The sequence below is a fragment of the Chlorocebus sabaeus genome, chromosome 3 (assembly GCF_047675955.1).
Source record: "Chlorocebus sabaeus isolate Y175 chromosome 3, mChlSab1.0.hap1, whole genome shotgun sequence".
NCBI lineage: Eukaryota > Metazoa > Chordata > Mammalia > Primates > Cercopithecidae > Chlorocebus > Chlorocebus sabaeus.
In genome coordinates, this window is record NC_132906.1 from 6,343,504 (window position 1) to 6,631,861 (window position 288,358).

The following is a 288,358-nucleotide window of genomic DNA, read 5'->3' on the forward strand; positions in this document are numbered from 1 at the left end:
AGGCCAATGCAAATACTTAGTCTGTGGGACAGCTATATTTTTCATGATAAATTACCAAGATGACATTGACTCTCAGCATGAATCACCCCGAGGGCTCTGACGAGATGCTTTCTGGACTAGGCAGTGTGAGAGCCGGACCCCAGACCTTTGTAACCCCCACCCCCAGGGTAAATACCTCTTCATGAAGACTTCATGAAGGCTGGCCAGCCAGTCCCAGCTGAGGATCCGCGGCAGGGCTGCTCAGCCCTGGCTGTGCACAACATCCGTGAGTAAGAGGATGTGGACACCCAGCCTCACCCCAGGCCAGTTAAAATTGGAATCTTTAAGAAGTGAGGCCGGAACAATGGCTTTTCTTAAAAGCTTCCCAGGAGATTCTAGTGAGTAGCAAAAGTCGAGAACCATGGGCTTAGTGTACCTAACTCACCGAGCCCTCAGATGCTGAAACCTGTGTGAATGGTCTTCGGTTTTGTATTCGGCTAAGCACTTGTAACATTATTAGTTACCATATACTGAGGGCCTAATATGTGCTAAGCACTGTTATATACTTCCACATTCAGTATGCGGAGACATAAAAACAACCCTGGACAGTGGCTATTGTTACCCCATTTCAAAATGTTTTATTATAAGAAAACAGGCTCAGAAAGATTAACTTGAAACAAAATTTGCACGGCTGATTAAGCAGAGAAATTAGTATGTAAATCCAGCCTCTGATTCCAAAAGTCTAAGCTTTTCCATTATGCGTGTTGTCTTTTAGCCTTTAATAACTGCAGAAACTATGAGTGAGGTATTGGGATCAGTACTACGTCTTCCTAAACTTCCATCTGTAGGAAATCTGGTCGGGAAGCTGCTCCTCCAGAGGCTATCAGCGCCCAGACACCTGCCTGCGCTCAAGAGGTCCAATTATTTATTATCGTAATCTAATTTTGTAGAACACCAAACTAGAGAATAATTTTGGGCTAAATTGCATGTGTGTTTTAATCAAGAGGCCAACATTATTGATTATGTAATAACCCATTCTCTCTGTTTATTTTCATCCTTAAGAAAACAATAACTTCGTCATTAAACTCACTCTGACCCTGATTTTGGAGACTTATTGCTGTGCCCGAATCCAACAAGACTCATGCATAGAAAAGCGGAATTAGATGCATAAAATACCGAGAGAGAAAGAGAGAGCCTCTAATTGCAAAAGTAACTCCTGAGGTACAAAGAATCCATGGCATCATCCGGAAACCACTTGTGGGGAGAGGCCTCCCTTCTCTCCTCACACCCCCAAGTGGATGACCCTGTGATTGAATAATTAGAGGGCTGGCCAAGTGAGCTACTGGTTCCATCACTGCTGGAGACTGAAGAGCTTGGCTGAATTATCCAGACACACCTCGCATGGAACCCTGCGAAAGTCCTACACTGCTTATGAAGTTAGCATCCTGCTATAAACTGCAGAAGGCACCCTCAGCAGTCAATGATGAACAGTGTTGAGGGAAGGTGTCATCTGTTGGATCAGTGCAATGAGAGTCCTCATAAAAACACAGATGGACATTTTCCTCAGCTTTACAAATCATCTGTCAACTGTGGTGCTCTTGGGGTTCTCCTAGACTAAAATGCTATTCCCTAGGAGCAATTGAGAAATCCAACGTTCAGCACTGTTTTTCAAGCGTCATAGGAGGTTCATAAAGATATGTTGAACTAAGGAGATGGGGGAAGGAAGTGCTACAACCCCAGCACCTTGGTAGGGACTTTTTATACCATCGGTGCACTTATCTTATGTAAATCTCACAATTCCCAAACGAGGAAATTGAGCTCCAGAGAGTACACAGCTAATAAGTGATGTGGCCGATTTTCAGTTCAGCTCTAACCTCAGCCTCATATGGTTTCTCTGTACCACTTAAGAGTATCCCAAGAGAGGACCTCTTGTCTCTCCATAATGACAGGCCCAACCTTCGACCACTCCTCTCCCTGTGTAAGGTCTTGGGTTTGGCCCCTCTAGAGTCAATTTGACATTCAGCAAAGATCTGTTCTGTCATAGGGCACTGTGCCACATTATCTCTGGGGCTGCCAGAGATATGCCCCAGTGTGGCCCCACCCTCAAGGAGGCTGAGCTCCACAGAGCAGCCCGGCTAGCCAAGCACCAAGCCCAGCAGGTCATGGGAGAGGGAAGAAAGCAACAGCTGCACCTCTGGCATGCCAGAGACGCCTCGAAGTATGCATAGAACCCTAATACATGGAAACGAGGGCAGGGAAATGGCACGCTCTAAGGCCCGGCAAGCAGAAGAGCTTGGGCAGTCTGTGCAGGCTCTGCACTCTGAGCCTGGGTTCTCCTGGGTCCAGGCCCTAGCTTCAACACTTTATTAGCAGAGGGACTCAGCCAACAAGTAAGTTAACCCCTCCACACCTCTATGGCCTCACCCATGAAATGAGAACCGATTCTGTCTAACTGCAAGGTGCAGGCCCTTTCCTCTATACCGCTTACGAAAGCCTGGAGTTAAGGTGTTCCCGTGAGAGCGCGCACTGTTGTTGTGAGGGTAAGACAAGATCATTCATGTTCAGTGACGAGCCTGATTCCTGGCACACAGAAAGCTCTCCATCAATATGCTATTATTTTGATTATTTGGGGGTACATCAAGCAGTCCAATTTGACTGGAAGATAAAACACACGTAGAAGTAACTTCCCATCCCCGCACGTAGCATGTCACTTGGTACATGTTGGGCGCTCGCTGTAACACAGTCCCTTAACCTCTGGAGGAAGGGTTAAGTGAGACGATGCACTCGGAAGCATCTGGCATGATGCGTGGCACGTGGTGGGTGGTCAGTAAATGCTCTGTGAATCTGAGTTCCTCCAGGGTCAACCCCAGGCCTTCTAGTCTTTTGGAAGCAAAACGGTACAAGTTTAGTGTTTCCCAAACTGGAATCTAACAAACATGTATGTTCCCTGGGATGCTACTAGTGTTCCACAACAACAACAACAACAACAACAAATCAGTGCCTAAATATACGCCCTTCTGAAACATAGTATCAGTAATCCAAGAAAACACTCAACATGCCTACATAGTCATCCTTATTACTTTTCAATAAGATGTAGTTAAGACATGAAAGATCACAGTGGATCAAATAGTATCGTCCCAAGAACAGGACCAGACAGACCGATAAAACGGAAGAGAGGGCCGGGCGCGGTGGCTCACGCTTGTAATCCCAGCACCTTGGGAGGCCTAGGCGGGCAGATCAGCTGAGGTTGGGAGTTCGAGACCAGCCTGACCAACACGGAGAAACCCCGTCTCTACTAAAAAAATAAAAATTAGCTGGGCATGGTGGTGTATGCCTGCAATCTCAGCTACTCAGGAGGCTGAGGCAGGAGAATCACTTGAACCCGGGAGGTGAAGGTTGCGGTGAGCTGAGATCGCACCATTGCACTCCAGCCTGAGCAACAAGAGCGAAACACCATCTAAAACAAACAAACAAACAAACAAATAAACTGAAGAGAGAGCCTGGTCGTTACAAGTGCATATGGGATTTCAGTACATGACAGAGATGGCATTTCACACCCATCTTTTATTTGATGAAATATAATATTTGATCATCTTTTATTTGATGAAAAATAATATTTGATGGCATTTCACACCCATCTTTTATTTGAGGTTTTATTTGATGAACGACATTGGAACAACTGGCTAGCTGTTTGATTTCCTCTTTCACTCCTTTCATCAAATTTTCTATGGTGTGCACACAAAACAGATGTAATAATTTTTAAGTCAGTTAAAAAACCAACTCACCCAATGACTATTCAATTTTGCATTCGAGAAAAAACTCGCGATGTTGAAGTTGCAGAAGCAAAGCGCTCGTGTTTGGGATTCCCAGTGAAGCAGTCCCCGCCGCATTCTCCGCCTGCAACTCATTCCCACCTCAGGGCTTGTGCATTTGCCCCTGTGCCCAGGACAACCCCTGCCTAGCTCCTGCACACTCACGCCTTCTCATCCTGCAAGTCCCAGCCAAGGGTTGCCTCTTCAGAGAGGCCTTCCCTGGCCACCCAGTCTATAGCAGGCCTCCCCAGCATGGCCATCCTAGCACGTGGCCTTGTTCATTCCCTTCATACCTACCACACCACCTAGTAAATTTGTCATTTGCCCCAGTAGGTCAGTTCCACGAGGGCAGGTATCTCATTCGCTTCCTTACTGCCTGCAATAATGCTGAGCACAAATTAGGTGCCCAACAAATATTTATTCAATGAATCAATGAATGAAAGGCCTTCTTATTTTAAATACCTGCCCTGAATATGACACTCTTTTTCAAGGAAGCTGACTTTTTTTTCTTTTAAACACAATAGAAGGCTCATGGATAATTCTATTTTCAAATATCTACCCACCTGTGCTTGGTTTCTCTCTTTTATATCTTTTTTTTTTTTTTTTGAGACAAAGTCTCCTCTGTCACCCAGGCTGGAGTGCAATGGTGCGATCTCAGCTCACTGCAAGCTCGGCCTCCCGGGTTCAAGCAATTCTCCTGCTTCAGCCTCCAGAGTAGCTGGGATTACAGGCACCCACCACCATGCCTGGCTAATTTTTGTATTTTTCATAGAGACGGCGTTTCACTGTGTTGTCCAGGCTGGTCTCAAACTCCTGACCTCGTGAGCCGCCCACCTCAGCCTCCCAAAGTGCTGGGATTACAAGCGTGAGCCACCGCACCCAGCCTTTTAAATCTTAAGTTAAAAAAATTTTACTGGAGCACTACATCCATGTCTCTTTGGTAATGCACTGATTTGTAACTTCAGCAACTAATATGTTGGCTGATTCTATTTAATACTTTGACACGAAAAGATGACAGATACTGCTTCCAAACCATACTTTCTTTACTGACTCTCATGCATCCCTAACCTGCTGGTCCCACATTCAGGAGCTTATGGTGAAAGTCACAGGCAAGGGCTTTCTGTCTAGAACCCAGAGTTCTGTCTAGAAAAGTTGCAGTGCTCACTTGTGCATGCGTGCACGTATCTGTGTGTGTGTGTGTTGCTTACTACACCCTTTCCCTGCTTCTATTTTCTGTGCCCATTGCAGCATCAGACCCAGAGACACTTACCTGCAGGTAGAATAATGGCATGTGACTGTGAAACATCCTTACGCAATACGACCAAGGCCAGCATCTAAACCTGCTCCCAACATCTTTGACTGGTGGCACCTCCAGAGCCTGGAATCCCTTCCCCGGTGTTTACTTCTTTCCTCAGTGCATTCTGTCCTGGCCTTTTCTGTAACAGATATGCCCGAAAAACTTTTACTAAATAAATATCCTCACGTGCTCTTTAGATGACAGGTCTCCTCCACGAAGTCAACTAGAGAAGAATGTGGCAGTGAGTGTGGCAGCAGCAATCTTTCTTCCAGGCCACCTGTTCTTGCAGGGACCCTGACATCCCTTCCACCATGTCATGGCATTACTTGTCCACTTCCCTTGGGTCTGGGCAGAACTTTGGGGCTGCCTTGACCAACCTACTGTGACAGATGTAATGCTCTGTGACTTCGGAGGGGAGATCGTAAAAGTGCTTTGTGTTTCTGCCTTGCTCGTGCAGGATTCCAGCCGCCATACTGTGAGGAAGCCCAAGTTATCCCATGTGGACAGATCACATGGAGAGGTATGTGTGAGACTACAGGTATAGGTAGTCTAGCCAACAACTCAGACGAGATCCCAGCTGACAGTCCACATCAACCTTCAGATGACCTGGACCCTAGCTATCAGCTGTTCCCAGCCTTCGAGTCTTCTTACTCAGGGCCATGGATACTGGGGAGCAGAGACAAGCTGTTCCTGCTGTGTCTTGAACCAGAAAATTTATGAACATAGTAAAATGGTTATACACCATTAAATTTCAGTTTTTTAGGCAGCAAAATTATGTGGAAAAATGATTTCTGTTCACAATCCCAGTTCCCAATTTCAAGATGCAGTCTAGATGTCCTATGAATCATCATGCTTTAGTTTTTTTCTTTTAAATATTTATTTTTATTTTTCCATAAGTTATTGGGGTACAGGTGGTATTTGATTACATGAGTAAGTTCTTTAGTGGTGATTTGTGAGATTTTGGTGCACCCATCACCTGAGCAGTGTACACTGCACCGTATTTGTAGTCCTTTATCCCTCGCCTCCCTCTCACCCTTTCCCCAAAGTCCCCATAGTCCACTGTGTCATTCTTATGCCTTTGCGTCCTCCATAGTTTAGCTCCCACATATCAGTGAGAACATAGGACGTTTGGTTTTCCATTCCTGAGTTACTTCACTTAGTGTAATAGTCTCCAATCTCATCCAGGTCACTGCAGATGCTGTTAATTCATTCCTTTTTATGGCTAAGTAGTATTCCATCATATGTATCTATATATCTATATATATAGATACATCTATATATATAGATATATAGCTATATATGGATATATATATGGATATATATGGATGAGATTGGAGGCTATTATTCTAAGTGAAGTAACTCAGGAATGGAAAACCAAACGTCCTAAGTTCTTACTGATATGTGGGAGCTAAGCTATGAGGACACAAAGGCATAAGAATGATACAACGGACTTTGGGGACTTGTGGGGAAGAGTGGGAGGCGGGTGAGGGATAAAAGACTACAAATATGGTGCAGTGTATACTGCACGGGTGATGGGTACACACACACACACACACATATATATATCCATCATATATATATATGGATGTATATGGAATAAGCCACAGCCCATGGCTATGGTTTATACATTTTTCCCTCCAAAATTCAGGTTGCAAGTTAATCCCCAATGTGGTAGTATTGAGAGGTGGGGCCTTTTAAGAGGTGATCAGACCATGAGAGCTCTGCCCTCATGAAAGGGTTAATCCATTCATGGGTTAATGAGTTACCACAGCAGTGGGACTGGTGGCGTGATAAGAAGAGGAAGAGCGACCTGAGCTAGGATGTGAGCACGCACAGCCCCCCACCAAGTAAATGCCCCTCACCAGGTGGTGCCCTCTACCGCCTCAGGACCTTAGAGTCCCTGCCAGTAAGAAGTTTCTCACCAGAGGTACCCCCTTGACCTTGGAGTTCCCAGCCTCCAGACCCGCAAGAAACAAATTTCATTTCTTACAAATTACCCCTTTCAGGCATGATCAGGAATAGAAAATGGACTCATACGTCCACCAAATAAACATCCAATGTATGGATTCTAATGACACAGGGATATCGTCATGCATTTACTTAATGTATTCTCCTCGAGCAGCCCTCCATGTATGAGGGAAAAAAGCACAGTGGCTTTGGGAGTCAGAGGGCTTCCTGGGGCTGATTAGGAGGCAGTGGCTCACTGCTACGTGGCTGGAACACACAGGATGGATGGGAGGAATGCAAGTAAGAAGTCTTGCATTTCCTCCACTCAAAAGTGATTTTTAAAAGGCAGCAAATTTAGAAAATCTGAAAAAGAAAAAAAAGTGATTAGGAGGAAACCTCATCACCTCATCATCAACCAGCAAGGATCCGCAGAGATAACGTGTGCAGAAGAAGGAGGTGCTAACGGTGGGGCCAGACTTCCCCAGAGTGGGAGGGGTTTGAGCCCTTTCCATGCACACGTCACAGGGTCTGGTGCTTTCATCAGGATGGAGGGCTGTGGACACCCAGACACACACACACTCAAGGGAAATTTACCAACGTGTCAGCGCTGGCTGTCTGAGTTGTGTTAATTACAGTTGCATTTTTTTTTCTTTGTATCTTGTGTGTTCTAAATTATCTCTAATGAGATGTTTCTACCACACCAGGGAGAAAAAGCAGTAACAGGGATTGTAAAATAAAATTTAAATACCAGACCCTACAAACATGGCATGTGCAAAGGGCTGCATCTCCCTGCCTTCCCTCCCTTCACTTGCTCCCTCCTCACCTCCCCAGGCAGCTCCCGGAAGGAGTGGTCAGCTCAGCCCTCCATTTCCTCTTGCCCATGCTCACATCTCTGCCATCTAGCTTGCACTTCGCACCCCCACCCCCAGATCAACTGTGACCTCATCGTCAAATCCAAGGGACATATTTTTATCGTTATCGTGCGTGGCTGTCCAGCATCTAACCCTGTGGGCTGCTCTCTCTTCCAGGTCTCTCCCTGCTGCCTTTCCTGTCTGCCTTGTGGGTTTCCTACTTGCACCTCCTACATGTTCCCCAGAACACCATCAGGGCCCCCTTAATCTACACATACTTCTAAATTAATGGTTTCAAATAGCCATGCCACACTGATGACTCCCAAGCCCATGGGTAGCGCTGCCCTCCCTGAGTTCTTGCTCCACATGTCTAACCACCTGCCGGGCATCTCCAGCAGGAGATAAGCTGAAGCTTGAGACATAAGCTGAACCCTGAAGGATGGCTGCGTTTTGAAACGAAGACGTTGGGGTAGGGTGGGAGTGCTCCAGGCAGGAGAAATGACACGCGCACATGTTTAGTGGGGAGAGGGCTCACGCACATTGCCTTCCAGGGACTCAACCCAGCAGGAGCTCAGCGAGTTCAAGATCGAACATTACCATTCCCCAACAGGAATTCATCCTCCCCTGTTCTCTAAGCGCAGGTGCTATTGATCAGTCACCCAAGCCAGAAATGAGGAAGTCCAGTTACCCACTCGTGCATGTCTTCATTTGCTGTTCCTTAGACACATGCAGACAGGACGCACACAGCGCTTACAGCCCTGCCCTCACAATATGGAATCCACTGAGGTAGGGAGGCTGTCTGCTGGTGGTGGTGTGGGGCCGTGAGCTGGCAGCCGGGTCAGCAGGCAGTCACATCTCAGTGTGGAGGTGCTGTGACGGAGGAAGAGATGGGGCCAAGGAAACACTCAGGAGGGAATCAGGAAAGACTTCCTGAGGTGGCGACATAAGCTGAAACCTGAAGGATGGCTGGGTTTTCTTTTCTTTTTCTTTTTTTTTTGAGACGGAGTCTCGCTCTGTCTCCCAGGCTGGAGTGCAGTGGCGCGATCTCAGCTCACTGCAAGCTCCGCCTCCCGGGTTCTCGCCATTCTCCTGCCTCAGCCTCCCGAGTAGCTGGGCCTACAGGCGCCCGCCACCTCGCCCGGCTAGTTTTTTATATTTTTAGTAGAGACGGGGTTTCACCGTGTTCGCCAGGATGGTCTCGATCTCCTGACCTCGTCGTGATCCGCCCGTCTTGGCCTCCCAAAGTGCTGGGATTACAGGCGTGAGCCACCGCGCCCGGCCCTGGGTTTTCAAAGAAAGAAGCTGGGGTGGGGTGGGAGTGTTCCAGGCGGGAGAAACGGCACGTGCACACGGTTTAGCGCCGAGAGGGCTCAGGCACAGTGCATTCCAGGGACTGAGTCTGGGACGCCCAGATTGTGGAGAAGGTGAGGGTGTGTGTGTGAGATGAGAGAGAGAGACGGAGAAACAGAGTGACAGAGGTGTTTAGGAACTGAGCTCTCAGGGACCTGGTTAAAGAAAATGGATTTTGAACATGGAGTCACTGTAGTGTCTTAAGCCAGAGAGTTCTTTCAGCATCTACTCCCTAAATGTGAACACTTTAAAAAGAGCCCTCAAATTTCACTGTGAGAATGTGTTTGCATAGGCCAAGCCTGCAGGCAGAAAGGCTGAGCAGGAGGCCCAGGTGACTAGCCTCGCCCAAGCAATGGATGAGAGGTAAGACAGGTTCAGGAGAGTTTGCAGAGCCAGTCCTACTAACAGAACTTGCTGAATGTCTGAATGTCTGTGCAGGAGGAAGATGAAGGACTGGAGGAAGCTTTCCAGCCAATGGCAAGTGCACATGGGTGGACGATGTACCGTGCAGGGTGAGGGAAGCTGCAGGAAGGTCAGTGTTGGGGCAGGAAGTGGGTAGAGCAAGTTGAGTCTGGGTGTCTGTGTCATAACTGGGTAAAACTGCACAGGGGACACAGCTGAAGATACAGGCCTGGGACCTGGGAGATCTGGGCTAGAAATAAAGGTTTGGTAGGCACTGTCATTCGATGATAACTGAAGCCATGGGAGTGGACAAGGTTGTTTCAGAAGAGTCTAAAGACAGCAAACTGCCTAGAACAGAGCCCTGCAGAACATCAACTTTTGTGCTAAGAGCAGACTCCCTTCTGCTTACTTCCATGGCAAACTCTCTACCACGCCCTAGACTGCCCTCAGTAACTGGAGTCCCAAACCTCCATCCCCAGTGCCTTCACCTTGCCCAGGCTCCTGTCCCTTCACCTTGTCCAGGCTCCTGTCCCTTCTCAATGGGATTCCTACTACCTTCTCGGGGGTCTTTCTCTTCCAGTCGGGCTCTTCTCTCCAATCTACCTCCTCTGCCGCCACTGAAATGACCTTACCAAAATGTCATTCTGAGAAATCAGTCATTAACATTCCTCAAAAGTTCCCTATGTCCATTTTAGGAAAATCCAGACTCCTTACCTGGATAAAAAGGGCCCTTGGGGATTAGAATCCTCCTTTTCTCGCCTCATGTTGCCTAGTGTACTGTAGCCACACGAAACCTGTACTTCCCGGATGTGTGATGCTTCTGTGTGCCACCATGCCTTCTCGTGGAGTTTTCTCGAAACTCTGAATGCTGCCCGCCTCCACCCTCTCTTTGAACTAAATAACCTTGACTTCTTGGAAGCTCTGTTCACGTGCTATTCCCCTTGAGGCCTTTTCCGCCCAGCAATCTGATTTAGATGCATTTTCCCCGTGTTCCTGCATCATCTTTTTTTTTTTTTTGAGACGGAGTCTTGCTCTGTCGCCCAGGCTGGATGCATCATCTTATTTATGCTCCCATTATGGCTCTCAACAATCTGTATTCCTGCAACTCATTACTGATTTGTTTCCTTCACCAAATTGCACATACAAAATCTCACTCAACTTTCTTGGTAACTGAATGCAGTAGGCACTCAATAAATATGTGCTGAATAAACAGATAGTTACTAACATTTACAGAGCACTTTCAATTAAATGCTCACTCACGGAATCCTAACACTGAGCTAAGCAAGCATCCATAATGCCGTTTCATAGATAAGGACACTGAGGCGCGGGTGCCCAGGATAACCCCGGAGTGGGGCTGGGGCGTGAGGGTGGCCCGCCTCTAGAACCTGCACTCTTAACCACAGCAGGCTGCCTCTGGTAACTCCTTTCTCTGAACCCAAAGGACATTTTACAGATTTTGTCAGCCTTTAACAACAAAAACTCCTCTTCTGCATTGGAAAGCTCCATGAGAATGGAAATTGCCTTAGGCATCTTTACATTCCTTGCAACAACAGATACGATGCTCTTCACGTAACACATGTTCAAGAAATATCTGGGAAATTAGAGTTGGGTTTTAGCATGTTTCTAGATGACACTATTTGGGGAACTATTGCCATGAACTGCGTGATGTTAAGTTTCTCAGTTGAGTTTCACATCTTACACGATGGTGTTATTACTTTAGCCATTTTACAAATGGGAAACGTGGGCTTGGGAGGGCTATGCAGCTTGTTCAAGGTCATGAGGCTGTGAAGAGCTGGCTCACTGCTACTTAAAATGTGTATGCTTAGCTCAACACACAAAGGAGAAGGCATGGCCTGGCACAGTGGCTCACATCTGTAATCCCAGCGCTTTGGGAGGCTGAGGCCGAAAGATCACTTGAGGCCAGGAGTTTGAGACCCGTCGGGGCAACACAGCAAGACCTCATCTCTACAAAATAATTTAAAAATTAGTCGGGCATCATGGCATGTCTGTAGTTCCAGCTACTCAGGAGGCTGAGAGGCAGGATGATCACTTGAGCTTAGGAATTTGAGGTTGCAGTGAACCATGATCACACCACTGCACTGCAGCCTGGGCGACAGAGCAAGTCCCTGTCTCTAAGGAAAAAAAAAAAAAAAAGAAATCCAATATAACAAAGGGGATGGCAATAAACATGATGAGCCAGGCGCAGCAGCTCACGCCTGTAATCCCAGCACTTTGGGAGGCCAAGGCGGGCGGATTGCTGAGCCCGGGAGTTCAAGACCAGCCTGGGCAACAAAGTGAGACCCTGTCTCTACAAAAAAATAAAATAATTAACTGGGTATGGTGGCGGGTGCCTGTAGCCCTAGCTACTCAGGAGGCTAAGGTGGGAGAATTGCTGAGCCCTGAAGGTCAAGGCTACAATGAGCCATGATTGTGCCACTGCAGTCCAGCCTGGGCGACAGAGTGACACTCTGCCTCAAAAACACAACAGCAATATAATAACAATAATAATACAAACACCTTACGGTCAACAAGTGATTACCAGTCCAGGTCTAGATTGGTGCTGGGAAGAATGCCAACACGCCTGTGTCAGAGAAAGTGACACTGCCACAGGTAACTCTGATGACAGAATTCCCTTAGAGAGCCTGGGAGCAAACCTAACCCCAAGGCGCTGTCACACCAGACGAGGCTGAAAGGCTGCACTCGAGTCATCCTACCTCCTGTTTGCCTGAAACATCTGCATCTATCACAGAGAGCAACATCCAGGTCCTGGGTCAGTTCCGTTTGCGGTTAGGCTGGCTTTTACCTATCTAGCAGTCAGTTCACTTCACAAAACTCTCCAGACGTGCCAATTGCCCAGCAAATGCATTTTTTTTCTTCTTGTCCTTACCCTTTCAAGTCTTTAAGATGCGTCTTTCCATAGGTGAAAAGGAAATGGTTTATGCTAGATCAAATGACACAGACGCAACTGGTTTCTGGCAGCAGCTTTCAGTAGCCACCCACCGGCACTCTTCAACGTGAGGCTGTGAGTTTGTTTTTTACCAGTGTCCCCAGGTATCCAATGCCTCAGCATCACTGTAGACTTTATAACACAGTTTGTGAGCACGCCAAAAACAGTCTAATTAAGAATCCTAATAGCCATTTCAACTCGACCTAATCTCAAATCCTCATAACGAAGTTTTGCACATGTGGGATGTGGGATGTGGGACAGGTTAGTAGCTATACCCTCGGCATGGGAATTCCAATGATTCTCATTCCATGACAGCTCCCAAAACTGCTAGGCAAGGTCAGTTTATTAAAAGCGAATGCTGGTAAGCTGTGGTACATCCATACCATGAAACACTCATGCCCCCAAAGCTGGTTCTCTTCCTGGATTCTCAGCAAAAGCCTTTTCCATCTACCTAGCTGTGCAAGTTAGGGAAGCCTAGGGATCCTCCCCTAGGATTCCCTCCCATGGCTAAGGCTTGTCACCTTCCAAACCCTGCTCTACACCCAGGCGTATCTTCTACAAGTACACATCTCCCCACCCCTGCACACTGTGGCACAGGATCCTAAACCTCATCTCAATTTGTAACTTCACATGCAGTAAGGTAAATTAATGTAATTTCAAATCCGTTCTAATCAATAGTTTAACATGTAGTAAAATACAGAGTATAAATAATGTGCAGAAATCCAGACACTGCGATGCCCCTACTTTGTGTTCATGATCAGGAATTTTTTTGCAGAAAATTAAAAAACACATCTGTTCAACAAACCAATTTAATCAAAATGCAACAACTGATGATGTAGGGAATGATAAACATATGTAATATTGGGAAAATAAGTCAGATGCTTACCTGTAGCTGTTTTCTGAGGTTTCTATTACATCTAATGGAATAATAATCTATTATATCTAATGGAATAAAAATCGATTCCATTGACATGAAATTTTATGTCTACTTTCCTCACCGTTCTATCATTTTTTCTTCTTAAATGTAAAACTTCAATAGGTTATAACTAGCATCCAGTAAAAGTCCACTCACAAAAATATTTTTGTAGCCTAAGAATATTGTTTGGAAAATGGTTTCTAACTGAAGAAAAAAGCTACCAGGAAAAAAAAAAAAAAGGTTCCAGCAACTAGTTTAAAAACAACACAATCATTGCATTTGTCATCTCAAACTGTGCAGACAGTGTATTACTGTCTCGTTTCTGGGCCTGACAATGGACTTTGTAATGACATGGTGAATACAGTGGTATGAAAATTAGATTTTATTCTCTGTAATCTTGCTTACGAATCACCCAATGTGCACTTCAAGGATGGATGGGGAGAGGATTAAAGACAGCACAGTCATGCAAGGTGAATAGACCATCTCAGTCACTTTTTAATGTAAGTCTTCTATCAAGCTGGTCACGATTCAGAGGTTCCTCAATCTAAAGAACCTGAATCTTCGAAGGAAGGTGTTTTGAGAGATGGTGGGAAGTGTTTTATTAATGCAGCATAGACTTACCCAACACCAATAATGTCATTTTGATACCATCCCACCTGCTCAAACTGAAGTTGATATAAACTTGACTGCCACTCTAAATCTTGAGGCTGGTGTTCTGTTCAACCCACCTCTGTTCTAGTCGGGAACTGGTTGGTGATGGGATGCTTCCCGTCCTAATGACCAAGAGCAATGTAAATTCTCCCTAAGGTGTGTTACAGCACTCTAGGTCCAGCTATTTTAAAGGACAAAGGACAGCGTGATGCAGAACTAAATATGAGCCCTGGAATAGAAAATATGGGCCCAGGCCAGGCACGGTGGCTCATGTCCGTAATCCCAGCATTTTGGGAGGCCTAGGCGGGTGGATCATGTGGTCAGGAGTTCAAGACCAGCCTGGCCAACATGGCAAAACCCCTTCTCTACTAAAAATACAAAAATGAGCCAGGGGCCTGTAATCCCAGCTACTGGGGAGGCTGAGGCAGGAGAATTGCTTGAACCCGGCAGGTGGAGGTTGCAGTGAGCTGAGATCGTGCCACTGTATTCCAACCTGGGTGACAACAGAGCAAGACTCCGTCTCGAAAAAAAAAAAAAAAAAAAAAAAAAAAAAAAATATATATATATATATATATATATATATATATGGGCCCAGACACTAGTTTGGCCATTTACCAGTGACCTTGGGTAAGTCCCCCCGTCTTAGTTGCCTCGACTGGGAAGAAGCTTAAGGTTATCCTGCACAACGCTCTAGCCCAGGGGTGTCCAATATTTTGGTGTCCCTGGGCCACACTAGAAGGATTGTCTTAGGTCACACATAAAATACACTAACAATAGCTGATGAGCTAAAAATTTTTTAAAAGGTTCATGTATAAATCTCATGTTTTCAGAAAGTTGACGAATTTGTGTTGGGCCACACGCTGCCTGCAGTCCATGGGCTGTGGGTTAGACAAGTTTGTTCCAGCCAGTGTTAAGAACCCCACCTACGAACTGCCTAATGAGGTATGTTTGATAGTTTACGTCTTAGTATGTCAGTTCCTCTCCCTGCTGAACAACCAGAAAGCTCTTCCTTGTACTCAGGATGTGGCTCTCTGTCCTTTTCAATGCAGGGCCAATTCAACCCTAGAAGCAACACATCCCCCAGACAGCAGCCCTTCAAACACTGTATGAGAAAGCAAATGCTACCAACCGTGTTAAGTTTTCCCTGAGCAATCCTGAAATGATTTGGTTTTCTGACAACTCTCCCCATGTCAGATCAACTCTGGCTTGGCAGAGACCTTACAGAAACATGCTAGAGAACTCCAGACGAACTGCAACCCAGGGAGTTCTAATCACCCAAACCCAGCTGGTCAGAATCACCGGGGAACTTCTGAAAACTAGTTTTCTCATCTGCAGTGGATTAAAATCTTCAGGGATTGATCTCAGGAATCAAAACATTCTACTAATCATCCAGATTTGATCAAATCAGTATAGCGGAACTACTTAAGACAGTTTGGCGAATGGAAAACAAGCAGGAGGTATGAGCTTTTCTCAGTTATGTTTTACATCACAGTTTAATTATATGGCAAATTGTTGAGAACAGGTTTTTGTTTTTGGAAATAGGGTCTCACTCTGTAACCCAAGCTGGGTTGCAGTGGTGTGATCACAGCTCACTACAGTCTCAACCTCCTGGGCTCAAGTCTCCAAGTAGCTGAGACTACAGGCGCACAGCACCATGCCTGGCTAATTTTTTGTATTTTTGTAGAGAATACAAAATGCAATTTTATGTCGCCCAGGCTGGTTTCGAACTCCTGGGCTTAAGCAATCCTCTTGCCTTGGCCTCCCAAAATGCTGGGAATACAGGCATGGGCCACCACGCCTGGCCAGAACAGGTGATTTTTAAAGGATCCCGTTATTTAGATGCGTTATAACAGATGTACATGATATAAAATAGAGTAGAATCTTTCTCTCAGGAGTTGGTGCTCTACAGTGGCTGCCTGAGTGAGAATTCCTCAAGAGTAATTTAGGGCCTTTCCTTAGGGAAAGGAAAGGGGAAAAATTAATTTGACGCAGTCTTAGAAATTCTATTACCCAACAGTATCGTAAGTTAATCTTCTTAAATTCCTATTATACCTAGTATTTCCAGTCCCTTTGACTGTTTTTGACTTCCAGGTTCCCATTTCGGGCCTGGCCGTCTGACTGCACCCCTGCGATTTCACCGATACTTTCCCGCCCTGCATTCCTCCACCCACCCTGCAGAGTTGTATAAATGTCCATTTACGCAGCTGATTTTCCTCCGTTTCCTTCGATTCATTCTCAGATGACAAATTCCTCAGGGGCAAAAACTAGGCCTTCAAGTTTCTTACGAATGACTTACAGTAAGGATGTAAGTACTGGTTATTGGTAAAAATCTTTTGCTAGTCTCAAACTCTTTCAAAACATTGAAGACGGTGGAACATTTCCCAACTCATTCTGTGACACCAGCATTACCCAGACACCAAAGCCGGGCAAAGACACTACAAGAAATAAAAATTACAGACCAAAGTCTCTGATCAATATTGACGGAAACACTGTCAACAAAATACTAGCAAGCTGAATTCAGGAGCATACCAAAAGTATTATGCACAATAACCAAATGGATTTATCCCTGGAATACAAGGATAGTTTCACATATGAGAAACAGCATAATATATCACACTGACACAGTAAGAAAACAGGTGATCATCTCAATTGATACAGAAAATTTGACAAAATTCAATACCCGTGATTTAAAAAAAGCCACACCCAAATTGAAATAGAAACATGATACAGGCCATGTGTTAAATACCCATAGATAGTATCGTACTATGGTACAAGACTAAAAGCTTCTCCTCTAAGATAACAAGACAAGAATGCCTACTTCTACCACTTCTATTCAATGTAATATTGAAAGTTCTAGCTAGAGCAATTAGGCAAAACAAGTAAATAAAAGTCATCCAAATTTGAAAACAGGCCAGGCACGATGGCTCACGTCTGCAATCCCAGCACTTTGGGAGGCTAAGGCAGGTGGATCACCTGAGGTCAGGAGTTCGAGACCAGCCTGGCCAACATGGTGAAACCCCGTCTCTACTAAAAATACACAAATTAGACGGGTGTGGTGGCAAGCGTCTGTAGTCCCAGTTACTCGGGAGGCTGAGGCAGGAGAATCGCCTGAACCTGGGAGGTGAAGGTTGCAGTGAGCTGAGATCATGCCACAGCAATCCAGCCTGGGCGACAGAGTGAGACTCCAGCTCAAAAAAAATAAAAAAATAAAAAAAAATGTTTGAAAACAAAGAATGATTATCTGTTAGCAAATGGCATAATCTTACAGGTAGAAAACCTTAAAGATTCCACACCAAAAAAAAACTAATAAAGCTAATTATTCAGCAAAGTTGCAGGACATAAAACCAACAAGCAAGTATTAGTTGCATTTCTATATACAATGAACAATCCTAAGAGGAAATTAAGAAAATAATCCCATTTATAATAGATCAATAATAAAATACTCAACAGACCTGTACAATAAAAACAATAAAACGGTGTTCAAAGAACTTAAAGACCTAAATAAATGGAAAGACATCAGTGTTCACAGATTAGACTTAAAATTGTTAAGTCAATTTAATCTTCCTCTCAAGTACCTGGGATTATAGGCATAGAATTTAATCTATTGTCAAACACTACCCAAAGCAATTTAAAGATTAAATGTAATCTTTGAAAATCCCATTGACAATTTTTGCATAAACAGAAAAACCTAAGATTCACATGAAACTTCGAAGGGCCTTAAGTAGCCAAAATGATCTTGAAAAAGAACAAAGTTGCAAGACTCATACTTCCTTACTTCAAAACTTACTACAAAGCTACATTAATCAAAACAGTGTGGTACTGGCTAAGACAAATGGGACAAAAGAGAGTCCTGAAATAAACCCTAGCATACATGGCCAACTGATTTTGGCACCTCATTCATTGGGAAAAGGAGTCTTTTCAGTAAGTGGTGCTGGGAACAGTGGGTACCAACATGCAAAAGAATGAAACTGACCATTACATCACATACTAAAATTAACTCAAAATGGATCAAAGACCTAAATGTAAGAGCTAAAATAATACTCTTAGAAGAAAACACAGGGCAAAAGTTTCATGACATTGGATTTGGTGATGCTTTCTTAGATATACCAAAAGCAAAGACAACAAAAGAAAAATTAGGCCAGGTGAGGAGGCTTACACCTGTAATCCCAGCACTTTGGGAGGCTGAAGTGGGAGGACTGCTTGAGCCCAGGAGGTGAGAGCAGCCTGTGTAACATAGTGAGACCCCCACTGCTACAAAATATTTAAAAATTAGCTAGGTGTGGTGGCACATGCCTATAATCCCAGGTACTTGAGAGGCTGAGGCAGGAGGAGCACCTGAGCCCAGAAATTTGAGACTGTAGTGAGCCACTGTGATTGTGCTACTGCACTCCAGCCTGGTGGGAATGGGACCCTGGGGAGGAAGGGAGGGAGGAAGGCAGGAAGGGAGGAAGGAAGGAGGGGAGGAGAGGAGGAAGGGGGGAGTGGAGGAAGGAAGGAAGGGGGAGGGGAGAGAGGAAGGGAGGAAAAGAGGCAGAGGAAGGGAGGGAGGGAGGGAGGGGAGGGGAGGGGAGGGGAGGGGAGGGGAGGGACGAGGGGAGTAAAGGAGAAAAGGAGGGAGAAAGAGGGAGGGAGGGAAGGAGGGAAGGAAGGGAAGGAGAAAGAAAAAGAAAAGAGACTGACTGCATCAAAATTTAAAACTTAAAACTTCTGTGTATCAAAGGATACTATCTATATCCAATGCTTATTATTTTCTGAATTTTTTTATAATAGCAAGAATGAAAAAAAAACTGGAACACTGGTACATTGCTGGTGGAAATGCAAAACGGTACAGCTGCTGCGGAAAACAGTATGGCTATTCCTCAAAAAGTTCAATATAGAATTCCACATGCTTCAGCAATTCCTAGATCTATACCCAGAAAACCCAAAATCTGGGGCTCAGACACTCGCACACCAATGTTCACAGCAGTGTTAGTCACAACTGCCAAAAGATGTAAATAACCCAAATGTTCATTAATGGATGAAGGTATAAACAAAATGTGGCATATACATAAAGAGGGCAAACAGTGATTCTTCCACCTCTATGAGGCACCTAGAGCAAGTTCATCAAGAAAAAAGCAGAATGCAGGTTCACAGAGGCCGCGGGAAGGGAAGAAGTACGGGCAATGACTATTTAACGGGTACAGAGTTCCTATTTGGGACAATGAAAAGAATTCTGGAAATGGATGGCAGTGGTATTTGCACATCGCGAATGTACTGTCACTTAACTGGACGCTTAAAAATGACTAAAATAGTAATTTTTAGGTTATTTTACCACAACAACAACAAAAAATCTTTTGGTAAGGATAGCCATGGTTAAGGGCTTGGACACTGGAGTTACACCAACTTGAAACCTGGACCTGCTACTTTCCAGCTGAGTGGCTCTAAAAAGGTACTTAACCTCTAAAGAACCGCAGATTCTTCTTTTGTAAAATGAGGATGTCACTGTCTCATAGATGTGGTTAAGATTAACATTAAAAGAAGTAAAATACCGAGCACAGGGGCCATCACATAGCAGGCTATCACCTAAAAGCAATGGGTTGTTATTTCAGTAGCTCTGCAGACAGAACAGAGGCACGGTTATTATAGAAAACACATGAATGAAGAGAGATGGGAAAAACCTTGACATGCTAACAGGCACAGGTACTGGTAACGGGGAATCATGAAAAAAAGTTTGTGGCAAGGGACTCTCAGCTTTTCAACAGTTCATGAAAAACTTTCAGGTATAGAGGATTTCATTTACTAAAAGTTCCATAAGAAGTGTGTGATACAGATGCTTAGAAAAGAGAATGCGATCGCAGGTCCAACTGACAGTATAGTTCACCTGTCACTGTGCTTGTTCTAGGCACACTCCTTCAGAGACATGAATGACAAACAGTGCTTCCAGAACAGGGCTCCCGGGAAGAATGAAGTCTCCGAAAGCCACCTGATACAAAGATCAGCCTTGAGATCAGAGGCACACTGGGAGAATGAAGGATGGACTGAAAATAATGGCAACGTAAGTAACAATTCAAGTTACTCAGTAACGGAACCGGCTTCCAGCACTCAAGTGCAGGCTGACTGACCACTTGTGAAACAGATTTTACAGGAGCAATTACTACACAGGAAAAGAGGAGGAGCAGGAGAAACAGTGACCTTTAAGGTATTTTACCTGCTTTACCCTCTAAGATTCTATGACTCTCAATTTTCAAATTTAAACTTTGAACTTTTCAAAGACATGCTATCACAGAAACATGACACCAGCTACTACGTGCTAAATGAATGCAGGCACATGTAGAATGTTATTTTACACACATGCAATTCTGTCCTAGGGAAAATCTCTTTGGATACAGAAGTAGGAGCTTGGGCAAAAGTAGTAGCACAATTTCTGAAGTGTCCAATTCTAATCTGTAAATACATTTTAGGCAAAAAGGAAAAAACACACTTAAAACCCACAGGCACAAATAAACCAACTTTAATAGATATTATTTTATATTTATATAGCGCCTTCTTCAAGAACCTTAAATGCTTTACAGACATTATCTCTAATTAATCCCCACAACAACCCTGTGAGGTAGGTATTACTCCCATTTTACAAGACAGGGAGACTGAAGCACAGAGAGGTTAAGTGACTTGCCCAAGGTCACACAGTTAAATTCACTGAAGAGCCAGGACATGAGCGCTTTAGCCTCCCAGCTCCCAGTCAAATACCTCATGATAGAATCTTTAATAAAAAGTGTTTTTAAAGAAAGTATCAAGAGTAGTTATGAAAATGAGGTCTTTCTACTGCCATCAAGGAAAGAAAAAACCCTATACTGATGGTTAGAGGCCCCAAGACCCACATAATACAACATTTCCTTCTTTCCCTGTTCCCAAGCCTCCTGGTTCCTGTCTTAAGTAATCTTTTAAAGGTAAAATTTCCAAGACAGAAGCCATGTGACTTAAGAAGTGGGATTTAATTTAGAATATTTACTTTTAGTTACAATAATTTATAGAAATTTTTATTCCAATATACAAAATATGGGACAGCCATCCCAACAATCATGTACATAGTTACATAACAATCGGCCACCATTTACAACTTAAACCAGCCCTGCATTTTAATCACAGTCAACCAACATACAACCTCACAATGCTTTCTTCATGGGTCACTTTTCTTACTTACTATACCTGTATTTTTCCCCCAACCCTGACCCTATATGTTTTAAAAGTATATTGAGTTTCTTCAAAACATTTTACTTAGATCCAGCTGCATTAAGAAGAAAAAGTAAATGTAGAACTGTCACCCCACAGTCCCTCCCCTGACAAATCATACTATGAAGTATGATGTAGATGTGAATAAGTATGTGATTACCAGGAACTCAACACATATACTAGAACTTGCTTTAATATGAAATGTAACTTGGCTTTTACTGCATGTTTTTTCTTTAATGCAAAAATGTAAAAACAAACACAACATAGTATTTCAATGCTGTACCTTTATGCAAATGACTTCATCTATCTTTTCTTAAACATGTTGTGATATAGCTAATGTTAAAACTGACACAGCTTCACTTACCTCTTTTTCTCTGTACTGAAAGCTGCAGAAATACAGCTTTAATTCCAAGACAATTTGGTTTAAGCCCTCAAAATAAAAAGAGCACATCCACTTTCACCGCCCTGACTTTCCCCACATGGTTGATTGTGATTCTCTGTGGCATGTTGGTAGATCAGGCTGGCTATATATAATTTGTACAAAACATCTCTAGCCAGGGTAAGGCTTTAGGAACTATCTTAAAAAGAAACTTGTCAAAATAATTTTGATATTTAGTACAAATACTATTATTATAATTTTCTCCCAGCACATGTGTTTAAGTAGCCCAATTACCTAAGTGACCCTGTTAAAGGTCTGCTTATGGAACAAATAGGTGAAGTCATTTCCTGAGCCAAAAGATACAGATAATAAATGTTAATAATAGCAGCAGACTAAAAAATTCCTTTTTGTTGTTTGTTTTCCATAGTCAACAGTTTTAGCAAAAGAACTTTAGAAAATGACAATTTTTTTTTTAATTTACTGCCTGAAAAGAATTTAATAAAGAACATCCAAGGCCTGATTGCTATTATTCTGAATATAATTTTCAATAATTTTCTGCAAGTTACATTCGGCTACTGTCAGACAACTTTCTGATGCATGGAAAAACGTCCAAAAAAACTGCGACGGTTTGCATACATTTTATGTTACATATATTATTTCTTAAAACCCCCAACAGAATGAAGTCTTAGCAAACACAAATTTTAATTTCTGAACACCCTTCCAGTAAGATTGTAAAGGTGCGGGGAAGGGGAGGAAGGACTTTTTTTTGTATTCCTAGTCTACTTGATTAAAATTTAATCTTCAAAGGGTTTGTTTAGCTCGCTATCCAGGCTGCTAGGGTTATGATGAACATTATTACTTATTTCCAGGGTAAAAAAATGACATCTGAAAATAACATAAATGCTATGACAAGATTTCCCAAGCATGACCTCAACTTGAAACATCAGAATACTTAAGAATTCTAAAGATTGGTATACCACCACTGCACCAGAATTTTTAATTATTCCAACAACTACAGGAATTTTTTTATAGTTTTTTAATTTTATGAAATTAAAGCTGAAGAAAATAACTGATTTAGAAACCATAACAAAAGGACAAATACTTAGCCAGAGATATCAGTTCCTCCTGAAAAAGGATATTTACCTCCTCTCACTGCAGTTTTTCTCAAGGTATCTTACTGATTTCAGATAAAATTTAAAATTCACCTTAAAAATAGAAACAAACAAAAGGACTACTTAAACTGACATTAACTGATAAAAATATGTTCAAATTTACTGACAGAATCATGGGCACTTCATACAATACTTAGACTCTACCAGTTTTAAGTAAAATAAATAAGGAAAAAATTATAATTACAAAGCCAGTCTTTCCCCTTGGGGAAACAAAAAGCCACTTTTGACCAATTGCTCCCTACATATACATACACTGTATATTATTATAAGCTTCTTCAGAGAAGCAAAACATCTTTGTCTTCCCGACACTGGATTATCTAGCATGTTAGGTTTTACATCAGGAAGGCAACTGCAAGTGTTGGGCCCAAAAGTATTTCTGGTTTACTCTTGAAAAGACCACCGAATATGCTTCTATACACACTGAACCAGGCAAATTTATGCAGTGTGTTCAACATCATCTCCTTATCAATACAGCACAGACCCCGATTCTTTCTACTGCACTCCCAAGGAATTCAAAGCATTATTGGTGCAATTAATGAAGAGAAAATGCGTGTCAATGACTGGAAGGCTGTTTTACAAGAGGAGCTGGTATCTCTGATTTCACCTCCTTGTTGAATGGAACTGTACAGACAGCATGATACCTGAGCAAATAAATCAACTACCATGATCGGAAGGGCTTGTCAATCCATCGTCTTTGCTTTATCATGTGCAAAGTGTGCTACTGCCCCCTGAGCTTCCTGCATTTCTCTTTTCTTGAAAAATCAGTGCTTGATCCTTTCCAAAATAACCAGAGAAGAAATGAGGCAGAAAGTATCTCTTCATCACGGTTCCCCCTCAGTCCCGAGACTGATAGAAAAGGATGTAACCAGACTCAGAGTTCTTTGAGATATCTGATGTCAACCCGTAGAATTCTTCAATAGCCTGTGCATCTATTTTCTGTGAGGCAAAATGTAAACATTAGTACATAAATGAGCTCTGTACAGTCAGATGGCTTAAATTTAATAGACTGATAATACCAAGTATTTGGGGAAAATGGAACTCTCATACATAGCTGGCAGGGCACTCTGAAAACATGTTTAGAAATACCTATCTTCTTTTTTTTTTTTTTTTTTGAGACGGAGTCTCGCTCTGTCGCCCAGGCTGGAGTGCAGTGGCCGGATCTCAGCTCACTGCAAGCTCCGCCTCCCGGGTTTTCGCCATTCTCCTCCCTCAGCCTCCCGAGTAGCTGGGACTACAGGCGCCCGCCACCTCGCCCGGCTAGATTTTTTGTATTTTTTAGTAGAGACGGGGTTTCACTGTGTTAGCCAGGATGGTCTCGATCTCCTGACCTCGTGATCCACCCGTCTCGGCCTCCCAAAGTGCTGGGATTACAGGCTTGAGCCACCGCGCCTGGCAAGAAATACCTATCTTCTAAAGCTGAACATACAACTACCCTTTGACCCAGCAATTCTACTTCTAGATATAGGATGAATTAGATGAAACCACTAATAACTATTTTGGACCTACAAAATGGCAACTTCCAGGTCGGGCACAGTGATTCACGCCTGTAATGCCAGCACTGTTGGAGGCCAAGGCTGGCGGATCACCTGGGGTTAGAATTTCAAGACCAGCCTGACCAACGTGGAGAAAGCCCGTCTCTACCAAAAATACAAAATTAGCCAGGCATAGTGGTGCATGCCTGTAATCCCAGCTACTCGGGAGGCTGAGGCAGGAGATTCACTTGAACCCAGAAGGTGGAGGTGGCGGTGAGCCGAGATCGCACCCTTGCACTCCAGGAGCCTAGATAACAAGACTCTGTCTCCCAAAAAAACAAAAAGGCAACTTCTAGTGGTCCAACCTAACATATACCCAAGGAAAATGAGTGTATACGTCTAGCAAAAGGCTTGTAAAAGATGACCAATGCATTTTAATTCACAATAGTCATTAACTGACAAAAAGTCAAATTTCTAACTTGGTATATTCGTACAGTAGACAATGACAAAGCAGTAAAAAAGAACTGCCATCACTGCAGGCAACAAGAATGCACCTCACAAATATATTCAGTGAATAAAGTCTGATACAAACAAAATCATACTGTATGAGTCCATTTATATTGAAGCCTAGGCAAAATTAATGATAAAAGTCCAAATAGCAGGCTCCAGGAGGTTAGAGGTGAGGAAAGCTTAAGTTCTGACCAGAAGGAGGAACAAGGGGGCCTGCTGCGGTGTTGAAAATGAATTGTATCTTGACCTGGATGGTAGTTACAAATGTGAGTGTGTCTCTGTGGCTGTGTGTGTGTGATGGGGGGGACACACATATACAAATTCATCAAATTGAGACCTGTACACTTTACTGTTATGTATGTTACACGGCTTAATTTTTTTTTTTTTAAAGTCAGGTCTGTTGTTGAAAGCATTCCTTTGTTTTATTCCACGTGTGTAAAGGTTACGTGACCATTCAACTGTTGGGCTTGGACGTTGCAATAGTAAGAAGTAGGAATCAGACTACAATCTATAGACCCAGACATTTGTCTCATATTCATCACCAGTCATATCTAAATGAGAAACTATCAGAAAAAAGTGAAAAGCAACATATGCATACAACTTTCAAAAATAAGAGATTAAGAAACTACTTACTTCTACAATGTCGTCATCAAACAACAACCAAAAATCATGACTCTTAACTATTGCAATATAATGGCCTCGATTGGGACCACTAAAACAAACAGAAAAGAAGTTAATTTAACATGATATTTATTAATACTACTCTTTCATGCTCTAAATTTTATGTTTTATACAGCAATTGAAACAAATAGCAGTAAAAAAGAACTGCTTCTTTTTTATACCCCTTAACTATTCTTTCCAAAAAAGATAAAGCTACACTGAGTTGAACTGGTAATCAATTTTAAAAATCAAATAATTAGTACTCTAAGAGATTCTATTCACATAAAGCTGCATTATGGAAATTCTTTACTGTCTTTGTAATAGTTTTCAATTTTGCTTCTATAATAAAAGACAAGGTTTTCTATCATTTTATAAGGGGAGGGGATCACAGCAGAACATGCTGAATTCAACTATAAAACAATGCATACAAGAATTATTTCTAAACCTCACTCCCTTGGTAATAGTTTTTTTTCTTGAGGAAAGATCCAACATGATGCTTGAAACAGGCAAGGATATCAAATCCTTGGTTCCAAAATCAAGCCTGAACTTCACAAAATGTCTTTAAAAGCAAATGACCTTTGCTCAATGGTGAGTCAATATGAAGTACCTAATGCTTAATACCATTGTAACTATTACTATGATTGCCCCTGTATCTCATTTTAAACAAATCTGGAATATATAAATGTAGACATGCATAAAAATAAACGAGGCGTAATTTCTTTTAAAAGCAATTCTTTGTTTTATAAAAGGATATGACAAAGGCTTTAACCTCTTCCAGTTTAAGCACGGTTCATTATAAAGGCTTATATGGTTATGTTTATTCTATTGTGATTCTATAATTAATACAGAATTTGAAATCCTTTTCAATACAAATTATTCCTTATGGTAAACACTATTTTAAAAGTAGTGACCAGATATTAGAATAAGCCACCTCCTAACATGTCTTATGTTTCTCAGATCATTTGATCCTGTAGGTAAGAGAAGTACCTTAGGTGACAGAATGACACCAACAAAAATTTTTTTTTAAACTATGGACGATGACACCTCAAAACTTTCTTTTTAAAAAGCATTTAATGCTTTATTAAGTCTATTTCTACGTTTATTTAGGACTCATCTAAAGGGTCTTGTGTGTTATGGGGAGAGGGTCAGAAACGAAAACAAAATTATAAAAGATGAAATCAAGAAACATCAAAGAAAGGCTGCAGAACACAGGATGGAAGGAAAGGAGGTAGGTGGGGTGAGGACTAGTAAACTGAGAAAAGTTAGGTGGCTTTTTCCTTTGGCAAAGAACTAGTTTGAAGAACAGTAGACAAAAGTTAATTTCATAAACTAAAAATGAAATGAGAGATGAAGGGCTGAACTTCCACCTAAGGAAGCTGTTTCTTAGGCATCTGATTTCTGGACATTAAACACACTCAGTTGAGTAGATATAAATGCCTAATGTATGCAAATAACTATTGACTGCTGTGGAGATTAAAGATATTTCAACAACTGCTTGCCCAAATACCCCTTCAGTACGGAGACAGCTACTCCAAAAACATAATCCAAGGCAGAATATGATACAAAAGTAGAGCCACAGGAGAGACCTTATCCAGCAAGAGAGGAGGCAGAAGGGAGAGAGGGATGGGAAATCAAGAAACGGAGCCCAGTTCTGACATGGGCTTGAAGGGTAATATTTAGTCAACAAACATTTGCTAGAAGTCTCTTCTAGGCTGGGAACCAGGGATAGAGAAGGAACAAGCTGAACTGGAACTGACATGCTGATAATGAGGCTGTGCACACCCTCCACACTTTCATATGAAGCAAATCTACAAATAAGTCTGATAAATAAAATACACAATGGAAAAATATTCTAAAATATGATTATCTTTTATTAGCGAGCAAATTATCTCCTGTTTTAAAAAGCACCTGTTCTCATAAGGGAAGCAGACATACATCCTAAGACAGTACACAAAGCACTAAGACAGGGCTAGCACTGCACATCTAGTATTTATGTGGAGACTGAGGCTGGGCAGAAGAGCGTCAAGGAAGATTCCAGAGAGGAGAGGCAGGAAGGCATGAGGCAATGAGAGTGAGACAGGAGAGAGTAAGACCCTGGGGTAGGGGCGGGATCCCAAAGACCTACTGTGCACAACTCCACCAGAAGTGAGTTCCCAGTGAAGGCAGACCACCAGGGCTGTGAGGAAAGTCAATAAGCATCTCTCTGCAATTTTCTGCAACAATTCTGACAGTAGGGATTCAGACAGCTGGCAAGAGGATTTTACAGTGCTTGTGAGAACATGCTTTAACTGACTGTGGAGTTCAAGTTGGGAGAAGCAAGTGAGGCCAAAGAAAAGGTTAAAAAGGCAAAGGGTCAAGAGACTCAAGGATTTCAGGGTGGGGAAAGGGTTGGGTTAATTTTAAAAGGAGAGAGTGGGGACGGGACCCTGGTTGCCGTCTAAGTCAGGCATCTCAACTCAATGTCTTGTGTGTAGAGCATAATTCTAAAAATCTAACATAATTTAAGTAGAGTAGGACTGTTACTAAATTTGAAGAGGCTAAAGAACAGTCTAACTAGGTTGTGAGAAAGTAAATATTATAGAGCTGGGATGTGAGAAGGTAGTATTATATTTTTGTTACTAAGACAGTAGCAGTAGCTGATTTACATCTCCTTTTGAATCCCAACAAAGCAATGAAGTAATTAGTATTATTTACATTTTCTAGAAGAGAAAACTGAAGCCTTTTCAGGAAGCTCTGCATAACATCACATTGCCCACAACTGGCAGAAATGGTACTGAGATCCAGGCTTCTCTCACTCTGAATACCTGGTCTGAATCACTACACCAAGGTTCTTCAAGTAATCTTGACACTGCTTCACTCCTTTAAGGTGTGATCACTCTTAATTTAGAAGTAGAAGAAAGATTCTTGCTGAGGATAAAAGACGGGACCCAAGGCTGACCCAGGCAATGGAGGTACAAGACGATTATTACAGAGTATTTGCTCCCTCTGGGTTGTCCTTAAAAATTCTGATCAGAGGCTGGGCATGGTGGCTCACGTCTGTAATCCCAGCACTTTGGGAGGCTGAGGCAGGCGGATCACCAGGTCAGGAGATTCAGACCATCCTGGCTAACACGGTGAAACTCTCTACTAAAAATACAAAAAATTACCCGGGTATGGTGGTGGGCGCCTGTAGTCCCAGCTACTTGGGAGGCTGAAGCAGGAGAATGGCTTGAATGCGGAAGGCGGAGCTTGCAGTGAGCCGAGATGGCACCACTGCACTCCAGCCTGGGAGACAGAGCGAGACTCTATCTCAAAAAAAAAAAAAAAAAAAAAAAAAAATTCTAATCAGAGAGTTGGGAGGAGGGCTGAAGTGGAGAAAGCTGGAACTTTTTTTATTTAGATAAAACATGCTGTTAGTACAAGTTTCCCAAAACCAAGGGGAAAATGAGGAGTGCCTGCTTTAAAATTATTAAAGGAAATTCTAAGCAGTCAATGAAGATGGTTATGTTCCAAATACAAGTTCTGATTATGTGATGCTCTTGCAGTTTGAGAATTTTTTGATGTATTTAATAAGGTCAGTTACAGGTATGTATGTTCATACAGAGAAGATGTGTATACCACGTTGGAAAAGAAGATGAGAAGGAGAGAGAAAGCAAAATTAGCTAATAGGAAATGATAAATACACACCCAGGTAAAATCAAAAAATGAATCTTTGAAGATTACTTCCAATGCCATTATAAATGCTTTTTACAACCACTGATATGCTGAACATACGCAATTAAACTCAGAAGTGATTTATTTTAACCAACAACCCTCTATACACACACCCCAAAAAAGGAAAAGAAAAACTAACAGACCTCAAAGTTCTAGGAAATCAGATATAGTACTTGCAGAGTCATAAATAATAAAAATAAAAACAATATATTTTAACATATAAAATTTTTAAGGAATGATAAAATGTAAAGCTAAAACTCCATTTTGAAATAAAATTATCTTGAGAAGAATACAGAATTTCTAAAAGTTCTGTATTTGAATAATTCATGAACATCTTGAATATACACTGCTCTTCTAACCTAGAAATTCCACTACCCCGGAGTCGCAATTACCTTCCACAGTGAACCACAACAGCAACCAGGTCGTACATTCTGTCTGGATTGGTGGCATCACCTGAAGTGTTAAATAGACGAAGTTCTAAAGGGAAAACTACCCGGTAAGAGAGTTTTGTGTATCGATGAAGTTGATCCATATATTTAAATCTCTTCAGGTGTAGAGCTAGAATCATGGGCAGTTTTTTAACTTTCATCCTATTAAAAATAAAAATGAAAACAAAATTTCACAAAAGATAACCACCATGTCCTTGAATTATCAAACTATGATATCCAACGAACAGATAGTCAATGGTCAGTTTTAATAGCCCAGCGCCGCCCAGTTTCGCACATTTCTACCAATTATTTTTATAATGACAAAACAATGTTCTGAACATCTTAAGACGACCCCACCCTACCGATCATCGGCACACCACATAATTTGACACAGCACTCAACATGGCTCCAAAACAGATGGAATGGCATTAGTCCTTGGTTAAGGAATCTGTATTTTTCAAACACACATCTCTTATAATAAGGCTAAATGCACAGGGTGCTCAAGAGTGGTAGAGGGAAAACAAGTTTCTTGAAACTGACAGTTCCTTTGGACTTGGGTAGACTGAAATCTATTTTTTCTATCAATCTATATGATGCAGGTACAGACTGACAATAGGAGACTAAACAAAAGCGCTAAAGACCATTCAAGGTGCTTGTCAGAGACAAGAAATAACTCCATATTAAGAAAAATGACTATGTATTTCCTAGAAAGGGAATAAAATAACCTGGAAACTTAGGAGTTAAGTTTTTAATTGTGAAACACAGGCTGTTCTTCATGTTCTAAATAATCTTTATTATGCCTTTAAATGCCATTTCTCCCTGAGAGTGCCTTTGTACTCCTACTTCACCTAAAAATCTATTCTTTTAATGGCTCAGCTCAAATGTCACACCCTCTGGCACAAATACCTGCTCTCTTCAATCCTCCATCAGCGCTTTACAGGTTCACTTTATATATGTCAAGCTTATTACATGGTAACAATTTTAGGTGATTACGGTTCTTTTCTTCTAGGCCCTGAACTCGTGGCAGCTAGAAAGCATTCCCTTCATTTTTATTTCCCCACTATCTAGCAACATGCCTGACATAGGATAGATGCCAAATGTTGCAGAACTGAATTTTAAATGGGTCTGGTGAAGCAAAATACTCCTCACAATTTAAACAAGTGAGATATATGGTAAGCCACATGTCTCTAATAAGTGAAAAATCATTTTATAACATTATACTAAATCTGCATTCTACATGTCTTAAATATGGTGGATAGCTTATTATTCCTAAATTACTTACTATTCGAGTAACTTAGCCTTTTGGAAACATTAGCCAAAGTAAAGGTAAACAACTAGTCACTCCTAGAAAGCAATCCAGCAATATGAATTGGGAGCCTTTACAGCCTTTGTCTCACTAATCCTATTTCTAGAAACATAAATTAAATATATAATCTCAAAAACATCCCTTATGAGAATAATCTACTTGTAGAGTTCTTTTACATTGTAACAAATCCCAACTATTCAACAACAGGAAATGTAGAAATAAATTAGAATTCAAACATGACAGAGTGTTGTACAACTTAAATAAAACAATGCTGATGAAAGTTTCCAGGTGACATGGGAAAATACTTAAGAAGTCAGGATATAAAATTATACATAAAATTTAATTCAACTATGAATTACCCATGTAGAGTTCCTGAAACGAAATCTTTACAAAACATCAAGGTATCCTTTGAGAATTTCCAATGGATGGTAGATGCAAAAGACGAATTTTCTCAGCATAAAATGAGTGTCAGTGTACTATTAATAAATAGCAGTCAGGTAAGACTAGGAAGAGGAAAGAGAATGAACTTGGCCTCATGGTTAGGGAACATGTGTTTTTAGCAATTACACAAGGCGGGGGGAGTCCAAATGCAGAAAAGAGAAAATGTCTCAGTAATAGCAGATACAATGTTTGATAAGACAACACATGAAGAATATGAATCCTATTTGCCAAAGATCCTCCCAGGGGAGAAGTGCTGGCTACCACAAAGAAACCAACTATCCATGGAATTGTCAAGCAAAAATATGTGTGGAGCCATATTTTAAAGATGATGAGAGACTAGCTTACAACATTTCCCTCATATTGAAATGGTTCCAGAAGAAAAAGCAGAAAGCTGCTTGAACATACGTGTAACGAGCGTGAAACTCATGTCGATTTTGCAGCAGAAGGAAGAAAAAAGAAGTTGACTTCCTGTTCAAAACACTAAGACCAGCAAAACACCAAAGAATGTATAAGGTTCTGGCTTTCCTTCCATTCCAACTTGTGGGGAGGGAGGTTACATTAGGGAGGTCTTGATCACTGTCATTGTTTTAAAAAAAAGTTGTCTTAGAACATAGTGTTTTCTACAAAAGACAAACATTTTGAAGAAAAAAGAGGAAGACAGAGATCATTATTCTCCTTTTTAAGTTTGAATAAACACTGATTTTTAAAAATCTTCTGTAAGCAGATATCAATTTTCTATTTAAATTTATTTTTTTAATGACATTTACCGACCACACAAACAACTACTTAAAATTTGGATGAATTTCTATTATTCAGTTGGCCCTCCATATTGGGAGTTCCACATCCACAGATTCAACCAGCCATGAATTGAAAATACCCAAAAAATAAATAACTAAAAATAAAAAAGACAAATGCCATTTTAAAAAACACAGTACAACAATTATTTATATACCATTTACATTGTATTACGTATCGAAATACATAGGAGTATATGCATAGGTTATATGCAAATACTTGTCATTTTACATCAGGGACTTGAGTAACCATGCATTCTGCTGTAGGTGAGGGCCCTGGAACCAACTGACACTGAGGCACAACTCTATGTGTTTTCTTGCTGTTACATCTTTAAAATGACAAAGTGCATTCATGTTGTATTATAACATAACAGGAGGTTGCCTATCCCGATAATGTCTAGTTATAATTTAAAACTATTCCAAAAAAGCACAAGGATGGGAAAAGACATACCATGTAAACACCAATCCTAAGTAAGCTGGCTATACTAATGTCAGACAAAGCATATAAGATAAGGAATCTTACCAGAAATAAAGACTACTTCATAATAATGGTCAATTAACTAAGAGAACGTAACAATCTTAAAAGCATATGCTCCAAAATTTTTTCAAATTTCAGAAATAAACAGACAAGTGCATAATCAGAATTGGAATCTTTAACAGACTTCTCTCACTAACAAAAAAAATCAGTAAGGACAGGAAAATATGAACATCCTAACTATGGACTTAATTGACATTTATGGAATACTCAACCCCAAACTGCACTATATACATTATTTTCAAGTTCAACCAAAACACTCACTAATGTACTGGACAATAAAAGAAGTCTCAGTAAATTTCAAAGATGAAATCAGAGTATGTCCTCTGATGAAAAAATCTAGAAAACCCCCTAGCTACGGAAACTAAGCAACCCATTTCTAAATAAGCCATAGGACAAACAGAACATCACAAAGGAAATCAGAATATATTTTTAAATGGATGATTATTATGACACTACAACATCCTCTCATTTTAGGTCCTGTTCCCTAGGGCAGACCCTGAGACAGAAAGTCCCAGGCCTGTGATTTATTAATGTCATGCTCCCTGTGTATGGTGGGGGGGCGGGGGGAAGGAAAGCAGGTAAGGATTCAATCTCAAGCAAAATCCCAGGAAGAGTGGCTTCAGCTCAGTGTCAAGAGAAGCCCTGGAGTCTAAATTTCACCTCCGATTTCTCTTGACCACAAGGTAGCTGGGGTTTCATACGCTCTTTAGCACCTGTCAGTGACTGGTCAAAAACTGGGAATTTGAACCAAATTCCCAGAAACTCCCTTCTCCAGTAGCCCAAGGGGGAGTCCTTCCCAGAGCCATCAGGTGCTAAGTAGTCCAAAAGGCTAGGGGAGGAGCTGGAAGGACTGACATTGCCTGCAACCACCCTCAACCGGAATACCAACTGTCCTGCCACAGGCAAGCAACACCAGTACAGGATGGAACGCAGACCCCAGAATCCAGTGGAATCAGCTGTTTTTCTCAACAGTCAGAAACTCTTTTTAAATTTCCTATTTTTATAAACTGTGTGAGCCAAACAGAGTTCTACAGATGGAATGTGATCCAGAGGACACTATGTGCAAGCTCTGCCACAGATGAATGTAATACCCCAGCCACAGGCACTTAAGAGCTTACCAACATCCTGTCAGCACAGAAGTCCTGACCACACAGAAAAGCTTAATAATTTTACAGACATTCAGTTCCAAGGACTGAATTCCATGCCCTTTTAAAAGATGCCATCAACAAGGATTAATTGTGACACATTACAATGAGGCGGTCAGGGCGAATAGAATACTTTATGTGAGAAAGTCACTAAGGTGACTCCGTGAGATATAAGCAATGAGAGGACATTTAGGTAGCAGAACCTAAACTCCAGCATGTGTCAAAATGGGGGATAGGTCACAGGCATAAATGAGGCTCATGGCAACATGTGTAAAAAACGTAGTATTGAGGGACGGACATCCAGGAAGGCATGTAGGCAGGGAGCCAGGAGGCACCAACTTCTCAACAGATGGAAGGACCCGCCCAACTCAGATTCCAGAAGACTTGCATTGGGCTGTGTGTGCAAGAGGTGGTCGGAGATGTTGACTATAGCAAGGCAAATCCCTATTGCCGATATGATTTCACATGATACTACACAAGTTACCATGACTGGGACTGACTACAGGGGAAAAAGATATGAATCTAGTTAAGAAAATGAAGCAAAAGGAAGGGCCTTCATCTCACAAACAGGAAGCAATTCAATCATTAAATCTAGGGCAGATACTCAGAGATGGACTGTGGCCATGACAATGTGATGCTGAGTCACCTGGCCATGCATGGGTCTTCTTCAATACCTGGTAAGAACAGGACTGGTCCCAAAAGTGGGGTCAGGCACATACGGAATAAAAGGACAGTAAAGAGACTTGAGAGAGGAAAGATGAGAAGGCAAAGAGCTCAGCTCCCAGTCCATTGTCACTAATCATTGGATCCCACAGAGTAGTGACAGAAATACAGGCATACCTTGGAGATACAGAAAGTTCAGTTCCAGGCCACTCCAATAAAGTGAAGACTGCAATAAAGTAAAGACCACAATAAAGCAAGTCATACACATTTTTGGTTTCCCAGTGCATATAAAAGTTATGCTTATATTATACTGTAGTCTATTAAGTATATAATAGCATTATGTCTGAAGAAAAGTCTGTTATCTTGGTTTAAAAATAGTTTATTGCTGAAAACTTAATGATCATCTGAGCCTTCAGAGAATCATCTTTCTGCCGGTGGAGGGTCTTGTCTCAAGGTTGATGGTTGCTGACTTATCAGGATGGTGGCTCCTGAAGGTCAGGGTGGCTGAGGCAATTTTTTTTTTTTTGAGACAGAGTATTGCTCTGTTGCTCAGGCTGAAGGGGAATGCAGTGGTGCGATCTCGGCTTACTGCAAGCTCCAGGCTGAGGCAATTTCTTAAAATAAGGTAAGAACCGTTCGTCTGCCACATCAACTGGCTTTTCCTTTCACAGATTTCTCTGTAGCATGTGATGCTGTTTGATAGCATTTTATCTACAGAACTTTTCAAAATTGAGTCAATCCTCTCAACCCCTGATGCTGCTATCAACTAAGGTTATGTAATATTCTAAATCCTTTGTTGTCATTTCAACAATGTTCACAGCATGTTCACCAGGAGTAGATTCCATCTCAACAAACCACATTCTTTGATCATCCATAAGAAGCAACTTTTCTTTCATTCAAGTTTGATCATGAGATTGCAGCAATTCAGTCACATCTTCAGGCTCTTAATTCTTGCTCTCTTGGTGTTTCTACCATATCTTCAGTGACTTCCTCCACTGAAGTCTGAACCCCTCGAAGCCATCAATGAGGGCTGGAATGAACTTCTTCCAAACTTCTGCTAATGCTAATATTTTTACCTCCTCCCATGAATCACAAATATTCTAATGGTATCCAGAATTGTGAATCCTTTCCAAAAGGGTTTCAATTTACTTTGCTCAGATCCATCAGAGGAATCTCAATCTATGGCAGCTATAGCCTTAAAAAATATTAAATAATAAGACTTGAAAATCAAAATAACTCCTTGATTCATGGGCTGCAGAATGGAGCTTATGTTAGCAGGCATGAAAACAACATCAATCTCTTTGTGTGTCTCCATCAGAGTGCTTGGGTGATCACATGTATTATCAATAAGTAATAATATTTTGAAAGAAATCTTTTTTTCTGAGTGACAGGTCTCAATAGTGAGCTTAAAATATTCAGTAAATCATACTGTAAACAGATGTGCTGTCATCCAGGCTTTGTTTCTTTTCTACGGCACAGGCAGGGTAGATTCAGCATAATTCTTAAGAACTCAAGAATTTTAGGGATGGTAAATGAATACTGGCTTCAACTTAAAAGTCACCAGCTGCATTAACTGCCAGCCAGAGAATCAGCCTGTCCTTCGAAGCTAGGCACTGACTTCTCTCTAGCTATGACAGTCCTACACGCCCTCTTTTTCCAATAGAAAACTGTTACCTCTATATTGAAAATCTGTTGTTGAGTGTAGCCACCATCAACAATTATTTTAGCTAGGCAATCTAGATAACTTACTGCAGCCTCTAGATCAGCATTTGCTGCTTCATCTTGTACTTTTATCTTATGGAGATGGCTTCTTTCCTTAAAACCTCATGAACACACCCTTGCTGGCTTCAAAATTTTCTTCTGCAGCTTCCTCACCTCTCTCAGCCTTCACAGAATTGAAGACAGGCCCTTGTTTTGGATTAGGCTTTGGCTTAAGGGAATGTTGTGGCTAGTCTGTTCTTCTAACCAGGCCACTCAAACTTCTCCATGTCGGCAATAAGGCTGTTTTGCTTTCTTATCGTTTGTGGATTCACTAGAGTAGCTCTTTTAATTATCTTTCACAACTTTTTCTTTGCACTCACATCTTGGCTGTTTGGTGCAAGAGGCCTTTCAGCCTATCTTGGCTTTCAACATGCCCTATTCATTAAACTTAATTATTTCTAGCTTTTCATTTAAAGTGAGAGACATGCAAATATTTCTTTTCACTTGAACCCTTAGAAGCCACGTAAGGTTATTAAGTGGCCAAATTTCAATATTGTGTCTCAGGGAATAAAGAGGCCTGAGAGAGAGGTGGTGGTGGGGGAGACGTCAGGTTGGTGGAGCAGTCATAACACACAACATTTAAGTTCATCTTTTTTTTTTCGAAATGGAGTTTCGCTCCTGTTGCCCAGGCTGGAGTGCGATGGCGCGATCTCGGCTCATGACAACCTCCACCTCCCGGGTTCAAGTGATTCTCCTGCCTCAGCTGGGATTACAGGCATGTGCCACCACACCTGGCTAATTTTGTTATTTTTAGTAGAGATGGGGTTTCACCACATTGGTCAGGCTGGTCTCGAACTCCTGACCTCAGATGATCTCTGCCCACCCCAGCCTCCCAAAGTGCCGGGATTACAGGTGTGAGCCACCGTGCCTAGCCAAGTTCATCTTAAACGGGTGCAGTTTATGGTGCTCCCAAGACAATTACCATAGTAACATCAACGATAACTGATCACATATCACCGTAACAATAATGAAAAAGTTTGAAATAGTGCAAGAATTACCAAAAATGTGACAAAGACAGGAAATGTGCGCACATGCTGTTGGAAAAATGGCACCAATAGACTTGCTCAACACACGGTTGCCACAAACCTTCAATCTGTAAAAACCGCAGGATCTGCAAGGTGCTGTAAAGTGAAATGCAATGTGCTGTTCTCCAAGACCTCAGCCTCAGCCTCCCCCTCACCCCCATGCCAGCAGCCAGGGACAGGAAATCAACACCTGAAACAGCCATCAATTCTTTCTCATTACAGTTCCCCAGGGTGATCACTCTCCTCTCACCTCTATGCTTTACACTCCCATGGGATAAACGTATAGATGACCATTAGAGTGACATTTCCCAAACCACTATCTTTCTGGAACTGTGCTATTTACAAAGTTCAATAGGCATGCTATATAAACGGAGTCTATGTGCAAGTAAATTCTGGAAAAGGCTGGATAAAGTTTCCTTTATTTTGTGAGTCTTCAGGAGCATGAATATCTAAAATAAAATATTTTACAGCGAATCATTTGATCATAAAATACGAATTTTGTGGCACATCATTAACATTCCCAAAAATCATTCTTCAGTGTTCTCAGGATGAACCTTTTTGGGAGAATTTTTTTTTTTTTTTTCCTGTTTTTTGAGATGAAGTCTCACTCTTGTCACCCAGTGCAATGGTGCAATGGAGTGCAATGGTGCCATCTCGGCTCACTGCAACCTTTGCCTCCCAGGTTCAAGTGATTCTCCTGCCTCAGGCTCCCAAGTAGCTGGGATTACAGGCTCCTGCCACCATGCCTGGCTAAATTTTGTATTTTTAGTAGAGACGGGGTTTCACCATGTTGGCCACCAGGCTGGTCTCAAACTAGGTTATATATTTTGTTATCTTTTTAACTACAATAAAAATATACACTTGAAATTTGTCACTCATAAATCCATGTTTGCATTTATACACACACACACACACACACACACACACACACACACACACAAATTATTGTCCGGGCGTGGTGGCTCATGCCTGTAATCCCAACACTTTGGGAGGCCGAGGTGGGCAGAACACAAGGTCAAGAGATTGAGACCATCCTGGCCAAGATGATGTAACCCCGTCTCTACTAAAAATACAAAAATTAGCTGGGCGTGGTGGCGCACGCTTGTAGTCCTAGCTACTCAGGAGGCTGAGGCAGGAGAATCGCTTGAACCTGGGAGGCGGAGGTTGCAGAGGTTGCAGTGAGCTGAGATCATGCCACTGCACTACAGCCTGGGCAACAGAGCTAGACTCCATTTCTAAAAGAAAAAAAAGAAAAAAAGAAAAAAGAAAAAAAGAAAAGAAAAGCAAAGAAAGAAATTAACATTTGGCAGTGGTTCATGCCTGTAATCCCAGCACTTTGGGAGGCTGAGGTGTGTGGATCACCTAAGGTCAGGAGCTCAAGACATGGTGGAATCCCATCTCTACTAAAAATACAAAAATTGGCCAGGTGTAGTGGTGTGCGCCTGCAGTCCCAGCTATTCGGGAGGGGGAGGCACTCCAGCCTGGCGACAGAGTGAGATGGAAAAAATAAAAATAAAAAAGTTCTATAGTTTTAGGTCTTAAATCCATCTTGAGCTAATTTTTGTAGATGATGTAAGGTAAGGGTTCAACTTTATTCTTTTTCGTGTGGATATTCAGTTTTCCCAACACCATTTGCTGAAGACATTATCCTTTTCCCACTGTGTATTCTTGGCACCCTTGTTGAAGATCAGTTGCCTGCATACGTATGGTTTTACTTCTGGGCCATTTTGTTCCACCTGGTCCATATGTCTTTAGGCCAGTAGCATACTGTTTTAATTACTGTATTTTTGAAATATATTTTGAAATCAGAAGTTTAATGCCTCCAGTTTTGTTCTTCTCTCTCAAGATTGTTCAACTATTTAGGGTCTTTTGTGATTCCATGTGGATTTTTGGATTTTTTTTCTATTTCTGCAGAAAATGCCATAGGAATTTTTATAGGGACTGCACTGAATCCCTAGATTGCTTTGGGTAGTATGGACATTTTAACAATATTAAGTCTTCCATCCACTAACATAGGATGTGTTTCCATTTATTTGTATCTTAATTTCTTTCAGTAACATCTTACAATTTTCAATATACAAGTCTTCTGCCATGTAAATTTATTCTTAAGTATGTTATTGTTTCTAATACTATTATAATGGAATGTTTTCTTTTCTTTCTTTTTTGAGACAGAGTCTCGCTCTGCTGCCCAGGTTGCAGTGCAGTGATGTGCCATCTCCGCTCACTGCCACCTCTGTCTCCCAGGTTCAAGCAATTCTCTTGCCTCAGCCTCCAGAGTAGCTGGGATTACAGACGTGTGCCACCATGCCTGGCTAATTTTTTTATTTTCAGTAGAGACGGCGTTTTACCTTATTGGCCAGGCTGGTCTTCAACTCCTGACCTCAGGTGATCTGCCCACCCTGGCCTCCCAAAGTGCTGGGATTACAGGTGTGAGCCACTGCGTCTGGCCGTCAAATTGATTTTTGGTTTTTTAGTAAGAACTATGATCTGTATACTCAACACAAGCTTATCCTATTATTCCAAAACTGAAAACTATAAACTTTCAGAAGTGAATTCATCCAAGTAAAGGTCAAAAATACTAAATGAACTGCTCAATATCACACCACAAATTATCAGAAAGGCTGATGCTAGATCCTAATGAGAAATACGTAACTTCTGTAAAGTTGTCTTTCCAGGAACTTATGCATAATTCATCCTACAAAGTGTCCAAAAATATGTGGGGAATATGTGTATATACACACAAAACTGTTTACTGTTCATAACAGTGTAAAAAATCTAAATTGTTAGATTTAGACAACTGGTAGATACATGGTACTATGGTATGTTCATACAAAAAAAAAAATAAATACTACACAGCAGGCGTGGTATCTGGCTCCTGTAATTCCAGCCACACCAGAGGCTGAGGAAGGAGGACTGTTTGAGGCCAGGAGATCAAGACCAGTCTAGGCAACATAGAAAGATCCTGTGTAAAAAATAAAATTCAATAAATTATTCAGGCGCGGTGGCACACATCTCTAGTCCCAGTTATACAGAAGGCTGAGGTAGGAGGATCATTTAAGCCCAGGAGTCTGAAGCTACAGTGAGCTAAGATTGCACCACTGGACTCCAGTCTAGGTGACAGAGAGAGATCTTTTGTCTCTTTAAAAAATATATACATATATACATGCACATATATATGTTTTATATACATGCACATACATATATACATATATATAAAATTACACACACACACACACAATGCACCACCTCCTAAGAAGGATATAAAAATATTTTTTCATTAACATGGTCGCAATTTTTTAAGTGAAAGAAGTTTCAAACTTGCACACAAAGTTTGATAGCATTTTGGGGACTATGTGTGTATATACATACACACTTTAAAAATCTAAGATATATACAAAAATGTTAACATTTTATAGCTTTTATAGTGATTCTTGATTTACATTTATCTGTATTTTCTAATTTATTTACAAAGAATACACATTCTTCATGTATTTTCTAATACATTAAAATTTCGTATCTTTAAAACAAAGAGCTCGATTTTACAGACAATTCTCAATTCCTCACGTGATTACTTGTATAATCATCATTCGAGGGAAAGGGTGGCTTTGGCTCACAGATGGGCCTTCCTCCCAACAGTCAGTAAAGTCTGAAAGTTGTATTTCTCTCAGCTACATTTAGTCCCTGACTCTTACTTATCCAATGGTCTTAGGTACTTTCGAAGGCGTTTTCAGGATGAATGTAATGCCTTAGCCCCTATCCCTCTGATTAAATTTCTTTGAGGTGCTCCCCATCATATACATTAATGGACAGAAACAGTGAGTAATCTATTTTGATTCTGTGGTCCATTACCAAAAACACTTTCCTTCCTAGGAAATGTCTGTGACCAAAACAAAAACATAATCACTTAAAAATCTGAGCTCTTCCCCTCCCTTAAAGAACAACTCAGTTCAACTATTTGATGGGGCCAAATAACAGACATCTGTACAGGCAGAAGAAGGCGAAGCCCAAGCAGAAAACGGTGTGTGAGTGTGTGTGTGTGTGTGTGTGTGTGTGTGTATGCATGTGTGTGCATGCAGGGAGCGGGGGCAGGAAGGCAGACAGAATAAGCTGGGTTACCAAAAAGTGCACCGACCAAATAAGTCAATATAGTGGGGAAGAATGTGTGTGTGTTTGTGTGTGCACGCGCATGTGCACGCAGGGAGTGGGGGCAGGAAGGCAGAGAGAACAAGCTGGGTTACCTAAAGGTGCGCTGACCAAGTAAGTAAATACAGTAAGGATAAGGGTAGCCAACTGTACTGTCCGAGAAAGGAATGACAAATATTACGGTGGTGGCTACAAGAAGATTACCACTGTGTATTCATGGTTTTCAATACAGATAAAAAGATCAATAGATGTAGAAGAGAAATAAATGCAGATATGAAATTGTGTGTGTATTTATAAATACTCATCTACCCTCTAGCTCTGCTCACTAAGCGGGCTCAGGAACAATGACATCCCAATAGCAATGAGCACAACTACACAAGGTCCTAGTTTATCGTTTTCCCCTAAGAGAAACCAGGGCTCCTTGGAGAAATGGCTTATTCCAGAGTAGGGGCAAAGAAAGAGCAAAACAAGCCTGAAGAGCTTGAGTCAGAAAGGAAAGAAATCCTGGAGGATGACTGGGCACATCAAGAGAAGAGCCAGCTTGGAGGAGCTCCCCCTGGCCAGACTGTAGATAATGTGAGCATGGAAGTAAGAATGCTAATGGATAACAATCCATTGAATAAAACAGGAACCTTTGGATCCACTGTAAGATTTTAAAAGTGAATAAAATGAAAGTTCAATGAAGAATGAAATATTTACAATCTCAAAATACTTCTACACAAAATACTTCTAAATTACAATGAGAAAAAGTAAAGATTAACATGAAGAACTCTGTAAAACATCTGGGCAACATTCACTCAAACATTCAACAACAGCCAAGAACAGTAATGGGAGGTTCGGAAAAGGATTCACATCGCCTCAAACTATCCTTAGAAAGGCCTGCTTGCGTGGATGGTCCTTTTAGCATCTGGAAACTTGGATTTCGGACATGTTCCCACCGTTCGCCAAATAATAAGAGTGTCTCGCTGTGCCTAAATTGTTTGAACAAACAAGACAGTTTATGCTGAACTCCTGCTTTCTTTCTGGGAGTCTGGAATTCGGGGGCATGGTAGGCAGAGGGTACCTGCGTGACTAGCCCCAAATAAAAACTCAGGGCACTCAGTCTGTAATGAGCTTCCTGTGTTGTCACAATTCAATGTGGGAAGAATTAACTGTCTTTTGTGACTCCACTGGGACAGTTACTTCTGGGCGCTTGCCTGGTTTTCTCTTTGCTGACTGTGTTTTGTATCCAGTTCCTGTAATAAATCTTAGCTGTGAGCACGCCTGGGTGTTGAGCACTGTGAGTCCTTCTAGGAAATCACCTGTCCTAGGAGTGATCTTGGGGACACTCCCAACACACGGCACAAATCAAGTCACATATGCTACTTAACAGGACACGATGAGAAAAACACTGTAAGATTCCTGTCCAAGATATATAACCTGAATCTAACCACAGCAAAACATGAGACAAACTCCAATGAGGGACATTTTACAAAATAATTAACTTAAGATTTTCAAAAGTCAGTATCATTAATGTCAAGAAAGGACTGAGAAACTGTTCCAAATTGAAAAAGACTAAAGAGACCGAATGCTAAATGTAATGTGGGATTCTGGACAGAATGCTTCTTCTATAAAGGTCATTACCAGGACATCCTGTGATACCAAAATAAGGTTTGCGGTAACAGTAGCATGTCAGTGTTACTTTCCTGATTTGGATGGATGTGGGAACATAGGAGAACGTCCCTGTTACTGGGAAATATCTATTAAAGTGCCAGGGGCCATGAGGTACATATTAGTAACTCACTTTCAAATGATTTAGGGTAAAAAAGCTTTCTTGGTCTATTCATGCAACTTTTCTGAGTTTGAGATTGTTTCAAAATAAGAAGTAATGATGATGATGATGATGTTTACTATTCCATTTATTGATACCAAACCAGTCTTACAATAACACGCTAAGAGAATGTACAACATCCTATGTAGGAAAAGCAGAAACTGGGGGTGTGGGGGATGGAGAATGGGGAGTCCTATCTCCCTCAACTCTCTTCACCAAGAAAAAAGTTTATATCATCAGGAAAGCCTCAAAGCCAAATATTTTAACTGTACTGGTTTATGATGATTAAATAATCGCTAGACATAGGAAATCACTTGAGGGTATAGAGTTTTTGTAAAAGAAACATCAAGTAGAATATCATTTACCTAGTAATACTTAATGAACATTAACTGTTAGTAATAGAATTAAGAATTTTTACTCAATTTAAATTTTCCTAGATTGTTTTTCCAAGCCCACCTCCAACACCAATTGCAAAAAAAAAAAAATCACTTAAAAATCCATAAAGCACTAAATTACCGTTTGTGTGCTTCCTGTTTGCTGCGACACTCCTCACAGTAATACTTGTACTCGCTGCATAGAGTTTCTGTGTTGCTGAAACCCCTGTGTGAAATTCAAAACAAATTTATTTTGTAGATACCAGGAAATCATTATCCATTAAAAATAAAATAAAAAATATTCCAGACTAAAAATAATTATTAAATTTCAAACTAAATAATTCTACATATACCTTAAGCAGTGAGTAATTGATGTATTTTGTTCCACGTCAACAGAAAGGTCTAAAAAATCTTCATCTTTGCTGCTTATCTGTAAAAACAGTGAATTATCTTTGATTTTTTCAAGTACTAGTAAACCACAGTTTCCAATTAACAGAATTAAATGCATTCTATTACTATTAGTAAGTAAACAATTCTTTTCCCTCAAGTTCAAAAGAAAACTACTTAATTTGGATTATCCAAAAGGACATTGAATAAACAACCCATAACAGATGTATAAATAAAACACCAAAGTACACTTTTGACTGACTCTCTCTGGCAAAGGCTAGTATGATGTGAGAGTTCATGATTTTCCAAAGTCTTTGTGTTATTTTGAAGCATGAAATAAACTGTACCATATACACTGATCCTTAAAAAAACATAGGCCAACACTGAATAAAAATGCTTCACACAGGACATCTGTATCGTTTTGTCATAAAAAAAAATTTAGCCCAAAATGTTAAATTACATTCTTCATTTGTGACTGACTTTATTTCTCCTAAAAATATAATACAAAGTTTTGTTTAATTTATGGGTAAAAAATCTTAGAAAGTTATCACTTGCTCATGTGAATTGGAATAGGACAGAACTTTAGACATAAATCTTCCTAGCTATATCTATCAGCAAGTCCATCCTGAAGGTACATGTGCAACAGAAGATACGTCTGACTCAGCTCCCTGTGCCTCTCATCCACTCAGTTAAGCAAACACCATCCCATTTTAATACTGCATCGAGATTATAAGCTCAGTAAGTTGTCACAGAACATGTGGCTGTACATAGTATGTATTTATGCAAATGTAAGTAAACCAGGGTACTGTGCAGAGCGTATTTTATAGACAGTTGAAGGGAGTTCCAATGGTGATTTTGACTTTCCTCGACTTCAACATTAAGCTAACCGTAGGACCTAAACCCCTTCTCTAAGATGCCATTCCACTGTGCGATGGAAGATACACTAACACTACAAGATAACTGACCTGAGTCTCAAAAAGTCTGGTGAAAAAGAAGGGGGAACACAGACAACTCAGAGAGAAAAAAAGAGAACATCATATGTTTGAGGAAAATACATCAATTTTGTAGAAAAGTGGGTAGGGTGACAAGAGATAATATGGCAGAGGTAGGCTAAAGCCAGATCAGGCAGGAATTTACATGTAAGCTATAGAGAAGTAAAAGTTATACAGTCTGGTGTTTCTCAAAATCAATTTTGTATTCCTCAAAAAGAAGTCCTCAGACACTGCCTCAGGGGTCATTTGAAACGTTCACTTTTATGATCATGTAAAAACCTAGACACAAGGATGCTCTAGATCACCTGGGTGCATGAATTACTACGTTTATATTTGCAACTGGGTTGGTGCCAAGTGGTCACCAAGTAGGGCAGTATTTCACTTTCCAAAGTGGTTGTGAAGACATCTGGCTGCTATTGGACTAATATGTCCTAATGTCATGTCATACACAATATGGGGAGATCCTAGTCTAAAACTCAGGGAAGAAGTCTAGGGTGGAGATCTGGAGTTGAGAGTCATCAGCACATGTGATAACAAAATGGAACAGGATCATGATCCTCCCAATGCAGAGTGAGAAGCAACCGACAATGAAACCCTGGGGAACACCCACATTTAAAGAATGGAAAAAGAGAAGCTAATGAATGAGACTGAGAAGGAACCCTCATAGAGAACACCGGAAAAGGGTGTTACAGACACCAGCTTCCTACCACCTGAGACGTTACCAGTTGCATTTCTAAAATACAAGCATAAGCTCCTCCAGGAAGCCTGTCCCTCACCTGTCCAAATCCTTCCCACTCCCACCTGGATTAGGTCTACCATTCTCTGGCTAGCATGGCATCCTGTGCATACACATACAATAACACACTGTACTGGAACTGCCTGAACACTGGTTTGCCAGTCTTCATTACCATAGGACTATCCTGAGATCAGAGGCTTATGTCTTACCCATCTACCATCTTCTACCTGGCGTAGTTGGTGCTTAGCACTCCCAAAAATGAATACTTAAATAGAAATCTAACACAACACGCACGGCATTGATATGAGGAAGAACTACCAAACTCCAATGAAAGATAGCAAAAAAAGTGGTAAATAAGGGGAGACAGTGCATATACTTAGATAAGACTCAATTTTGTCAAGATATTTTTTTCTCAACTTGATCTATAGGTTCAGCAAAATCCTTATCAAAATCCCAGCAAGTTATTTTGTGGATATCGACAAACTTGATTCTAAAGTTTACATGGAGAGGCAAAAGACCCGGAAGAGCCAACAAAATATTGAAGAAGAACAAAGTCAGAAGACTGAGACTACCTGACTTTAAGACTTACTCTAAAGCTACGGTAATCAAGACAGCATGGTAATGGGGAAAGAACAGATATATAGACCAACAGGACAGAAGAGAGTGCCCAGAAACACACTCACACAAATAGAGTCAACTCATCTTTGACAAAGGAGCAAAGGCAATTTAATGGAGAATCATCTTTTCAACAAATGATGCTGGAGCAGATGGACATCCACATGCAAAAAAATTAACCCAGAATAAACCTTGTAATACCTTATACAGAAATTAACTCAAAAAGGATCATAGACTTAAATTTAAAAATGAAAAACTATACAATTCCTAGAAGATAACACAGGAGAAATTCTAAGGGAGATTTAGTTTACTGATGACTTTTTAGATACAACACCAAAAGTATAATGCATGAAAGAAAAAGTTGGACTTTCACGCCTGTAATTCCAGCACTTTGGAAGGGTAAGGTGGGCGGATCACTTGAGTTCGGGAGTTCAAGACCAGCCTGACCAACATGGAGAAACCCCGTCTCTACTAAAAATACAAAATTAGCCAGGCGTGGTGGTGCACGCATGTGATCCCAACTGCTTGGGAGGCTGAGGCAGGTGAATCACTTGAACCCAGAGGCGGAGGCTGCGGTGAGCTGAGATCACGCCACTGCACACCAGCCTGGGCAACAAGAGCGAAACTCCATCTCAAACAAACAAACAAACAAACAAACAAAACTTCTGCTCTGCCAAAAACAGTGCTAAAAGAATGAAAAACACGGACTGGGAGAAAATATTTGCAAAAAACCCACCTGATTTATGAACTAGTATCCAAAATTATACCCCCCAAAAAAACCCACTTAAAATTCAACAACACTCAAAGAAAACAAACAGCCTGATTTAAAAAAACAGACAAAAGATCTGGACACATCACTAAAGATATATAGATGATAAATAAGCAGATGAAAAGACGATCAACAACATATGTCATTAGGGCCTTGCAAATTAACATGAGATAACACTACACACTTATTAGAATGGCCAAAATCCAACTGACAACACCAAATGTCAGCAAGGATGTGGAGAAACAAGAACTCTCATTCACTGCTGGTAAGAAGGAAAAATGGTACAGCCACCGTGGAAGACAGAATGTTGGTTTCTTATCAAACTAAACATACTCTCACCGTACAATCCAGTGATCATGCGCCTTGATATTTACAAAAAGGAAGTAAAAACTCACATCCACACAAAAGCCTGCACACAAATGTTTATAGAGCTTTATTTATAATTGGCAAAACTTGGAAGCAACCAAGACGTCCTTCAGTAAGTGAATGAACTTTAAAACCTGCAGCACATCCATACGGGGGAATGTTGCTCAGCCGAAAATTAAGGAAATGAGTTACCAAGCCATAAAAAGACATGGAAGAACCTTAAATGCATATTGCTAAGTGGAAGAAGCCAATCCAAACAGGCTGCATCCTATATGATTTCAACTACACGATATTCTGGAAAAGGTAAAACTATGGAGACTTCACAGGACTCTTAGCTTTCTTGCCTGTGGATCCTCTTTTCCAATGTTCTCAAAACCTAGCAGTGCAACTGTCATAGTAAAGACAAGATCAGGCAAAATCATAAAGGCATGCTAAATCTTGGGCGAGATTTCGATAAGGAGGGAAGTATTTGTGTCTCCCCCCAGACTGCCTATTAATTGCAAAGGGATTTAAAAAAAAAAAAAAAAAGTCATCATAAAATGGAACAACTGGCCCAGCACGGTGGATCATGCCTGTAATCCCAACACTCTGGGAGGCTGAGGCAGGTGGGTTGCTTGAGGGCAGGAGTTCGAGACCAGCCTGAGTAACACAGCAAGACCCTGTCTCTACAAAAAATTTACAAACTAGCTGGGGGTGATGGCAGGCACTGTAGTCCTACTTACTCAGAAGGCTGAGGCAGGAGGATCACTTGAGCCCAGGAGTCTGAGGCTATAATGATCTATAACACAGTATCATGCACTAAAGCCTGGGAAACAGAGCAAAAACCTGTCTCCAAATAAATAAATCAAATGGAGAAACACCACCACCTTGACTGGGTGATCAAAAATTAATTTCACCAACGAGAGGAAGATGGATAGTGTGTGCCTACAGATGTGATGCCCCGAGAAGAACACAACATGAATGATGTATTATTACAGCCATGAATGCATAACCTCATCTAATTAGGAAGAAACATCAGAGAAACTAAATATGAGAACATCTCATTTTAAAAAGTCTGGGGAGGCATATTACTAAAAAATCTCCATGTTATAACAAAAAAAAGACCATGTAAATGTTTCAGGTTAAAAAAGGCTAAAGAAACAACTAAATGCAATGCCCCCCTCCAAACTGGATTCTGCACTGAACGGGGAAAATGCTTTAAAGAACATGACTGGCCGGGCATGATGGCTCACACCTGTCATCCCAGCACTTTGAGAGGCCAAGGTGGAAAGACTGCTTGAACCCAGGAGTTCAAGACCAGCCTGAGCAACACAGTAAGACCCCTGTCTCTACAAAAAATAAAAATTCAAAAATTAGCTGGGCATGGTGGCACGTGCTGGTGGCCCTTGCTACTTATGAGGCTTAGATGGAAGGACTGTTTGCGCCCAGAAAGTCAAGGCTACTGCACTCCAGCCTGGGTGTAACGATTTTCAAGCTTCATCTTTACAAAGTGTACAGCAAGTGGGATATCTTCCCCTCCTTGAGGGTACACTGTATGCTTTAGTTTTTAATTCCAACAATGGATACTAAAGGTAATTATAGAAAAAGGAAAAACAAATTAGTATGCCTCCCTGATCGGTATGATCCTATGAGATTATGTCCTAAGACATAATTTTCACAACATGGTCTATGGCCTCCTAAACTGAAAGAAAATTGAACAGTTCAAGCTACGACATCTTTCTATCACCTCAGGTATTCATTGTCAATAAGCAACATGACATTAAGAATACAGACAGAGTCCTTTTAACTGAAAAACCCATCTTTAACTCCAATATTTAAGAATTACAACTTTCAAGTTCATCTTCCATTCTTCTCTTTCTCAAAGAACAACCTTTAACGTAATGATTCAATTTTTCTCTATACAAAATTGTATGATATACTTACAGTTTCACAAGTAAGACATCTGGTTTCATTAGTTAATGTTCCCTGAAAAATCTCATGAACCCACGTTGGGTCTGGTGTGCTGTTATTATTTTCATTATCAATATTACCATTAGGTAAGCGACCATTTTGTTTTTCCTGCTTTCTCTCTTCTTGTAAAATATCAGCAATTGTATTTAGCAGGTAATTTAAGAATTCATGGGCATCTTGTTGCATGTAGTTGTCAAAAAGCTCTGAAAATAAAAACATAACATTAGATAATTATTTCAGAATTAAAACTTCATAAAAAAACCATTTATAAAAGAATATCTAGTATTGGGTCAAAACTAAAATATAAATGCACAAGGTTTTTGTAATGTATAACAAATAAATAACTTTCACATCTAAAACTTTTATCTGTATTTGGGGAAAATAAATGTAAAATTAATGAAAATCTTGTTTAAACATACTACTAATTGATCCATGAGGAAAGGGCAAAACCTATCCTCATACATTAGCATAACAGATACTGAGAATTTAAGAAGAAATTGCTTATTAGCTTACCTAACCTATTATTCCACAAATATTTCAACGTGGCAAGCTTTAAAGCAGAAGTTGGACAACCATTTGCCAATGCCAAGCCAACTGCTTAAGACCCACCACAAAGTTTATTAAAAATAAATTACTGAACCGTACATCCCAGGGATTCTGATTCAGTTGGTAAGGGGTGAGGCCAGAATGTGGGGCTTTTCAAAGCTCCTCCAACTAACTCTAATGCAGAGTCAGGTTTAAGAACCATGTTATCAAGAATTATCTATGTAATCTAGGTAATCTCAAGTCCCTTCCAAATGTGAGATTTTGTAATTCCAAGAAACATTTCCTGCAGTTACACAAGTGAGTAAATATAATTGAAATACTGGTGGTGCTACCATCAAGTGCACTTTACCCTGTGCTTGGCAATACACCACTCTACCAAGAACAGTGAGTCCAACACCCACTTGCTGGGCACTTTGTAAAGATGAAGCTTGAAAATGGCTACACCCAGGCTGGAGCGCGGTGGCCCAGAAGTAAGGACTTCAGAGGCAGTATCTCATTGGATCCCCAACAACCATGTAATACTGTTACTAACTTTATTTTTAAACATGAAAATGGGACCAGAGAGGGTACAGTCACACTGCCAAGAAATGGCAGAGCCAGGATTCAAACTGGGCAGCCTGACTCCACCATGCCACACACAAAGTAATGCCCAGTGTGAGCCCACACACGAACTGCCCAGTGTGAGCCCACATACATGAATTGGTCAATAAAATGCATTGAGAAAACTTACCTATTTAGGACATTTTATTTTTAGATTCTCAATGTACATTTAATATATTTCATAGGAGTAATTTTACATTTTAAAATAGGTAATTTTACATTTTAAAAATGAATGCATACAAATTTAGAAAAAAATTTAGGGAAAGTCTAAGATAAAAGGAATTAACTACATTTTAGAAGAGATACAGATATGACTATATAAAATTAAGTTCTATGTATTAGAAATCTTTTAAAAAGCTAAAAAAGTGAAATCTGAAAATTATTAACATTTTCAACATATAAAAGCAAATCTCATATAAAAGAAAACCAAAGTGGGCAACAGACTTGCAATTGATTGATAAGAAAAAAACAATCAAAAGACTAAGAAACATGAGAAAATGTTCAATCCCATGGTAAGTTAAAAAAAAAAAAAAAAAAAAAAGCAGGCTGAGCTCAGTGGCTCATGCCTGTAATCCCAGCACTTTGGGAGGCCAAGGCAGGTGATCACCTGAGGTACAGTTTGAGACCAGCCTGACCAACATGGTCTCTACTAAACACAAAAAATTCACTAGGCGTGGTGGTGGATGGCTGTAATCCCATCTACTTGGGAGGCTGAGGCAGAAGAATCGCTTGAACCTGGGAGGTGGAGGTTGCAGTGAGCTGAGACTGCACTGCACTCCAGCCTGGGCAACAAGAGCAAAACTCCATCTCAAAACAAAACAAAACAACACAACAACAACAAAAAATCCAGAATACCATCTTTCTTTGCAAAGTTATTGTAAAAACAGAAAGGGAACGAGTGAAGCTATTTATGGGGGTGGGGGACACAGCTGCTAGAGCAAGGCTGTCTGGGTTGGTGCTATGGTTCTACCTCTAACTGCACGCGTGGCATAGGCAACTTATTCAACCTCCCTGTGCCATAATTCCTCATCTGAAAAATGGGGCTCACAGCAGCACCTACACCTCACAAGGCTGGTAGAAAGATTAGAAGGGCTTAGAATACAACAATAGGTTTTGTATTCTGTTCAACAACCACCACAGTAACAATATTGGCAGTATCACTACAGGTTGAGTATCCTTTATCCAAAATGCTTGGGACCAGCAGTGGTTGGGACTTTACACTGCTTCAAATTTGAAAACATTTGCATACACATAATGAGATATTTTGGGGATGGGACTCAAGTCTAAACATGAAATTCATTTGTTTCATATACACCTTATAGTCTGGAGGTAACTTTATATAGTACTTTTTTTTTTTTTTTTTTTGAAACGGAGTTTTACTCTTGTTGCCCACGATGGAGTGCAACTTTATATAGTATTTTTAAAAACTTTGTGCAGGGAACTAAATTTGTGTACACTGAACCATCAGAAAGTAAAGTTGTTACTACCTCAGCCACCCATGTGGCATCCTGCAGCTCAAAAAGTTTCAGATTTCTGGATTACGGATGCTCAACCTATATTGTTGTTGCTACTGAATAAAATACAAAACACATCAAAGACTGACTACGTAAAAATTATGAACTTCTGTATGGCAAAGTCAACATAAATAAAGACAAGTGACAAACAAGGACAATTATTTGCATATTAATATCCAGACTATGTAAAGGCTTCATATACAGAATATTAAAAAAAAAAACCCCTTTACAAAACAAGAAAAGAAAAAACCAATTTAAAAAATAGGCAAAGGAAAATAATAGCCAATTCAGAGTAGAAATATAAATGCCTATATAATATATGACAAGGGACTGGGAAATAACAATTAGAACAATGACAAAATATCATTTTGCCCATCACTTTGGCACAATAAAAACTGACTTAGTGTCCATCCAGTGTTAGCTTGAGTATGGAGAAATGGACATTCTCAACTGTTGCTGCTGGGAGCATAAACTGGCATGGCGTGTTGTAAAGGCAATTTTGGTAACACATTTAAAATAATGCAACCTCGTTCTCCCAGGTGTCGATGCCAGGTAAGTATCTGTGCACGTACCGAAACAAGCATAAATACGGCTGCTTATTTATAACAGAAGTCTGAAAATATCCTAAATGTTTATCAACAGGAGAATGATTTATTTAAATTATGCTATAATTTTGTTAGGGAATGCTGGGCAACGGTTAAAATGGAAGCAGTTCCATATGAATTAACATGGCAAAACTTCCAAGACAGAAAGCGAAACAAGGATGCTAAACACACGTGGATCCCACTCACGAAAAACAAACAACCAGCTGGGCGCAGTGGCTCACGTCTGCAATCCCAGCACTTTGAAAGTCTGAGGCGGGTAGATCACTTGAGGTCAGGAGTTCGAGACCAGCCTGGCCAACATGGTGAAACCTCATCTCTACTAAAAATACAAAAAGTAGCCAGGCATGGTGGTAAGCACCTATAATCCCAGCTACTCAGGAAGCTTAGGCACAAAAATCACTTGAACCTGGGAGGTGGAGGTTGCAGTGAGCTGAGATCACGCCACTGCACTCCAGCCTAGGTGACAGAGCGACACTCTGTCTCGCAAAAAAAAAAAAGAAAAAAGAGAAAGAAACAACCACTGTAAGTCCCCATAAAAATGTAACTGTGGCTTCCTATTTGGACATATGTATTTAAATACACAGAAAACGGTTTGGTAGGATCAGGGTATTTCAAAGGAACATGAGACTAAGAAGCTGGGGAGGAAGCAGAGTACTCAGGGCAACTTCTAGGTTTGTTTGGTACTGAAATTTTATTATAAGAATGTATGCATGTATTATTTGTATGCTTAAAAATAAAATAGAGCTTTCCATGCAAAAAGTCACTTCCTCGCTCCCTGTCCCTGCCTGTTACACAATTTTTTTAAGAGGTGGGGGTCTCGCTATGTTGTCCAGGCTGATCTCGAACTCCTAGGCTCAAGCAATCTCCCTGTCTGTTGCATACTCTTCATATACAATTACTTTCCAAACTCTTTCAATTTTAAAAGTTCACTTCCTGCATGTCTAGTCTGTTCCAGTTCCATTTAAATCTACCTAGTTCAAGTCAGCTCCCTTCACTTAACCCACTGAGTCTCCTTTCCTTCAGTTTCACACTGCAAATAGACAAGTTTAATTTATAGACCCTGAATCTTTCTCCCTAGGAATTTTCCCTGACATCTCTTGCATTACATGGTAAAATTCACAATAATTTTTTCATGTTCATTATTTAGTTATTTTCATATATCCAAATCCATTCCACAAATTTGGGTCTCAAATAAAGTACAATAATATTAAGAATGCAACTGAAGCCCAACTAAGCCACAGTTCACTTCTCTGCTGTAAGTTTAGCCTGAGGGACCCATCAGCTTTTAGCAAAATTCCCATGTTATGCTTAAGAGCAATAAAAGTCATGAGTTCTAAGTGCTCCGTAGTGGCCTCCGTGGACTTAACAACTAATCTTGAATTTGGTACATTGTGTGGGTTTTTGTCCGTAAGAGACAGTAGATCTAAAGCACCGGGACGCCATTCCCTTCATCCTGCTCAGAGCAGAAGCCTATGCAACCTCTCCCAACACTGAGCCTGAAATTCAAAAAATCTTCTCAGCAGTCCACTCCATCCCTCCAAGGCTGGGCCAAGTTGTGCATAGAACCTCACACGGTTTCACCAATTGGAAAAGTCTAGACCACCGCTGAGCTAACTGAAGTAAATTATCTAACCTTGCCCCTCAATGCAGTAATCCTCCATCCCTGAAAGTAATAAACACTTCCCCTCTCAACCTCAATCTCCTATCCTCTGCTACTCTCATTTGCTTATTGTACCTTATTTCCATTCTCATCCTCGGGATTTTATTTGTTCCCAACCCTTTCTAAGTTGCTCTCTCTAGGTCCTGCATTCTGCTCTAAACAAACTCCCTTGCCTTACCAACCTTTGGCATTTTCTAGTTTCCGACTGCTACTTGCTCTCAATCACAAAAGTGCCCAAGATCCAGCCATACTATGACCCTCAACCCTCCTTTCTCTGAGGCTATCTCCCAACCTCCTCCTCATCCACTGACAGCCTGATTCACGGTTTCTCTTTCCGCTCCGCCTCCTGCACCAACCTTGACATGTCAGTGTCTAGGCAGCTTCCTGACGTGCATGTACCTCAATCCCTTACAATTCAAGAACCTTTCTCTCTCACTCACCCACCCATTTCCAGGTCACTAATCTGGAACCACCCACCTCAAACAGGTCTACTGAGACAAGGAGTGGAAGGTAATTATGCTAAAGTTGAGTTGAGGGGCTTAAGAAAAGTTGGAAACCAACTGGAAAAGTCCTAGAGGAATCTAAAAAGAAGAATAATCAGGGAGAACTAGTAAAAAGATTTTATTGGCTTGATGCCACAATCTGAAGTAGCCTAATTTTCCTGTTAATTTCCCTGTTGAAAAAAATTATTTAGCATATACATGTTTTTCAAAATAATTACTTTTTAAGCAAAAATGTGCAAATGTTTTTGCTTTTTAAAAATTTACATCTTTTTTTGGATGCTCTTTTAACACAGAGCAACGATTTCATATTCACAAAAATACCTCAAACGACATGAATGCTCTGGAAATGAGATGCAAAGGAAACCAAAAAATAATCTTTAAACTTTTGTTGAAATATTTTGAAAATTATTTATAGTCAATTTTCCTTAGAGTATACTGAATATGCAACAATTCTGCTGTACCTGAAAGCAGCCACTATAGTTTTAAAAACATCAACCAGGACTGCATAAACATCAAATTAACACTGATAAAGGACCTCAGGACAATCCCTGTGAACTATATTGTATTTAGTTTGTAAAACCCTGGTTTTCTTATGGTTTGCTTTCTTCTTTGCTAAGTAGCATAATGGGAAAGGTGGACTTCAAACTTGCTTTGGAAGTTAAACAATTTCATTCATTCATTCACTCATTCAATAAATATTTAGTAAGCACCTACTATGTGCCAGGAACTGGAATATGTGCTGGGAATACAATGGTGAGCAAAAACAAATGGGTTCCCTCCGTCATGGAACTGACAGTCTAGTGGGAGAGACAGACAATTTCATTATTAAATAAATGTATGATTATAAACTACTATAGTCCTGATATAGCTGCAACAATAATGAAAAAAAAAAAAAAAAGAAAAACACTGCTTAAAAATCGGTTATGTTCTCCTCATAATTCAGAAATAGCTATGAGCTCTCATTACACAAAATACCATTTATGCTCTTTTGGAGAAAAAGAATTGCTTGAAATAAACATAAGAAATTATTTACTCCAATATATTTAATAGGTATTATTTGTGAGCAACTGAAATTTCGTCACTTGAGGGAGACCAGGACTTAAATTTATCTGTTTTTGTATCTCTCCACGGCACATGAAAAGCTGCTATATCCATGCAGGTTCCTTAAGAACAAGGACCCTTTCTAGCTCATTCCCTGCTGTATCCCTAGGACTGACAACAGTGCCTGCCACATAATGAGATGTCTTTCCCAATTTTTAATGAATGAATGAATGGACGGATGGACAATAGGGATTGAAACAGCTAAGATGATGACAGAAAAGTAGATCTGCCCCCAAACAATAACTTAAATGACTGACACTGCTCAGATTCAGGAAGCAGAGCACACAGCTACAGATGCCAGCTGATGTGGTCCTCAGGCCCACCTGAAACGATCCCAAACAGGCCAGCTGAGGGTACACTCTAGCTAACACAATCAGATCACCAACCTATGATGTATTTCTTCCAAAATAATAGATCACCCACAGGCAGGACCTATAAAGAGATGACTCCATTTCCTACCTGGGTACTGCAACAGCCTCCAGGCTGGTCTCCCGTCTCTATTCTCATGCTGCCCATGCCCACCCAGCAGCCAGAGGGTCTTCTCAAGCAAATCAGAACGTACCATCCACCTGCTCAGAACCCTCTCATGGCTTCCCACGGCTTTCCAAAGAAAACCCAATCTTTAGGCCCCTGCTCTTCTGACTTTATCTTCATCTTACTCCACTCTTGCCATGCTAATTTTCTTGCCATCCTTCAAGCACTCAGGCAACCTGCACTTTCTTCTTACTGACGGTAACATTTTTGCCTCAGATCTTCAAATGATGTCTTCAAATTTCTGATCTAACATTACCTAATCAGGGACATTCCCCAACGACTGACATATGAACTAGGAACTCCCTCATCCTCTGTCCCCTCTCCCAGTCTTCTTTCTTTTGTGACAGTGACACATTACATCACACAACTGATGGCTGTCTGGTTCCCCACGAGGCTGTCAGGTACCTGAAGGCATATTTCTGTATCATCAGTTCCTAGACAGTGTCTGGCACACAATAGGAAATACATCTATCATAATTAGTCTACTCAAACACTCAGCTAGCATCCATCCCACCAGCAGGCAACATGCATGGAGCCAGTGTTCCTGTACTCTATGCAGGAGCACTGTGCAACTGTCCTCTTACGCTATGATTAGGTAACATGAGTTAAAACTGTGAAAACAAAAATTCATTAATAAATAGAAATTAAAATCAGTTCTTTCCAGAGACACCAAAAAGATTAGTAACATAAAGCAATGGTGGTTAAAACAATATGGGGCTAATAGCTATTGAGAATAAAAGTTTTTAACATAGTATGGCAGGAAATTAATTTAGTAAGAACCATCCACCAGTGAAAATTAGTGGAAATACTGAAATGAGTAACATACTTTCTAAAGATTTAAAACAAAATCTCAGAAGGAAAGATATGCAATGAATAATATATTAAATCCTCTTTGATTTGTATATTCTTCTCTACACAATTCTCAAGGGAAAATTCAAAAGCAAAAAATATATTTCAAAACATATTTGCAAATGTCAGTAACACCAAATAATAAAAACGCTTTTCTATCAAAAAAAATGGCTTTTCTATTAAGCATTATTTCTGAAGTTTAGAAAAATTAAGCAAACCTTAAGAGAAGATGGGCTTAGAATAAATATTCTAGAATCAGTCTCTTTCAAAGACGTATTTAAGAACTCTATTGTGTTACCAATTTAATCTGCCTAAATATGAAAAAAAATTGGTAACTATAACTATTAAAAACAATAATAAATAATAATAATAAGGCCAGACACAGTGGCTCACGCCTGTAATCCAACACTTTGGGAGGCTGAGGTGGGTCATTTGAGGCCAGGAGTTCAAGACCAGTCTGGGCAACATAATGAGACCCCGTCTCTACCAAAAAAATAAGAGTAAGAGAGAGAGAGAGAGAGAGAGAGAGAGAGAGAGAGAAGGAAAAGAAAAAAAGCCCATTTGGAAAAAATAACAAACACCATAAAAATACCCCAGGTTTGACAAACAAACATATAAAGCCATAAGTATGTAACTGTATTTTACCTCTGTTCAGCATGAGGGTCAACCTAACTAAAATAAAATCATCGTATAAAGAGCACATGTGATAGGTTAACAAGGCCAAGAGAAATGTACTATTAAATGAAAAGGGAAATAATGTATATTCTGTATGGGCTGCATACTTCTGATTTTTTTTTTTTAGAGACAGGATCTTGCTCTGTTATCCAAGCTGGAGAGTGGAGCAATCAGGGCTCACTGCAGCTTCACCCTCCTGGGCTCAAGCGATCCTCCCACCTCAGCCTTCCAAGTAGCTGGGACTACAGATGTGCACCACCACATTCGATTAATTTTTAAAATTTTTTGTGAGACAAGGTCTTGCTTTGCTGCCAAGGCTAGTCTCCAACTCTTGGGCTCAAGCAATCCTCCTACCTTGGCCTCCCAAAGTGCTGGGATTACAGGTGTGAGCCACCATGTCCAGGCACTAAACATTTTTAAAATACTAATAAAGTCACTGAGAAAGGGTGCCATGTTCAATTACCAAGTACATAAATTTTCCACAAGGACAAAACTTTTAAAGTTTCATACAGACGCACACAAAAAGACTGAGAAGACTTAATTGCTCAATCCACATTTGAGCATTAAGGTTATATTTGATTTTCTAAAAAAAACAAGATAAACAGATCTGTAATCTAATAAAGTATATATGTTTAGCTTTCATTAGGGGAAACAAAATGTATTTTTGTGAGCAATTAATCAATTATTCTACACGTGTATGTGGGGAAAATGAACAAATCTTCAACAAATGTATCAAATTCAAGAATAATAGCCTATAGCCTATTTCTGGGTCATCTCATATTTCAGGGAACTATATATGATCCAGGCTTACCTCAATTCACTGTGTACAGTGTCAACTGACTAATTTAAGGGCAGGATTACACATTAGGGTATTTAATAATCAATCTTAAAGACTTCTCAAATCCTGCTTGTGAGCATCTATTTAACAGGTAACAAATCAACTAAAAATGCCATTCAATTTTGTTTCTACAATGATTAAAATGCCTACATTAAATAAAAACCAGAATTCTACATGTTATCTAAATTCCATTTGCATTTTTGAGGCAGTGTCCCACATGAGATAGAACCCTGGGCTTACGTATGAGGGAGAAGTAAGTTTGTATGCCAGCTCCACCACTTACTAACTCTGTGGGACCTTGGACAAATTAACCTCTCTGAGCCTCAGTTATCTCATAGGGTGATAATGTCTAACTTATTGGCATGTGAAAATTAAATGAACAATATTTCAAAAGAGCAAAGGGAGGTGGGGCTTACTCAGTAACTAGTTTTAAAAGGGGATGGGGGATTAAAACTTATCTACCCTAAGCCAAAAGGTCTTTTCTAGATCTTTCCCCGGAGTGTGGCTCCTGGCAAGCCTTTTTTAGCTTTTGATTTTTCACAGCTAAAATGGGGGAAATGACATGCTCTCTATCTAAGGCTACTGCAAGGATCCAATGAGTTAACACACACGAAAGCATTATGAAAACAACAAATGCATAAGCATGAAAAAAAAAAAATACCCTTTATTCTTGACAGAAAAGCCAAGCAAGCAAAAAGAGAAACTGTGATTTCTCATTTGCTGCCACACATAATTTTATCTCTGTATAACGCAATGCAAACATTAATTGTATCTTGTATTAATTTATTGTGAGACTATCTTCTTCACTAAACGAGTGCCTCCTTGAAGAAAGGAGTGTCAGTTTTGTTTCTTCAACAGCTAACATGTTATCAGGCATACAGATGATGCTCAGTAAGTGCTGGAATTACGGCACACTATATTTAACCTTCCTAGTATGTCATTAATACAGTGGGAAGTAGAGTTACCATTTTCTTTCCGTAATCTTGTGATGAACTTCTTAGGGGGTATTACTCCAACCTTTTTCTTCTGAGTGGCTATGCTATGGAAGAGATCTGCTAAGCATGTAAGAAGGCTCTCCTTTTTCCTAGGTTGACTCTTATATGCAAGAACTTTTTCCCGAAATGGACGACAAAAATAAAGTGCTTGAAGAACTGAATTGCAGTAGCAGGTATTCCCAAACTGCAACAGAAAAAAAAAGTTTTGTTAAATTTAGGGCAACACATTTTCAAGAGAGAAATTCCCGGTGTATGGCTGAGAGAACAGAAAGAGATGACAAGTGGTTACTGCTGTTACTATAATACTGACTGCATTATATTATACATTTTAAAATACAACTCTCAAAAATTCTTTAGAAATCACAAAAGTAAAGTTTTCTATCAGGTTCTTAGGTACAACCAAATTAAAATACTTAAAAACAAAAAATAAAAAAACCAGATCCCCTGAAATGTTACATGAAAAAATCACCAGTATGACAGTCTAACAATCACTGAAATGCCAAGTCACAGTATTCATGAAGCATTGGAAAGACATCAAATTCTTAACTATGAATTTCTCTCTTACCGGCCATGTCATTGGGAGTATGTCACTACATCTTACTGAACTCTATTTCTCTCCACTCTAGTAACTGGGGGGCAGGGAAATAACCCTACTTTATAAAGTAAATGACACACAGTTTGATAAATATGTATTGCCTTCTTTTTCCCTTCCATTCGTTCAACACTGGCTCTAAAATCTAGCTAATAAAATACCTAAAAGTCAGTCATGAAGATTTGGGGAGCACTATGAAACTATAAAAAAGGAATGAGGACAATTCTCATATTTTACTATGGGCTGAGATCAAGTATATACAGTATTAAGTTAAAAAGGCTAGGTAGAGAAAAAATGTTTAAGATTGGGTGATATCAAATGTATGTCCACAGACCATTTGTTTGTATTTTTTTTAAAAAAAATGAGGAAAGATAAACAAAAAGCTAATAAAAATGGTTATTTATAGGAGAGGAAAAATAATGGAGAGATGGATGAAAATGAGAATTCTCTGAAAGTAAGTGGTTATAAAACATTTACTTTTTATCTCCAGCTTTCTAAAATAAAGAAATTTCTCACACCTGTAATCCCAGCACTTTGGGAGGCCGAGGCAGGCGGATTACAAGGTCAGGAGATCAAGACCATCCTGGCTAACACGGTGAAACCCCATCTCTACTAAAAAAAAATACAAAAAATCAGCTGGGTGTGGTGGTGGGTGCCTGTAGTCCCAGCTACTCAGCAGGCTGAGGCAGGAGAATAGGGTGAACCCAGGAGGCGGAGCTTGCAGTGAGCAGAGACCATGTGCTACTGCACTCCAGCCTGGGTGACAGAGTAAGACTCCGTCTCAAAAAAAAAAGCAATTTCTAAAATTAAAAACAAAAATAAAACCTAAATGTATATGGATTCAATGGTAGAAATACAGAGAAAAGAATTACTTCAGGTGACTTAAAGAATGTTTACCATACATGCCTAATGAGATAGAGTCTAACTGTTTAAAAAAAAAAAACAGCAAAAAAAATCTATTAGCCAGATGCAGTGGCTCACACCTGTAATCCCAGCACTTAGGGAAGCCGAGGCGGGAGGATCACTTGAGGTTAGAAGCTCAAGACCAACTTGGTCAACATGGTGAAACCCCATCTCTACTAAAAATACAAAAATTAGCCAGGCATGATGACATACACCTGTGATTCCAGCTACTCAGGAGGCTGAGGTATGAGAATCGCTTGAACCCAGGAGGCAGAGGTTGCAGTGAGCCAAGATTGCACCACTGCACTTCAGCTTGGCAGACAAAGCAAGACTCTGTCTCAAAAACAAACTAACAAAAAAACAAATTTATTGATATTGTTATTTTGAAACTATTGTAGCTATATCACAGGACAAAGCAAACAAGGAATTATGTTAATACCCTTAGGAAACAAAATTTTTCATGTAAAGGAAAAAAAGATGCTATAATAAAAATCAGAAAAGTAAAAGCCTTGTAAACTTAAGTTGGAAACATCAATATAAACTTATGTTTTTTTATAACTCTGAAAGTGTATGTCTGTATGTATGCATGTATGTTTGTGTGTGTGTGTTTTCAAACTCTGTCCACTGAAAAGGTGTGGCAGCAACAAGTTTCTCCTTTACCCAGATTGTGTTCTCTAAACACCCTTTTCCCATCCAAAGGAACTCGGACACCTTGAAGATATGGCTGATACAAGATCTGGGATAAGAAATGTACAATGTGCAAGATTAGCCTGGGGTATCTTAAATATAAGTGTCAGCTTTAATACAAAAGGATTACTGCAATGCATCAAAACACACTATATAAAAATTCATAAATTTAAAATGACATTTTAGGCCGGGCACAATGGCTCATGCCTGTAATCCTAGCACTTTGGGAGGCCAAGGTAGGTGGCTCAGTTGAGGTCAGGAGTTTGAGACTAGCCTGGCCAACATGGTGAAACCCCATCTCTAACTAAAATTACAAAAATTGGCCGGTTGTGGTGGCGCACACCTGTAATCCCAGCTACTCAGGAAGCTGAGGCAGTAGATTCACTTGAACCTGGAGGCGGAGGCTGCAGTGAGCCAAGACGGTGCCACTGCACTCGGGCTTCAGCGACAGAATGAGACTTTCTCTACAAAAAAAGATACATATGTGTGTGTGTGTGTGTGTGTGTGTGTGTATACACATAATGATATTTTAAAAAAAGAAACCCTCATGAGTCTCCATTGACAGTTGCAAACTAACATATAAAAGGAAAACATCAAAGATTCATCTTGCCTTTCTCATAAGAACCATATTTCAGGGGCACTAAACAGTTGATGAAGGAAGTTTTTGTTTATAAAATAAGTCCAGTGAATAAAATCAGAAGAAATGGTTGTAAATAATGGATTAAGCAACAATTATCAATGGATGCTCAAAGCATTAGGTTAAAAGCTGATGAGGATCTTTAAAACAGAGGGATCAGACCTAACCCCCCATGCATTTCAGCGTCGCTGAAAGTGAACAACTGAATAATGTGTGTCTTTTAATATATCTTACCTCCTATGAAGTACTCTTGCCTTAAGCAAAACCACTAAACTTTAATCATGTCTCTACGTGTAACTACTAATTTACAAGACAGTCAACAGTCAGGCAATGAAAGAGACAATACCACAAAGAAGTAAAGGGCCAAGTTCGAAATGTGAACAGTCTCTAGGAAAGATGACCTCGTTTCTCCACAAATGGATAACTTGAAAAAAGTTTGAAAAGGGCTCAAGAGACACCACAATCAAACTGCAAATGTAAATGCTGGAGTTTACTTAGATCGTGATTTACAAACCAACTATAAAAAGTCATCTTTGGCCAGGCACAGTGGCTCACGCCTGTAATCCCAGAACTTTGGGAAGCCGAGGTGGGTGGATTACTTGAGGTCAGGAGTTCGAGACCAGCCTGGCCAACGTGGTGAAACCCTGTATCTACTAAAAATACAAAAACTAGCTGGGCATTTTACTCTTATAATCCCAGCTACTCGGGAGGTTGAGACAGGAGAATCGCTGGAACACGGGAGGCGGAGGTTATAGTGAGCCGAGATGGCACCACTACTGCACTCCAGCCTGGGCGACAGAGTGAGAATCCGTTTCCAAAAAAAAAAAAAAGTCATCTTTGAGACAAAAGAAGATACTTGAATATATACAGCATTGGATGATACTAAGAAATTGTTGACTTTGTTAGGCGTGATCATTAGATGATCATATTTTTTAAAACGTTCATGCCACTTAGAGACATGTAATTAAACTTGTACCATTTATGGCCAAAATGACATGATACCTAGGATTTCCTTTTCCAGGAAAAAAAAAAAAAAGGTCAGTGGAAGAGAATGAAAATATTGGTAATTGTTCAAGCTAGGTTAATGGGTTCATGGTGATTCATTATATTTACCTATCCTACTCTAGCTTTTCAAAGGAGGCATTTAATCTTTGAGGTAAATTGTGTCATCATGTCATTATGTGTCAAAATCATAGCAAATAAAGGACCTAACCAGATAAATTCATAGGGAAGACAGAGACTAGGCAGAGCCAATAATTTCAGGGAAAAACTTTAAAAGCTCTGCTATGTTCAATCTCCTAATTGTCTGAATATGTTTCTTTTTTTCCACAGAGATTAAACAAATAAGATCCCTCTGCCCACTGAAACAAGAGTTACCAACTTTTTGAAGAGGCTTGGGAGATCCAAGCCCTCTCCAGCTGAGGACCTGAGACCTAGGGAGGACAATGACTTCTCACATCCACACCGCTAGTAGGAGACAAGCACTGGTTTCAGAAAAAGAGATGCTTAAGAGGTATGTGATTAAAGCGTACTGGTATCATGATCATAAATGTAACTATAGATACACTTCAATGCACCCTACCCAGGGGTTAAGTACACCTGAAACAGCATCCACAATGTTACTAAGATTAATTTACCCAGTATCCTGAATAATTTGTCTTAAAAACACCTGTATTTGTATCACAATCTAATCAAGCTAATGACCAACAAATGTAGTTATATCAACTAAAGAGAACAGACAATGTTCGTATTTTGGAATAGCCAACAGGGGAACTGAACAACTTCCACTGAGTAGGGAGATGAAAGCAAAAGAGATCATCTCGGAGTATATCAGAAATATTATGATAATGAGGATTGACCTATCTCTAAAAAATACAAGAAGCAAATAGGATAGGCTAAAAAACTAGAGGGAGTCTCTATTTTGTAGACTACTGGAAGTCAGGCTCACACTTCTGTCCAACATGACTTGCTCATCTTCGGAATATAAAGCAACAGTAACATTATGATCAATTATCTGAGGCCTGCTATTAGTCTTCTTTTATTTACTTTCCTCAATCCCATTAAAGAAAAATTAAAGGTTGAAAGTACTACTCTTTCTCCAGAATAAGCTAACTTTCAATCTTATTAATAATTTTGAAACTTTTCCTTCAATTTTCTTGATTTTTAATATTAACTTTCATTCAAGGTCCTAAGACTTAAAAATTATCTTTCAAGAGTACAGCCTTCGTGCAAAAGGTTTTCTGGGATGATTTTCTCTATACTCTTGTTTGTGAATGCTCAATTTCCTAAAAAACAAAAAAACATTGCTTTAGTGCTGAAATCTATGCTGTTTTATCTCAGCTGGTTTTGAAGATCAAAGGTAAGTTTAAATCAGGGAGAGGAAATTTTAAAAATTGCCACCCTACTCGAGGTCTGGTCATTGATTTTTTGATTGCTTAGTGAGTACAATCTCATTCTTGCTTTCAACGTGCTTTCTCTAATGCCTTTTTCTCCAAACCTTAACAAACATCCCACCGCAAATACTTTTTATATACCTACTACTAAGACCATCTTGAGCGCACAGCCCTTACACATATTTATAAATTATATGTACTATATTATGTATATTAAAAATGTAAAGGAATGCAATTAAGGATATGCACATTTTAGATTTTTGTCTTATTTATTACACAAGCTGTTATTTTCATGAAAAAAACATTAGTTTTAAGTGAGAGCAAGGAGATTGGGTATATATTTTTGTAAAGGTTTTAGATTTTAAAACAGTAATTTGATAGTCTGGGTTTATGTTCAGTTATTTGGATATGTGGTTTTTAACGGCTATCAAAACTGAAAAAGATACCTTTGTAAAGATACATAGGTACAAGGGAAGGAGAGTCTCACTACCTACCCTTACTTTTTAAATCATAGTATCCAATTTGTAGTCCTATCTACCAAATTAGTTTGAATCCATTTAGGAAATGCTTGCCTTGAGAGCCCCCCAGCACAGTAATGAAGCACATAGTATACGAAACCAAACTGTCTAGGTTCAAGTCTGGTTCCACTATCTGACCTTGGGAAATTACTAAACTGTTCTGTTTATCAGTTTCTTCATCTGCAAAAAGGGGGCAATAAAGCACCTATCTCTTAGAATTTCTCAAAGAATTAAATGAATCATCACGTAAAACACTCAGAACAGTTCCTGGCCCTTCATCATTTCATAGCTACTTTTTTTTTTTTTTTTTTTTTTTTGAGACAGGGTCTTACTGTCACTCAGGCTGGAGGGCAGTGGTATGATCACAGCTCACTGCAGCCTCAACCTCCTAGGCTCAATATCCTCCCACCTCAGCCTCTGGAGTAAATGGGACCTCAGGCATGCACCACTATGCCCCCAGCATTTTTTTTTTTTTTTTAGAGACAGGGTCTCACTATGTTGCCCAAGCTGGTCTCAGATTTCTGGGTGCAAAGCAATCCTCTCGTCTTGGCTTCCCAAAGTGCTGGGATTAAAGGCATGAGCCACTGTGGTCAGCCAATAGTTGCTTTTAAAACAACCTTTTAACTAAAATTATATAATTCTCTAAAACTACATTTAAATTATAATAGATCTGCCACAGCAGAAATAAATGAGTGAGGGTGATGCCATCAACCGTTTGACATCATGGAACTTGTAGTAACATACAACCATATCATATACAGATAGAGTATAGGCACCAGTCTCATCCTTATGTTAAGAATAATGCTTAGTCTATCATTTCTAGATAAAAAATAAACATCATAAATTCTAATATTTTCTTCCCATTCCCAATGGATCATCTTACACACTTTATTTGGAGACTACTGGTTTTAACCATCATAATGTCAATAGCATTACTTTGTCTAAATACTGAGGCTGGGCACAGTGGTTCATGCCTGTAATCCCAGCACTTTGGGAGGCTGAGGCAGGAGGATCACTTGAGACCAGGGATTCAACCACAGCACAGGCAATATAGTGAGACCCTGTCTCTACAAAAACCTTAAAACATTAGCTGAGCATGATGGTGTGCACCTGTAGTCCCAGATACTCAAGAGGTAAAGGCAGGAGGACGGCTTGAGACAGGGAGGTGAAGCTGCAGTGAGCCATGATCACTCACTGCACTCCAGCCTGGGTGACAGAGCAAGACCCTTTCTCAAAACAAAACCAAAAACAAACAAACAAACAAACAAATCCAGATAAATAAAAAGCAAAAAATAAAACTGTGAAAAGGAACTGTTTTTGTAGAAGCACAACTTCCTCCCTGTCCCCCACGCTGGGCCTGGGTGATGGTGCCTGTTCTGTGAACATGCTGAGATGTTCTAAGGGAATGCCCTCTTCCACCAACCAGTTCTTACTTAGGTGACCCTATTTTAGAACCTTGTATTTCCACACTCCCCTACCCACCACTCTTCTTACTCCAGCAGAGTAGACCAGACACTGAGTACCTAACCCAGAAGTCTTCTTTTCATACTCCAATGGATGTCACTCCCTCACCCTACGTTCTTACTCCACTGCCCCATGCTTCCTTGTAGGAACTGCTTTCTCTTCTCTATGCAAATTACTGTTGTGTTATCAATCAGAGCGCTTTTACAGCCCCTAAAACAGGCTGGACACTTGGTACAGTCTAGCCAGAGGACCTGGGCCGGAGCTCTTTTGCCAGGTTTGATATGGATACTCTCTGGACTCTCCAACAATGTAAACCTCAAGTAACCTATAGCCATCAGACGGGGAGAAACTGAATGAGAATGAAATCAATGCAAAAGAAAAGAGAACCAAGAGACACCTGCCCTAATGAACTTTATAACCTAAAAATGGGAAGTTTCATTTATTTATTTCTATAATGGACCTTGCTCCAACTAACGACTAGAAGCAATTCAGGTTAAATAGCCTTTTATATGATAGACTAGAAAAGGAATCATAATTGTATAATAAAGATTCTGAAGGGAAGCACATTTCCTTTTTTTTTTTTTAAACAAACAGCTTAAAACCTCAGAAGACAGGAAAAGCACGTTTCACAGCACCCTCGCAAATGGAGTTACTGCGGCCAGTCCGCTTGTGTGTTGAGGCCCACCTGTATTAGAAAATTAATAAACAACCATACAATAAAACAATGAAAAAAAGCTATTCAAAAACAATGCACAGACTATATTACAAGTAGGAAAGATACACTAAACTGTGGTTTAAATCACTCTCTATCAGCTCTACTAAAATAAGTACTAACCAGCTACAATATAAAAGGAAAAAAGGCAATTTGATTTAGCCAGTTAAAACTTGTCTTCAAAGAATTTAGCTGACGATGTAAACAGCTGGCTTGTAAGTGGGATACTTTACAGCAAATTTCCCCATCCAAAACTCCTCAAGTCACACCAGTATTTCTCCTCTTTACTTCCAATAATATCAGGAATAGCATTGTATCTATAAGCTAAGAGGAAATCCTCATTCTATGTATTATACAAATTATTGTGACAGGTAATTATCCCTCATTAAGAGTAAGCTGCCATAAGAGCCATCATCTGTGAAAATATTCTTACAAGACAAAAATATCTACAATTGAAAGTAACAGAAAACAGGCTGTCATTAAAGCACTAAGAGCAACCACTCTGTTTAATTTTCTGCTAATTTAATTTGTGGTTATTTTCCTTCTCTCCATTCAAAAAAAAAAAAAAAAAAAAAAAAAGCTTGGGCAATATAGCAAGATCCCATCTCTACAAATAATTTTTTTAAAAATTTGACAGACATGGTGGTGTGTGTCTGTGGTCCCAGCTACTCAGGAGGCTAAGGCAGGATTGCCTGAGCCCAGGAGGTGAAGGCTGCAGTGAGCTGTGATCATACCACCACACTTCAGCCTGCTGCATGGAATTAACCACTCTACTAGCTCTGCTGCATCTACTCTGACCACAGTTTTATTTCTGAGTATAATTCACAATGTTCACCAACCTTTAGTAGTTGGAGCTGTGACCCCGTAGATATGTTAATTTTATATATAATAACGAGGCACAGAGACCAGAAGTTCTATTTCTATTCATCAAATGAATCTCTCTAGGGGATAAAGACAAAGGGTCCTCTGATGGTCTCTTAGTAAGTTTATTCTCTCCTGCTTGTCTTAATTTTATTGTTAAGAATTCTAATTGAAATGCTGTTTTTTAAATTAGAATATAAGGCTAAATTCCAGAAAAAAGTAAATGAGAGGAGTAATGAACAGCCTGTTCTGGAGAGAGAGAAAGGTAGGGGAGTGATGACTCTTTGTTAGAGGTTATATGCATAGTGCACAGAGACAATTCCCAAAGCACAGGGAATCACACACATCACTTCAACTGCTTTCCTCAAATCCACCAGAAACCCATCTCATGCCCTATGTATGGACTAATATTTAGAGTCCACCAATCTGTTCAATATAACTTAACTGTGTTACTTATTTTATCAATATATGCATTTTAAAACACCTGCCATGGATTCACCTAATAGTACAGTTCAACAGTATAAAATAAACTACCACAACAATTATATAGCACAGGTTTGTGATACCCCCCAGTGACTCAGAACAGATAACATTCAGGTAAACTTCTCAAATTTTCCCAAAGTCTTAAAAATGTGTAATTACTAGAATTACCACCATAAGAACTGGGATGTACTGTTTTCCCACATTTCACACTTTTATATCTCTAGCACTGGTACAATGACAGAAGCAAATTGTCAAATACCCCATAGATACATGGAGGGATTTGCACAGCTAAATTTATACTTGTACATTTCTACCACTTAGTCAAGTAAATCATTCTCAAAGAATCAAGAGTTCACTTGGACTAGGCTATATATTAACACTAAATTTTGGCTATGATAAATTTCTGACAAAATAGGGACAATCAGACTGACAAGTTAGAAACTATTCTATCTCTAAGATTTTAAGATGTGAGACAACTGGCCGGGCGCAGTGGCTGATACCTGTAATCCCAGCACTTTGGGAGGCCAAGGCTGGTGGATCACGAGGTCAGGAGATGGAGACCATCCTGGCTAACACGGTGAAACCCCGTCTCTACTAAAAATAGAAAAAATTAGCCAGGCGTGGTGGCAGGTGCCTGTAGGCCCAGCTACTCAGGAGGCTGAGACAGAAGAATGGCCTGAACCCGGGAGGTGGAGCTTGCAGTGAGCCGAGATGGTGCCACTGCACTCCTGCCTGGGTGACAGAGCGAGACTCTGTCTCAAAAAAAACAGGCAACTTTGTTTCCCTTCCCTTGAAGATCATTTCAAAATTCCCAATCAAGTCTCTTGGCATTTAATTCTATTAATACAAAATAACAATTTTTCTTTAATAACTTATGAAATGCATTCATCGTTTTTAAAACTCCTTCCAAACATGACTCTAAAAGTGTACCAATGGATACTTACATTGACTAATCCAAAATAGTGCTCATTGACTGGAAACTGTTCTGGACCAATCTCTTTCTCTAATGCCGAAGCATTGGCGCCCTGTAAAATGAAAAACGAAAACCTTAGTATTTATAGTAGCCATGCACCACACAATGACGCTTCAGTCAATGACGGGCTGCAGCATGCTGGTCCTATCAGATTACAACGGAGCTGCCCTACACAGGTGTGTCTGTATCCTTCACACTGTATTTTTAACTGTACCTTTCTTACGTTTACATACGTTCAGATGCACGCTTACTCCCGTGTTACAACTGCCTAGAAAACACAGGAACATGCTGCATAGATTTGCAGCCTTCAAGCAATAGGCTCTACCATCTAGCTAGGCGTGCAGTAGGCTCTACCACCTCAGTTTGTGTAAAACACTCTATGATGTTCACATGCACAATGATGAAATGGCCTAATGAAGCATTTCTCACAGCATATCCTCATCGTTACACGATTGCATGTTCGTAATATTGTCGTAACTACACAGGTGTTAGAGACACCCTGTAAAAAAAACTATCTGTGATCCCTATTGCTACCTAACACAAAGAAATGAAAAAGGAGAAGAGAAAGAATGATATTGAAGAGTAAAGGTTTTTGACAATGTCTAAAAATTGGTTTATAGGAACTTTCTCACAGAACCAAAGCCTGGATCAAGGCATTACATTCACAACATGTTCTTTTTTTCTAAGTAATGAATGAAATTTCCTGCTGTATCATGTACTCTAACAGGAGTGTAATCTGATAGCACACATCTCTGAGAGCCAAACTTCTGTGAAACTAAATATAAATATGCACATGCTCAGTGGCCTAGCAATTCTGAAGTATAAACCTGAAATTCTTACACAGAACTGAAGTTGACAAGAATGTTCACTGCAGTATCATTTATGATTGCAGCTGACAGCAGTCTAGATGGTCCATCACTGGGGAAACAGATACGTAAAATGTGACAGCATACTACATAGTAGAGCCAAAATAAATGAACTAGGTTTACACAAAGAAACACGAGCATCTCAAAAACAGAATGTTAAATGAAAAAAAGAAAAATTAGATTAACATAAAACACCAACGTGTGTGTGTTTAATAGCACACGGAAAGTAGACTGCAGAATGTATATTAAATATACTATATACCTGAGTGGTGCTGGAAGAGGGATGGGCCATGGAATTGGGAATGGGGTAAAGGAGAAAAAAACAAAATCCAAGAAACAATGACCTCGCACAGACAATCATAGTGTGTCACGGTTTCAAGAGTGTGATCAACTCAATTCTGTGCACCTGTGGTCCGTGAGGACCATGTGAAAGGGAGGGGGAGAAATGTGGCCCTGAGCACCATGGTGGGTGATGACACATAAGCAGATACAACTAAATAGACTCTAAAATGTAGTTTGAAAGGGAAATAAAAGCAATTCTGTTAATATGACTCTGAATATGTTTACCTTGAAAATTCCCAGGAAAACATACTAGACAAGTATAACTGATAGGCCATTGCTCAAAAAATACCCAAATGTCACACTGAAGAGCTGCAAAGACAACACGCCTCTTCAGCTACACCGGGCATACAGTCAACAACGCACCAGTGCTCAGAATCCCACATCTGCTGCTTCCTTCCCGCATGAGACTCCTAAACCTGGGAAGCCCAGAACCCTTGCTAGACACTGAGTCTTCAATTTCCTGACAGCTCTAGGCTGAAAAGGAGGACTGACAAAGGCACATGGTGAGTTGGCAGTCAAGTTCCACCAAAACAAGACGTTTCTTCTAATATCTTCCAGCCAACCAGCACTTCACACTTCATATATACAGGATACTGTCTTTATTTTTTTGACTTGGGAAATCAATTTTCGGTTTTATATAAAACCTTGATACCATCACTAGTTAATAGATATCATTTATTTCTAAATTTGGATAGCAATATGTCGTAACAATACTAAATTCAATTATTACAGCAATTTCACGATCCACTAAAAACTGATGGGAATATGGCAAGCCCTACTACCCCTCACCCTGCCAGCTCAAAAGTCCCTCATATATGTTGAAAATAACCAACAAACCTGGGTTTTTAACACTTGTCCTAAAAATTCAAACTGATACTGGCTTATTCAAATGAGTATAATCCTTTCCCCCCACCAAAACAGAAGAAAGGTGCCATCAAGCAAAATACAACCTCAAATACTTACCTATCTAGAACAATAAAATACCAGTGCATACATCTTAGGAAGGCATTTCTGGCCTTTAAGATGTACTAAGAACAAGCTAACGGGTGAAGATGATCCCTCCACTGTTAGCCGAATCACACGCCACTCGCCTTGTATTCTAACCACCCCACATGTCCACCTGTCACCATATGTACCACGTACTTTCATGCCTGCTTAGTAAGCTCTTCTCCCACCCCCTTGTCCTCACAGTAGTTTCAACTTTGGGTCAGGTATTGTCTCTCTGTGCCTCAGTTTCCCAACTGTTAAAGAAAAATGTTAGCAACTACTTTATAGGGTGACTATAAATTAACAGAATTTTAACTTTTCTAAGGCAGCTGGTGGCGCCTGGCACACAAGCAGGTGTCCAATAAATGTTGGTCCTCTTCTTACCCTTCCCTTCAAACAAAAAGAAAACAGTCACAGTAATACATCTTTTCTGCTCCGTGCAAAAGCTAAGAAATGACAAGAGGAAAATCAGAAGACAAAACAAGACAGCTATAAAACAAAAAAATAGATACCCTCCTTAGTTTAGCAGACAGGAGCCAATTCCCTCAAGCGGCCCCCAGAGGTATCATCACTGTACTCCCCCACACAGCCTAACAACAAAGCAGAACCATAATCCAATTCAGAAATCTGAGAACAGTAGGCCAAGAGTGGTAAGGTAGAAAGAGCTGTAGATCATCATTTAACCTTTCTGGATTTAAGAATCTTCATTTGCAAAATAAAAGGGTCAGAATCCTCAGTGATTTTCAAAACTCCCAGTTACAAATTTTCTGTTGAGTTTTCAAGTAAGCCTTTACATGAACTAAGATTTTCATGGCTAAAACTATTCAGAAAATTAAAAGATTCTGTGATTTCTAAAATTCCTTCTCAGTCAACATTCCATCGTTTCCGATGACTTTCATCAATGCTTCTGAAGACATTACTGTTTTAACACAAAACTCTAGGGAACGACAATCAATATACGCCAAGCCAAGCCCACAATTCAACAGCTTGAAGAATGATGGTTAGGACAGACTGACGGTAGCAGATTGAAATGAAAAGTACAAAGAAGGAACAGTACTCACCTTATTACAGTTCTAAACTAAGGCACAGCACCATAAACTATGCCTTCCTGTGGTAATGACTGTGCAGCAGATTCTGCAGATGCAGGAGGAGCATGCTTATTGCATGCATTCAAGGTCTTCCTCAACAGAAATGATGAGGGTACACTCCTCTCTCTAGCCTAATGCTAACTAAAAAGGCAAAAGATTATACTAAGCAATTGGTTTCTGCTGAGTTGTTTTTAAATTTAACAGCGTTTTCAACACCAAAGTTAGACATAACTGGTGAAAACCAACTGCAAAGTCAAAATTTTGCTGTTCGATTGCAACCATCTTTAAGACATTCCTGAAGGATTTTGTTGAAGGCTGACAAATTCTATCATATCACATAATAGTCACACAATCACCCAAAAATTTAAAGTGAGCCTAGAAAAAGTAAACATTCAATAATAATAGCTCCATTACCACATTTAAGAAGTATGACCCTATCAAAGCTAACAATAGCTTTTATGAAACCAGTGGCTCTTTACTGGGATAAAGGGAAGGCATGATGGTGAGTTAAGAAGTTCTGCTCCAGGCCAGGCGTGGTGGACCTCCTGAGATCAGGAGTTTGAGACCAGCCTGGGCAACATGGCGAAACTCCGTCTCTACTAAAAATACAAAACATTAGTCAGGTGTGGTGGTGGGCACCTGTAATTCCAGCTACTCGGGAGGCTGAGGCTGCAGTGAGTCAAGATTGCGCCACTGCACTCCAGCCTAGGCAACAAAAGCAAAACTCCATCAAAAAAAAAAAAAAAAAAGTAGTACTTCTGCTCTGGAGTCTTCATAGGTATCAGAATTAATTTATTTTTGTCTGAGCACATGATACACACAAATGGAAGAAGACATTTTTTTCTGACTTCTGTGCCCATTTTTGTAACTTAGGCAAAAGATGAGACTTAGTACCCTTACTACAGAATTCATCATGAATAAGTAATTAGATACTCAGGCCCTTCTGATGAAAACAATCAAAAGATAGGTGAAATTGAAAAATAACTATTAACTGAGCTAGTGATAAAAATAATCTGCAGGAATCAAAAAACAAAGTGATGGGGTAATTACGAGAGATAAGCAAACATCAAAGACTTCCCACTGCCGGTATTTTCCGACCCTAGCGACCTTTAAATTCTCTTCCAGCAGCTGAATGGAATGGTATGCAGGAAACAGGTGCTAAAACTTAGGGCCCACTCCCTGTTGTAGGGAGGACAACAGGCGATATGAGCATGAAGCCGAGATCTCCAAAGAGTTTCTCTTCAATGTAAAAGGGAACCAGTAATAATCCCACACTACAAGAAACAGCAAGAAAACTTGCTTGACTTGTCCTTGGCACTTAGGAGTAGAGACAGGAAGAAAGAAGAAGTATCTTCCAAAACTCATAACTATAACTAGGCCCTTCTAAAAGTCTGTGACCCAAATTTCCACAAACTGTGATCAAAAAAAAAAAAAAAAAAAAAAAAACACCTCAGTAGAGAATTCAAAGAAATCCTAAATTGAGAGTGCCCTCCTTCCACCTCTTCTACTCCACAAAAGGCAGAATCACAAATTCACTCTGGAATGAGATGAATTCAATCCACCCACAAAGAATTCCTACAAGTACAATGCCAAGAGATTTGAATTCATAAATCAAAAATTACAAAAACACACAGGAAAAGAAAGCCCCATGAATAAGAGCCCCATGAAGAAATGCAGACAGCAGAATGAAACTCAAAAAGTTACTAACAGGCACAGGATGTAAAACAAATGTCTAATATGTGTCAACAAATGACAATGAATTGATTGTAAGAACAAAGATGAGACTCTAAGCAGATGTTTAAAAAGAACTAAATACAACTTCAAAATATAAAAGTTGCAAAAGCTGAAGTAAAAACTCAATGGTGTGGCCAGGCATGGTGGCTCGAGCCTGTAAACCTAGCACTTTGGGGAGGCCAAGGCGGGTGGACTCAGGAGATCAAGACCAGCTTGGGCAACATGGCAAAACCCCGTGATATGGTTTGGCTCTGTGCCCCACCCAAATGTCATCTTGAATTGTACTTCCATAATTTCCACATGTTGTGGGAGGAACCTGGTAAGAAATAACTTCAATCATCGGGGTGGCTCCCCCATACTGTTCTCGTGGTAGTAAGTCTTACGAGATCTAGTTTTATCGGGGGTTTCTGATTTTGCATCTTTCTCATTTTCTCTTGCCACCACCCCATAAGAAGTGCCTTTCTCCTCCTCCCATGATTCTGACCCCTCCCCATCCATGTGCAACTATAAGTCCAATTAAAACTCTTTTTCTTCCCAGTCTTGGATATGTCTGTATCAACAGTGTGAAAACGGACTAAAACACCCCATCTTTACCAAAAATACAAAAAATTAGCCAGGCATGGTGGTACGCAACTATAGTCCCAACTACTCGGAAGGTGGAGATATGAGGATCACACGAGCCTGGGAGGTGGAAGTTGCAGTGAGCCGGCAGCGCGCCACTACAGCTTGGATGACAGAGTGAGACCCCATCTCAAAATAAATAAATAAATAAACATTTAAAAAAATTTTTTTAGTAGATGTGCTTAAGAACTAAACAAGATTAATATCAGATAGTATTTTTTAGCCAATATTCCTGTCAATGTAAGGTTTTTAATGAAAACTCAAGTTTCATCAAAAACAGGAAACGTGGCCAGGCACGGTGGCTCACACCTGTAATCCCAGCACTTTTGGGAGGCTGAGGCGGGCGAATCAAGAGGTCAGGAGATTGAGACCATCCTGGCTAACACGGTGAAACCCCGTATCTACTAATACAAAAAAATTAGCCAGGCGTGGTGGCGGTGCCTACAGTCCCAGCTACTTGGGAGGCTGAGGCAGGAGAATGGCATGAACCTGGGAGGTGGAGCTTGCAGTGAGCTGCGATTGCGCCACTGCACTCCGGTCTGGGTGACAGAGTGAGACTCCATCTCAAAAAAACAAAACAAAACAAAACAAAAAACAGGAAATATTTCACAGAGAAGATTTCACGGGAGAATGGATCCATTACAGAACTGCTGTAGAGAGACCACGGTATACTACAAGTAGCACTAAACTAGCAAAGCTACAGACTTGAGTCTGGTCTTGGCCATGACGTTAAGTTGTAAATGACTTGAGAGAGATCATTCTCTCCAGACCTCAGTTTCCTCAGATGTAAAACTTCTGTCTATAGTACCTTCCATCCCCACATTTCCAGCAACATATGAATTTTACGGCTCTTCCAATCTCATTAAAACATTAAATATACAATGTTGGATAGTCTATTAAAAGTCAAACATTAACAAAGTCCTGAATGAGTTAGGAAATAGCATCATATCCTCAACAACAGCTGTCCAATACTAAGAATTTGTAGGCTGACATGGTTTGGCTCTTGTCCCCACCCAAATCTCACCTTGAATTGTAGCTCTCGTAATTCCCACGTGTCGTGGGAGGGACCCAGTAGGAGGAAACTAAATCATAGGCATGGGTTTTCCCATGCTGTTCTCGTGATAGTGAATAAGTCTCATGAGATCTGATGGTTTTATAAAGGGCAGTTCCCCTGCACACGCTCTCTTGCCTGCCGCCATGGAAGACATGCCTTTGCTGATCCTCTGCATTCCACCATGATTTTAAGGCCTACCCAGCCATGTGGAACTGAGAGTCCATTAAATCTCTTTTTCTTTATAAATTACCCAGTCTCAGGTATTTCTTCACACCAGCATGAAAATGGACTAATACACAGGCAATGGGGCAAGTATCTCCTTTAACTTACCTAGTATGAATTCTTGAAAAGGTGAGGGCTTGTTCTTTTCACACCCAGAAATCGCCATCCAAGTGAAATAATAATAGGCTGAAATTACAAAGATACCCTTGGCCTATTACTTTGATAATATAAAAGTAACTATATATTAAATGTTGTGAGCAACCCAAAAATATCTGCAAATAGGAAAAAAATAATCTGAGAGATGGCTATCCTGCAATTAAATAATTTTTACATAGTCAACCATGGAAAACATATAACTATCTACCTTTCACTCCTTTCACTCTGCCATTACGAAAAAGATAAAAATTATACAAAAGTAAACTGAAAACAATTAATTCAATCTGGAATTAATGTAATTCCTTAACTTAAAAATCTCCTGGCCCACAACACCTACATCTAAAACTAGATTATGGCTAAAACATGGTGTCTATGAGGATATGGCATTTTGAAAAGTTACATTCAGTATATACTGTTTCAGAAAGTACAGAACGGTACACCTTACCAAGAAATTAAAAATGATGAAAACACAAAAGAATGTGCATCTATCAAAATAAATAAATAAAAGTAATTTTAAAAATTTTAAAAAAAGAATGTACATCTATCATTTGGAAAATGTATTTAAATAGTTAGCCAAACTATTAGTTTCCACACAACTTTAACACAAGTAAAGAGAAAATTCAAAACACTGTTCCAGTTTCATGTTTCAAATCACATTTTAGAATGCAGTGTGTATCATTTTAAGTTAGATCAGGTCAGTACACAAAGGAGAACTGCCAAATCAGGCAGGAAAGGCTTCCCAGAGGTGGGAAAAGCACGTGACTTGGTAAAATAAGAAAAGTTCTGGAGGCACAGGAAGCAGCCCATGTGAGGGTGTAAGGGTATAAACACAACAAAGAAGTGAATGTGAGCTGTAAAGATGAATCCAAAGTATAAAGGTGAAACAAGTTTATCTCATAGATGAAAAAGGGTGAAGAGTCAAAGAGAAGGCTTAACCCTCATACCTGTTCTAGAAAACACCATGTGCCCTGAAACCAAATCAAAGGCAATGAAAATATTTATGACAAAACGCATTATATCTACACAATGAGTCTGAGGAATCATAAAAAGAGTATCAAAGCAGTAGGCCTCGGGATATGTGAAATTCAGTATCTGACTACCTGTGTTCTCTCTAGCCCTGTGCTAGTAACTGGAGAACATGATTTTTAAAGTGTGGCGGCACCCATTAGTGAGTGGTGAGGTCTTTGCAGTGGACCACTACCATCTTCTTTTTCAGTAAAACAGATCAGATACACATCTTTATTAGGAGTAAACAAAGGCTTCTCAAACTTTTGTTTCAATATGGAAATATAAATGTATGTACTGGGTCTCATTTCTCAATGTAGGTTGAAATTTTTTATATTTTATATACAAAAGCATAAGAAAAATGTCAAAATCATAATTCAACTGGGGAGCAGACAGTGAATAAAAATTAGCTTTTCATGATCACATAAAAATAAAAATCAATTTAAAAATAAATTTAAAGATACAGAGATAAGAGAATAAGTGTCCAAACTATGTCACAACACACGATGTACTATAGCAAGTCTGGACAGAAACAACATTGAGTGCTGGAGAACTTGGAAAAGCTTCACAAACAGATGGAACTGAGAGTCACTTCCAAGATGGCCGAATAGGAACAGCTCTGGTCTATAGCTTCCTGTGAGATCGATGCAGAAGACGGGTGATTTCTGCATTTCCAACTGAGGTACCTGGTTCATCTCATTGGGACTGGCTGGACAGTGGGTGCAGCCCACAGAGGGCGAGCGGAAGCAGGGTGGGCTGTCATCTCACCCAGGAAATGCAAGGGGTCAGGGGATTTCCCTTTCCTAGCTAAGGGAAGCCATGAGTGACTGTACCTGGAGGAAGGGTACACTCCTGCCCAAATACTGTGCTTTTCCCACAGTCTTCGCAACTGGCAGACCAGGAAACTCCCTCCCATGCCTGGCTTGGCGGGTCCCACACCCAGGGAGCCTTGCACACTGCTAGCACAGCAGTCTGAGATTGACCTGGGACCCTGGAGTTTGGCAGGGGGAGTGGCGTCCACCATTGCTGAGGCTTGAGTAGGCAGTTCTGTGCTCACAGTATAAACAAAGCGGCAGGGAAGCCTGAACTGGCGGAGCCCACTGCAACTCACCAAGGCCTGCTGCCTCTCTAGATTCCACCTCTGGGGGCAGGGAATATCTGAACAAAAGGCAGCAGACAGCTTCTGCAGACTTAAACATCCCTGCCTGACAGCTCTAAGACAGCAGTGGTTCTCCTAGCATGGCATTAGAGATCCGATAACGGACAGACTGCCTCCTCAAGTGGGTCCCTGACTGGGAGTGTAGCCTGACTGGGAGACACCTCCCAGCAGGGGCCGACAGACACCTCATTCAGGCGGGTGCCCCTTTGGGACAAAGCTTCCAGAGGAAGGATCAGGCAGCAATATTTGCTGTTCTGCAGCCTCCACTGGTGATACCCAGGCAAACAGGGTCTGGAGTGGACCTCTAGTAAACTCCAACAGACCTGCAGCTGAGGGGCCTGTGAGAAGGAAAACTAACAGAAAGGAATAGCACAAACAGAACCAAATGAGCCAGGCTTTGACTTTTTCTTCAGGGGTATTTTCATCATAGCTTTTCATGTTGGTACAATGAAAGCCCCGAATTACGAAGAGTAGGCATTTAAACGTTCCAACTACAGGCTGGGCAGGGCACTGAGTGACAGCCTTTAAACCAGAAGGCTACATTCCTGTCCCCATTCTAATAGAAACTACTGAACCACTGCAATAAAACGTTGCCTCAGTTTTCTCATCAGCAAGATGGGAGACCACATTTGTAGCATCTATTGCAAACCCCAAATGCTACAATTCTAAAACAGCATCACTACTGTAGAGTTACCAAATTTTAAATTTAGAACAAATATATTTTTTTAAACATTTGAGCTCCAAATTACTAATCTGCAAAAAAAGGGCAAATAAGACTTGCAACACGGCCTGTTTCTGTGAAAAATGTATAGAAGATGTTCAGAACAAGGCCTGGCACAACAGGCCCAAAGCAAACTTCCTTTGCCCATCTTCCTCCATCCCAACTACAGTGCCATCTACTACTCCTTCCTTCAGATGAGTCTTTCAAAAAACACAGTCCTGACACAATTTCTGTGGCTGGGAGGGAAAGTATCTGGGGGTTCTGCACTGATCTGCGGTCATCCTAAGAATCTTGGGCTATACTTCCTCTAGTGGCCTCCTCTGTTTTTAACTATCCCATTGAAGTTAAAATGTGCACCATAAAAAGTAGAAAGGTCTAGACCTAAAACTGGCATTGCACCATTGCAGTACACGTGGCGGAAGCTTGCAAAAGCTTAAAATCAGAAATTGGCACAAAGCAAAGTGACCCTCAGTAAGATACGATATGGTACCAATGACACAAAAGGGAACAGAGAGGTTCAGTTGCCAACACTAATGGAGAAGTCAGAACATGTTGCTAACTCTGAGAGAAATGAAATATTGTACAACCAATTATCAAGCTCTAATAATCATATGATCAAAGGGCCTTTGTCTCTATTCCTCTCTATCACAAGTCTTTTGAAAACCACTTGTTTCGTTGCAGGAAGAAAGAGAAACAATATAAATTTGCTGTCCAGTAGTGTTTATGTTTGTGTATATATCTCATCCTCCCAACCTACCCTCCATATCACTCCTAAAAATCTTCAACCTGATAGGGAAGATTTCTGGCAAGTTTTCAAAAACAGAATTTCTTCCCAGAAGAAATTAAAAGTAGTTATTTCTCCTTCAGCTGCCACCACAGAAGCACATATGTAACATATTAAAACACATAAATGTCTCATCTAAGCAGTTCAGAAAAAATCCAATTCTATGATTAATCACTGGGTAAAGAACTGCAAATCTAAATTTACTCAGAGGACTCCACTTATGTAATAAAAAACAAGTTACATATCTGAATCAATATTATAATTCATTGCTAAAATAACTAAACCAAACCAACAGGCATGTAATTTTAACTTTCAAAAATTCAAATGTCCACTAGAAACTCGAGATTCCTATCTGACATGTCAAAAGGCAGAGTATTCCAATTATTTTATTCAGTATTTTCAATGAAGTGTCACCACATAACTCATGGCTAAATGTGTTACAGAGAATATTTAGAAAGAACAAAAGAAGATTCGGATTTACCTTAAGTCTTTTAACTCAGTCAAGATATGGAAATATAAGACCACTGGATGCCAAAAAACAAACAAACAAAAACCAAGCTTTTGATCTGTAAATGTTCACGATGAGACAATGAGCTACTGAAAGAAATCACATTACTTCATCTCTGTTAGAAGTGACAGTAGTGATAATACTGGCTTTTCCAAGAACCACTCTGTCAAGCCTTCACATTTGGCTTAACAATAACATCAAAAGGGAAATTCTCAAATATGACCAAACTCAGCATAACAACATACTTGAGTGTGCACAATGAAACTGCACAGATCCTACTTTCCTAACAATACAAAAAACTTTCAAAAAATTAATAAAATACTCTCATGGATAACTAAACATTTAAAACATAACTATATCTGAACTCCGTAACTGGCACCTTACCTAAGGCAAAAAGGGGGCAAGATGTGTTTTTTCAGCATCTTCACATTGTCTTCAATGCAGGGATTCACCCACTTTGGTGAACAAATTACAAGAAAGTTTCATCAAGCTCTTTCTACCATATTCTTGACAATTTCTGTATCTATTTCACCAAATAAGGTTTCAGCTCTATGAAAAGCAAGGATCCCTGGACTGCCACCCTGCACACCCTTCAGACACCTGACTTGGATAACAGATTTCTGTGATTATGCTCAATGAGAAAACCTGTGTTGATGCTTTTCCACTTATAAATACATGAACACTTCTATTTTTCCCAACACCTACGTTATAGTATAATAAAGTATCTGTAAAGTACCTACCACTCCTGAGAAGAAAATCACTATATAAATAAAAGGTATTATTAAGTTGAAGTGAAACCAAAATCAACAAATTACATTATGGACTGACTTAGTTTATAGTAATGGAGTTCTTACTCCAGATTCCATATGCGAACTCTGACTCACCCTTTAATAAAAAGCAAATTATCATCAAACTTACATAGTTTTATCAAATACTCAGAATATTCCATACACTTCAAACAAAAAAAGGTACTCATATTGTGAACTGTCTCAGAGTTCTTCATTTTCTTACCACAATAAGAAAGTGACCTGTAGCTCTGTGTCACTGAGACAACAGGAATATTAAACCAGAGTTAAGTGAAAAGAATAAAGCAGCATCTCTGCCAGTCCTGTTTTCTAGACCTCGATTCCCCTGACCTATAAAATGTGGTTCTCTCTTACCATTTTCCAGCTATAAAACTGTGAAAGAACTGAAAACAACCTTTAAGTTCTGCAAAAATAAAAACCATTCTTAGCAACCACACCATCAACAGTTCAGAAAATGACAGTGTCACTCTAAAGATGTGCGTAGGCCAGGTGCAGTGGTTCACGCCCATAATACCAGCACTTTGGGAAGTCAGAGCAGGAGGACTGCTTAAGGCCAGCAGTTCTAGAGAAGCCTGGGCAACACAGCAAGATGCTGTCTCTACAGAGGATGTTGTGGAGCATGTCTATAGTCCCGGCTGCTCTGGACGCTGAGGCAGGAGGATCGTTAGGCCCAGGAGTTCGAGGCTGCAGTGAGCTATGACCTGGGCGACAGAGTGAGACCCTATCTCTTAATAATAGAAAATAAAATGTATGCACAATTTTTGTGAAGGATGTTAGAGAAATGCTACAAAGGACTTTATTCCATTAATGCAGTTTCAGTATCTTCAAAAACAACAACAAAAAAGCACAGCTGTTTGATAAATGGTGGGGAAGTAGAAAAAAACTGGCTGCAACTGGCATAAAGTATGGTCACATCCAAAACATACCAGTGGAGTGACCGACATGGAAAATGGCAGAGTAGAAAGCTCCAAGGGTTAGTCCTTCCACCAAAACCATTAAGCTGAAACATACATCAGAATCAACTATTCTGAACCTTAGACCCTCATCAGACATTAAACACCCAGGGCAGTGGTTGATGAAGGGAGAAGAGACCACAGCATGCAAACCAGCTACTATCCCCTACTCCTCAGCATCCCCAGAGGCGGGCACAGGACCACCTCCTAGAGCAGCTGCCTAGTAACAGGGCTGGCAGCAGGAGCCTTGCCCTTCAACAATTTCGGATTATGCATTTTGCTCAGCCTGGCAGTAGCCTTGGGAAACAGCACAGATGCTTGCTCTTGTTTCTATCCCCTTAGGCTGCAATCTTTCTTGGTTTTTTCCCTTTATTGGGGGGGATAGGGATCCAGACATTATACTAAATTTCTATCAAGTCATAGTTGTCCAGAGATAGTAAGACAGAACTTCAGTGACCACACACAACAAGGAATACAGACTTTGCAAAACTGGTTTAGAAAAGTCATTATACAAATGGATGACTGCAAGCCTCAAAAAAGCAATTACTGAGGAGGTGGAGAATCTGATTTTCAGAGTCACCACATTACAACATTCAAACTGTTCAGTTCTCACACACACACACAAAAAAATCACAAAACATGCCAAAAAACAGAGGAAAATATGGTGTATTTGCAGGAAAAAAAGAATTTGACAGAAACCATCCCTGAGGAATTCCGGACACTGGAATGACTAGTCAAAGGTATTATTAAATCAATTGTATCAAGGGTATCACACTGGGGCCCGACACAAGAGCTGAGCACGCTTACCTCCCCACAATTAATGTGGTTTTTCAGTGAGTCACTTGTCGAAATCCCAAATTTCCTGGATGAAAACCATTTCTGCAGGGTTCAAATGAGGGCAAATCACAAGTCCAAAAAGATTAGCTAATTCTTGAAGGCAATAACATTTAAATTCCACCACTTTGATCAGCAAGCCATGACGCTTAAAAACAAGGGTGTCAGAAAAATTCTGGACAGAAAGATCAGTTCATGAAAGGAAGGAAGGAATAGTGTTGTGCAGCTACAGAAATAACAAGGGCTGAATGACAAAGTTTATGTGTGGCATTTTCAAAATGCAGTAAAATTCATTTTTAAAAATAAACAGATTTATATACGTTAAACACAATTTGAATACTAATTCAGAACACAGGAAGCAATCAATATGGGAACTTGAGTGTGGGTACGTTACAAAGAAGAAAGGTAAGAACTGGTAAGAGACACTTTAGCCATGGTAGGCCAGAAGCCTGCGCAGGTGTGAAACCCTCCTGGTGAGTGGGTGAGCAGTGAGCTCCACCACCACTTCTCACACCATGTGACTCTGGGTGAGTCACTTTCTCAGTCTTAGTTTCCTCACCATCTCATACAGGAAAATACCTACTCTGCCTACCTTGGGGTTATGGAGATCCAATAGTGAATGTGAAAGTGCTGTAAAACGTAAAGCATTATGTAAAGGCATGACTAGAGACATGAGTCATTTAGATTTTTCTAAGTGATCATTTTATCAAAGTGAGCAACATGATGGAAACTTGCAGCAGTAGAGTGAAGTACCTTGTTCAAGTACACTTGGCTTTGAAAGCTACTACGTAAATAGAAGGAAAAGAGACCAATCTTTAACCTATGTAAAAGTCTGAGGTTAGCTTCCTATGGACAGTTAAAATATCAGAACAAGCACCAAATCCCTTTCATATGCTTTGTGTAAAACTTTTTATTTTATAAATACTGTAAGTTAATAATCTAAAAATAATCCAAACTGAAAAGTGGGTGTAAAACTCAAAGTATTATTCACCACTCCCTCCCTTAAGGCTCATTTCCCTGGAGACAACCCCCATTAACAGTTTTAGTTCTTAATGATTATTATCATAACTTTAAATAATATATTGTATGCCTCAGTCAACAGCTCTTAATTCCGCACTTTGTAGGAAGAGAAACTGACACACACACTACCTCCCAACTCTCCTTTCACAGGCCACCTCCTAATTTTTATTACGTGTCATCGGGTAGAGTATTGTTCTAGTGCTTCTACTGGTTCTGCATCTAAATCTTTAGCTAGATTTACCAATTTTCATATAGCACGTAAGAAATCCGGCCTATGAAACAAAAGGAAATAAGCACATTTACCTTTCCTGCTATCCCTCATTTCCTCCACCTCCCAGCCACTTCCTCATATATTCAGGGATTATAACATTTACATTTGCTTCTATAATTATATCTTCCATGCTTTATCTTTGGTGTATTCAAAAAGCAATTAACTAGAAAGAGTAGATACTTGAAGGGTAGCTGATGTGTGCTAAGGAGATTGGCTTGTGAAGTAGAGAGGGGCCGGAAGAAATGTTAGCAACTTCAAACAAAAAAATTTTAGTTGCTCATGTTAAAAAACATATAGATTACTAGCAAAACGTAAACAAAATATCATTCCAATAAAAAGCAGTACAGGAAGGAAAAAAAAAAAAATCAAAGGAAGAGAAATACAGCCCTCACTCATTAAATTACTGCTCCTCAAAGGAGACTCTTCCATGTTTCAATCTCTTGGTTTTCCTCAAGTGTCTGGAAATCCCTGGTTGGCTGTTCAGCTTTGTGAACGAAAGATGGTTAGCGTAAGTATCTCATGAGGGTTTCCTCTGCATTTGCGTAGGTCTGGTTGTCCTAAAAGATCACTGGTTTCAAGTTCTACGTGTGTGTGAGGAGTTGGTGGGCACGTTAACAAGAGCAGTACTCTGAGGATAGGAGTGTCCTTGTCCTGTGTCTGCTGTAAAAACCAAAGTGCCATGAGCTCTTCTCTGCTCTCACCACTGTCATGCTCTTCTCAGATAAAAGATCACCCACTTTCATGACTCTAGCCTTATCCTAAAGGTGAAAGCTTGGCATACTTTATAATATAGTTGAACAAGAATAATATTACTTCAAAGTAGTCTACTCTTCCCAGAATATAAATTATCATCTAAATTACATAAAAAGCTTTGCTACTACATCTACAATAATGGGAGGAATATCTGGAGCTAAATCAATCTGATCAGAAACTCTCAGCCCACACCAAAGCAGGTTTCATTAGGACCACTATTCCAATAATAATCACTAACAATGTTTTCTTAAATACTACATATAGAAATGTAAAAAACATATATATATATTTTCAGAAAAATGTTCTAATTTTATTCTAATTTAAAAAGCAATATTTGGGGCTGGGAGTGATGGCTCATGCCTGTAATCCCAATGTTTTGGGAGGTCAAGGCAATAGGATCACATGAGCCCAGGAGTTTGAGACCAGCCTGGGCAGCATAGTAAAATCCCATCTCTAAACAAATAAAAACATCAGCTGGGTGTGCCCATTAGGTGGTGTGTGCCTGTAGTCCTAGCTACTTGAGAGTGTGAGGCAGAAGGATGGCTTGAGCCCAGGAGTCAACGCAGTGCTGTGGTGGGCAGAAATTACAGTGTTCCCCCAATCTCAGCCTGCTAGTATCCAGGCCTTCGTATAACGGCCTCCCCTGGAATATGGGCAGGACCTGTGAATTCCTTCTAACCAGTAGAAAATGACGGAGGAGATGGGATGTCACTGCTGTGACTATGTGACATTATATAAGACTCCATACTGCTAGTAGACTTGCTCCCTGACTCCCTCATTGGCTTGGAAGGAGCAAGCTGCCGTGCTGAGAGGGCTTATGGAGAGGGCCACATGGCAAGGACGTAGGCAGCCTCTCAGCACTAAGGGCAGCTGCCAACTGGCAACCAGAAAAAGCCCAGAGCCCTTAGTCTTAACAGCTGCAAGAAACACTCAGTGAGCCTGAAAGCAGATCCACTGCCAACTGCAACTGCAGATGTGGCCTAAGCCCTGGCCAGCTCACTGATTACAGCCTTGCAGAGGGCACAGCTTACCTACAACAGAAACTGTTAGATCACATGAGTTCACTTAAGCTGCTAAATTTCTGATTACTTGTTACACAGAATAGAAGATTATTACTACCATCCATTTAACTATAAACTTTTGCTCCTATATGGCAAACATACTCCGAAAGGCTCAGGGAGCTGAGAGGCCAAAGAAAGAGGCTAACAAATCCAGTTTCTCAGAAAGAAAAATGTAACAGGGACTTATGAACAAGTCTATTAAAGGCCTGAAAATTCCAGGACAGGCTTAGATGGTAAATTTATGAACAAAAGCAATGTCTTGGGCAGCTGAGAGATGGTGTATCCCCTGTATCACCCTCCAGAAAACACGCTTTACAGAGCAAGCTTTTAGGGCAAGCACATGTGCAGCTTGACAGCCTCAGACTTTCTTAGGAAACTTGTGACCACTGGAGAGGTTAGATAAGCACCTCCACGAGGCATTATCAATGCTACAGGCATTGTTTTTGACCTTGCTGAGGGAAAGCCTTTGTATGCAGGAGTCAAACCCTGTTCCATTATGAATGGTTTCACTTCAACATGGTGTCACTCTTGCATGTGACAGGCTATTTTCCTACAATTTTTCTCATATATTCAGTTTGAAAGCACCACATTTGCTATGTTTCGGGTATTGCTTGCCTTTTTAGTTATTCTACGATTACTCCCTTTGAGTTTAAAGAAATATTAATTCTAGAACTCCAGGATACAAAAGAGAAACCCATATGCACCCTGTAACAAGAGTGATCACACATCCCACTTCGCCAGAAACAGTTTGCACCAGTTGTCATGGCACAATTAATAGCACGCCTTTCCACTCCCAAAGTGTCCCAGTTTAGATGGTAAGGTGTATGATCATTCATCCTTATAATCACATCTTATGTATTAACCAGTATCTTTCCAAAGAAGATTCTCATTCTTTTCAGTCTGTTACTACTGCATCCATTCCTAATATCAGTAACATTTTGCTGGACTTTTCCCAGATTTATGATTTCTTCAGGAAACCAGTTCGACATACAGATCAAGATACAATACCTAACATGCAGACACACTTAACAGAGTTTTCTATGTATCGATTCACGCCCTACCTTCATCTGAGTAATTAATTTCTATATGCTGATATACCCTATATTCCTACAATTGTAATTTTCCTACAGCTTACGCTACATACTAGCACCAAATTGTTTTTCAAAATAGTCACTCTTGGCTGGGTGTGGTGGCTCATGCCTGTAATCCCAGCACTTTGGAAGGCCGAGGCAGGAGAATCACCTGAGGTCAGAAGTTTGAGACCAGCCTGGGCAACATGGTGAAACCCCATCTCTACTAAAAATACAAAAATCAGCTGGGCATGGGGGTGTGTGCCTGTGGTCCCAGCTACTCAGGAGGCTAAGGCAGGAGAATCACTTGAACCTGGGAGGTGGAGGCTGCAGTGGGCCAAGACCGCGCCGCTGCAGTGAGCCGAGATCGCGCCACTGCACTCCAGCCTGGGAGAAAGAGCAAGATTCCATTCCCCCAAAATAAAAATATAGTCACTCTTGTATAAACTGATAATGAAAATAGAGCTCTCCTACAACAATTTCATACATGCAAGTCCCACCCTAAATTCTTTCATGTACAAATAAATGCAGGTGAAGTCACATACAAGTGCTAACATGTACTTGCCTAGACTGATTCACATATTTATTTTTAAAACATTTTCTTATATGGCTTATGTGTGCCAGGAACTATGCTAAGGACAGGTGATACAAAGTTATGACTTATCCTTACAGAAAAGGAAACAGAGGTTCTGCCTTTGTTGTTCACAGACAATAAACAAGTGATAGAAAAAAGATGTTCTAACATACTTGTCTCTCAAAAAGGTTCTACTGATTACCCTCTGACAGACTAAAATACAAATTAAAACTGTACTCCCTACCTGCAAAATACATTACTATTATACTTACATTAAAAATCACACTATGCAATACAAAAAAGCTATTTACAAAGCCCATTTCAAGTTTCTCATCTAATGCAATTCTAATCCCCAAAATAGTTGTTTTTTTTTCTTTTTTTTACTACATGTTTTGAGTAGGGCATAATAAAAAGTCATAAAACTCATGCAATGTCCCCTGAAAGCAAAACTGTTGTGTAGTGACTGGGAGGGAGCGGAATAGTGGTTTCAGAAGTACTGATGATGTTCTATTTCTTAATATTGGAGCCAGTTGCATAGGTGTAGTTTGTCTGAAAACTCATTGAAGTTTATATTTATGTGAAATTTTCATTTTCAATTCAGCACAGTTATGAAAACACACAGTCAAAACTTTTAGAATGTGAAATCTTAAATCTACATCAATACGGAATATTAAGCAAAGAAGTATTTTTTCATGCTTCTATGCTTACAGACACTATAGGGCACAATAACAATAGTGTAATCGTCTAGGTACCATTTATTAAGCGCCTAGGTTAGGCCAAGGACTCTGCTAGGAACTTTATATACATCATGTGCCCTCAAAATAACCTTTTAAGATACTATCCTAATTTTATAAGTAACAAAACTGATCTCTGCAAGTCAGCACTTAGAATCCTAAACAGACCAGAAATTTGATTAATGTTATTCTTTCTTCATATATAAAGCAATTTTAGATATAATAAATTCAAAGATTTTAACTTAAAATTCCAATTTTTCAAACTGCTAAATACTCACTTGCTCTAACAAGAGATTAGAGTTGACAATTATGTCCAAGTCAGCTGACAATGACTCTCCAGTCAAAATAACACACTAAAACTAGAGTATTACTGAACTTCAGAAACATCACACAAGAATCTCTCTAAAGCCGTTTGTAGTTTTCCAATTAAAAAGATAGAAGACGCATAGAAGGAAAAAAAAAACACTGAGGTTAATGTGATTTGAAATTTTCAATGTGAAGTCACTTTTTTTTTTTTTTTTTTGAGATGGAGTCTTACTCTGTCACCAGGTTGGAGTGCAGTGGCACAATCTCAGCTCACTGCAAACACCACCTCCCCAGTTTAAGCAATTCTTCTGCCTCAGCCTTCCAAGTAGCTTGGACTACAGGCGTGCACCCCCACGTCTGGCTAATTTTTCTATTTTTAGTGGAAACGGCTTTTACCATATTGGCCAGGCTGGTCTTGAACTCCTGACCTCAGGTGATCCGCCCACCTCAGCCTCCCAAAGTGTTGAGATTACAGGCGTGAGCCACCATAACCGGCCATGAAGTCACTTTAAAACATTTCCTTGCTATGTCCACTAAAAGGAATGTATGATTAAAAACCATGACACCTCCATAGTAATGAGCACACATACGGCCCGCATCTTGGTTTCTAAATATCATTCTCCACTGAAAGAAATCAAGACAATTTAGGATGTAAGGCTAGAGAAAGGAAGATACAAGATGATTCTGTCTTATACCAAGAAGTTAGAAAGTGCTCAAAAAATGATAAAAACGTGGCAAACACAGGAGCCAGCTTGAAGCTACTGGTCCCATCAGGAACAATTTGGGTATCAAAATCAATAATGATGATGAGTTGTATGAACAAAACAAAAGTCCATGCTGCTTTAAAAAATACATGAATAGACAGAAAGGAAATATCTTTCATGCAGTAGAATGCCAACAGAAACACAGAGAAGGAATGACAGTCCTATTGCTACCACAGGTTGGGCATCCCTAATTTGAAAATCTGAAATCCAAACTGCTCCAAAATCTGATTTTTTGAGTGCTGACATAACACCACAACTGGAAAATTCCACACCTGATCTCAACTGATGAGTTGAAGTCAAAACACAATGACAGGCTGGGCATGGTGGCTCACACCTGTAATCCTGCACTTTGGGAGGCCAAGGCAGGACAATCACCTGAGGTCAGGAGTCTGAGACCAGCCTGGGCAACATGGTGAAACACCGTCTATTCTAAAAAAAAAAAAAAAAAACAAAAAACAAAAATTAGTTGGGCGTGGTGCACGATGGCATGTGCCTGTAGTCCCAGCCACTTGGGAGGCTGAAGCAGGAGAACTGCTTGAACCCAGGAGGCAGAGGCTGCACTGAGCTGAGATCATGCCACTACACTCCAGCCTGGGTGACAGAGTGAGACTCTGTTTCAAAAAAAAAAAAAAACCACACACATATGCAATGACAGTGAAGACAGTGAAAAGCCTGGCAGGCCAGTAAAAATGTAAAACATGTATAACGTGAATCTAATCATGAAGAAACAGCAGCCAAACCCAAACTGAGCAGTAGTATACCAAACAACTGACTTGTACTCCTCAAAAATGTCCAAGTTGATAAAGATGAAAAAAGGCTGAAGAATAATGATTAAAAGACACTAAAAATATATGACAAAGATAATGCATGATAATCTTTGATACTGGGCATTACTGAGATAACTGATTAAATTTTCAAAATAGGCTGTGCATTAGATGACAGTATTGATTTTTTAAATTACACCATGTTTATGAAAGAGAATATCCCGGTTATTGGGAAATGTGCACTTAAGTTTTTACGAATGTACACACAAATAAATATCTGTCAAGCAAATTTAGCAAAATACAATCAGTGGATTTGGGTAAAAGATATTTGGGAACTTCTTGCATTATTCTTGCAATTTTTCTGTAAATTCAAGATATATCAAAGAAATTACAGTAGTCAGTTTGGAGGGGCTTCCACTGGCAAAATCGAAACTAATTTGAACGTCAAAAAGAATGATTATTATTTATTATCAAAAAACTGTAACACTGAATAAACAAAACTCTATTGTGACACAAAAAAGAAGTGGAAGAGGCAGGGCACAGTAGCTCTTGTCTGTAATCCAAGCACTTTGGGAGGCTGAGGCAGGTTGACCACGAGGTCAGGAAATCGAGACCATCCTGGTCAACACTGTGAAACGCCGTCTCTACTAAAAATACAAAAATTAACTGGGCATGGTGCCGCACGCCTGTAGTCCCAGCTACTCAGGAGGCTGAGGCAGGAGAATCGCTTGAACTGGGGAGGTGGAGGTTGCCGTGAGCCAAGATCACGCCACTGCACTCTAGCCTGGCAACAGAGTGAGACTCCGTCTCGAAAAGAAAGAAAAAAAAAAAAGAGTGGAAGAACAATGTAGTAGTAGTCAGCTTGGAGGGTTTCCACTGGCAAAATCGAGAATAATTTGAACATCATCAAAAAGAATGATTGTAATTGATTATCAAACAACTGTAACACTGAATAAATAAAAATCTATCATGACACAAAAAAGACGTAGAAGAACAATAAAGGAGAAAAACTCATTCACAGCATGGGTAGGGAATATCACATTGATTCCTTATTCTAAAAACTGGCAACTGAGGGCTTCATTATCTACGTTGCCTTTTCTGAAGACGCAATAGTTCAACACCAGTTAATGAGAAAAAGTTATTCTTCACAGAGGAATACCTAGTAATAAACATGAAAAACATAACAGAATTAGAAAAACACCATTTTGCAGGACCCAATAAAAGAACTGTAAGTGCCCTAATCATCAATGGATGTGCTGGAGAACAAGCTATTGGTCAACTGCCAAATCCCTCAGATTACATGGTAATTACAAAGTGAAATATTTCCCTTATGATGAAGACACTGGCGGTCTTCACTTGAATCAAATTATCAAATTCAGCATCACAGAGTGATAACAACTGTCATCAGGTTCCACATGATAATCTGCAATATGAAGAACACAGTATCACTTAACAAAGTATTCTTCCCCAAAAATGTTTACTCTCAGTCTAATCAAGCCTTTAGACCTAATTCCCACTTTATAGAAAATATAATGGATACAAGAGCAAATTAAAAGACACCATAAGGAAATGTTCAGACAAATCCAGATAGTTTCATTCAATGAGACAATCAGTCTTATCTGTTCAAAAAGTCAGAGGCAGTCCAGGCGTGGTGGCTCATGCCTATAATCCCAACACTTTGGGAGGCCAAGTTGGGCAGATCACCTGAGGTCAAGAGTTCAATACCAGCCTGGGCAACAAGGTGATACCCTGTCTCTACTAAGAATACGAAAATTTGCCAGGCATTGTGGCACGTGCCTATAGTCCCAGCTATTCGGAAGGCTGAGGTGGGAGGATCACTTGAGCCCAGGAGGCTGAAGTTGGAGCCGAGATTGCACCACTGCACTCCAGCCTGGGTGAGAGCATGAGACTCAGTCTCCAAAAAAAAAAAAAGTGTCCGTCAAATATGGTAGCTCACACCTGTAACCCCAGTGCTTTGGGAGACAAAGGTGGAAGCATCACTTCAGCCCAGTTTGAGACCACCTGGGCAACACAGTGAGACCCCTACCTCTACTAAATAAATAAATAAGTAAAGTATTAGCCAGGCATGGTGGTGCATACCTGTAATATTAGCTACTCAAGAGGCTGAGGCAGGATGATTGCTTGAGTCCAGGAGGTCAAGACTGCAGTGAGCTATTAGTATTATCACACCACTGCACTCCAACCTAGGCAACAGAGCAAGACTCTCTTTAAAAAAAGAAAAAGAGTTGGTGGGTCAACTTGAGACTGCAATATATTTAAAGACACTAAAGACTAAGTATGAGAAATGTAAATACATTTAGCAAAGTAGATAAATTAAAATTTAAAAAGTAATAAAAGAGACTAAAGAGACATAATCAAAAGCGTGAACCTAGATGGAATGACTGTGGTTCAAAAAAACAAAACAGAAAGACCACAGAAAACTTGTTTTTGGAAGTTTTTTTTTTTTTTTTAGAGAAATCGGAAGGAGCTGGGCACGGCGGTTCCTGCCTGTAATCCCAGCACTTTGGGAGGTAGACAGGCAGATCCCTTAAGCCCAGGAGTTCGAGACCAGCCTGGGTAATAGGGCAAAATCCTGTCTCTACGAAGAAAACAAAAATCAGCCAGGCATGGTGGCATGTGCCTGTAATCCCAGCTACTCAGGAGGTGGAGGTGTGAGAATCACCTAAGCCCAGGATGTCAGGGCTGCAGTGAGCCAGGATCGCACCAGTGCATTCCAGCCTGGGCGACGGAGTGAGACCCTGCAGCAGAGGGGACCTGAACACAAGTCTTGGGGTCTGTATCAAAGGTAGCCCTCCCACTCTTCACTGAACCTCCCTTCCTTTCCTCCCAAACTGCAGGTCTCTTCAACGATAGAAGCGTAAGGTGTTTCCCAGTGAGTTTCCTTCTTGAAGAATGACAGGTGGCAAAAAACACAAAATTTTGGACCACGTTGTTCTCCATATGGGAATGATAGCCCCTAAGAATCAATTTATCTCCATAATGTTGAACCATAGTAATAACAGTGCTAAAACACACCTTACCCATTTGGCTAAGAAATTAAACATTGTTTCCATGGAATGTGAATGATTAGCTCCCAACAACGGACTTTAAAAAATCATCTTTAGAAATCAGTTAGGCTTCCTGCATAACCATTTTCTTCCAATGCCTGTTATTCCAGTTTAGCAGCTTTTCAGTTAGAAAGACGTTTAATAATAACCTAAACTCAAACTAGCTCCCACATTAACTTCAATCTAAATTATTATCCTCAAGGAGTTCATTTAGAATCTGCTCATCATTGTGAAATACAATGATCTCAGATTTGGTTCCCCTGCAATACTCATTTGTCACTTTTTTAAGGTCTAGTTGTCCTAAAGTCCCTTCTTTATCAACAAAAGTCTGTAATTCTGTACCACAAAATTTTGTTATCAACAGAGAAAATGAGAAACAATGAAAAGAAATGTGTCTTGGTCCCCAAGAGGTTACAAAATAGAAGAAAAGCAAAAACAATCTGAGAGTACTAGCCCTTATAATTAACGAAATTCTCTACAGAATATTGTTAAGAAAATATTTAACGATCCAGATTTTGTTTTAAAAATCATGTTTGTCATAAACTGAGGGCACACTCACAATATCAGTTACAAGTAATTATTAACGGGTTACAGGTAACTTTCAGTTTCTTCTTTACACCTTTTTACACATCACATTACACACTGACTATACTTCTTTTATAATCAACAAAACAATAAAATTTATTTAAAAGTACCTATGTAATAGGCTAGGCACAACGGCTCACCCCTGTAATCCCAGCACTTTGGGAGGACAAGGTGGGCGGATCACTTAAGGTCAGGAGTTCGAGACCAGCCTGGCCAACACAGTGAAACCCTGTCTCTACTAAAAATACAAATATCAGCCTGGTGTGGTGGCTGGTACGTATAGTCCCAGCTACTCGGGAGGCTGAGGCAGGAGAATTACTTGAACCCATGAGGCAGAGGTTGCAGTGAGCCAAGTTCACGCCACTGTGCAACAGTCTCGGCAATACAGCCAGACTCTGTCTCAAAAAAAAAGCACCTCTGTAATAATGCACAGGGTTAAAGGCTAGGGGTGTAAGGTAGGGAGGGGCGTGAGCAGTTATGGAGAGGACAGAATCAAGCAATTAGTTTACTATGCCCACTTCTAGGAAATGTCAGCCATTATAAGATTAATGCAAAATTAACTTAGAAATTCCACCACTGCAGAGCTCCAATGTTGGCTTATAAGCAGGTTCAGAGTTAGTTAAAAAGATACCTAAAATGAACCAATTGCTACTCCTCTTGAAAAAGTATGATTCCCTAATTTCCTACCTTGTTTCAGAAGGCACTTAAGATGGCAATATTCCTTTAATTCATCCATTATGCATTGGACTATGCAACCCCTCCTCTAAATAAAGATAAATTGAACTCCTAATGAGTACTTCATAATATAACCTTATTTAGAAATAGTCTTTACAGATAGTCAAGTTAAAATGAGGTCATGAAGGTGAGCCCTAATTCAGTAAGACTGGCATCCTGCTATTACAAAAAGGGGAAATTTGGACACACACACACAGGGAAGACGTGAAGAGACACAGGGAAAAGAGGGCCATCTACAAGCCAAGGAATGCCTGAGGCTGCCAGAAGCAAGGAGAGAAGCCTGGGGCAGATCCTTCTCCAGCACCTTCAGAGGGCATGGTCCTGGTGAGACGCTGATTTTGGACTTCTGGAATCCAGAATTGTAAGATGATCAATTTCTGCTGTTTAAGCCATTCAGTTTACGGTATCTGTTAGAAAAGACCCTAGGAAACTAATACACCATGGTACAAACTCCACGTAACCTACACCCTCAGAGCCACTGCCTTTTTAAAGAGCTAACGCTGCACAATTTTACATGTAGAATAATACCCAATCTAAACAAAACACAACTCAGGAAAGGAATGCATATCGCCAGTTTATTTTAGTTTGTTTCCAATTTAGTTATAAATGTCTTCTATGAGAATGCTTGTAATAACTATAGTAATAAATTATCAGCTGAGATATAACAATTCTGGATTAATCTAAACATTCTAGCTAACAAAGTTGACACATTATAACTGAGGTGTCCACAATTTTTTAAAAAATACTTAACTGGCCGGGCGCGGTGGCTCACGCCTGTAATCCCAGCACTTTGGGAGGCCGAGGCGGGCGGATCACAAGGTCAGGAGATCGAGACCATGGTGAAACCCCGTCTCTACTAAAAAATAGAAAAAAATTAGCCGGGCGCAGTGGCGGGTGCCTGTAGTCCCAGCTACTCGGGAGGCTGAGGTAGGAGAGTGGCGTGAACCCGGGAGGCGGAGCTTGCAGTGAGCCGAGATTGCGCCACTGCACTCCAGCCTGGGCGACAGAGCGAGACTCCGTCTCAAAAAAAAAAAAAAAAAAAAATACTTAACTGAAAAATATAGGCATTTAGCATAAACTAGAATTTAAGAATACATGTCATTTAAAAAAGAAAAAAAAAGTGTATGTCGTAAGCACAAAAACATCAACAAATAAGACACTTGATAATAAAAATGCTGAAAGTCAAGACAGAAAGACATAGCAACAAAACAGGATGCATCTTATAAGGGAAACTCCAGTTAAGACAAAAAGCTGACTTCTAAGTAGAAACCCTGGTAGCTATGAGTCAGTAGGGTAACATAGTCAAAGCGCTCAAAGAAAGGAAACAAAAAAAACTGTCAACCAAGAATGCTGTATCTGCCAATGCTTCCACCTAAATATGAAATAAAGACTTTCCCATAAGGGCATGGTGGTTCACACCTGTAATCCCAGCACTCTGGGAGGCTGAGGACAGAGGGTCAGTGGAGCCCAGTAGTTCAAGACCAACTTAGGCAACACACGGGGACACCATCTCTACAAAAAATTTAAAAATTAGCCAGGCGTGGTGGTGTGCAACTGTAGTCCCAAGCTGCTCAGGAGACTGAGGTGGGAGAATCACTTGTGCCCAAGAGGCTGAGGCTGCAGTGAGCCGTGATCGCACCACTGCACTGGGCAACAGAGCGAGACCTATCTCCAAAAAAAAAAAAAAAAAAAAAGGACTTTTCTAAAACAAAAACATAGCAGAAGTTGTTGCTATGCTAGCAGACATACCTTACAAAGAATACTAAAGAAAGCTATTCAGGCTAGAAGCAAGTGTTCTCAAACAGTAAGTCAAGTCCACATGAAAAAACATACAAGAGTACCTGTAACAGCAACTGTTAATTATAAAGGACACTATAAATGTGGATTTTTTCTTTCTTCTCTTAATTGATTTAAAAAGCAACTGTATAAAACTATATATATATATTATGGGCCAGGCGTGGTGACTCATGCCTGTAATGTCAGCACTTTGGGAGGCTGAGGTGGGCAGTTCACGAGGTCAGGAGTTCGAGACCAGCCTGACCAACACAGTAAAACCCTATCTCTACTAAAAATACAAAACCTAGCCGGGCGTGGTGGCAGGCGCCTGTAATCCCAGCTACTCAGGAGGCTGAGGCAGGAGGATTGCTTGAACCCAGGAGGCGCAGGTTGCAGTGAGCCAAGATAGCACCACTGCACTCCAGCCTGGGTGACAGAGTGAGACTCCGTCTCAAAATAAATAAATAAATAAACAGTAAATTTATATATGTATTATAAATAGTAACAGTACAGAAGAGGTAGGTTGAAATGGGCTAACATATCAATTGAATAAAAAAACCAGAATCACAGAATCATCTTAACACAAACACACACACAAATCAAGTGACAAAATCCAACACCTTGTCATGATAAAACACTCAACATGACAGAAATAGAAAAGAATTCCTCTCTGAATACAATAAAAATCGTATTTACGGGCAGAATACAATGGCTCATGTCTGTAATCCCAATGCTTTGGGACGCTGAGGAGGGCAGATCAATTGAGCTCAGGAGTTCAAGACCAGCCTGGGCAACATGGCGAGACTCCATCTCCACCAAAAATACAAAATATTAGCCAGGCGTGCTGGCACACGCCTGTAGTCCCAGCTACTCAGGGGACTGAAATGGAAGAATCGCTTTCACCCGGAAGGCAGGGGTTGCGGTAAGACAAAATCACAGCACTGCACTTCGCCTGGGCAACAGAGCAATACCCTCTTAACAAAAGAAAAGGTTAACTGACAGAATTAAGAAAATAAAAGAGGAAAGGAGCTCCTCAATCTGACAAAAGGTATCTATAAAAAATTCACAGCTAATATCTTACTTAACAGCGAAAACACTGGATGCTTTTCCCCTAAGATTAGGAAAAATACAAGAAAATTCCCTCTTGCCAATTTATATTCAATACTGTACCATAGGTTCTAGCCAGAGCAGTTAGAAAAACAGGCAACCAAATTTGAAAGGAAGAAGTAAACCTATCGTTATTTGTATGTAACATGATCTCATATATAGAAAACCCTAAAGAATCCACTAAAAAATTACTACTAGAATAAATGAGTTCAGCAAGGTTGCAGGTTCTAAAATTAATACACAGCAATCAATTGTATTGATCTCATAAAACTATGGAGTAGAATAATGGTTACTAGAGTAGAGGCTGGAGATGTGGGGGGTGGGAGGAGTAGCCAAGGGTTGGTTAATGAATACAAAATTACAGCTGGATAGGAGGAATAAGTTCTAGTGTTCTACAGCAACAGTCCCCAACCTTTCTGGCATGAGGAACCAGTTTTGTGGAAGACAATTTTTCCATGGACTAGCGAGGGATGGTTTCAGGAGGAACCTGTGATCAGATCATCAGGCATTAGATTATCATAAGGAGTGTGCAACCCAGATCTCTCGCATGTGCGGTTCATAACAGGGTTCACACTCCTGACAATCTAATGCCGCTGCTGATTTGACAGGAGGCGAAGCTCAGGCAGTAATGCTGCTCACTGGACACTCACCTTCTGCTGCACAGCCCCATTCCTAACAGGCCACAGATCAGGGGCTGGAGATCCCTGTTCTATAGCACTGCAGGGTGACCATAATTAACAACAATTTATTGTATATTTTCTGATAGATAGAGGAGCAGATTTTGAATATTCCCAGCACAAAGAAATGATAAATGTTTGAAGTGATGGATATGCTAATTTCCCAATTTGATCATTACACATTGTATACATGTATCAAAATATCACACTATATCCCACAAATATGTACAATTACGTCAATTAAAAATAAAAGCAAAAAATTAATTGCATTTATATAAGGTTGTCCTGAAAATCTGAAAATGAAAATAAGACAACTCCATTCACGATAGCATTCAAAATGATTTAAATAAGTAGGAATCAATTTAACAAAAAAAGAGAAAGACATATAAAAGAGAAAGACATTTCAGAGTTTCAAAACTCTGAAAACTACAAAATATTACTAAAAGAAATTATAGGAAATTTAAACAACAGAAAAAAAATACCATGTTCACAGACTGGAAGACTTTAACACTTAAAATGGCAATACTCCACAAACTGATCTACAGGCTCAATGAGATCCCCATCAGAATCCCAGCTAATTTTAAGGAAACTGACAAGCTGATTCTAAATTCATATGGAGGTCGGACCCAGTGGCTCACCTGTATAATGATCACTTAAGTCCAGGAGTACGAGACGCAATGAGCTATGATTGCAATCATGACAGTGTGGTACTGGCAGAGAGGCAAACATACAAATCAATGAAATAAAATTGAGGATCCAGAAACTCATACATCTATGGTCAAATGATTTTCAACAAGGGTGCCAACTCCAAACGACAGAGAAAGAATAGTCTTTTTAACAACTGGCGCTGGGACAAATGGACAGCCACATGCAAAAGAATGAAGTTACCTTTACCTCAAACCATGTACAAAAAACTGACTCCAAATAGATCAAAGAAGTATATGAAACAGCAATACCCAGAAAACTCTTAAAAGAAAAACATTGGATTTGGCAAAGGATTGACATGGGATTTGGCAAAGGATTATAAAATATGAATATGACACCGAAAGCATGAACAACAAAAGAAAAAACTCAGGCCAGACGTTGTGGCTCACACCTGTAATCCCAGCACTTTGGGAGGTCGAGGTGGGCAGATTACTTGAGGCCAAGAGTTCAAGACCACCCTGGACAACATGGCGAAACCCCATCTCTACTAAAAATACAAAAAAATCAGCTGGACATGGTGGCACGCAACTGTAATCCCAGCTACTCGGGAGTCTGAGGCACAACTGTTTGAACACAGGAAGTGGAGGTGGCCGTGAGCCAATATCCAGCGACACAGTAAGACTCTGCCTCCAAAAAGAAAAGGAAAAGAGAAAAAAAATTAGATAAATTAGACTTCATCAAAATCAAAATTAAATTTTGTGCTTCAAATGGCACCCTCAAGAAAATGAAAAGACAACCCATAGAACGGGAGGAAATATTAGCAAATAACATAACTAACAAGAAACTTGTATCCAGAATATATCAAGAACTCTTACACCAAGGCCAGGCAGGGTGGCTAATGCCTGTAATCCCAGTGCTTTGGGAGGACTAGGCAAGAGGATCCCAAGGGCCAGGAGTTCAAGACCAGCCTGGGCAAAACATAGCAAGAACCCATCTCTACGAAAAGTAAAAAATTAGCCAGGCACAGGGGCATGCGCCTGTACTCCTAGCTACTCCGGAGGCTGAGGTGGGAGGATGACTTGAGAACCAGAGTTGCAAGGGATGATCATGTCACTACACTCCAGCCTGAGTAACACAGCAAGATCCTGTCTTGAAAAAACAAAAACAAAACAACAACCAAAAAACTCTTACAACAATTAAAAGACAACTCAAAGAACAGCCAAAGAATGCAAATAGATATTTTTCCACAGAAGATACACAAATCGCCAATAAGTACATAAAGAGGTGCTCAACATCATTATTCATCAGGGAAATGCAAATCAAAACCACAATGAGATGAGATACCACCTCACACCCAAAATGGAATAGCTACAATCAGAAAGTCAGATAACAAGTACCAATGGGGATGCAGAGAAATGGAAACAGCCATACACTGTTGGCAGGAACATAAAATGGTGCATCTTTGGAAAACAATCTGGTAGATCCTCAAAAGATTAAACGGCAATTCCACTCCAAAGTACAGACACATGGGAAAACAAAACATATGTGCATAAAAAGCTTGCACCCCCAATGTTTACATTAGTATTATTCAAAATAGCCATAAGGTAGAAATGGCCAAAATGTCCATCAACAAACAAATAAACAAAATGTAGTATATCCACACAATGGAACAATAATTGTCCATTAAAAGCCATGATGGGGATCTCATCGAGCCTGTAGATCAGTTTGTGGAGTATTACCATTTTAAGTGTTAAAGTTTTCCAGTCTGTGAACATGGTATTTTTTTTCTGTGTTTAGATTTCCTTTAATTTCTTTTAGTAATATTTTGTAGTTTTCAGAGTTTTTACTAATACATATTACAACATAAACGAACCTTGAAAACAGTCCCCAAAACCATATACTCTATGATTCCATATACTAAAGTCCAAAGCAGAAAATTATATAAACACATAAAGTCAATCAGTGGTTGGTTTGCCTAGGGCTGGAAGGGGGAGGGAATGAAAAGGAGGAGAGAGATGATAGCTAAAGGGTATAAAGTATCTTTTAGGTGATTAAAACTGACTGTGGTGATAAATGCAAAACTCTATCAATATACTAAAAGCCACTAAATTGTACACTTTAAATGGATGACTAGTACGGTATGTGAATTATATCTCAATAAAGCTGTTTTACGAAAAAAGAGTTTGTGCCGGGTGCGGTGGCTCACGCCTGTATTCCCAGCACTTTGGGAGGCTGAGGCAGGCGGATCGCCAGGTCAGGAGATTGAGACCATCCTGGCTAACACGGTGAAACCCCGTCTCTACTAAAAATACAAAAAATTGGCCAGGGCATGGTGGCGGTCACCTGTAGTCCCAGCTACGCAGGAGGCTGAGGCAGGAGAATAGCGTGAACCCGGGAGGCAGAGCTTACAATGAGCCAAGATCACACCACTGCACACCAGCCTGGGTGACAGAGCAAGACTCCGTCTCAACTTGGAGTCTTTTTTGATGAATTGTTTATATCCGACATTTAAAGCTCAGTGTCCTGGCCGGGCGTGGTGGCTCACACCTGTAATGCCAGCACTCTGAGAGGCTGAGGCAGGCTGATCACCTGAGGTCAGGAGTTCGAGACTAGCCTGGCCAACATGGTGAAACCCTCTTTCTACTAAAAAATACAAAAATTAGCCAGGCGTGGTGGCAGGCGCCTGTAATCTCAGCTACTTGGGAGGCTGAGGCAGGAGAGTCACCCTAACCCAGGAGGCAGAGGTTGCAGTGAGCCAAGATCATGCCACTGCACCCCAGCCTAGGCAACAGAATGAGATTCTGTCTCAGAAAAAAATAAGTAAATAAATAAAGCTTAAGGTCCAAAACTCAAATTCACCTTTAACATCTTCAATATAAATTTTGTTTTTAAGATAAAACATATATACATATGCATACAAAAACATAGTAATGAAATAGAAATATTTTCCAGTTTCAAGTACTATGAAATCTAGTAACAATAAACTCCAAAAATGGGAATGGCAAGAGTGGATATGTCACTTCTGTAACAATAAAAAGCTGTGCTATAATCCATTAATCAGTACATTAGAGTTACAGATCCTGCCAGTACTTGAGAATGAAATGTTCAACCTTTCCCCTTCCACAAATCACTCTCATGGAGCTCATACACCCACTTTTCTGATACTGTTCTGTTGGATGTGCATTTAAGGCTCATTTCCCCAAAAAGACGTATCTTCCTTAAGAGTAAGAACCACTCATACCTAATAGTTAACCCAGCACAGCCCATACACCAATATTCACTCATTATTCTTTTCTGTCTCCTTACCATGTCTGTTTTCCTAGCCTCTCTTGCTCTGTTGGTTTTCTTCAGACTTACAAGCAAAATGAGAAAAACGAAGTCCCTAGAAGTCCAGGTTCTATGTTTCATCCTATTTCTCGTAAGTTTACTGAGGTATCAAATCTAATTATGGCAGTCGTTTAATAAACTTCAAAAATATTTTGAGATCTGGCAATCCTCAAATTAGAGCTTCTTCTGATACTATCTTTAACCATTAAAAATCTATTTCACTCTACTAAAATTCTACTAATATCACCCACAGAAATTTCCACATCTTTCCACTTTGCCTAAGAAAATGTCACAGTTGCCCTTTTCTGCCCTTTCTTTCTTAGGAAGCACACAGCCTAAGGCCTTCTCTCCAAACCTCCAAGATTATCTTTTAATGAAGCCCAACCATCATTTAAATTACTATACTGTAAATATAAAAGCTTCTGATCTAATCTTAAAATCCTAAAACACATTTTACATATGCTCTGTTGAGCAAGGCCATGTAGTACAGCTTTTACTCATTTCATCCATTTTCATAACCTCTCATGCTACCAAGCCTATATTTACTCATCAAAAGTTGTAAAAGTATTGGTAGCTAATTTTCCTGAATGTTCCACTGCATCTTTACTTTTCTCCTGCTGAGATTGGTAGTGCGCTAATAGTACCTGAAGTAAAAATTCTCCTCCTTTTACTTCCAAAACTAGAACAGATAACCACCTCTTAATGTTCACTTAGTACAAAAGATATATGTTTACAAATCCACTCAACTTCTTCCCAATATTTCACCACAACCCAAAATGCATTAAAGGCGTATCACGAATTTTCACTTCTAATATATTTTTTAAGGCTAAAAAAAATGTGCATATTGTGGTAGTAGAAAAATAACTGCCTCCCTCAAAACGTCCACATCCTAATCTCCAGAACCTGTGAATTCAAGTTGCAGAAGGAATTAAGGTTGCTAAAATCAAACGACCTTGAGAGATTATCCCGGATTACCTAGGTCAGCCCTATGTAATCACACGGGTCTTGTAAGTGAAAGAGGGAAGCAGGACAGTCCCTGTCCGAGGGAGGTAATGAAAGAAAGACTGGCCAGTCATGGCTGGCTTTGAAGATGCTGCAGGGGCCAGGAGCCAAAAGGCAAGGGCCGCATCCAGGTGGCAAAGGCAAAGAAGCAGTCCCTCCTGCAGCTCCAGGAAAGAACACAGTCCAGCCAAGACCTTGGTCTCAGCCCAGCCAGACCCACACAACCTTTTTTTTTTTTTTTAGACGGAGTCTTGCTCTGTCGCCCAGGCTGGAGTGCAATGGCGCAATCTCGGCTCATTGCAACCTCCGCCTCCCAGGTTCAAGTAATTCTCCTGCCTCAGGCTCCCAAGTACCTGGGACAATAGGCACAGGCCACCATGCCCAGCTAATTTTTTGTATTTTTAGTAGAGATGGGATTTCACCATGTTGGCCAGGATGTCCTCGATCTCCTGACCTCGTGATCCACCCGCCTCAGCCTCCCAAAGTGCTGGGACTACAGGCGTGAGCCACTGTGTCCGGCGACCTCCACAATTTTAGAATAATAAATTTGTGTGATTTTAAGCCACTAAACTTGTGGTGATATGTTACAGCCTCATTGGAAACTAATGCACACACAAATTGGTCCATTTTAAACATTATAAATAGAAATTACAAATAGAAATAAATGCACTCTAATATCCCTAAAATCTGAAAATTAAAGTAACTGTATCTGGTTAGTTCATCTAATTTTCAGAATCCTGTGCTTAAGAATTTGAAGTTGCCTTTTTTAAAGCATAGCAGAAATCATTAGGTAAAAAGCTGCCAGCAGCTCCATAACAGAAGAGTCGTTCTGATAATGCCAGTCTCATCATTATAAAGAGACACCACATTCCCCTGCAACCCGGAAGTACACATCACCTATGTTTTTCCACTACCACTTGTACCCCAACTTCTGCAAGGAAAACAAAAAATTAAAAAAATTAAAAATCACGGAATCTGGATCAGGCCTCTTGATCTACCAAATTACAGAAAACATACAGGATGGAAGAACACGTTAAACATCACAAAGGGGATGCAATCAGCAAAGTGCAGAAAATGAAAAAAAGCTATGGGACAATCTGATTTCCTCAAAAGATAAACTAATAAAAAAGAAAGGGGGATCCACATTTAAGAGATATAATGACAAAACATAACGAACATTATGGATCCAACCACGATCATTTGAGACAATCAGGTAATTTTAACAATGATTGGATATTTATGAGTATTAAGAAAGAGAGAGGCTGGGGGCAGTGGCTCATGCCTGTAATCCCAGCACTCTGGGAAACCGAGACGGGCGGATCACCTGAGGTCAGAAGTTTGAGACTAGCCTGGCCAACATGGCAAAACCCCGTCTCTACTAAAAAAATACAAAAATTGGCCAGGCATGGTGGCAGGCGCCTGTAGTCCCAGCTACTCGGGAGGCTACGGCCGGGAGAACTGCTTGAACCCAGGAGGTGGAGCTTGCAGTGAGCCGAGATAGTGCCACTGCACTCCAGCCTGGGCGACAGAGCAAGACTCCGCCTCAAAAAAAAAAAAAAAAAGAAAAGAAAAAAAAGAGAGAGAGAGAGACAGAAAATGATTTTGTGGTTGTCTTTAGGGGGAAGAAGCATCTACAGCTACATTAGTAACAGCATGATCCGGCGGCAAAAGCACTAAACTATATATGGAGAGGTCTCAGGCAGAATCCTAAAATCAAGTCACTGGAGTCCGTTCATTTCCTTAGCTGTAAAACAGACTACTCCTCCCTACAGGCCCACCTCATAGATTTTACAGTTTTTGTTTGGAAAAAATGAACTAATAATAACAAAGTAATCTGAAATGTAAATACTGACATTGGTGAGGTTTCTTCACAGCAGGTATGTTACAAAAATATATTCTGTGTAACAGTTATTTTCACTAAAGTAATGTTTTCTTGTTTTTTTTTTTTTTCAATAAATTTTCTTTTTCTTTTTTCTTTTTTTTTTTTTTTTGAGACGGAGTCTCATTCTGTCGCCCAGGCTTTTTCAACAAATTTTCTAGAAAACCACTTCGATCCCTTTTTGCTTGACAAGTTTTATAGACATTAAGCTACAAAACAGAACGCTGTAGTTGAAATGGACCTAAGATCATACAGAGGTATACATAATCCTGTCATTATATAGAGGTGTACATAATTCTCCATCATTACTTTGGAAAAAAGAAAAGTGGATGTTCTAGGTACGATCTCTCCCACTTTCCTTTACCTGCTGCATCAGAAGTGCTTTTCATTAGCTCATTTTTAGCAAAAATGAGTTCTGTAAGCTACAAATGTGATTTTTAACAACATATACATGCCTTTTTTTAAAAAAAACTACCACAAGTTTATAGGAGATTTTTGCCTAAATCTACATAAACCTAATCAACTTAACAAGTTTGAGGACAAAATTCCTGAAACATTAAACCATGTAAGTAATTTTAATCACTTAACCTTATTTCTTTCTTTCTTGTTGTTTTAATTCACTTCTCACTTCCTTGCCAGGTCCTCTGTCCTCTTCATTTTTCTCCAAGTTACCTTTCAAATTCCACGAAGCTTCCCTCCCCACCACTCCCAAAAGCCTTCCTTCTCCAGCTGATCCAGGCCTCACTCCAAATACCAGTCTGTCTTCCCTGTACACATCAAAATACAGCTTATCAAGTTTGTATCAGCCTACATTATTATACACAAAGTTGGTCACCCCAACTAGACTGCCAGCCCTTTGGAACTTAAACAGTTTTGCATCTCTAGTGTCTAGCACATAACGCAACTTAATGAATACTCCTTGACATTGATTGCAATGGACCCGACTGTGCCATTAGTTTTATTGGGTGAACTGTGTTCCCTAATAAAGATACATTTAAGTCTTAAGCCCCAGTATCTCAGAATGTGACCTTATTTTGAAATAGGGTCTTTACAGAAGTAATCAAGTTACAATGAAGTCACTAGGGTGCATCTTAATCCAGTGTGACTGGTGCCTGTGTAAAAAGGGAAAATTCGGACACCGACAGGCATAGAAGGAAGACAAGGTGGAGACAGAGACACAGGGAGAAAGCCATGTGAACAGACTGGAATGATGCATCCGCACACTAGCAAACCACCAGCAGCGGGGACAGACAATGGAACAGTCTCCTCACAGTCCTCAGAAGGAGACAACCCTGTCGACATCCTGATTCTGGACTTCTAGCCTATAGAATTGTAAGATGATAAATTTATGTTACAGGCGTGCATCACTTAATGACAGGGATACGTTCTGAGAAATTGATTGTCAGGCAATTTCATCACGGTGCGTGTATCACAGAGTGTACTCACGCAAACCTAGATAGTATAGCCCACTACACACTTAAGCTATGTGGTCTAGCCTCTTACTCCTCGGCCACAAACCTGTATAGCATAGGACTGTACTGGATCCTGGAGGTAACTGTAACACAACGATAAGTATTCGTGTCTCTAAACACATCTAAACATAGAAAAGGTATAGTAACAATATAGTATTATAATCCACACACACGGTTTCTGGTACTTTGTTATGGCAGCCCTAGGAAACCAATAAAATTATTGTTTAATAAAATGAAAATGTGCAAACAGTATTATACAACCAAACTTTTCAATATGATAGACACTGAAGATCATGGGAAATTAAAATGCACACAAGAGTTTTGACATGGAATGAAACATGATGACAACCAAAAATGTACACTATATGTTAAGTGAAAGATCAAGTAAAACAAATAAACCTGCAGTTTTAAATATTGTGTATGCGTGTGACACACACACAATACCTCATTTGTATATGCACAGGTAATGTCTGGCAATAAACACACACACATATCCCAACTCTTTCTAGCAATCGCTTCTTGGGAAAGGGTGGCCCCTCCTCCTAGTAAGAAATGAATTTTTTAAACTCACACAACTTTGCACTTTTAAAAATAGTAAGTGGTTTGGTTTTTCTTAAACTTCTAAAATTGCAAATTTTAAAGAAACTACCATTTCTAAGGAAATCAGACATCACATTTTTCTTTAAGAGTACATACAGTTAAACCTAAATAATTTAATACTTTTAAAATCCTCACTCTGGTAGTTCAAAAAACAATGTATCAATTACTAAATTACAAGGGCATATCTACCATTCCATTTCTAAAAGTTACCATGACATTATATTTCAGAGCCCATATTAAACACAGGCTGTTCCCAAAAATGTCAGGAAGAAAACAAGATTTTTCAAACACCATTTCATTTGCATCATGCATATAATTCTGGTGTTTTACAAGTGTTCTACCATTAAATTTCATTCCTCAACTAGGCCACACCTATTCAATCCAGCCTTCTCTATCAATATCCAGTAACGTCTGCAGAGGGCCTTGTTAACTTTGACGTCAACCAAAAATGTACTCTCTTTAACAATTTGTTCTAGATTTATCATCTATACATTTATCTAAACTCAAACTCTCCCTCACCTTTATTTTTTATCATTGTGAGATCTGACTCTGTGAAATGCCTAGCAATAGTATCACCAAGTAGCCACTCAATAAATGTCAGACTCCTATCTAAGTTCCTCGGGAAAGCTAAAATTACAGAAGTCACATTCAACTTTACAAGTCAGCGAAGATGACCTAAGTCATCATTAACATAAAATGGCAAGAACATCACAGTAGGCTATTAGCACTGAAATGGTATAGTAACTACAACCCAGTTTCAGAGATGAAAAGGAAAGATAGTAGACTATTAAAGCAGCTAACATCTGGGATGAAAATGTGTAACAGGAGAGAGGCTTTACGGACACAAGGAAGTAAAAACCTGAAACAGCAGAAGTGCGGAACACTTGTCACGAGCAGTAACCTGAGCAAAGGCAACTGTGCAGCCACCTTAAATACATACCATGTGTCAATTATGCCTCAATAAAGCTGGAAAAACTCAATAAAGAAACTAAACAGAGAACAAAAAAAGGTGACAGATTTCACTTGTATCTTTTCAGTTAAAAAGGGCAACATAATGTCTCCAACTAAGACAATGATACAAATATCCAAGCATTTTTATCGGGCTAAGGCTTGATTTGTAGAACGACAAAAACGACCAGAAGCAAAAGTTACCTCCTTTTAGTTTTCCATTTGCAAAGTTAAGTGAAGGCCTCTGCTTTAACCAGTCACAAGACAATGGCTGGTCCTTGTTCAGCAGGGTCCCCTGTGGAGGAGATACAAACCTCCTCAAATTGAAATTAAAAAAAAAAAAAAAAAATGAAATAAAAACAAAAGAGGCCGGGCGCGGTGGCTCAAGCCTTTAATCCCAGCACTTTGGGAGGCCGAGACGGGCGGATCACGAGGTCAGGAGATCGAGACCATCCTGGCTAACATGGTGAAACCCCGTCTCTACTAAAAAATACGAAAAATTAGCCGGGCGAGGTGGCAGGCGCCTGTAGTCCCAGCTACTCAGGAGGCTGAGGCAGGAGAATGGCGTGAACCCGGGAGGCGGAGCTTGCAGTGAGCTGAGATCCGGCCACTGCACTCCAGCCTGGGCAACAGAGCGAGATTCTGTCTCAAAAACAAAACAAAACAAAACAAAACAAAACAAAACTAACCAGTAAACTTAAAAAAAGTGAACTGTGTTTTATAAAAATATATGAAACAAAACACAACGAAAAGATTCTAATTTGCTTAGCAGAACCAAAAGCACAATATTTTTGGTTTTGTTTTTGGTCTGTCATATCTAGTTTTTGAGCCTTTGATGTTTCAAATTTGTTCCAAATTTTGTCCACCTTTACATAAAAACCCTGACCACATCAGTCTGAAGAAATTATCAGCTTTAAACCTCTAGGTCCATCAAATAACAAACAGTGAAACCACTTGATTCCTACTCCTCACCTGTTCTTAAAAGAACCAAAACATCATGTTTCTGTTTTTTGTTTTGTTTTCCTTCAACCTTAAGTTCCAGAGTACATGTGCAGGATGTGCAGGTTTGTGACACAGGTAAACGTGGGTCATGGTGGTTTCCTGCACAGCTCAACCCATCTCCCTGGTTTAAGCCCAGCATCCATCAAGCTATTCTTCCTGATGCTCTCCCTCCCGCCATCCTCCCCACAGGCCACACTGTGTGCTGTTCCCCTCCACAAAGCATCATCTTTCAAGGCCACTAAGTCTGAAACCTTCTAAACATTATATCCTGTTTTGTGCAAAAGAGAATCACCCTGCTCTATTAAGATATACCTCCTAACGCAAACTTCAAAGTCCCAGCTACCACCCCCAAGGTACCACCTTAATCATCCTGCATATGAGTCTCTTCATTAAACAAATTAAACAACCAGGGAACCTTTGCAACATCAGCAAAGAAAAACTGTGAAACGATATGCCAGAGAAACAGCAGAAATAATTTCTTCAAAATTATAACGGTTAGATTTTTGGACTAAGATAATCACGTACAAAGCAGAATAAATGTTCATCTACAGAATCTCAAAGTATAAATGTATTTTCCATTCCAAAGAACTAAAGCCTTGTATTTTATTGTCTCCTTACCACTACAACTTAAGTACTTTATGGCTTATTTTATTTGTGCCCAGATGGGCTCTTTCTAATTTTAAAGTCTCTTTTCAGGGATCCCTGAAAAACCCAGGTAGACCAATACTATAAAAATAAAGGCAATTTACTCACTATAATTTTATACCTTAAAAAAATGTTACTAGTAGGGAATTACAGAGTTTACTGACATCAGAAGTTAACTACAGGCCAGGTGCAGAGGTTGACACCTGTAATTGCAGCATTTTGGGAGGCTGGGTAGATTGCTTGAGCTCAGGAGTTTGAGACCAGCCTGGGCAACATGATGAAACCCTGTCTCTACAAAAAAATCAATTAAAAAGAAAAAACAGCCGGGCGTGGTGGTGTGTGCCTGCAATCCCAGATACTTGATGGTTCAGGCAGGAGGATAGCTTGAGCCTAGGGGGCAGAGGTTTCAATGAGGCGAGATTGCACCACTGCACTACAGCCTGGGCAACAGAGCAAGGCTCTGTCTCAAAAAAAAAAAAAAAAAAAAAAAAGATAGCCACCCCGTGACCTGTAAATTCTTAACATACTAAAGATTTTAAGGGCAATCTAAAACTTTGCTTCATGGATCACTAAAATACTCATTTTCAAACTCTGAAATGACTACACTTTGTCAAAGGTAACTTGTGAGCCCCGTTACAACTCCTACAGTCCACAGTATCTTAATGTGCTTTCCATCCTTTCCTTAAGAGGGCATGGAGCCTTACCAACAATGACCATGTAAGGGTGATGTTGATATGTATTTATAGTACAAAGGACGTTCACATGTGCCATCTCATCTGATCTAATGGGGAAATTATTATTCCATTTCATAACTGAAACTTAAATGGTTTCAGTTATGAAACCATTTAACTAATGGCCTACCCAAGTGAAAACAGTTATTGAGGGAAGTGGGACTCAAAGTCACACACACAGAGATACGCAGCTGAAAAGTCAGGAATAAAAATTCCCCAATTTCTTGTTTGAAAAGGAGTAATTTATCTCAACCATCAAATCTGCAGCACATTGCCCTGTAGATGTCGTCACGAGTTTGCATGTCTAGAAATGGGGACCCCATCCCTAGCTGCTGTGGGGTTGACTTTAAGCTTCCTTTTCCATTTTGTGAAAATGGGGCTAATATCACCTAACCTTTCATGGATCTTCAAGATGACAGATAGAGAAAGACTAACAACAAAAACAAAATAAAATTAATGCTTTTGAAATATCTCAAAAAAAATCTATTGTTAATTTTCTTAGGTGTGACAATAGTATTGTGTTACTGTTAAAGAGACTGCCCTTTCATTTTAGGTCGGTTTCTTATTAAGCAATATTTTGTTTTTTATCCAATCTGATAGTTCCTTTAATACAATGCAGGTAAGTCTGATCCATTTGATTATGATGATTAATGAACTAGAACAGCTTATTTCTTCCACCTGTGTTTTCTATCATTATTTTTCATTTTGTTTTTCCTATTTTCCTTCCCTCAGAGTTTGAATGGTAACGTTTAAATGTCTGCTGGTATGGAACCAAGAAAATTCACTTCTTGTGTGGGTGTGTATTCATGTATTTATCCTTAATTTTTTAACATGTATATACAATCCTAAATTTTCCAATAGTGGTTGTTTAGTTGGCTCTTAAACAAGGAGGCCCTTAACAAGTTTTAACAACCCACTGAATTGTCCTTGTATCCCACCCATCTTGTTTTGTTTTCATTTTATATTCTTAAAAAAAATACAAGCAAATTTTGAACAATCAATGTAATTCAATTTACCAGCATATTTTTACCAACTCCATTGTTCCTTATATCCTCATGACTGTCCTCTGGACTTACATTTCCTCAGGCTAAACACATACTTTAATAATCATTTGAATGCACATCAATAGTTGGTAAACTCTTGGTACTTCTTTAAATATTCCCCCTTCCTACTCTCCAGCTTTATTGTTCACAAGATCCGCTTTCATGCCAAACCACCTACAGAGCCTAAGAGTAACACATTATCTATTTACATCTGGTATCCCATCCCTCCATATCCACATAATAAAGGCCATTCATTTTACAAAGTTCAACTCTCTTCTAAGAAGCTTTTTCCTGAAGCCCTCTTCTCTCTCCCAGAACCACCTTCTCTTTCACATATAATTGCCATCACTTATACCAATGAGAAAAACACCTCATTGTGTGCATTTGTTTTATATGTCCATCCTCTTCTACAATACTGTAAGTAGAGCTGGTTTTTAATCTTTTTCTCATCATGACACACAAAGAAAATAGTATATGAAGAGCCCACAAGAATATAGAGATAGCCAGGTGCAGTGGCTCACATGAGCAACAGAGCAAGACCTGTCAAAAAAAAAAGCAGCAGCCACCGCCACAGGTAAGACAGGTAAGTCACCAGAAAGGGACTGGCTAAGTGTCTCGGATCAAGCCAGATATCTCCAGGCTGCCCAGGGGTCAAGAGGATTACTTCCTCAGCACAACTATAACCCACTAACGACACACTGAATGGGAAGTTCCGGAAGACCAGAGTTTATCACAGTCATCTTCGTGTTCTCAAAACCCACATGCAGCCTGATATAATGTAGGTCTCCATTAATCCTTCCTCAAAGTACTTAAGAAAAAGCACTCTTTACTCCCACAAAAAGGAAAAAAAATTCACTAGCATTAGGTAGAGGCTTAGTAGGTCACTAAAATAAAATCAAAGGCAACAGTACTCTAACTCCACTGAACGGTATTATGATTTAAACCACCATTTACAAGTAGAGAATGCATGGATGGTTCCTCTACCCACGAAGCATTTCAGTAAGAACATCTGTCCATTATCACTGAAATAAACATCTACTTCTTGTTTTCAGCTGGAAATAAATTTTTATTGGTAGGTAGCTTTGGACATGTGGCTCACTACAGATAAATAAAGCAAGTTTACACATCTCTTCTTTAGATATAACACACTGTTTAGAAGAAGCTAACGGTCCTTCTTACAGAGAAGCAGAAGAAAATCATAAGCCAAGGCACACAGAGGGCTATAGCACCTCACACAGTGGAGCTCTGTTAAATTTCTTATACTTTACACTATCACAAAAGTCTTTTTGAGTTTTGCTGTGAAAAAGCAAAGACTTATTAATTGTTTTTCCTAAATAAATGTATATAAACGGCCACTCTAACCTCCTACAGCAAATTCTGCACATAAGATAGCAAAAGATCGAATGTTATATATAAGTATTTTCAACAATACTGGGCCTCCAATTGAGAGTTTTCAGTTCAGCAAGCATAACTCTTCATAATACAACTCTTCACTTACAACTTTCTCCCAACACTTTAAAGCATGGTGTAGATATGTAAATATCCCTCTTCTAGACTAGGAGATTGGGACTGTAGGTTTTAGACAAGATATCTAAGAGAAAGGTGGGTAAATTCAATGTAAGCCAACAAGAGATGTTATTCTCTTGTTATGCTTCCTAAAGGACAGAGCATAAGGAAATTAAATATAATATGGCTTCAGTAAACAGAAAAATCTGAAAGGAAATAAGTCCTGAAGCTAACGTGAATACATACAGCTTGTTCTAGTAATGACAAAAAGCTGCTGTGCTTTTTTTTTTTTTTTTTTTTTTAGTATAAAATAAGGTAAGATAGATTTTTCTTCTAAAAGCATTAAATTGGTGAAAAAGTAATTGCGGTTTTTGCCATTCTCAACTTACCTAAACTTGTAAAATATGTTTGAGAATTCACAAATTAGACCAGTTATTTTTGTTACCAAAGAAATAAATTATTCTACAAACTATTCAAAATAGAGAAAGAAGACAATCTACATTCTTAGCTTTCATACTACCAACTAATCCACTTAATTTCAAAATAAATTAGTGCTTTCTCAGGGCTATGTAGTACTAATAAACTAACATTTCTTACAATGAAAAGGAATTGACAATTGTATTACACAAAATAAATTTCCATTTTGTTTAGTATATGTTGAGCTAATAGATTAATTAGTAGTGCCAAAGAATGAATACTTTTTAACACAGGGAGGGGAGCATATCATGTTAAAGGGTAATAATAGCAGCCAACATGACACAGTGATTCCCATGGGCCAGGTACTAGTCAACAACCCTATGAACTAGATGTTATTTTACTCTCATTTTACATGTACAGAGAAGTAACTTGTCCAAGGTCATACTCCTAACTGAAGAAATAAATGTGAAATCTCAAAAAAATTCAAATCCCTTAATGGTACTGGCAAAGAAAAAAGTGTCAAAAATTAGCAAAGAGCTTTGTGAATTATTAGCCTGTTGGTGACTAAAATGGTGATATCAGTAACCTTAAGTAAATGGTTTTAAATAAAGAAAAATATATTTAGACTGTAAAATCTAGGAAACTAAGTGAAATTCATGCTTAACTACGTCTGATTCTATGCTTTTTATATTATCTAAAACATAATTAGAACTCCCAAAATGTTCTAGAAATGGGCCATAGAGCAAAAAATAGTTTTTTAAAAAGAGCTCCTAAAATGATGAAAATGATACCAATGATCATTTATAAACTATCAAAGGATCAGAATTTTACATGCAGAAGGAGACAAGCATATAAGGAGTATCTATTAAAGGGTATCTAGTCCAATCCCTTAATTTCACAGATGAGAAAAACTAACTCGAAGTTTTAAGAAACTTTCCCATATGTACACATCTAAATGTCAAAATCTGGACTAGAATTTACCTTCTGGTCCAACTGCTCTTTTTATTATACCATGCTGTCAAATACATAATAAAACACCATATTAAGTTTCTGGAATAGGACTACTAAAAGAGAAACCAAAACAAAATTAGATTATTTAAATCTAAAAAGGTTTCTGGAAAGGAATTACACAAAGTATACAAACGCTTAAATGATACTTCCTGAGACAATAAAAGCTTCAGAAGAGCTAGAATAAATAGGAGTTTAAAGGCAGGAAGAGAGGAATTTGGTAAATGACAAAAAGGAGGCAGACTCAATTTAGGGGGACTGGGTCAAAAGTCTAGAATCAAGTAAGACAATGAGAAATGTGACAACATCTCCTGAAACTGGCCAACGTGGATCGTGGTAGGGCAGATAATTAACCTACTTTGAGACCTATTAGCCACTGAATAGCAAAAGGTGGAAGGAAAAGTCACCAGAAGGTAAGCAAAGCCATATGACATAAAATAAGACCGCAACATTTACACACATGCCATATAATTGAATATGGTGTTTAAAACTAGTTTTCCAGCATATAAAAAATTTCAGATCATAACAAGTCTTATCTTTGTGATAACTAAGTGCCTAAGATTAGAATAAACCACCTCTTATAAAATTCCATTTCCACTAACTGTATTACTTTACCCTCTAATAATCATTAAACGGGTTATAACCTGTCAACGTCCTAGCACCCTACCATTATGCTTTATTGGGCCAATCTCGCCAACTCATCACTTTGTAACATTAAACTCATGTTCATCCTAAAATTGGGCAAATTTTAGGATGGGCAGGAATGATAATGATAACATAATAATCGTTCATGGGAAAACAGTGTAAAATTATATCTAGGGAATACAACTCAAGTTTTTTAAAAAGTCAAAGACAATATGCTCTGGAAGGTAAAAACTGACCTTCCTTTTGCTTCTTAGAGTTTTTATATTTTCCAGATTTCTATGAGAATATATCATTTTTAATGTCCAAAATGTATTTTAGACAAATTCAAAAGATGAGTGGGCTTAAATAAAACTTCCATTAATACTTCTTCTAAATGTTCTCTCCCCACCAAGCTCAAACATTCCTTTGACCAAACATTTATGTAATAGAAGATTCCTTATTTTTGAGGTTTTCTTATTTTTTTTAAAGGCTTAAGAAGCTTAAGTTTTGTTCATTCTTTAAATGAACACACAAAAATTAGATAAGTAAAACAATGGCAACTCACGTTTGAATGCTCCTATCATGGAAGCACTATTTTACTAACAAAATATTAATTTACAAATAAGTATTTCATTAATAAAAGGACTACATCCACCCTATTTCTTGAGAAAGAAAAAGAAATTTCATTATTTAATATAATATTCTTGCTATATGAAGAGGAGACTTTCACACACACACACATTGCCAACAAAGCATGGGCTTTGAGGCTTGCCCCAGCTTTCTTTTTTTTCAGTAGTAAGGATAAATTCCACTGACCACACATATCCTTACCTGGGACCCCAGTGAGACTCGAGCAGTAAGAAAAGGCAAACATTTTCCATGTATGTCCTTTCTAATTTATGTTTTAAAAAATTGTGTTATTAAAACGGAACAAAAAAGAAAAAGACAGTCAGCTTTACCTGTGCCTTTCTTCAGCAAGTAAAGTTTACCGTGCTCAGGGTGCTGTGCCAGGCACAGGCATTCTCAGAAGTAAAGTCTGTTGGACTCTCCTAGCACCTACCTTTACCAGCTTTGGCCTCATTACCACCATATTCTAATGGATCTAATCTCACGCCCTCGTAACCGGGGGTGGGCAAGCAGCCAGGCCAGTGCCACCCCATGACCTAACTCTACCCACCTCCTGCACCAACAACTTCTCCGTTGTCCTGTCCCCCTCCCAATAACGCCTTCCTAACCATGACTCCTACAACCCAAATAGGAAGAGAAAATAATGATCAGAGGCAGAGCTAACATTTATGAAGCTAACAGTAGGTAGTTCCAGCCCCAAAGCAGGGGATGTCCTGACCACTACTGCATCCTCATGACGGACCACCCGGATTAGCCACCTCAACTGCAAAACAGAGCCCCCCTCTATATGTATTCTGTCACTTTTCCCGTTATTTCACACTTATTAAGTACAATATTAAATATCAGGTAGTTAATTCTCTGTGCCAGGCCCTGAAGTCTGAAACTACTTCAAAGGCAAAATAAACACCATGTGATACTGAAAATGTATTATTTCATGGACAAATTAAAAAGAGGTATTTCAAGAGGTACCCTTGAAAATGTATTCATTGCAATCTAAACATAATCACTATTTGGTTCAGGCTATAATACTAACTTACGAAAAACAAGTTTTACTAATTTTCACATGTAAGCAGAATACTAGTGATCTAAAATAAGACACAGCTGAAGAGATTTGTTTTTAACAGTTACTTAACCCAATTAAGGTATTACAGATTTGCCCAGGTACCTTGTTTTAACAAATGAAAAACTTACGTATACTTCAGTATCTATAGAATAAAATTTCAACTCATCCTAAATGTTTTCGCAGGTGCTGATTCTGAGAAGTATTCTGTTTAAGTCCGGCCCATCTTCTCTCCACCATTCCATACACACACAGCCGTATCATCCCTGCTTCATCCGGCATACCAGGAGGAGACAGGAAGGACTTTGGAAAACTTTTATACTGAATGCAGAACTTGGTACTCCAGATCAAACTGCAGAAGTAAATGATAATCCTTCCCCTTCAAGGCCCTCATAATTAAGAGTTCAAAGAAAATTTTACTACACAGTAAGCATAAGGTGCTACTGAGATTACAAAAATGCCATGAAACTGTAGGAAGGGGATGGAGGGTCGGGTTGGACATTGAAGTAAGGAGGCTCGCTGCTTAACAGACAGCTACACACGCTCCAGACCAGAAGGAAAAGGGGTGTGGCGGGGAGGAGCGTTCCAAGCCTCGCAAAACCACCTACAAAGCCAAAGAGGTATCTTTGCTTTTCAATTTTGTGATTCTAGAGGACAGATGGCAATTTTTTTTAAAGAATAAGACTGCAAACTACTGAGATATTTAGCACTGTTTGGGGGTGCATTCGAATGTATTCAAATATGAATACGGACACACCCAATTTTAATAGTACCTTTGGAACAATCTCATTTGGCCAGGCACTATTTGCCAACAATACACACACACCCCACATGTAATTAACGCATCTGGGTGGAAGCCCTAGAAAGAGCTTCTGAGTTTGACATCCTTGAGATCAGAATCCCACTTACTAAGTGTGTGACCCTGGCAAATCCCTGTGTCTCACTGTCCTAATCTGATTACAGCATACATTTATTGTTTACTTGAATATTGTTTGTGTCCATGAGCAAGAATGTAAACACCACGAAAGCAGGGGCTGCCCTGACCAATACTGCATCCCCAGCACTCAGCCCCGCCTCTAGCACTTAGTAGCTGCTAAATGTATACTTGATATACAGTACTTGAGTGAATGAATAGTCGGTAAAGAGTATCACACCACTCCTGAAATCCTAGTCTTTGACAACGAACTATGACCCATACAATGTGTGTAGCTCAGGAATCTAGCAAAATTGTCACTGTAAAAGACCTAATTATCGCATTCCTTTTGAAACTAATTGGCATATCTAAAAATAATTAGCCCAAACAATCCTCGAAAATCATTTTAACATAGTCCATTTAATACCAATGCTTTCCTAAAATGTAAACTGTGAGAAAGAACAATCATCCAGTTGGGAAATGGAGTCTTCAATGATTCATCCTTCAGTATGATTTCTTTAATACTGTCGATTTTATGTCCACCTGATTTCAGCCATTTTTTGTACTGTTCCTCAGCATGCAGCAGAGAATCTGCTTTAAAAGCATCTTTCAGATCTGATTCACCACTCCTTAAAGAAAAATATATACAATGTCCAACCCTGGGACGGAAAATTGCTTGGGGATCTCCTATATGAAATCAGTTGCATAAATAGGGCCAGTGAGACATGAAACACAAGATTTCAAAGTCTTTAATAACAACCACTAGGCCCACGTTGCAAAGAACAACTTTTTTCGGTGATGACTCATAAATTATGATCCCTACATATAAACTCATGAGGAGCTAATGAAACGAATTTGTCTCATCATGTGGAAAACTGTGGTCCTTCTGGCCACGCACAAAACACCAAGTTTTAAACGCGCCCACGTTTTGCTTAATTCGGGACTTCCAGCGGGCATTAGCACTTTTCCCTTACAGTCTATTTAAAAGCCCTAGAAAAACAAATACTGTCGCCTTGGCAGGCGGTGCCCGCACAGACACACCTAGCTCCAGCCACATACAGATGTGTCTGGTGGGCTGAAGTAAATAAATGACAGGAAAGCTAATGCTGCTTTTCAAGATTAACGTGCATTCCCAGAGACAAGACTGCCACCTGGACACACGGCTGGAAACGGGAGAGCATGTGCCTCTCAGAGGAGAAAATGGAGAGAATTTCAACAGTACTTATTTAAACTTTCCACCTTCACACACGCCCCTTTCCCCCAGCGCGGGGTCGGGGACTCGGCCCAGCCAGCGGCGCGAGGAAATCTGCACTTGACTTCCGTCCTCTCCCAGGCGGGAATGAGCGCTGCCCACCACCGCCGAGACCCTTCCTTCCTGCCCGCCGACCCCCACCCCGCCCGGGGACCCCTCCCGCTCGGCGCGCGACCAGGAGGAAATGCAGCCCGCGCGGCTCCGCGCCCTCTCGCCGGCGACCCCGGCCCGGGGCCGCGCTCCGACTCGCGCGCGCCCACCCCTCGCCCCGCCACAGGCCCAGCCCGCCTCGGCTCTCGGTCCCGAGCCCCAAGCGCACCCCAGCAGTTCAGCCGGGGGCTCCCGGAGGCCGGTGCCCGCCCCACGCCACGTCCGGCACGGTCGCCCCCTCACCGCCACCCTCGCGCCGCCCTGGCCCACCAGGCGGCGCCCCCTCCCCAGCCGCCTGGGCCGCTCACCCCCCGCGCTCCCCGCCTGCTCGCCGTCCAACCGCCCCCGCCCGGGCCGCCCGCCCGCCCCCGCGCTAGGCCCTACGGGCAGCCACCGGGAGAAGCGGCTCCAGCGCCGCCCGCCCGTCCGAGAGGTCCCGGCTGCCCCTGCCGCCCGCTCGCCGCACCTACCATGGTACAGATGGAGGCGAATTTGGAGACTGTCATTAGGATTTCCATCCGGCCAGCGCCATCTTCCACCCAATCACAGCGGCGGCGGCGGGCGGGGGAGGAGGAGAGCCGGGCCGCCCGCTCGCACCGCAGCCCGCGGGCGGACCCCGAGCCGCCGCGGACCCACGCACCGAGCCCGCTGGGCCGCCGCTGCCGTCGTCGCCGCCGGCGCTCAGGCACTCCCGGCCTCGGGCCCCAGCCCCCGCCTGCCGGCCGCCGGCCCGCCCCCGGCTCCGCCCCAGCGCAGGACGCAGCCGCTGCCTCCCGGCCCGCGCCTGCCCGCGAAGCCGCCCGCCGCCCACCCCGCCCAGCGCGCAGGGGAGCGGGCTCCGCCGAGGCCCTAATGCCCGGCCTGCCAGGCAGCAGCGCGGCCCGGCGGCGCAGCCCCGCCCACCCCTCGGCGCCCCCTCCGCGGCCAGCAAGCGCGAGGCGGGGAACTCCGGCCCGGCCCCACCCCGCGCGCGGCAGAGGGCAGGACCGAAGGCGGGCACCGCCTCCTGCCCGCGTCCCTGCGGTCCTAGAGCCGGGCGCTTAGAGGCCCCGCGTAGGAAGGGGCGCGGCGGGGAGGCGCGGGGGCGAAGGAGGCGGCGGCGACCTGGGAGAACCTCGTGGGGACCAGCTGCGACACCCACCGCGGGCGAGGGGACGGCGAGCCCCCGCTGCCTAAACAGAAAACGGAGGCGATGATCTGGGTAACTACGCGCGGAGTGGGAGGAAACCTGCTCTGTACAGTTAAGATAACCCGGGTTACCCAAGCACTTGGTTTCTTTCTTTTTACGTATATTGGATGAATCACCGGAGTCAAACACAACTTAGAAAAAGACAAAATAATTAAATAAAAATGAAGAGGCAAAGAACGAATTACACATGTTTAACTCTTTGAATTAAGAAGAAAGATAAGTAATGGGGGAAGGAGAGGAGCGAATCCTGCTGGCCTGTTGGCCGTAAATTTATAACAGGCTTCTAAATATCTGCACATTGAGCTGCAAAATAGGGAAGATCTCAAGCCAGCAGTGATGATGATATTACCAGAGACAAGAAGCCCGCAAGCAAGAAAAATGCCCTGTGAGAAATCGTTAGGCAGTGCTGGCTACTGGCATGGGTAGTTCCTCTTTTCTCCTTTTATAAAATTCATATTTGCACCCTGTTCTTCACGCCTGGCAGCTCAGCTTTATTTTTTCCTATTTGAGAAAGTAGCTCAAGTGAGTAGAATAACTTCATAAATTACTATGTTAGAAAGCTTGTGGTATCTTCGATTGGTGAACTCGTGATGGGGTACTTTTCTGGGTTCCCCTAATTCAGTGGGATTGAGGATCTGAATTCAGGCAGAGCTGTAAAATCAGAAGTGCCTCACCTCACGGGTTCAAAGCACTCAAGAACAAAGCATTCAAACAAAATTTAAGTGAAAAATAGACTTCTGGTACATGAATACTGTTTCCATAGTGATTCCATTATAAGCTTGCTTGGGGGGAGAATGCAGATTGAATATAGCTAAGTCCCATGGTAGCAGGCCTGGTTCTCCAAGCGCCTGCCTCCATGGAAGCCGAGAGCCCTGATACCCCAGCCAGGGGCTTCCCTCTCTAGACTTGCAAGCATCACCCACCTGAAGTCTTTCTTGCTCTTTTCTAACCCCTGTTTGGACAAGGGTTTCTACATCTTAGACCTCTAGGGCCTACCTGGGCTTTGTCCGAGTGTCCCCATGCCCGTCTGTCTGCCCATCCTGATAAACAGCTGTGGTCATCCTGTCCTTTCCCCTTGCTGTTCTATTCCAGCAAACAGATCTGATGTGCCAGAATTTTAGCCCTGCCTCCATCCCACTAACCACCCATATACCTCCTTGTCCATTAATCCTAACGTGCCACAGGAACAAAAGCCACCGGCTTTACATGTAAGTTTATAAAAGAACAAGGCCTTTCTAAAGTGAATTTCTAGGCCTGGTATGGTGGCTTACACCTGTAATTCCAGCACTTTGGGAGGCCGAGGCGGTTGGATTACTTGAGGTCAGGAGTTGGAAGACCAGCCCGGCCAACATGGTGAAGTCCTGTCTCTACTAAATACAAAAATTAGTCGGGTGCAGCGGTGCACGCCTGTAATCCCAGCTACTCAGGAGGCTGAGGCACAAGAATAGATTGGATTCTGGAGGTGGAGGTTGCAGTGAACTGGGACTGCGCCACTGCACCCCAGCCTGGGTGACAGAGTGAGACTGTCTCTCGAAAATAAATAAATAAATAAATTTATAGGCTGGGCACAGTGGCTCAGGCCTGTAATCCCAGCACTTTGGGAGGCTGAGACAGGAGGACTGCTTGAGCTCAAGACCAACTTCCTTGCAACCAGGGAGTTCAAGACCAGCCTGGGCAACATAGTGAGACCTTGTCTCTACTAAAAGTAAAAATAAATCAGTGGTGCATGGTGGCACATACCTATAGACCCAGCTACTTGGGAGGCGAGGTGGGAGGATCACTTAAGCCCGAGAGATCCAGGTGGCAGTGAGCCATGACTGAGCCACTGCACCATAGCCTGAGCGACAGACCGAAACCCTGTCTCAAAAATACAGCGCGATGGCTCTTCCTGTTGTAATCCCAGCACTTTGGGAGGCCAAGGCGTGTGGATCACTTGAGGTCAGGAGTTCGAGACCAGCCTGGCCAACATGGAGAAACCCCATGTCTACTAAAACTACAAAAATTAGTTGGGCATGGTGGTGAGCACCTGTGATCCCAGCTACTGGGGAGGCTGAGGCAGGAGAATCGCATGAACCTGGGAAAAACCAGTGAGTCGAGATTTCGCTACTGCACTCTAGCTTGGGCGACAGCGCAAGATTCCATCTCAAAAATAAAACGTAAATTAAAAAAGAAATAAAATGGATTTCTGTTAGAATTATCTGGAGTCGTGTCTAGCTGATGTTGGAGCCGTCTAAATTCACAGGTAAAATCATGAAACCTGATCACAGATCCTCACAATGCCTTGTCTCCTATGGTCGACTGGAGAGGCAACAAACATAAAAGAGAGATTCTTGAATCTATGTGCTAGGTGTTGTACTGAGTGTTCTTTACCATATGTCATGCAGTTGGAGAATAAGTTTGGCTGAAACGCCACACTTTTGGACCCTGAGCTTGGAAAGGGTAATCTGGCTTTAGAACACAGCTTTACACAGCTGTGTAATCAGCTTTACAAAGAGCTTCCCTGTGCCTAGCAAAAGATGAGTTTGTGTAAAACTGACTCCTTTTGGGCCTTCTTGAATATGCAAACTACAAAATATGCCTAGATGCCTCAGGGACTAGGCAAGTAAATGAACTATGTCCAACCTTAATCCATTTAGTCAGCACAGCATTTTATAATTTTTTCATTTTCATACCTTTACACAAGCCTACACTCTCCAGTTCCTTACAGTCTGCCTCAAATTTTCCGTTACTCATTCTGTTCAACAGTTTAACATAAGTCACTTTATTATATAGTTCTACCACCTCTCTTCTCCCTGAAGGCATGTGGGTTTACACCAGCTCACATAAATGAGTGAAGCTTTGCTTGTGATGGGTTGGGAAAGAAAGTGGTGGGGAGAGGTCCAAGAAGGGGTGTAACCATTTTATCCAAGCTTCACAACAACCCGATGAAGCAGGTGTTATGATTATCCCCATGTTTAGATAAGGAAACCAAGGTACAGAGATAACTTTTCCAGGGTTGCACAACTAACTAGTAAGCAGTGGAACTAAGGTTTGAACCTAGCTCCAGGAGCCACACCTGTGTCCACTCTACTACACCAGCTTTGTAAAAGTATTTTATTTTGATTCTGGCAGGATGAGGTTGAGAGGCACCGATTCTTTTGGGACTTGCATGAAAGTTTAAGCTACAAAAAAAATACTCAAATAGATATTTCTTTGTTTCACTTTCCTCATCTGGAAAATAAGGGTAACAATTATGTTACAAGGATAAAACATGTTTCAAATAGTGTCTGGCACTCAACACAAAATGGAGAGCTTAGAATGGACATTCAAAGTCAACATTTTAAAAGTTGGGGGGCCAGGCACAGTCACTCACGCCTGTAATCCCATCACTTTGGGAGGCCGAGGCAGGCAGATCACGAGGTCAGGAGATCAAGACCATCCTGGCTAACATGGTGAAACCCCATCTCTACTAAAAAATTAGCTGGGCGTGGTGGCGGGCACCTGTAGTCCCAGCTACTTGGGAGGCTGAGGCAGGAGAATGGCGTGAACCCGGGAGGCAGAGCTTGCAGTGAGCCAAGATCACGCCACTGCACTCCAGCCTGAGCAACAGAGAGAGACTCCATCTCAAAAAAAAAAGTTGGGGTGGGCAAATACAGCCCTCAGGCTGCCAGCTTGCTCCTCCAGATTTAATGAGCCTCTGCTATGTGCCAGCCACCTGCTTAGTACTTCAGACACATATTCCAATGTAACCCTTACAATGACCTTACAGATCCATCATTTCATACTTATTTTACACACAAGGGAGTATGACATTCATCATTGCACTAACCAGCACATACAGGGCCAGGATCCACACAAAGGCTCTGACTCTAAAACCTGTGGTCTCTCCACTTCTTTACCCAACATCTTAATAGTTGAAGGAATCAACCTGCTTGGTGGCATTCATTAATGTCATCCAGCAACAGATGTTAATCAAAACAGTAATTGTTTTATTGGCTTGCATCAACAAATCAGCGACTTACTTTTCAAGCCCCCTTTTTTTTTTTTTTGAGACGGATTAATTTTGGGATTATAGGCATGAGCCACCACACCCGGCTGATTTTGTATTTTTAGTAGAGACAGGGTTTCACCATGCTGGCCAGGCTGGTCTCGAACTACTGACCTCCAACCAACACGATACATTTCAAGGCTCCTCAAGCACTAACAGATATTCTGCCTGCTTCTCTGAATCTCTTCTTCGGGTTGGAGTTCCCCATTTTCTTTTCAGCATTTGCTCAGCTCTAACGAGAATGTTCATCGGAAAAAAAAAAAAATAGCACAAGAAAATGAAACATCCTCTGGACTCCGAGAATCCTCTAGCATCTAGGTCTAACTTCCTCATTCCTAACTCTGATTTTCCTTATTTGTGCCCTTAGAGTTTTTCCTATGGATACAGTGTCTTCCTTCATCTTGCCTCAGAGGTACTTAGTATTTATTGACTAAGTAAACAGGATTTAGATATATATACTACATTGCTGAATAATTGAGCAATCAGAAGGGATCATGTTTGTGTGTGTTTGTCAACATGTTCTACATTTTATGTTTTTTTTTTTTTTTGAGGTGGAGTTTTTCTTTTTTTTTCTTTTTTTTTTTTTTTTTTTTTTTTTTGAGGCTTTTGCCATCCAGACTGGAGTGCAATGGCGCAATCTTGGCTCACTGCAACCTCCACCTCCCAAGTTCAAGCAATTCTCCTGCCTCAGCCTCCTGAGTAGTTGGGATTACAGGCACCCACCACCACTCCCGGCTAATTTTTTCGTATTTTTAGTAGAGACGGGGTTTCGCCATGTTGGCCATGAAACTCCTAAATGTGAAAACTAAATATGAAACTCCTAACCACAGCTGATCCACCTTCCTCGGCCTCCCAAAGTACTGGGATTACAGGCATGAGCCACCGCGCCCAGCCAGCTATCTCTCTTTCTGTCTCCCACTTTTCACAGAAGAAGAGTGTCTAATGAAAGCATTTGGAAAGGTATCCCCACAGGGCGTGGTGGCTCACGTCTGTAATCCCAGCACTTTGGGAAGCCAGGCAAGTGGATCGCTTGAACCCAGGAGTTACAGACCAGCCTGGGCAACATGGTAAAACCCTGTCTCTATTGAAGAAAAAAAAAAAAAAAAAAAAGTTACTACATACTAGAGTCTTCTCTACTCCTTTCTTCCCTTCTTCTTCCCTTCCTCCTCCTCTTCTCCCTCGTCCTCCTCTTGTTCCTCTTCTCTTCTTCTTCACCTCTTTCTCCTCATTCTTCTTGTTCTTCTCTTTCTTTTTCTCCATCTCCTCCTCCTCTTCTCCCTCCCTCCTCCTCTCCCTGTCTTTCCAGCTTCATCTCCTACCTCTCTCCCCTCACGCACTATGTTGCTCCCACTTGTTCCTCAAACACTAACAAGCTCTGCAGCACCTCTGAGCCTTTGCACTGGCCTTTCCTTCTCCCCGGAACACTCTCCCTCCTTCTTTACACAGTAAGCTTTTGGCATGGGACTTCAACTCACACGTCACCTTCTCAAGGAGACCTGGCCGAATGCCTGGTCCCATCCTGGCAGTTAGTGCTCAATACATACTTGTTACTGAATGAATTGAAACTGATGAACACCTATACTTTAAGTATGTCCCACTCCAGAGCAAATAAAAGTAAAATAATTCTGATACACAGGGATGTTTTATCTTCTCCAAATAACACAGTACACGTCAAGGCTCCTCAAGCACTAACAGATATTCTGCCTGCTTCTCTGAATCCCTTCTTCGAGTTGGAGTTTCCCATTTTCTTTCAGCATTTGCTCAGCTCTAATTAGAAAGTTTATCAGGAAAAAAGAAATAGCACAAGAAACTGAAACATCCTCTGGCCTCCAAGAAGCCTCCAGCATCTAGGTCTAACTTCCCCATTCCCAACTCTGATTTTATTTGTGCCCTTAGAGTTCTCCTATGGATACGTCTTCCTTCATCTTGCCTTCTCTCTACTACCTACTTCTCAAATTTTTCAGAGTAGCTTTTCTATATGTTTTACCAGGGTTTAACCATTTGTTGGAGTTTGTATGGTAAACCTTTGGCTCTACCTTGTCATTTTGCTGTCACTTTCACATTCAGATTTGCATTTTAGCACCCACGGGGCCTCCTTGCTACTTGACCTTCATCAGCCTACCTAGGGTACCTAGGGAGAGGTAATGTGCCACGTTGGGGTTTCCTGAAATGTTCAAGCTGAGTCCTCAGCTGATGAAAATACACACGGTTTCTACTTCTTCTTTAAATATATATATATATATATATATATAGCTAAGCACAGCAATGTTAAACCAAATAAAAAATTCCAAAATATATTTAGCATGAAGAAACTCCTGTCATATATACAAGAAACTGTTAACGGTGATTTCCTGGAATGAGGAAGTGGGAACTAGGGGAGAAGGTACAGGAGGGAATTTTTACTGTATACATTTTTAGTTACACATACGAATGTACAACTATTTCAAAACTTCAGTAAATTGAGTATTTTTAAAACTTAAAAAGACATATTTATGTGACATTATTTTTAAATTACCAGGGCACAGTTTACTTTTTTTTTTTTTTTAAGTTTTAAAAGTAATGTATTGGCCAGGCCCAGTGGCTCACACCTGTAATCCCAGCACTTTGGGAGGCCGAGGCTGGCAGATCATGAGGTCAGGAGTTCGAGACCAGCATGACCAACATGATGAAACCCCATCTCTACTAAAAAATACAAAAATTAGCTGGGTGCAGTGGCGCGCACCTGTGATCCCGGCTACTCAGGAGGCTGAGGCAGGAGAATCGCTTGAACTGAGGAGGCGGAGGTTGCAGTGAGCCGAGATCACACCACTGCACTCCAGCCTGGGCAACAGAGCAAGACTGTCTCAAAAAAAAAAAAAAAAAAAAAAAAAGTGATGTATTTTGAGCCTAGTTTAACTCTGATTCCTCTCTGCCTAAGTAGATCATACACTTGAACCCCCACACTCCCTCCTTCGGCCTCTCTCAGGGTACTTATCTTCCACTTTCATTAGCTCTGACTCTCTGGGTGAAGAAAGAAAACAATCTCTTTATACATGAAGTAAAGGACAAGCATCTATTTGCCTGCTTCAAGAGGGCTGGCCTTGGGTTGTTTTTCCAGCACTATCAAAAGGAAGAGGTTATGGGGGAAGTGAGAGGTGGAAGAAGGGAAGTGAACCTCAAAATTTCTCACTGTTCTCGTGTTCCTGCCACTCCATCCTCAAGACCCAAACAGAAAACAGATGCAGTAGACCCCAGTCCATCACGTGATCAGTGCCCGCACCTGCCCACAAGGTGGTCCTGTCGCTGCCTTTTCCCCAGCACAGGGAGAGCACTTGCTCCTCCAAGCTCCTCTCCCTTGCTTGCTTATTTTTTAGAAGAATTTACTTTGGCCTTTCCCAATTCCCTCTGGTCAGTTCTGCCAGGTATGTTGTGCACTTTTATTTCCTTTTTGTGTTTTTTAACAATTACACACAGGAGCAGACATATCTGCTTTCTGGCACAAACCTTGAGGATACACAAACGACAGATTTACGAGAATTTTTTTTCATAGGTTTTCCAGGTAAAAGTAAATGCACATCTCTCTCTCCAAAGCTGCAACCAGGGTTGCTTCTCCAGCCAACCTGCCGCAGACTGGCATACAATGTCCCCAGAGCCACTTCTTCCTCTCGTCTGTTGCTGGTCAACAGCAAGGAGTTTTGAATCTTAAGGATTCTATTGTTAATTGTTCCTGGGAAACAGGAAATACACAACAAAATAATGAATATGGGAAAGTCAAAGTTTATAAAGCTCAATTGTAGAAATAGTTGACCCTGAAATACTACAGGGTTTCAAGTTAAGACAGGGTGTCCGAAGGCTTGATTGACTCCCCCCGTACACACACACAAACACACATGCAGGATGTTCAGTTTGTGATTCTTTTTTCTTTCTTTTTTGTCTTTCTTTTTTTTTTTTTTTTTTTTTGAGACTTAGTCTCACTCTGTCACCCATGCTGGAGTGCACTGATGCGATCTTGGCTCACTCCAACCTTCACCTCTCAGGTTTAAGCGATTCTCCTGCCTTGGCCTCCCAAGTAGCTGGGATTACAGGCGTGCACCACCACAGTTGGCTAATTTTTGTGTTTTTAGTAGAGATGGGGTTCAGGCTGGTCTCGAACTCCAGACCTCAGGTGATCAGCCCGCCTCAACCTCCCAAAGTGCTGGGATTACAGGCATGAGCCACTATGCCCAGCCAGTTTGTGATTCTGAACAAGCTCTTAACCTTCTCAGCTCCAGTTTCCTCATTATACAATGGTGAAGATCCCTACCTCATCATGTTGTTGGAAGGATTAAATATGATACTGTACATAAGTTCTCAGCACCAGACCAAGCCCACAGGACAAAGGAGATAAAAGGAATGCATGGTTGTTCACCCGGAATCTTTCTTCACCTGTTCTTAACAGGATACTTCAGTCCAAATAGCTTGTGATTCCTTGACTCAAAAGGTAATGAATTTCCAACAGCCAAGAGGTGGAAATAATCCGCATGTCCACTGACAGAATAGATATACAAAATGTAATATAAACACACAATGGATTATTATTCAGCCTTAACAAGAAATGGTATTTCGACACATGCTACAATATGAACGAACCTTGAGGATGTTATGCTAAGTGAAATAAACCAGTCACAAAATGATAAAAACTATATGATTCCATATAGTATTCCACTTGTATGAGATACCTAAAATAGTCAAATTCATAGAGCCAGAAAGGACAATGGCAGTTGCCAGGGACTTGAGGAGAAGGGCAGGGGAGTTATAGTTGAATGGGCACAGAGTTTCAGTTTTCCAAGATGAAAAGAATTCTGGAGAGAGACGGATGGTTGCACAACAGCGTAAATGTCCTTAATACGGCTGGGCATGGTGGCTCACGCCGGTAATCCCAGCACTTTGAGAGGACGAGGCAGGTGGATCACCTGATGTTGGGAGTTCGAGACCAGCCTGACCAACATGAAGAAACCCCATCTCTACTAAAAACACAAAATTAGCTGGGTGTGGTGGTGTGCGCCTGTCATCCCAGCTACTCGGGAGGCTGAGGCAGGAGACTCGCTTGAACCTGGGAGGTGGAGGTTGCGGTGATCCGAGATCATGCCACTGCACTCCAGCCTGGGCAACAAGAGTGAAACTCCCTCTCAAAAAAAAGAAAAAGAAAAAGAAAAAAAAATCCTTAATGCCACTTAACTGTGCACTTAAAATGGTTACATAATAATAAAGCCTATTATATGAGTCTTCAGAGGATGCTGAGGGGCAGTTTGGCACAGCGGTTAGAAAGTTAAACTTGGGAAAGACCCTGACCCTTTGAGCTTGTCAGTGACTTCTTAAATCACAGGTCAGTGTCTTGTAACAGGGTTGCATAAACACCAAAGCACAGTCAAAATTCAGGCTATCCCTTACCTGAAATGCTTGGGACCAGGAGTGTTCTGGATTTATGATTTTTTTTCAGATTTGGGAATATTTGCATTGTACTCACCGGCTGAGCATCCTAAACCTGAAAATCCCAAACCTGAAATGCCCTATGATCATTTCCTTTCGATGTCATGTCAGCACTCAAAAAGTTTTGGATTTTGGAGCATTTTAATTTCCAGATTTTCTGATTAGGGACACTCAACCTGCAGTAGGCATCTTTAATGGGTTTTTTGCAGAGTGTTACCTAAATCACATTGCTAAGTCTTGTTATTCTTTTAAAATCTAAGCCCATCACACAAGAGCATGAAGATAATACGTTCGAGCATGAAGATAATACGTTCGAGCATGCAGATAATATGTTCGAGCATGCTCCCTGGAAGCACTGATTGTCATAGTGAACGGTTAAATAAATGTCGATGCATCCACACAACTGAATATTATTCAAGCCTTCAAAAGATTAAGACAGGGCCAGGCTCGGTGCCTCACACCTGTAATCTCAACACTTTGGGAGGCATAGGCGGGAGGATCACTTGAGCCCAGGAGTTCCAGACCAGCTGGGCGACATAGTGAGACACCCATCTCTAAGAAAAACTAAAATTACCCAGTCGTGGAGGCACACGCCTGTAGTCCCAGCTGCTTGGGAAGCTGAGGAAGGAGGTTCACTTGAGCCCAGAAGGTCAAGGCTGCAGTGAACAGTGATCACACCACTGCACTCTAGGTGGGGTGACAGAGCAAGTCCCTGTCTCAAAAAAAAAAAAAAAAATTAAGGGTGTATGTGTCCTGGCTCAAAAACATATCCACAATCTATTATTAAGTTAAAAAGAAACAGCAAATTTCAAGATAAGATGTAATTACGAGAACAGGTATAATTTTATACCTAATATTTGGAAGATTATAAATTTAACTATTGTGATTAATTCTGGGGAGTAGAATTATAGAGGCTTTCCCTTTCTTTTTTATGTACTTCATTTTTGTTTAACATTTCATATTGAAAATGTATTACTTTTGGCCGGGCGCGGTGGCTCAAGCCTGTAATCCCAGCACTTTGGGAGGCCGAGACGGGCGGATCACCAGGTCAGGAGATCGAGACCATCCTGGCTAACACAGTGAAACCCTGTCTCTATTTAAAAAAATACAAAAAACCAGCCGGGCGAGGTGACAGGCGCCTGTAGTCCCAGCTACTCAGGAGGCTGAGGCAGGAGAATGGCGTGAACCCAGGAGGCGGAGCTTGCAGTGAGTTGAGATCCGGCCACTGCACTCCAGCCTGGGCAAGAGGGCCTGACTCCGCCTCAAAAAAAAAAAAAAAAAAAAAAGTATTACTTTTATAATAAAAACAGTGTTTCAAGGTTATCAGCCCAGTAGCTTCTTGCTCTCTTTTCACCTTGACAGAGTTGCCATCGATATCATGGGAACTGGATGACATGGAAGCATTGTGAGGCTCTCTGACTTTGCTCTTTAAGCCATCTGCTGTGTTACAGGCATAATCAGGCCTTTGGAAATCATGTTGGCACCTCCCAGAGGTCCATTCATAACATTGCCACGAGCCCCCTCACAAAATGATGAAATATGGTCTAAATGAAGCGTCTCTTTGGAGGAATCTAGTCTTGATTCTCCCACTTAACATCACTAGTGCCCTACTTAAAGATTTTCCAAGATATAATGTGTAAAGAGTGTTGTAAGACTCTTACCCAAATTAGTGAAAACTCCCACATAAATTTCTTTGCTGGTGTATGTACCCAAAGCCTTAGAGAAAGGGCAGCTGAGATAGGACAGCACAGAGTGGGTCATAAGTCCAGAGACAAGTCCTCAGTCGTCAGACCTGAAGCTCAATTTTTCTATCAAGGAACACATTTGGTGCAAGGGAGACAGATTTACTCAAAAAAACAAACAAACAAATAAACTCACAAGGACCTATTAGGATAGCTATATATATATGAAACTAACAAGTATTAGCAAAGATGCAGATAAATGCAGAGAAATTGTAACCCTTTTCTCTACAACAAGTGGAGAAATTGCTGGTAGGAATACACAATGGTGCAGCCAATGGTGAAGAAAACAGTATGGCAGTTCTTAAGAAAATTAAGCATAAAATTGCTATAAGATTCTGCAATCCCATGTCTGGGTATGTATCCAAAAGAATTGAATGTAGGCAATCCAACAGATATTTGCACACTCATGTTCATAGTAGCATTATTCACAATAGTCCAAAGGTGGAAGCACCCAAGTGTCCAATGATGCATGAATGGATAAACTTAAAATGTGGTGCACACATGTATACGGAATATTACTCAGCCATGAAAAGGAATGAAGACTGGGTGCAATGGCATACGCCTGTAGTCCTAGCTACTCAGGAGGCTGCTTGAGGTCAGGAGGTTGAGGCCAGCCTGGGCAACATAACAAGACCTATTTTTGAAAAAAAAGAAGAAAAAAAATAAAATTGTGATACATGCTGTGACATGGATGAACATGGAGAACATTTTGTTAAGTGAAATAAACCAGACACAAAAGGACTAATGTATGATTTCACTTATATTAATATGAGATAGCTGGAATACTCGAATTCATAAAAATAGAAAGTAGAGATTATCAGAGAGGGAATAAGGGGAAGTTATTGTTTAATGGGTACAGCGTTTCTGTTGGGGATGATGAAAAAGTTGGGGTATAAATAATGGTGATAGATGTACAACCTTGTGGATGTATTTAAAGCTGCTGAATTGTATGTTGACAAATGGCTAAAATGATAAATACTGTGTGATTTTATCACAATCAAAAACTAAAGAATCTAAAAAAAAAAAACCCCTCACAAGGGACTTGAGGACAAAACAGAATGCCAATTTGTTAATTTACACCGATTTCCCCCCTCCTCCTCCAAGTCCCCAGAGCACCATCACTTCCAAGACTGTGACCTGCTTACACATCCACTCTTCTGCTCCCACAGTCCACGTGTGCACCCTGGCGGCCACGGCTTATTGATACTTCCATGTATCAGCCTAGGGATCTCCTGCTGCCTTCTGAATGAAGGGTGCAAATGCACGAAGCCTGCTTGCGAATCAACATGACACCTGGCTTCCGATACCGCTTCCCTGTCCGTCTGCTTCCACACTTCTCACTCACGGACTTCCCTGCCCCCCCCTGCACCTTGTCTCCTTTTCCATCTGTGCTGACCCTTTGGCTTCGTGACTCAGCTTTTGGATTGGCCACTTGGCTGGGCCCTTGGTCCCTGCAAGACTGAGTTTCCTGTATCTACTCCCTGTCAACTCTGAGTCAGCCAAACAGCTGAGGTCATTCTCTACTTGTCACCACTGATGGGGACGGAGAGCCAACACCACCAGTCAGTCACCCAGGCTGGAAATTTAAGCATCATCATTTCTTCTTTTCCTTCCCAGCCCTCCCATCCCCGCTTGCAGGCCAGTCAGTTCCACCCCCAGAATGTTCCCCCTCAGGTGTACATATTTCCTTCTGAAGCCCCATCCTCCTACTGCTTGAGATCGGGGCCCATCATTCCCCCAAAAAACCACTGTCCAGCCTCCTGCCTCACCTCTAGCCTCTAGTCTGTGCCCTCCAGTTCTTTATGCCCTGCCAGAGTGACTGTAAGTCTGGTCCCAGTGCTGCCCTGTGGAGAAACCTCCACAAGTCCTCACTGCCAGGGGACCAAGTTGAAGCTCTTTGCAAGAACTGCACCCTCTCGCTCCGGCCAGCCCACCACTCCAGCTCAGCCCTCCTCCCGCAGGCCACACTCATTCAACACGCTGAACTTTTGCCTTTCCCAAGGGCTTCCACCATCCTCCAAATCTGCCCACATTGCTCCTTCTGCCAAGAGTGACCATGTGGCCTGGTTTGCCCAGAACAATCTCTGTTTACGCCTACTGTCTGGTATAATTATTAATTAACCACCCTCCCCCTCCACCCGCCCAAGTGTCCTGGTTTGAACAAGTTACATGGTCAGATTACACTTGCCCTAATTCTTCACCTGGCAAATCTCTGCTCATCCTCCAAGATCCACTTCAATGTCAGAAGCTCTGGGAAGCTTGGTCCAAGTCCTGACCTCTCCTTCAGGACTCCCTCAGCCTCATGTATGACTTGATGATGGTGTTTACCAGCGTGCATTGTTAGGCAATTGTTTACATGTCTAGTCATCCCTACTAGACTTTTTCAGTCTTACATATGCTCAATTAATGTTTGCTGAGGAGGAATGAAAAATGAATCTATTAAATAGTTACTAAGTAAGGGCCAGGTGCAGTGGCTCACGCCTATAATCCCAGAATTTTGGGAGGCTGAGGCAGGCAGGTCACTTGAGCTCAGGAATTCAAGACCAGCCTGGCCAACATGGCAAAACTTCATCTCTACTAGAAATACAAAAATTAGCCAGGCATGGTGGCAGGTGCCTGTAATCCCAGCTACTTGGGAGGCTGAGACAAGAGAATCGCTTGAACCTGGGAGATGGAGGTTCCAGTGAACCGAGATCGTGCCACTGCACTCCAGCCTGGGCGACAGAATGAGACTCTGTCTCAAAAAAAAAAAAAAAGAAAAAGAAAAAAAGGACTATGTGCCAGGCATTATTCTAGGTTCTTGGCAAAACAGATAAACATCCTCTCCCTCTTGGAGTTTCCATTTAAGTAGAGGAAAGAGACAGAAGTTAATTTCTGAACCATTCACTGTTGAGGGTACAGGTTAGGATTTCCTTTCATTAAGCAGCCTTGCTCCTGGAGCTGGGGCTAGGACTCGGCTCCCAATAAGCCATATGGCTATGTGAGGAAAACGGGCCCTATCCTGGTCACACAAGCATTCTGAGAGTAGGAAAGAAGCATGGGGCCAGGCAAGGTGGCTCGTGCCTGTAATCCCACTGCTTTGGGAGGCAAAGCTGGAGGATCGCTGGAGTCCAGGAGTTCGAGACTGGCCTGGGCAATGTAGCAAGACACCATCTCTAGAAGGAATTTTTAAAATGAGCCAGGTGTGGTGGCGTGCCTGGAGTCCCAGCTACTTCAGAGGCTGAAGCAGGAGGATCACATGTTTACAGCTGTACATGCTCAACACCAGTGAACCTTGTCATGAAAACCCCTCCACCACTGCTGCTACCTAACTTTTGCTTTAAGCAACACAGATTTTTAGCTAGCATGATATCAAATCGGGAGAGAAGTATACCCAGAGAGATTGCTATCCTTTAAATATTAACAATTAAAACAAAAATCAGGCCAGGCGTGGTGGCTCATACCTGTAATCCCAGCAATTTGGGAGGCCAAGACGGGACGATCACCTGAGGTCAGGAGTTTGAGACTACACTGGTCAACATGGCAAAACCCCATTTCTACTTTAAAAAAAAAAAAAAAAAAAAAGCCAGGGCTGGGCACAGTGGTTCAGGCCTGGCCTGTAATCCCAGCACTTTGGGAGGCCAAGGAGCGTGGATCACAAGGTCAGGAGTTCGAGACCAGCCTGGTCAATATAGTGAAACCCCATCTCTACTAAAAATACAAAAATTAGCTGGGCGTGGTGGTGCATGCCTGTATTCCCAGTTCCTTGGGAGGCCGAGGCAGAGAATCACTTGAACCTGGGAGGCGGAGGTTGCAGTGAGCTGAGATTGCACCACTGCACTCCAGCCTGGGCAACAGAATGAGACTACATCTCAAAATAATAAAATAAATAAATAAATAAATAAATAAATAAAAACAGAAATCTAGAGAAAGGAGAATGGCAATACGGTCTGTTCTTTGGACGTGGTTTTGACAGAAACAAGACATCCAGGAACACTAATCTCATTGCTAGATTGCTTTAGGATTAAACCCTGCCCTAGAAAGCCCTAAATACCTTTCCTCCTGGCTGTATTATTAAGTCATCTGAGAAAGTCTCAATCCTATAACCAAAAGCACATTAAAAAAAATTTCTTCTCACCGTTTTTACCTTGAGAGATGATAGAGTAGCAAGTTTATGGATGAGAATATCAAGTGGGCATTTTAATGGAAACTGGGCCAGAAAAAGATGGAATAATTCTTTTGCGCTCTTTCCTTTTAATGCTTGAGTCAAAGTAACCCATCCGGTTTTCTTCAATACTGGGTTCTGCGTTAGTGCTCCAGGAGGTAGAACCCTCTCCCTGGAAATGATTCATTACCTGTGTTAACTTGAAAGGTGTCACTCTTCATCTGCCTTCTCTTGTTCCATGGCACCACTGTAATTTCAATAATCTGCCTGCTTCCAGTACTGCAGCAGACTTCTTCCTTCTGCTTCTTTCCTTTTTTCTCTTTTCTTTTCCTTTTTTTAACCTTTTATTATGGAAAGTATCAAACAAAAAAAGTGGAATTGTAAAATGAACCTAATCTATGCATCATCCAGCTTTTCTACATCAAATTTATATACAGTAAAATGCATGCAAATAAAAAAATAAATAGGCTGGGTGCAATGACTCACACCTGTAATCCCAGCACTTTGGGAGGCCGAAGCGGGTGGATCACTTGAGGTCAGGAGTTTGAGACCAGCCTGGCCAATATGGTGAAACCCTGTCTTTACTAAAAATACAAAAATTAGCCAGTGTGGTGGTGTGCACCTGTAGTCCCTGCTACTTGGGAGGCTGAGACAGGAGAATCACTTGAACCCAGGAGGCGGAGGTTGCAGTGAGCCGAGATTGCACCACTGCACTCCAGCCCGGGTGAGAGAGCAAGATTATGTCTCAAAATAATAAAATAATAAAATAAAATAAATAAAAAAGGTTGGGCATGGTGGCTCATGCTTGTAATCCCAGCACTTTGGGAGGCCGAGGTGGGCAGATCACTTGAGGCCAGGAGTTCGAGACCAGCCTGGCCAACATAGCAACACCCCATCTCTACTAAAAGTACAACAATTAGCCAGGCGTGGTGGCAGAAGCCTGTAGTCCTAGCTACTCAGGAAGCTGAGGCAGAAGAATTGCTTGAATCCAGGAGGCGGAGGCTGCAGTAAGCCGAGATTGCGCCACTTTATTCCAGCCTAAGTTATAAAGCGAGACTGTCTCAAAAAAAAAAAAAAAAAAAGTAAAACGCATGGATTTTTTGATAAATCTATATACCTGTTTAACTGCCACCCAACACACAGAACATTTCCATCACCCCAGAAAGTTCCTTTGTCATCCCCCAGGTTTATCAGTTTTCAATACCTGGTCATGCTTGTTTCATCTAGACCAATACCCCACAACCCCTAGAATGATTTAGAAGCAAATTTACACATCAGATCATTTTCTCTGTAAATATTTTCTTAAGTTTCTCTAAAAGAAAATCAAAATATTTTTATCACACTGAAGTGAACAATATTTTTTCCACATTATTAAATATCTAGTCCCTGTGCACATTTCCCTAATTCTCTTTTAATAGATTTGTAATTGGTTTATTCACCTTTGAGCTATCCTACTGATTTTGAAATCATTCCAGATTAACATTTCCATCCACCATCATGATTATCTTTTTTCTTTCTTTCTTTTGTTTTTTTTAGATGGTTTTGTTTTGTTTTGTTTTGTTTTGTTTCTTGAGACAAAGTCTCACTCTGTCACCCAGGCTGGAGTGCAGTGGCGTGATTTCAGCTCACTACAATCTCTGCCTCCCGGGTTCAAGCAATTCTCTCATGCCTCAGCCTCCTCAGTAGGTGGGATTATAGGTGGGTGCCACCATGCCTGGCTAATTTTTTTTTTTTGTATTTTTAGTACAGATGGGGTTTCAGCATGTTGGCCAGGATGGTCTCAAACTCCTGACCTCAGGTGATCCACCTGCCTCAGCCTCCCAAAGTGCTGGGATTACAAGAGTGAGCCACTGCACCCGGCCACCACCATCATGATTATCTATTAACTGAGTACTTTTTAATCTAGCACAACTATGACTCAATATAGCTGTCCAGTTTAAATTTCCAGTATTGCTATTCATATGGCTTATCCTTCCACAAGAGTTAACTAGCTTTTGTATGAATAAACCTTGTTTCTCTGCCCCTGAGAATTTGATTATGCTGTCTCTTATCTCTACCCTGCCCTCAAACTTTCATTAAATAAATATTTGTGCAACACCTACTGGGTGTCAGAGCCAACACTAGTTTCTTGGCAATCAGTAGTGAACACGATACACATAGTTCTTGACCCAGGAAGGTTATGACACCCTCCCCTCTCTACCTGGTGGAATCCAATTACTTTAAGGTAAAGTTCAAATGTCACCTCCTTTGCCAAGTCAGCCTGATCTCTTCAGGCAGAAATCAGGCTTCTATAGTATTCATTCTCTCATTCTTTTAAGATTCCTGCCTCACTTTATTTGCACTATTCCTAGAAAACATACCACCTGGCCAGGCATGGTGGCTCGTACCTATAATCCCAGCACTTTCGGAGGCCAAGGTGTGTGGATTGCTTGAGCCCAGGAGTTCGAAACCAGTCCTGGCAGCATAGCGAGACCCCTCTCTACAAAGAAACAGGAAGAAAGAAAGAAAGAAAGAAAGAAAGAGAGAGAGAGAGAGAGAGAGAGAAGGAAGGAAGGAAGGAAGGAAGGGAGGGAGGGAGGGAGGGAGGGAGGGAGGGAGGAAGGAAGGGCGGGCAGGAAGAAAGAAAGAGAAAGAAAACATACCACAGAAGGAATTGAACATAAGATCTGTAAAGAGACTTCAACTTTGTAGTACCCTCAACAGCTAATGGAAACAGTGAATGAATGAATATATAAGAGCAGTTATTAAAGAAAAAAAATTACCCATCAGCTGCCAAACTTGAGACAACAGTTTGAAAAAACATGTTTTTGAAAATTCTCAAGTTGGTATAGGTGATTGCAATGCCCTGAGGAGATCTGGGGAGAAAAGCCCATTTATAAAGCAATTGGGAATTGGGCTAGAGATTAAAAGGACATACCTTGAAGTAGTTTCCTTCTTTTAGTTATCTTGTTCCATGAGGGTATATTTCTGAACTTGGCACAGGGAATTAAAAAACCAATTTTCTGTAGTCAGAACTTCTTAAAAATATTTCTGTGCTATTATAAAAATTTGAAAATATAAAAAGAACAAAGAATCAGCCATAATTCACCACTCAGACAAAATCACTGTGACTATTTTGGCATATTTCCTTCCTGTCTTTTTTCTCTGCACATAGAAAACTGGAGGGCTGGATTTCTCAGTGGCGCTGAGCACGGGTGGACCTGCACAAGAACGTTTTGTTTTCCATATTAAGGTCATGTGGCCTTCGTCTGCTCTCTGGCCTACCTTTCCCCACTAATGGCCTCTCTCTCTTTCTTTTTTTCCTATTTTGTTCTAGCCCTTCCCTCACTAAACCCAGAGTTCTGGTCTTGTGACCGTAACGTGAGTCTTCACTCAGATCTCTGGTTCCAATGTCATGCCCCTGACCGGGATACTGACCCTGTCACTTTAAATCCCTTCACCCCACTTACCTGGCTCTGAAACCAAGTTCATGGACCAGACCAGACCTGATCTTTAATCTTTATTATATTTTTTTCTTTTTTTCCCCATAGCATTAAAAAGCCTTTGCAAATAGAATTATTATTTTTATTACTGAGACGGAGTCTCGCTCCGTCACCCAGGCTGGAGTGCAGTGGCATGATCTCGGCTCACTGCAAGCTTCGCCTCCTGGGTTGACGCCATTCTCCTGCCTCAGCCTTCGGAATAGCAGGGACTACAGGCGCCCGCCACCATACCCAGCTAATTTTTTTGTATTCTTAGTAGAGACAGGGTTTCACTGTGTTAGCCAGGATAGTCTCTACCTCCTGACCTCGTGATCCGCCCGCCTCAGCCTCCCAAAGTGCTGGGATTACAGGCATGAGCCTCCGCGCCTGCCCTTTTTTTTTTTTTTTTTTTAAACAGAGTCTCCCTCCGTCACCCAGGCTGGAGTGTAGTGGTATGATCTTGGTTCACTGCAACCTCCGCCTCCCAGGTTCAAGCAATTCTCCTGCCTGAGCCTCCCGATTAGTTGGGATTAAAGGCATGCGCCACCAAGCCCAGCTAATTTTTGTATTTTTAGTAGAGATGGAGTTTCACCATGTTGGCCAGGCTGGTCTCGAACTCCTGACCTCAGGTGATCTACCCGCCTCAGCCTCCGAAAGTGCTGGGATGACAGACATGAGCCACTGCGCCCAGCCTGTAAATAGAAATTGAATGGCTGCATATTATTCTTTTTTGTTTGACCATAATTATCTTAAACATTCTAATATTGACCTTATGTTACTTTTAATTTGTCATTATCATAAATAGCATTGTGATAAATATCTTTGCAATTAAATCTTTAACTGTATATCGGATTTTAAGTCAGATATGTACAAATAAAAGCACTGACATAAAATACGGCATTAAAATATTTCATACGTATTGTTAAAATGACTTCTAGAGAGAGCACACACTTACTCTCCCGCTGGAGAGTGGAGAGTGTCCGTTTTGTTGCATTGTTGCCAATATTGTGTATTACTGTAGAAACAGGGAACAAAAGGGAATTGAGGAATAGAAAGGAGCTTTCTCAATGTGATCAACAGCATCTATGAAAAATGTACAACTAGCAACATACTTCATGGTGACAGACCAATGCTCTTCCCCAAGATCAAGAACAAAGGACGGTGTCCACTAATATCACTTCTATCAGACGGTGTATTATTTTTAAATATTTGTTCATATAAGCTATTTAAAACCACGATGCATTTCAAATTGTATTTCTTTGCTTGGTTGCAAGAGGAGCCTTTCTTATGTATATTAGCAATTGCCCTTCCTTTTTCGTGAATTATGTATCTGTCATCTTTGCCCAGGCTTGCTTTTTTTTTTTTTTTTTTTGAAATGGAGTCTCGCTCTGTCACCAGGCTGGAGTGCAGTGGTGCTATCTTGTCTCACTGCAAACTCTGCCTCCTGGGTTCAAGCGATTCTCCTGCTTCAGCCTCCTGAGTAGCTGGGACTACAGGCACCTGCCACCACATCCAGTTAAATTTTTGTATTTTTCATAGAGACGGGGTTTCACCATGTTGGCCAGGATGGTCTTCATCTCTTGACCTCATGATCTGCCTGCCACAGCCTTCCAAAGTGCTGCGATTACAGGCGTGAGCCACCGCACCCCGCCCAGGCTTCTGTTTTTGTCCTAGGGCTTTTTACATTATTTCTGTTGAGCTCCCTAAATTTTCATCTTAAATATTTCCATGAATTTGTAGTATGTTTTTTCTCTTTTGTATGCCATATTGTTGCCATAGAGTTTTGTGTTTGTGTGATCAAAATCAGTTTGTTTCTTTTTAAGCTGCTTTTATGCTTAATCATGTCTTCTTATAGTACTTCACGGTACTGAGGAAACTATACCTCTTCCATATTCAAGAACTAGTTGAGTAGTTCATAGCCTATTATTTGGATAACCAATTTTCCTATGAAAAGCAGTTCTTACATCCTGCAACTGGTGTTGTCTGTATTATTATAATGCATCAAGAAGAAAAAAAAGTGTCAAGAGAATCTAATTTGGAATACTGGTTCAAAATCGTAATATGTAGCATTCATTCTAGGTTCCGAGCCATGTTTTTATGTGCAAGACTCAGAAGAAAGGTGAGGTTGATATTCAAGAATTATACAGAGGCAACCTACAGAATGGCCTTTGTCTGATTTATGACAGAATTTTACAGGAAAGGGTAGCCTAATTTGCATCAGATGTTCACCATGCTTTCATAATTATTTGATATGGAAATGGAAACCTGTCTTCTCCCGTTCAAGAATAGCTAAAGAGTAGGGAGGACAAATAAGAACTGGAATATATATATATATATATATTTCAGGCTAGAATGCAGTGGTGCAGCCTTGGCTCACTGCAGCCTCAACCTCTGGGGCTGGAACAGTCCTCCTGTCTCAGCCTCCCGAGTAGCTGGGACCACCAGTATGTGCCACCATGCTCAGCTAATTTTTGTTTATTTTTGTAGAGAGGGAGTCTGATATGGTTTGGCTGTGTCCCCACCCAACTCTCATCTTGAATTCCCTCGTGTTGTGGGAGGGACCCTGTGGGAGGTAACTGAATCATGGGGGCAGGTCTTTCCTATGCTGTTCTTGTGACAGTGAGTAAGTCCCATGAGATCTGATGGTTTTATAAAGGGGAGTTTCCCTGCACAAGCTCTTTGCCTGCCATATAAGATGTGACTTCCTCCTCCTTGCCTTCGGCCATGACTGTGAGGCTTCCCCAGTCACATGGAACTGTGGGTTCTCCATTAAACCTCTTTCCTTGGTAAATTTCCAGTCTCCGGTATGTCTTTATCAACAGCATGAAAACAGACTAATACAGGGTCTCACTATGCTGCCCAAATTGGTCTCAAACTCCTGGGCTCAAGAGATGTGCCCACCTCGGCCTCCCAAAGTGCTGGGATTATAGGTGTGAGCCACCTCACCTGGCCTGTGATACTGTTTTTAAAAATTTTAGTCTGTTAGTTTATAAAAGTAACAGTTTAAAAAAATCTTTTAATTATTTGACTTTACTTGTAGCTTAGCTCATCTCTAATTATTTTCAGGTACTAGCCTGGAGCTGATAAATGACCTTATTTTTATACCTCATATTCTTTTGTCTTATAATGAATTTGAATGTGAGTCAATAAGACAAGATGTACCTCAGTGTCACCACTTTCCAGAAATAGTATCATTTATATATGATGAGTAAGATTTTTATGATACCAAAAAATTCTCAACATAAAACAACAGGAAAATCCATATGAAACAATTTAGGAAGAATATTTAGACTAAAGTACAAAAAAGAGTCCTGGATTACTGAATTTCAAAAGGAAGTCATCTGGCCTGGCATGGTGACTCACGCCTATAATACCAGCACTTTGGGAGGCCAAGGCGGGTGGATGACTTGAGGTAGGAGTTTGAGACCTACCTGATCAACATGGTGAAACCCCAACTCTACTAAAAATACAAAAATTAGCCAGTCGTGGTGGCACATGCCTGTAATCCCAGGTACTTGGGAGGCTGAGGCAGGAGAGTTGTTTGAACCTGGGAGGCGGAGGTTGAACCTGGGAGCTGGAGGTGGGAGGGAACCCAGGAGGCGGTGAGCCGAGATCACACCACTGCACTCCAGCCTGGGCAAGAGAGTGAGACTGTCAAAAAAAAAAAAAGAAGAAGAAGAAGTCCCCTATCAACCACCATTTCAAAATAAATCAATGAAGAGAAAAGGGAACTGCAGAAGCCAGCAGCACTGAAAGGTGCCCGGGACAAGGCAAGGCTGCAGCATGGTACAAGCCCTTCGCCACTTCACTGACATCAACATCACTCTCCCGACACTCAGGGCCGGGCAGCCTTTCCAGAATTTGCTTTCTGTACAAGGCAGTACCTGCTCATAGCACGGACTCAAGAGAGGGTGCAATTACTAACACCTTTTCAGTAGGTTCTTGGGGAATACAGTCAGTTTTCAAAGAGTTCCATGGTGTGGCACTCAAGACAGGGTCTCTGGAGCCAGGCCATCCAGCTGCAAATCCTGGGTCTGCTATTTACCAACTCTGTGACCTCAAACATTTCACTTAACCTCTGAGTGTTGGTGTACACTCATTTAAAATGGAAATAATAGTAGTATCAGAGGTTTATGTCAAGATTGAACGAGACAAGACATAAAAAGTACCTGGTATAGAATAAGCATCTGGTATACCTGAGCTAGTCACACACAGAGGAAAGTAAAGCACCACCAGTTAGACATTTTCCATCTGTAACAGCTTATGCAAGTAAAACAAAACAAAAAATAGAAACACTCTCTAAGGGTCATTGAATCGGTTGGAATTAGGTTTCGTTATATGAAATAAACAAATAATCATCCCACCCCATGCCCACACACTCAGACACACACACACACACACACACAAACCCCAGCAGTTCAGAAATACAGAAATCAGTTTCTCTCACACATAAAATAAGCTGGAAAGTAGGCAGCCCAGGGTTGCACAATCACCTGGATTCAGGCTCCCTTCATTGCATAGCTCCTCCCTCCTGCTCTGTTTGCTTCCTGGTCCTGGAAGGCTGCTTGGCTCCTACCATCTCATCTCCTTTTCCAAGCAGTGAGGAGGAGGAAGGTGCAAAAATGAACCTGCACCTTACCATTTAAAAACACTTCTCAGACTGGCCTTTGTGGCTCACTCCTATAATCCCAGCACTTTGGGAGGCCGAGGCAGGAGAATTGCTTGAGCCTGGGAGTTTGTGAGACCAGGATGGGCAACATAGGGAGACCCTGTGTCTAAAAAAATTTTTTTAATTATTTGGGCATGGTGGCTGACACTTGTGGTCCCAGTTACTCAGGAGGCTGAGGCGGGAGGATCACTTGGCTCTGAGAGGTCAAGGCTGCAGTGAGCTTTGATGGCACCACTGCACTGCAGCTTGAGCAGTAAAAGCAAGATTCCGTCTCCAAAATAAATAAATAAATAAATAAAAATATTTATCAGCGATTACATCCAACACTTCCATTAACATCCCATCGGCCAAAATTTGGTCTCCTAGTCTCATCTAGCAATCGGGAGGCTAGGAAATAGCCTTTATTCTGGGTGGGCGTGTGCCCAGCTAATAAGTGGGGGTTCTAGCACAAGCAAAGGAAGGAATGGATATTAGAGAGGAAAGCAGCATTCAATTCCCCAGCCCGGTGGATAACAAACTGGCTCTGAGCAAGAAACATAGTAATATTCAAACACAGGAAGGCAGCCCCAAGATTGACTGTTTATTTATTTGTTAGGGCATAATTGTCAATGGTTTACTTATTGTGTCTTATAGAATCATAAACTAGATTGTGTCCTCAGCCCTCCTGGAAATTCTTGGCAGAGTGTGCGTCCCATTCAACCTCCACAGCATAAAGGAAAGGGAAGGCACTTGGGGAGGATTTCAAAGAAAAGCCATCAGGATGACTAACAGCTCAAAACAGTAAGACCTAGAACGCACTGTTAAGGAATGAGTCAGCTAGGGAAAGAGATGGTTAGAGGGTGACTAAATAATGATTACTTGCTATACAAAGGTCTCTGCACGGAGGAGGAGGGAGTGGGAGGAGAAGAAGGTGGACGATGACCAGGAGTATGGTCACCTCCACTAGGGATTGAATGGAAGGAAACTGGAGCAGGAGTGACTTAAAGAGACCGGAAAGGACAAATGTGCTGAAGGGGATGCTTGTCAAAATACAGGAGATGGTGTAAACATATAGCACGTGGGGATTATACATTGACATCTCTGACCACTGTGGTATTTGAATGTGCTCTTCCCTGAAGCAAGGCTTGAGGGTTTGCAGGGGCACTCACAGGTGGAGGGAGGGTGAACAACCAGAACTCCTATGATTTCCTTCTCTATGCCTCAGTTTCCCTCATGGAATACCCATGTGTTGGAGTTCAGAAAAGAGATCCTATATTGATTTGAAAGATACACTCTGGTTTTGCAGATGTACAGAAAATAATAACTAAACAGTATCAGTATGTGGCAGGAGAGATCCTACCAGTAGAAAGGAATGCCCTTTTTGTATTTTAAGATCTCATTTTTTAAATTATAAGAGCAGTATAATGGCTTTCCAGTCAAGATGGCCCTGTAAGATGCATGCCATCTGCTGCACACATTTAACAATGTCAAACTAATACACAAAGAGAAAACCAAAAAAGCTATAGTATGGTTCAGAAACAAGACAATTACTTACATGGACCAGAAACAGAGAGAGCTGAGTGAGGCAGAAACTAGGACCAAGGGCCATGGGTCTCAAACAGGCAGTGGTAGTCGAGAATCTGGCTTCTCTAGTAAAGCCTGCTCTGCCTGACGCTAGAGACCAAAGCCAGGCGCCTGTAGAAGCCAGGGGCTGCAGTCGAGCTCTCCTTCCTCCTTTCTCCCAGCTCCTGCTTCACTCCCACTCCCCAGGGGTAACCACGCTCCCTTTTCAGCCCTCCTGAGAGCCACTCTGTAAGATGAGGACATGTGGCATCTACAGGGCTTCCCACCTCGCTTCCCCTTCCCTGATTTCTATTCAGTTCTGCCACTGCCCTTACCTCTTCATTCTGTTAACTATGATTCTTTTGTTTTGTATATAGGTGCACTGCAGAAACGAGTAATATGACTAAACCCACAGAAAAGGGAACATATTCTATGTTATTAAATCTGCCATGATTTAGCAGAATATTTTTTCCAAATTCAATACATAGCTCAAAATCATGTCCTATTTTAGTTAGCTTCATTTTTTTTTTATTTTTTTAAAGGCAGAGTCTCACTCTATCACCCAACTGGAGTACACTGGTGTGATCATGGCTTACTGCAGCCTCATCCTCCCATGCTCAGGTGATCCTCTCACCTCAGCCTCCTGAGTAGCTGGGACTACAGGCATGTGCCGCTATGCCCAGCTAGTTTTCGTATTTTTAGTAGAGACGGAGTTTTGCCATGTTGCTCAGGCTCATGTCAAATTCCTGAGCTCAAGCCATCTGCCCACCTCTGTAATCCCGGAATTTTTGGAGGCCGAGGTGGGCAGATGCCTCGAGACCAGGAGTTCGAGACCAGCCCGGGCAACACAGTGAGACCCCATCTCTACAAAAATTAAAATTAAAAAATTAGCTGGGCATGGTGGCACTTGCCCGTAGTCCTAGCTACTCAGGAGGGTGAGTCCTAGCTACTGGGCTCAAGAAGATCACTTGAGCCCAGGACATCAAGGCTACCTTGAGCTATGATGGCACCACAGCACTCCAGCCTGGGTGACAGAGCGAGACCCTGTCTCAGAAAAATATATATTATTCTTGCAGCCCCTTGACTTCCTGTTTTAATATGAACTGATGACTTTCTTCCTTTTTTTTTTCTTTGTTTAAGATGGAGTCTTGCGCTGTTGCCCAGGCTAGAGTGCAGTGGTGCGATCTCAACCTCCGCCTCCCGGGTTCAAGTGATCCTCCTGCCTCAGCCTTGCAAGTAGCTAGGAATAGATGCCTGCCACCACCACATGCAGCTGATTTTTTTGTAGTTTTAGTAGAGACAGGGTTTGCCATGTTGCACAGGCTGGTCTCGAACTCCTGAACTCAGGTGATCCACCCGCCTCAGCCTCCTAAATTGCTGGGATGACAGGCGTGAGCCACCGCATCTGGCCTTGAACTGATGACTTTCTAAGCCTGTTACACAAATGACACCTGAGCTTCCTTCTCAATGATTTACTAGGTGAGTGCCCTTGTTCTTGGGCTCCATGTCTCCTTCTTGGATTCCTGTTCCGTTTGGAAGGAGTATATCCTCAATTAATTTTTTCAGAAAAGGTGTATGTAGAGATAAACTTTGTGAGTGCCTTTTGTTTTATTCTCACAGCTGCCTGTTTGACTGGATGTCAGTTTCTAGGCTGAAATCAGTTTTCCTTATAAATTTGGGGTCACTGTTTCATTGTGTTTTAGCCATGTTACTTTAGATATATCTGATGCCAATTTGTTCTTCATTTCCACCTAAGACACTTTTATTTCTTCTCTGCAAAACTTTAGGGTTTTCTTTTTTAAACTCGACATTCTGAAATCTCACCATAATATGTTTAAGTGTGAGCCTCTTTTTTCATTCATTGTCTTTGGTACTATTGTCTTTTTCAATATGAGCACTTGAATTTTTCTTCAGTTCAAGGAAATCATCTTTCATTTCTCTAAGTGCTTTCTCTTCATTCACCATTCTCTCCTCCTGGAACTTCTATTAGATTGATAGTGAGTTCTGTTTTTTCACTTTCCCTCATTATGGCTCCATATTTTGGAATATCTCTTTGTCCATATCTTTTACATCACTATACAATCTTCTATTTCATTCAGTCCTTCTATTTTAAGTTTTCATTTTGGCAAACATGATTTTAATTTTTGAGAATTTTTTCATACTTTTTGAGTGTTCTTTTTTCGTGGCCATCTGTTTCTGTTTTTTTTTTTTTTTTTTTTTTTTTTTTTTTTTTTCCCCAGAAGATAAATCGCATGTCTTCTGGGGCTTAGCTTAGGAAAGTCTTTTTTTTTTTTTAGTTCTATTTCTTGCATTATATGTCTCCCATTCTCTGAAGTAATGTATTCTATTGGCTCAAATTGGTCTTTCACAACATTAGGTTTTTAAAAAATGTCTTAAAGGCTGGGCATGATGGCTCATACCTGGTAATCTCAGCACTATGGGAGGCCAGGACGAGTAGATCACTTGAGCCCAGGAGTTCAAGACCAGACTGGGCAACATGGTAAAACCCTGTCTTGACAAAAAATACAAAAAAATTAGCTAGGTGTGGTGTTACGTGCCTGTAGTCCCAGCAGCTTGGGAGGCTAGGGAGAATCTCTCGGGCCTGCTGCATTCCAGCCTGGGTGACAGAGAGAGACCCTGTCTCAAAAAAAAAAAAAAAACTTTTTAAAAGTATCGACTTGACTGGATTAAGGAGTACCTAGAGCACAGATGCAGTGGCTCACACCTGTAATCCCAGCACTTTGGGAAGCTGAGGCGGGTGGATCACTGAGGTCAGGAGTTTGAGACCAGCCTGGCCAACATGGCAAAACACCATCTCTTCTAAAAATACAAAAAAAAAAAAAAAAAAAAAATAGCTGGCGTGGTGGTGCACACCTGTAATCCCACCTACTCGGGAGGCTGAGGCAGGAGAATCACTTGAACACAGGAGGCAGAAGTTGTAGTGAGCCAAGATCGTGCCACTGTACTCCAGCCTGGGTGACAGAGGGAGACTCAGTCTCAAAAAGAAAAAAAAAATAAATAAAGGAATTGTAAGGGTGTTTCCAGAAGAGATTAGCATGTGAGTCTGAGTAGATTCAGTGGACAAGACCAGCTTCAGTAATGCAGGTGGGCACCATCCAATCAGCTGAGGTCTCAGATAGACCACAAGCAGAAAAGCTGCATCAGTCTTTCTCTGGAAGCTGGGATATACTCTTCTTTTCCTGCCTTGGGCATCAGAAACCCAGGCACTTTGGTCTTTGGACTCCAGGATGTACACCAGTGGCCATCCGGGTTCTCAGGTTTACAACCTCGGACTGGGAGTTACACTATCTACTTCCCTGATTCCGAGCCTTTTGGACTTGGACTGAGCCACGCTACTGGAATTCCAGGGTGTCCAGCTTGCACATGGCCTGTCGTGGGACCTCTCAGCCTCCATAAATCAAGTGGGCCGATTCCTCTAGCAAATCTCCTCTCATGTATCTACTTAATACATATATATGTAGATATAGATATATTGTTTATATATTGGTTCTGTCTCTCTGGAGAACCCTAATACAGGAGCCAAGTGAGGCTGACATATTTGCCACCCGGCCTTCTCTCAGCAGGGTTGCTGCTCCAAAGGCAACACTTTCCAGCACCTCATTTACAGCTAATGACCTAGAAAATTCTTTCACTACTCCCCTTCTGTATCAGCAAAAATAACTAAAAGTAGTTTGCCTTCATGTGTCAAGGAAAGCAATATATCTTAACTGTCCTGCCTCAGGGCTAAGTCAACTCCTGCTGTCGTAATATAATCTGGAGGAAACTTGTTTGTCTTGTTGTTCTACAGCAAGTCACATGGGTTCATTACCTGGATGATATTATGCTAATTGGATCTAGTGAGCAGAAAGGAGCTTAGATTCTCTGGTAAAACACATGCTTGCCAACAAGCTGGGAAATAATTCCCTGGGAAGTCCAGGGTCCTGATATACTGATGAAGTTCCTGAGGGTCCAGTGGTTTGTTGGAATATCTCCTTCTAAAGGAAGATCGGCCAGGCACAGTGGTTCATGCCTGTAATACCAGCATTTTGGGAGGCCGAGGTAGGAGGATCGCTTGAGCCCAGGAGTTTGAGACCAGCCTAGGCAACATAGCGAGACTCCATCTCTATGGAAAAAAAAAAAAATCCAGGCACAGTGGCAGGCACCTATAGTCCCAGCTACTCCTCAGGAGTCCGAGGTGAGAGAATTGCTTGAGCCTGGGTCTCAAGGCTGCAGTGAGCTGTGATTGTGCCACTGTACTCCAGCCTGGGTGACAGAGAGAGATCCCTGACTCAGAAAGAAAAAAAACAAACATTAAAAGGAAAAGGGAGAGATCATGCTTACCCCTTGCCCCACCGGTTATGTAGGAGGCACAATGCTTAGTGGGTTTCTTTGGATTTTAAAGACAACATGAATCATACTTTGGTGTGTTCCTCTAACCTCATTACTGGATTATTCAGCTGATAAGGCTGACAGTTTTGAGCGGGCACAGAGTGGAAAGAGGTTCTGACAAGTCCAGGCTGCAGCACAAGCAGTTGACAGCAGACCCAGTGGAGTGGAAGAATCTGTGGCAGACAGAGCTGCTAGATGGGGACCCTGGTAAGACCCAATGCAACCTGAGTAAAGCTGTGACCTCTTCTACTGACAACTGTTTTTCACCTGAAAAGCAGTTCCTGGACTTAGAGGGCCCAGACACAGACTGGGCATCTGACTCTGGGTCACAAATGACTGTGTGATGTGAACTGCACCTGATGACCTGGGCCCACTCAGCAGTGTTCACTGTAAAATGTAAATGTACTCTAGTATCTTTTCCTCACCCAGGACAAAGCTCATGACTGAGATCCCTATAACAAAAGACAGATTAACAAAAGAAAAGCATACACATTTGTTTAATATAAATTTTACATGACATGGGAATCTTCAGAAATGAAGATCAAAAAACAAACAAAAAAACAGGAAAATGTGTATCTTCAGGAACACAGAGGTATAGTTGGAGGACAAAAGGTCTACTCTAATGTCAATAAACTGGGGGGAACTTAGCAAGGCCTGTTTATTCAGATTATTCAAGGCATCTCTGTGTCTTCATTCTTTTCCTCAAGGCACAGGGCAGGACCCTTCTGGAATAAGGACCTTGTAACTTATTTTCAGAAGACACTCGGCCCAGGTTTTACGGCTCTTTTGGGGAACAAAGAGCAAGGAGGAATTCTTTCTAGTTTCTATGACCTCCTTCTACTGTTTCCTCAAATGCCAAGGCGCCATATTTTCAGGTGGCATTTCCTGTACGACATCAGTGTGTATGATATCAGGCTCTGGCAGATCTGGAAACCACACAGAAATTTCAGGAGCACACTGTGGTGCAGGCTCCCATGGTACCTTTCCCACTGTCTTATTGTTCCTCTCTCAACACACACCCATGGCCTTATGGGGAGTTCCCTGCTCCCACTAAATAGAGGGGGAAAGGTGTGGGTCAGGTTTATTAATGGATCTTCATGTTAAGATGGAACCAGCCAGAAATGATGAGGTGTTGAACTATACCCCACTCAGGAATGGCCGGAAAGAGAGGGGTGAAAGACAATCTCTCCAGTGGGCTTTGGGTGTTAGGTCTGGTTTATTTGCATGGAAGTGAAGACAGTCTGAGCAACGACCCTCTAATCCATAGCCAGTCATTGATAGGCTCACCACGTTAGTCAGCAACTTGGGAAAGAATAAATTGCATATTTGGTGACACAGAGGGCTGGGGGAGAGGTGTGTGGACTATGCACAGAATGTGAGGATGTTTTTATACCATGTAAATGCCCCCCACAGCATCTGCTGTGAAGGAGCCTCTCATTAATCCTTTTGGTTATTGGGTTGCCCTAACAAAGAGCCACAGCCTGGATGGCTTTGTAAACAAAAGACATGTATTTTCTTACAGATCTAGAGGCTGGAAGTCCAAGGTCAGGTGCCATCAGTGTTGGTTTCTTCTGAAGCCTCTCTTCCGGATTTGTAGAGAGTTGCCCTCTCTTGTCCCCACGTGGCCTTTCCTCTGTATGTGTGGAGAGGGAGAGCTCTCTGATGTCTCTTCCACTTCTTATAAGGACATCAATCCTATCAGATTAGGCCTCAACCTTTATGATCTCAATTATCTCCTGTCTCCAAACACAGTCACATGGGGGAATTAGGGTTTCACTATATGAATTTGGGGACCACAATTCTGTTTCTAACAATAATCATGTGGTCAAGATGATCCAATCTGTGGATATCTATCGGTCTCTCTCCCGCACTTCCCATGTACTTGCTTAATTGGTCCATGAACAAAGCAAACGTGGCAGGGATGGATGCTACGCACAGGCTCAGCAGCACACTCTCACCAAGACTGATCTGGCCTCTGCCAGAACTCAATGTCCAATTGGCCACAGCAGATCAACAGAGACCCTAAAATGGCACCATTCCTTAAAGAGACCCAGCAAAGACATCTGATTGCAGGCAGATAACTTTGGATCCCTTTAATCAGGTAGGAGGCAGAATTAGCCTCACAGAGAAAAATATTTGCTCCAAGTATGGATTTGCCTTTCCTGTCCCCAGCATGTCTGCCAGCACCAAAGTTCATGGACTTAAAGAATGTCTTGTCTATCCCAGATGGTGTCAAAAGTCAAACATCTCCCTGCAGGGACACACTTTTCAGAGGTGGCAATGTGACAGCAGGCTCACAACCATGGAATTCACTAGTTTTATCACGATTCATTCCCTAGAAAAATATGGATTAACAGCCAGGTGCGGTGGCTCACGCCTGTAATCCCAGCACTTTGGGAGGCCGAGGCGGGCCAATCACAAGGTCAGGAGTTTGAGACCAGGCTGGCCAATATGGTGAAACCCCGTTTCTACTAAAAATACAAAAATTAGCCAGGCGTGGTGGTGCACACCTGTAGTCCCAGCTACCTGAGAGGCTGAGGCAGAAGAATCGCTTGAACCCAGGAGACAGAGGTTGCAGTGAGCCAAGATCAAGCCACTGCACTCCAGCCTGGGCGACAGAGTGAGACTCCGTCTCAACCAAAAACAAAAACAAAACCATATATATATACATGAATTGGATGGCAGAATGGCCTGCTGAAGACACAGATACAGTGACAGCTGAGGGGCAATGCCTGGCAGGGTGGGGTGCTTTCCCACAAGATGTAGTAACTGCCTGAAACCAGCAGCAGCCCATGGTGCCACCTCCCCCATAATCAGATTGCATCAGCCTGGGAACCCAGGGGTCCTTCACACGATTACACTAATTCACCACGGAAAGAATTCTTGCTTTTTGTTTGGCCTTGGGCTCGATGGCTGACCTAGAAGAAATACTTCCACCATGGCACACAAAGTTCCAGTCCATTGGAAGCTGAAACTGAGCGTGACCCTCAGCCATCTGGGGCTCATCACACTGCTAAACCAAAAGGCAGAGGAAGTTGCTGAGTGTAACTTTACGGTGTTATTTAACATGTTCCTTTGTCCCATTTCCCATAGATTGTTCATATGGTAAAGATATAATAAACTTATTAAATATTAGTAACAGCCCTAGTAAAAGGCAGAGAAAGCAGTCGCTGTATTGGCTGGCTCCATTGACTAGAAGGAAATTCCCTTGCTGCTACCTGACAGGAGAGACTCATCAAGAGATTCACTGAGGCATCTCCTATTCTAGCAGTCGGTGGAAAGTGGTGCAACCCAGAGAGGCAGGTTCACCGAGGACTCAGATCACAGATGAAGGTATGGGTCACCCTGCCAAGTAACAAGCCCGCTCAGCCCGAAGGAGGTAATGGATGGTGGAAGAAGGAAGCTATGATTATCAGCATGGCCTTTATGACTTGTTCCAGAAATGTGCTCAGTCAGAGTTACGTTTCATTGTAATTATTTTAACTGCCCCCTCACTCCAGTCTCCTTGAATCTCCCCCTCCTTCATACCTTCAATGATGGGCACTGGCAATGGCTACCATTTTAGACTCGAGGTTAGACTAAGACTGAACTGAAGTCACCATGCAATGGTACAGCAGTTAATAGGAATTTTGTGGGTGCCCTCTGCTGGGAACATAAATAGTTCACCTGGCAAAAGGATAAGGGTGGATGTTTGAGGGAATCCCATACTGGATAACTTCCATTTGCCCCATCTTTCAGACCAGGGAGGCAGACCCATATGGACTGCAGCAATTGGCTCTCTTGTCCTCTGGGTTCTGGTTAGATTCAGCCAATAGAAAACACGGGCAGGAGATCAAAGGATGGAGAAAAATGAAGCTGAGGTCACTATTTCCAATTCCTCCTTGCTGGGTCACTATAGATTGACTGTGCCCTCTACTAAAAGCTTTTCCCCGGGTTTTGGTAACTATTCTCTCCCTTTGCCCCTCCACCATTCCATTATTAACTTGGGTATACCACACTATTCCTTGCTACTTTCACGGAACCCTGCCTGCACCTTTGTAATAGTACCTCTGGGGTTTTCTGTTGTTCTTTTATTGAGACAGGGTCTCACTCTATCACCCAGGCTGGAGCGCAGTGGCATGATTACAGCTCACTGCAGCCTGGAACTCCTGGGCTCAAGTGATCCTCCTGCCTCAGCCTCCCAAAGAGCCAGGATTACAGGCATAAGCCACTGCACGTGGCCTATAATATGGTTAAACTGCCCTTGACTACCCAGTTTGAAGGCATCATCTGCTTCCTGCCAGGAACTCACTGGATATAACCAGGGCCTGTGCATGGCCCTGGAGTTAAAAAAATAAAGAAGCTGGTTCCCAACCTCAAGGAATTTGTGCATCTTATAGTTGAAACAATTATGAAGAGAGATACAAAATTCAAATGACATGTAACAAAATGCATAACAGGGGTATATGTGAGGCCTGCTGTTCTACCAAGGAGAGAGTGATAAGCTGTGCTTATCACTATGCAGGTGGGCACAGGGGAACAGGACCACTGTCCCCCGCTCCAAGATGAAAGATTTCAACTGGGTCTTAACGGATAACTGGAAAGTTAGGAATGCCTCCTCTTCACATCCTCACAAATTAGTTGGTTCTTCGATTCTCCCGGGTGGCAAAAAATGCCTCCAGGAACGTCTTCAGTGTGACAGGACTAAAGGAGAGGGAGTTCAGAGAAGAGGCATGTTCCACACCACTCTAAGAGAGAGGCAGATGTCAAGAACAGAGGCTGTGACAAGGTGAGGCAAAGAGCAGCTTCTGTGCCACTTTCTACACTCTCCTGCCCCACAAGGATGGTCTCAACTCCCACTGTGTATCCTAGTCGCACTCAGACCTGGGCAACCTCAACATGCAGACCCCTTCCTGAAGGCAGCATAATTCTTAACCCCTACCAAAGAGGAATAACACAACGGGCTGTTACTAATATTTAATACGTTTATTATATCTTTACCACACGAACAATCTACGGGAATTAGAGGGGACAAAGGAACATGTTAAATAACACCATAAAGTTACAATCAGCAAAATCTAAACTGTGGGAAGCCCTATAGTATCAACTGGTTTATCCCAAAAATAAACTGCAAGGGAAGCAAACGGTTTTGAAGAAACCCAAAGATTAAAACAGGTCTAAAAGGACCACGCACATGGCTCATGCCTGTAATCTCTGCACTTTGGGAGGCAGAGGCAGGTGGATCACTTGAGCTCAGGAGTTCAAGACCAGCCTGTGCAACAACATGGTGAAACCTTATCTCTACAACAAATACAAAAATTAGCCAGGTATGGTGGCGTGTGCCTGTAACCCCAGCTACTCGGGAGGCTGAGGCAGAAGAATCGTTTAAACCCAGGAGGTGGAGGTTGCAGTGAGCTGAGATCGCACCATTGCACTCGAGCCTGGGCAACAAGAGCAAAACTCCACCTCAGAAAAAAAAAAATACTAATGGCTAAGTCCTTCCTCCAGAGATTCCGATTCAATTTAACTGGGATTTGGGTATCACTTCTTAAAGTTTTCCAGATAATGCTAATGATTTGTTAGAGGAATACTTTTAAGACCAAGTGACACAGTCAATTATTTCCAATTAATTAATGATGCATTTGAATCATTCATTCAATTGTGTATTCATTTATGCAGTTTCCAACTCTAATGATTGAATGTTCTATTTCAGAAAAATTACGTCTATGAAATTCCCATTTTTTAAACAGTTTTTACCATCTCCTAAAAATATTTACCTTTTTTTTCTGCTGGATTTTCATTGGTTAACTACATAATGAAATTACTCTGAACAGCATCTTTCCTACAAATTTCACACTAAGCTGCTTTTTCTGGAACTAGACAATAGCAAAGAAGAACAAAATTAAATAGTCTACACAAGGAAAAAAAAATCTATTTTCAGTTTATATTTTATTAGTAGTAGCTTGCCAGTCAGATGATATGTTAAAATTATCCAGAATAAAAAAAGAATGAGGCCAGGTGCAGTGGCTCTAACCTGTAATCCCAGCACTTTTGGAGGCCAAGGTGGGAGGATCACTTGAGGTCAGGAGTTCAAGACCAGCCTGGCCAACATGGTGAAACCCCATTTCTACTAAAAATACAAAAACTAGCCAGGTGTGGTGGCGGACACCTGTAATTCCAGCTACTCAGGAGGCTGAGGCGGGAGAATCACTTGAACCCAGGAGGTGGAGGTTGCAGTGAGCCAAGATCGTGCCATTGTACTCTAGCCTGGGTGACAGAGCAAGATTTCTCTCAAAAACAAACAAACAAACAAACAAAATAATCAGTAGTTTTTTTGAAACCCTTTTTTACTTCTCCTTAAGCACTCTGCCAAAGAATTGTCCATATAATTAAAATTCTAGGTGACTTCAGCAGTGGGCCAGAGATGTAGATCTTTGTATCTAATGCTTTCAGAAAAGAAGGTAGAATATAAAGTTTCAATCTTGCTATGAATGCCTTAAGAATTTCTTTTATGCACATGTGCAAAAGTTGTTGTAGGGTATATATTAGTGAAATTTCTGGGTTACAGGGTAGGTGAATGTTTAACTATCCTAGACTCCCAGCCAAATCTAACGGGATCTGGACTAGAGGCTGCCCTTTTATTGAGTGATATAAAATCCATCTCTCCCACTCTCTCCTTTGGACAGATATCAGTGAAAATCGCAGAGTACAGAGCTCCAAAATGTTATGTCTCCACAAAAGCAATGAAAAGCTTGCAAAAATTATCACAATAAACTTTTTCAGAACTTCAGAATGTAATAAAAAAGTTACAACCACCAGGGGAAAGCTTAATGATTAAAAAAAAAAAAAAAAAAAAAAAAGCTGAGTTTCAGTAAGAGAGCTCTGTGGATTTTAACTTATCTGGTTACTGTCCCCAACTCCCCAGCTCAGCTGCAGAGTTGAAGACTGAAGCCCATTTTTCTGCTGTAGGTTGCTGGTAACAGAAGGACCAATACAGACCTTATTCTCAAAGAATTAAAAAATTGTGGTTCTGTGTTTTTACCCACATGGTAGCTTCCTGAAGGCTCTGCTCAAGGGCGTACCCGTATTTTACCTGCCTTGGAGCTTCCCCAGAGTTGAGGCTACTTCCAGGGTGACGTTTGTCAAACAAATTTAAAGGCAAATGTATGAGCTATTGCCACCTGTGGCAAAGGATAACCGTTGCACGAGCAACAGAAAAAACAAAAAGCCTGGGAAAAAAGAGGCTGGAGAAGGGCATACTTCAAGAAAGAAGGGCTTTGAAAAGCTCTCATGTTACTATGGATTGAATGTTAGTCCCTTTCAAAACTCATGTTGAAACTGAGTCCCCAGTATGGCAATATTGACAGGTCAGGCCTTTAAGAGGTGATTGGGTCCTGAGGGCAGAGGCCTCATGGGTTAATCTATTCATGGATTAATGAATTAATGTGTTGATGGATTAAAGAGTTACTACCACAGGAGTGGGACTGGTGGCTTTATAAGAAGAGGAAGAGACACCTGAGCTAGCATGCTCAGCTCCTTTGCCATGTGATGCCCTGCACCACCTTGGAACTCTGAAGACAAAGTCCCACCAGCACGAGGGCTCTCATTGGAATGAAGGCTCTCACCAGATGTGGCCCCTTGAAGTTGGACTTCTCAGCCTCCGTCACTGTAAGAAATAAATTTCTTTTCTTTATAAATTACACAGTTTCAGGTATTTTGTTACTAGCAACAGAAAATGATTTAAAACACATGTATCAATTTTGGCTTTTGCTGCCATTGCTTTTGGTGTTCAGACATGAAGTCCTTGCCCGTGCCTGTGTCCTGAATGGCACTGCCCAGGTTTTCTTCTAGGGTTTTCATTGACAAATGGGATCTCATTAAACTAAAGAGCTTCTGCACAGCAACAGAAACTACCATCAGAGTGAACAGGCAACCTACAGAATGGGAGATAATTTTTCCAATCTATCCATCTGACAAAGGACTAATATCCAGAATCTACAAAGAACTTCAAAAAATTTACAAGAAAAAATCAAACAACCCCATCAAAAAGTGGGCAAAGGATATGAACACTTCTCAAAAGAAGACATTTATGCAGCCAACAGACACACGAAAAAATGCTCATCATCACGATGATGGCCATCAAAGAAATGCATATTAAAACCACAATGAGATACCATCTCATACCAGTTAGAATGGCGATCATTAAAAAGTCAGGAAACAACAGGTGCTGGAGAGGATGTGAAGAAATAGGAACACTTTTACACTGTTGGTGGAACTGTAAACTAGTTCAACCATTGTGGAAGACAGTGTGGCGATTCCTTAAGGATCTAGAACTAGAAATACCATTTGACCATTACTGGGTATATACCCAAAGGGTTATAAATCATGCTGCTATAAAGACACATGCACATGCATGTTTATTGCAGCATTATTCACAATAGCAAAGACTTGGAACCAACCCAAATGTTCATCAATGATAGACTGGATTAAGAAAATGTGGCACATATACATCTTGGAATACTATGCAGCCATACAAAAGGATGAGTTCATGTCCTTTGTAAGGAAATGGATGAAGCTGGAAATCATCATTCTGAGCAAACTATCACAAGGACAGAAAACCAAACACCGCATGTTCTCACTCATAGGTGGGAACTGAACAATGAGAACACTTGGACACAGGGTGGGGAACATCACACACTGGGGCCCGTTGTGGGGTGGGGGGAGAGGGGAGGGATAGCATTAGGAGATACACCTAATGTAAATGACCAGTTAATGGGTGCAGCACACCAACATGGCACATGTATACATATGTAACAAATCTGCATGTTGTGCACATGTACCCTAGAACTTAAATTAAAAAAAAAAAAAAAAAACATGTATCCCAGGGAACTGGGCCAGGTGCGGTGATTCACACCTATAATCCCAGCACTTTGGGAGGTCAAGGAGGGCTGGTCAGGAGTTTGAGACTAGCCTGGCCAACATGGCAAAACCCCATCTCTACAAAAAATACAAAAATTAGCCTGGCATGGTAGCACATGCCTGTAATCCCAGCTACTTGGCAGGTTGAGAGAATTGCTGGAACCTGGAAGGCTGTGGTTGCAGTGAGCCAAGATTGTGCCACTCTACTCCAGCCTGGGCAACAGAATGAGACTTCATCTCAAAATATACAAATAAAATTTTAAAAAATACAAAATACAAAAATTAGGTGGGTGTGGTGGCACAGGCCTGTAATCCCAGCTACTCAGAAGGCTGAGGCATGAGAATCGCTTGAACCTGGGAGGCAGATGTGGAAGCGAGCTGAGATCACACCACTGCACTCCAGCCTGAGTGACAGAGTGACACTCTGTCTCCAAAAAAAAAAAAAAAAAAAAAAAGAGAAAGAGTTTCAAAAGAGGAGGAGAAAGAGAAAGGGGCAGAGACAGTATTTGAAGAATTAATGGCCAAAACTTCTCAAATGTAATGAAAGACATGACTCCTCACACCCAAGAAGCTCAACAAACTTCAAGTATAGAGAACCAGACAGAGATACATTATAACCAAGCTGTCAAAAGCCAAAGAGAGAATCTTGGAAGCACCAAGAGAGAGGTAACTCATTATTTACAAGAAATCCTAAATAAAATTAACAATATTGATTCCTCATTAGAAACTATGAAAGCCACAGGTAGTGGATGACACATTTAAAGTACTGAAAGAGAAAAAATGTCAACCAAAAAAAATTTCTTTCTTTTGAGACAGGGGAGTATAGACTGGAGTGCAGTGGCATGATTTCAACTCACTGCAACCTCCGCTTCCAAGGCTCAATGACTCTCCAGCCTCAGCCTCCTGAGTAGCAGGGACTACAGGCACAAGCCACCAACACTGGGCTAATTTTTGTATTTTTTTGTAGAGTTGGGGTTTTGTCATGTTGCTCAGGTTGGTCTCGAACTCCTGAGCTCAAAACAATCCTCCTGCCTCAGTCTCCCGAAATGCTGGGATTGCAAGCCTGAGCCAACAAGCGGCCAAAAAACTTTTATCTGGCAAAACTATATTCAGTAATGAAATAGAAATTAAGACACTCCCAGATTAACAAAAACTGCAGAAATTTGTCACTAGTAGACCAGCCCTACAGGAAATGCTAAAAGGAGTCCTTCAGGCTGACATGAAAGGACAATATACAGTAACTTGAAGCCAAATGAAGACAGAACATCAGTAAAGGTATTATAACTACCTAGGTAAATGTATTATAACTACAAAAAACAGTATTACTATATTTTTGCTTTATAACTCCTTGTTTTTTATATGATTCAAAAGTGCATAAACAACAGTTATAAATACATGTTAATCAGCACATGATGCATGAAGATATAGTTTGTAGCAATAGCAACATAAAGGAGGGATGGAGTTATGTAGGAGCAAAATTCTGTATGCTATTTAAACTAACCTGGTATAAATTCAAACTTGACTGTTATAAATTATAATATTAACTGTAATCCTCGGTAATCACTAAGAAAATAACTAAAAAACATAAAGTAGAGCCAGGTGGCAGTACCTGTAGTCCCAGTTACTTGGGAGGCTGAGGCAGAAGGATCACTTGAGGCCAGGATTTGAGTAGTTAGCTTTGATCATATCCGTGAATAGCCATTTCACTCTGGGTTGGGCAAGAAAGTGAACCCCCACCTCTAAAACATAGAGGTAAAGCTACATGACCTTGGATTTGGCAATGGTTTCTTAGTTTGACATAAAAACCACAAGCAACAAAAGAAAAAATAGATAAATTTGGCTGGGAGTGGTGGCTCATGCCTGTAATCCCAGCAATTTAGGAGGCCAACTTAGGGCGATCACTTAAGGTCAGGTATTCTAGACCAGCCTGGCCAATACGATGAGACCCCATCTCTACTAAAAATACAAAAATTAGCCAGGTGTGGTGGTGCACTCATGTAATCCCAGCTACTCAGGAGGCTGAGGGAGAAGAATTGCTTGAACTTGGGAGGCGGAGGTTGCAGTGAGCCAAGCTTGCACCATGCATTCCAGCCTGGGTAACAGGCGAAACTTCGTCTCAAAAAAGAAAAGAAAAGAAAAAGTAGATAAATTGAGCTTCATCAAAATAAAAACTTTTGTGCATCTAAAGACCCTATCAAAAAAGTGAAAAGACAACCTATGGAATAGGACAAATTATTGGCAAATCATATATCTGATGAGTCTAGTATCTATAATATATGAAGAACCCTTACAATTCAACAAGAAAAAAGACATGCAAACCAAATACAAAATGGGCAAGGGAAATGAATAGATGTTTCTTCAAGTAAGATATTCTAATGGCCAATAAACACATAAAAATATGCTCATCATTAATCATAAGGGAGATGCAAATCAAAATCACAAGATACCACTTTATACCTATTAGGATGGTTACAATTTTCTGCTGTTGTTTTTTGTGTTTTTGTTTTTGAGGATGGTTTAAATTTTTTTTAACTTTTTTTTTTTTTTTTGAGACAGAGTCTCGCTCTATCGCCCAGGCTGGAGTGCAGTGGTGTGATCTCGGCTCACTGAAACCTCCACCTCCCAGGTTCTAGGGATTCTCCTGCCTCAGTCTCCCGAGTAGTTGGACTACAGGCGTGTGCCACCATGCCCAGCTAATTTTTTGAATTTTTAGTAGAGACAGGATGTTAGCCAGGATGGTTTCGATCTTCTGACCTCATGATCCGCCTGCCTCAGCCTCCCAAAGTGCTGGGATTATGGGTATAAGCCACTGTGCCCGGTCAAAAACGTTTTTTTTGAGACAGGTCTTGCTCTGTTGCCCAGGCTGGAGTGCAGTGCCATAATCACAACTCACTGCAGCCTTAACCTCCTGGGCTCAAGAGGGTGATCCTGCCACCTCAGACACACATGTATCTGGAACTACAAGTATGTACTACTATGCCTGGATATTTTGGATTTTTTGTAGAGATGGGGTTTCTCCATGTTGCCCAGGATGGCCTTGAACTCCTAGGCTCAAGTGATCCACCTGCCTCAGCCTCCCAAAGCGCTGGGATAACAGGCATGAGCCATCATGCCCAGCCTAAAATATTTTTTAAACCGGAAAATAAGTGTTGGCAAGGATGTAGAAAACTGCAACTCTTGTACATTGCTGATGAGAACGTAAAATGGTGCAGCTGCTGTGGAAAACAGTTTGGTGGTTCCTCAAAAAGTTAAAGAATTACACACAAGAGTTAGCAATTCCACTCCTAGGTGTTTACCCAACAGAACTGAAAACAGGAACTCAAACTCAAAAAAACACTGAAGGTACTTAGGCATAGGTATCCAGTGAAAGAGCGGGCTAGGGGACCGGGCTGCTCACAGACCCCGAGGAGGGTGTCATACAGAGTTGTAGCACCCGCAGCCCAGACAAGTGGAAGCTGCGGGCATTTATTCAGTACAGATTTAATACCAAAGGCCTTGAGTCAAAAAAATCTTAGCAGTATTATTCACAATAGCCAAAAGGTAGAAGTAACCCAAATGCCCATTAACTGATAAGTGGATAAACAAAAGTAGTATGTCCATATAATGGAAGATTATTCAGCCATAAAAAGAATTAAAATTCATCTGGGTGCAGTGGTTCACGCCTGTAATCCCAACACTTTGGGAGGTTGAGGCAGGTAGATCACTTGAGCCCAGAAGTTTGAGACCAGCCTATGGCGAAACCCTGTCTCTACAAAAATATACAAAAATTAGCTAGGCGTGGTGGTGCATGCCTGTAGCCCCAGCTACTCGGGAAACTGATGTGGAAGGATTGCTTGAACCTGGAAGGCAAAGGCTGCAGTGAGTCAGAAACTGCAGTGAGCTGAGACTGCACCACTGCACTCCAGCGTGGGTGACACAGCCAGATCCTGTCTCAAAAAGAAAAAAAAAAAAAAAGAAAGAAAGAAAGAAAAGAAAAGAAAAGAATTAAAACTTGAAAATACCTAGATACCTAGGAATGCAGCTAATCAGGGAGGTGAAAGATCTCTGCAATGAGAATTATAAAACACTGCTCAACGAAATCCGAGATGACAAAAATATTCCATGCTTATGGGTAGGATAGCATTAAAATGGCTATACTGCCCAAAGCAACTTACAGATTCAATGCTATTCCTATCAAACTACTAACGACATTCTTCACAGAATTAGAAAAAAAAAACTATTTTAAAATTCATATGGAACCAAAAAAGAGCCCAAGTAGCCAAGACAATCTTAAACAAAAAGAACAAAGTCAGAGGCATCACACTACCCAACTTCAGACTATACTACAGGGCTACAGTAACTAAAACAGCATGGTACTAGTACAAAAACAGACACATAGACCAATGGATCAGAAGAGAGCCCAGAAATAATGCCATACACCTACAACCACTGATCTTTGACAAAGCTTACAAAACAAGCAAGGGTGAACAGACTTTCATTCAATAAATGGTGCTGGGATAACTGCCTAGCCATACACAGAGGATTGAAACTGGACCCCCACCTTACACCACATAAAAAAATCAACTCAAGAGGAATTAAAGTCTTAAATGTAAAACCTAAAACTATAAAAACCCGGAAGATAATTTAGGAAGTACCATTCTGGACAGAGGACTTAGCAAAGATTTCACAACAAAAATGCCAAAAGCAATCGCAACAAAAACAAAAATTGACAAACGGGATCTATTAATAATTAAACTAGGCCAGGTGTAGTGGCTCATGCCTGTAATCCCAGCACTTTGGGAGGCCGAGGTGGGTGGATCACCTGAGGTCAGGAATTCCAGAACAGCCTGGCCAACACGGTGAAACCCCATCTCTACTAAAAATAAAAATAAAAAAATCAGCTGGGCATGGCGGGCGCTTGTAATCCCAGCTACGTGGGAGGCTGAGGCAGGAGAATCGCTTGAACTCGGGAGGCGGAGGTTTCAATGAGCTAGATCACGCCATTGCACTCCAGCCTGGGCAATAAGAGGGAAACTCTGTCTCAAAAATAAACAAACTAACTAACTAAAGAGTTTCTGCACAACAAAAGAAATTATCAACAGAGTAGACAACCTACAGAATGGAAAAAAATATTTGCAAACTATGGATCCAACAAAGGTCTAATACACAAAATCTATAAGGGACTTAAACAAATATACAAGCAAAAAAACAATCAACCCCACTAAAAAGTGGGCAAAGGACATGAACAGACACTTTATTTAAAGGAAGACATGCATGTGGCCAACAAGTATATAAAGAAATGTTCCATGTCACTAATCATTAGAGAAATGCAAATCAAAACCACAATGAGATACCATCTCACACCAGTCAGAATGGCTATTATTAAAAAGCAAAAAAAGTCAGACGCGGTGCTCATGCCTGTAATCCCAGCACTTTGGGAGGTCAAGGTGGGCAGACTGCTTGAGGTCAGAAGTTCGAGAACAGCCTGACCAACATGGTGAAACGCTGTCTCTGCTAAAAATATAAAAATTAGCCAGGCAAAGTGACACACGCCTGTAATATCAGCTACTCAGGAGGCTGAGGCATGAGAGTCGCTTGAACCCGGGAGGCGGAGGTTGCAGTGAGCTGGGATCATACTACTGCACTCCAGCCTGGCCAGCAGAGGCAGATTCTGTCTCAAAAAAAAAAAAAAAGGCCGGGGACGGGGTGGGCGGGGGGGAGTCTAAAAATAACAGATGATGGCAAGGTTACAGAGAAAAGGGAATACTTACACATTGCTGGTGGGAGTGTAAATTAGTTCAGCCATTGTGGAAAGCAGTGTGGAGATTGCTTGAAAAATGTAAAACAGAATTACCATTTGACACAGCAATCTCATTATTGGATATATACTCAAAGGAATATACATTGTTCTCCCATAAAGATACATGCACGTGCATTTCACTGCAGCACTATTCACAATAGCAAAGACATGGAATCAACCTACATGCCCATCAAGGATAGACCGGATTTTTAAAATGTAGTACATATACACCATAGAATACTATGCAGCCACAAAAAAGAATGAGATCATGTCCTTTGCAGCAACATGGATAGAGCTGGGGGTCATTATCCTAAGCTAAGTAACACACGACAGAAAACCAAATACTGCAAGTTCTCATTTCTAAGTGGGAGCTTAACAACGAGCACACATAGATACTAGAAGGGGAAAAATAGACATTGGAGCCTTTTTGAGGGTAGAGAATAAGAGGAGGGAAAGGATCAGAAGATATACCTATTGTGTAACTATGTTTATTACCTGGGTGATGAAATTATCTGTATACCAAACCCCTGTGAAACACAGTGTACCTATACAGCAAACCTGCACATACACCCCGAACCTAAAAGTTAAAACAAAGAATTGAAATTCTGAGAGACACATGTAACCCTGAAAACATTATGCTAAGTCAAATAAGCCAGAAACAAAAGGACAAAAATTGTATTCTTCCACTTACATAAAGTACCTAGAGTAGTTAAATGCACAGAGATGAGAAATAGAATGGTGGTTGCCAGGGGCTGGCAGGTGGGGAGAAATGGGGGAGTTATTGCTTAAAAGTTACAATTTCAGTTTGGGAAAATGAAAAAGTTCTGGAGATGCATAGTGGTGAACAAATTCAGCAAAAGTGCAATGCTTCTACACTTAAAATTTTAAAAAAAATCTGAAAAAAAAAAATCTGGCACTTGAGCACTGGAATAGGATCAAATAAGGACAGATGCAGTTATCTGGAAAGGTTAGTATCTAAGTATTAAATGCTGATATACAGAAATACATTTGATTTTAGTATACTGATTCTGTATCCTGTGACTTGGATGAACTTATTAGTTCTTGCAGTTTTATAGTGAACTGTGCATAATTTTCTTTCTTTCTTTTTTTGCTGAAATGGAGTCTCGCTCTGTCACTCAGGCTGGAGTGCAGTGCTGTGATCTCAGTTCACTGCAAGCTCTTCCTCCTGGGTTCACGCCATTCTCCTGCCTCAGCCTCTCGAGTAGCTGGTACTACAGGCATCCACCACCACTAATTTTTTTTTTTTTTTTTTTTTTTTGTATTTTTAGTAGAGACTGGGTTTCACCGTGTTAGCCAGGATGGTCTCGATCTCCTGACCTCCTGATCCACCCGCCTCGGCTTCCCAAAGTGCTGGGATAACAGGTATGAGCCACCACACCCAGCCAAACTGTGCATAATTTTCTACATACAAAGTCATGTCATCTGGAAATGACGAGTTTTGTAACTGCCTCCACCCAATGGGTTATTCCTGGCCACTGCACTATAAAGACCACAGCAGTGCAGTAAAGAAAGAGTTTGACACGAGGCCAAGTCACACCTTGTGGAAGAAAGAGTTATTACTCAATTCAATCTCCCCCAAAATTTGGAGACTGGAGTTTTTAAGGATAATTTGGTGGGTAGGGGGTTAAAAAGTAGGAAGTGCTGATTGGGTCGAAGACGAAATCCAGGGAGTCAGAGCTGTCTTCTTGTGCTGTGGGGACCACAAGACCAGGCAAGCTAGTTTACCGATCTGGGTGATGCATTGGAATGCAGGGTCTGCAAAATCTCAAGTACTGATCTCAGGTTTTACAACAGTGACTGCTAAATCATAATTTCTAACTTGTGGCTAATTTGTTAGTCCTGCAAAGGCAGTCTAATCTCCAGATAAGAAGGGGGTTTGCTCTGGGAAAGGGCTGTTATTGTTTGTTTCAAAGTTAAACTATAAACTAAGTTCCTCCTAAAGTTAGTTTGGCCTACATCCAGGAATAAGCAAGGACAACTCTTGCAGGTTAGAAGCAAGATGGAGTCGGTTAGGTCAGATCTCCTTCACTGTAATAATTTTCTCAGTTATAATTGTTGCAAAGGTGGTTTTGGTTTTACTTCCTACTTTTCTAGATGCCTTTTTCTTGCCTAAACCACCTGGATGGAACCTCCAGGATAATGTCGAACAGATGTGGTAAGAGTAAATCTCTTATTTCCGATTTTAAGAGACAATCATTTAGTCTTTCACTATTAAGTATGTTAGGTATAAAATTTTTGTAGATGCACTTTATCATGTTGAAGAAATTCTTTTCTATTCCTAGTTTGTTGAGGTTTTAAAAAAATCAATAGGTACTGAATTTTTTTCAAAAGCTTTTCTGCATCTATTCTAATGAGCAGGTTTTCTTTCTTTCATTAACACAGTGTATTACAGTAATTGATTTTCAGATATTAAACCAGCCTTGCATTCTCAGGATAAGTCTTATCTAGTCAAACTGTATAATCCTTTTTATACATTGCTGGATTTGGTTTGCTAGTATTTTCTTAAGGGTTTCTTGGCATCTTAATGTATGGGGAATATTGGTCTGTAGTTTTTTTATAATATCTTTGTCTAGTTTCAGTATCAGGTAATACTGCCTCAGAGAATCAAGTGGGAAGCTTTCTTTCCTCCTCTATATTCTGGAAGAGTTTGTGAAAGATTTGTAAGCAATTTTTGTTAAATGTTAGGTAGAATACTCCAGTGAAATTTTCTGGGCATAGGCTTTTCTTTTAGGGAAGATTTTACATTGCTGATTCAATCCCTTGTTTTAGATTTACTTAGATTTCTATTTCTTCTTTTTGAGACAGGGTCACTCTGTTGCTCAGACTGGAGTGCAGTGGTGTGATCACTGTAGCCTCAACCTCCTGGGCTCAAGCAATCCTCCCACCTCAGCCTTCCAAGTAGCTGGGACAACTAGCTAGCCATCACACCTGGCTAATTTTTGTACTTTTTTCTGTAGAGACAGGTTTTCACCGTGTTGCCCAGGCTGGTCTTGAACTCCTGAGCTCAAGTGATCCACTTGCCTCAGCCTCCCCAAATGCTGAGATTACAAATGTAAACCACTGTGTCCAGCCTCTATTTCTTCTTGTGTCCGTTTCATTCCATGTCTTTCTTGGAATTTGCTCATTTCATATAAGTTAACTAATTTGTTGGCATGCAGTTATTCATAATATTCCTTTATAATATTTGTAACTTCTGTAAGATTGATAGTGATGTTCATGCTTTCATTCCTGATTTTAATCATTTGAGTATTCACTGTTTTTTCTTGGTGTCATTAAGGTTTGTCAATTTCTTGATCTTTTCAAAAAACTAACTTTTGAGTTTATTGATTTCTTCTATTTTATTTCCTTTCTATTCATTATTTCCTTCTTTATGATTGCCTTGGGTTTGTTGTTCTTTTTCTACTTTCCAAAAGTACAAAGCCAAGTTACTGATTTGAGATTTTCTTTTCTAATATAGGAGCTTACAGCTATTCCCTATACATTGCTTCCACTGTATCCCAGAAATTTCGATACTTATTTTCTTTTCTTTCTTTTTTGAGACAGAGTCTCACTCTGTTGCCCAGGCTGGAGTGCAGTGGCATGACCATGGCTCCCTGCAACCTTGCCCTTTCAGGCTCAAGTGAACCGCCCACCTCAGCCTCCCAAGTAGCTAGGATAATGGGCATGTGCTACCACACTTGACTAATTTTTTTTTTTTTTAGACGGGGTCTCACTACGTTGCTAGGTTGGCCTTGAACTCTTGGGCTCAAGTGGTCCTCCCGCCTCAGCTTCCCAAAGTGGTGGGATTACAGGTGTGAGCCACCACACCAGGCTCTTGTATTTAATTTTCATTCATCTCAAATAATTTTCTAATTTCTATTATTTCTTCTTTTTTAATCCATTGGTAACACAGTGTGTCATTTAATTCTCACATAATTGTATTTTCCAAAATATTTCTTATGTTTGTATTGTGGCCTGAGAAAATACTTTGTATGGTTTTAATTCTTTTGAATTTTTTGAGACTCGTTTTATGGCCAAGTATATGGTCCATCCTGGAGAATATACCATATGCACTTAAGATGTCTAGTCTGCTATTGTTGTTAAAATGTTCTACAGGCGTTACTTGGGCCAGTTATTTGATATTGTTCTACATTCACGCTAATTTTTTGTTTGGGTTTTATCTATTATAGAGAGTGGAGTGGCCCGCACAGTGGCTCACGCCTATAATCCTAGCACTTTGGGAGGCCGAGGCAAACGGATCACCTGAGGTCAGGAGTTCGAGATCAGCCTAGCCAAAATGGTGAAACCCCTTCTCTATTCAAAATACAAAAATTATCTGCGCATGGTGGCACCCATCTGTAATCCCAGCTACTCTGGAGGCTGAGGCAGTAGACTCGCTTGAACTGGGAGGCAGAAGTTGCAGCAAGCTGAGATTACGCCACTGAGCTCCAGCCTGGGTGACAGAGTCAGATCTGACTCAAAAAAAAAAAAAAAAAAAAAAAAGCGGAGTATTGAAGTTTTCATTTATTATTGTTGAATTTTCTGTTTCTCCCTTCAACTACCTTCTTTTCATTCTTAACAGCTACTCCAGAGTGATCTTTTACAAAAATAAGGATTGCATCACTCCTCTTCAAAACCCTCTACTGCCTTCGTATCTCATTCAGAATAAAAACCAAAGTACCTGCAATACCGAAACGTCTCACAAAATGTGCTTACCTCTCCCTGCATTCCACACTACCCTCCCTCTCCTGTTATCCAACCATTAACCTCCCTGCCCCCTGGCTTAAATGTATTGAACACTTTGTCCACAGGATCTTCGTGTTTCTTCTGTTTGTAATGCTCTTCTCTCGGATGCCTGCATGGCTCCCTTCCTCACTTTCTTCAGATCTTTGTTCAAATGTCCTTCTCAGTGAGGTCTTCTCTGCTCACTCTATGTTCAATTGTAATGTCTGCTCATTTCCCCTTTCTTCATTTTTTTCTCCATAACACTTTTCTCCATCTGTCATAATGTATATATTGTAATGATGTAAATAATTTATTAACTGTCTTTTCTCACTAGAATGTAAACTTCAAGTGCATAGGGATGCCTGTTTTATTCTCATGTGTCTTCAGCACACTGCCTGTCACATAGGTGACCAATAAATGTATGCTTCATGAACAAATGAATGCCCTGAGCACTGTTTGAGGAAACCAGTCAGCGGAGAAGTAGACTAAGTCAGATTCATTGGTTAATCTCAAATGAACCCTAAACACTAATTCCTTCTGTAAGACTCTGCAACTGTGAACAATCATTTTCTTAAAATTCTGTCATTGCTATTAAAATTAACTGTAGTAACGCTGATTTGGTTGAGCCAGCTCATTGCTTCCTTCCATTTTCATCTTTTCCCTCTCTCTTTCCAAATACTTATTGAGCATTTGCTATGTGCTAAGCACTGGACACAAAGTGGTAAACCTCTAGTGACAAAGCCCACGCACCTATGAACTATGCAGTATCTGAAATTCACCATGCCAAAGTTAATCAGACCACTGCCCCTAGTCGTTCCTTGTGCAGTTTACTTTCCAGTTTCAATAATCTTCTCCCAGATAGACCAAAATTAAATAGAATTCTAGCAAACAATTTACATTGAACCTTGCCAAATTCATGCACATAGGTCAGCTTTCAAACACAGTCAGCCCTCCATATCCATGGGTTCCACACCTGTGGGTTCAAACAAACGTTTATGGAAAACATTTGGAAAAAAAAACTTAGGCCTGGCATGGTGGCTCAGGCCTGGTGCGGTGGCTCACACCTGTAATCCCAGCACTTTGGGAGGCCAAGGGGGTGCACCTGAGGTCAGGAGTTTGAGACCAGCCTGGGCAACATGGTGAAACTCCATCTCTATTAAAAATACAAAAATTAGCCAGGCGCAGTGGTACATGCCTGTAATCCCAGCTACTTGGGAGGCTGAGGCAGGAGAATCACTTGAGCCTGGGAGGCAGATGTTGCAGTGAGCTGAGACTGCGTTGCACCATTGCACTCCAGCCTGGGCAACAGAGCAAGACTCCACTTCAAAAAAAAAAAAGAAAAAGAAAAAGAAAAATGTAAGATGGCAATATAATAAAAAAATAATAATAATATGGTATAATTATTTATATAACATTACATTGTATTAGGTATCACATCAATAAATAATGTAGAGATGATTTAAACTGTTAGGAGGATGTGTGTAGGTTATATGCAAATACTATGCCATTTTGTATCAGGGACATGAGCATTCATGAATTTTGGTATCTGAGTAGTTCTGGAAGCAATTCCCCCAGATATAGAGAGAGGACTGTACTACAGAAGCGAAAATTTAAGCATCACAGGTATTTTAAAAATAGTTTGAAGAAAATAATTGGTAGCAAAATTGCATCTATAGATTTTGAAGTCTAAGTACAAATTAATAGCATTAAACTAGTGTCTGATAAATGTTCTTCACATTACATTTTACGCTTCCGTTACAAATCCCAGTACTAAAACTTTTAAAGGCATTTCATATCAACTATTGTGCAGAAATATTTTTATGGCATTGTGGTTCATTATAGTGGTTAAAGTTATTGTCAGTTTTCAAAAAATAAGATCTATTTCAAATATTCCTGGCATATATGAAACTTTAGCCAGAGTAATTTTTCTAATTCCTAAAAGGGTTTTTGTCTTTTGTCAGCAAGTACTGTAGTAAAATATTTTAACCACAGATTCTTCTTATTCCATCAGAGCACAGCCAAGTATCTGAATGATCCCTCAGAGGCCCAGAAAGGACACTATAGCAGTCAGCAGAAATATTTTAATCTACTCATCAGACATAAGTCTAATTGCTCCCCTATTTCATTTGGCAACCAGAAAGACTGTTTTGAGAAAAAACTTTGTGGGTTTCTTTTTAAACAAGCATAACCAAGTGCTAGTTCCCTACCTGACTTTCCTGTAAAATTTTATGGGTTGATTTGCAAGTAGTTTCACTAGAAATCTAAGGACATGACAGAATATCAGTGAAGCAAAATCAGCATAATCACAGGACAAATTAAAGTATAAATCCAAGACTCAGTTCGAGGCAATTCAGCAAAGTTGTACTATGACCTGCCCAGAAACGAAGCAAAATGAAAATAATCCCATGAGTCCGTGTTCCTGGAAAACTTAGCAGAAGCAAGATCATCATGAGAATGTGCATATTTTGGTCTGGGACTCACCTAAGTAGTATAATAATCAAAGTTTGCTTAAAAAGGAGATTACTTCAGGAACTTCCGGTGACAACCCTGGTTTTCTTCTGGGAGAGTCAAAGCAGAACCAGCAGCAGAAACAGTGGAGTGGAGCAGTGCGCATAAGCCTTTTGGTCTTGGGAAATCTTTACCTGTCAAAAAATTACCGAGGATCAGTAACAGCTTTTGCTTGTGTGATTTTATCTATCAATATTTACCATATATCAGAAGTTAAAATGAAAAATTTTTATACTCATTAATTGATATAAAATAATTTTTAAAACTCTACGTGTTAACATAAATAACATTTTATAATAATATTTTCCAGAAAAAATACGTAAGAAGTGTGGCCTTGTTTTTAATGTTTAGTGTTTTCAATGTCTTTACTTAATGTCTAGCTTAATCAAAGATAACGAGATATTCATATCTGCTTTTGCACCGAATCTATCGCCATATGCTGTTTGGCTGAAGTACAGGAATATGAAGAAATGCAGCCTCACACAGATGTTATAAAAAGAAGAATTTGAATAACCTTTCCAGATAACTGCATCTGTCCTTATTTGATCCTATTCCAGTGCTCAAGTGCCAGATTTTCTTTTTTTTTTTTTTTTTTAAGATGGTGTTTTGCTCTTGTTGCCCAGGCAGAAGTGCAGTGGCATCATCTCAGCTCACTGCAACCACCACCTCCCAGGTTCAAGCAATTCTCCTGCCTCAGCCTCCTGAGTAGCTGGGATTACAGGCATGTGCCACCACACCTGGCTAATTTTGTATTTTTAGTAGAGACGGGGTTTCTCCATGTTGGTCAGGCTGGTCTCGAACTCCTGACCTCAGGTGATCCGCCCGCCTCGGCCTCCCAAAGTGCTGGGATTATAGGCATGAGCCACCATGCCCGGCCTTAGATTAGTTGTAATGTGAAATCTGAAACCCTAGCAATGAAGTTTTCCTACTCTGTTACATTAAAACCTATTGATCTATCTTACACTTCAAATGGATGTTTTCTCATTTATTATTTTGTAACATTATGTATTGGTCATTTGGAAAATATGGTTCACTCAGTTATGCAGATCTTGCAAATACACATTTTTCATACAATGTAAAAGAAAACATATTTGTTAATATCATCACTGATCTCATCAGAAAAGTATCTAAGTTTTGGGGAGCCCTAAAGCTCACAGTTGTGGATACAAGTTTTCCAAAATACCAATTTTCACTTAAAAGCTCAAATTATCATTGGCAACAAACATTATGAGTTATTTGCATTGAAGTGGCAATCTGGTTAAGTTCATTTTTCAAAAACATCTGCCAAATATCCAAGTCTGAAGCACCACAGTTTGTCAATCTATCATGTAAAAAGTGTTCAATGGAATAAAGTGGTGGTTAAGTTCAGCTGTCAAGTCAAACAACAGCCAAATACTTTTCCTCCAGCCAACTATCATACTGATTAGAAAGCACAATGTTACAGTGCTGTATGCATACTTCTTGCTTTGTCACATAAAATACATTAACAAGATATGAATGCTGGGCTCTATGACTCTTGCCTGTACTTCCAGCTACTAGAGAGGCTGAGACGGGAGGGTCACATGAGCCTAAGAGTTTGAGGTCAGCCTGGTCAGCATAGCGAGACCCTGGCTCTAAAAACGAAAAAAAAAAAATTGATTCAAGGGTAAAAAATTAAAAGTAAATCATGCCTTAGCATTATTAGGAAAACAGTTTTGACTCACAGATCCCTTGCAAGTCTGAAACACTCAGGACTGCACAGACCAGATTTCTGAGTATGACTGGGCTAGGAGGAGAGAAATGGCCAGGGACAGCAGGATACACTTTGTACCTACCAGCTGCCAGGTACTGGACAAAATAGAAAAGATGTTCTACATTCACTGTCTCACATGGTAGTATAAATCCAAACTCCTTTTAAACAAGTATTTGTGCCTCCATTTTAAAGGCAAAGAAATACGCTTACAGAAAGCTGCAGAACAGAGCTGGAAGCTAGTCTGTGGGCTCCAAAACTCTTGCTTTTTTCCCCACCATGGAAAAGGTATCTTCTTTCTTACTAGCTTTAGTATAGGGAACCCTCTCTTCCAGAGTACCCCCTTACAAGCCATGTCCCCCATCCAATTTCCTGGACTGTTCCCATTCCTGTGCAGGCCCTTGCCTCTTCGAGTAAAATTATTTCTACTACTAGTTATCTAAATCAGAGGTAACAAAAAACACAGAATATACAGGTGCTTTTCTTCCCAGGGAGCACATCAAGTATTCATAATCTTTAATTTTCAATGAGCCTGAAATTAACCTTAGAACCTTCTCAACTGAGGTCCAGGTAGCCATAATCAATCAGTCAATCAGGGCTAACAACAGAACTGAAATTTGTTTGCTTTCACCCCAAATCAATAAGAAGCAAATGTGTGGGATCAGAGGGTGAACCTCTTCCTTCCTTCTTTACAAATACAAAAAGTAACTTTGCCAAGAAAATATGTGCATAGCTCCAGGTGGTGTTACCTAGAAAAACTAACATAATTATGAGGAGTGAACAGTGTTGACTTCAATTGACCAGTTGGTCTCTCTGAATTCATTATAAGTCCTAAAAGTCTACCAAGTACTTCCCATCTACTTCAAAAGTCTAATATTGACAGTGAAGCTGTTTCCACATTCCAAATTGTGCTTTATTCTTGAAATATAACTGAGCCGCTATAAACCAGTCTGCAATGACTTCCCCAACTGCTTCATCACTTCAACACATTCCCCATCTGAATACTTCTGGTATTTGATTCGGTTCTGCCTCATGTTGTACTGGCCTTAGAGTCTACAGCAGCTGAAGGTATTTTTGAAGTCTGGAACAAAAATCAGGATTGAGACAGAAAAATCCGGCTACAGACAATGAGGACGTGTGCTAGGGGGTTAGGATTCAATTTTAATGTCCAATTACATGGTTACAAACCTGTTTATGCCTTGCGCTTTTCAGATAAAGAATCAGATTTTGGAAGGAAGGACACAATCTTTGCCTTGCTCAATTAAAAAAATAGATTTTTTGACTTTAGGATAAGTGGTAAAAAATAAAAATAAAATAAAAAATAGATTTTTGTCTTGTTCACTCTGCTATTTGATGGGGCCGGGAGCAGTGGCACATGCCTGTAATCCCAGCACTTTGGGAGGCTAAGGCAGGTGGATCACCTGAGGTCAGGGGTTCGAGACCAGCCTGGCCAATGGGGCAAAACTCTGTCTCTACTAAAAATACAAAAACTAACTGGGCATGGTGGTGGATGCTACCAGCTACTCAGGAGGCCAAGGCAGAAGAATCACTTGAACCCAGGGGGCACAGGTTGCAGTGAGCCGAGATGGCACCACTGCACTCTAGCCTGGGTGACAGAGTGAGACTCTGTTTCAAAAAAAAAAAAAGGTTTGATGGAAAAAAGATTATTTTACACAATTATTCCTCATGATATATTTTTCAATTATTCATAGTATTTCTAACCCTCATTACTTTAGCTGTCATTGCAGTGACATTTTTCTGGAGACAAGAATTCTCATTATATACTTTCTACATTAGAAACTCCTAATCAATTCTTACTTGAAATTGTTCTCCTGTCAATCTACCAGAACAAAGGACAAATCATAAGTAATTGGTGAGATACTCAAAAGAGGTGACCAACTGGGCCACTCACATAAAGGACAGAACGTTTTTTCCTCCTAGTTTGGAAAATTTGTCCTCCTGGAATTATCAGCCAATGTCTTCTGAAAACCAAAATAAAACAAAACATCTACTTTGTTAAAATCCCTTCACAAGGGAAGACACAAAAATAGAAATACATAGATGTAAATTCAGCTTAATGACCGGAAGTTGTGTTTTGTCTAGTATTTTACTCAAGCCTACTACAAAATTATAAATTTCCCTTATCTTAATAAGCCACATCCCTGTTCATTTGTTGCTCTTTTCTAAGACCATTGGACAACTTTCGCTACTCCAAGATCCTAAAGTTGTTACCCGTCTCTATGCCTTTACCTAAGCTGTTCCCTCTGCTTTAAACGTCCTTACTATTCGTTCTCTGATTAAAGTGCTACTCTTATCAAGCCAAACCTCTGCGAAGCTCCCTTTTTTGTTCAGGGGTTCTTCTCTCTTCCCACCCCCTTCCTCCAATCTAGATGCAGTAACTTCCTCCACAGAACTCCCATGCCACTCATTTTCAGTGTCCTCTACTGAACCACTTACAATATTGTAATGAACTCGCTTTTTTCTTCTACCAGATTCTTTGTGGGTTCCTTGAGGGCAAGGATCATGTTTTATTCATTTTTATAGTCTCATCACTTAGTACAGTATCTGATTTAATCTAGATGCTCATAAATGTTGAATGAATTTTGCTATTTCCTATTTTCTACATGTAATTTGCTTCATATTTCTTTTAAAGTTTCAATTCTTTTCTTACTCTTTTTACACTAAAGGTCTCAAACTAGACACACATTGACCATTAGTGACTCTGGAAGCCACTTTTTCAGATCTGTACACTGGAGCTAATGACACAAACCTATTTTAAAAGCCTGTAGTAAAAACAAACGCCTTATCCTCTTGAGAGAAAAGTGCTCATAAAATTGGGGTTTACTTTGGAAAACCATTTTGCAATATTTTATGAAGTTAGACATACACCTACTGGTATGGTTTGGCTCTGTCCCCCACCCAAATCTCATCTTGAATTGTACTCCCGTAATTCCCACATGTTGAGGGAGGGACCTGGTGGGAGATAATTGGAATCATGGGGGCAGTTTACTCCATACTGTTCCCATGGTCGTGAATAAGTCACATGAGAGCTGATGGTTTTATCAGGGGTTTCCGCTTTTGCATCTTTCTCATTCTCTCTCTTGCCTGCTGAAATGTAAGACGTGCCTTTACCTCCCACCACGAATGTGGGGCCTCCCCAGCCACGTGGAACTGTGAGTCAAATTCAACCTCCTTCTTTTGTAAATTACTGGGTCTCAGGTATGTCTTTATCAGCAGCATGAAAACAGACTAATACACCTACCTTATGATCAAGGAATGTAACTCCTAAACTGGGCTCAGCAGAGCACATCCATTGTCCCAGCTACTCTGGAGGCTGAGATAGGGGATTGTCTGTGCTCAGGAGTTTGAGGTTGTGATCTCAAACTACGATCACACCACTGAACCCTAGCATGGGCAACATAGCGAGACCCACAAAAATTATATACAACTCAAACCGCTATCAAGAGGAGAACAGAAAAATAAATTGTGATATATTCATACAGTGCAATATTTTCGCAATAAAAAGAATTGAACCACTAGTATGCGCAGTATGATTGATTCTCAACAACATTCAGCTAAGGAAAAAGAGCCACAGGAAAAAAGAGTACTAACTGTATAGTACCATTCATATGAAATCCAAGATTAGGTAAAACTAACTTATGGTTATAGAAATCAGAATATTGGCCAGGCATTCTTGCTCATGCCTGTAACCCCAGCACTTTGGGCGGTCAAGGTGGGAGGATCATTAGAGGCCAGGAGTTCAAGACCTGCCTATATAACATAGCAAAGATTCCATCTCAATCAATCAATGAATCAATCAGAAATCAAATACTGTTTTTAGTCAGGGAGGGGGCTTACTGGAAGGGATGTCTACCCTATGTTTATCGGAGGAGGGAGAGTGCAATTCTGGTTCCTTTGGTTTTGATGGGGGTAGGGAGTGCCTTCCTAAGAATACACACATGGGACAGGAGTTAAAGCCCCCAAGTAAATATAGGTCTAGTAGGAAGAAGGAATGAGTTTGAGTGGCTAAAAAACAATGTCCCAATGTCCACTCCATAACCCAACCCCTCATTCAGTATTGGAATGCCTTCAACATCCAATTCAGCTAAAACAATACATGAGTTAAACTAATTATTAGGTATCCAGGTATCCTGCATCTAAATAATTCATCCCTAGGGACTCCAGATTAAAATGATGGATTAAATACTCTCATCTAATTTTGTTCCCCCCTAGAATCCCATCGAGTGTGCGCGCGCGTGTGTGTTTGTGTGTGTGTGTGTGTCTAAAGACCTAAACCATATGCATGCGGAGGATAAAAAAATACAGCAACGTTTTGAAAGCTGAAAAACAGATGCACAAATGCCAGTTGACGTAGGTGACTTGAGAAAGCTCAATCCCAAAACAGCAATAGAAAAACCTGAAAAGCAACCTTTTGTACACCGTAGAATCTTCTAAATGCATAGGAGTAGGTACCACCAGTTACCTCCTAGGAGTTTCGTAAGAATTAAGTAAGATAATATTTTTAAGTGCTTACTGGCACATAGAATGAGACCTCAGGAAATATTAGCTATCACTAATATCACCATCATGCCTCTGGTTAAAATGATCATATTCTCAACTGTCTATAGAAAAAGATTAAGCATTCTTTTTTCTTTTTTTGTAATGGGCACGGAGGATATTTATTTAAGATGGTGATTTTCAAACTTTTTAAAAAGTAGCAGACTGCTTGTTTTGTAAATGAACCTTACTACAGGAAGCAGATAAACGTGGCACTCCTCAGGGAGCAGCAAAGGGGAGGGGCCTGGGCTCTACCCTCTCACTCTCTGCCTTGTCCTTTAAAGGAGACTGACATCCTTGAGGAACACAATTGGTTTAGAGGGAAAGGGAAAAGAGGTTAACATTTAGACAAATAAACGAACGAATAAAATAAATGAATGGGGAAAAACGGAAAGCCTTTCCTTAATGTGGAGGTAGAAGTGGAGCTGGAAAATCACCGCTTTGTAACCATCACAGTAAAGATTGCGAGAAGCATTGATGGATACTTAATCCAGGAGGGAAAGTTTGTTTAGAAGCAGGATATTTGCATGATCTTCATGCAAACAGATGGCACATAAGGGAGAAAACACTGCTTATACCAGGGCAAATATTACTGACCTGCAGACTTGAAAAACGTGAATGTCACGTAAGGCAAGAAAAGGCCGAAGTGCTTCAGATTAAAAGCTAAGAGAGACACAGTGACTATTAATAAACACAACATATCATTTCTGACCAGATTATGTAAAGAAAAAAATGCCATAAAGGACATTATTGGGACAACTGACATTTGAAATGTGGATTGTAAATGTGATACTGGCCAGGAGCCTGGAATCCCAACACTTTAGGAGGCTGAGGCAGGCAGATCACTTGAGCTCAGGAGTTCAAGACCAGCCTGGGCCACATGGTGAAACCCTGTCACTACAAAAAATTAACAAATTAGCTGGATGTGGTGGCACCTGTGGTCCTAGTTACTTGGGAGGCTGAGGTGGGAAGATGGCTTGAGTGTAGGAGGTGGAGACTGTAGTGAGCTAGGATCATGCCACTGCACCCCAGCCTGGGCCATAAAGCAAGACCCTGTCCAAAAATAACAAAAAAATTGATACAAGCATTGTATCAGTGTTTAGTTTCCTGAATTTGATAAATGTACTGTGGTTATATAAGATAATGTCCTTATTCTTAGGAGACACAAATGAGTACATTACATGGCCTAAAGAGGAAAAGATATATGTGACCTACTCTCAAACAGTTCAGAAAAAAACATATACAGCATGTTTACACAGATGGAGAAAACAGTGAAAGAAAGGTGGGAGAAAGGAAGGTTTGATAATCAAAGAAATGATGTGAAATAATCTTTAAATAGAGTAATGTGAAACAAAATAGAAAACGTTAAGAAGCCAGGTTTGCTTATTTCTGCTTGAACTCCTGACTGTGACGAAAGGCAGCTCCTCAGGAAGAATCTTAAAACAGGATAGAGTACACCGGCCCCCATGTCACTTGCCTGAGTTACAACGTTCCTGAAACAGTAAATCAACTTGACCTTGCCTTTTCCTACATGAAGATGTCTGACAGGGTTTGTGATTATGCTTCTACAATCTATAACCAATTTACTTTAGTAATCTATAAACTGATGTACTCTTACACCCAAACTTTAATGAGATTTCACACATACAGAACCCCCACAACCTACATACAAGCAATGGGCTGAAACACCACTTTGGAGCCCTGTGAAAGAACTATCTCAGGGTATACACCTTGGTCTACAGTCCTCAGTGAGACTTCTGAATAAAACTAACTGTAATCACGTAAAAGCTTAACTTTTTTTTTTTTTTTTTGACAGCAGGTAAGCAAATTAACTGGGGAACTGCAGTGGGGATGCTAAACAGCAGAGTACACATTTGTTAAGGGTTGATCATGAATTTATGGGAGGGGCTACAAACACAAATGCCAACAGGGGCCAGGCAGGTAAACGACTGAACAGGCTGAGTGACGAAGGAATTCAAGAATGCATGTCCCATCTAAAGGGGCAACCACTGGAGTGCTGCCACCAAGCCTGGCAGCTCTGTGCCGCCCGATCTCCTGATTTTCCAAGGGAAGCCAGAAATCTTTACTTTTTTTTGATATGTTAATTTTTAAAACACTCCATGGGCTCAAAAAAACATTTCTAAGTGCAAGAAAATATAGTGCTGGGATGACTAGTTTCTGATTTGTCATCACACCAGACGACCTGTTTACAAGATTTTCTTCAACAGTGTTCAGCTGTGGAGGTACTGTCATGGTTGCATTTATCCAAGGTTCTACATGTGCTAAGAAAGTGATGGGGGCCAGGCGCGATGGCTCACACCTGTAATCCCAGCACTTTGGGAGGTGGAGGCGGGTGGATCACCTGAGGTCAGGAGTTGACGACCAGCCTGGCCAACATGGTGAAATCCCGTCGCTACTAAAAATAAAAAAATCAGCCGGGTGTGGTAGTGCATGCCTGCAATCCCAGCTATTCCTCCTGAGGCTGAGGCAGGAGAATCGCTTGAATCCGCCAGGCACAGGTTATGGTGAGCCGAGATTGCGCCACTGCACTCCTGCCTGGGCAACGAGAATGAAATTCCCTCTCAAAGAAAGAAAGTAATGGGAAAGGAAAAGTGACCTGAGGTAGTGAGTTCTAAGAGAGTGATTGCAATGACGAGCTACAGAAAATTCAGTTGAATAAAGACAACCTAGAAGCCAAGGGCTAACAGTTACAGTGAAGGTCAGGAGGAGTCAATGTATTGAACGAATCGATACCAAATCCTATTCCTCCTCAAGTTCTTCAGCAAATGATGTTAAGTGCTGATGATGGTGGTCACGGAACGTACACTTTTTAAAAATAGTGATAATGCAGTTCTTAGAAATTACAACTTTCAGGTGTATCAGGAGAGTGAGTCGAAGAAATGCCAACCTCAAAAGCGATTGGACGATATTATTTATATTCAGTCTGATAAGGGATTTTGTTATTTAGATGACTTTTTAAAAATGCATCCTGAAAATACATATAATCATGATAAAAAACATCAGACAAATTCCATGATTAGGACATCCTACAAAATACATGACCAGTACTCCTCAAAACTCTCCAGGTCACCAAAAGTAAGGAAAGTTTGAGAAACTGCCACAGCCACAAGAGGCATATAAGGAGACATGATAACTAAAAGTAATGTGGCATTCTGGATGGAATCCGGGAACAGAAAAAGGGTATTGGGTAAAACCAAAGGAAATCTGAATAAAATGTGAACCTTAGTTAACAGTGTAAAATACTGGTTCATTAATTGCAACAAATGTACCACATTAGCATGAAATGTTAATAATATGGGAAACTGGATGCTTTGTATATGGGATTATCTCAACTTAAAAAAAAACTAAAACAGCCTTAAAAATAAACTACATTAAGAAAATAATACCTATTTTTAAAGGTGTAGTGAATAAAACAACGGCCACCCCTATATTTAACACCTGGTTTAATAATGGCCAATACAGTTAAAGCCTCCCTTTCTTGTCCCCTCCTTACCAGATATGACCGCTTTTTTCAAATTGATTTTCATTCTCTTGTATTCTTGACTACTTTAACTACGTATGTATACAAAACTAAGCAATATATAGCATTATCTTACAAGTTTTAGAGTTGAATGTACATGAATTGTCATACTATTTATTTTTCCACATCTTTCTCTTTCTGCCTCATCACATTTCTGAGTTCAGTCTTCTTTTATTGGCGTATAATACTACATCCTAATCAACATCCCATAAGATATTTATTCTTTTATTGATGGACGTTTCTAATTTTTTGCTTCTACCCGCAGCGCTGTTACATACATCCTCGTTCACTTACCAAAGTTTCTACAAGACGTATAGGTAGGAGCAGAGTGCTAGGGTATAGTAATTGAAAATCTTTTTTAACTAGATTTTGCCAAATTGCTTTCCAAAGAAGTTTTAACGTTTGCGCACCTACTAGCAGATGCGTATGTTTAGACGTGTGGAGGACAAACTAAAGACATACAAACTAGATAATATACTTGCTTCATTCTCGTTTGACTTTTCGTACCCACGCAATTATTTCTGCAAACAAATAAGCAACTACTACTAGCACTTCCCGCAACTCCAACCGCAGTATTCCCCGCGGAGACGCGGAAACACGGGAGCTTCCGGCGTAGGCGGTGACGCAAAGGACGACGTAACCACGCTTGGGTCGTCGGCGTTCTGTTGGTCGTCCTTGAAGGCCCCTTTCCGGGCTGTCTGACACGATACAAGTGTCGGCTTGTGTTAGCCGGTTGTCTTTCATTTGCAAGACAGGAAAATATCCTCACAGACTTTCTGTGTTCTCAGAGACGATCTTCTTCCCTAGAAAGGTGTCGCTTTCGGTGGGCGTTTCCCTCAGGCTGCGCCGTGGGCAGCCCACAGGCCCTTGTAAGGCGCGCGCCGCGGCCCCGCCTCTTTCCTTTCGGCCGGAACCGCCATCTTCCAGGTAGGGCCTGCGCGTGGCTCCCGGGCGCTAAGTGTTCGACAGACTTGAACCGCAACCTTGTGGCCTCAGAGCTCGCCCATTGGGACCGTGGGGAGACTGTCTAACCTATTTGAGGTCCATTGGCATGGGCGGGTTAAACTACGTTCTGCTAGACGGGGAGCAGCGTGCGCCGGGTCGGGCCTGGGCCGTGGGCTGAAAACCGGACTGCGATATCGTGGCCCTGCGGGGGCACATTTGCGAGAAAGACGACACTGAGTCGCTTTGGGTGAGGTGACTCGAGTTAATCTTTAAAAGACTTCGTTTTATGTCCCCGTGGCTGCATCTCCGGTACCGTGGGTGGCCCTCTCACATAGGCTGTGTGGGGACCGCGTGGCCTGATGCCTAACTCTTCAGTGTGGCGTTTTTATTCCTAATCTTGTAATGGTGTTGGGTGAGGACTTAAGCGGTAGTAGGAATGGGTTTAGAGTCAGGCGTCAGTTTGAATCTCCTGTGAGGCCTGCAAGTGTGAAAACCCGGGCCCTTGGTCGGAGAGTGGGTCCCTGAGTCGTCCTGGGTAGTGAAACCTCACTGCTCTTAGTTAATGCATAAGACGATTTCCGACTGATTTTAAAATTTTGACCCCACATGGTGGTTGGACGAAGGCAAAGTGTTTTGACGTTGCAACACCAATATTTGCACCAAGAGGAGATACTGTTTTGCGAATTCTAGGGCAGCATGCTTTGAGTGAAGGGAAACATTTAGCCGTAGTTCATCATTTTGTCAGTTTGTGGATGTTAACAGTCTGCAGGTTGCTGTTTATAGTGAATCCTAATTGCCATGATTTTAATACTGTTACAGACTGTAAAGCATCTTTTTGAAAAGTGTTTTCAGTTTTAAGTTTATGGGGTCCATGCGGAAAATGGATTCCAAACTCAGAAAGGTGAATCTAGTGGAGGACTATGGGCTCTGGAATCAGGAATGAGTTAACTGGTTCTGCCACTTGGTGATTCCACAGAGTGACTTGAATCTACACAGTACCACCCCTTGTATACTAACTTACCACAAGTTTGTGGAACTTTGTAGGCTTTGGGGATTAGAACAGGGTACCTGGCATTTAAAGGGTTCATCCATTGTAACAATGGTTTGGCTTTGGTGAGTTAGGTGAAACATGTCTCCTTGCTATACAGTTTTTATACAAATGGTACTTTGGGAGCCGTTCTTAAAGGATTGTTAGTAAATTTAGAAACCAAATTGTGTTAGAATGTTGTCAACACGTTAAGCCTGACTGCTGTATTTTACCTTATGGTAGCAGTAATAGCCAGGAATGGCACTTCTGCCCTGTAATGACTAAAGAGCCATCAAAACTATTGTTTTGGCCTTTTTGGGAAACAAAAGGAAAGGTTAATTTCTAAATGCCTACATGTAGGTGAATTCTTAGATAATGATAAATTAGCTGCCAGTTACTACTGAGCACTTTACGTGGGCCATGCATTGCTCAGTTCTTTGTAGATGTTATCTCAGTTATGGAAGTGTTCACCCCTATTTCACAAATGAAGATGAGAGATGAAATGTGGGTTTCGCAGCTAGTAAGTGGCAGAGCCTATGTCAAATTTAGGTGAATGATTATAAAGCCTGGGTTCCCCTCTCTTCTACCCTGTATACATTTCGTAGTAAGTAATCAGAAATGTGAAGTGACTTGAGATTTCTGATAAATAGATGCTGTTTGAGATACACCATCACGGAAAATTTGGTTGACAAGAAAGATTTAATTCACGTAAAAATGTAAGGCTGTTTTATTGTGTTCTCCAATAAATTATCTTATAGTTAGTAATTACATGCCATTGGCATTCTAGATTGGGGTCTACAGATAGAGTGTGGTAGAAGTCCTGTTGTATTTTTATATTCTCATAGAGAAAGGGTACTGGTTTGGATTCTGGTATCAAGTTCTGCTGCTTAAGAGTTTTGATGTTGTAGAACTTGGGCAGTTTTGCCAAAAGATCTTACTTGCTAAAATAATGGTTTTTTAACCTTTCAACAGAACTAATTGCTTGGTGACCCAGCTTTCAGTTTGCAGTTTTCACTTTGCTACTGACATGCAAACATTTGAAATTACAGGGGTTTGGGGCAAATGCCAATTTTCATTTGCATTTGACTGTTATGCTTTCTGGTTTCAGTAATTCGCCAAAATGACGAACACAAAGGGAAAGAGGAGAGGCACCCGATATATGTTCTCTAGGCCTTTTAGAAAACATGGTAAGTAGGTTTACCTTCCTTGAGAGAAGCATGGCACACATTTGTGTTCTGTTGTGGTCAACATGTGTTGTAGTTCAGAGAACGTGTATCAATAGCATTAAATAACTAGCGTTTACCCAACTTATTTTGTGATAAATAAGCATGAAGTTTATATGGTAATTTTGTGACTAAATATTGATGCAAGATTAAACTTTGGAGAAAGGTTGTAATTTAGTAGGCTGATTTTGCTTTCAGGAGAAATTATCCATTGGCAAGATATTAAGCATGTAACTATCAAAAATGATGTGTTAAAAGCTAGTGAGATTTCATTTCTTTTACTCTAGACTTTTAGCCTTAGTATTCACTATACCAAATTTATTTTTGCAGGAGTTGTTCCTTTGGCCACATATATGCGAATCTATAAGAAAGGTGATATCGTAGACATCAAGGTAAACATAAAATTGGGAAAATAACACTACGAAGTTAGAAAAGTTGGATTTAATCTAGTGTAGGAATTCAAATACTAGTGTATATTGCATCTGTAAGAGTACAGAATGGATTTTTTTTTTTTTTTTTTTTTTTGGAGACACAGTTTCACTCTTGTTGCTCAGGCTGGAGTGCATTGGCACGATCCCACCTCAACCTCCACCTCCCTTCCAGGTTCAAGCAGTTCTCCTGCCCCAGCCTCCCAAATGTCTGGGATTACAGGCATGTGCCATGATGCCTGGCTAATTTTGTATTTTTAGTAGAGATGGGGTTTCTCCATGTTGGTTAGGCTGGCCTTGAACACCTCGGATGATCCGCCCGATTCAGCCTCCCAATGTGCTGGGATTATTGCAGGTGTGAGCCACCGTGCGCAGCCTAGAATGGATTTTTTAAAGTGCTGTTCTTAGCAGAATTTAAATTTTCCTCATTACCTGCTTGGAGTTAACAACAAGTGGAAATTAGTGGTAGGGTGGGAAATTATGAGTTTGTCAAGTTGGAAGGGAATGTCTTAGTGCAAAGTTTAACTATTGATGAAGATTACCGTTGCTATGATTAAAAATCCTCCTAGTGAAAGCTGTGTCCTGTGATCTGTATTTAAATGTATCTTGGCACTCTAGAGCTTAATGATGATTGGTTTTTTTGATTGCTTGAAGCAATGTGAAAAACACATTTCACCGGCTCTGAAAGCTCTTCAGTTGCCATTTAAAGGAAATCTTAGAATATCTTAGTTACTTAAAGTCAGATTTTTAAAGGAAAGGGAAATGCTGGTATATTTGTCTCTTTAACAGGGAATGGGTACTGTTCAAAAAGGAATGCCCCACAAGTGTTACCATGGCAAAACTGGGAGAGTCTACAATGTTACCCAGCATGCTGTTGGCATTGTTGTAAACAAACAAGTTAAGTAAGTAGTGTTGTAGTTCTTTGCGGCCAACCGGTATTCCCTCATACCCCCTTTTCACTTTGCCAATTGGACTTATGTCTTTATTGGTCATTCAAGTGGGGCAAAGGAAATATCCTTTTAAAACTCAGGCAAACTGGGTGTTTGTCTTGTATCCTGTCAGAGGAAACAAATTGAAATAGATGTATTGGAAAGTCTTAACATAGTTTATTACCAAGCAGTTTTTTTTGTTGTTTGTTTTGAGACAGAGTCTTGCTCTGTCACCCTGGCTGGAGTGCAATGATGGGATCTCTGCTCACTGTAAGCTCCGCCTCCTGGGTTCATGTCATTCTCCTGCCTCAGTAGCCAGGACTACAGGCGCCCACCACCACGCCCGGCTAATTTTTCTGTATTTTTAGTGGAGATAGGGTTTCACTGTGTCAACCAGGATGGTCTTGATCTCCTGACCTCGTGATCACCTGCCTTGGCCTCCCAAAGTGCTGGGATTACAGGCGTGATCCACCGCGCCCGGCCCAGCAGTTTTTATAGAATAAAAAGAAAATTTAAAATTTTATTAGCAATCTGGTTTGGGTTAGATTACTAGAGTTTAAGAGGCTGTCATTTCATCAAAGAGAGTTAAAAGTAAGGATGTTCTCTGCAAGGCTTCTTCTGATATGATTAATAATTGATTGTAAAGTAATCAAGCCATACTTTTTTGATTTGTTGTATCTGGATAAAAGGTTCATGGTTTGTTTAATAAATGAAACTGCAAAAAGTTTTCTACGTTTCTGTTACATTTCTGATAAAGCATTTACAAGAATTTCTGCTCTGTTCAGGGGCAAGATTCTTGCCAAGAGAATTAATGTGCGTATTGAGCACATTAAGCACTCTAAGAGCCGAGATAGCTTCCTGAAACGCGTGAAGGAAAATGATCAGAAAAAGAAAGAAGCCAAAGAGAAAGGTACCTGGGTTCAACTGAAGCGCCAGGTGAGAATTTGGTGTATATTTCATTGGTCCTGAGAGCACTTTAAGGTTGAGATTTAACACTTCACATAATTATTTTATTCCCCTTTTTTTCCTTTAATAGCCTGCTCCACCCAGAGAAGCACACTTTGTGAGAACCAATGGGAAGGAGCCTGAGCTGCTGGAACCTATTCCCTATGAATTCATGGCATAATAGGTGTTAAAAAAATAAATAAATAAAAGACCTCTGGGCTGAAAAATGTTTCTCTTCATTGAGTAGAAGTGTGGTGTCCTCTCCCCCAAAGAAATACTTAAAGCAAATTTTAGTTGTCTCCTAATTCATTATGTAATGTCTTTCCTATTCAAATTTAATGTATTCCTTGTTGAAGGATGTAAGGTAGCTTATTGTGCAACAGATTACTGGGTTGGTTAGAAAATGGCCAGGTATTATGTATGAAATATTTGTACTGGTTTGAAGATAGTCTTAAATCATCAAGGAAGAAATAAAGTAATTTTTTTTTTTAGACAGTCTTGCTCTGTCAACCTGGTTGGAGTGCAATGGTGTGATCTCGGCTCACTGCAACATCTACTTTCTGGGTTCAAGCGATTCTGCCTCAACCTTCTGAGTAGCTGGGATTACAGGCGCGTGCCACCGTGCCCAGCTAATTTTTGTATCTTTAGTAGAGACGGGGTTTCACCATGTTGGTCAGTCAGGTCTCGAACTCCTGCCCTCATGATCCACCTGCCTCGGCCTCCCAGTGCTGGGATTACAGGCATGAGCCACTGTGCCAGGCCATATAAAATAAATTACAAAAATAAGTGGGATGTAATCTATTGCATTACAGTTAAGCTCAGTTTCCAGAGTTTGCTTTTGAACCCTAAAAAAACACATTGTTTAAAGTATCCATTTGTGTGTTATATACTAGCTTGGAATTGCTTTGACCATGCATGGAACAGAACTCAGAAAATAATAGTGGTAATAGCATTTGTGTTAGGCCATTGTCTTGCTGTAACAATATACCAAAGACCTGGGTAAGCAGTAGAAGCTTATGTGGTGGTTCTGGAGGCTGAGGCTCGGACGTCCCAAGGTAAAGGTGCTGGCAGGTTTGGTATCGTATGAAGGTTTGACCTTCACTTACCTCTTGGTCTTGATACTTCCACAATGGGAGTTCCTTTTTTTTTTTAATTGAATATTTTATTTTGAGATAATTGCAGATTTACGTGGAGTTATAAAGATTCCTTGTACACTGTATTCTGTTTGTCAATGATAACATCTTGCAAAACTGTAGTGCAGTTTCACAATCAAGATACTGATAATAGGCGGGCATGGTGACTCGTACCTGTAATCCCAGTACTTTAGGTGGCTGAGGTGGATGGATCACTTGAGGTCGGGAGTTCAAAACCAGCCTGGCCAACATGGTGAAGCCTGTCTGTATCAAAAATACAAAAATGAGCCAGCCGTGGTGGTGAGTACCTGTACTTCCATCTGCTCTGGAGGCTGAGGCAGGAGAATCAAGAGAGACTCCATCTCAAAAAAAAAAAAAAAAAGCATGAAGTCAATATGTAGAACAGTTTTAACACCACAAGATACCTCATGTTGCCTTATGTAGTCAGACCACCTCTTCCCCCGCTGATCCTTGGCAAGCACTAAGCTAGCCTTCATTTCTTTTTGTCATTTCAAGAAGGGAAATGACAGGGATCGTGTAAGTTAGATGTGTCCCTTTGCCTTTTTTGACTTAGCATAATTCCCTGAAGATGCATCCAAGTTGTTTCACGTATTGTGTGTATTTCTATTGCTGAGTACAATTCATGGTATGAACGTACCACAGTTTGTTTAGCTGCTAAAAAACGTCTGGGTTATTACCAATAGTTAGCTGCTGTTTTTAAGGCTGTTACGAGAATTCATGTACAGGTTTTTGTGTGAATGTAAGTTTTCATTTCTCTGGGATAAATGTCCAAGAGTGCAGTTGCTGGGTCTTACGGTAGTTGCATGTTTACCTTTCTGAGAAACTGCTAATCTGTTTTCCAGAGCATTTTCTACCATTTTACATTTCTACCAGCGGTTCATGACTTACAGCAATTTCTTTGCAACAATGGGGATTAAGTTTCATCATGAATTTTGGAGAGGACATATTAAAACAATACCATTCAATTGGAAACATTTACTTAACAAACATGGGTCCTTGAAACGTATCCTTGCCAATCTTGCTGACAGGCATTAAGTCCATTTAATCCCCAAATCGATTCTATCCAACCTTTGAGATTCTACACAGTCATTCTTACTGCTACCTTCTCGGGGGAGGCTGTGTAAGGCAAAGACGTAGTCATATTTACTAAGTGTTATGAACTGTCGGGCGCAGTGGCTCACACCTGTAATCCCAACACTTTGGGAAGCTGAGTTGGGAGGATCACTTGAGTCCAGGAGGTCAAGGCTACAGTCAGCTATGATTGCCGTCACCGCACTCCAGCCTGGGTGACAGCAAGACCCTGTCTCAAAAAAATATTTTTTAATGTTCTGAATGGAGAAAAGTCTAGTTGTTGGTCTTGAGTTTTTCCCAATGAAGTGAGATGGGTACTATGTACTGCTTGGGGATCCCTCACAGCTGGATATGAATCTCTGAAAAACTGCCCCTAAGGATTCACATTCTAGTAGTGGAGACTTGCATGTAAACATAATCTCATTAGTCCTATGTATTTTCCGATAATAGTTCATGGCTCAACCGTGCATCTAGTAGAAGTCATCACACCCTGTCCCTTTAGTCACACTTGCCTTGTTCCCTTCATTAAAGCAGCTTCCAGACTCCACATTTACTCATTCTGTTACTACATTACAAATTGACCGACATGACTCAGTTTTCTTACCTGGAAGGGGATAATAAAAGTGCCCCTAAAAAGGTGATTTTGAGGGTTAGATGGGAATACTTACAAAGCACATATCATGATGTTATGATGACTATTCAGTAACTAGCAACTTTTGTTTCATAGATCTGCTGCTAATTGAGAATTTTGCATTGTTTGCACGCAGGAGCCTGCCAGGAGTATTTTGGATGTCCAAAATTAAGTCATTGCTTTCCAGTGAATCTAGAATTTACTAATATTTAGGTTTTAAGAGTATATATGACTCCCCTTTTGTGGGGGAGCGGGTGTGGTATATCCCTATATACCATTTATCTGCTTGAGAGATACATAAAGTTGAGCTCTCTGTTAATGAATTGGTATTATATGCTTGACAACATTTGTTGACCACTTGATCTATTTCATCTTCCTGGCTTCTTTGAGATGTGGGGGCTACCATGTTTTATGAGTAAGATAAAAAACTAAAGAAGGGGGAATAACTCACCAGTGGTCACACTGCCAGAAAGTAGCAGAGCTGGTACTTGAACCCACGATCCTCTTACGCCAAAGAGTTCCTCTATTCGCCGTGCTGTTTGACTACCAGGTGGATCCCTGAAGACTCCAGTAAGTTAATGTGTGGGTGGGTGCCAGATAGTGTCTGGAAGACCACATTATTTTTTGTAACAGCTTTGTCAAGGTATGATTGATAACAAAGAACTGCACCTTCAATATGTACAGTTTGATGAGTTTAGACAATTGGATGAGTTTGTGCAAACGTGATTCCATCATAATGTATCCGAACCTTTGTAATCTGGTTTCTGCTTGTTTTCCCTTTCACTTCCTGTTAATGCTTTCTTTATGCTTTAGGTATTAGGAAAATAGATTTTTTCAAGTTCTTTGCACATGCACTTGCCTTTGCCTGCGACACTTAGGCTTTCCTTTGGTCACTTGATGAGTTTGTGTGTGTCCTTCAGCACTCACCCTGTATTATCTCATAGATGATACCTTCCCTGTCGCAAGTATTTTAAGGAGAGGAATGAAGAAAGCTCTTTGAATCAGAGAGAAGAGAGATACTTCTGGTTGTAATAAAATCCCCCACATCTTTGTTCCCATAACTTCTGTTACAGTATTTTAACTCGTAGTCTTCCCCACTACACCTGAGTTTAGGGACTCTTCGTGCCTGGAAAATAGTAAGCATTCAGCAAATGCTCTTCGAATTAATGAGGGGATAATGAGAAAAAGACTGCTCTTTAAAAAAATGCATCTGTCTGTGTTCGGTCTTTACAAAACTATAGTGTTTCTCTGAATTTTGAGAACTTGTAACCATTTTACATATGAGTGTGTAGGCTTGTTAAATCTCCCATGTAACGTGCAAAGATCAAGAGACCTTAAACATTGTTTTGTTCGTTCTCCAACAAGTCATGTTCCCTTCACTTTTTGTTGCCTCATCAGTAAAGTGGTATCACCTCCCTGAGTATAAGGGATTGGATAAAATGATTCCCAGAGACCCATTGCGCACTTAGGGCCTATTTCATGTTTTAACACAACCAGGTAAAGTAAGTAAATTGTGACTTGTCAACAAGGAAATGGGGATATGAGGTGTCAATTCAAAGGGGCAGATAAAGTTGGACATGAGAGAAAGAAGGATGACATGCCAAATTGGCTTAGGGGAACTACTGTCCTTAGCACAGATACTCAGAAAATGAACTCTTCCTATTTGATGTACAGCATAGCAATTTTTAAAACAATCAGTGGCAATACTATGAATATGCATAAAATTTTAGTATTTTGGATTAGTCTTCAAAAATAGATTTCCTCACAAGCACAATACTGGGTTAAAGAATATATGTTTTTCAAATTCTTGATTCACTTTGATGAATTGATTACCGAAGGGTTATACCAGTTTGCACTCCACCTTCCAGAGAACATGCTTGTCTCACAGCATTCTCATCAGCATTGATTATTTTAATTTAATCTTTGCTACTTTGGTGAGAGAAAATGTTTATTATTGAGTTTGGTTTCAGTTAGCTTCTGGAACCCTCTCCTGGTTTCTTTTTACCTGGTCTGCGGTCTTTGCTGGTTCTGTCTTTCTGATCTCCAAATACTGGAGTACCTTTATACTCCAGGTGGGATTCAAAGCTAGGAGGCTAAAGCCTAAAGCCTCATAGCTTTGAATACCATTTATAATCTGACGATTATCGTGGCCTACAAAATCCTTCATTATCTGTCCTGTAGCTACCTTTGCGACCTAGTCTTGTACCACTTCCTGCCCCAAAGTCAGATCCAATTTCATGAGCCTCCTTGCTGTGTCTTTTAAAATGCCAAATGCATTCATGCCTGAGGGCTTTTGTAAGTAAGTTGAAGTAGAAAATATGAAGGAATGCTTTTGAAGGAGCGTGTCATGCTATGAAGGAATGCTTTTCCTTCATCCTTCCCCATGATTTGTCCCCTTTAGTCAGCCTCTGCTCGAATTTTATCAAGATTGTCTCTTAATATCCTATAAATACAGACTTTATTCTTTTTCTGTACCTTATCCAATATATGTTTAGTGGTCTAAGTTTTTATCAACATATCTATAGATACTTTAGGGGGCTTTTTTTTTTTATAGTGTCTCCCTCATTACCCAGACTGGAGTACAGTGACACAATCATGGCTCACTGCAGCCTCAAACACCTGGGCTTGAGTGATCCTCCTGACTCAGCCTCCTGAGTAACTGGGACTACAGGAGCATGCCACCGCGCCCAGCTAGTTTTTGTGTTTTAGTGGAGATGGGGTTTCGCCATATTGCCCAGGCTTATCTTGAACACCTGGGCTCAAGTGATTGCCCACCTGGGCCTCCCAAAGTGTTGGGATTATAGGCGTGAGCCACCACACCTGGCCTGTGAGGGGATGTTTACTGGTACCTACTCTACTGTGCAATGAAGGGAAAAGAGACACACCATAAAGCCTTATTAAGGAGGTGACAGTATAGGAGGAACAGTAAGACCTAAATCTCTTCATAAAATAAGGCAAAACAGGTATCAAGGAGGGTAAAAGGAGACCAGAGGAAAGAGTTGGTATTGACAGGGCTCTTGCTTCTGCCCTTTTGTTTCACTGATTATCCTGGTCTATGCAGTGGTGTGATCTCGGCTCACTGCAATCTCTGCCTCCCGGGTTCAAGCAGTTCTGCCTCAGCCTCCTGAGTAGCTGAGATTACAGGCGCCTGCCATCACACCCAACTCATTTTTTTGTATTTTTAGTGGAGACGAGGTTTTGCCATGTTGGCCAGGCTGGTCTTCAACTCTTGACCTCACATGATCTGCTCACCTCGGCCTCCCAAAGTGCTGGGATGACAGGCGTGAGCCACTGCACCCAGCCCAACTTGCTGGTTTTTTTAACTTCAGCCTGCAGAAACCAGCAAATAAACCAAACAGCCCTTCCTGCGCCTTCCTCCTCCCTTTCATAGCTAAATTTCCTGGTCGCCCACTGCAAATCTGGCTTCCGCCTCCACCACTGTGATGAAACTGTACTCTTAAAGGTTACCAAAAGCTTGCTAATTAACAAATGTAGATACTTTTTCCCAATTTAATCTTATCCACATAATAATTGACAGAGTAACAAATTTTTTCTCTTGCGGAGGGTTCTGTTTCTTCTCCCTATCTGACCCCCTTCTATCCTCATTCTGGGCCCCTCCTAGATGTTCCACATTTGTCTCTCCCTTCTTTATAAATTATTCCTGGGTTATCTAAGCCAGAGGTTCTTAAAGTATGGTCTCCCAGCTGGCAGCATCAGCATCATCTGAGACCTTGTTAAAAATGCAGACCTGCCTGAGACCCGCCAAATCTGAACTTCTGGGGATGGGACCCAGCACTTCGTATTTACCAAGCTCTCTGAGTGAGTAAGATACACGCTCAAGTTTGAGAACCACTGGTCTACATCTTTAGCCTTCTCTGATACTTGAGACTCAGTTGCAGAGCTCACATTCTCTGAAGCCCCAGATCTGTAGTTCTATCTCCCTCTTGGGCAGCTCCATCTGGATGTCCTGCAGATTAGGTTTTATAAGTGGGGAGATAATTAAATTGAAACCTCCGAGCTTTGAGTAATGTGTGTGTGTGCTGATAAGATTTCATGTCTGCTTTGAAATGCAGGCCTGAGCAACCACCACAGATTGTGAATTTATAAATTAACCTCTTACTGTCCGATTTCCCTTCTTACACATGTCAGTGAAAATGAAGAAAAATAACTATAAATTTTTTCACCCTATTTTTAAGTAATAGCCGTGATTGTAAGTGAGGCTGTGTGGTTCCTTGAACTTTGACCTCAAGTCTGTTCCGTTCTAACCAGGTATCTTTTAAGGCCTTCTATTTTTGTTCAGTTGAAACCAATCTCAAAGGGTTAGATAAAATATATCACCCTCTTTTTTGAAGTATTCTTCTGAATGTTGTGGCAGAAACACACACTCAGGTTCTTACCTCTTCCATATTCCCGCTTGTGTAGTATTAGCATTTCTCTACTAGGATGGGAAATTTGCTAAAATATAAAGAATTGCTAAAATATGAACAAGGTAGGTTTATCTTAATTCTTTTTTGTGCACAAAAGATTTAAAACTGGGTTGGATTTATTTGGAATGAGTGTTTATACCATATTTCTTCACCCTAGCTCCCCTTAGAAAAAAATTGATAGTACAAATCCTTCTCCACAGAATCTGTTCAACCAGTTGCTAGGTTATGAATAATAACAGTGAGGCAGCAGCTGCAGCTGCTGTTGCTGAGGTAGAAAATGTGCACAGAGGAGTGAATAAGCAGCTGAGGCTCTGCACTGTGATTCTTTTCAAACAGCTGTGTATGGCGAGGAGCTGTTGACAGGCCACCACACAAAGCCACTAATGGAAGACGGACACAAATGCTGTCGTACACACTTCTCCAGCAAGACTCGGATTTATGGAAATCATTTGGATTTGAAAATAAGTGGGATACTCTTTACTGTCTCTGTAAAATGAGATGATGGCTTAGCTCAAGTGAAGATGACTGGATTTTTTTGGTTCCACCTAAGAAGGAAGAGAGGTTCAGATTAAATTAGTTGCTCATGGGAGATGAGTAAGTGAACAGTTTTAAGATCTTTGAGGTCAGAGACCATATCGTTTTGTTTTGTTTTTGTTTTTTGAGACAGGGATCACCCAGGCTGGAGTGCAGTGGCACAATCACGGTTCACTGCAGCCTTGAACTGGACTCAAGGGATTCTCCCACCTCGGCCTCCCAAAATGCTGGGATTACAGGCAAGAGTCACCGCACCAGGCCCATATCCTATTATTTGTAAGCTCCTAGTACTCATACTGTTGTATGTACGATCTGCTCTTTGTATCTATATCTGTGAGTTCTGCATCCATGGATTCAACCAAGCTGGGATGGAAAATACTGGGACAAAAAATTGCATCTGTTCTGAACATGTACAAACTTTTTGCTTGTCATTATTCCCTAAACAATACAGTATAACTATGTACATAGCATTTACATTGTATTAGGTATTATAAGTAATCTAGATATGATTTAAAGTAGGAAGGAAGGGCTGGGCGCAGTGGCTCATGCCTGTAGTCCCAGCACTTTGGGAGGCCAAGGTGGGTGGATCATTTGAGGTCAGGAGTTTGAGACCAGCCTGGCCAACATGGTGAAACCCCGTCTCTACTAAAAATACAAAAATTATCCGGGCGTGGTGGTGCACACCTATAATCCCAGCTACTCGGGAGGCTGAGGCAGGAGAATTGCTTGAATCCGGGAGGCGGAGGTTGCAGTGAGCCGAGATCACATCACCACCGCAGTCCAGTCCGAGCGACAGAGTGAGACTCCGTCTCAAAAAATAAAGTAGGAAGGATGTGCATAAGTTACGTGAAAATACGACACTCTTTTTATATCAGGGATTTCAGCATCCCTGGATTTTGGTATCCTCAGTGTGTCCTGGAACTAACGCCCTACAGATAACCTGAGAAACAACTGTAGAAGGAGCTGTCCTCCTCAAATGATTCATGCCTTTCCATAGCCCCTCGATAAACTTTTTAGCATGCCATTCAGTCTGGCTCCCAGCCTTTCGGGTCACTTACCACCTCCTTCTCACCGTTGAGACTACTCAGAGTTCCTCACACTTGCCATATACCTTCATGGTTTTGCGCATGCTGTTCCCTCAGTTTGACATGGCCCTTCCCTGGTTTCCACCGATCACACGTGACTCACACTTGCAGCTCAGTTTGTGCCTCCCTGAAGCTTTCCCTGGTACTTAGGTCAGATCTAACTCCCTGTGGCAGCTCTGTTGGAGTTTGCGTCCTGACCTGCTCTGGCCTTCCATTATCAACACAGTGTTCTACAACCTGCTTTCTTTATTTTGTATTTATTTTTTTGAATTTTGAACTTTTTGAGACAGGGTCTTGTTCTGTTGCCCAGGCTGGAGTGCAGTGGTATGATCATAGCTCACTGCATCCTCGATCTCCTGGGCTCAAGCAATTTTCCCAGCACATCTCGAGTACTTGAGACAACAGGTGTGTACCACCATGCCTGGCTAATTTTTCTTTTCCCTTCCCTCTGCTCCCCTCCCCTTCTTTCTCCCTCCCTCCCTCCCTTCCTTCCTTCCTTCCTTCATCCATCCTCTTCCCTCCCCTCTCCTTCCTTCCCCTCCCTCCCTTTTTTCCTCCTTTTTTTTCTTTCTTTTTTCTCTTTTTGTAAAGACAGGGTCGAAAACGCTTCAAGCAATCCTGCTGCCTTGGCCTTCCAAAGTGCTGGATTACAGGTGGGAGCCACTGTGCCCGGCTCTGTATCCTGCCCTCTATACCTGTGGAATGTGCCAGAATTAAAACTCAGAGGGCTTGAGGCCTGCACCACTATATGACTTTGGATAAGTTACTCAATTTGTCTAAACCACAATTTAGAGGATATTCTTCACCTGTTTCACAGGATTAATTAAAAAGATAATATTTTAGAATTTTCTTAGTAAACTCAGCAGTTATAAATGATAGTGGATTTGGTAAATGTCTTCACTACAGGGATGTCTGTGAAGGCAGGCAGGAGTGTGTTATACTTCGCTGTCTTAGTAAATGTTCGCTGCTCTCTGTGTTCTGTGCCAGCACTTACCACAGAGCCTCACAGAGTCAATTTTCAGTAATTTTGCCAGCTGAGTTGAAGTAAAGTAGGGAACTGGTAGAGGGCAGAGCCATGATTCCTGTTTAGGGAGAGCACCTCAAAGGCAGGGGCTCTGAGGCTCCAGTAAACTCAGTAGTCGAGGACTTAGGATATACAGGAAAGGGAGTTGATGTTGGGTTATGGCTGGGGTGGGGGAGTTGTTTGTGAACAAGATGGGGACCCTTGGCAAAGTTTTGCCTGATGACTAGAATTCAAGCTTTTATTTGACTGGGAAAGAGTTAATAACTTCCCAAGACTGCTATTATTTGCATATTACCAAACTCTGGCCTTTATACTCATTCTGAACACCCACAGATTTGTATATCTGTATCCATGCCTACGCATTTCTATTATCTTTTTAAAACCACTTCAGCATGCCTGTTATATTGGTTGCACCACAGTTTTACATAACTCTGGACACAAATTTAAAATGAAATGGCAGAACACAAGCAGCAACGGTTTAGACAAGGCTATTTATAATTCTACAGTTCAGTTATTTATTGTCTTCACTAGAAGGTCATGTATTATTTTATATAGTTATAAATGCAAAGAGCTCTTCTAAGGAGAATGAAATCACATGCTCTTCTGAGCAAAGGTGCAGTGTAATTGCAAAGTGGAACATCATTGTCACTGGGCAGAGAACAGGCTTAGGAATCTTCCTTACTGGCAGACTTTAAGCTGCGATGGTCTTACTCCAGACTGGGAATGTAAAACAGAGAAGCAGGTGAAGAGAGACAGAGAGATGCAGCATTCCACCAAGAAAGGACTCTTCCCCTGAAAGTGCTGGATTTTCACTCCAGGAAGGGGAACAGGGTTGATGGCCGATCTCCTTGGCAATCATTCTCTCTGTGAGTTCTTGATTTTGAATGGGGGTGGTGGTATGTCCAGCTAGAGGGAGGAATCATGATTGTCTAAACTAGTCATGGCCGTCCCAGTCTTTGCTAGATACTTGAGTAATATCTTTCCCAGTTTGTTCTGGCCAGTGAGATGTAAGAGAAAGTCTGCTGGGTTCTTGTGAGAACTGCTTTATTTCGTAATTAAAGAGAACAACTAACAGAATACTTCCTTCCCTTCCTGTTTGGGTGAGGATACTGCGGGAGCCACCCTGCATCTATGAAGGAGAAGTCAAGGGAATCTGAGAGACAACAGCCCAGAGCCCCATCACGGAGCTGCACGTGACCCTGGAACTTAACAGTTTCTGGTTGTTCCCTAGACAGCCATTGTCTTTATGGTGCCTTTTCCTCCATCAGGGAGGAAGGTGCCCTGCTTCAAGTCTTTCCAGTTAAACTGCAGTTTAACAGAGAAAATTGCCTTATGAACAGCCAAAAGTCAGTACAACTTAAATATGGCAGTTTATCTCAGGACATCTCCCAGCACACGTCCTCCTGAGAGCAAGTTGCTCTCAAAACCAAGGCAATGGGAAAATGGTCAGAAACATGACTTCTGTATTTTCCAGTTCATGCACTGAAGACACCATTCATTCATTCATTCATTCATTCATTTGGAAAGTCAGCCAGTGAACAAACATTTATTAAGGACCTTGCCAGTCCCAGGTGCCACTATGTGCTGGGTACTCAAGTCACAAGCTAGAGTCCCTGTCCTCCTGGAGACAGACATAAAACAAACATTTTACCAGAAAGTAATGATAGTCGAGATCAGTGCCCTGAGAACAAGTAACTGCAAGATAGGGGTGGGGACAGTGGCAGTGATCAGAGACGGCTTCTCCAAGGGAGGAACATGTAAACTGAAGAAACCATCTAGTCTAGTCTAGTTTACTTTCGGATTATTCAGAATTCTGAAGATAAGAAATGAGAACAGTAGGGATACAGAGAGGAAGACACCAAGAAATATAGGAGGAGAAATGATGGAACTTGGTGATTAATCAATGTGGAAGTGAGAGAGTGGGTAGAGTCAAGGATGTCTCCCAGGCTTGGGCCACTGGGTGGATGGAGACACATTAGCATGGTCAATTACAAAAATGGGCCCCATTCTCCACCACTCTCTGCTTCCTTGCCCTTTCACATGTGACTCTTCTGCTGTTTCCACAAAGGGGCGGAGTGCATTTCCGTACTCCTTGAATTTGGGCTGGCCTCATGACTTTCTTTGACTAACAGAATGCAGCAGGAAGGGATGGGTTCGACCTCAAGGCCTAGGTCTCAAGAGGCCTTGTCCATTTCCACCCACTCTCTTGGAACTCTGCTCAGCTACCATGAGGGTAGGCCCTGGCCAACCTGCTGAAAAGAGACATGTAACTCAGTCACTACCCTCCCTCATCACAGCCAACAGCTGCCAGACATGAGTAAGGCTATCCAAGGGCAGCCAGCCCCCACCTCCAGAACCTGGAAGCTCCCTGCAGATGCACCAAAGGGCTCAACAACTGTAAGTGATTGTTGTTCTAAACCATCTAATTTGGTGTGGTTTGTCATGCAGCAAAAACTGGTACAACCAGGGTAGAGAAAGGTGTGAATAAGGGTGGGGCTGTCTAATAGGCAATTAGGTGAGGCTGGAACACAGGAGGCCAGAAGCCAGAAAGTCTTCTAACTGTTCAAGGTTAAAGTCCTCAGGCTTCTGCCGTGCTGTTTCTGGTGGGCTCTGGAAATCCAAGAACCAGTCCATAGCTCTCTTTTGTGTCCTGTTCCTCACACTGCCCCCCACCCCACCCTAGACCCCACCATGCACCTAGAAGTAAATACTTGGATAATGAAGCAAACGCATGACTCAAGCACATAGGATAGTATTAATGATGAACAGTTAGTGGAGAGCCAGGGCCGCCAGCCTGTGGAGTGCTCATGAGTGTTCAGGAATGAGCCAGTGCAATCCCTGCCTGCAGAAGAGGGACTGGTAATGGATACTGAGCTGCTAACCATCACTGCCCCTAAGGGGACTTAATCTATCCCTAGCAAGGTCACAGTAACTGCAGTTGCCTCCACTGATACTAATTCAGAGCTCTTGCCCTCGCCCTCCCTTTTCCCATATTAACGTCATCCGTTAGCACCTTTTCTTTTCTTTTTTTCTTTTTTTTGAGACGGAGTTTCGCTCTTGCGGTCCAGGCTGGAGTGCAGTGGTGCCATCTCGGCTCACTGCAACCTCCGCCTCCCGGATTCAAGCGATTCTCCTGCCTCAGCCTCCCGAGTAGTTGGGACTACAGGCGCCAACCACCACACCCCACTAATTTTTGTATTTTTAGTAGAGACAGCGTTTCGCCATGTTGGCCAGGCTGGTCTTGAACTCCTGACCTCAGGTGATCTTGCCCACCTCGGCCTCCCAAAGTGCTGGGATTACAGGCGTGAGCCACCGCGCCCAGCTCCTTAGCACGTTTTAAAAATAAAAAGGGCAGCGTTTTACAGGAATCTGTCTCTCCCATTGTTGCAGAAACATCCAGCTGATCGCACTTTTTCTTCTTTCTTCCCTCGCCAACTCGTAACTCATCTCAAGTTCACCCACAGGTCTAGTGACTCCGGCTGGCTGCTGCGGGGTGAGGAGACTCGCAGAGTGCCTGACTAGAGGCCGCCCGCGCGCTCGGGATGGTGGCCGTATCTTCAGGGTCTGGGCCCCGGAGCCGCAGTCCTGAGCAGAGCGCCTGGAGCCGCGAGCAGCCAGCAGCCCGGCGAACCGCACAGCCTCGGCGATAGTCCGCTCCGCGGCCTCTGCTCCCGCCCCTCCCCTCAGCTCCGGGAAGGGGCGGAGACGAGGAGGAGCTGGGGCGGCCGCCGCGCTCCCGGGCGCACCAGGCCCTTTAAAAGCCGCGGGTCTTGACAGCTGTGCTGGCAGCCGCCGCGGTCCCGGACTCCTGGTCCCGCACTCCCCGCTGGCTAGCCGGCTCCGGGTGCGGCGAGGCCCAGTCCGCTCGGCTTGCGCGCCGGACCGCGGGACGCGCTCCATGCGGCCGCTCAGCATGTCGGGGCACTTTCTGCTCTCACCCATCCCCGAGTCCTCCTCGGACTACCTCCTGCCCAAGGACATCAAACTGGCGGTGCTGGGCGCCAGCCGCGTGGGCAAGAGTGGTGAGTGCGGCGGGGACCCCGCGGCGGCTTCGCTCCCCGGCTCCGACCGCGACCACTGGGGGCGCTGCGGACGGAGAAAGGGAGCTTCGGCCGAAGCAGAGGGCCGGGGGCCAGGTAGAACCCGGCTGCTTTCGCGCTCGGGGGTCCGGGTCAGTCCCGGCCTGCTTCCCCGGCGTTCCCTGGGGCATCTACTCCTGGGCTCTCGGCGGGCTTGGCGCCTGTGCGGGGATGAGGTGCGGGGGAGGTGTCCCGCCAGTCATACTCGCGGCCGAGCCCGCGGCACCTCAGTTTTGCGGAGCCTCTGGAAGCGAGCAGTGCCCACGGTTCTGCGCCCCTCACTCCCCCCAGTTCGTCGGGGGTTCCTGGGTTTGACCCGCTTGTCCGACTCCTTCGGTTGATTTGCCCATTTCCTTTTCAGCAATGATCGTGCGCTTCCTGACCAAGAGATTCATTGGCGACTATGAACCGAATACAGGTGAGAATACTTTCACGCTCCCTGCTTTTATGCTTGCGTGTTTCTTTTTCTGGATAGGCGTTTGAGAATTGAAAAGCAAACTCTCCTTCATTCTCCAGGCAAGCTGTATTCACGTCTGGTCTACGTTGAGGGGGACCAGCTCTCCCTGCAGATCCAGGATACTCCCGGGGGCGTCCAGGTAAGAACCGCCAGGGGCAAACAGCTCACTCCCACGCGTCAGACCACCCCGGTGGGCACAGCACGTAGGGCGCCCACGCTGGGCGCAGGGGTCTGAACAAGGCATCTAAACCAACCTGTGCATTTACAGGTAGGAATGGGCTCTCCACAGGGGGGGCCAGTAGTTGGGGTGTTAGAAACTCTCTAAGGGGGAGGCATGGTTAGAAGCAGCCTCCTCTTCTTAAGCACCTGACTTAACTTCACTTTGCAACCCTGGTGGGCCATCACTACTTAGGCAGGTCTCACCATTTCTTCCAGAGGTAGCCGTGGAACCTTTAACAAAGAGAAAGACATTTAAAACAAAACAAAACAAAAAAACAGGTAGGATTCTAGTGGGAGAGTCTTCTCCCCTGGTAAGCTCTGCTTTTTTTGAGACGGAGTTTCACTCTGTTGCCCAGGCTGGAGTGCAGTGGCTGGATCTCAGCTCACTGCAACTTCCCCCTGGTAGGTTCCAGCGATTCTCCTGCTTCAGCCTCCCGAGTCGCTGGGAGTACAGGCATCCGCCACAACTCCAACTATTTATTTACTTATGTATTTATTTATATTTTTTTAGTAGAGATGTGGTTTCACTATGCTGGCCAGGCTGGTCTCGAACTCCTGACGTCAAGTGATCCGCCCACCTCGGCTTCCCAAAGTGGTGGGATTATAGGCATGAGCCACAGCGCCCGGCCAAGCACTGCTGAAGTGCTGCTGTTAATGGCTGTTCCCTCAAGTCAGTAATTGCAATCAGATAACCCCTTGGCAGAGGGTCTAGAATGTAACTTGTTTATTAACCAGTTACTAATTGCTACTCCCTTCTCCAGAGGAAAGGTCTTGTGGAAGAACCCTAAGAAAGGAATTTCTTTCTGTAACATTCTTAAGAAGTGCATGTTAAAAATATTTTTATGGGTTTGGGAATAGATATTTATCTTGGCTTATTTTCAAAGTTTTGTTTATTATGAGTTAGTGTTTCCTAAAACTTGAGCCATTCTAGTTTAAGGTCATTCTTCAGTCAGCCATGGTTCACCAGAGACTGCCTGACAAGCAAGGGGTTTAAAAATAATGCAGGGATAACAGCTAATAAAGTAACCCAGGCAGGGAGTTTGCCTGGGAATCTGCTCTTTCCATATCAAAAGCCTGCTTCTGCAGAAGCTGGGTGGAAACTGAAAACTGTGTTTAGCGATTTCTTTTTCAAGTGTTTCTTCAAGGGTTGCCTTGATGGTTTTGAGTTTATCTCCCACTGAGGGTTTCCTTGACTGGATGTCATTTTGATGTTTTCTCAGATCCAAGACAGCCTCCCCCAGGTCGTCGATTCCCTGTCCAAATGCGTGCAGTGGGCCGAGGGCTTTTTACTGGTCTATTCCATCACAGACTACGACAGCTACTTGTCCATCCGACCCCTTTATCAGCACATCCGGAAGGTCCACCCTGACTCTAAAGCCCCTGTCATCATTGTGGGCAACAAGGGGGACCTTTTGCATGCCCGGCAGGTGCAGACACAGGACGGTATTCAGCTAGCCAATGAGCTGGGCAGCCTGTTCCTTGAAATTTCCACTAGCGAAAACTATGAAGATGTCTGTGATGTGTTTCAGCATCTCTGCAAAGAAGTAAGCAAGATGCACGGCCTCAGTGGGGAAAGAAGAAGAGCCTCCATCATCCCTCGGCCCCGCTCTCCCAATATGCAGGACCTGAAGAGACGCTTCAAGCAGGCTCTGTCTCCCAAAGTCAAAGCCCCCACTGCACTGGGGTGAACTATCTCAGACAGATGCCTCTCCTTTTTAATATGCATTTGTGCAGCTAAAAGACTGGGCTTCTTCCTTTTTAATCACACATTCAGAGTTTATTTTTATAAAAAGATTGATTTTCAAGTACATGTGTATTTCTGAAAATTCAGTGATTGCCTAGAAGCTGGATAAAATTTTGTTTTGTTAAAAGAACTTTTTTTTTTTTTTTTTTTACTGTAACCACTGGCCACTTTTCCATTAAAGGCAAAATGGCAACATTGCTCATTGTTTTCTCAATGTCTTTTTATAGAAGTTGTACTTGCAGCAGCGCCCAGAACTGTCTATGCTTGCCCTCAGTCTGAACTCTGATTGGTGTCTCGCAGTGGGGAGGAGTTCATGTAGAGGGAGTCTGTTGTGGGAGAAAGGAAAGTATGTGGAGGAGGAGAGGGATTTCAATAACTGCAGGATGTCTTTAAATGGGACACTGCCACCAGTCATGAAATTGACACTGTGTGATTTTCACGGGAAGGGGTACAGTGTGAGCTGATGCGAAAACATTACAAGTCATGAGTAACATTTATTGGTGCAAATACAAGTTTATACTCTACCCATATTACAAAACAAAAACCCCTTTTATAGTATTCCTTATGTCAGTAAGTGGGCCCTACCACCCAAAAGTTACCTCAAAATTCTTCCCTTCCAATAGGGCACCAGATCTGTCCATCCTCATTCCTGTTTTTCTCTAAAGCCTCACTCTCCCTTAATCTAGACCTCCCTTTGACTGGCAGGCAAGACTCATGTTTCTTGGCTTCTAGAATGGCATCTTCTATGTGTCTCTTCACATCAGAACAACCCTACTAAAACTAACCCTAATCATTTTATTTCTATAAAAAACTCAACTGGTTTCCCCTTATCTACTGGTTAAGATAGACAGGAGACATGGCATCAAGATTATTTACCACCTCTCCAGGCTTATCAACCCCTCCTTCCAACACACATACCCCAACAGTCAGTCCATTCCAACAGATTGTCTTTCTCAGCCTGCTCCAGACTCTTTCATGTCTTCCTGTCTTGGCACAAACTATCCCTCTGCCTCAAATATTTTTTTCAATTCTACATCTAATGGCTTGCTAACTCATCTTTAAAAACTCAAGTCACATGCTACGTTCAGCTCTGGGATGCCTTCTCTGGTCTTCCTCTATTCCTGGAACATTTGTGTTATAACCCAAGCCTGTCACGTAGCTATTTGTTACTCCATTGTAAGGAGTCCCCCTCGAGGGCAGTAGTTGCATTTTATGATCCTGTATTCCAACCTTCTGGTTCAGTGCTTGCCCAAAGAGTGGTAAGTTTTAAGTAAACATATAATGAATAAATGAATGAATACACCATTTATGGTGCCAAGGGTCAATGATGGGAGATTGGGAGATTACCATGAAACAAACAGTTACTTCTGCAAGGCAAGGACAGGTGTTCTGAGTAATTAAAGATTATTAGCTGTGATGGAGAGGGGCTGACATATGCAGCTTCTGGCAATCACAGACCATTACCCTTCCACAAGGACAGCTGTGTCCAGACCTGTGATGTCAGCACCGTTTTTCCCTGTAGTTGAAGGGCGTCTACCTATACAAAATGGTGTGAAGGGTTAAGAAAATTAGATAATGCATGTCTAAAAGAGTGTCCAAATGATTAAGTAAAATGTTAATTTGGTCAGGAGGCTGAGGCAGGAGAATGGCGTGAACCCTGGAGGAGGAGCTTGCAATGAACAGAGATCGCACCACTGCCCTCCAGCCTGGGTGACAAAGCGAGACTCCGTCTCCAAAAAACAAAAAACATCAATTTGGATTCCATCTTTTAAAAAATGCCTCACATCCTCCTTGTTTGCATGCTCTCAGAACAAAAGCTCCATCATCTGTTCTGCTTCCTGCCGTGCATCTTAACATTGCAGGTGTAGACCCAAGAACAACTGATTCTCCTAGTCCCTGCCATGCCTACAACATGTCCAGATTGCAGCCTGTCACCAGGGACTTCTCTGCCTTCAAGGAACTGAGATCAAACATCCCATGGGAAAAAGTTAAATCACAATCTAAAAGCTAAAGAATAAGACAAGAGCTGTCCGCAGGCCACCTATGATCAAGTTTCAAATGAGTGAATGCTAAGAACAGAAAGTCATCTTGAACTCTTCAGGGGAGCAGGCTGTGGATCAGAAGGGTCAAAAGACGAGTCCCAAGGCCATTTCAAAGGGACTCGCAGCCTTGTGGGCTCAGGCAGGCTGATGGGCCAAGCAGAAAGCACCCACTCCTGTCTTCTTTCTCTCCCAGTATCATAAATGATTGACCTCTAGGGCTTCACAGCCAGCTTTATTCTCTGGTCCCTGAAACTGGCCCAGCACAGGAGCTGGCTTTTGCTGGTCGTGGAGAAACTTCGTTGTCTGTGGCCGCTCTTTCCCAGGCCTCCCGCTGATCAGCAGTGGGGTGTCCTGGGGATCATGGTGATTAGGGAGCATCTGGAAGGCTCTTGGGATGGTAGCTCCAGAGATGGAAGAGGTGAGCATGGAGTTATCGGAAGGCAGTTAAACTGGGAAGTTGTGTAGGGAAGAGAGCTGAGGATATGGGCTTGGCTGAGTGCTAAGGAAGCCCTAACAGGGGAAGCTGAGCTCTAAGCCAACCTCCCCTTCCCTCACCAATGGGGAGGGCATAGTCGAGAGAGCCATGGGTGTCATTATTTTGCAGGCAGGGGCAGAAGTCCTGAAACACTGGACAGAACATTGGGTAGAACATTAAAAGAAACTTGGGTGGGTGTGAAGAGAACAGTATCTGTGCATTTTATCCAATAGTTTTGCCTTACCTCTGAGGTGTTATGGCTAGTGCAAGAATTTACCTCTATCCTCATGAGAGAAGTGGGACTGTAGCTTCCCCCACCTACTTCGCCTCCCTCCTCCATCCCTGCCTCTGTGGGAAAATCTGTCTCTGAAACCCCCAGGCCTCCACTGCTGGCATTCGTTCTCCTTCTGGTCAAGGCTCAGTCACTGATTCTGCTTTAAAACTCTGCAGAATGATTTAATTAATGTTGCAATCAGTGTTGTTCTGGAGAAATGGATGCAATCCAAAATGGCTAAATTGTACATCCTGCAAACATTCCGTACTTCACATGCAACTCATGAGAAGCAAACTCAAATAATGGAAAAATAAGTCAATTATAATAGAAGAAGATAAATTTGTTTTGCTTGTGTTTAGGCGAAGGGCACAACGGAAGTTCTAAAGTTTATTAATATCTGTTTAGAGAAATGGATTAAAATAAATACTGGAAGGCAGTGGTAAACAATTGAGCAAATAAAAAAGACAAGATGACTGTTCAGTTATAAACTGGGGCTCGAATTGCTTTTTTGCTCCTTGTATATGTTGCGATTTCAACTTTTCATTATGCAAAGTTACCAATTCAAATTTACAATGCAAATACATTTTGTGTGATTAATAAACTATTATTACCATTTACTCTCTCTCCAAAAGGTGGAATATTTTGAAAGACTTTGTTAAACTTAGTTTCAAGCTACTGTGGTGGCACTTAGGAAGAAAGATGTGATATGGAAAAAAAAAAGATTATTTTCCAAATATCATTAATTGAGCTAGGGCCCTAGAAAAAAATTAATCTATGTAAGTGATGATTTGGTTGCAGTTGCAAAGCAATTTTCAGCATAACAGAGTAGAAATGTGCCTGCCTTAGATGAAATGTCTAGAAACCTCCCTTGTGTACCCTCTCTTTATGTACTTCTCCTCTAGTAGAAAATCAGCTCTGTTAGGATTTGAGTGAGTCCTCATTTATCTTCAGCTCCACAGCACTTGTTCAAGTGTCCAGTACACAGCAGGATCCTCAAAAATATTGCCTAAGCTGAACTGTTAGAAATATTGGAGTCCCTAAAGTTACTTTTTTCTTGTTCATGAGTACAGAGGTGTATTAGGGTTCACTAGAGGGACATAACTAATGAACAGATATATGTATGTAAAGAGGAGTTTATTAAGTATTAATTCTAACAATCACAGGGTCCCACAGTAGGCCATCTGCAGGCTGAGGAGCAAGGAGAGCCAGTCCGAATTCTGAAACTGAAGAAACGGGAGTCTGGTGTTCAAGGGCCTTACCTCTGAAATGGAAGCATCCAGCACAGGAGAAAGGTACAGGCTGGGAGGCTAAGCCAGTCTCTCTTTTCACATTTTTCTGTCTGCTTATATTCTAACTGTGATAGAAACTGATTAGATTGTGCCCACCCAGATTAAGGGTGGGTCTGCCTTTCCCAGCCCACTGACTCAAATGTTAATCTCCTTTGGTAACACCCTCTCAGACACACCCAGGATCAATACTTTGTATCCTTCAATCCAATCAAGTTGACACTCACTATTAACCATAACAAGGGGTATATATCTATATCCTGAATTTTCTTCGTCGAACTGTCAGAGACAGCCCCTTTCCCACCCATCTCCCCGGCCTCTTTTTTTTCTTTTTTTTTGAGGCAGGGTCTTGCTCTGTCACCCAGGCTGGAGTGCAGTAGCGCGATCTCGGCTCACTGCAACCTCTGCCACCCAGGCTCAGGCAATCCTTCCATATCAGTCTCCCAAGTAGCTGAGATTACAGGCACACACCACTGCATCCAGCTAATTTTTGTATTTCTGGTTGAGACAGGGTTTCACCAACCATGTTGCCCAGGCTGGTCCCGAACTCCTGAGCTCACGGGATCCACCCGCCTCAGTCTCCTAAAGTGCTGGGATTACAGGCGTGAGCCACCGCACCTGGCCTCCTTTCCTCTTCTTTAACTCAGAGAACATTCTCCAGAGAAAGGCTACTTGAACAAAATAGATGCTTTCAATTTTGCTTATATCTTTAGAAAAACCATGACAACAGTGACTTGCATTATTTTAAATCACATCTATTGAGAATTCGCTTCGTGCAAAAAGCCCTGTGCATGTTGTTGTGATCAAGACAGCCTTCCTTTCCCAGGAACTGAGTTCAGTGGGAGTTCTGGGTCACACCTCTGAAGGTGTGACTTGTTTTCCGGGAGATGTGAATTTAAACTCTGACCCTACCTGAGGGTGTTGACAAAATCAGTGGGGGATGCAGATCACAGAGCCGAGCGGGGATGGAAGCAAATACCGCAAAGAGTGTGAAAGTATCGTTACTAAGAAAGGATGTTTCTTACTTTACAAATTGTAAAGCATCATTTCCTTGGAGGCATGTGTTCAGTTCAAGATTAATGAGTTAAAATTGTAAAATATTTACTGCCATTTCTTATTGGCATTCTTTGCTCATATTGGAAAAACACTGTTAACTGCAGGGCTTACTTCTATAACCCAATTTTGCCTAGCAATACTAATGTGAATTTATAACTGGGAAAACAAGGATGCTTCCGAAGCTCCTGCCAATGAATAGAACCAGCCTTGTGGAGACAGAATAGCACGTGTTTCTGAATGAGGTCTGGGTTCAAATCCCAACTTCGCCATTGGTGATATAAGCTTCCTTATCTTAAAATGGAAATAATAGTACCCATCAGACAGAATTGTTTGTGGAATCTGACACATATATGGTGCTCAGTAAGTTGTAATTGTTTATTTATTTATTTTTAAATATTTTAGGCCTATAGTCCTAGCTACTTGGGAAAATAAGGTGGGAGGATCAATTGTACACAGGAGTTCAAGGTCAACCTGGGCAACAGAGTGAGACCCCAGCTTTAAAAATAAATAAATAAAAGTAAAATATCTTGGTTCATTATGAAGCTGCTTTTGCAAATGAGTGTTTCTTGGGCTTGCTTGAATACTCTAAAAGATACAGTAGTTACTTTGAAGTACATGACTTTTCCCATTTCACTTCTGGGAAAAAGAAGGTTTGCAAGGGAATCGTTCGTTCTTCAATAATAACACCTAACAATTACTGATCTTTTATGTGTGCTGGGTTAATTTTCTAAATAATCCATTGAGATAGAACTATTATCATTCCCAATGATACGGGAGTGCTGGGAAGGGAAGAGCGTGGTCCCTTTAAATGATACGGAAGAGGGGAAGGGAAATGCTGGGTAGAGGAGGGCGTGGTCCCTGGCTAGGGCTCCACCCCCACGGACCTGGGTGAGAACAGGCTTTTTTGCTTTTCTGTCAAAAGTTACATTTCCCAAGACCACCATGGCCTGCCGTGCCCCCATCCTGTGCCTATAAAAACTCTGACACCGCAGCAAGCAGACACACATGTAGCTGAACAGACAGAGGAGCACATCAGTCAAGAAACACACAGGTGGCTGGAAGTCCAGAGCAACACATCCATAGGCACCCGCTCGCCAGCAGGCCAGCAGAACAACAGTGAGTTTGGCTGGGGTAGTTGGAGGAGAGCTGGGGCCAGCTTGACTCTAGTGGACATCCACCTCCCTTCTGGCTCCTCCATTTGCTGGGAGCTACGTCCACTCAGTAAAACCTTGCATTCATTCTCCAAGCCCACGTGTGATCCGATTCTTCCAGTACAGCAAGGCAGGTAACCCGGGGAAAGTCCTCTGTCCTTGCGATAAGGCAGGGGTCTAGTTGAGCTAACACAAGCGGCCTGTAGATGGCAAACTGAAAGAGCACCCTGTAACACACGCCCATTGGGGCTTTAGCTGTACTCATTCACACCTAGACACTGCCATGGGGTCGGAGCCCCCCAGCCTGCCTGTCTGTATGCTCCCCTAGAGGTTTGAGCAACGGGGCACTGAAGAAGGGAGCCACTGCCCCATCGCATGCCCTGTGAGGAGGACAAGCGAACTTTCCCATTTTAGTATATTTTGTTTTTTTACATGTGCCCCAAAAAAGTATCTCCCATATTTCATATTAGGAAACTGAGGCCCAGAGAAGTCAAGCAATGAATGGCCTAAAGTCATATGAGCCAAGAAACCAGGATATCTGGCTTTAGGAAGGGAAGATAATTCCGTGCAGCTCAGGCTGTTTCCTCTGCCCAGGTCTTTGTGCCTGCTGACATATTTGGGGGGAACTTGTAAAAAATACAGCTTCAGGGTCCAGCCCCAGGGGTTCTGTTGCTATGTTTTTGAGCTGTGGTCAGTGGGGAGCCTGCATTTCAGCAAACTTCCTGGTTGGCATTGTTACCTGATGTCTAGCTTTGAAGCTTGTGAGAGGGACCCCAGTCTGGACTTGTTCCAAGCTTCTCGTTTATCCAAGGGGCAGTCAGACTTGGACAGCAAAAGCCTTGTTGGGAAGAAGGCAGGAATTGCTGGGTGTCTTGCCATGAGGCTGGGTGCTGGGTGAGTTGATTCAGCAAAGCTGCGTCCAGGCTGCCTCAGTACCACTTGGCAGAGCTAAGTCCTTCTCCATGGCCAAGTGACCTTGAGTCACCCCTTTGAAAGCCATTCTGGGGTGGGCATAGTGGGCTGCAGATGGGGGTAGTGGGCATTATCTACATCAACGGGCCCCAGGGACACCCTCTCACTGGCCACGATCTCTCTTCTCTGACCAGTGCCCCTGAAAGGCAGCCTCTAAGACAGCCCTTGGTGATTCATGAGCTTTCTTTTGTCTAGGAGGTAGCAGGTTAGCATCTTGTGAAAAGGAGGAGGTGACTGAATGTCATCCCAGTGTCCCAGGGCTGTGGGAGTGAATGGTTACTACGCCAGAGCAGAAATTTGCAATGCACCTTTGAGAGCTCAAAGCATTCCCCCCTCCCACTCCCGCCCCCGCCATTGATCTTGTCCGGCACTGTCTCCAGGAATTGCATGCTGTGTGTGCACGTGCACCTGTCCATGTGCTGGGAGAGGCAAGAGAGAGGTAGCAAGTTCAGAGTTTGAAAAGAAAGGCCAGGCCAGGTACAGTGGCTCACACCTGTAATCCCAGCACCTTGTGAGGCCGAGGCAGGCGGATCACGAAGTCAGGAGATCGAGACCATCCTGGCTAACACAGTGAAACTCCATCTCTACTAAATATACAAAAAATTAGCCTGGCGTGGTGGTGGGCGCCTGTAGTCCCAGCTACTAGGGAGGCTGAGGCAGGAGAATCACTGGAACCCGGGAGGTGGAGAGGTTGCAGTGAGCTGAGGTCGTGCCACCACACTCCAGCCTGGGCAATAGAGTGAGACTCCATCTCAAAAATAAATAAGTAAATAAATAAAATAAATAATAAAATAAGTCCCCGGACCACAGCGGTGGCAGAGAGAACAGACGGGATGCGGCAGATGCAGGAGTGATGGTTTAAAAGGAGAATCCGCAGGAGAGAGATGTCTGCAACCTAGAGGTTGGAGCAGAGGAGACAGAGGTCTTGAAGATGACCCAAACTTTTGAGTGCAGAACTGGGTGAAAAGAAACATTCTGTTCCAGTGGAAGGTACCCCAGCAGAGGGACTGGGTGGAGGAGGAAGTTGAATTGAGATTCGAAGATGCCCTCAGCTCAGAAGAGAAATCAGGGTGAAAGGAATAGATTTGGGAGGTGGGAGGGGCACGATGCCGAGTGAGTCCTTTTGAAGGCCCTGGGGTGGAAGTAATCATGGAGTGTGTGATATTCCTTATGCTGAAGGGCAGGCTGGGTGATGCAAATAGCTTAGAATTTAATGTTAATACTTTTTTATCTTGGTAATGTTGCTTGGCAACGTTGGTACCAAGCCAGATTAGTAAGATTTACCAAGATTAATAAATCTTGGTAAAATTGCTTAATTTCTTAATAATTATAATACGACTTTTTTTTGTTGTTTTGAGACAGGTCTCACTCCGTTGTCCAGGCTGGAGTGCAGTGGCACAAGCATGGCTCACTGCAGCCTCAACCTCCTGGACTCAAGTGATCCTCCCACCTCAGCCTCCCGAGTAGCTGGGACTACAGGCACATGCCACCATGCCTGGTTAATTTTAGTATTTTTTGTAGAGACAGGTTTTGCCATGTTGCCCAAGCTGGTATCAAACCCCTGGACTCAAGCCAACTGCCCACCTTGGCCTCCCAAAGTGCTGGGGTTACAGGCGTGAGTCACTGTCCCCGGCAATAAGGTAACTTTTAAAATGGAAAATCTAGTTTGTTAAGACTCTACTTTTCTCTATCCAAGGAATACGTACACAACACACACACACAAATTATATATATATAATATGTGTGTATATATGTATATATAATATACATAATATATGTGTACATATGTATATATATGTATATATAACATGTGTATATAATATATATGTGTATATATAATATATGTGTATATGTTATATTATATATATATGTGTCTAGAAACCATTGCTATGGTTACTAAATGACACTACATAGGGCTGGCAGGGCATCATCCTTGTCCATAACCAGTACCTGTTGAGCTTGTGCCAGATGTTTAGCACATTTTCCACTTCGTTACTGCTCAAACTCTAATCTTTGAATAATGACTCCGTTTCTCTCTTGCAAGGGGCAAGCAGTCCCTGCTGCAGAGGAGTGGCCTCTTCTTTAAAACCGGTGCATCATCCATTGGTTAGGTTCCGTTTGGGCAGTCCCTTCAGGAAATTCTTGGTTTTCTTTCTGGTTTCTGTGTCGGTGCTCCTTGTCGTAAGGAGGTGGAATAGAATTGGCGGGGGGAAGTCTCCATTGCCTGCTGCTTGGGACCCAGACCATGAGTCTTGTAACTGCATCCGACTCATCTGACTCCACATTTGTGTAACAAAGTTGTGAGTTGTTTTTCCAGGTTGAAGGTCATGTAACCTGAGCATGCCCAGATAAACCAAGTGGGCAACCACAGGCGGGGCCTAATTGCTCAGACCAAGGAACAGGGAATGAATTAAGAAGCAGAAACCTGGCTGAGTATGGTGGCTTATGCCTGTAATCCCAACACTTTCAGAGGCCGAGGCAGGCGGATCACCTGAGGTCAGGAGTTCGAGACCAGTTTGGCCAACATAGTGAAACTTTGTCTCTACTAAAAATACAAAAATTATCTGGGTGTGGTGGCGCGTGCCTGTAATCCCAGCTACTTGGGAGGCTGAGGCAGGAGAATCGCTTGAACTCAGAAGGCAGAGACTGCAATGAGCTGAGATTGTGCTACTGCATTCCAGCGTGGGTGACAGAGTAAGACTCTGTCTTACTCTAAAAAAAAAAAAAAAGAAGCAGAAACCAGACAGCAAGACCCAGGATCCAGTCAGATCATTCCTCATTACCCTCTGACTATCAAACCTGCCCCAACTCCCAGACTGGGGAGACGGATTTGAGGCTGACTCCGGTCTTCCTGTTTGGCAGCCTTGCAATAAACTACTCTCTCTACAGAAACTTGGTTCAGTGTTTGGCTTTCCAAAGTGTGGGCCAATGGGGCCAGTTCAGTTCAGTAACAGCCTTACCTGCTTTATTTTTGGCAAATCTTAGCCTCTTTAAAAAACACTTTAATTTTAAAATAAGTTTGGATTTACAAAAGCGTTCCCAAGATAGCACAGAGAGTTCTTGTGTGGTCTTCACTGAGCTTCTATTGTTATTATCTTATATAACCATGGTGCATTTAGTGAAACAATGCTATTGTGTTTGTTTTCTACGGCTGCTGTAACAAATTACCACAGACATGGTGGCTTTGAATAACACAGATGTATTGTCTCACACATCTGGAGGTCACAAGTCCAAAATGGGTTTCACTGGGCTCAAAGCAACATGTCGGCCAGGTGCAGTGGCTTACACCTGTAATCCCAGCAATTTGGGAGGCTGAGGCAGGTGGATCACTTGAGCTCAGGAGTTCAAGACCAGCCTGGGCAACATGGCAAAACCCTGTCTCTACAAAAAATACAAAAATTAGCTGGGTGTCATGGTGTGTGCCTGTGGTCCCAGCTACTTGGGAGGGCTGAGGCGAGAGGATTGCTTGAGCCCAGGAAGTTGAGGCTACAGTGAGCCGTGATGGCGCTACTGCACTCCAGCCTGGGTGGCAGAGAGAGACCCTGTCTCAAGAAAAAAAGAAAAAAAAAGAAAAGAAAAGATATCCCTAGGGCTGTGTTCCTTCTGGTGGTCTAGGGGAGAATGTTTCCTTGTCATCTCCAGCTTCTATAGGCTGCTTGTGTCCTTGGCCTGAGGCCTCCTTCCACTTTTTTTTTTTTAGCTGCATTTATTTTATATATGTAAAGAAGAGAAGCTTGCTATATTGCACAGGCTGCCCTCAAATTCCTGGGCTCAAATGATCCTCTCGCCTCAGCTTCCTGAGTAGGTGGGACTTCAGGCACACGCCACCTCACCTGGCTTACTAAACTCTATTTTTAAGAACAGTTTCAGGTTCACAGTAAAATTGAGTAGCAAGTACAGACAGTTCCCACACATCCATCCTCTGCCCCCACACATACATACACTCCCCCACTATCAACATCCAGCAAGACTTGTGCAGGATGGTACATTTGTTACAATTGGTGAACCTACGCTGAGACATCACTGTTAACCAAAGTCCACAGTCGACCTTAGGGTTCAGTCTTTTGTTTTGACAAATGTGTAAGGACCTGAATCCACAATTACAGTATCATACAGAGTGATTTCACTGCCCTAAAAATCCTGTGTGCTCTACGTAGTCACCCTTCCTCCTCTCATACCCTTGGAAACCACTGGTCTTCTTACTGTCTCTAGTTTTGTTACCCACAGTGGGTGAGTTTGGCAGATATCAACCCAGTGACCATAACCAAGGAGGATTTCGCAAGATAATTTTATTTCTTGTAACAAGTAAGGAGAATACCAGGAATAGTTCCCAAATCATTGTCTCCCTACAGGGCTGGGTCAGGTTTTATAATCATAGGATAATGAGGTGTGATCTGATTGGATCTCACAATGAGGTGATGCCAGGAGGCATGATATAATTGGGTCCTGCCATGGGGTAATGCCAGAGCTTGATCTGATTGGATCCTGGATTCTGCCAGGTGGTGTCTGCTTCTTAATTTGGTCCCCTTTCCTTGGTCCAAGCACTTAGGTTCCCCCTATGGTTGCACACTTGGTTCATCTGGGCATGCTCAGGTTACACGAGGGTCGATGGCAACTGAAAAACAACTCACAACTTTATTACTTATTGAGGCTGGGCGTGGTGGCTCATGCCTGTAATCCCAGGACTTTGGGAGGCCGAGGCAGGCGGATCACCTGAGGTCAGGGGTTTGAGACCAGCCTGGCCAACATGGTGAAACCCCATCTCTACTAAAAATACAAAATAGCCGGGCATGGTAGCACACGCCTGTAGTCCCAGCTACCCAGGAGGCTGAGGCAGGAGAATCGCTTAAACCCGGGAGGCGGAGGTTGCGGTGAGCTGAGATTGTGCCATTGCACTCCAGCCTGGGCAACAAGAGTGAAACTCCATCTCAAAAAAAATAAATTAAATAAATAAACAAATAAATTTTTTAAAAGTTGACCCAGGTGGGGCCGGGCACAGTGGCTCATGCCTGTAATCCCAGCACTTTGGGAGGACAAGGCGGGTGGATCGCCTGAGGTCAGGAGTTCAAGACCAGCCTGGCCAACATAGTGAAACCCTGTCTCTACTAAAAATACAAAAAATTAACTGGGAGTAGCGGTAGGCGCCTGTAATTCCAGCTACTCGGGAGACCGAGGCAGGAGAATCACTTGAACCCGGGAGGTGGAGGTTGCAGTGAGCCGAGATTGTGCCACTGCACTCCAGCCTGGGCAACAAAGAGCAAAATTCCATCCAAAAAAAAAGAAAAGTTGACCCAGGTGGATCTGATGCAGTTACAGTTTTGCCTTTTCTGGAATGTCATATAGTTGGAGTCATACAATATGTAGCCTTTTCAGATTGGCATCTTTCATTTGGCAATATGCATTTAAGGCTCCTCTGTGTCTTTTCATGGCTTAGTAGCTCATTTCTTTTTATTGCTGAGTAATATTCCATTGTCTGGGTGTACCACAGTTTATTTATTCATTTGTCAGTTCATGTACATTTGGGTTGTTTCTACTTGTTGGCTATTATGAATAGTGCAAACAAATATGTACAAGTTTTTGTCTGGACATATGTGTTTATACCTAGGAGTGTAATTACTGGGTTATATCGTAACTCTATTTTATAACAGACTTGAATGCTGGACTGTTTTCAAAAGCCGCTGCGCTATTTTATTGTATTTTATTATTTTATTTTATTATTATTATTATTTTTTGAGATGGAGTCTAGTTTGTTGACCAGGCTGGAGTGCAGTGGTGCAATCTCGGCTCACTGCAAGCTCTGCTTCCCGGGTTTGCGCCATTCTCCTGCCTCAGCCTCCCGAGTAGCTGGGACCACAGGCACCCGCCACCACGCCCGGCTAATTTTTCGTATTTTAAATAGAGACGGGGTTTCACCGTGTTAGCCAGGATGGTCTCAATCTCCTGACCTTGTGATCCGCCTGCCTTGGCCTCCCACAGTGCTGGGATTACAGGCGTGAGCCACTGCAACTGTCTGCTGCTGCACTATTTTATGTTCCCACCAGCAATGTATGAGGGCTCCAGTTTCTCTACATCCTTGTCAACACTTGATATTATTTGTCTTTGGTTGTAGCAATCCTGGTGGGTGTAAAGTGGTGTCTCATTGTGGTTTTGATAAGGGTCTAGTATCTGAAATGCTTTTTATAGTACGTTTTTCCCCCTCTAGTGAAAGATCCAGTCACATACTATATTCAATTGTCATGTCTTTTGAGTCACTTTTAATCTAGCTCTAATATTTTTAGATTCCTTTCCTCAAAGCTCAACATTTATTGGCAAAGGCATTTTTAGAAAATAATATACTTCAAGTATCATTTTGGATTCTCAAAACAACCTACACGAACAGTATCCTTGGTCGTTCTGAGGTAGCACCTCACTCATTTTCTTGGCACAAACCACTCCTTTTGTTTTTCTTCATACTACAGAAGGGACACAGCATTTTACAAATTTCCCTTTACTGTCTCTTGAGTGCCTTGAAAATACCAAATCCCGCAAACAAGCAAGAAGGAGGTGCCTGACCGACAGGATTAAACAAGAAGCCCCCTCTTCCTTCAAAATTTCAGCTGCCCCTGGCCAGGCACAGTGGCTCACACCTGCAATCGCAGCGCTTTGGAAGGCCAAGGCAGGAAGATTGCCTGAGCCCAGGGGTTCAAGACAGCCTAGTGAGACTCCATCTCTACAAAAAAGAAAAGAAAGAAAAAGAAAAAAATTAGCCCAGTGTGGTGGTGTACACTTGTGGTCCCAGTTATTTAGGAGGCTGAGGTGGGAGGATTGCTTGAGCGGAGGAGGTTGAGGCTGCCGTGAGCAGTGATGATGCCACTGCACTTCGGCGTGGGTGATAGAGCAAGACCCTGTCTCAAAAAAAAAACAAACAAAAAAATCCTGTTCAGTCCTCTCAGGGGGATAATTGGGCAGCCACAGTCCCCTCTTCATTGCCCCTCACCCTAGCATACTTTAGGCAGCCAATGTTATTCCCTTGTGATTCTATTTTAGGGAGTTTTCCCATAGGCACTAATTCCCATGTGAGAGGCCACAATGGGGTACAGCATACATTTCCCTTGGTTCCCACCCATTGAAGCTGGCAAGGCAGTATCAGCATGAGCAATCGTCTTCATCCTGTGAGTGGCATGAAGCAAAATCATTCAACCAGTGACAGATTTAAATGTTCAAAAATAGGCAGTCATGTCACTTTCCCCACACAAATGCAAACGCCCCCAAGAATGGCCAGAACAAGAGCTACCGTGATTCCAACTGGAAGAACACTTGTGCTGTTTATAGTCAAACAGCTTGTAATCGTCTGCTTCCTTCCTCCCTCCATCCTTTCATCGGAAGGAAGAACCATCTGCTTCCCTCCTCATTCTTCCCCGCCTCTCCTTCATCTCTGCAGGTTGACTTGAAGCCTGCCGGAAGTGAAGAACAGAAGGCGAAGTGGAGTCTTCTCTCTTAGGCACATCAGCTTTTTGCCTACACATCTGGATGGATAACCCACTCTTTCCTGACCCAATGGTCTTTCTCTACATATCAGAACTTACCTACTCATTGGTTGTAACTAGGTTTTGTCTTTCCTATTTCCTGGCCTTTATTCATGCTTCTTGGCCTTTATTCATCCTTCCACTTGGAATTCATTTGCTCACCAAAATCTTAGCCTGTGTGCAAGAGCAAACTCAAATGCCATTTCCTACAGGCAGCCTTCTCTGCTTTGCTCCTCCCCCAGGACACCTAGCACATAGACGATGCTTGAGCAATACTTGTTGAATGAGTGAATGAATGAAGGAAGAATGAAATATTCATTGCCTCTGTTGCTTTATGTAACTCTTGTTAAAGTCACAGAGTATTACAGTACAAGTGGTCCTGGGACATCCAGTCCACAGGAGACGAGTTACTTTGTAAGTCAGGGTATGACAGCTGAAGGCTGTCACAGGTTGGTGGTATGTAGATATGTATGCTTCACAGGGCCCCTTGGCCCTGACTCTTCTGTTTTATGCAGACAAGGATGTGGTCTTGCTGATGCTGAGTTTGTTCAGGAAACAGAAGTCCGATGTTTGCAAATATTTATTTAAATGGAAGCATTAAGTGTAGAGGTTGATTGTGTAAGTTCTTCCTGAGAAGTGTTGAGAGTTCAAGTATAACATGCCCATGGCAGACGACAAGATCAAGCTGCTCAGACTCAGCTAGACTCTACCTTGCATGGTCAGGGCACTGGAAGCTGTACCCTCCTCCTGCCTCTCACCCTCAGTCCCTGTCTCCAGTCATCACACTGCTCTGCAGTGCTCAAGAAGCTATGCCGGGTCATGCCCATGATTGTGCTAAGTTTCTGTAGCTGTGGATAATTATATTGGGCTTATAGCATGATGTGGGATAGATGCCAGAAATAAAGCCCTTGCCCTCTGTTATAGACTGAATTGTGTCCCCCTCCAAATTCACATGTTGAAGTCCTAACCCCCAGTACCTCAGAATGTGGCTGTATTTGGAGACTAGGTCCTTAAAGAGTTACATGAATTAAAATGAGGTCATTAAGGCAGACCCTTATCCAATACCACTAGTGCCTTATAAGAAGAGGAGATTTGGACACAGAGATATGCAGAGGAAAGATGATGTGAAGACACAGGGAAAAGCGGGATGTCTACAAGCCAAGGAGAGAGGCCTTGGGAGAAAAAACCCTGCTGGCGTCTTCATCTTGGACTTGCAGCCCCCAGAGCTGTGAGAAAATAAATGTCTGTTGTTTAAGCCTCCCAGGCTATGGTACTTTGTTATGGCAGTCCCAGCCAACTGATACTCCCTTGATGAGGTTTGTTGTGGAGAGTTACATACGTGGCTCATCCCCTCTCTTATGCAGGAAGGCATCGTGCACGAACCCATACCTCCAGATCATAATGTGCTCTCCAAGGAGGACCTGGGGCTGTTCTCTTTCGTTATGGAAGGGATGCAAATGTCCATCCCCAAGTGACTCTTTCCACTTTGAAACAAAGAGGAGCTGGAAGAATTTGCCATTAAACTTTTAATAATAGTCACATGTCTTCCTTATGCATTTTTATATTTGCTTGTACCTTTGTTCAATAGAAAATGACAAATGCATGACTCTCCAGCCCCACCCACTCAGCTCCCACGTTCCCAGCTGATTCAGTGTTCTCTGATCCACTGTCTCCTCTGGCTTGTCTCATCACTCCAACATAGGTGCTCACGTGCACATGCTTTGCCACTTCCAAGGGCATAGGATGAGGTGAGGAATGAGTTGACAGTGTTGGGGTCTGGGCTTATCTACCTGCTGCTGGCACGGTCATCCATAGGGGCAAAAGGAGTCTCAGGTCGGTCATCACACTTGGCATTCTGGAGCGTTCAAACATTTTTCATGAATGCTAACTCATTTAGTCATCAAAGGAACCGTGCAAATTAAGCAGAGTGAAACTATTATTTTCATTTTCAGGAGGAAACTGGGGCTTAGAAAGATGACGTGCCATGTGCAGGGTCTCATAGTAAGGATGAGGGAGCACAGAGACGAGAGCCTTCTTTTAGTCACCAACTCCTACGCTCTCCCACGCCTTGTGCAAACATAAAGAGCTCTGTGCCCTTGGTTGTCCCGTCACCAGCATTAAACTGGCTTATCTGGTGACATAGTAAGATTTTGACAGCAACCACTTATGCAGTGCTGATGATGATCCAGGCACCTTTCCATGTAAATGCCGTACACGGATTCACATCTAACACCCTTAAGAGGTTAAGTCCTGTTATCGTCGCCCGCATTTTACAAATGTGGAGACTGATGTGTGGAGAAGTTATGTCGCTGGCCCAAGGTTACACAGCTGTCAACAGGCAGACTCAGCCTTCACACCCAGGCAGTCTAGGTGCAGGCTCTGCTCTCTTAGCCACGGTGCCATAACTGCCCGTCACCGCTGTCTGTGGCCTCTGTCTGTGCTCAGGATGGTGAAGACCACATGGAGGCCAGGAAGGTTGTTACCTGACATATAGACAGAACCTTTGTGTCCTCCCGAAATTCATAATTCAAAACCTTCCCCACTAATGTGATGGTATTGGGAGGTGGGGACTTTAGAGGTGATTAGAATTAGGGGGGGGTCCTGAGGGCAGGGCCCTCATATCGGGATTGGTGTCCTTATAGGAAGGGACACCAGAGAGCTGGCTTCCTCTCTCTGCCCTGTGAGGACACGGCGAGGAGGTGCCATCCAGGAATCAGGAAGAATCTGCTGGAGCCTTGATCTTGGATGTCCCAGTATCCAGAACGACAAGAAATTGCTGTTATGTAAGCCGCTTGGTCTGTGGTGTTTTGTTATAGCAGCCGGGGCTGACTAAGATGACTGCCATCCCCCTCCACTAAGTGAGCACTCTATGCCCCAAATCAAGCCCTGGAATGCCCCGAAGTCTCAGCTCCCTGGAGCCCGAGCTCCTATCCCTCCAGCTAGCATCAGCTGCTCCTGGTGTCCCTCCATCTGGGGTGGCTTCATGTTCCCAGTGAAGCGGGCCGAACTAGGTCAGTGGCAGCAGGAACGGGTGGCCTGCGCTTCCTGCGTCCTCCCGCTCCCTGAGCAATCTGGTCCAGTGGCTGAGAACAGTATCTCCCCAGGCTGCTGCAAAGCCCTGCTGAGAAGGATGGTGATTCAGACTGAGTGTGTCTTAATGGTTCTGCCTGCTCCTTCTCTGCATGTGTCAGAGCCTGCTGCTCTGAAGAGGTTTTTAAGCTCACAGAAACAATGAGGCTGGCAGTTTTCAGCCCAGAACTTGTGCTCACCAGAGGGGACAGGGCTCTTAGGGCAGTGAGAACCCAGGGTATGCCAGGACAGCTTCCAACAGCAGGGAGAAAGAACTTGGATATTTGTAGCCTTGGCTCCTCACCAGCTGTATGACCCTGGAGAGTATTGTCATCATAGTAGCACTTACGGGCCACTCATTATGAATCAGGCCCTTTGCTAAGCATTTTGCCCATATGCTCTTGTTCACTCCTCACAGCGACCCGGGGAGAGCGCCTCATTTTATGGATAAGGATATTGAGGTCCAGGGGCAAGGAAGCTGAGTTACTTGCCCAAGGTCATACATTTAGTAAACAGCTAAGATTTGATCAAGATTGTTCCTTGTTCTCTCTCTCCTTTCCTCCCTCCCATCCGCACGCTCTCTCTCCTTTCCTCCCTCCCATCCGCGCGCTCTCTCCTTTCCTCCCTCCCATCCGCGCGCTCTCTCTCCTTTCCTCCCTCCCATCCGCGCTCTCTCTCCTTTCTTTCCTCTTTCTCTTTTTTCCACTCAACAAATATTTGTAGCATCTGTCTGATGCTATGTCAACGGGGAGATACAGTAGTGAACACGACATTTTGGTCCTCACCTGATGCTAACTACGCTCTGTTGTCTCCCACGCCATTTAAGCCTTTTCCTGCCAAGCCGCGCATGGAGAAAACGACACCTGTGAGGCCCCCACTGGGGTTCAGAAAGCAATATCCCAAAGTCTGGCACTTTGATATGCAGAGAGGACTTAGAAGCTGCCTCAAAATCAAGGTCCCTGTAACCTTACCTTGTCCTCTTCCCCCTACCTACATCAAGTGCAGAGAAGGGCTCTCTGAAATTTCCTTCTCTGGCCAATAAAGCTTTTTTCCAAAGGAAATGAAATTGTTTTAAGACCTCCTCCCTACGGATCCCATCAAGTAACCAGAAAAGATAAACTGAAAGAGAAGAGGCTGGGTGTCATCAACACACCCAGACAGATTTTTCATCTATTCCTTTGAGGCCAGCTCCAAGAGATGACTTGCGAGATTTTATCTGCATAATAAGACACCTTTTGTTCCTGTGCAGCTCCACCCCTCACCTTCCCTAATGCCTGCCTCCCACCTCCCAGGTCCTTAAGTCTCTTCCCTATGAAGAGAGTATTTAAGCCTCAACCATCTGGCCCTCTTTGAGTTCATATTGTATATGACTCCTGTGGACACACATGCGTATAAATACATTTTATGCGCCTTTTTCCTGTTAATCACCTTTCGTCAGTTGATTTTTCAGCAAACCTTCAGAAAACAAAGGAAAAGTTTTCCCTTTGCTCCCACACCCCAATGGTCTTCCCTTGGCTTTTAGATGCATTCAGAAGTGGGCGTATTGAGACTGAGAAGCGGGAAGTATCTGGGCACTTGGGTGCACCTGTTTGAAGCTTGGGGAGAGGTTGGGGAATCAACTTTCAGGAGTGAATGAGTCTGTCCAAAATGAAGTGTGTAGTGGGAGGACAAGAGGGATGATGAGCCAAGGGTGGAACCAGGATGGTGGCAAGGCTGTGGGAATTAATGGATGGGTGAAGAAGAGAAAGCTCATGACAGGGCTATGAAGGAACATCAGAGAGGTGGGGGAAGAACCAGAAGAGAGTATTGTCCTGGAAGTCAAGGAAGGTGTGAGTGCCAAGTTATGGGGTGTGGTCAGCAGGATTACGTGGCAACCTGATAGTTTAACCTTCTTCAGCAACATTTGCTTTTTTCTAATACACAGAATTCCTGCTCCTATTTCTTTTGAATTCCTTTTCCTCTTTAATAAAGTGGAAGGAAAAGCTCTGACTCTAGTCACCTGGACTCACTCCCTCAATGCCAACTCACTTTTGCCAGGTCCTTGTATATCCTTCCTGTGGTATTCTCTCCAGTTAATTTTTTGCGAAAGTAAAATTGTCAACTTATTTACCTGTTCAACTGCTAGATGGAATTGTGTTGAAGTTCCACTTATACAAAAATACCCCAAATTCTGGTTTTTGTAAGTTTTGCAACATTCTTAATGTAATGTTGCAAATACAATACATTTTACATTATTCTCCACTTAGAGTAGGGTTGGTGGTTTGAAACAGAATGTTCCCTTCCCTCCTGAGAACTGCCACAAATTTCCTATTCCTGGCCTGAGGGATAGCCCATTTGCAGAATGAGAAGGTTGACACATGTGAAAACCAGTGAGCAATCTAGTTAATAGCTCTGCCAGCTTCCTGGTGTTCAGAGAGACCACTCACTTGGATTCATTCCCCAGTTAAGTGTCCTTTTCACCATGGCAGCTTTCAACATTTGAGCAAAGCTTTACCAGGCAGGATTGCCACCCAAGCAAGCAGGGCATGGTTTTGCCATCACGGTAGGCACTGGGCTCTGCCATTTCCACCTCAAGGACATCTTGCCAGGTCCTCACCACAAGCTTTGGGCTCTCGTTCTTCCTCCCTCACCTGGACCCTTCACAACTTTCTGCATGGAAGGTGACAGCCAATATGTCTGGTGTAGCACAGTCTTCAAGCTGTATTTTTTGAAATGTGTATGTTTTCATATAGTTAGAAATTTTTAAAAATGTAAAGAGGTATAAAGTGAAAATCTTCACTTCTCTTCCTGTATTCATTCACCCAGTTTGCGCTCCTCCCCATGTACCCAAAGGTAACCACTTGTATTAGTTTCCAGCTCAAACAGTGTGCTCTCCATGGACCAGCATCTACTCCTCCCGCTGGGTCCCATTGCTCCTTTCTCTGACTTCCTGAGTTCGCTGGCACCTGTGTGAGAGAGGATCCTATGTTATAATGAGCTGTTTGCCTGTATATCAGGAGTCAGCAAACTTTTCCTGTAAAGGGTCAGATGGTAAATATTTAGGCTTAGGGGATAAGAGGCAAAATTGAGACGATTATATATGTCTTTATGACAAAAGAGAATAGATTTCCACAATATCATTATTGATAAATTCAAAATACAAGAAAAACTAAGTATAATGTTTTGTAATTCAGGTCTACTAATGAGAAGAATGTTTTTAATTTATGGACATGGTATCTGGGCGTGATGACTCACATCTGTAATCCAGCACTTTGGGAGGCCAAGGTAGGAGGATTGCTTGAGGCCAGGAGTTTGAGACCAGCCTGAACAACAAAGCGAGACCCCATTTCTACAAAATAAATGAACAAATAAATAAGCAAAATTTTTTTTAAAAAATTAGCTGGGTATGATGGCATGTGCCTATGGTCCCAGCTACTTGGGAGGCTGAGGCAGGAAGATCCCTTGAACCCAGGAGGTCGAGGCTGTAGTGAGCTATAATGGCTGCACTGGACTGCAGCCTGGGTGACAGAGTATGACCTTGTTTCCAAAAAAACAAATAAAAATAAATACAATTTATGGACATTGAAATTAGAATTCCATACAATTTTACATCACAAAATATTCTTCTTTTAATCTTTAAAAAAATTATTTTAAAATGTAAAAATGTTTCTCAGCTTGTGGTGTATACAAAAACAAGGAGTAGCCAGATTTGGCCTGCAAACCGTACTGATTCCTGCCCTCTAGGATGTTATCTTCTCCTTGAAAGCAGGGTTTATCTTAGTGTTCCCTGTGACAGCTTGCAAAATCTCAACACATATTCATTCACCACAAGGATCTTGTCCAGCAGTAATGACAGCTTTCTCACAGACGCTAAACAGCGAACTTCACATTTGCTATCTTACTTAAGGTTCACAGCAGCCTGATGAGGCAGTATCATTATCCTCTATTACTGACGAAGCAATGGAGGAACAAGGAGCGAGTCTGTCCTACTTTGCCATGAAGCTGTTATGCCGTAGAGTTATGAAGCTGTTAAGTCTGCCGGCCCAGCCACATGCAGTGACTCACGCCTGTAATCCCAGCACTTTGGGAGGCTGAGGCGGGCGGATCACTTGAGGTCAGGAGTTCGAGACCGGCCTGGCCAACGTGCTGAAACCCCCATCTCTACTAAAAATACTAAAATTAGCTGGGCACGGTGGCATGTGCCTGTAATCCCAGTTACACAGGACGCTGAGGCAGGAGAATCACTTGAACCCAGGATGCAGAGGTTGCAGTGAGCAGAGATCGCACCACTGCACTCCAACCTGGGTGATAGAGTGAGACTCCATCTCAAACAAACAAACAACAACAAAAAAAGTCTGTCGGCCCCTACAGCCCACAGACCAAACAGCACCCAGACTGCTTTCAGTGGGAGCAGGAGCAGAGACCCAGATCTCAGAGCAACTTCTTGGCGCTCCAGACTCACGGCCTGGAGAAAGCTGGTCTCTAGAAAGAAGGAGTTATCTGAGTGCAAGCAGAAAAAGCAAGCGTCAGCCGTCACCAGCATATTCCGGAAGCTCAGGACTAGGCATTGATCCTAGAACAAGTTTCTTGCACCCCACATTTCAACAGGGGCAAGAGGAACCTAATAGCTTTATTTTAATTAAAAAATTGTTTTTTTATTTTTTTAAGAGACAGGGTCTCACTCTGTCACCTAGGCTGGAGTGCAGTGGCAAGATCACAGCTCACTGTAACCTGGAACTTCTGGGCTCAAGTGATCCTCTTGCCTCAGCCTCCTAAGTAGCAGGGACTATAAACATGAGTCATGGCACCCAGCTAATTTAAAAAATTTTTTTGTAGATGGCCAGGTGCAGTGGCTCACTCCTGTAATCCTAACACTTTGGGAGGCTGAGGCGAGTGGATCACGTGAGGTCAGGAGTTCGAGACCAGCCTGGCCAACATGGCAAAACCTTGTCTCTACTAAAAGTATAAAAATCAGTTGGGTGTGGCGGCACGCACCTGTAATCCCAGCTCCTCGGGAGGCTGAGGCAGAAGTGCTTGTACCCAGGAGGCAGAGGTTGCAGTGAGCTGAGATTGCGCCACTGCATTCCAGCCTGGGCGCCTTTTATTTATTTATTTATTTTAGAGATGGGATCTCACTAAGTTGCCCAGGTTGGTCTCAAACACCTGGCCTAAAGCAGTCTTCCCACTTCTATCTCCCAAAGTGCTGGAATTACAAGCATAAGCCACCACGCCTGGCCAATCCAGTAGTTTTGACTGACTTAACATTGAATCAGGTGGTGTTTTTCCTTTATGTAACAAAATTTTATTTCCTAATAGAGCTAGGCATGTGGTTACACATATACAAAAAAAAAAAAATGTAGTACTGAAGCTTTTAAAATGTGGGTATACAAGACTATTTTGTAATGTAGGAAAATGTCTCCCATCTGTGGCTAACTAGAAGAAGCAGGTTAGAAACAGTATGGAGACCATGCTTCTGTTTAAACAATCAATGTGCAGAGCAGGAGAAAGAGGACGTACCTGAACACGCCCACAGCGTGTATCCTGGGGTGGGAAGATTATGGTGTTACTTTCTTCCTTGTGCTTATGTGCATTTCTATGGCTTTTCTTCCAAAAACCGATTATTGTTGTAAAATGTTAATTCAAAAAGAAGCTACTGTCAAGGATTAGACAGGCTGCAATGACCATGCTATGGCGAAAACAACTGGAAACTGGATGTGCTCACTCCTGTGTGTGTGCCTGGCGGTTATGTCAAATGTATTACATTCAGTGCTTGATTTGAGTCCCCTTTTTTTTTTTCTGGAATGTATCTTCATTTGACAATGTCAAATAGTTTCGTGAGAAAAATGTACCTGTTGAGGCTAAAATTTCACTTTGAATTGCTTTGAATTATAAACTCTGTAAATAGTATTTTATTTGAGGGGGAGGGGGATATAGGATTTGGTTCCTCTTTTTACTTTGTTAGGAAACTAGTTCCAAACGGCTAAAACGTTCATAATGTTCAAATAGCATCGTGAACAAACTAAATTTACAGAAGGAAGGGTCATACCTCTTGAATCAGCATCTTGAAGACATTGACTCAATAGGTCATCTTCCCACTGGCGTAGTGCCATTTTGCCTTTTGCCAAAGGGCTTTCACTGTGTGGTTTGGATTTAATAAAGGGCAGAATGAAATTTCATGTATGCAGTTTCCCACTGATTTGAGTCACTGTGTCACTGCTTTGGTGCAAAACCAAAATCACAAGACACAATCTATTAAGGGCTGGTGGGCAAAAGAGCTTTCTCGGCCCCAGATTAATGCCTGCGCGGGAGCTCCTTAGTTTAATTTCAGCAACATAGTTTCACATGAAGCATCTTCTTAAGCTATTGGTTTTCTTTTCGTATGCAAACACTTCAAGACTTCTATATCCGAGTGAATTTTGTTCTTCAAAGTACTTCCTGTGAAGTAATCCACTTTTCTTAAAGCTGATAGTATTCTTCAAAGTGTTTTTGAAACTCTTCTTTCATAATTGTTCTCTGAACCAGCCTACAAACTGTAATAAAAACAGTCTTTTTACTTTATAGTTATGCTGGACATACAAATCAAAATGGCATTTCCCTATCTGGGAGAAAATAAAGTTATATTCTTAATCACATGTTATGCCAAAATAAAAAACAAATGGATAAAACATTAAACAATAAAAAAATGAAAACATGAAAATGTGAAAGGAAATTGTGAGAGAAAATTGTTTTACTAATCTCAGAATGGTGAAGATCTTTTTAAATATGACACAAACATATGTATCAGTCAGGGTTCTCCAGAGAAACAGAACCAATAAGAGATCTATCAATCTATTTTCAATCAATAGATATATTGAGAGTGAGATAAAAAGATGGAGATTCAGATAAGAGTTGATGATGTCGCAATCTTGAGATAGAAAGCTGAAAATTTAGACAGGTTTCCATGTTGCAGTCTTTTTTTTTCCTGAGATGGAGTCTCACTCTGTCACCCAGGCTGGAGTGCAGTGGCATGATCTCTACTCACTGCCACCTTCGCCTCCCAGGTTCAAGAGATTCTCCTGCCTCAGCCTCCTGAGTAGCTAGGATTATAGGCATGTACCACCACACCCAACTAATTTTTGTATTTTTATTAGAGTTGAGGTTTCACCACATTGGCCAGGCTGGTCTTGAACTACTGACCTCAAGTGATCCTCACTCCTCGGCCTCCCAAAGTGCTGGGATTACAGGTGTGAGCCACCGCGCCCAGCCTTTCATGTTGCATTCTTGAGGAGAATTCCTTCTTATTTCAGGAAGCTCGGTTTTGCTCTTAAGGCTGTCAGCTGATTGGATGAGGCCCACCCCTGTTACTGAAGTCATCTGCTTTACTCAGAGTCCTCTCACTCAAATGTTGTTGCTGTTGTTTTTGAGACAGAGTCTCGCTCTGTCACTCAGGCTGGAGGGCAGTGGCTCAATTTAAGCTCACTGCAACCTCCGCCTCCCGACTCAAGCGATTACTACAGGGATACTCCACCACACCCAGCTAATTTTTGTATTTTTTGTAGAGATGGGGTTTCGCCGTGTTGTTTAAGCTGGTCTTGAACTCCTGACCTCAAGTGATCCTCCTGTCTCGGCCTCCCAAAGTGCTGGGATTACAGGCATGAGCCACTGTGCCCAGTTGTCTGCTGACTTAAAATGTTAATCACACCTAAAAAAATACCTCCACAGCCACCTCTAGATTAGCATTTGACCAAACAACTGGCACCATAGCCTAGCCGAGTTAACACATAACATTAATCATCACAACATGGAAACGGTAAAACAGGAGGCTGACAATCCGACCACAGACAGACACAGAAAGTGGACCACAGGCCCGTGCCCATGGGGCGTGCATTCCAGCAGCCTTGCTGTCAGTGCATGGCTAACTCAGCCTGTCTTTGTCCTTCTAAACAGCAGTTTGAAATGAAACATGGACTTGAGAAACAGCCTCTTTTTTCCCCTAAAGGCTTTTTAAAAGATGTATTTAAAATAAAAATTATTAGACTGAAAATAGAAGCTGAGCAGTTCTCCAGCAGCAGCATGATCGATGTGTCTGGCCTGTGGAGACACTTATTGCTTTATCTTGCTCTTGGGCTGTTTCTTGCTTGGGGAAAAGGTTTTGAATGAGAAACTTCCATGTGTTAGTCCAGATGTCACTTTGTATTCGATATTAATTGTTCACACCACTTGACACTGATTTTTTAAATTATAAACTGTTTTTTTTTTCTTTTGTGAATTGTCTCCATTTAATTGAATTTTAAAAAGTTTTAAACTGAGAACAAAGTTCTGCTGTGTGTGGCTTTCTTTTGTGATAGAGAAGTGTTTGGGAGTTTCCATTGGATTTATTGCTATGCATGTTAGAAGAATGTAGGGTGGCAAATCATAGTGAATATGGGAACAGTCATCACGGTGGTTTTGATTCGCTAAACTTCTGTGGGGGTGGTCGATAAGGTTTAGTTTTAGGAAGCTGGTTTGCATAAGCTTTCTCCAAAACTCTGGACACTTATTATGGCCCTAAGACTGTGCTTATCTTTTTTTTTTTTTTCCGAGATGGAGTCTCGCTGTGTCACTCAGGCTGGAGTGTGCAGTGGTGTAATCTCAACTCACTGCAACCTCCACTTCCCTGGTTCAAGGGATTCTCCTGCCTCAGTCTCCTGAGTAGCTGGGATTACAGGTGCCTGCCACCATGTCTGGCTAATTTTTGCTTTGTTTTGTATTTTTAGAAGAGACAGGGTTTCACCAGGTTGGCCAGGTTCGTCTCGAACTCCTGACCTCAAGTGATCCACCCGCCTAGGTCTCCCAAATTGCTGGGATTACAGTTGTGAGCCAGTGTGCCCAGCAGAATAATGCATTCTTTAAAAGAATCTCCAATATAAAGCTTTTACAAGTATTAATCTCTGAGGGAAAAAATAACAGCAGTTTTTTTTTTTTTTTTTTTTTTTTAGAAGAAAACTAGGTGGAAATTTCTTACATAGCTGTCTTTCTTCCTGAGAGGAACATCACATGCCTTAGTTCTATTTGTGAAGTATAATTTCCTCTTTTGGCTATTTAGTCTCACAAAAGAAGAATTTCAATGGTGTTAGTAATAACTGGGGGAAAAAAGCAAAAAACAGGTAAGAAAAAGCAGCGCACAAAATGTACCATAAACATAGTGGAAAATAAAAATGGATTGTAATTAGTGCTGAGGACTCCTCCTTGCTAAGTCACATCTGGTTGCAGTGAAGTCCGTGAATTTTAGAAGAGAAAAGATTTTTGCCTGTAGAGTTGAAAATCATGTTGAAGGGCAATACAGACAGCTCACCAATACTAAGGCCATCAGCATGCCACAGAAGTGGGAGCCCTAAAGGCGCTATTGAGTGTATGTGTGTGTGTGCGTGTGTGTGTGTGTACACATGTGGGCTCTCCTACCTTCCTCATCTCCTGGCACCTCCCACTCATATTGGGAGAAGGCTGTGAATATATCAATATATGCAATATACTGCATTGATATTGACAGATTCCCGTTCCACCCTTCCTCATCCTGTCGGTTCTTGAGCTGAACCCCGGGTGGCCTGTGAGCAGATCCGGGAAAGAATATTTTGTCTGTGTCATTTTGGTTTATATGAAAGTTTCTCTCTCTCTCTGTTTCTCTCTCTCTCTCTGTTTCTCTCTCTCTCTGTCATCACAGGGATTAAAAAGGATTTGACTGAGTCTTTCATCGGCCCCCAGTCTGTAATTATGTACAAACAGGCCCTTTGAAATGCCCTCCTCTTGGTTTGCTCCAGGCATCAGCATTAGCAGGGATTGGGGTGTCCTTCACAAAGGGAGAACAAACTTATTAGATAAGCCACTCTCAGAAGGCAGAGCAGATACAACTTATATTCGGAAACGTCAGTGAGAAGGAAGTTGCCCTGGTTGAAAAGATGAGGAATGGAAATTGTAAGGGACAGGAAATAGTTGTTCTTTTTCAGCCATGTGAGCCAGGTGTGGCCAGACGTATTCAGCTGATAGAGGGACCACTGATATTGGGGGGCTCTGGAGCCATGATGCTCAAAGCATTATTTGAGTGGTTTGACTCTTAAATCATGAAGCTGGTTGCCTCTGCATTTTCATTAATGGAAGAAAAAAATTATTTGGAGTTTTCAGCACTGGCAGTTTCCAGAAATTTTCAATCTGTGTCCATGGGCTCCAACCCCAACATTCTGATGCACTAGCTGAACTTTAAAGCAGCCACTGCAGGAGGTTTTGATGCAGATGGTCTCCAGAGCAGGCTTCGAGGAACACTGCTGCAGGCGCACACAATCGATCAGAGTGAGGCAGAACCAGCCGCGTTTCCACCTCTCTGGGGGCCTCTCTGCTGGTTCCAGTCTGCTGGAGACTCGCTCACATTGAGACTGGGAGTGCAGGCTTCGGGCAAACATGACTTAGCAAGGCGGCGTCCTCAGCATTGAAGCACTCTGTACTTTCTGCTCACTTACTTTGTAAACATAAAACTGCTCGAAAACAGTAAGTCTATTGATCTTTAAAAAAAAAAAAAAAAAAAAAAAAAAATCCAGGTAGGCTACTGGACTGGCATAGCAGCTGTTGCCTGAGACCCAGGAACCTGTTCTTTTTCTGCCCTGCTAGCTATACTGTGTGGCCACTGCCCCATCGTGGTCCAGGATGGCTGCTGGAGTACCAGGAAGTTCCAGAAAGCAGGCAGGAGTAGCCCTAATGACCTATGTTTCATTAAGCTTTGTAGAAGTCCTACCCAATGCTTGCATTTATATCTCATTAGGCACATGGCCATATGTAGCTGCAAGAGAAGCTGGGGAATGCAGTTTTCTCTCTGGACATATTGCCGCCCTTGAAATATTGGGGTTCTGTCACTAACAAAACATAGGAGAACAGGCATTGGGCAACAACTAGCTGCTGTCTCTAACCAGAAAGGCGCTACCATTCTTGAAAGCTTAGGATTTGCCTCAGAAGAAGTCCTGCAATTTCTCAGTGAACATGCTCAGTCTTCCACAGCCCAGAGACCTTCCAGAAGGAATTTCTGACTGCTGGGGAGGTGTGTGTTGACTGCGTGGCTGGGCAGGGAGCTGAAGAGGACCACTAGGACCACTGCCCACACTTTTCGCCCTCAAGTGAAGGCTCGCTAGGCTGCCTGCTGCCATCACTCTCCTACCGTGCGATAGACAAGCTGTGACTAGTGCCACCCTGTGAATGGTCTGAAGTAAAGCGCACTGAGAGGCACTTGCCTGGGTGCCAGGTGGTGTTCGGGAGCCGGTGCAGCAGGATATAACCCACGTGTTTTCTGCTCAGTGGGAAGCAGAGGTCTCTTAAAGAGCAAGTGCATTAATGATGGCTCCAGGACAAACATCTAGAACCGAAATGGGAAAACTTCCCTTGTCCCCCTCGCAGGGCGTGTGATAGGGGAGTGGCTCCCTTCTCCACTGCCCCGCTGCTCAAACCTCTAGGGGAAGGATACAGAGGGCCAGGCTGTGGGGACTCCCACCCCACAGCAGTGTCTGGGGGAATGTTTACAGCTCCTGAAGCCCCAGTGGGCGTGTGTTACAGGGTGCTCTTCCAGTTTTGCTGTCCATAGTCAGCTTGTGTTAACCAACTCAATTAGATCCTCTATTGTTGTCACAAGGACAGAGTGCTTTCTGTATCTCAGGTTCTAGCCTTGGTGTACTGGAAGAATGGGATGACACCTGGGCTTGGAGAATGAGTGCAAGGTTTTGAGTGGAGGTAGGTCGGGGGAAGTCAGAAGGAGGCGGAGTGGAGAGATTTTCCCATGGAGTCAGGTGGCTTAAAGGCCTGGGCTCTCCTCTGACTGCCCCAGCCAAACTCCTCATCCTTCTGCTTCTGCCAGTCCTGTCAGGCCCGTCCTGTCTGCCAGTGCCTGTCGGTGCATTCCTCTCAACATCCAGCCGCCTGCGTGTTCTAGCCGCCTGTGTTCCTCCCCTGAGGTGCACCTCTCCACTTCCTGCGTCTGCAATGTCTGCCTGTTAAGGTCTTGGGGGTTTTTATAGACACAGGATGGGGGCATGGCAGGCCAAGGTGGTGTTGGGAAATGCAACGTTTGGGCAGGAAATGCCTGTCCTCACCTAGGTCCGTAGGGGTGGAGCCTTAGCCAGGGACCATGCCCTCTTCTACCCAGCACTTCCTTTCCCCACTTCCATACCACACTCTTCTCTTCCTAGCACTCCTATATCAGTGCCAAGCCCCAGTTCCTTCAGCCAGGCTGGGACCTTTGTGTCAGGGAATGAACCCCAAGCCCTCCAAGCACAGAGAGGGAACAAACACATGGGCAGAGCTGATGGGGTTTCTTTCTGATGACACCAGCAGCAATCCAGGTGTGGCAGGTGCCCTACTAATGGCTTTAGATGACTACACAGTCCTGGAGGACAGAGAAGCAGGCACAGCTGTGACAAGGAAAGAAGGGTAGTTGGAAGTCACTGGGACACTGGGTCAGAGCCAATTCATGATGTGCTTCTTTCCCCCTTCAACTTGTTAATGGTGCTGTAACCTTCCTTAACCACTTACTAACAGCTCCTCAGCCCTGGAGCTGGCAGGACCTCTGAGGCATCAGACGCAGGGTCCTGAGAACAGGCTTGGGCTGCTTGTAGGCAGTTCAAGCTGAACTTCTCTATAAATGGGGGCCTGCTTCTCGGCCCCACTCTCCTTTCTTGGCCAGACAGCTAGAAGCTCATTTGACTTTATGAACCAGAGCTCAGAGAAGTAAGGTCGAATACATTTTTCTCTTTGAGTGGGAAGAAAATACTTTTTTTACTTTGTTTTAAAACCATATCTGCCTGCTTATATATAACATCAGTTATCAGGGAAGGATCAGAGTCACTTAGAAGACCACTTCTGCCAAAGTCCAAGAGTTGAAAACGAGTAAGTGGACCACTTTGTATTTATTAGGATTTATTTATTTATTTATTTATTGAGACAAGGTTTCACTCTGTCATGCACGCTGGGAATGCAGTGTCATGATCTTGGCTCACCACAGCCTCCATCTCCGGGGCTCAAGCCGTCCTCCTAACCCAGACTCCCAAGTAGCTGGGACAACAGGTGCGTGCCACCGTGCCTGGCTAATTTTTGCATTTTTTTTGTGGAGATGGGGTTTCGCCCTGTTGCCCAGGCTGCTCTCGAACTCATGAGCTCAAGCGACCCACTTGCCTTGGCCTCCCAAAGTGCAGAGATTATAGACGTGAGTCAGCTGGGATTATAGGTGTGAGCCACTGAACCCTGCCCTATTAGGAGATATTTTGTGTTTATGTGCCAAATGAGAGAAAGAAGCTTAAGGTTCTCTAGCAGAAAAGTGTCCAGTATAAAAAGTCACACAATGTTGCACAATGTTTCTTTCTCTTCATTCACTCAAAAACTTTTTCAATGAATATCTACCACACGCCAGGGGCTGTGTTGTTTTGCCAACAAGTGAGGGGAGGTAAAAGTTGAGGGCTGGGGTCCTCTGGTCACCAATGACGGGCCCACAGTGATCACTGTTGAGACCGTCATTGTGGGCAGCCTGGTCCAACAGGCCTCTGAGCTTCCAGCCAGGCTGGGGAATGTCATCTTCCTGAAGGGCTGCCTCAGCCATCTCCCACCTCTCCTCCAGTCCTGTATGGTCCAGCCACCTCCCCTCAGGCATGGCCCGTAGCACTCCTCCCCACTTCTACCCAGCCTGGGATCTCCTGCCCTAGCCTAGGGAGGAAGGATAACCCATTCTCACCACATCCCAACTTCTCTGAAAGGCCTTTTGTATTCCCCAAATCTCCTCTCCATTGTAAATATGCAACAAGCGTGATATCACAATTTATCTATAAACAGAATCTGCTAGAAGCTTTTAAGGGCCCAGGCTTCAGCAGCACCAAGCTGAGACACTCTGGCTGCCTCTGCTTTCTGTGGGTTCCTCTTTGGAGCTGGCTGAGCCTGGGCTTTGTCCCGGAATCATGCTTGTCTTTCCTGAGGCAGTGAAGACAGATGGAAATGATAATGGGATGAAGTCTCAAAGTGGCTCAAGTGGCATTCTGTTTCAAATAGGTAAAGAACTCTTTGTCACCATTGGAACACTTTTAAACATCCTGCAGAGAAACACACACACACACAAAATGGAAGGAAATATTGAAATGAATGAGAACTGTATCGCAAGATCACTTAGCAGTAGTTCCAGTTGTCAAATCAGCCATTGCACCCAAGATTTTCCTTGACAAAATTATCTTCCTCTTTTTCACTCCCAGTTGTTGCTTTTATCATTTATTGTTAATTGTTAAGACAAGCTGGATGACAGGTTCTATCTTTTCCCATTTATCACCCACAGAAAGCTGCATTTTATAGTGTCATTTTGGAGGTTTACATGAGAATAACACCAAGTTAGGATGACTCTTCAAATTAATCTTGCCATAAAGATACCATGTATCCTTAGTGATTAAAACAAATAAATCTTTACAGTCTCATCTACTCATGCCTTTTTAAAATTTTTTATTTGTTATTATTATTATTTTTTTTTGAGACAGGGTCTACTCTGTCACCCAGGCTGAAATGCAGTGGCACAATCATAGCTCACTGTAACCTCAAACTCCTGGCCTCAAATTATCCTTCTGCCTCAGCCTCCCGAAGTGTTAGGATTACAGGCATGAGCCACCACAACTGGCCAAAAAGAATTTTTTTTTTAATATACATTTTTTCAGAGCAGTTTTAGGTTCACAGCAAAATTGAGCAGAAAATACAGAGTTCCCACGTGCTGCCTGCCCTCACACAGGCACAGCCTCCCCCACTAGCAGCATCCTGCATGAGGGGGACGGCGGGGGGGGCACATATGTTGCAATTGACGAGCCTACATTTGCATGTGATTATCACTCGAAGTCCACAGTTGACATTATAATTCAGTCTTGGCATTGTACATTCTATGGGTTTTGACAAACGTGTGATGACTTGTATCTTCTATTATAGAATCTTACAGAATTGTTTCATTGCCTTAAAAATCTTTTGTGTTCTGCCTATTCATCCCTTCCTCTTCCTGTAACTCCTGGCAACTACTAATCTTTTTACTGTTTCCATAGTTGTCTCTTTTCCAGAACATCATATAGTTGGAATCATACAGTATGTAGCCTTTTCAGATTGGCTTCTACTAATACGCATTTAAGGTTCCTTGATGTCTTTTTGTGGCTTGATAGTTCATTTATTTTGATTGCTGAATATTTTATTATCTGAATATACCACAGTTTGCTTATTCATCCACTGACTGAAGGAAATTTTGGTTGCTTCCAGGTTTTGGAAATTATAAATAAAGCTGCTGCTGTAAATATCTGCACACAGTTCTTTGGTTTTGTTTGTTTGTTTTGAGACAGAGTCTTGCTGTATCACCCAGTCTGGAGTGCAGTGGTGCCATCTCGGCTCACTGCAACCTCTGCCTCCCAGGTTCATGTGATTTTCATGCCTCAGCCTTCCTTCCAAGCAGCTGGGATCACAGGCACACACTACCATGCCCAGTTAATTTTTTTTTTTTTTTGGTAGAGACAGTCTCGCTCTGTCGCCCAAGCTGGAGTGCAGTGGCGCGATCTCAGCTCACTGCAACCTCTGCCTTCCTGATTCAAGCAATTCTCCTGCCTCAGCCTCCTGAGTAGCTGGGACTACAGGTGCACACCACCACGCCTGGCTAATTTCTTTTGTATTTTAGTAGAGATGGGGTTTCACAGTGTTGCCCAGGCTAGTCTCGAACTCCTGAACTCAGGCAATCTGCCCACCTCAGCCTCCCAAAGTGCTAGGATTACAGGAATGAACCACTGCGCCTGATCTTAATTTTTGTATTTTTAGTAGAGACAGGGTTTCACCATGTTGGCCAGGCTGGTCTCAAACTCCTGGACTCAAGTGATCTGCCTGCCTCGGTTTCCCAAAGTGCTGGGATTACAGGCATGAGCCACTGTGCCTGCCCCCGTTTGTCTTCTTATTGTTGAGTTTTAAACTTTCTTTGTATATTTTGGATGCCAATCCTTAATCAGAAATGTGTTTTTTAGTTATTTTCTCTCAGTCTGTGGCTTGTCTTCTTATTCTTTTGATGTTGTCTTTCACAGAGCAGAACTTTTTAATTTTAACAAAGCTGGGCTTATCAAGTATTTCCTTCATAGGTTTTGCCTTTGGTGTTATATCTAAAAAGTCATTGCCAAACCCAAGTCATCTAGATTTTCTTCTATATTATCTCCTAGGATTTCATAGCTTTGCACTTTACATTTTAGGTCTATGATCTATTTTGAGTTAGTTTTTGTGAATGGCTTAAGGTCTGTGTCTAGATTCATTTTTCTGCATGTGGATGTCCAGTTGTTCCAGCACTGTTTGTTGAAAAGACTATCTTTGCTCTGTTGTCTTTCCTTTATTTCTTTGTCAAAGATCATTTCACTGTATTTATGTGAATGTATTTCTAGGCTCTCTATTCTGTTCCATTGATCTATGCCTGTTCTTCGCCCAATACCACACTATCCTGATTCCTGTAGCTTTATTAAATCTTGAAGTCAAGTAGTGGCAGACCTCTGAATTTGTTCTTCTCCTTCAATATCATGTTGGCTATTCTGGGGCTTTTGTGTCTCCATATAAACTTAGAATCAGTTTGTTAATATTTATAAAATAACTCTCTGGAATTTTGACTGTTATTGCACTGAATGTAATAAGTATGCATTTTTGTTGAGTCTTTACCTAGTGATGGAATTTCTGGATTGCAGAGTATGCATATGTTCAGCTTCGATTCAGTTTATATTCAGTTTTTCAGAATGGTTTTGCAAATGTACACCCTGCCGGAAGTATTGTGAGTATTCTTGTAGTTCTGCATCCTCACAATATTTGGTGTTTTTCCTTTTGACTGTTTTGGCATAATGTGATCGTTGTAGTTTGCATTTCCTTGGTGACTAATAAAGTTGAGCAATTATTCATATATATGTATATGTGTGTATATATATCTGTATGCATATATGTATATACATATATATACATATACTTTAAGGTTGGGTCTCCCTCTGTCACCCAAGCTAAAGTGTAGTGGTGGTATCATGGCATACTGCAGCCTTGACCTCCTGGGCTCAAGGGATCCTCCCACCTCAGCCTCCCAGGTAGCTGGGACCACAGGTGCACGCCACCATGCCTGGCTAATTAAAAAAAATTTTTTTTGTAGAAACTGAATAGTTCTCCCTATGTTGCCCAGGGTGATCTCGGACTCCTGGCCTCAAGCAGTCCTCCCACCTTAGCCTCCTAAAATGTTGGGATTACAGGTGTGAGCCACCACATCTGCCCAAAGTTGAACAATTGTTACTTTTTTTTTTTTCTGGAGACATGGTCTCACTCTCATCCAGGCTACAGTGCAGTGGTGTGATCATGGCTCACTGCAGTCTTGACCTCCTGGGCTGAAGTGATCCTCCCACCTCAGCCTTCCAAGTAGCTGGGAATACAGGCACATGCCACCATGCTGGGCTACTTTTGTTCATATTTTTTTGTACAGATAGTGTCTTGATATGTTGCCCACGTTAATTTTTTTATGTTTATTGGCCATTTGGATGTCCTCTTTTGTGAAGTTTCTGTTCAAGTCTTTTGTTATTTTTTTCTAGAATATTCTTTTTCTTATCAATTTGGAGTTCCTTTTAGATTCAGAACATAAATATTTGTTGATCATATGTTGCAAAATCTTCTTCCAATATGTAGGTTCTCTTTTTACTCTGTTAATAGTGCCTTTTGGCAAACATAATTATTTATTTCAATATAGTCTAATTCATTATTTTTCTTTATTATTAGTGTTTTTTTTTTTTTGGTTCCCTGTTTAAGAAATCTTTGCCTCCTTCAAGATCATGAAGAGGCTTCCCTCTAAGAGCTTTATTGCATTGCCTTTCACAGTTAGATCTGTTATCCAGTTGGATTTTTTAAATCTAGTGTGAAATAGGAGACAGCATACCTTTTCCATATGACTTAGCATCTTTTTTTAATTTTTTTTTTTTTTTTATGACAGAGTCTTACTCTGTCACCCAGGCTGGGGTGCAGTGGCATGATCTCAGCTCACTGCAACCTTCACCTCCCGGGTTCAAGTGATTCTCCTGCCTCAACCTCCCAAGTAGCTGGGATTATAGGCGCACACCAGCATGCACACCTGGCTAATTTTTTATATTTTTACTAGAGACGGGCTTTCACTATGTTGGACAGGCTGGTCTTGAACTCCTGACCTCAGATGATCTACCCACCTCGGCCTCCCAAAGTGCTGGGATTACAGGCGTGAGCTACCGCGCCTAGTTGATTTAGCATCGTTTGACTGAAAAGGGCTTCCTTATCATAGCTTCTTAATAGATCTTTATATTTGAACATGTTCCTTTTTTCAAGATTGTCTGAATATGTTTTTGACAAGAATATAAATTAACTGAGCTGCTCCTTAATATCAGGTGGTTCTTCAGTTGATCATTTGACTTTGTCAAGGGTCCCCAATGTTTAATTAATTTTCAGAGTACCTAGTTAGATCTGAGAACACGCCCCTAGTCTAAAATATTTCTTTTCCCTTTAATGATATCTATGTCCAAATGACACACATGGCTGGCTCTGGAGATGAAGTGTGCTTTTAGAGCTACTATATTTTATTATGATAAATTAATGCAGTAGGAGTTTAAATAATTGTTAGCTGCTGTTATTAGCAACTAGTGATAAATGGGGTGACAGATTTCATGGTCAGATTGCCCTCACATTGAGACACTAAAATATTTTTTATCAATGTTAATAGACACTTTTCTCACTCACAGGGTATAAGGGGCTGTACTAGAGAGAAAAACATTGAATGTTTGGTTAACTACAGTCCCAATCTATTATGAACCTGCAATTCTGGTGAGGAAATAAGATGGACACATTGATAAATAGAAATCAATAAATCAATCAATTTTTTAATGCAAATTTATCTAGAACAAGAAACCTGAACTTCATCATAGCTACTCAGCATAGAACCCTTGTGATTTTTTAAAATGTTTGTTCCTTCCACATATGTATATGCCCAGGATAGGATGTTCAAAGTGTGGTTGTAGAGTGGTTACTTGATGTTTAATGTTTCTTGCATACATTCACATCTAACACATTCTACCACGCCAAGAAGCACCAAGACACCAATACAGAATATTCATGCTGAAAGTAGTGAGACACCACTGGGGCAGGGAATCATTGTCTGAGATCATTTCATGCATCATGTTGACAAAGAGAAGGGACATCAGAGGATAGTGGCCAGTCTACAAAAAGAACCTAGACATCATATTAAACAAGAAATGATACAAGGAATTGAGAATGGTCAACTTTGAAAAAAGAAGAACCTGTGGTGAGGGTGTTGGGGGCAGGTGATAAGTGGGGCAAAGCGGACCTGCAAATGCTCTGCAGGCACTGGTGGGGATGATGGGGAAGGGGAGATAGGTTTCTTGTTTGTCTCTCCAGAATGCAGAACAGCAATTCGTGGGTGAGAGTTACAGGCAATGAGTTTCAGCTCAAGAGAAAGAACTTTGAAAGTAACAATGGCCCGTGGAATGGGTGTTCTCACGAAGCAGTGGGTTCCTCCACACTAGCTGTGCTCACACATCTGGCCATCCACCTGCCAGAGGGCATCATAGTAGATGGACATCTAGTTATATGCCCTTTAAAGTCTTTTCTGCCTCCAAAAGTTATTGACTGATTGATTGATTAACCACAGAAGATGTCCCAAAGAAGGGTAACTTAGATTTAGAATGAAATAAACCCCAGGATTTAGTACAGTGGAGAAGGGCAGAGCCAGCCTTCAGTTGAAGAACAGTGTTGGGATGTGATGGAGGAGATGTGTTAGGGGCAACGACTGGAAGACCAAACAAATGTTTATGCCCAGAGCAAAATTCTGTTGTCAGAAATGGGGCTTTGTATGATGATGGATGTGTTCGCTTATCCATTCACTCCATAAATATTACTTTTCTGGTATATTTATATAATGGAGTACTATACAATAGTCAAAAATAAATTAAGGCACAGTGGGTTATGCCTGTAATCCCAACGCTCTGGGAGGCCAAGGCAGGAGGATCATTTGAGCTTAGGAGTTTGAAACCAACGTAGGCAACATAGCGAGACCACATCTCTACTAAAAATTAAAAAAAAAAAAAAAAAAGACCGACATGGTGGTGTGTGCCAATAGTTCCAGCTACTTGGGAGCCTGGGGTGGGAGGATTGCTTGAGTCCAGGAGTTTGAGGCTGCAGTAAGCTATGACTGCATCACTGCATGCCAGCCTGTGCAACAGAGTGAGACACTGTCTCAAAAAAATGTAAATATATAAAAATCAATAAACTACAGTTGCTTGTATCGACATGGATGTATCTCAAAGGGATAATGTTGAATGAAAAAAGTAATATAGAAATATAGAGCAGTATTTGATTCTAGTAGTATAAAGTAGAAAAAAATAAGCAAAATTGAACAACATGTTGTGTAGAAATGCATGCAATTATGAAATACTCTTCAAAAAACACAAAAAATGATTGATGTAAGATTCAGTATGCAGGTACCTTGGAGGAGGACAGGCCTGTGCTCAGAGGAGAACACACATGGGCTTCTAAGATGCTGGTAAAGTCCGTTTCTTAAGCTGGTTGGTGAATACACACGTGCTTATTTTATTACCCTGAAATCTACATATATACACTTCATGCAGTCTTTTGAATGTAGGACATGGTCATGGTAATAAAAAGAAAAACAGAGAACAGATGAGCATTTAAATTGAAAGAGCACACCAAGTCTTAAGCCAAAGAGATATAAGTACGCAGCAGAGTACAATAGCAGAACATCAAAAGCATAGAGAAAATCTTCAACACCGCTAGAAAGATAGGAATCTAAAAACCAATAATACTGGGCCGGGCGTGGTAGCTCATGCCTGTAATCCCAGCACTTTGGGAGCCCGAGGTGAGTGGATCACCTGAGGTCAGGAGTTCGAGACCAGCCTGACCAACATAGTGAAACCCCGTCTCTGCTAAAAATACAAAATTAGCTGGGCGTGGTGGCGCATACCTGTTATCCCAGCTACTCCGGAGGCTGAGGCAGGAGAATCGCTTGAACCCAGGAGGTGGCGGTTGCGGTGAGCCGAGATCGCACCATTGCACTCCAGCTTGGGCAACAAGAGCGAAACTTCATCTCAAAACAAACAAACAAACAAAAACCAATAATACTTCAACTTACAGCAGACTTCCCTGCAATAATAGATGCCTTCAGTGACCTAAATGGTATCTTCAAACTGCTGAGAGAAAATAACCACAAACCAGAATTCCTTACCTGTGAATTCTCCCTAAGGTATAAGGTGTAATACAAATGTCTTTAAACATAGACACCAAGAGAGGTTACCCCTCACAAAACCTCACCGGAAGAACTACTGAAGGAAGTTTTTTAGTAAGAAGAAAATTGAACCCAGGAGGAATGAGTGGGAATCCAAAAACTAGAGACAGCAAAGAAACTGGTTGACTTGTTGGAAACGCGACATTAATATTAGCTGTAAAATACACACAAAAGACTATTGGGGGGTTTTAATGATAAGGTGCAATTAAATAACAAACAGCAATAGCATGACATGGGGCTCAGGATTAAAGGACTCTGAGATTCTCATCTTGAACTCTAGGAGAAGCAATATATTAACTCTGGACTTTTGTAAGGTACACGTGGCAAAAACTTTTAATGGTAACCTCTAAAATAATGGAAACAATGTACAATTTAAAAATAAGAGAAGAAAATAAAAGAATAAAGAAAACATATTAGTCCAATAGTAGACAGGAAATGAGAGAAAAGAAGCATGAAGATGCATAGTAAATAGAAAAGTAAAAATTACCTGATAGACCTAAGGCCACCTATATGGGCCATCCCAAGAAATGTGGATAGAGTTAAACCATATATCGAGTTATATATTAGTAAAAACACTCCAATTGGAATAAGAGGTTAACAATAAAATCCAGCTCTCTGCTATTTTCAAAAAAAAAAAAAAAAAAAAAAAAACCAGAAAGATCAAATAGGAAAGATCGGAAAAGGCAGAAATGTAAAAGAAAGTAGATACAGTAGGGATCATGCAGAGGAGGAAATGTCTCAGGCTGCTGGCCTGGGTGGAGGGGACAGTTAAGGAAGGCCTAACTGAGCATATGACAGGAGATTTGAGATGGAAAGACAAGGGTGAGCCAGTCATGTGCAGTTCCCTTTTGTTTTGTTTTGTTTTGTTTTGTTTTTTGAGACAGCCTTACTCTATCACCCAGGCTGGAGTGCAGTGGCACAATCTCAGCTCACTGCAATCTCTGCTTCCCAAGATCAAGCCATCCTCCCACCTTAGCCTCCCGAATAGCTGGGACTACAGGTGCGCGCCACCACACTCAACTAATTTCTGTATTTTTTTTGTGGAGATGGGGTTTCACCATGTTGCCCAGGCTGGTCTCAAACTCCTGGGCTCAAGTGATCTGCCTGCCTTGGCCTTCCAAAGTGCTGGGATTACAGGCAGTTAGTGAACTGTTGAAGCAGCAGTACGAGAAATTGATCATGAAGGGTCTTGAAAGCCACAGAAGGATACTGCATTTTATTTTCAGTGCAATGAGAGTTCTTAGCAAGCCAGTCACATGATCTGTATTTATTTTTATTTTTGATAAGGTTTGGCTCTGCCACCCAGGCTGGAGTGCAGTGGTGCTATCGCAGCTCATTGCAGCTCTGTTCTCCCAGGCTCAAGCAACCTTCCCACCTCAGTCTCCCAAGTAGCTGGGACTATACGTGTGTGCCATCACCCCCAGCTAGGTTTTTTAAAATTTTATTTTGTAGAGATGAGGTCTTGCTGTGTTGCCCAGGCTGGTCTTGAACTCCCGAGTTCAAAGGACCCTCCTGTGTCAGCCTCTCAAAGGGCTAGAATTACAGGCATGAACCACCAGATCTGTCTTTAAAAAGACAATTCTGGCTTCTGTGTGCAGAATGCATCATAGAGAGTTATTGGGAAGCAAGAAGGAAGCAGAAAAGCTACTTGGTGGTCAGTACAGTTACTCTAGTGAGAGAAGAGTATGGCTTGTCCTAGGGAAGTTGTAGTAGACATACAGAGACATGACCTGGTTGGAAATACGACTTGGTAGTTGAGTCAATAGGATTTGTTGATTTACTGGATACAGAGTCCACAAAATGGAAGAATCAAGACTGAGTCTCACCTTAGGGGCTTAAGCATCTAGGTAGGTATTAGTGTCCTTCACTGAGATGGGGGTGACTGAGGAGCTGCAGATTAGGTGGGCAGTGGGAGGTGGTTTGCAAATCAACAACTCTGTTTAGGTTTGAGATGACTATTGACTAAAAAAGAATTATCAAGTAGGTAATTAGATGTTCAGTGTGGAGGTTAGTGCAGATTTCCGGGTTGGAGATATAAATTTGAGAGTTATCAAGATATAGATTGGATAAGTTCACCCAAGATATAGACTGGATAAGCTCACCCAAGGATTGAGTGTAGATAAGAAAAGTTTAGGGTGGAAGTTAGAGTTGCTTGAGTTAGCAAACAAAAATAGAAGACACTCAGTTGAATTTGAACTTCAGATAAACAATAAATGTTTTTTAGAATAAGTATGTTCCATGCAATATTTGGGACATGCTTATACTTAAAAAAAAAGTGTTGTTTATCTGAAATTCAGGTTTAGTTGAGCATCTTGTAATTTATTTGGCAACCCTACCTGAGGCACTCCTTTGTTTAGATGACGAGTAGGGAAGGATGAGAAGCGAAGGAAATGCTGAGTGTGGCTGTGTACCAAATTTCCCCAGAATGTGGTGCCGTGAAACAGCCATTAATTATGCCCACAGATTCTGTAGGTCAGGAATTTGGACAGGGATTCACGGGCATGGCTTGCCCCTGCTCCATGATGTCCAGGGCCGCAGCTGGAAGACTCAAGGGCTGGGGACTGGAATCCTCTAAAGGTTCATTGACTCATTGAACTCATTGACCCACTGACATGTCTGGCGGTTGACGCTGGCTGTTCACGGACGTGTCTGGCGGTTGACGCTGGCTGTTCACGGACGTGTCTGGCGGTTGACGCTGGCTGTTCACGGACGTGTCTGGCGGTTGACGCTGGCTGTTCACGGACGTGTCTGGCGGTTGACGCTGGCTGTTCACGGACGTGTCTGGCGGTTGACGCTGGCTGTTCACTGGCGTGTCTGGCGGTTGACGCTGGCTGTTCACTGGCGTGTCTGGCGGTTGACGCTGGCTGTTCACTGGCGTGTCTGGCGGTTGACGCTGGCTGTTCACTGGCGTGTCTGGTGGTTGATGGGTAATCTTCTGAAGCCTCTCCATGTAGCCTCTCTACATGGCCTGGGCTTCCTCCCAACATGGCGGCTGGATTCTAAGGGCTGGTAAGCAGAGGGAAAAGGGGAAGAGAAAGGAGGAGAAAGAGAGGGAGGAAGAGAAGGAAAAGGGAGAGAATGAGTGAAACCAGGTGGAAACTGTATCTTTTTTATGACTAACCTCCAAAACCCATAGCATTATTTCTGCCATGCTCTATTAGTCAGAGCAGCCACAAGCCCAACCAAGTTTAAGGGGAGAGGAAATCATTACATCCTTGATAGGAAGGAGTAAACTTCCGTAAGAGCATATGAGACCATACACATGGCTGTGGTCATTGTTGGACAATACAAGCTGCCTCAGAAGAGGTTAGTGAAATAGGACAAAAATCAGGAGAAAGAAAGCTAAGAGAAGACCTTGTTTCAAGGAGGAGGGAATGGTGAGCCAAGTGGAAGGAGGCTGGTGTGGAAATGCACCCAGGGTGCTCAGTGCAGAGTGCGGGGCTGAGAGCGGGAGGCTGGGAGAGGGTGACTGTGGATGGGGTGCATACGTGTGCTAGACTTGACAAGAGAAAGAGAAGTCTCATGATGGAGGAATTCAGTGGTAAGACTGAAGAGCACGTAAGGCAGTGCGTGGGGAGAACCAAGCCTGGCATGGTAAATGGGTGAACCATGCATGGGCAGGTGACCGGGAAGGAGATGGAGTGAGGAAGAAGAGAAAATGTGAGTGCAGATCTTATTGAGGAGCTAGTTTAATCTCTTTTAAATACATTTTATGGAGACTTAAGATAATTTTCCTAATTTGCAAGAATGAATAAAATTAACATTTTATGGTACTGAGGAAAAGGTGCTCTGCATGTGCCATAAATTTTCCATTTAAAAAAAAAAAAGTTCCCAAGCCTATCAAATAATGCTACCCAGCATGTTTTTCTTTTCACAGTCCTTGAGAAGTAATTTTCAATGCTTCTGTGTTGATCATTTTTTGCTGAGTGAGTAATTGACCCACACATGCAGCTGCAGCCTTTGTATTCAAGGTTTCTTCTGAGGAATACAGTCTAAAGAAGGGAGCCAAGATCTGTGAACCCTGCCTTGATGTGCAGAGTGGGGACCAGGTGCCAGTGCCCCATGGCTGGGCTGTGGGATGGGGATGTGGTCCCTCAGGTCACCATGGCAACCAGCCTGCACATCTCCATACACTCGTGGTGTGATATTAGCACACTTCAGGGAAGCTGAACTGTGCCAGCCTGGAGTCTAACAGACAGCTTCCCTTCTAGGATACACTCTATGCCTGATAAAATGCAGCACCTGCTATTTCTAACCCACATGTGGGTTTTCAGGGTAAGCAGAAACACTACCAGGAAATGTCTTGATGGGATCTCTCTCCTCCCTGAGCGCCAGCCTATTGGAAAATATTTCTAATCTATCAAACATGGTTTTGAAATGAAAAAAAAAAAAAACAAGAATCTGCTAGTTAATTTTTTTTTTCAGTGACTTAACCCGATGAGCAAGTGGAAAACAGGTTGCATTGTGCACATGCAGACCAGGTCACAGAAGATAAAGGGCCTTATCTCACATGACGGACAATTCAGGAGACTTTAGCGCTCCAATCTCCTGATGCCACCTCACTTGATCCATTTCAACAAGGAAATTTTAATGGAGAACCCCCTCTGGGTCTTGATTTATGCTCTGAATCACAGCAGGGTTAGGAAGAAAACAATTATTCAGTTGTCAAAACTTTATAGGCCAGGTCCTGTGCAGGGGACTGGGGATACAGAGGTGCTTAGCCATGGCCTCTGCCCTTGATCACTTACTGTGTGGAGGACGCAGGCAGAAGCAGGCAGGGGTGCCAGGAGTCAGGGCTGGGTGGGGCATCCCAACCAAACTCTGTTCTGGCTTTGGAGGAAAAATAGGAAAAACGGAAGCAATTTAAATAATCTAGTAGGTGATTGTATTAGTCCATTTTTGTACTGCTATGAAGAAATACCCGAGATGGGGTAATTTATAAAGAAAAAGAGGTTTAATGGACTCACAGTTCCACATGGCTGGGGAGGCCTCACAATCCTGGCAGAAGGCGAAGGAGGAGCAAAGGCATGTCTTATGTAGCAGCAGGCAAGAGAGCGTGTGCAGGGGAACTGCCCTTTATAAAACCATCAGGTCTTGTGAGACTTACTCACTATCATGAGAACAGCATGGGGAAAACCAGCCCCCATAATTCAATTACCTCCCACCGGGTCCTCCCACGACACATGGGGATTATGAGACCTACAATTCAAGATGAGATCTGGGTGGGGACACAGCCAAACCATATCAATGATGAAGGCCCAGACAGGGTGAGAAGCTGAGATACTGAGGGATGACTATATATCTGAAGAACTTCAAGTTTTCAACGCTCTCTTTTTCATGAGGTCTTTTTAATGAGTCCCAAGGAAAGGCCAGTCACAGTTTGAAACTGTCTCCAAAATCATGTCATCAACTCTGGGACACAGGAATGAGGAGGAAGAGGAATTCCCGCCAGGTGGCCTTCTGCTCAGTGGTGATTCAGAGATTAATTTTATGATCTTCTCGTTGACATCAATTAATGGAATAGCTGGCTGAGGGCTTCTGTTTTTCTTTACTGAGTTATCACCTGACCCAAGAAACCAACAGCGAATTCTTAGGGACAGAGGAAGAACTCAGCATGTGCGTGTGTGTGTGTGTGTGTGTGTGTGTTCACAAAAAATATGCGTGTCCAAGAGGTCCACTGGCCCACAGGAGACACCAGCAGGAGTGTGACTGCTGTCTGTTGGGTGCTGTGAATCTACGTGTTTTTTGATAGTTCTAACATGTTACTCAATTCCTGGTTGTCTCTTTGGGAATATAGGAAAGTCTAGATCTAATTATATTATATATTAATATACATCACTAACTTAGCAGCTTTGAAGGCAAAAAGATCAACCAGACAGAGATCCTGCTCCTGAGTTTACAGAGTAAAGCAGTGTTTCTCAACATTGGTTACCCATCGAAATCACCCAGGGAACTTCAAACAATGCTGATGCCAGTCTCACCCACAGAGATCCTGAGTGAAATTGGTCCAGGATATGGCCTCAGGCATTGAGATTTGAAACTTCTTGGGTGATTCTAATGTGCATCCAAAGTTGAGAACAATTGCAGTAAAGGAAAGACAAAGTCCTCAGAAGTCTGTAAGCTAAAGAGTAGTAATGGCTGGGCACGGTGGCTCATGCTTGTATTCCCAGCACTTTTGGAGGCCGAGGCAGGAGGATCACCTGAAGTCAGGAGTTCGAGACCAACCTGGCCAACATGGTAAAACCCCATCTGTACTAAAAATACAAAAATTACTGGGGTATGGTGGCATGTGCCTAAAATCCCAGCTACACGGGAGGCTGAGGCATGAGAATTGCTCAAACCCAGGAGGTGGAGGTCACGCCACTACACTCCAGCCTGGGCATCAGAGTGAGATTCTGTTTCAAAAAAAAAAAAAAAAGAGTAATAACAATTTTCAGTCTCTAGGAGTGATACTACCACTATATAAATAGTGGAAGTATAACACGTAAACATTGTGGAACTGTAATACAATTTGAAGTTGCTGTTTTCTCTTACGTGCATATGCATGTATGTATGTATACATATATACGCACATATATTACATAAGTAATACGTTCTTCTTGTAATAGATCCAATGATATAGAAATGTTCCTGTTGCCACAGATTGCTCAATGTGCAATTCCCCAGTCCCCTTTCTATGCATTTTAAGCGCATTTATATATATATGTATCTAGTCACATACCAACAAAACTGAGATCAGGTTATCTACTCTGATTTTTTAAAATGTTGGCTGGGTGCAATGGCTCATGCCTGTAATCCCAGCACTTTGGGAGGCTGAGGCGGGCGGATCACGAGGTCAGGAGATTGAGATCATCCTGGCTAACACGGTGAAACCCCGTCTCTACTAAAAACACAAAAACAAAATTAGATGGGCATGGTGGTGGGCGCCTGTAGTCCCAGCTACTTGGGAGGCTGAGGCAGGAGAACGGCATGAACCCGGGAGGCAGAGCTTGCAGTGAGCCAAGATTGCACCACTGCACTCCAGCCTGGGCGACAGAGCAAGACTCTGTATCAAAAAAAGAAAAAAAAAAAAGTTTAACAACTTTTACACCCACACTTTTTAATGGCTATTTAGTGTCATTGGCTATTTGGTATAGTTAATACTCTGCTTTACTAAGCCACTCTCCAGTGACTTAGCAAACTTAGCTCTTTCTAGTTACTTGTGTTTCAATTGCTACAAAAACTCTTTATAGCAGCAACAAAACAACACAAATAGTTAAACAAGTAACTCTAGAACAAGAGCTCAGAATTTCCTTAAGATTTAGGGGCTGAGTGAGATCACTCACACCTGTAATCTCAGCACTTTAGGAGACCGAGGTGGGAGGATTCCTTGAGGCCGGGAGTTCGAGACTAGCGTGGCCAACATGGTAAGACACTGTCTCTACAAAAAATTTAAAAAATATTAACCAGGCATAGTGCATGCACCTTTGGTCCCAGCTACTGGGGAGGCTGAGGCAAGAGAATCACCCGAACCCAGGAGGCGGAGGTTGCAGTGAGCCATGAGCGTGCCACTGCACTCGAGCCTGGGTGACAGAGAGATCTTGTCTCAAAAAAAAAAAAAAAAAAGTAAATAACTTAGCCTGTGATTGAAACCCAGAAACCTTTCATTTTTAATCCTGGAACCACTTCTGGCTTAATCAAATGCTCAGGCTTTAGGGCAAAAAAAAAAAAAAAAAAAAAAAAGGGAGAAATGTTGCTCTAGAAAATAAGTATGGTTTCTAGTAGAAACTCTGAAAGGAACATAAGCGTGGACATTTTTGAGTAGGAGGAAAAGAATAAGGAGCAATACATTCAACTGAAAAGAAAAGAAACCAGAAAGGGCGAGGTAGTAAGGAGACTCTGCAACAATAAAATCCAGATTTCCTACTTTATTTCATTTTGAGATGAGGGTAATTACGCATATACAAGTAAATCACTTGAGATGACTAAGCTGAAGGTGGGGTAGGAGGCGACAATTGTCTCTCCACCGTCACTGGCATGAGCAAGTGAAGTTTAAGTGGGAATAAAATCAGCAGATGCAATTTCATGAAATCACCAGTGCCATTGTGGAAAGTGGCAGCTGCCTCTGAGGACGCCTTGCCTGGCAGTGAAATCAGCAGGTAGATTTTCCAGGCCGGAATGCAATTGTTTAAGCAGTATTTTAGATGTCTATTTCATCTGAAATAATGATCATCCGGTGCCCTGTTACGCACCGTAGCAGCTGCTTCTCTCCTGGCGTGGATGGGATTGGTGTAGAACCTGATGTGATGCTGACTTACCCCAGAGTTCACAGCAGACACCCACAGCAGATGTTATGATTCAACAGGTCATGAGGGAAGCTCTCTGATGCTGGAGCCTGGATGATCGCCCTGGGACTTGCTGGTCAGAGTTTAATTCGATCATTTGTTAGCGTTATGACACTGGATATACTTGTTCCCACACAAGCTTAGCTATTTGGGGTTTAGTAGTGGATTCATTTCAAAATTGTTTGAGAATTTTTTTTTTTTTTTTTAAGAAATAGATGAGAATAAAGAAAAATAATCAGCATGCCTGTTTAGGCAGTTTGACTTCCCAAGTGTCGTTTCTTATCTCGTAAATAATTACCTGACATCGAATATGACAAATTTGGGGGATATGTCTAGGCATGCGCCCAGCACTCATCAGATGATGTTGCCTGAGCTGGGGGTTCCTGAGGCTTCTGCCAGGCAGTGGTCTGTCCACCCGGGGCTGCATGCTCACAAATGGCTGCAGTCAAAGGCTGCAGGTCCATTCCGCTGGAAATGCTTTCGGTAATCAGCAGGAAGACAACATTCTGAACCCTCATTTTAGGCAAATTTTAAGTTTCATCTTTTTCTGAACACTCCATAGGACATAGAAAATAAATGTTTTCCCTCCTCCCTTTTAGAAAGTGCACTAGACAGTGGTGGTGGGGTCTAAAGGTGGATAAGAGGGAGAGGAATGGAGAAGCAAAGCACCTGTGTAGGTAGGCCGGCGATGTCTCAGAGGCAATGATCTGCCTCTGAGACATCGCCTTGTTTTATCCCACGTGGTCTGTGGAACTCCCATCCCTCCTTTGCTGGGTGACACTCAGCACAGGGGTTGAAGGGACAGCATGAAGGTGATGGCCCACCGGTGTCAATGGCCTGAGACTGCCTGGTGAAGAGCTGCTGGTGCATTATGACTAAGGCCTCTTATCTTCCCACCCACTGTTCACGGAACCAAGGGTTTCATCAGGATTTGTTATTTCGCTCAAGTCTGGGAATTAACTGTGACTCAGTGTTGAGGGCTAAGGCATAAGAGGGCAACTAGCTAGTTTAACAACAGCCTAGTGGACAATCAGTTATCAATTCTGACTGTTCTCAGTCAGGCCAGAGCGATCCCTTATTAATTCTGACTGTTCTGAGTCAGGCCAGTCCCAGCCCAGCAGCAGCCCAGCATCCACAGTTGCTGACCACGCTGGGGTCCCTGGGCCATGTGCCTTCCTGACGTTGCCTGGCAGGTCCAGCACAGGACTTTTTCACTGGGAGCTCCCCAGTGTTTGGACCCACAGTGAGAGAGTACACATGTATTTAGAAAGTTCCGGTGGTGGGAAGCAGGGTGCAGTCCAGGCAGGGGTGTTTCATCCTGCTCAGCCGGCTGCTGTCCCCACAGGAGGGCAGAACACTTGGTGGGGAGAGCACAGGGCCCACATGTCTGTGTGTGAATGCCATGAGGACAGGTCCGTGTGTGTCCTGCTGACAGGTTCTCAGCACTGAGCGCATGGCAGGCACTCAGTTAACATTGGCTAAATGGACGAAGAGGTCAGAGAGGGACAAGGAAACATTTAAGTCAATAAGATAAACAGGGAGAGTGGAAGATACTGTCACAAATGAAATGCTACGATACAGTGCTGCTCAAAGTTCCCATCCAAATAGCTGTCCTCAGAGAAGGGCAGAGGGCACCCTCAGCCTAGGGGGCCTGGAGTGGAGCCCTCAGGACAATAAGGCACATTTAGTGATATGCAACTCACGTCCGGTTTCCGACAGCCAGCCTCGGGTTTGTGTTGAGGTCCCTGCCGTGGACACCTCCCGGCCGAGCTCCTGGGCTGCCTTTGGTAACTCCTACCCCCGGGAGAGTCCCTGAAGCATGTTTAGACCCTTCAAGGCCCAGCCCTGAGGATCACAGCCCTGAGCCAGAGGTGCCTCTGCTGTGTGACTACAATGTCCTTCAAGTCCTCCTTTCCTGTCGGAGGTCTTGGGATTGCCTCTTTTTTTCCTTGGAGGAGAGGCTGCCCTCCTGCCCCGGAGGTGTAGCCTGTACCTGGGGCAGTGACAGCGCCCAGCATAACTCAGCAGAGTCCAGCGACAGCACCAGGGACGCCACTTGCGGAAATTGAGACAACGTGGGAAGAATTTCCTGACAAGCTGGTGGATATTAATGGAGCCTAACAGAAGCTGAAATCCGCTGGCAAACCCCGCGCAGTGAGAAGCCCCTTCGCCTGCGCAGACTGCGTGCGGATGAACTCACTTGGAGTTCGGTGACCTCTTTAGGTGTCTGAGATCCCACCATTCCACAAGCCCCTTTCAAAATATTATTGTGACCCAGTTTTAAGCCAGTAATTAGACAGTCTTATTTTATAGCCCAGGAATCTAGGCCGTGGCATGGTGGGCCGTTTGCCCACAGTGAACGGAAAGCTAGGCTTTGTCAGCTTTTTGCTATCCTCCGAGGAGCTTCCAAAATTGGCAATGCTCTGGTTTCAGACTTATAATTAGCCTTCAGAAAATGATGACAGATCATCCTGCTATATCGAGGCCAGTCTCTTTTTCCCAGGAACCTGACACAAGGTCCCACTTCAGGCATTCCATGACCCAATTTGTCTTTCTTGGTGACCGGAGTGTGGTGACTGGGGGAGAAGCAGCCCGTGGCTGGCAGCGGCCGAGCTCCTTCCCCTGCCCCTCTCCTAGAGGACGGAGCTCCCCGTAGGGGGCTCCTTTTGGCTGAGGCCCATGGGCTCAGCTTCTTGGGGCCACTGAGCCTCAGTTTGCACCCCGAATGCTGACAGTACTCGGAATTGATGTTGTGGGTAGTTACAGGCCCTGGGTGTCTCAAATAAACTGTGGGTAGGGGGGCTGCTTTAGGGGCTTCTGATTTCTCCTTACGGCTCCGATGCCCTCCCTCAGTTCAAAGTCATTAAGCCCACATGATTGGCCCTGGAGCTTTTGAGGTAAGCCTTGGGTTGGGAGATATCTCAGGCCCGAGAGCAGTCAAGGCCAGCCCTACTCATCCTGATCCCACTAATCTACTCCCCACAGACCATCACACTCCGCACCCCCACCGCAATACACACCACACATACGCACACACTGCACACTCACACACCACAGTACATACCACACATACGCACACACAGCACACACTCACACACACCACAATACACACCACACATACGCACACACTGCACACTCACACACCACAGTACACACCACACATACGCACACACAGCACACTCACACACCACAGTACACACCACACATACGCACACACAGCACACACTCATGATCCCACTAATCTACTCCCCACAGAACATTACACTCCACACCCCCACCACAATACACACCACACATACGCACACACAGCACACACTCACACACACAATACACACCACACATACGCACACACAGCGCACACTCACACACCACACACTCAGCCTCCACTCCTCACAGACCATTACACTCCGCACCCCCACCACAATACACACCACACATACGCACACACAGCGCACACTCACACACCACACACTCAGCCTCCACTCCCCACAGACCATTACACTCCGCACCCCCACCACAATACACACCACACATACGCACACACAGCGCACACTCACACACCACAGTACATACCACACATACGCACACACAGCGCACACTCACACACACCACAATACACACCACACATACGCACACACAGCGCACACACACACACACACCACAATACACACCACACATACGCACACACTGCACACTCACACACCACAGTACATACCACACATACGCACCCACAGCGCACACTCACACACACCACAATACACACCACACATACGCACCCACAGCGCACACTCACACACACCACAATACACACCACACATACGCACACACAGTGCACACTCACACACACCACAATACACACCACATATACGCACACACAGTGCACACTCACACACACCACACACTCAGCCTCCACACCTCACACCTTGCAAACACACATATACGTGCATCACACACCACACACACAGTCACACATATACTCACACCCCCACATCTCATACCACATACACAGATACCACATATCACACACACAACACATGCACACTCACACCCACACCACACACACAGCACCCTCCTCATGCCCTCCACATCCCCACACCCCACACACTCACATACCACACATCATACACACATACATTATGCACACCTCACAACCACCCATCCCCATACTCACACACCATACCCACCATAGCTCACATACACATACCACACTCACACCTCACACACACAGCACAGCACCTCTACGTTCACAGAGTTTTGTAAGGTCTTTCCAAAACCCATGCAATGCCAGCCTGGCCAACATGGAGAAACCCTGTCTCTACTAAAAATACAAAAATTAGCCGGGCGTGGTGGCGGACGCCTGTAATCCCAGCTACTTGGGAGGCTGAGACAGGAGAATCACTTGAACCTGGGAGGCAGAGGCTGCAGTGAGCCAAGATTGCGCCACTGCATTCCAGCCTGGGTGATAGAACAAGACTCAGTCTCTAAAAACAAAAGAAAAAAAGAAAAAAAACAAAACCCACGCAATGCCTCACTTCTGGCGACTGCCAGGGGTCTCCCTCCCCAGTGTCTGTGTGCCATTTAGTGTCCATAAGCAAGACAACACCTTCACTGTGGGTTTTCCGGCTAGAGAAAGCGGTCCAGCTTGGAGACATAGTTTGCTAGTACATCAATCATTAAGAAAGTCATGTGTGTTTAAAACATACTGAATTTTATTTTCTTTGGAATTTTTTTTTTTTATTTTTTACTTAATATTACATTAGGATACAGTATAACACAACCTGGATTTGAATCCTGGCTCGGCCATTTACAAGTCAGCCAGCTAACCTTGGACAAGTAGCTTGATTTCCTCATCTGTGAAATAGGAATGACTATTATTTTTTAAATGCTTTTTTTTTTTTTTTGAGAAAGGGTCTCACTCTGTTGCCCAGGCTGGAGTGCAGTGGTGAGATCTCAGCTCATGGCAACCTCTGCCTCTCAGGCTCAGGCGATTGAAATAGAAGAATTCCACGTGTCTCAAAGGGTTGTTGTGAAGGTAAGGGCCAGCCGCATAGCGCCCCTAGTGTTCTGTTTGGCACATGGTGGGTGCTCAGTGCACGGTAATGAGGAGACAACAATAGAGTTGTTCTCATCTGGCTCTGCCTCTCGCAGTGGCAGGGGCTGCACCCATTCTCAACATTGCCTTGGGCCAGGGCCCCCACCTTCTCCAGGTCCTGGGCAGCTGGTTATCCCACCGGCTAAAGGATGAATGTATAGCTTTTGGCCGATCACCTCTCCATGAGCGTTCTAGCTCATCTTCTAGCTGAAGCTATCTCCCTACTGGGCACAGTGGCTCACACCTGTAATCCCAGCACTTTGGGAGGCCAAGGCAGGCAGATCACTTGAGGCCAGCCGTTCGAAACCAGTCTGGGCAACACGATGAAAACCCGTCTCTAGTAAAAATACAAAAATTAGCTGGGCGTGGTGGCGCACACCTATCATCCCAGCTACTCAGAGGCTGAGGCATGAGAACTGCTTGAATCTGGGAGGCAGAGGTTGCAGAGAACTGAGATCTCGCCACTGCACTCCAGCCTGGGTGACAGAGTGAGACTGCATCCCAAAGGAAAAAAAAAAAGTCTCCTTCTTAGGGCAGTCTGGTTTCTCTGGAGGTTCATTCACTCCCTGCAGGCACCTGTCACTGGCTTTCTGCCCGCCAGTCTCCCCTGCTTTCCTGCATGAACTGCTCTAAGGAAAGGTCAATGTTCTATTTGTTGTCCTGGGTGGTGATGACTCTGGTGTTGACTTTCTAATACAGAGATGATAGACTTCATAATATTTTTAATAAGTGAAAAACCAAAGTAGTAATATTGAGGGTTGCCTGGAAAAGAACTGGGCTAAAAAGGAGATGTTAGGAGGCTCCTGCGGGATCCAGGCGAGAAGTGGTGAAGGTCTGGACTTGGGCACTGGCAGAGAGAATGGAGAGGTGGGGAGGGCATCCTCACACCCCAAGGTGGTGGAAACTAAGGGCTTTGGCACCTGCTGTTGCACTGAATACGTACGATGGAACTGTCCAGAACTCCAGTGACCCCTGGGTTTCCTTTAGCAGACTGCATAGTCTGTGGTGGGTGGGGCAGCAGGGGAATGGGTTGAAAGGGATGATACCTTTTGTTTAGGATGAGTTGAAGTTGGCGTGCTTGTGGGAACATCCAAGTGGAGTGTCCGGTACTCAGTCAATACGGGGACTGTAGCTCAGCAGAGTCAGGAGCAGCTATCTTCAAAAAATGCTCGCCTGCTAAAGATGGGTCCAAGTACAGTCATCCATTGCTTAACGATGGCAATGTGTTCTGAGAAGGGCATTGTTAGGGGATTGCGTCATTATGCGCACATCACGAGTGCTTGTACACAAACCTGGATGGCACAGCCTGCTGCACGCCTGGGCTATGTGGTCTGGCCTATTGCTCCTAGGTTACAATCCTGTATGGCAGGTTACTGTACTGAAACCTGTAGGCAACTGTCACACGAATCACTAGGCAACAGGAATTTTTCAGTTCCGTGGTAATCTTATGGGACCAGCATCCTATATGTGGCCCGCTGTTGACTGAAGCACCGTCATGATTGTTGTTACTTCCTCTTCTACTTGACTGGAGGGGCCAGAATCTCCCCCTCAACTGGGTAATTTTGCAGACTGAGTCACTGGATGGCCTTTCTCCCATGATCCTTCTCTCTTTACCGAAGCACAGAGTTTAATGATCTTTTCAGGCTCCTTTTCCCTTGGTTATAATGTGGAACTGCTCAGCCTGATACTTAAGAAGCTCATTCCCCATTTAAACCTTATTAGAAATCTAATTCCTCCACTAGAAAATGACAGTGCAATAACTTCAGCTTCCTATGCTAAGTGGGGGAAAGAGGCATCAAAAGTCACAAGTAAACAGGAAAGGCAGAGAGAATGAAAGCAAACCTAATATTTATTCCCGGCCCTGGGGCCTCGTTCACGGCTTCAGGGAGGCGCCTCTGCTCTTTGGGCACACCTCCGGGACTCTCCCCTAGTGTCTGCTAGTGGAAAAGACATGCAGGGGAGAGAGGTGTCCTCCCATCACCTCCCTGGCCCAGTGCCCAGCCTATGAGGAAACAGAGACCAGGGAGGTGATAGTGCCTGGCTGGGGTGATGGAGCTGTACAGAGAGCCAGGGCAGGGCTGGGGGTAGCGACAGAGGCACCCGGGCGCGTAATGTGAGGAGCTGCTCAGCCTGCCCTTGCACAACCTTGAGAGTCACCTCAAATCTCGGACTCTAGACACTTTTCTTGCTTCAACCGACCCCGGTCACAGACTGAGGACAAAATCCCAGGTATCTTGATGCTGGAGTCTATGTTCTTCTTTGCTGTACCACACTCTGTGGATTATTTCAAACTCATCTTTCACAACTGAGCTCAAATTTCCCTTCCATGAGGCTGCCCTTCATTTACAGGTTCCAGAGGCCTCTTGCCCCCACCAACCTTTCCCTGGCACTTGGTTCATACTTACCTTAAAGTATTGATCCCGTTAAGACTTATGTGCCTGTTTCTTCTCCCAACTCTATCCCAGGATAGTCTTTATAACACAGAACTCAGTATATGTCACGCATTTAATAAATACTAAACAGTGAGTGAATGAATGAATGGCCCTGTGATTTGCCGTTCAGAATGCAGAGGTGTGGTCTGGGAACGGTGTGCTGTGGACACAGCTGGTCACAGGGGTCGGGTCCCTGGATGCTTCCTCTCTTTCTACTCTTTCCTCCCCACACACATGCAGACCTCCTTCCAGTCTGCAGAGCTAGACCCTTCTCAGGACTCAACTCTAGTGGGGAGGAGTCTTTCCTGAGTGCAGCCCTGGGCACTGAGTCCCGTGCTCGGTTGCTCTCCTCTTTTCCTTACTCCACTTCGCTATTCTTTCCAATCCTGGTATCTGGCCCACCATCTGCCTCTCAGGCCGTTTCCATCACAGAGAAGGGATGTCCCCGACACCTCTCTTCCGGGAGGGCCCCAGGTGGTTCTGAGCACTGCAGGTGCCCAGCAAGGAAGCGGGTGAAGCTGACTTACATCATCTACTGCTGTGCCCCATAAACCTCATACTTTACTGCTTTTTCTAAGACTTTTAGATTCAAGGGTGCAACCTGGATGTGCAAGTTTCTTACATGGATATGTTACAAAATGCTGGGGTTCAAGCTTCTATTGAACCCGCCACCCAAATAGTGAACATAGTACCTGAAAGGTAGATTTTCAACCCTTGCCCCCTTCCTCCCTCCTCTCTTTTGGAGTCCTTGGTATCTACTGTTTCCATCTTTATGTTCATGTGTACTCTTTGTTTAGCTCCTATTTATAAGTGAGAACGTGTCGTATTTGATTTTCTGTTTCTGTATTAATTCATTTAGGAAAATGGCCTCCAGTTGTATCCATGCTGTTCCAAAGGACATGATTTCAAGGCTGGGCACAGTGGCTCACGCCTGTAATCCCAGCACATTGGGAGGCTGAGGCGGGCAGATCACCTGAGCTCAGGAGTTTGAGACCAGCCTGGCCAACGTGGTGAAACCCCATTTCTACTAAAACTACAACAACAACGAAAAAAATTAGCTGGGTGTGGTGGCACGTTCCTATAATCCCAGCTACTCAGGAGGTTGAGGCAGGAGAATTGCTTGAACCCAGGGGTTGGAGGTTGCAGTGAGCCGAGATCGTGCCACTATAGTCCCGCCTAGGTGACTTTGTCTCAGCAAACAAACAAAAGGACACGATTTCATTCTTTTTAATAGCTGTGTAGAATTTCATAGTGTATATGCACCACGTTACCCTTATCCAATCCACCATTGGTGTGCACCTAGGTTGGTTCCATGTCTTTGCTAATGTGAATAGTTCCACCAGACATCGGCTGTGGTGTGTTTATCACAGCTTTACTGCTTTTGCTTCTATGTATTTATTTAAGGGGCCATGCTAATCTTCTCCGTATCATTCCAATTTTAGTATATGTGCAGCCAAAGCAAGCGCAGCTTTACTGCCTTGGAGCCTACTTTCCTTTCAGCATCTGTATGTGGATCTGTTTCCCCAAGCGTTCCTTTCCTGAGTCTCTCCTGTGGTCCTGATGATGAAGTGAACCCTGGGGACAAAGCCTCACCAAGTCCTAAGAAATATTACTACCTGCTTGTTTGGGTCTCATGTTTCTTTAAAAATTAAGACGAAGCATGTCCCTCAGTCTCCTGGAAAAGGTAATCAGAGACGATGATGAGTACCAAAGGCCCACAGTTAAAAATCATGGGTAGAAACACGCCAAACTCACTGTGCTAAAAGCGGGGAGGCAGCTTCGCTGTGTCCTCTTCAGACACAGAGGGAGCAATACCTGCTTTGGGGTCCAGGAGATTTTGGACACCTGAAGAATCCCGCCTTCAGACAGAGGGCAAGAGCAATGCAAAAAATTCCTGGACATTGCTCGGCAAAGCACAGATGAGAAATAAAAGGAGAGTAAGCCTGGGCAACCCTGGGCTCTGTCTCTTGGCGTCCCCAGTTTCCATCCCATTGCAGTGGGAATGGAGTTGGCTTAGGGGGCAGACATTCTGATTATGGCAGAACCCAAAACACGTGATAAAGAAATGTCTTTTGTTTTAGCTTTTTATTTGGATGTAGTTTCAAATTTACCAAAAAATGTATGAGGAACATTTATAAACTCTTTACCTAGATTCACTGATTGTTAACATTTTAACCTGTCAGCTTTATTGGTTGATCATCTGCTCCCCACTCCTCTCTCATAATTTTTTAAAAAAATTATTTGGAAGTCAGTTACATATGTCACGGCTGTTTACTCCTAAATACTTCAATGGGTATTTTCTAAGAACTGATGTATTAGTCTTTGCTGTACATCGCATTGCTATAAAGAACTACCAGAGCCGGGCATGGTGGTTCACACCTGTAGTCCCAACACTTTGGGAGGCCGAGGCAGGAGGATCACTTGAGGTCAGGAGTTCGAGGCCAGCCTGGCCAACATGGTGAAACTCTGCCTATACTAAAAATACAAAAATTAGCCCGGCGTGGTGGCACACACCTGTAATCCCAGCTACTTAGGAGGCTGAGGCAGGAGAATCATGTGAACTCGGGAGGCGGAGGTTGCTGAGACTGGTAATTTATGAAGAAAAGAGGTTTGACTCACAGTTCTGCAGGTTTAATAGGAAGCATGACTGGGGGCCTCAGGAAACTTATAATCATGGAGGAAGTTGAAGGGGAAGCAAGCAAGAGAGGGGAGAGAGAGAGAGACAGAGAGAGAGCAAGTGGGGACCTGCCAAATACTTTGAAACCATCAGATCTCGAGAACTCACTCACTATCACAAGAACAGCATGGGAGAAATCGGCCGTCATGATCCAGTCACCCCCCACCAGCACCCTCCCCAATACTGGGCATTACAATTCAACATGATATTTGGGTGAGAACACAGAGCCAAACCATATCAACAGGGATATTCTCTTCCATAACTGAGGTTATCAACTTCATGAATTTACATGGCTATGATGCTTTCTTTTTGAGATGAGGTCTTGCTGTGTTGCCCGGGCTGGATCTGAACTCCCAGGCTAAAGTGATCCTCTGGCCTCAGCCTCTGGAGTAGATGGGACTATAGGCGTGCACCACCATGCCTGGTCACGGTGCTTTTAACTGAATGTTAAATTCATGTTAATGTTCCAATTTTGCCAGTTGACCCAATAATGTCCTTTATAGCATTTCTCCCACTGCAGAATAGGATCCAGTCTAGGATCAGATCCTGCATTTGGTTACCATGTCTCCTGAGCTTCCTTTAATCTGTAACATTTGTGTCACCTTTTGCCTGGTAGAACATTAATGTTTTTGAAGAGTCCCATCCCCCAGTTCCTGTCTAATGGAATGCGGCTTATTTTGTGTTTGTTCGATGCTTCCTCGTGATTAGATTGAGGCTGTGCATTCACCGTGGGAGACGGCGTAGGTGACGCTGGTGTCCTTCTCAAGCCACCACATCTGGAGGCACATGATATCCATGTGCCCCACAGTGGTGGTCATTTTCATCATCTGGACACTGTGTTGCCTCACTTATCCACTGTGTAATGACTATTTTAAAACAAACTGTCTTTTTTTTCTTTGAGAGAGTCTCGCTCTCTCATCCAGGCTGGAGTGCAGTGGGACAATCATAGCTCTCTGTAGCCTTGATCTCCTGGGTTCAAGTGATCTTCCTGCCTCAGCCTCCCAAGTAGCTGAGACTACAGGTGTGCACCACCATGCCCAGACAATTTTTTTACTTTTTGTAGAGACAGGGTCTTGCTTTGTTGGCCAGGCTGATCTGGAGCTCCTGGGCTCAAGCAATCCTCCTGCCTCAGTTTCCCAAAGTGCTGGGATTACAAGTGTGAGCCATGGCCCCCGGCCAAAATGTCGTTTTGAATGTTCATGTATTTGTAGTGTAACAAGTGATTTCCTAAACACACACACACAACCATACACACACACACACACACACACAAAATTTCATCTTCCAATAAAGTTTCTTCTTTGCAGTGCCACATACGCATGAACTCTGAGGTCTTCAAATTCTGCATGGGCAGCGTTGGCTTGCAGAGGACAGAATCCTCTCAAATAGGTTTCATTAAGAGGGGATTTAGGATATTAACGTACTTACAAAAACACTATGACATTTGAAGAAATGGATTACAAACTAAATCATGCCTTAGAGTTGGTCTTCCAATCTTCTAAGAGCAGGCAGCCTCCAACTTCAGAATCATAAATTTAGGTCATAGTCAAGAAGCTGCCAGGTGGGGCATGGTGGCTCACACCTGTAATCCAAGTTCTTTGGTAGGCTGAGGCGGGAGGATTGCCTGAGGCCAGGAGTTTGGGATCAGCCTCGGCAACATAGCGAGATCCTGTCTCTATGAGAATTTTTGAAAGCTACGCAGGTGTAATGGCACATGCCTGTAGTTCCAGCTACTCAGGAGGCTGAGGTGGGAGGGTTGCTTGAGCCTGGGAGGTTGAGGCTGCAGAGAGCTATGATTGCCCTGCCCCACTGCACTCCAGCCTAGGCAGCGGAGCAAGACCCCGTCTCTAAATAAATAAATAAATAAATAAATAAATAAATAAAAGCTGCCACGATCCTCAATGGGTTGCTGGATCACACTGTACCTGCTACAGTCCACATGGACACCCAGGAGGCTAGTGACCAGATGCTGGGCATGGGCCAGCCTCTGCTCATCTCCCACAGTAAAGCTTAAGACACCCAGGGGCAAACTGGCCGGCGGGCAGAGCAGGTACAGAAGGGCAGCCTCCACCTAACAACCACCAAACCGAGATCACTCTCACAGCCCTGGCTGCAGTGGGTCTAGGAACTGCAGTCTGTTGGTTCCAGCCTGCGCTGTCCTGGGAGGGACACTCGGAGGGAGGCGGAACGGGTGGTGAGGGCTGACCCATCCCATCCACCTTGCCCCTTGCCCCAGGCTTCCTAAGATGAAGCAGCAATCCTCCTGAGAATTCAGACACTCCCTGTCCCACGCTGTCCTCCTCTAAAGCAAACCAAAGAAGGCTTCTCTTTTGTAGTGAAAATGCCAAATGTCAGAGGGCAGCTGGCTTTGAGACCATCCACGCCACAGCTAAGACTCAAGGGACAGCTTCACTCTGGATCTCCACGCATAGCTTTTGATTCTGTGCCTCTCTATAAATATATTGTTTGGAGCATAAAGCTAATAGGAAAACCAATTACTGTGGTCAGTTGCTGAAAGCATCCCTTTAGAGAACGATGCTGACCCAGTGGGCTAGCAGGTGAGGACTGAGCAGTTACAATGCAATCAAAGATAGAGCCAAGGAGGGCAGACGGCATTTGGCTCAGAATCAAAGTCAGCGCTGGGGACGGGTCACAGCTGCAGGGGCGTTTCTGGGGCACTGGAATAGACTGCTTGAAACTGTGGGAGTTACGGGGGCAGGTGGGGACCAATGAACCAGGCAGGGAGCGGGCACGAAAGCCACTGGCTAACAAATCACCAAGGGACTTGCTTTCTTCTTCTTCTTCCTTCTTCTTCCTCTTCCTCTTCTTTCTTCTTCTTCTTTTTTTTTTCTGAGACGGAGTCTCGCTCTGTTGCCCAGGCTGGAGTGCAGTGGCACAATCTTGGCTCACTGCAACCTCTGCCTCCAGGGTTCAAGTGATTCTCCTGCCTCAGTCTCCCGAGTAGCTGGGATTACAGGCACCCGCTGCCACGCCCAGCTACTTTTTGTATTTCTTCAGGCAGCTTCTCTTCATCCCTGCCCCCCATTTCTCTTCCACTCTTCACCAGCCAGCGAGACACTCCACATCGTTTGCCTGAGTGTCAGTGAGAAAGAGAACCACACCGACCATGTAGACCACAACTGTCCATTGGCAGCTGTCCACAGCTCCATTTCGGCACAGTCCTCAAGACTCACCATTTTCTTTCTTTCCGTGTGTGTGTGTGTGTGTGTGTGTCAGGGTCTTGCTCTGTTGCCCAGGCTGGAGTGCAGTGGTGTGATCATAGCTCACTGTAGCCTTGAACTCCTGGGCTCAAGCCACCCTCCCACCTCAGCCTCCCAAGTATCTGGGACTCCAAGTGCCTGCCACCACACCCAGCTGGCGTATTCTTTTGAAGTTCCTCTAACCATAGCCTTCAGTGATAGGTTTGGGGTGGGGATCAATGGGGCATGGATAGGGCCCTGTGAAAGAACTGCTATTGAGCTCCTTCATTCCCTGAGTGGTGAGGGGAGCCGGCAGCTGAGGATAACATGCAGGTGTGTAGCCTGGGAGACTGGCAGGGGAGCAGGTTCTAGTGGGGGCAGATTCTAGTTTAGCTTCAAACAGATTGTGTGTGAGGCGACTAGGGGACATGCCCAGGAGCAATGATACCCACAAGCCTGTGACTTGAGACAGGTCTGAGTTAGATACAGTGATGGGGAGTCACCAGCAGTAAGGTTCTGGTTTTTAAAAAGGATGAAGTGGATCACAGTGTTACTATGGCAACAGGCAGTTGAGCTCGTTTTGGGGATGGAGGGTGAGACAGGGCAAGTCCATGACTTCCATTTGATGGCAGATTGGGAGCTACCTTCTAGGGAAGTGAGTTCTAATCTTGGCTTTGCCACTTGATTGAGCCATGTACCTTCACAGCCTGTAAAGTGTATGTGAGGCCAAATTGTAAGCAAAAAAGACAAGGGATGACTATTGTTACTGACTTTGGACATATATAGTTCTGTCTAACACCAGATGTACTAGAAGTGGGTAATACATATTAAATATAAAAAAACTAATTAAAAAAGTAGCTGAGCATGGTGTTGCAAACCTGTAGTCCCAGCTACTCTGGAGGCTGAGGTGGGAGGATTGCTTGAGCCTGGGTGGTGGAGGTAGCAGTGAGCTGAGATTGTGCCCCTGCACTCCAGTCCGGGTGACTGAGACCCTGTATCCAAAATAAAATAAAAAAGGCCCCTCGCTAAGATGAAAAATTAATTTTAAAAATTACATCCAGGTGCCATGGCTCATGCCTGTAATCTCAACACTTTGGGAGGCTGAGGTGGGAGGATCACTTGAGACTAGGAGTTCAAGACCAGCCTGGGCAACACGGAGAGATAGGGAGACACCTGTCTCTACCAAAAAAAAAAAAAAAAAAAAAAAAAAGCCAGACGTGGTAGCAGACACCTGTAGTCCCAGCTACTTGGGAGGGTGAGGTGGGAGGGTCACTTGAACCCGAGTTCGAGGTTGCAGTGAGCTGTGATGGTACCACTGCACTCCAGCCTGGGCGACAGAACAAGACCCTATCTCTAAACAACAACACAAATTACAAGTAGGCCAGGTGTGGTAGCTCAAGCCTATAATCTCAACACTGTGGGAGGCCAAGGTGGGAGGATCCCTTGAGCCCAGGAATTCAAGACCAGCCTGGCCAGCACAGCTTCTCAGGAATGCTGGCTTGCTTGGTCACAGGTCACGGGCACTGAACATTCTGAAAAATAAAGCTGAGTCAGTGCTAGCTCCTCGCTGCTTGAAGTTCTTGTCTAGGGAAAAACTACTGCAGTAATTATTTTCAAGAAGCAGAAGGGAAAAAGGAAATGAATAATTAAGAGGAATTGAAGAGATGCAAATTTCCCTTCACTCAAAGCTGGCAGATCAGGATGCTTCTTTACCGAGAGGATTTTCTTCCTGTTTAATTTGCTTTTCCACTCCTCCTGAGTGAGTAGAAAAGAGAAGTTATTGGGGGATGGGAAAAATAAAGAGGTGAACAAGAGCAAAAAGAGGAAAAGAATGAAATCATCTTTCTATAGAAAAAGTGAGTTACTGCTATTCTATCAGAAAAATAAAATGGAAAGAAATCACTATAATCAACATGTAAATTTTGAGGAATGGGCAAAGATTGATTCATAATCCTTTTGGGAACCCCAGTGTCACAAGGGAAGCTTGTCTGTGCCTGTGCCTCAGTGAGAGCGCAGTCTCCTGGGTCCCCAAGTGTGGCCCTCTCCCTCTGTCTCCATGCACCTCTTCTAACGTGAGTGTGGGACCAGTTAGCAAACAACTGCAATCCACTCCTCGTTGGCCTAAAGCTCATCAGTAGTTCCCTTTCACTGCCTCCACTGGCCAGGCACTGGCTGGGCACCTTCCATTTGTGGAAGTGACGTCTCGAGCCTCCCCAGCACGGAGGGCTTCCAGGCTGGCCTGCAGGAGTACTGAAGCACCCTGCATGGAACCTCTTTGTGGGGGACACTGGAGGAAGGGCTCCCTAAAGGAAAGAGCTGTTGAAGTTTGGTGCCAGGGCTCAGAGCTTCTGGGAAGCTGACCTAGGGGGTGCCTGGTACTGAACACAGAGCCCTCCATGCTCCCAGCAGGGCACTTAGATGTTGAGTTGTAACCGTCCCCTCCTAGCCTGTGAGCTCAAGGCCCTCACTGTGCTCATGGCTGTATCCCTGGCACACAGCACAAAGCCTCACACAGTGGGTGCTGGACAAGTGGATGAATGGGCTGGGTGACAGAAGAGGTGGCGTTCTAAGAGCTGCTGGGCTGGACAAGCAGATGAAGGTGCTGAGTGATGGAAAAGGTGACGTGCTAAGAGCTGCTGGTGTGTCTGGAGTTGGTTCCTTCTGGTGGGTTCTCAGTCTCACTGACTTCAAGAATGAAGCCACGTACCCTTTGCGATCAGTGTTACAACTCCTAAAGGTGGCACAAACCCAGAGTGAGCAGCAGCAAGATCTATTGTGAAGAGCAAAAGAACAAACATTCCACAGCGTGAAAGGGAACCAGAGCGGTTTGCACTGCTGGCTGGGGTGGCCAGCTTTTACTCCCTTATTTGTCCCCGCCCACGTCCTGCTGATTGGTCCATTTTACAGAGTGCTGATTGGTGCATTTGCAATCCTCTAGCTAGACACAGAGTGCTGATTGGTGCGTTTACAATCCTCTAGCTAGACAGAAAAGTTCTCCAAGTCCCCACTAGACCCAGGAAATCCAGCTGGCTTCACCTCTCACTGGCATGCATCACCTTTGTCACTCTACTGCCATCCTGAACCCAGCCTGCACAGGGGAGGGCACAAAGATATGGCTGATGGAAATGGAAAGAACAACTCCTCGGGGGGTCAGCAGCTTCCACAATGTGGGAGGTGGCACCCATGTCCTCAACAGCACTGGCTCTTTGGGTTTCTTCCATGGCTTCAGTTTAGTGAACCTTGGAGGCTTTGGGCAAGTATTACTGGCCTTGTCTTCCCATCCCACAAAAGTAAGCTGGGCAGAAGGGGAGGAAATAGCAAACCCTGGGCCAAAGCTGGGGTGCTGTTCATGAGGACGTGAGGGTCCCTGCCGGGGGATGACCAGCGACTGGAGAAGAACTCGGTGAGGAGAGAAGGTCCACGTTGACCAATAAGGAAATGCTGAGAGTTATTGTTTTGGGGAGCTTCAAATAAAGTCCAGTGGGGCATGGCCAGGGGAACACAGGTCAAACATAATAATATCTGATTTATTTATTTATTTATTTCTGTCTCTCTTACTTTCTTTTCCTTCCTTCCTTCCTTCCCTTTCTCCTTCCTTCCTTCCCTTTCTCCCTCCTTCCTTCCTTCCCTTTCTCCCTCCTTCCTTCCTTCCTTCCTTCCTTCCTTCCTTCCTTCCTTCCTTCCCTTGCTGCCTCCTTCCTTCTTTTCTTCCTTCCCTCCTTCTCTTTCTTTCTTTCTTTTTGAGACAGGGTATTGCTCTGTCTCTCGCAGGCTAGAGTGCAGTGGCACAACCACAGTTCATTGAACTCATTGCAGCCCCCACCTCCCGGGCTCAGTCAGTCCTCCCACCTCAGCCTCCCAAGTAGCTGGGACTAGGGGCAAAACCCACCATGTCCAGCAAACTTTTTATAGTTTTTGTAGATACAGGGTCTCCCTATGTTGCCCAGGCTGGTCTCAAACTCCTGACCTCAAGTGGTCCTCCTGCCTCAGCCTCCCAAAGTGTTGGAATTATAGGTGTGAGCCACTGTGCCTGGCAATTATCTCTAATTTGTAAAACCACCTTGCAAGGTAGGTGCCCTTTGTCACCCTCAATTTGCTATGAGGAACTGAAGTCCGAGAAGGTCAGGTTGCTTGCCCTGGGTTGCAAGGCTGGTGAGCAGGGAGCTGAACCTCACGCACAGGCTGCCTCTCCATATGGTGGCAGCCATACCCATGGAAGTCACACCTTGGAACAGAAACCCCACCTTGCCCAGTCCATGACATTTGTTTTGTGACAGCAGATGCTGCGGCGTTGCCCTGGCATTGCGTCCTTTGGGCAAAGTCTCAATCAAAGGAGAGAACATTGTAGTAAAGAAAGCAAGACAGAGCTTTCAACTCTTAGGCCTGGAAAAGCCTGCACCAGGTTCCTCCTGTGCATAGAAACAGGGAGGCAAAGGAATGAGTTGAGTAATAAGCTCAAGGCTTCAGGTATTACAAACAGAAGCAATAAAATTGACACTTGGCTGAGTTATCAGGAAGCAAAGAGGCAAAAATCCAATTTAAAAGATTATGCCAAATGGAATAAATCCAAAGTAATGGGATTGCTGAGCCTTAGCTGCCATAAAGGGAAACCATAGCATGTCTTGGTTTAAAAAAAATAATAAAACGGAGGATAAACACAAGCTGATTTAGTGTTTGGACTTAGTGTTTGGGGAAATAGTTATTATTTTGCCAGAGAGGTCTATAGTCAAGGACTGTGTCTCCAGTGCAATGCATTCGATAAATATTTATGGAGAGTCCTGAGACCTCAAGTGTTCTCAATGCACCCAAGCCAGTGGCATGCTGTGTGTGCATCTGGGGTGCTGTGTGTGTGTCTGGGGTGCTGTGTGTGCATCTGGGGTGCTGTGTGTGTGTGTCTGGAGTGCTGTGTGTGTGTCTGGGGTGCTGTGTGTGTCTGGGGTGCTGTGTGTGCATCTGGGGTGCTGTGTGTGTGTGTCTGGAGTGCTGTGTGTGTGTCTGGGGTGCTGTGTGTGTCTGGGGTGTTGTGTGTGTGTCTGCGGTGCTGTGTGTGTGTCTGGGGTACTGTGTGTGTCTGGGGTACTGTGTGTGTGTCTGGGGTGTTGTGTGTGTGTGTCTGGGGTGTTGTGTGTGTGTCTGGAGTGCTGTGTGTGTGTCTGGGAGTGCTGTGTGTGTGTCTGGGGTACTGTGTGTGTGTCTGGGGTGCTGTGTGTGTGTCTGGGGTACTGTGTGTGTGTCTGGGGTGTTGTGTGTGTGTGTCTGGGGTGTTGTGTGTGTGTGTCTGGGGTGCTGTGTGTGCGTCTGGGGTGCTGTGTGTGTGTCTGGGGTGTTGTGTGTGTGTGTCTGGGGTGCTGTGTGTGTGTGTCTGGGGTGCTGTGTGTGTGTCTGTGGTGCTGTGTGTCTGGGGTGTTGTGTGTGTGTCTGGGGTGCTGTGTGTGTGTGTGTCTGGGGTGCTGTGTGTGTGTCTGGGGTACTGTGTGTGTGTCTGGGGTACTGTGTGTGTGTGTCTGGGGTACTGTGTGTGTGTCTGGGGTGCTGTGTGTGTGTGTCTGGGGTGTTGTGTGTGTGTGTCTGGGGTACTGTGTGTGTGTCTGGGGTGTTGTGTGTGTGTGTCTGGGGTGCTGTGTGTGTGTCTGGGGTACTGTGTGTGTGTCTGGGGTGTTGTGTGTGTGTGTCTGGGGTACTGTGTGTGTGTCTGGGGTGTTGTGTGTGTGTGTCTGGGGTACTGTGTGTGTGTCTGGGGTACTGTGTGTGTGTCTGGGGTGCTGTGTGTGTGTGTCTGGGGTGCTGTGTGTGTGTGTCTGGGGTGTTGTGTGTGCGTGTCTGGGGTGTTGTGTGCGTGTCTGGGGTGCTGTGTGTGTGTCTGGGGTGCTGTGTGTGTGTGTCTGGGGTGCTGTGTGTGCGTCTGGGGTGTTGTGTGTGTGTCTGGGGTACTGTGTGTGTGTCTGGGGTGTTGTGTGTGTGTCTGGGGTACTGTGTGTGTGTCTGGGGTACTGTGTGTGTGTCTGGGGTGCTGTGTGTGCGTGTCTGGGGTGCTGTGTGTGCGTGTCTGGGGTGCTGTGTGTGTGTCTGGGGTGCTGTGTGTGCGTGTCTGGGGTGCTGTGTGTGCGTGTCTGGGGTGCTGTGTGTGCATCTGGGGTGCTGTGTGTGCGTGTCTGGGGTGCTGTGTGCGCGTCTGGGGTACTGTGTGTGCGTCTGGGGTGCTGTGTGTGTGTCTGGGGTGTTGTGTGTGTGTCTGGAGTGCTGTGTGTGTGTCTGTGGTGCTGTGTGTGTGTCTGGGGTGCTGTGTGTGTGTCTAGGGTGCTGTGTGTGTGTGTCTGGGGTGCTGTGTGTGCGTCTGGGGTGCTGTGTGTGTGTCTGGGGTGCTGTGTGTGTGTGTCTGGGGTGCTGTGTGTGTGTCTGGGGTGTTGTGTGTGTGTGTCTGGGGTGTTGTGTGTGCGTCTGGGGTGCTGTGTGTGCGTCTGGGGTGCTGTGTGTGCGTCTAGGGGTGCTGTGTGTGCATCTAGGGTGCTGTGTGTGTGTCTGGGGTGCTGTGTGTGCGTCTGGGGTACTGTGTGTGCGTCTGTGGTGCTGTGTGTGCGTCTGGGGTGCTGTGTGTGCATCTAGGGGTGTTGTGTGTGTGTCTGGGGTGTTGTGTGTGTGTGTGTCTGGGGTGTTGTGTGTGTGTCTGGGGTGCTGTGTGTGTGTGTCTGGGGTGCTGTGTGTGCGTCTGTGGTACTGTGTGTGTGTCTGGGGTGCTGTGTGTGCGTCTAGGGGTGCTGTGTGTGCGTCTGGGGTGCTGTGTGTGTGTCTGGGGTGCTGTGTGTGTGTCTGGGGTGTTGTGTGTGCATCTGTGGTGCTGTGTGTGTGTCTGGGAGTGCTGTGTGTGTGTCTGTGGTGCTGTGTGTGTGTCTGGGGTGCTGTGTGTGTGTCTGTGGTGCTGTGTGTGTGTCTGGGAGTGCTGTGTGTGTGTCTGTGGTACTGTGTGTGTGTCTGGGAGTGCTGTGTGTATGTCTGGGAGTGCTGTGTGTGTGTCTGTGGTGCTGTGTGTGTGTCTGGGGTGCTGTGTGTGTGTCTGTGGTGCTGTGTGTGTGTCTGGGAGTGCTGTGTGTGTGTCTGTGGTGCTGTGTGTGTGTCTGGGGTGCTGTGTGTGTGTCTGGGAGTGCTGTGTGTGTGTCTGGGGTGCTGTGTGTGTGTCTGGGGTGCTGTGTGTGTGTCTGTGGTACTGTGTGTGTGTCTGGGAGTGCTGTGTGTATGTCTGGGGTGCTGTGTGTGCGTCTGGGACCGGGCGCCACAATTCTTCATATGCTGCTGCCTGAAACCCCATATCAGGTTTGTGGGATTTAGGAGGACTGGGGTGAATGAGACATCTCTCATGGGAAGATGTGGATTTGGGAGGCACCACCCCAGCGCAGAGGTCTTTCGTGCCCTTAGAGGGGCCTTCAGCTGGAAGGAGGAAAGCTGGAGTCACTGCAAGAGAATCTCAAGCACCGTGACTCACATTTGATTATACTAAAAGAGAAACTGCTTTGCAGGTCTGCGTAAAAATCTCACTGTGTTCCTCATAAGCAGTTATGTTCTGAGGTGACCGAGATTTTGTAAGGCACAGTTCTTTTCAGTCATTAGTCTGCAGCACTCAGGACAGCCTCATCTCGGCTGTGGAACAGAGACCAAATGTTCAGAGGCAGGCATCAGAAAGGGTGTTTGAGAAGTGAGGTAAGAACAGCTCTGGCTTTAAGTGCTGAGAAGCACTCTGCTAAGTGCTTTATGCGCTGTCTTTGTGTAGCTACTAAAAGTACCTCATCTGATAGATTCAAAGGCTGAAAGAGATTCAGTAATTTGCCCAAGGCCACACAGCCAATGATTAGCAGAGTGGGGATAGCAGTACTTGACCCTTCTGCTGTCTGGTTTCTCCTGAAGGGGGAGACTTTAAAGCTAGATAATTGGGGGAACAATTCAGCGAAACAAGTAGGGGTTTGAGCTAGTAAAGGCCACATCCAGTTCTGGAGTTTTCTTCTCCTTTGTTTTCTGCTTGTTCAGAGAAGAAGATAGTACAGACATGACTGCAGTTTCCCCACCCTCAAACAGTGTCTGCTACACACAACAAAAGCCCCAGTCTGTGCAGATCAGGATCACCGACAGAGAATGTCCAGAGGTGTGACAAGACGGTGACACAAACATAAAAGTGACACAGTGTCTCAGTAACAGTTTATAGCACAGAGGGTATCATGTGCAAAGAGGGATTTCTGTTTGTCTCTTCAGACAAAAAACTTGGTAGTCCAGAGGAAGGAGACTCCCACGCCCTGTGACCCTGGTTGATAAAAAGTACCGGTTGAATCAAGGTACATGGGCAGCTCTTGGTCCTGCTCAGAGTGGCAGCACCCAGGATGCTACGCCCCACAGCCAGGCACGCAATCTGCCCACTTACCACTGCCGTCTTCCCGGCCCCAGAAAGAACCAGCACAAAAAAGTTTCCAACTTTTTGAGGATGGGCAGATAGGGAAAAGGAGTATCCCTTGTGCTCTCCACTCCTTTTCCCTAACATCCTCATACCACCCTCCTCGGAGCTGTCACCGTGAAATTCATTCATTCATTCCTTCCTTCTTTCATTTGCTCCTTCCTGCACCCAGCCCCTGTCTATTCATAACTCAACATTCATGCAGCCTGTCAGATGCCACGCTCAGCCCTAGGGTTATAAAAATGAAGAAAATGCAATGAGAGAGCATCTTGCACCACTCAGAATGGCTATTATTAAAAAGTAGAAAACAACAGATGTTGGTGAAGATGTGGAGAAAGGGAACCCTGCTGGTGGGAATGTAAATTAGTTCATTCACTGTGGAAAACAGTAAGGCGATTGCTCAAAGAACTAAAAATAGAGCTAGCAGTCCACCCAGCAGTCCCACTGCTGGGCAGCTACCCAGAGGAAAAGAGCTCATTATATCAAAAACATATCTGCACTCATCTGTTTATTCCAGCACTATTCACAAGAGCAAAGATTTGGAATCAACCTAAGTTTCACCATTGGGGCATCATTTTTGAAATGTGGTGTATATACATCATGGAATTCTACTTGGCCTTAAAAAACTAAAATCAAGGCTGGGCACAGTGGCTCACACCTATAATCCCAGCACTTTGAGAGGCTGAGGCAGGAGGATCACTTGAGGTCAGGAGTTCCAGACCAGCCTGGCCAACATGCTGGAATCCCATCTCCACTAAAAATACAAAAATTAGCCGGGCATGATGGGCACGTGTAATCCCAGCTACTTCAGAGGCTGAGGCAGGAGAATCGCGTGAACCTGGGAGGTAGAGGTTACAGAGAGCTGAGATCACGCCACTGCTCTCTGGCCTGTGCAACAGAGTGAGACTTTGTCTCAGAATAAATAAATAAATAAAAATAATGTCTTTTGTAGCAACAACGATGGAACTGGAGGCCATTATCCTAAGTGAAATGACTCAGAAAGTCAAATACTGCATGTTGTCACTTACAAGTGGGAGCTATACAATGAGTACATATGGACAAACAGAGTGGAAAAATAGACAGGAGACACCAAAAGGTGGGGAAGTGGGAGGAGGGTGAGGGTTGAAAAAAGTTACCTATTGAGTACAGTGTTCACTGTTTGGGTGACGGGTGCACTCAAAGCCCAGACTTCACCACAGGGAAATACGTGCATGTAAGAAGCCTGCACTTGTACCCCTAAATATTTAAATTTGAAATTTTAAAACCGAATAAAACACGATCCCAGTCCTCAAGCTACTAATTGTCTAGAAATGAGATTAACACATTAAAGGGTCTACGGAGCCTCCCTGCCTAGAGGCTGGGCTGGGCGGGGCTGGCAGGGCCCTGGGAGGGCTTCAGAGAAGGGAACCTTCAGCTGGATCTAAAAGGGAAATGGGAGCTGACCCAGGTGGAGGACTGCAGGGCAGGAAAGCGTTTTTTTTTTTTGTTTTTTTTTTTTGTTTTTTTTTTTTTGAGACGGAGTCTCGCTCTGTCGCCTAGGCTGGAGTGCAGTGGCCGGATCTCAGCTCACTGCAAGCTCCGCCTCCCGGGTTCATGCCATTCTCCTGCCTCAGCCTCCTGAGTAGCTGGGACTACAGGCGCCCGCCACCTCGCCCGGCTAGTTTTTTTGTAGTTTTTTAGTAGAGACGGGGTTTCACCGTGTTAGCCAGGATGGTCTGGATCTTCTGACCTCGTGATCCGCCCGCCTCGGCCTCCCAAAGTGCTGGGATTACAGGCTTGAGCCACCGCGCCCAGCCGAAAGCGGTTTTCAGTCTGAGGGAGCAGCCAGTGTAAACTGCACAGACAAGAAATCACAGGTCCTTGGGTGGTCCAGTAATCCTCTGGCAACCCCCTGCTTCCAGATCGCCCCACTGCTGATCAGGTCAAAGTCCACCACGGCATTACTCTTCCAGCCCGGTTCCCACCATGTCACTCTTCTGTTCCAGTCTTTCATGGCTTGAGATAAAAACCCTAATGTCTTGCAGTGCCCAGGCACTGTGCAACCTGATCCCCACCTACTGCTGGGCAGATTTCTGCTATACCCTTTAACCAGCGCGAGTCTCTGAAAACTCAGCCAAGGGTTGGAAACTCAAAGCCTCAGAACTCCAGGCGCCGGAAAGGTGGGAGGTGCAGAGTGGATGACAGCGGGACACATATGACAGCAGACTACTGAGTTGCTTTGTGTGAGGACGCAGGGCTGTCCCGGAGCCTGTCCTAGGCTCGGTCCTACTCCCAGACCTTTGTGCAGGGCACACCTGACATGGCCTCCTCTCCTATCCATTTCCTTTCCTCTCTTCCACACTTGCCTCTCATGGAGACTTCCTAAAATACTTCTGGAAACATAAACTCTCCTCCTTTCACACTAAGAAGCAAATCTGTCCAAAACCAGATTTATCTTCCTTTTTGAAACTAGCTCCTTCTCGGTTTTTCTGTCTCTGGGCACGGTCCTGCTCTTCTTCCAGTCATTGAGGTCTAAAAACACACGTTCCTCCTGTCTTGCCATCACCCTCAAACCCTGTATGTGCAAAGCATAAAACTGCAGGCCATCGCAGTTGGAAGGGACTTTGGATATTGTCTAATTTACCTGCCCACAAATCCAGGCATCTCCTTTAGAGCAACCTTTATAGCAATCAGATCTCTGATCAATGATCTTCCAGATTATTTTTCATTCTTCTCTAATTGCTTAAAAATTCTTTATATTGAATGAAAATCTGCCTCCCTGGGCCCCTGTTGGTCTTCCTCTCCAGCCACACAGAATGGGTCTCATCCCTCTTCTAAACACATTTGTCTTGGGATTCTTTACCTTCCTCCACTTCAACATCTTTTCAGTACTTTAAAAAAATTTTTTAAATTTATTTTTATTTTTATTGTTTTTGAGATGGAGTCTCGCTCTGTCGCCCAGGCTGGAGTGCAGTGGCGTCATCTAGGCTCACTGCAAGCTCCGCCTCCAGGGTTCAAGCAATTCTCCTGCCCCAGCCTCCTGAGTAGCTGGGACGACAGGTGCCCGCCACCACACTCAGCTACTTTTTTTTTTTTTTTTTTGGTGTTTTTAGTAGAGACAGGGTTTCACTGTGTTAGCCAGGATGGTCTCGGTCTCCTGACCTCGTGATCTGCCCGCCTCAGCCTCCCAAAGTGCTGGGATTCCAGGCGTGAGCCACTGCACCTGGCCCCCTTTCAGTATTTTTTAGGTGACTTTCCCATAACTATCTGGTTACCTCCTTTAACTCATCAGCGTTGTTCCTAATATGTAAACTGGGATTCAATTACATTCTGCTCAAATGATATTTCTTGGATCCACTATGAGACAAGCAGCAGGTCAAGGTAATTCTGAGCATGAATTCAAGAGTGAGACTTACTGGGGCCAGACCCTGCCCCTACTCCCTACTGGCTAGATGATGTTGACCTTCGGTGCTTCCTTCAAGTCTATGGACAGTAAAAGGCTGAGAACAGAGTAATATCCAGTAAACATTCAATAGATGATTGCTCTTTTTCTTTTTGCACTTAAAAATATGAAACATGAAAAAGTGCTAATGATTGAAACTGAATGATGCATATTTGTGGGTTTATCAAACTTAAAAAACTTTATGTATGTTTGAAATGTTCTATAATGAAATTAAAAATTTTAAATGTCATATTAATTAGGTGGGATACACCTATTTAATATCTGAGGATATTATAGCAGCTGGGATACAAAAATAGTAAAAAAGTTCCTGCCATTACTAACCTCTGAGTAAATAGGGGAGATATACATGTAAACCAAGTTTCAATGTAGCATTAGATATGAAATGCAGGCTGGGCATGGTGGCTTATGCCTGTAATCCCAGCACTTTGGGAGGCTGAGGCAGGAGGATCACCTGAGGCCAGGAGTTTGCAACTGGCCTGGGTAACAGAGTGAGACTTTGTAAAAAGCAAAGAAGGAGGAAGAAGAAAGAAAGAAGGAAGGAAGGCAGGGGAAGGGGAAAGGGAAAGAAGGAAGGAAGGAAGAAAGGAAATTAGGAAGGAAGAAAGGAAAGAAGGAAGGAAGGAAAGAAGGAAGGAAAGAAAGGGAAGGGAAGGGAAAGAAAGAAATAGACAAGAAGGGCCGGGCGCAGTGGCTTAAGCCTGTAATCCCAGCACTTTGGGAGGCCGAGGCGAGCAGATCACGAGGTCAGGAGATCGAGACCATCCTGGCTAACACAGTGAAAGCCCGTCTCTACTAAAAATACAAAAAATTAGCTGGGCATGGTGGTGGGCGCTTGTAGTCCCAGCTACTCAGGAGGCTGAGGCAGGAGAATGGCGTGAACCTGGGAGGCGGAGCTTGCAGTGAGCCGAGATCGCATCACTGCACTCCAGCCTGGGTGACAGAGTGAGACTCCGTCTCAAAATAAATAAATAAATAAATAAATAAATAAATAAATAAATAAATAGAAGAAGGAAGGAATATGAAGGAAGAAAGGAAGGAAGGAAGGAAAGAAGGAAGGAAGGAAGGAAGGAACGAGGGAAATGTGAAGATGGATCCAAGCAATCCAGGTAGCTCAGCAGATGAATACTACAGTGAGTGGGGCTGGGGGTGGAACCACAGGTGTCTTTTGTTTTGGACGTTACCTTCCACCCCTTGCTAGGAGTGCATTAGCTGACTGAATAGCCTGAATTGACTTGTACCCAACTAGAAAGCCCAATTTGGGGTTTTTCACACGTAATAATTTCCCGGGCTCTGGAGTCAGAGTGTCTGGATTCAAATCCCTTACTTCCAATGACTTAACCTCCTTGAGCCTCAGACTTCTTATCTCTGTTGGGGCCAATAACAGCACCTACCTTGTGGAATTACGAAGTTAAGGTGTGGAGATGAGCAGAGCGTTTGGCATCGTGCTGGGCACGTTGATAATGCTCAAGCGTTGGTTGTTTCTTACTTCTTCACTCCGACTCCTAAATTATTATTACAGGTAACTCTTCTTCTATCCTGGAGTTGGTATCCAGTCATCACCCCTCTTTCATCCCCACTTCCAGCAAGCACATTCCTGCAAGCCTTCCTTCTGATGGGAGCTGGAAAGGCTGATTGGTCAAGCTTTCCATTCCTTCTGCTACCTCGTTCCCTTGGGGAGGCTCCAAGTAACTGAGAGGCCTCTGGGCTGGAGGAGACAATAGAACGCAGGACGATGGGAGGGGGTTAAGATAACTCATGTTCTTGAAAAGAAAAGGTAAAATCAGGCCTTGGGTAATGTGTAAGATGGAGATGTTTAAAAGTGACCCTTCCCTCTAGGGAGACAGAAGACAAAAACTCCAGGCTGCACTTCTCCTGGGTTAGGGCCAGGCTCTGCTTTTTTGAGGCTACAGCTCCACCTCGTGGCTTCATCCACACGGCTGTCTGTCTTGCTGTAGCCCACACTATCACTGTCTTCCCATAAACAAAAATTTGTCCATAATTTAAACACTGAATGCAATATCTAATTTATTTTCTAAGTCTGGAATGGTGGCTCATACCTGTAAGTCCAGCACTTTCAGAAGCCAAAGTGGGAGGATTGCTTGAGCCCAGGAGTTGGAGACCAGCCTGGGCAACATTGCAAGACTCCCATCCCCACAAAACAACTTAAAAAATCTGCTGGGCATGGTGGTGCACACTTGTGGTCCTGGCTGCTCTGTAGGCTGGAGGATCACTTGAGCCCAGGAGGCTGAGGCTGCAGTGAGCTGTGATCATGCCACTGTACTCCAGCCTGGGTGGCAGAGTGAGACCCTGTCTCTGAAAATAATAATGATAAAAATTGGCCGGCCGTGGTGGCTCACGCCCGTAATCCCAGCACTTTGGGAGGCTGAGGCAGGTGGATCACTTGAGGCCAGGAGTTGGAGACCAGTTTGGCCAACATGGTGAAACCCTGTCTCTACTAAAAATACAAAAATTAGCCAGGCATGGTAGCACGCACCTGTAATCCCAGCTACTCAGGAGGCTGAAGCAGGAGAATCGTTGAAGCAAACCTGAGAGGTTGCAGTGAGCCAAGATCACACCACTGCACTCCAGCCTGGGTGACAGAGACCCTGTCTCAAAATAAATAAATTAATTAATTAAAATAATCATAATGGTTTACTTTCTCTACAGTAAAACACTGGAAACATTATGTTCACTCTTGCCCTAATGAGATTTTCATCTTGGGAAAGCATTCTTTTCTGCAGGGGAAGACACTGTTTTGAAATTGCATTTCAGTTACTTACTTACACATCTGGTACTCCCTTGTATTGTATGGAAGTGCCAGTTTCTCTCCTATAAAAATAAAACAAAACAAAACTCATGTTCTAGAATGATACCTGCACAGGTAAGATGCTCAACTCATGTCTTTCCTCCTCTTCCTGCAGATACACAGCAAGGTGTCCCATTCAAACCTAACGTTGTTCTTGCCTCAGGGGTCCTCCCTGGAATGCTCACCCTGCACCCAAGCTGGTTTTTCCGAGTCATTCAGACCCCCTCTAAGGAATTCCTTTTCACTGGGCCCTCTCGACTATAAAATCATCACCAGACATTTCATCTCCCTTGTAACAGCTACACTCATCAGTGTAGCTGATTTTTCTTCTTCTTATTTCTCATCTGCTTCTCCCGGCTACCATGCATGTATCATTCACATTCCACGTTTGTTCTCTGCTTTCTTGGCAACAAATAGTGCCTGCACCTCGGAGGCACTCAGTACTTTTTTGTTGAATGAATCAATTAATTCTATCTTTAAGAACTGGGTTCTGGCCCGGCGCAGTGGCTCACTTCTGTAACCCCAGCACTTTGGGAAGTTGGAGCAGGTGGATCACCTGAGGTCAGGAGTTCGAGACCAGACTGGGAAACAGAGTGAAACCCCATCTCTACTAAAAATACAAAAATTAGCTGGACCTGGTGGCGGGTGCCTGTAGTCCCAGCTACTTAGCACTACTTGGAGACTGAGGCAGTAGAATCACTTGAATCCAGGAGACGGAGGTCGCAGTGAACGGAAATCATGCCACTGCACTCCAGCCTGGGCGACTGAGACCCTGTCTCAAAAAAAAAAAAAAAAAAAAAGGAAGAAGAAGAAGTGGGTTCCTCTGGCAGCACAGCAGCCCACCCCCTCGTGTGCTGGCCCAGGGGCCAGGGAATGAGAGGAATGACAAAGATGCCTGCGTCCCCCTTGAAGCCGTTATTTTGCAGGAAGCAGTGCGATGGTTGAACATATAGATTGGCATGTTTTTGAGGCACGCGCTGACTTTATTATTTAGCTCACTGAGCAGCTGTCCAATGAGGCTGGGTTTAGATTGTTTTGGGAAGAGATTCACATCCTTCTCCAATTACCTTTTCCAAGTTAATCAGCCATTGCTGGTCGGTTCCCTCTACTATGAAGTGGTGTGTGTGTGTTTGTGTCCTCGCACCTTGCCCTCATAACCCAGATGCAGGCTGAGGAGAGGAAGCATGTTTTATTTATTATTTTTATTTATTTATTTCTAAAATTTATTTTAATTTTAATTAATTAATTAATTAATTAATTTTTTATTTTTATTTTTATTTTTTTTTTGAGACGGAGTCTCGCTCTGCCGCCCAGGCTGGAGTGCAGGGGCCGGATCTCAGCTCACTGCAAGCTCCGCCTCCCGGGTTTACGCCATTCTCCTGCCTCAGCCTCCTGAGTAGCTGGGACTACAGGCGCCCACCACCTCGCCCGGCTAGGTTTTTTTTTTGTATTTTTTAGTAGAGACGGGGTTTCACTGTGTTAGCCAGGATGGTCTTGATCTCCTGACTTCGTGATCCTCCCATCTCGGCCTCCCAAAGTGCTGGGATTACAGGCTTGAGCCACCACGCCCGGCCCTTAATTTATTTTTATTTTTATTTTTCTGAGACAGAGTCTCACTCTGTCACCCAGGCTGGAGGGCAGTGGTGCAAACTCGGCTCACTGCAACCTCCGCCTCTGGGTTCAAGTGATTCTCCTGCCTCAGCCTCTGGGATTACAGGCACCCACCACCATGCCCAGCTAATTTTTGTATTTCTAGTGGAGACAGGGTTTCACCATGTTGCCCAGGCTGGTCTTGAACTCCCGATCTCAAGTGATCCACCTTCCTCGGCCTCTGAAAGTGCTGGAATTACAGGTGTGAGCCACCTCGCCCGGCGTGTGTGTGTGTGTGTGTGTGTGTGTGTGTGTGTGTGTAGAGAAGGGGTCTTGCTATGTTACCCAGGCTGGAGTGCAGTGGCCCGATCATAGCTTCCTGCAACCTCAATCTCCTGGGCTCAAGCGATCCTAGAGGAAGGGTGTTTGGGTATGGACACTTCTTAGGAAATCTTTGCTGCTTTGGAGACTAAAAGAGCCCAAAGGCAGGTAAGTGAGCCTCCCTGTTGTTGCCTACCGGTCTCACAGGAAACTAAGTGAGGAGTAAGGAGGGCAGTGGGTTAGGAACAGCCAGCAGATGGCACCAGCCCCCAAGGCATGACGCGCTGGCAGCAGGAGCGCCTGGGAGTGGCCGCCAAGCTGGTGCCCAAACAAAACTGGAGCCAGTGCGCTCTCTGGGGTCCTTCGCATCCTGCCACTCAACGACCCGAAGGAAATCAGCTACTTCCTGGCTCTGGGGCTTCACCTTTTAGTGAGCCTTGTTAGCCGGTTTTGTTTTCCTCTGGGGGACGTGCGTGGGGTTTGTGACCCCTTTTCCCGTTGACGCTCGGAGTCCAGAGCTCCCCGGGTCCGCCCTGAGCCGTGGCACGGCCTCGCCTCGCTCCCGCGCCCAGAGCGGCGCTCACAGGTCCGTCGCTGCCGGCACAGAGGTCTGTCCTGGACCTCTTAGGTTAGACTGTCCCCCCCCTCCCCGTAGCCGCTGCTGTTTGGGGACTTGGACGCCCCTCTGCAGAGGCAAGGGGGCCTTGCCTCCGGCTCCATGTGACATCTTCCTTGAAGAATCGCTGCCTCACCTAGATGTCCCTTGGGCGGTGCAGTTCCTTGGCCTGGTAGGAAGGCTGGTTGCCAAGAGCAGGGCTTTTGCTCAGGGCCCCCGTGGCTGATGATTGTGTCCTGCATGGGATAATGTAAAGTGCGCACAGGTCACTCACTGATCAGACGTCCCAGGAAGATCGAGGGGTGGGTGCAGCTTGATGGAACCTCTTCTTCAGGCCAGCAGAGGGAGGGAGGGCAGGCCTGCCCCGCTAGCCTGTTCCCAAGAACCGGTCTTAAACCAGCTCATATATCCCCCATCGCTCCAGCTATGTGTCCTGGCTTCCCTCCTCAGCTAGGAGCCCCGGACACGTCCACCTGCAAGGTGGACTATGCCATCCTGTGCCAACCAACAGGGATCAGGGGAAGGTGGACAGAGGGGGTGCACATCTGTTCCCCCCCAACCCCCAACCCCAGGTCAGATCTCCATTCCCACAATAAACGGTACCTAGCGGGGTGCAGGCCTGGTTTAAGGACATTCTCCTGGCCAGAGTCAGTGGCCTGCAGTGTGGTTGTCCCTAGATGTCCTTGCTGCAGGCCTGGGGCCATGCTAGGTGGCCAGGCTAGGCTCCCAGGAGTGGTCCTGCCAGGCCCTGCTGTCTGTGATGTGTGGGGAGCGGGCCTGGAGGAACTAGATGGATGCAGGGACAAGCATTTCCCAAAGGCTTGATGACCTTTACTGGATTCAGCTGCCTTCATAAGCCGGTGTTTCTAGCTTTCAGTGTTTCTGGGGTTAACTTTAAAACAAAATCCAACCAAAAAAGTATTTAGTATCTACTGTGATAGTCCACAACTCTTAAACACAGGGCCATGACAGTTTAACGCGCTACCACATCTGCTCAGGCTCATAGAATTCTCTACATTTAAGAGTCAGGGGCTGGGCACGGCGGCTCATGCCTATAATCTCAGCACTTTGGGAGGCCAAGGTGGGTGGATCACCTGAGTTCAGGAGTTGGAGACCAGCCTGGCCAACATGGTGAAACCCTATCTCTACTAAAAATACAAAAATTAGCCGGGCGTGGTGGCATGCATGCATGTGTAATCCCAGCTACTCGGGAGGCTCGCTTGAACCCAGGAGGAAGAGGTTGCAGTGAGCCAAGATTGTGTCATTGCACTCCAGCCTGGGCGACAAGAGTGAAACTCAGTCTCAAAAAAAAAAAAAAGCGGGGCAGTGGGGCAGAATTCCTAGGCGTCCTGGTAAAGCAGGGTAGCTTTGAGCCTGTAGCAAAGTTCACTTTTCTGACTCAGTCTACTTTAAAGTGGCCTCTGAGGGACAGAGACCTTGATAGGATCTGGTTGTCTTGCAGAAAGGGTCAGTGAAGTCACTGACTTATTTTGTGGATGAATGCTGTTGCTGGATGTCCTAGCAGATATATTCCTCATTCTCCACTCAGCTTTCTCTCTCTCCTCCTGCCCATGTTAGCCCTACCCACTTCCATTCACAAATCCACCTTATGGATGGTTTGCAGGGTGCTTGAGGCTCATACCAAGGGGAAGGAACACAGGCATCTCCCGGAAGACAGCAGTTGGTAGAGAGAACATCCGTATTCCTGACTTGCGGACAGTGTGTGTCCTTTTATACAGCATCATCAAGTTCACCTTCCTCCATCTTTCTCACAAAGAAATCCTAAAAGACATTGAACATGCTTAGGTTTACACATGGGAGGGCATGATACAGTAGGAAGAGATGGCATTTGTCATGCATCTCCCCACTTTCTATCGGTGGACATGGGGCAAATTTTCTGTCCTCTTTGAGTCTCAATTCTGTCATCTGGAATATGGGGATAGTGGTGCCTCTGCTGTGGGGATTGGTTGAGAAAACAAAGTGCCCAGCATGGAAAGCACACATCAAATGACAACTCTCTTCTTTCCCCTGGACTAAAGCAGTAAGGTAGCTGAAGTTCAAGTTCAAGTTCTGCCACTCACCAGCTGTGACCAGAGCACTTTGCCTCATCTCAGTGAGCCCTGGGTTCCCACCCGTGCATGAGTCTAAGGTGCCATTTTCTATGATTCTTGGATTTATTTTATCCACATATCCTGCTGACTTCCTCTTCAGAAAAGGACTGAGGTGAGTTTGCCCGGCCTGGTCTCCTGATGACCACTGTGGTCCCCCTATTTGCTTGTCATCCCTCCTAAGCTTTGACACAGGTAAGTGGCAGAGATGCTAAATGACAGTGCAGGGAGTGCAGGAAAGGCCAGCAACGACCTCTTCTAGGTCCCAACGCATCCCCCATGCCCCCTCACTTCCGGGATTCTGATGCCCTGGCCCTGACTGGGTGTGATGGGACGCACCTGGCATGAGCCGGGGGGACGCGCACTCTCTCCTGCCCTGTCGTGTTCCTTCCGTCCTTGCCTGTTTAAGTTTATTCTCTCCTTGAAGAGAGAAAATAAGGCAAAAATCATCGGGTAGTTGAGTGGCTTTCTGTCTTCCTCCTGGAGTTTGTTAATTTTTCAGATTTCCTCAAATCTTTATTTTATTTATTTGTTTATTTTGAGATGGATTCTAGCTCTTGTTGCACAGGCTGGAGTGTAGTGGCACGATCTCAGCTCACTCCAACCTCTACCTCCCGGGTTTAAGCGATTCTCCTGCCTCAGCCTCCTGAGCAGCTGGGATTACAGGCGCATGCCAACACACCTGGCTAATTTTTGTATTTTTAGTAGAGATGGGGCTTCACTATGTTGGCCAGGCTGGTCTCGAACTCCTTACCTCAGGTGATCTGCCTGCCTCAGCCTCCCAAAGTGCTGGGATTACAGGCATGAGTCACTGTGCCTGGCCTATTTTATTTATTTTTATTTAATTAATTAATTAATTAATTAGACACAGAGTCTCACTCTGTTGCCCAGGCTGAGGTGCAATGATGCAATCTTGGCTCACTGCAACCTCTGCCTGCTGGGTTCAAGTGGCGATTCTCCTGCCTCAACCTCCCAAGTAGCTGGGATTACAGGAGCCCGTGACCATGCCCAGCTAATTTTTTTGTATTTAGTAGAGACAGGGTTTCACCATGTTGGTCAGGCTGGTCTTGAACTCCTGATCCCAGGTGATCCACCTGCCTCAGCCTCCCAAAGTGCTGGGATTACAGGTGTGAGCCACCGCACCTGGCCTTACCTTATTTTTTTAAGAGACAGGATTTTGCCCTGTTGCCTGACCTGGAGTGCAGGGCGCAACCATAGCTCACTGCAGCCTCGACTTCGTGGGCTCAGGCAGACCTCCCCACTCATCCTCCTGAGTAGCTGGGACTACAGGCGCGCACCACCACACCTGGCTCTTCTTTATTTTATTGTGAATGTAGCTGAAAAACATTCCCCAGGAACTATCTCCTTTGTAATTTTTGGCAAGGTAAAACTACAAGTATATTGAAGCCAAGTTCTTCGGGGCTAATTTACAGTACTGTTTAGGGTAACCTACAATAGGTTGGGCTCAGTTGAAACAAACTTGGGGGCTTCAGCTTGAGCAGATGGCTAAAACCTTCACACAGAGTTTCCTCTGAGCCCCTGTAGCCTTTAGGTCTTGGCTTCTCTCCTTCCCCGGGCCCTTTTTTTTTTTTTTTTTTTTTGAGGTGGAGTTTCACTCTTGTTGCCCAGGCTGGAGTGTAGTGGCACAATCTTGGCTCACTGCACCCTCCACCTCCCAGGTTCAAGTGATTCTCTTCTGCCTTAGCCTCCTGAGTAGCTGGGAATACAGGCATGCACCACCACGCCCAGCTAATTTTTTTGTATTTTTAGTAGAGATGAGGTTTCACCATGTTGGCCAGGCTGGTCTCAAACTCCTGACCTCCTGAGGTGATCCAGCCACCTCAGCCTTTCAAAGTGCTGGGATGACAGGCATGAGCCACCGCGCCCGACCCTTCCTTCCCCTTTCAATTGTGTTGTGAATGAATCAAGAAGTGTAGAATTATTAAAGTTGCTGGAGAGGAAAAACGTCTACATTGCTACCTCTGTGCAACAATTCCAGTCTCGGTTCTTACAGTGAATCTGCTTTTGTAAAGAGCTAGAGAGTGATTGCCATCCCAGGGCACGAAGCAGAAACAGTCAACATGAATAGCATGGGCAGATTTCTGCAAGCCGTCCTCAGTTTTCTTCCCTTCATTTAAAAGACATTTTCCTCCTCACGTCTTAGGTAGCTTGAGAGACACATGCAAAGCAAAGTTTGCTTTTTAAGATAAAATGCTAAGTAGAATAGCACAAATGACTCTAAAATCAATGTATATGTATATTTCTTTCAAACTTTAATGTATAAAACATACATTTCTTTTAACAGGGACCTTGGCTCTGATGGTCTCCATGTTTAGAATTTGAGTTCTTAAGTGAATGAGATCCAGAAAAAGTACTTTTTCAGAAATAAGATATGGGTTATAATGACATCGCCAGTTCACAACTGCTGTAATAGAATATCAAAGAGGTTAATTTGCTCAAAGTTATGGCCTAGAGTGCTGGGATATAGATTCATGTTTTCTGGCCCCAGTGGTTTTTACCATCAGCCACCTCTCATGGGTGCTCCTACAGCTTACCTATGTGACATTTCTCAGGATATTCGAGCTGATAGTTTTTGGAAGGACAAGAGGGCACGGAGAGTTTCAGGTATGTGAGGTTTGCTTCTTAAGCACATTCTGGCAAACGTCGGGCCACGTTTTACTCTGGATCTCCATCAGTGTGCAGACAATAGCCGTGTCCCCTTGACCTGCTGCAATATTCGTCTGTGATGGTCTCTGCCTCTTCAGAGCTGCCGCAGGACCCCGTCTCCTTCAGATGGAAAGCAAATGGCACTGGAAGAACGTTTCATCTCCTGCGTTTGTGGGATCAGCCCCAGTACAGGCAAAAATCTCATGCTTTCATACCAACCCCTCTGGTGCTTTCATCTCTGCTCCAAAAGAACGGACAGTTTCAAAAATTCAAAAATCAATTGGAATGGAGTCAGCTCTGTCCAGCGGGTTATTAATGGCCCTGAAGCTGACTAATCATATTTGCACAGCCTTTCAGTAAACAGCTTCAACAACAACTAGGGTGGAAAAGAAAACACACACCCTATCCAATCAAGACAAACTACAAGTATTGATTTCACCACCTCCTTCTCCCCTGCTGCCACTTTTGAAACAAATTTAGAGTATGATGCCAGGGTCGTCGATCATTGCCAAACCCCCATGTAACCAGGTCCTGACTATGTTCTGCCGGAATAGTACATTGCTTCGTTCTGCTGAAATAACTTTTTCAAGATTTCCTGAGGCCAGGAATATAAATGGCTGGATCCCGGGGAAGGCAGCAGGGAAAGGAATATCTGGTTGGGCTCAGGTACTCCAGGTACCTCTTCCTGACCGATCGCTTCTCAGGTGCCGCGTAAACCTCCACAGTAGCCGTGGGTCCTCCCTGAGCCCAGCAAACAGACCCCATTCCTGCCCCAGAGTCTTTACAGAGAGGCTTCCAGGTATCTCCATTAAACTTCTTTCCGCTTTAGCTTCGGTTCTGTTTGTGGGAAAGGCAGGGAGAACCATGAGAGCTATTTCAGAGGGACCTTGTCTCACCAATCTATACCCTGGGTTTGCTGCCCTGCCAACTTTAAAAAAAAAAAAAAGTTTTAGGGCCGGGCATAGTGGCTCACGCCTATAATCCCAGCACTTTGGGAGGCTGAGGCAGGCAGATCACGAGGTCAAGAGATGGAGACCATCCTGGCCAATTCGGTGAAACCCTGTCTCTACTAAAGATACAAAAAATTAGCTGGGTGTGGTGGTGCACACCTGTACCCCCAGCAACTAGGGAGGCTGAGGCAGGAGAATTGCTTGAACCCAGG

At 42.8% G+C, this 288,358-nt stretch overlaps 3 protein-coding genes and 3 non-coding genes across 10 annotated transcripts; 4 read left to right on the forward strand and 2 right to left on the reverse strand.

Annotated features, from left to right (window-relative positions):
* Positions 1-20,626: 20,626 nt before the first annotated feature.
* USP12 (ubiquitin specific peptidase 12) lies at positions 20,627-183,029 on the reverse strand. 3 transcript variants are annotated; one of them, XM_037986883.2, is made up of 11 exons: positions 182,732-183,029; positions 172,584-172,744; positions 139,557-139,674; positions 136,830-136,980; positions 70,105-70,185; positions 49,464-49,693; positions 44,029-44,105; positions 43,818-43,901; positions 29,640-29,837; positions 25,528-25,606; positions 20,627-23,848 (listed from the first exon to the last, which is right to left on the reverse strand). In XM_037986883.2, the coding sequence occupies exons 6-11, from the start codon at positions 49,674-49,676 to the stop codon at positions 23,747-23,749; spliced, it is 753 nt and encodes a 250-aa protein (XP_037842811.1). In that variant the 5' UTR covers positions 49,677-49,693; positions 70,105-70,185; positions 136,830-136,980; positions 139,557-139,674; positions 172,584-172,744; positions 182,732-183,029; the 3' UTR covers positions 20,627-23,746. The 3 variants fall into 3 exon arrangements, with proteins under 3 accessions (XP_037842811.1, XP_008019983.1, XP_037842810.1); XM_008021792.3 differs by lacking the exons at positions 136,830-136,980; positions 139,557-139,674; positions 172,584-172,744; positions 182,732-183,029 and adding exons at positions 59,881-60,094; positions 120,560-120,780; XM_037986882.2 differs by lacking the exons at positions 70,105-70,185; positions 136,830-136,980; positions 139,557-139,674; positions 172,584-172,744; positions 182,732-183,029 and adding an exon at positions 55,633-55,733.
* A 61-nt stretch (positions 183,030-183,090) lies between these two features.
* On the forward strand, positions 183,091-188,161 carry RPL21 (ribosomal protein L21). 3 transcript variants are annotated; one of them, XM_008021794.3, is made up of 7 exons: positions 183,091-183,364; positions 185,060-185,125; positions 185,518-185,596; positions 185,963-186,024; positions 186,850-186,962; positions 187,775-187,925; positions 188,026-188,161. In XM_008021794.3, exons 3-7 carry the CDS (start codon positions 185,530-185,532, stop codon positions 188,113-188,115), a joined length of 483 nt encoding a protein of 160 aa, XP_008019985.1. In that variant the 5' UTR covers positions 183,091-183,364; positions 185,060-185,125; positions 185,518-185,529; the 3' UTR covers positions 188,116-188,161. The 3 variants fall into 3 exon arrangements, with proteins under 3 accessions (XP_008019985.1, XP_008019984.1, XP_037842814.1); XM_008021793.3 differs by lacking the exon at positions 185,060-185,125; XM_037986886.2 differs by lacking the exon at positions 185,060-185,125 and having other exon boundaries at positions 183,342-183,629.
* Positions 186,679-186,750, forward strand: LOC119620136 (small nucleolar RNA SNORD102). Its single transcript, XR_005236600.1, has one exon. It is a non-coding gene; the product is annotated as a small nucleolar RNA SNORD102 (small nucleolar RNA).
* Positions 187,007-187,133, forward strand: LOC119620141 (small nucleolar RNA SNORA27). Its single transcript, XR_005236605.1, has one exon. It is a non-coding gene; the product is annotated as a small nucleolar RNA SNORA27 (small nucleolar RNA).
* A 5,213-nt stretch (positions 188,162-193,374) lies between the features above and the next one.
* RASL11A (RAS like family 11 member A) lies at positions 193,375-204,557 on the forward strand. Its single transcript, XM_008021796.3, has 4 exons — positions 193,375-201,882; positions 202,301-202,357; positions 202,456-202,535; positions 203,836-204,557. Exons 1-4 carry the CDS (start codon positions 201,759-201,761, stop codon positions 204,301-204,303), a joined length of 729 nt encoding a protein of 242 aa, XP_008019987.1. The 5' UTR covers positions 193,375-201,758; the 3' UTR covers positions 204,304-204,557.
* A 56,141-nt stretch (positions 204,558-260,698) lies between these two features.
* LOC119620131 (U6 spliceosomal RNA) lies at positions 260,699-260,801 on the reverse strand. Its single transcript, XR_005236595.1, has one exon. It is a non-coding gene; the product is annotated as a U6 spliceosomal RNA (small nuclear RNA).
* Between the last annotated feature and the right edge of the window lie 27,557 nt (positions 260,802-288,358).

What these genes read in the sequence shown, in the direction of transcription:
- USP12 (XM_008021792.3), bottom strand. Translation starts at nt 120,607, where the DNA reads ATGGAAATCCTAATGACAGTCTCCAAATTCGCCTCCATCTGTACCATG. An exon ending in TCGCCTCCATCTGTACCATG is followed by an intron (nt 70,186 to 120,559) that starts GTAGGTGCGGCG and finishes TTCATTTTACAG; the next exon opens with GGCGCCAATGCTTCGGCATT. An exon ending in AAGATTACGGAAAGAAAATG is followed by an intron (nt 49,694 to 59,880) that starts GTAACTCTACTT and finishes TTTTATTTTCAG; the next exon opens with AGCTTTTTGACAACTACATG.
- RPL21 (XM_008021794.3), top strand. Translation starts at nt 185,530, where the DNA reads ATGACGAACACAAAGGGAAAGAGGAGAGGCACCCGATATATGTTCTCT. An exon ending in GTGATATCGTAGACATCAAG is followed by an intron (nt 186,025 to 186,849) that starts GTAAACATAAAA and finishes TCTCTTTAACAG; the next exon opens with GGAATGGGTACTGTTCAAAA. An exon ending in GTTGTAAACAAACAAGTTAA is followed by an intron (nt 186,963 to 187,774) that starts GTAAGTAGTGTT and finishes TGCTCTGTTCAG; the next exon opens with GGGCAAGATTCTTGCCAAGA.
- RASL11A (XM_008021796.3), top strand. Translation starts at nt 201,759, where the DNA reads ATGCGGCCGCTCAGCATGTCGGGGCACTTTCTGCTCTCACCCATCCCC. An exon ending in CGACTATGAACCGAATACAG is followed by an intron (nt 202,358 to 202,455) that starts GTGAGAATACTT and finishes TTCATTCTCCAG; the next exon opens with GCAAGCTGTATTCACGTCTG. An exon ending in ATACTCCCGGGGGCGTCCAG is followed by an intron (nt 202,536 to 203,835) that starts GTAAGAACCGCC and finishes ATGTTTTCTCAG; the next exon opens with ATCCAAGACAGCCTCCCCCA.